The 288,358-nt window shown below is 40.4% G+C and overlaps 7 protein-coding genes and 1 long non-coding RNA gene across 19 annotated transcripts in view; 5 read left to right on the forward strand and 3 right to left on the reverse strand.

Moving 5' to 3' along the window:
• Positions 1–31,258: 31,258 nt before the first annotated feature.
• ADAT2 (adenosine deaminase, tRNA specific 2) lies at positions 31,259–41,461 on the reverse strand. 2 transcript variants are annotated; one of them, XR_003526077.1, is made up of 7 exons: positions 41,356–41,461; positions 41,112–41,216; positions 34,615–34,765; positions 33,954–34,060; positions 32,226–32,298; positions 31,975–32,104; positions 31,259–31,929 (listed from the first exon to the last, which is right to left on the reverse strand). XR_003526077.1 is itself a non-coding variant. In XM_027633975.1 (6 exons), the coding sequence occupies exons 1-6, from the start codon at positions 41,440–41,442 to the stop codon at positions 32,064–32,066; spliced, it is 564 nt and encodes a 187-aa protein (XP_027489776.1). In that variant the 5' UTR covers positions 41,443–41,461; the 3' UTR covers positions 31,259–32,063. The 2 variants fall into 2 exon arrangements, 1 of the variants encoding a protein (XP_027489776.1); XM_027633975.1 differs by having other exon boundaries at positions 31,259–32,104.
• A 45-nt stretch (positions 41,462–41,506) lies between these two features.
• On the forward strand, positions 41,507–63,223 carry PEX3 (peroxisomal biogenesis factor 3). The gene is made up of 12 exons (XM_027633255.1): positions 41,507–41,623; positions 49,419–49,550; positions 50,904–50,985; positions 55,547–55,590; positions 56,734–56,858; positions 58,184–58,250; positions 58,350–58,404; positions 58,667–58,823; positions 59,730–59,800; positions 60,641–60,763; positions 61,934–62,030; positions 62,425–63,223. The coding sequence occupies exons 1-12, from the start codon at positions 41,551–41,553 to the stop codon at positions 62,506–62,508; spliced, it is 1,110 nt and encodes a 369-aa protein (XP_027489056.1). The 5' UTR covers positions 41,507–41,550; the 3' UTR covers positions 62,509–63,223.
• Positions 63,224–64,258: 1,035 nt separating this feature from the next.
• Positions 64,259–75,289, reverse strand: FUCA2 (alpha-L-fucosidase 2). Of its 2 annotated transcripts, none has more exons than XM_027633243.1 (7): positions 75,201–75,289; positions 71,508–71,695; positions 69,488–69,827; positions 68,684–68,894; positions 67,199–67,389; positions 65,889–65,997; positions 64,259–64,516 (listed from the first exon to the last, which is right to left on the reverse strand). In XM_027633243.1, the coding sequence occupies exons 2-7, from the start codon at positions 71,650–71,652 to the stop codon at positions 64,376–64,378; spliced, it is 1,137 nt and encodes a 378-aa protein (XP_027489044.1). In that variant the 5' UTR covers positions 71,653–71,695; positions 75,201–75,289; the 3' UTR covers positions 64,259–64,375. The 2 variants fall into 2 exon arrangements, with proteins under 2 accessions (XP_027489044.1, XP_027489040.1); XM_027633239.1 differs by lacking the exon at positions 75,201–75,289 and adding an exon at positions 74,602–74,937.
• A 2,732-nt stretch (positions 75,290–78,021) lies between these two features.
• On the forward strand, positions 78,022–212,950 carry PHACTR2 (phosphatase and actin regulator 2). 5 transcript variants are annotated; one of them, XM_027632772.1, is made up of 13 exons: positions 78,022–78,169; positions 166,365–166,532; positions 171,268–171,348; positions 174,103–174,261; positions 184,008–184,244; positions 187,829–188,378; positions 189,617–189,816; positions 191,658–191,814; positions 193,944–193,999; positions 200,260–200,321; positions 201,322–201,459; positions 203,765–203,841; positions 207,460–212,950. In XM_027632772.1, the coding sequence occupies exons 1-13, from the start codon at positions 78,025–78,027 to the stop codon at positions 207,473–207,475; spliced, it is 2,046 nt and encodes a 681-aa protein (XP_027488573.1). In that variant the 5' UTR covers positions 78,022–78,024; the 3' UTR covers positions 207,476–212,950. The 5 variants fall into 5 exon arrangements, with proteins under 5 accessions (XP_027488573.1, XP_027488594.1, XP_027488599.1 ...); XM_027632787.1 differs by lacking the exon at positions 78,022–78,169 and adding an exon at positions 108,459–108,631; XM_027632780.1 differs by lacking the exon at positions 78,022–78,169 and adding an exon at positions 138,796–138,900.
• LOC113941658 lies at positions 151,875–154,154 on the forward strand. Of its 2 annotated transcripts, none has more exons than XR_003525728.1 (3): positions 151,875–151,967; positions 153,319–153,467; positions 153,898–154,154. It is a non-coding gene; the product is annotated as an uncharacterized LOC113941658 (long non-coding RNA). The 2 variants fall into 2 exon arrangements; XR_003525729.1 differs by lacking the exon at positions 151,875–151,967 and adding an exon at positions 152,669–153,145.
• A 4,570-nt stretch (positions 212,951–217,520) lies between the features above and the next one.
• LTV1 (LTV1 ribosome biogenesis factor) lies at positions 217,521–226,422 on the forward strand. The gene is made up of 11 exons (XM_027633440.1): positions 217,521–217,652; positions 218,284–218,415; positions 218,983–219,171; positions 220,178–220,265; positions 221,118–221,238; positions 221,973–222,222; positions 222,991–223,118; positions 223,997–224,136; positions 224,357–224,409; positions 225,102–225,302; positions 225,923–226,422. The coding sequence occupies exons 1-11, from the start codon at positions 217,650–217,652 to the stop codon at positions 226,034–226,036; spliced, it is 1,419 nt and encodes a 472-aa protein (XP_027489241.1). The 5' UTR covers positions 217,521–217,649; the 3' UTR covers positions 226,037–226,422.
• A 2,687-nt stretch (positions 226,423–229,109) lies between these two features.
• Positions 229,110–242,506, forward strand: ZC2HC1B (zinc finger C2HC-type containing 1B; the record flags this gene model as incomplete). The annotated part of the gene is made up of 7 exons (XM_027632553.1): positions 229,110–229,163; positions 230,957–231,081; positions 232,089–232,147; positions 237,654–237,772; positions 238,472–238,577; positions 239,398–239,476; positions 242,141–242,506. Coding segments are annotated over 7 exons (567 nt in total), but the record flags the coding sequence as incomplete, so codon positions are not given.
• A 385-nt stretch (positions 242,507–242,891) lies between these two features.
• PLAGL1 (PLAG1 like zinc finger 1) overlaps positions 242,892–288,358 on the reverse strand; it is a 50,607-nt gene continuing 5,140 nt past the window's right edge. Inside the window, exons 2-8 of one of the 5 annotated variants that reach the window (XM_027633404.1) lie at positions 273,248–273,290; positions 258,071–258,226; positions 256,921–257,033; positions 254,529–254,678; positions 250,950–251,069; positions 248,909–249,405; positions 242,892–248,550 (exon numbers count right to left, since the gene is read on the reverse strand). In XM_027633404.1, coding sequence (XP_027489205.1) covers positions 247,275–248,550; positions 248,909–249,405; positions 250,950–251,069; positions 254,529–254,678; positions 256,921–257,033; positions 258,071–258,226; positions 273,248–273,266 — 2,331 coding nt within the window. In that variant the 5' untranslated portion in view covers positions 273,267–273,290 and the 3' untranslated portion in view covers positions 242,892–247,274. Of the gene's footprint in view, positions 248,551–248,908; positions 249,406–250,949; positions 251,070–254,528; positions 254,679–256,920; positions 257,034–258,070; positions 258,227–262,016; positions 262,167–262,562; positions 262,665–270,060; positions 270,185–273,247; positions 273,291–288,358 lie in introns of those variants that run through there. The other 4 variants (XM_027633415.1, XM_027633422.1, XM_027633409.1 and 1 more) reach the window with 4 other exon arrangements.

Here is a 288,358-nt window from a genome sequence, read left to right on the forward strand (position 1 = left end):
GCCTTACTTCAGGAAGGCAAGTAAGCAAATGTTTAAAGAAAAACATATGCCTGTTTGATTTAGGAATTCAGTTGCAAAATACTAGTGATTGTTTAAATTTTATGTGATTCTGCTTAATTATTAGACAATCAAGAAGGAACTCTAGAAGGCACAAAAAAATTGAAATAGAACTAAAATAAAGTGAAAGAATAATTTTCAGCAAGATGTTATTTGTTAAAAAAGTAGCTTTAAGATCCAAATATCAGTATTCATATTGCATATTTGTTCATTAGTGTATTTAGATATATTTATTTTAATACATGTAGAGCACTTCAAATATGGATAATGTTAATGTATTATATTTAGTAACAGGATTTCTGCAGAGTTTTAATCTGATTCAATGATGTTTCTGCTCTGCAGTAGCTCTGGGAAAGATGGATCTCATGCAACTCATTACCTACCTCCACAGTATTTTTTAAATGTACTTGTATTTATTTACAAACTACCATAGGAAACAGGATAAGTTCAACAGTATGCTTTTTGGTTTGTTTCCTTCAAAAGTAAGACTTTTTGATATTATTGTGATGATATTGTCTTTGTCTGTCTGTCATCTCGCTAATTTTTAACTTGTTGATCAAAGTTGCAAAGATTTCAAAGCTAAGCAGATTACTAGAAAGTTCATGGAAATAAGGGGCCAGATAAAGAAGGAGCTTCTCTGATGGTCCTACAGAGGGAGACGACAGGACACATAAAACCAGCAGAATTTGGGAGCAAATTTGCTGTAGCCATGTGGTCTTGCATCAGGGATGTTATGTTCTGCTATTCCTGAGCTGTGCATTACATATGCACAGTAATACTGCAGCATGATTGCTCGGTCCACAGATAATTGGTTGGAGGCGGTAAGATGTCTGTTATTTGCAACAGGCTTTTAAAACTCAGGAAGGAAAGAAGGCATGGATTCAGTCATGTTTAGTGAGCTAGGAACTGTTTAAAGTCACTGCCTCTGAAAGCTGTGGTAGCACATGAAAGTAGTGGTGGACAATGAATGTTCTAGGGGATCTGGCTGTACTTTCCAGCAGCAGTAACTATCTCAAACCATGACAGTAGCTTAGGGTGGGAAGCCCAAGGCACAAACCCTGTTGACTTTTTTGTCATATGAGGAATTTGCATAACGTATGTTCTGCTGTTAATCTGGGACATTTTTATTTTTCAAATTTTATTTCAGGGAAATTGTTTCCTTCACAGAATACAAGAATTCATTCTAGTGGAAAGAATGTGTTAAATAAAAATCAGAAGTGCCAAAATGCCACACAGCTGTACACATTCTTCTAGAGCACACTCTGATCATGTCTGCTGTATATATTTTACCACTGAATACTGAATGTCTGAGCCCTCAAAAACTGACGTTTATGGAAAGATTCCTCTTTCTCGGCAAGTTTTGCACCTTTTCAAGGTAGATTTTTTTTCTAATACCATGTCATTTTATGCAATATTGTAAATGTCATAAGAATATAAAGAGAACAGAAGTGTCAGAGATCAGAATTGCCTAGATGAATCCATAGGTAGGGGTCCAAGTGAAGGTACCCTTTCAGAGGTACAGCATAGGGACACTTAAAGTTGTTATCCTTCGTATCTGTGAATTTGTGAGTACTCAGCACCTCAAAAAATAGACTACCAACTCACTTAAGCCCCTGATGTTAGCCAAAGGCAATATATGCAACACAAAATGTGGTGGGTTTCATTTGGTTTAAAGAAATGTATAGTATTCCAAGAAGGTTCAAATTCAGTTTGTCTTCTAAAATCTCAAAAAGTTCTCTACCTCCTGTGAGCTTTAAGCTTAAAGTCAAAAACATTTTAAAACATTAAATCCAGCCTCTGATGTATGAACCATGATATAAATAACTTGAGGGCCTGTGTACCCAGAGAGCACTCTTCTAGACTGTGTTCATTCCCTTTAGGATTACACAATCCATCATTCTTAAGAAAGATGATGGATGAATGATGACTAAAGTAAAAGTCACTTGTAAACTTAACAAATTTCAACCATCTTGGCTGAAATTGTCCCTGAAAGGTATTTCTCCTGGGGGAGCTATTTTTTTGGTGGAAAACTTTTTGTCAGAACAAGTCATCTATTTCCAAGTGCAAGTCTATGAAAAAAAAAAGTCTGAAAGACTTTTCTCTACTTTTGCTGTGGAACTGAGTCTTTGGAAGAAGGACAGCATTTATGTTAGTAGCGTTTCTGAACTTACGGGGAATATATGTTCATCTTTGTCCAAATTTTAGGGGAAAAAAACCCCACAAACTTGCATTTCCCTGTATTGCACAGGTAATTCTCTAGAGTGTTTATCAACTTCAAGAATGATCTGTCTTGTCACTGAATAGGATTTTCCCTACCATCCCTGATCTGTTGACTCTCTCCATGCCTGACTACCCAACACACATACCAAAATGGGGACCCCAACTTTGCTTCCCATGTACTGTTAATACCTCCGCAAAGCTGATGCAGATAAAGCTGCCTCGACCAAATATGAGGGAAGCAAAGCTTTGATGAAAACCTGAGCAATGAGAATAGGTTTTAGATGGATAAACTAAGTGAAAAACTCTAGCTTTTCCCTTGAGAACTACAATAAAATTAATAGAAAACTGTGCAAAGGAATCATTGGTTTTGTTGTCAGAGAAGAGCATAACGTGCAGTAAATAAGGCAGGCTGCCACACCTTGAACCACAAGGAAAAGACAAAATACAGTTTCATCGTTCAGTGAGCACCATCCGTCATGAATGAGGAACAGGAAAAAATATTGTGGGATCATGTAATTAAAGGCAATGTCATTATTCATACTCAAAAGGGGCCAAATTAAGGTTGAACAGACAGCTCAAATGCTGACATTACCTCACTCTTCAGTGCCCAGCTTTCCAGTCTTAATAATATTCTGTTGACTTAGTAACAGAACGCAAAAAGGGGAGGGGCGGGGAAGGATTTTTTTTAAGGCTGGTTAGAAAGTCTAGCCACCCAGTTGTCATAAATTTCAGTATGACTGTGTCCCCTATTGGGCTTTAGAAGGTCATTCATACTTTCTACCTGCCTGTAGCTGCCCCAAAACATGTAACTCTGTTACAAAGAGGTTGCCATAATTTGCAAACTTGTGCCACGATTTCAAAATTAAATTGTTTTAGTCTGGGATTTGGCTTGTGTAGGCTAAAACTAGTTTGCTGTCTTTCTGTAGCAACCATTCCCTTATTTTAAAGGAAAATGACAAATATTTTCCCTAATTTTTAGTTGATTCTTTGCTTCTCTGCCCACAGGAGTAATATTAGCTAAATTATCTCCAGGGCACATCAAAGACATTTGGATACTGTGAGCGGACTGACAAATGGCAAGCCATTCTGCAGGCTCCCAGGTGGCAGTTTGTGGTGACAGTATATAAGGCAGGCACTTCTTGGTTCATTTTTCTTATTGGATTTATTTCAAATCCTAACAATTTATTCTTCGCCTTTTATTTTCTGTAAAGATTGGTCATTCTGCTCCGATATATACTTCAGTAGCCTGTGAAGACTAGGATATTGTTAGACTGAACACTGAAAAGATTTATAATCTGAAACTCGAGTGGATGTATAGTCCTGAAGAGACCATCATCCCAAGGTTAACATCACAGAGGCGTGTTTGATGTTCCTACCCTGGGCATAAAGGAAAAAGCAATAGGAGATATGTAGGTGAGGTCGCCTCTGAATGCAGCCTTGGAGAAGTTATGCTATTAATCCTATCTTTTAATGCTCCTATTTTCATGTAAATAGGGTCAAACGTTGGTGACAGGTATTTTGCATCTGCAGCAGCGAAAGAAATCTCCTAATCAAAGCATAGTGCATATTAGTAGACAAGGTCATCTCCACTAGGGTATCCCAGCTGCTCTGCTCCTATGGTTCAAAGCTTCATGTGCCACTGTAACCAGGTGCTTAAACTGGGATCGCAGGTGTTGCAGAGAAGGGAAGAAACCTGGAAGTTTTATTATATATATGGGCCCTTCTGTTCAGCCCCACATGTTCATATGTGCTGTAAAAGTGCCATTGTCTTCAGTATGTCTGACTGCAGTATTAAAACTGGGGTCTAACTATTGCCAAAGTCATAGGAAAAAAAAGCACCTGAAAGTTTGACTGATCAGTTCTCTACGTGCTCATTATCTCTCCTCTTTCTGAAGCAAGAACAAAGGGAAAATGAAACTAACCTGGAAAGTAAAAAGATCTAGCTGTTGACATCTGTTGAGAAAAGTCCTTGGTCAAGTGCTGAGCTCAAAGCACATGGCACAGGGTACTTCTGATTCCAGGGGCTTTGTTGAATGAGGGAGCAAGTGGACTTGCAGGTTGGGCACTTTCTGTAGTGCTTCTAATGGTGTAATGAAAGGAGTTTGGGCTTAGATTGAAAATAGGTCTTTTCAGCATAGTGACTTCCCCTTACTTGTATTATTTAAGTAACTAAGAAGAACAGAACTGTCCGATTTGCAGACCACAAATATCAAATATATTCAGCGTATATTCTCCAAAATGAGCAATTTTATTTTTATCAAAAATGCACTCTGTTTTGTTCAAGTAACTGATGGAAATCAATGGATTTTAATGTAACCCAGAAGAGCAAGTTGTAGTCTTATTCCCTTAAGTGCCCTTTTGTTGTTCAGACCACAGTTGTAAAGGAATTTGAACCTCAACACAATAAATGCCTGTACGGAAATTTGAGAGATAGGCCACAGACTTTGTGGCCCACTGGAGAAGGTATCTGCTGTTCCTTAGAGTTGTGTAAAATAAGACAGAAATGAAATAGCATCTTTTTCATGCAATTCTTATTGTAGCTAGTTACGGTGTTCAAGTTCAGCATTTTATATATAGCTTGTGTATTAAAAAGTAAACATCTACCATTAGGCTGGAGAAGTATCTCCACAGTGTGTGTTCTAAATATAGAGATTGCTATGGTACAGACAGTACTAGGAAATAATACCTCTTTACTTTTTAATGTTCAGATAGTCCCTTCTTTATGTGTAGATAAAAGTTAAGCACACACGTGCATACAAATATACATACACACATACACATATACAAGCGTGATCTTCTATAGAAACAAATAATGACAGTCAGATGTTAAATGGCAGTTACTTACTTAACATGAAAAGAAATCAGGCACTGTGAAAGGTATCATTCTTGACATGGGCAGTAATTCCACCATAAATCCAAGCTGACAGCCCCCTGTGTTCCTAATTTTCTCCTGGGAATAAGGCCGGTGAGCTGCTGGCCATCCTACCTGTAGCAATAGGGACAGTTTGCGGCTGCAATACTCTGCAATATTGCATTTCTGAGCGGTTAATTTTACAGGCAGAGCAGTGCCTGGATAGCTGCCTACTTATGATCATCTTCGCTATTTGCTATGTAAAATAAGTTGTTCTTATTTAATAGTGATTCTCAGTTTAGGTCCTAAGTTTACACCTGGCAGATGTAATGGGATAAAAGAGGGGGAGGTCACCCCTCTTCTGTGACTGGTATTAAGCTGCAAAACCATTCTCTCTAGAGGTGGCTTAACAGAAGTGCTATTAGTCATAGAGTAGAAAGAGGCAGTTAAGCACACTATACTTAGAGAGGCACCACAATTTATGATAATGGAGGTCTACTGTTTAAACTACCTGTTTATAGTTTGGCCAAGAGTTACCATGAGACAAGATACAAAGAAGGAATTTCTTGAATAATCATTTCTTGGAATGGGCAGCTATGGAGTACACCAAGGCAGTGTGAGGGCACTCAAACATAGGTGAAGCTCAGGAGATCACTGGAGGTGTAATCCCAGCTGAACTATTAAGCAATTCTGACCAGAACATTACATTCACCCTGCCAGGAGTATGATAACTTCCTGATCCTTTTGGTACCAGATAAGGTACCAAAGCTTTGTACAGAGACCCTAAACATTGGAGAGGGGTTATGGAGAGGACAGGAATGTGGTCTGAGGAAAAAGTACGTAGGCACGTGACAGTATATTGTGGTACTTTTAATGTCAGAGCCATTGGTGGGATAGCCATAGTTAGAGATGTGTGTATGTGTGTGTGTATGTATATAGTAGTAGTAGTAGTATATTCCAACTGTTTCTAGTGTTACGGGGTTTTTGAAAGGACCCACAATATTGACTAGGTGGTAAGTTTAGAAAGGGATCCACTGGGTGGACCTGTCATACAATTGAATCAAGAACACTTGTAAAGTGAAGTACCTGGCTGCCACTGCTGTCAGGGTTACAGACATGATTTTGTTGCACAGTGTTGCAGCATTCCATTTGTACTGGCCCACAGCTTAGCCCTGTGTAATGGTGCAGTGCTTTTCCTACAGCGGGAACTCCACATAATCCAAGCCATCCCAGGGGTTAGCTAGACCTTGGCTGCAAACATGTATTCTGCTTTGCTTGTGAACTCAGCTCCCACAAAGGGTGTCATATATACTGGCATGTGCCATAGGTATTGTTGGTGTGTGTGTCTGGAGACTAATTCAAATAAAAAAACCAAACAAAACCAAACAAAAACCTCAAACAAACAAACAAACAAACAGACATAACAAAGAAAATATGTAAGGCTTTGTTTAATAGAGCATAAATTATGCACATTCTGGAAGATTTCTAGTTCCTTTCAGCGCTCAGAATTTAGATTCTGCTGGGTATACTTAATTTTTTAAAGCCCTCTACATTTTGCAGTTTACACATTTGCATAGCGTAGGACTACTGTCAGGAACATATATCTACAGATCTGGGGCAGGAGCTGTTCTCATCATTTCACTGGGATGGAAAAGAGAAAACAGTTCAGAGGAGGAAGATGGGGGAAGGGGAGCATTTCCATATATTTTTTAAAGGAATCATAAAGACACACAGGCAAGTGTGTCAATCATGAGACATAGTTTTCTCTTTAATATTGTCAGGAACACAAAAGTTCACAGAGCACATGTGTGAGAGGGTGCTGCGCTGCCTTGAGTACATGATCTGCATGATACATGTCAGAAGATGGGAATGTTGCTATGGCAATTCTTCCCTCTGCTGAATACTAAGTTATCAAAGAAGCAACAGTCAAGCAGCTTCACTTATGAACTTGCCTGCTTGAAGATGCTAAATACTATTTATAGTTTCTCCTGCAAGGAAACAACATTGTTTTCTGCTCTGGTCTTTTAAGACCCTGTGCCCCAGCCCTCCAGTATTCCTAAGGTTTCTGTGATTTGGAAGCTGCTGAAGGCAAAGATTTGACTGAATTTTGTGCTGAAGAATGTAGGGGTTTTCCCTCAGCTTATACAGTGTCCTTCTATTTTCAACTTGGTGAGAACACAGCAGGTGGGTCTTTCTGCATTTCCAGAAGTCATCTTGTTTATAAAATTCTGGATTGAGTAATTCATAAATCTTTACTTTTAATCTGCAGAGAAGTAGTCTGTTGTGATTTACACTTTCCTCTGGCAGGACAGCAAGCGAGGGACTGGAAGCCTGTTCATTCCCCCACCAGCTTCCTTGGTGGGTGACCCTGAAAGCCCATCCTGTCCTTGCTTGTAGTACCGAGCCATTCCCACTGTGCTGTGTGGGAACTGCGATGGAAAAGTGATGCCTTTACTACCAGCTCTCCTAATTGCACCACTGATTTCCCTTAGAAATAGTACTCTGTTTTGCTTACTTCCCTAAAAATCTGTATAGCACTGCTTTGTGTAACCAAAACAGTGGCAAACTTCAGTAGATTCATGCATTACGGTGTTTTACGTTGTCCAGGTTGTATCATATTTTCAATTTTCCTTTTACCTGATTTTCATTTTGTAGATTGGAATATTCTCTGCTAGGAAAATTCTACATGTCTGATTCAGGCTAAATTTTCTAAGGTGGCTCAGGCACTCCAAAAGTGAAGATAAGGAAAAACAGACTGTATTGTCCATATTTAAAAAGTTCCTTTAAATAAATTTATCACATTGGTTTTATTTTGGGCTTTTTTTTTTTTTTTTTTTGTCAGGATGGATAGTGCTCTAGGGAACTGTTCAGAGAGGGAGGATGTAAAAGCCTGATCTGATGTGCTGTAAATGAGGGAGGATAGCATAGGAAGAGAAAAAGGGGAAATCTGCAGGTCATTCTGCAGAAGTGGCTGCTCTGCTTACCTATGTGATGCTGGGTAAGTTATTTAATTTTACTGCTTCACAGTTGGCCAGTAACTTTTTTTATAGTTTGTAATGTTTATTTAGCACCTCCCATGGGCTCTAAATGTTCTAAAACAAATGAGTTCTGCAAGAGCAAATGAACAAGGCAAAAAGTACCATTGAAAACTACGGTAATCTATATATTGAAGCACTCCAATACCCACCTCAAAGAGAAAATGTACCCAGCATATGGATTTATATGATCCTTCAGTATCCAGTTATAGAGTATCAAAGCCAACAGAAAATATAACAATCTTTCATGGGGAGAAACATGACTAAAAGAGCAATAAAAGAGAAATTTTATGTCGAATTCCAATAAGACCAACAAAACTCTCTCAGACAAGTCACAGGTTGGTGTACATGAAGAGGCATCTGCAAATACAGGACATCTTTGGAAACTGCAGGAGCAGGTGCTCTCCAGAAAAATGTGTCTTTCTGATGTAGCATTCATTTGTACTCTGTAGGAACAACAAAAAAGTAGAAGAATTTCAAAATCAAACCTTGACTCTGTAATGTGTATGCAGGCATAATTTAGATCTTCCCCAAATGTCAATGGCTTAATAATTTATTTTATGTCTATTTTCTGCTGTGCTCATCAAGAGAACATTGCTTAGTCCAGCTGGTCTGAGGTTTTGATATCCATGTGACTCAGAGGCAGGGATTCAAACCACAGTGGCCAGTACAGAGACGTCAAAAGTTTCCACAGTGCAAAGGACACAGAAGTGAAAAACATTGACTGGTTTAAAGGGATTAACACAGAGAGGTCAATTAGCAGTTTGCAGCCACCCAGATCTAGGATTCTTAAATTATGGTCTTTCTTTTCCATCTGAGCTCATTTTGTTTCCAGAGATTTAAAGGGCGAACTTGAGAAGCCACCCTTGCTGCAGGTACTTTCCATGTTTCTGAATGAGCAGGCCAAGAAAAACAGCAAAGATAATTTTCCTACAGTGTTCTGCACCAGCTAGAGAAGGATGATGAACTGCAGGAGAAGATTTGCTGACAGTGCAGCTCACCCTGCTGAAGGGGGGCCACCATACGCTGCTTTCTTCGAGGCAGTATCACCATGCCCCCAGGTCACAATGTTGTGCATGCTGCAGCTTACCCAGAGCCAGTGTGGATGTTGTGTCTGGAAGACTGAAAAGTTTAGATTTCCCTGGTCAAAGAGCAGCTTTTACCTTGTGCTGCCAGAAGTTGTCCATGATCATGATACATCGTCTGGGGTGTGATCATGAGAGCTTCCTCAGCCATGCTGTTTGCAGGCTGCCTGCCTCTGATGACCACAGCATGATCTCTTTGCTTTCCCTACTGAAGCTGAGAGTCACTTGCCCATCCCTGGAAGAGCTCCTCAGCATTCACAGCCATAAGAAACCACAAGAGCTGGAGTAAAACAGGATTTATTCAGAAAGAGGGTGTGAATCCAATTAGAGCAAAATAAATAGTCTACATGACACATTTCTTTCTCACCTCTGCAGAAGCTAATCTAACTAATCCCTTTGTGTTGTAACAGGAAAATAACTGATACCTTACAGCTCTACAGCAAGTATTGGAGGACACAGGCAGCAAACACCAGCTGTCTGGGCCTGCAGCCCATCCAGCTCTGTGTTTGTTACTGTCAGCCAGCAGCTGCCTCTGGTGTATCCTCAAGCTTTCTGCCACAGTGCCTACAGGCAGGCACTGACTTGGGACCATATCTCATTTTCTTATTCCCAAATAAGCATCCTGCTTTGCTGCTGTGATGCAAGTTTCCTAAATAAGATGTTCTGGGAAAGAGGTCTTCCTGTGTGCTCTTAAGAGGAGACAGTCATTTCTTTCAGCAGGCTTAGTGTTCTCACAGGCTGCACTGACATCCTGTGGCATGACTTCCCCACCTGAAAAGAGCATGAAGGGACAGCTTTGCCCCTGTTGCCAGTCTCCTCCATGTCCCCTCTCTGCTCACTGTGGGTCACTCATGCCTCATCTAAACCCTTTGGGAGGCGAAGGGGCACCTGCCCCATTGCTGGATCCAGCACTGTCTCCTGCCCACTGTGCCAGGCTGGCAGACACAGGACCTGACGTCACTGCAGCCACCACTTGTCCAGACACCACCAGACTGGGGAGTGAGTGACCATCCCTCCACCCTTTTTGGCGTCTTCTGAATCACTGCCCACAGCAGCAGGGCTGTGTGAAGATGAGTTGTGGTGACCCTTCACTGGGCGGGGTGTTGCTGGATGGGTGGGGGCTTTTTTAACGGAAAACTTATGAACGTCCCTCACACACACACCAAGCTCTGCCCACAGGGCACCTAGCCCTGCCATGGGGTGCCCAGGATCTGCAGCAAGTTGCATCCCTCAGCCTGGACTCAGGCACTGTGCACAATAGCACCCAGCCCCATAGGAAGTCGAGTTTAATTTTACTTCCCCATGGGGAATAGCATTAATCTGTAACTTTTTAGGCATCATTCGAACAGCTGAATTACAGCTATTAGCTTTGGACTCTAGGCATTTTTATGAGATATTAGTTCCAGGGCTTGTGGTTTGGCATAGAAAGCATATTATTCACACACAAAACAACTGCATTAAAATAACATTAGGAATCTGGCTGAAACTGACAAAACCTAGGAAACTCAGAATTAAGGCCTAAAGTATGTCCTTAACTCACCCACCACGTGCCCGATATGGTTGCTCGGGCAGTATGTTGGCCCCTGCTGCCTCCAGCTGAGCCACACTCTCCTCCCTGCAGCTCGACTGCAGTCCCACCACCCCCAGGGAGCCACAATCCATCTTTGTGCCTTGAAGTCCTTGTCCAGTCAGACAAGGTTTAGAACTTATGTCTAATACAACTTTTTTTCTGTGCATCACTACTTAGAGACACAGGTTTTTTCCCGTCACCAACATCACTGTGATCATAGCAAAAACTGCACTCAGCTGTGGAGACTGGATGAAGGCAATGCCAGTTTGAAGAGAAACAGATGGGCCTTTCTGAAATCTGCCGGGGGAAAATCCTTGGCCCAGAAAACACCTTCTAATGTTCACTTTGTGGATCACCTTACTGCAAGGGAACTGAGGCCAAGAAGTAGTGTGAGGACACAAGTTGCTGTCACGAGCTGAGGGGGAGTGGGGAGAACTTGTGCAGAAGTTGTGCCTAAGGGTTTTTGGTCAGGGGAAGCCATACTGCATATCCAGAAATTTATGCCATAGCATCCAGTGGATGAAAAATGAAGGAGAGTCCCCAAAATGGTCATCCAGTAGGTCAAAAAGCAGCAGGGCTGGGTGGATTCCTGGTCCAAACATCTGCTGTGCTCCAGTTTTTCTTCCAAAGCCCTGCCCTTGGTCACAGGACACAAATATCAAAATGCTCATCTGGTCCCTGACTTTCTGGAAGGTGCATCTGAGCTTTGGAGAAGGTGATCTCAGCTGCAGCATGTTCGCTGCAAAAGCAAGCAAACAAAAGCAGCAGCCTCAGCAGAATCACAGTTCACATCCTCCAAGAAAAGAATTACTACAGACTGTGTCTGGGGGGCATCAGGCAAAGCATCGCCAGCCGGACAAGGGAGGGGATTGTCCTGCTCTACTCTGCGCTGGTGTGGCCTCACATTGAATATTGCGTGCAGTTTTGGGCACCTCAGTATAAGAAAGATAAAAAGTTATTAGAGAGTGTCCAAAGGAGGGCAACAAAGATGATGAAGGGCCTTGAGGGTAAACTGTATGAGGAGCAACTGTGGTGACTCAGTCTGTTCAGCTGGAGAAGAGGAGACTGAGGGGGGACTTCATTGCAGTCTACAACTTCCTCGTGAGGGGAAGAGGACGGGCAGGCACTGATCTCTTCTCTGTGGTGATCAGTGACAGGACCCAAGGGAATGGCCTGAAGTTGTGAAGGGAAGGTTTAGTTTAGTTACTAGGAAAAGCTTCTTCATAGCATCAAGCCTGACAGAGTTCAAGAAGCATTTGGACAACACTCATGGGTGTGATTATTGGCGTGACTGTTGGGAATGGTCCTGTGCAGAACCAAGAGTTGGACTCGATGATCCTTGTGGGTCCCTTCCAGCTCGGCATATTCTATGATTCTGTGATTCTGTGACCAATTTGCCCACTCTGGAGCATGGCTCATTTTAAGATGTTTTTCCTCCATGGCCAAATACTTGCCTCCAGATTGCAGTAAAATCAGCTCCTCTAAAGGCGTGTTTGAAACGAGCTTCACTTCTGCTCTACCCATTTCTTTTATTTAGGAGCTATGCTATTTTGTAGGAAACAGCCCAAGATGTTCATGCGTGAGGCATCTCTCGAGGATAAACCACATTACAGAGAAAAAAACCAGAAGGCAGCAGCTAAAAAAAAAAAAAAAGAAAAAAATAATTGTGTTCAAGTTGCAAGGTTGTCACGTTGCTCAGTAAAAGGGGGTGCACCTTGACCATATTGGGTGTGATTTTTTCCTCTCAGTGAGGTGAGAAATACATTTGCTATTGCCATCTTGGAAGCAAAACAAATAGAATAATTATTTCCTTTCCCAACAAAGGCAAATGCAGCTGAACTTAGCTCTGTGTGTTTTTACTTTTGTGCCTTAAATGAACATTCCCTTGTGGACTGGCTTTTGCAACAGACCACAAACACAGTACTACACCTGGCACCAAATTTGTGTTTCAGGTCAGAATTGAGATGTTCTGGTGATAAATGAGGGATGCTTGTTCTGTGGACATTCTGTCCCAGAAACGCTGTAGCTAAATTTACTGTAGAACACTTCCAGTTTAATTCTTCCTTAGGAAGTCTTTTAATGAAAAATAAATGCTTCGTTTGTTCTAGAACCATTCTCTAAACACAGTTTGGGACCTAAGTATCAGGCCTCCTTGGACTTCTTTTAAAGTTACTGAGTTTCTCTGTGTCTCTCACTATAGACAATGACACAGATACTCACTGCTTCTGAAATGAGTGGGCACTGCATGACATAGGGTCTGTATCCCAATAAGCAAGTGGCAAGTGAATAAACCCTAATCTGCTGCTGTGTTTCCTAAAGAAAAAAGCTGAGCCTGGAAACAGCAAACAGCATAATCTCCTGCTTTTAGGCCCACCGTGTGCCATAGAGCCAAACTGACCTGTTACAGAGCAAACACGGGTGCCTCCCACTTCTCACAGTTGCAGGGTGCTGTACAACATGATGCCTTCCCAGCACATGAGCACGCGCTTGTCCTTTGGATTTCATGAGACAGACACTCAGAGCTGTGCCAGTAGGTGTCTGCAGGATGGACAGTACACATATATGCCGTGCGTTTACAGAAAGTGATACAATATAGGCCAGGATGGGCTTTCAGGTACCACTTGGAAGGATCTCTTATCTTGCTCGTGCACATATGCAACCCCCGCAAATGATTTTTTACTAGAAAATGAATAGAGGTTGAGACTGCAGGTGTGTGCATCTTATTAAGCACACTGTGTCCCTTGCAAAAGGTGGTTGAAATGGCAGATGATTGTTTCCATATTAAGGAAGGCTTAAGAATGACTGACAAGATCCGCTTTTGCAGTTCTTATTTCTGCCAATCAAATTACTGAGGACAACAGCGAATAGTGCATATTTAGAAAATGTATTTTTAAAGTTGTGCTTTGACTGAACAGTTAACTTCATGAGAAAGCGAAACCTTCTTTTCTTAACTATATGTAACTGAAATACAACAAGCAAAAGAGAGAAAAAAAGGGGGGGAAAAGGTATAATAAATAAGCAAAACTATAGAACAAAAAGGCAGTCTTGCCAAATGGGCACAAGCACCCTATGCCCTCTTCTCAGGCTTGGGATCAAAGCTGGGTTCTCATGTCTGAGGGCAGTGGTCAGAAGGAATAGGCAAGGAAGGAGAGGCAGTGGGGTACCAGTATATCTTAGAGAGTGTTTTGATTATCTGAAGTTTAATGATGGTAACATTGAATGTTTATGGGTAAGAATCAGGGGAAAGGTCAAGAAAGCACTGGACTTTTGGAAGGCAGACTTTGTCCCTCCTAGGAGACTGGTTGACAGAATCCCTTGGGAGTCAGTCCTGAAGGGCAAAGGAGTCCATGAAGGCTGGACATTCTTCAAGAAGGAAATCCTAAAGGCAGAGAAGTAGGCTGTCCCAGTGTACTGAAAGATGAACCGGGGGGGAAGAAGACCAGCTTGGCTGAACAGAGCACTTTGGCTCGAATTCAGGGATAAAAAGAGAGTTTATGACCTTTGGAAGAAGGAACAGAGGATTACAAGGATGATGTGAGATTATGCAGGGAGAAAATTAGAAGAACTGAGACCCAAATAGGACTTACTCTGGGTACTGCCATAAAAGACAATAAAAAATGTTTCTATAAATACATCATCAACAATAGGAAGGCTAAGGAAAATCCCCACTCTTTATTGGTTGTGGGGGAAACATAGTGACAAAGGATGAAGAAAGGATTGAAGTACCTAATACCTCTTTTGCCTAAGCTTTAATAGTAGGACCAGTTGTTCTAGACATACCCAGTGCCCTGAGCTGGAAGACAGGGATGGGGAGCAGAATGAAGCCCCCATAATCCAAGGGGAAGTGGTCAGTGACCTGCAACACCACTTAGACACACACAAATATATGGGGCTGGATGAGACCCACCAAGGGTGCTGAGGGAGGTAGTAAAAGTGCCCACCTAGCCACTCTCCATCTTTTACAAGCAGTCCTGGCTCACTGGGGATGTCCCAGTTGACTGAAGGTTACCAAAAGTGACTCTCATCTACTAGAAGGGAAGAAAGGAGGAGGCGGGGAACTAGAGGCTGGTAAGCCTGACCTTGGACTAGAGAAGGTTATGGAGCAGATTATCTCGAGTGCCATCACATGGCACATACAGGACAATTGGGAAATCAGGCCGAGCCAAGGGTGGGTTAATGAAAGGCAGGTCCTGCTTGGCCAACCTGATCTCCAACTACGACAAAGTGGCCTACTTAGTGGATGAGGGAAAACGTGTGTATGTAGTCCACCTGGACTTTGGTAAAGACTTTGACACCATTTCCTACAGCATTCTCCTGGAGAAACTGGCTGCTCCTGGCTTGGACAGGTACCCTGTTCTCTGGGTAAAAAAACTGGCTGGATGGCTGGGCCCAGAACATGGTGGTGAATGGAGTTACATCCAGCTGGCAGCTGGTCATGAGTGGTGTTCCCCAGGGATCAGTACTGTTGCCAGTTTAATCAATAATCTGGATGAGGGGATTGAGACACCAAACTGGGCAGGAGTGTTGATCTGCTGAAGGGCAAGAAGGCTCTACAAAGGGATCTGGACAGGCTGGATTGATGGGCTGAGGCCAATTGTATGAGGTTCATCAACCACAAGTGCTGGGTCCTCCCCTTGGGTCACAACAACCCCATGCAGTGCTACAGGGTTTGAGAAAGAATGGCTAGAAAGCCGCCCAGTGGAAAAGGACCTGGAGGTGCTGGTCAACAGTGACTGTACATGAGCCAGCAGTGTGCCCAGGTGGCCAAGAAGGCCAATGGCATCCTGGCCTATATCAGCAATAGGCAGGATCAGGGAAGTGACTGTCCCTCTGTACTCAACACTGGTGAGGCTGCACCTTGAATCCTGTGTTCGATTTTGGGCCCCTCGCTACAAGAAAGACATTGAGGTGTTGGAGAATGTCCAGAGAAGGGCAATGAATGGTCTGGAGCACAAGTCCTATGAGGAGTGGCAGAGGGAGCTGGGGGTGTTTAGCCTGAAGAGAAGGAGGCTCAGGGGAGATCTTGTCACTCTCTACAACTACCTGAAAGGAGGTTGTAGCAAGGTGAGGGTTGTTCTCTTCTTTCAGGTAACAAGGGACAGGACAAGAGGACATAGCCCCAAGTTGCACCTGGAGAGGTTTAGGTTGGATATTAAGAAAAAATTCTGACTAAAATGGTAGTCAAACATTGGGACGGGCTGCCCAGGGAAGTGGTTGAGTCTCCATCCCTGGGGGTATTTAAAAGACCTGTAGATGTGGCACTTGGGAACATGGTTTAGTGGTGGACTTGGCAGTGCTGTGTTAACTTGATGATCTCAGAGATCTTTTCTAACATAAAGAATTCTGTGATTCTAATTCTTTCCTCCAACCTGGCTACCACCCACATCTCAACTCTTCATCTGCTTTTGCTGCCAGGTGGTCTGGCATTCCCTTATCACAGCCTCAAAGGACTCTGCAGTGTGGGGGATTGGAAAGACAAACCAAATTCTTCTCCTGAGACAGACAGGTAGGTCCCCAGGTGCTTGTCCTCATTACAGATATTGCTTTGGGAGCTGGATCCAGCTGGCAAAAGTTTCTCATTAAGATGGCAAGACTGAAAATGTGAACCTGGAGGGAAAATATGTAGCTGTGGAGTAGAGGTGGCCTTGAGATTAGGGTTAAAGAGGTGATAAGACAGTTTTTTATTCTATTTTTAGTTTAGCTTAGCATTGTGGAATTCTGTTAGTTATGGAACTGGCAGCATGTTTTGGGTGTGTTCAGATTTATTTGGATTTCCCTCCCCTACCTCCTCTGCTCTAAAGATGTTATGATCTTGCAAGTGTTAAATTTTGACTAGTTCTAGCATAGACTTGGGATGGGAAAAAGCCTGTTTTAGGATTACTTGAGTCTGGATCTTGTGCAGTGTGTGGGTGTTGTGCTTCAGCTATTTTTCTGGTAAGTATTTGAGGAAAGGCAGTGAGAGTAGGCAGAGCTCACACTCTGCTTATTTTTGTGCTAGCAAACAGCATAGTTCTGGCAGAGAAAAAAGGATTTAAAGTGTTGATCTGACATGCTAAAGCTATGGGCAGCTCCTGACAGCATCTTCCGGCATATGAGGTGATCAAGAACGTGGGCTGCTACTGCAGCTTTTGACTGGAAAAGAGTAGATAGCAAGAGAATACAAATAGAAGAAAGAAATTAGATGCAGGGCAATTGTGGAAGCTTTAGGAGTCTCAAGTCCTTCTGTTTGAGATCTGCCAGCCCCGCAGAAGCCCTGCCTCTTTTGTGTGTGCCTAGCCAGTCCCCTACATGACAGCCCACCTGTGTGGCTGCTAAGAAGCTTTTACAAAACACATTTTATGTGTCTGGTTATAAGCTTTGCAGTGCAGCACTCGCTCATTGGAATTGTTGGGCCAGCCGAACCATTATGGATACAGCCACATGCCTTCCCAGAAATGGGTAAGGCATGTGTTTGCATGTTCAAGGAAGCTTTGCTTGGAGTGCAGCTCTCTCTGTGATTGTTTCAGTGGCTTTTCTCCTCCTTGATTTTGTGTACAGAAGGAAAGGTGTTCTGAGTAAGCCAAAATCCTCCAAAGTCTGCTCTACATAAGTTTTGAAGGATCAGTGTCTCTAACAGCTGCACTTACTCAGTGATAAATGGTGATAAACACTAGCTGAGGTACCTATTGTCTGCTAAGACAACATCCCTGTATCTGTGGACTCCTGTTGGCTCTTATTCTGCTCTTTACACTGATGGCATCTGCCACATCCAGTGTTGTCTGTGTGCCAGCTGACTTCATGATCCAGCCATCCAATTGCTTTTTAGTGATAAATTGCTACAGCTGCTGCTGGCTGCATATGGTAGTTCAGAATTGCCTGGTTACATGTGGTGAATCTGCATTGCAGTTAGTGTTTGCTAAGGAGTGTACCTGAAAAGAGAAGATTTAAGAAAAAAGAGAGGCAGGACCCACACGCAAGTGAAATAATATTGGGGAAAAACTAGAGGAGTCTTTCTGTCCTTAGCTCTGTAGCCTAGTTCAGCTGAGGGCATAGGAAAGCTGGACAAACACAAATGAACAGCCTAACTTTGAAAGTAGCCCACCTCATCCATTCCTATTTCCTTCCATTGCAGGGAGGTTGAAAATCTCCGTGAAGAAAAATTAAAATCATTGAGTCACTCCAATAGCAGTGATCTGGCTGTCTGCCCCTGCCAGCCTGCTACACAACTTGTATGCTAATGTTTGGATTTTAGTGGTGGGAAACTAATGTCAGGCTGTACTCTCTTCATGCACCACTGGGCTGTGCTTATGGTCGCTCTTGGCAGCACCAAATGATTAAACAGATAAAACCATCAGTCTTGTTATTTCCAAACATTAACCTAACTGCTAATAAAGCACAGCCCGTGTCATCCTTATGGACTCTGCAGAGCTGAGTCACATTAAAAACAGGATCTGAATGCTGGAAAAAGCTTCATACTTCTTTCCTGTGCCGAGAGCCAATACCTGTCTGTGAGCAGAACTTGCCTTGGAGAGCTTTCCTGTGGGGAAATCAGCTGAGCTGGACTGGGCAATGAGCGCCAAGGAAAGCAAGGAGGTTGTGACCCCCACACCTCAGTGTGGGGACTGTGGGCTGCTGTGATGGTGGGATGGATGGATGGATGGATGGATGGATGGATAGATAGCAGTGTCCCTATCCCTTCTCCTTTTCTTTCCAGTGCTCAACAAGAATGTCCTCTCAGGCTCTGAGGTGGATGGGGAGTGTTTGTCAGGCCCTGAGGCAGAGGAAATAAAGTGATTCTCCCTCTTAGTAGACTTTGCCCTTGGTGGCTGAAGATATTTTTTCCCAAATATCCCCAGTAACATTGGAGGGCTTTTGTAAATTCATTATGTCACTGAGGAATCCGTTTAATCAGCTGCCTTTCGCTGGAGGCACTTTACACTTAATGAGAGACATGATGGAAGGAATCAAACAAGATTCAGAATTGGTTTACAAGAGTTTAGCCTCAAACCCCTCAGTTGATTTTACTATTACTGAGCGTGTTGTAATTTAGAGGAGCAAATGAAGACACTGAGTAGTTCTCACCCTGTCCAAGAGGGTCTGTGGCAGAGGCAAAACTTGAAGCCTTGAGCTCTGTATCGCATCATTCTTTTCCTAGTTGTTATCACAATGAATAGCAAAAGCCTCCATATTACCAGGAGCCTGATCCATGCTCCTGGTACACTCTTATTCCCCACTGTGTTTTTCCAGTTATACAGTAAGGCATAGCCTAATTTAGCTTTTTTATATAAGAAGATACTAATTAAAAAAGCAACCAAATGCATATATGTGAACTAGAAAAATAGATAAATAGATAAATAATGAGACCATAGAGATGGAATATGGAGTAGTTTCAACTTTAGTTTCAAAAACCATTTTGCAGATACACTTAACATGAAAAGGAAGGGCAGTTGTTTTCTCTGCATTCTTGCTTTCCCCTGTGCTCATGCTGTGCTTAGTCTTTTCAATTAACTTATACCCTCCTTCTTAGTGTGATGGGACAGGCTGATGGAACAGCATCTTTCCCACTATGAAGTTATGTGAACAGGTGCAAGGTCCTTAGGAAATCTTGCTCTGGAAGATTCTCTGTGGACCTGTGTATAATGCTGTGCCCTTAGAAACATGGAAAGTATTTTATTACTGTAAAATAATTCCCCTGTCAGTATCTCATGAGTCTTCACCTTTTAGCTTTTTTTATATTTTCTTCTGTGTAAATAAAGACTAAATTATTTGGAACAAGATTTTTCTGCAGCATAATTGTTGTGCTAGCAACAGCCAAGCGCTTTCCACAGAGAATGAGAGAAATATACTTTGCCAGGAGGGGAGGGTCATTTCGCAGAACCATAGAATGGTTTGGGTTGCAAGGGACCTTTAAAGATCATCTAGTTTCAACCCTCCTGCCATAGACAGAGACACCTTCCACTACACCAGATTGCTCAGAGCTCCATCCAGCCTGACCTTGAACACTTCCAGGGCCGGGGTTCCCACAGCTTCTCTAGACAACCTGTTCCAGTACCTCACCACCCTCGAAGTAAAGAATTTCTTCCTAGTATTTGATCTAGACCTACCCTAAGCCACTCCCCTTTGTCCAATCACTACATGCCCTTATAAAAAATCCCTCTCCAGCAGTCTTATAAGCTCTCTTTAGGTACTGGAAGGCTGCTATAAGGTCTTCCCAGAGCCTTCTCTTTCTTTTCCAGACTGAATAACCCAAATTCTCTCACCCTGTTTTTACAGCAGAGATGCCCAGCTCTCTGATGACCCTCCTCTTCATGACACTCTTCTGAAGTCACTCCAACAGGTCCATGTCCTTCTTATGCTGGGGATGCCAGGTGGGGTTTCACAAGAATAGAGCAGAGGTGGGGAATCACCTCCCTCAACCTGCTGGCCATGCTCCTTTTGATGCAGCCCAGGACACGACTGACTTTCTGGGATGAGAGTGCACATTGCCGGATCATGTTGAGCTTCTCATCCAGCAACACCTCCAATTCCTTCTCCTCAGGGCTGCTCTCAGTCCATTACCTGTTCAGCCTGTACTTGTGCTTGGGATTACTCTGACCCAAGGGCAGTACCTTGCACTTGGTCTTGTTGAACTTCATGAGGTTGGCAGAGACCTACCTCTCAAGCCTGTCCAGGTCCCTCTGGATGGCATCCTTTCCCTCCAGCATGTTGACTGCACTGCTCAGCTTGGTGTCATTGGCAAACTTGCTGAGGGTGCATTTGATCCCATTCTCCATGTCACTGACAAAGATTTTACCCAGATGTTTATTTGGTTCTCTCAAGCAATGGCTGCCAGAGCCAGCAGTCACTGCAGAGACGGGCTCTTCGTGACAACACCCCAGGAGCTGGAAGGGATCAGCACCTTTTGCCCCTCAAGCAGTTATTGAAAAGATAGCCAACAGTGAAAACCTTTGAACTGTCTGACTGGTTTCGTACCCACTCTGGGTCCCAGTGATCTTAATGTTGAGCTATCCTAGACACACTGTCCAAAATCACACCCCAGAGGCTCACCTTTATTGAAAGAAGTGCAATTTTGCGAGGACGAATCTATCAATTTACCTGCCAAAGTATGATAAATAGAATTCCACTGAGAAAAGGCCTAAAACTAGTGGGTTTTACTCATTTATGTATAGTTTACAATACACTTATGTGGAATTGTGCATGTTTTGGATGTAGGTATTTAGATTTTGATATGGCTAAAGCATATAGTTTGTTTGTGTTAACTTTGTAAGGTATATAGCTTGGAATAAGAATAGCATTTTCTCACAAAGATGAAATGTAATGAATAGTAAGGCAGATATACCTTCATTACTTTTTTGTACTTTCATAGTCTATATAGTGTACATATATGAGGTTTTTTAATATAAATATGGGTTTGTGAGAGTGCCACTTACCATCAGTCTGTAACACGTTATTTAGAGACTATTTATGGGCTGTTGGTATCCTTCCCACTTTTTTTTGGTTGTTTGTTTTAAGAGGACTGAAGGGGAAAACACAGTTTAGCATGGAATTGATTTTACATCAGCTGGTTTTACATGAAATAATATTACAGTATTAAAGAATTGCATTGTCATCTCTTGCTGCCAAGTTGCATTATGTTCTGTAGCCTTGGCTCACTTATTAATCCTTCAGTAGCACACACTTAATTGTTCAGCAAATGACACAACATGTGAAGAAATAATACCAACAACGTGATTTTTATCTCTTCAGGCAAAGACATTGCAAACTGGATCATCTGCCTTTGCTTATTACACTGCAACACAGGAACAGCCTAATCTGAAAACTGTGGCCAGGTAGGACACACTGAAAATACCTACCCCGGAAACAAAAGGTATGACTGTTCTATCAGTCAGGCACAAGTCTGAATTGCTCTTAAAACTAACCACACGCGTGGTAGTCAGAACCTTTTAAGCTCTGAGCTTGTGTATGCAGGGCAGAACAAGTGCAATGTGACCACCAAAAGCCCAGCCTGAATGCTATGCACTCACCGGAGGGAGCTGGGGGGTGCAACCAAATAAATACATCTGACCCCAGTGGGATATAAATACATTGAGCCAGCAGGACTTCTAGGGAGAGAGAGAAGGGGAGGGTGGGCAGAGAGAAGTGATTTTTATAGCTGGTGGGTTTTCCTATTATGAGTCCCCCTGGACTAGTGAAGCGACTTACCAGCACAAACATCAGTTCACCATTTTCTAGGCAGTGGCTAGAAGTGGTGGAGAGCAGAGTCTACTTGAAATAGGCATTAACAGCTAGCTCTCCACAGCAGAAAGATTGCATCTAGTCCCAACCTTTGGCATGCCAGGCTTCGAGTCTCCCAAATAGAGCATGTTTTAAAGATCAAGTAAAAAACCTGGGGTGTGTAGATTGTGTGGCTCATTATATTTGCATCTCCTTCTGTCTTGCTCTGTACCTTGAAGGACAAAGGGTGCAGATCTTCTGATGCAACAGCTATGAAGGGAAGAACTAGTTCAGTCCATTTGTTCTCCTTCAGCCTCCAGAAATAGCTGAAGAGCAGAAACCCAGTCTCCAACATGTTCTGTGGGTGCCTTGTTAATTTTTTTTTTAATTAGTATTTATTTTTCCTCCAAGTCCACTGCACACATTTCTCTTTCCTTTTCCCAAAGTAATTAATTTAAAAACAAACATGTTTTTAGTGAAAGGAAGTTAGAAAATAAATGTATTGGAAGCAGGACTGTTTTCTTTCCTTGTAAGTAAAACAGGCTCCCATGTGTGTCCTACACATTCCACAGATCAAAGCTTCAGTGATGTTGCATATTAGCATTTTACGTTTGTGGCATTCGGACTTGCCATAGCTTTTGTGTTTATTTGAATTTTTCCATTCTGTCTTTTTTTTTTCTTATTCCTTCTATTTCTGATCCTTTTATTTTGTCAGGCAGAAAATAAGCACACTCTACAGGCCAAAAAGAAATATCACTTGGATTTTATGAAATCCCCGGAGAGCACTAATTAAAAAGAGTTAAGGCAATGGTAGCCCAGTTCAGCCAAACTGCTAAGAGGCAGAGTCCTATCTGTCTATCAGAGGGGTCTTGACTTCATTCATGTTCAAACTTTATGTGCCATATGCACAGCTTGTGGCACCTACACTGCACAGCTTCAGGCAGTGTTCTGGAGATCTCTCAAAGGAAGTTCAGGCATGCTTGTCACCATAGTGTGTGTTCAAGACTGTCTGGATGAGTCAGGCACAATCAGAATATATTTCAGCCCACTAGTAGGTGCAGCAAGGCCTGCTCTTCCTCTGAAGCATGTGGATGGCCCAAAGTACCGAGAAGATACTCAGTGAAGTTGGAAGATGGTGGGGTAAATAGAAGGCTGCAGAGGTGGATCACGGAAATTTCACCTCATGGTACTTTTGGACATAACAGCGCTTAAAAACCTTTCCAGGCTTCTTGCTTCAGTTTGGGAGAGTGTCTGAACCCCACTGAGGATCCTCTATGCTGCTGATTTTGTTGATTAATCTGCTCAGGTTCTAAAAGTTTCTTTTCTAAATTTTCAAACTGCATGGTTATGAAGAAGTCATAGAGTGAGGGTCTCTTGCTCAATGGGACTCAGATAATTACTTACATTTCTATGGGAATCAAAAATGGAGAATCTTTTGCTTAGAAAATAGTGGAAAAAAAGAAAATAAGAGCCATGAGGAAAGGTCTGTGAACTGCTGGCTGTACTGTTCATGAAGGAAAGCAAGCACAGTATGTTATGTTATTCCTGTGATGGTCATCTGTCATACAAGCTACAACCACTGTGGACCTGAAGGACATCTCTTTTGAGTTCTAAAATCCTTAACTAATCTGAGTCATTTGCAATGCTGAGCAGACTGAAGGTCTCTGAAGTAAATTTGAAATACCTATAATTCTGCAGGAAATTAGGGAACAGTTAGGTAGTCCCAAAGCAGAGGAAGAAATAAAAAGGAGTCATAAAACCTCTGGTCTCTGGGAAAGCTCTGGGTGAAGATCACTTTCTAATAGAATTTTCTAAGCTCTTTCAGTCTCACTTGGCTCCTGCCATATGGAAAATTTTTTGAAAGGCCAAAGCAAAAGGGTTCCATTTCAGCATTAATTGCAGTGTTGGGGTTTTTTAACTCTCTTTCCTGGGAAATAAGTCACTGATGCACCATTTTCAATAATTAAATTACAGACCCATTCTTTTGACTAATGTGACTCAGAAGACACACGTTAAATAGCATCTAGAAAATGTCTGAACAGCATACCTTATGGACAAGAACTTAGCATGTAACTTGAGGTTCACATTAATCAGAAAGCTGCTACAGAGTCTTGTAGGCCTGTTATTATAATTTTCTATTTTTAAAATTCTCTGAAGTAATCAGAAAATCAACCAGCTCAACATCCCCAAAGAGAGCTGCTTCCCACCCACCAGCAGTGGCTGACTTCACTGTTGACATAAAAACCATGAAGATCTCAGTCTAGTATTCTGCCATGTAATTGTATCCTTAATTTTGGCCTTGTTAAAAGTCTGCTCAAAACTGAGCTTGTGTGTCCTCATTAGAAGCAATTCATATGTAAATCATTTAAGATTTTTTTTTTAACTTAAAGAAAGAAAATGTTCCTGTGACTCAAACATTCTGCAGGCTCTTGCTCCTCTTGTGGCTCCTGTGGGGCTGTGACTCCTGGCAAACCTGTGCCTCATGGCAAATCACAGTGAGAGGGTTGCTGACCATGCTCTTGCCTTCTCTTACCTTAGCTGGTGGAGAAAGCATTTGTCAAGAGACTTTACCATTTTCCAACTTTGGTTCAGTCACTGAAGGAACATGAGACGAAGCTATGCTATATTCTACGCTTTTGTGCCTGGCATACACCCATGGAAGATGCTTCACTCCCTTCAGTCATTAGTAGCCATTTTGTTACCAATTTTTCCGCATATTGGAAGGCTTAATTTTTGCCCTTTTATGTGCAAAAATAAGTAGATGTCATAGCAGTGGAATGACCTCCTAGTGTTAAAATTGAATGATTTTGAAAACACATTAAATAAACAAGTCAAATGACTTCTCTGGGCCTTTATCAATAAAACTGATGAAGCAGCATATGAGGTAACAGCCAAGTACTTGTCTAAAACCCTTTGATAAAGTTTGGGCACCTTATTCTTCTGAGTATTTCTGGAGTTGGAAATGGAAGTTATCATGAAAGTGTTGACAGCAATTTGAAGGTGTAAAGGAATATTGCATCTTCACCATGATTTCTATGCTTTTGAATTGGATGAGCTGGGTCCCTTCACACTTTTAACTGTTCCTAAAATATAATGTCTGAGGTATTTGTCTCCAAGAAAGATGAGGTTTTGTTGCTTATGAATAAATTTTGAACTATTGCTGAAGGTGTTTGGAACTTTCCTTTGGCACCTTGTTATTGTAGATACATAAAAATGTAAACGAGTGGGACTAAGTAGCAGATGATGAAATTTCAGTTGATTAAAAACTGTTTGTCAAAACCTATGTTTTTTCCCAAGTATAAGGGATTCTACATGAAAAGTAGCAGGGGAAAAATAAAGGTAGCGTTCAAGGTAATCGGGAGGGTAGATAATTCCTTATTGTTCATTAATTGTCCAGTTCATCGCAAAAAAAGTCTTATAGCTGCTAGGAATCTGACCTCATGCCCAGAAATGTGTAAAAGCACAGCTGGACCTGTCTGGGCTGCAAATCAGCTTTAACACTAATGGCAAAGACTATATTTCAAGACAGTATTTAGCTTCAAAAAATGAATAGGGGCTGCATGTTCCAAATGTCATCTGTCAATTTAACAAATGGCAACTATATACACATCTTGATGCCAGATTGCTGTTTCATTAGGCTCCTTGTTGGTTATTCCTTCTTGGTAGCTGGCATTATTCTAGCTGAAGCAGCAGCAGGAGGGCAGAGGCTTCTCACCGCTGCTGCTTCTCAGCTACACTGTGCAGCTGCTGCTGCTCTTGAGGGCAGCAGGAGAGAAAAGAGGGTGCAAAATGAAAATATGCTCGGCACACAGGCAAGTGCTGCTGGCTGCTGAGTAGCACTGCCTCAGGGTGGTCTGAAATCTGAAATGAATAGGCAGGTGGTTCCAAATCGGAGCACTCTGTAACTCTGCCACAGAGTATAAAGGAAGATCAAAGGCTCACAGGAATGAACAGAATAAACTTTCAGTACAATATGTGAAAGTGAGTGAGTGCTGAAGAAGCATCCATGGCAGAGTGTAAGGTAAAGAGGGACAATAGTCTGAGCCATTCCACTTTGCCAGCCCCAACCCACTGTAATGCCATTCCCTAATTGTCCTCTGTGGCACAGCAGCACTGCAAGGACCCTGTACATCTATAGGTAAATCCATAGGTTGAATCTCCCTGAGCAGCAGTTGCCCACACTGAAGTCGTCAGATTTTCTCTGTGGTGGAAATGCTTCTGAAATATCCTGTGTTGTAAGTAATCAAGGTTTTGTGGCTGAGAGTAATCATGGCTGAGAGCTTTCAGCCTTGTCCCTGGCAGCTTGAGCATCCTGATGGAGCACCCTGACGGGATTAACACAGTTAGATATTTAAAAGTGCACTAAAGAGGTATCGTTTTGAATTATTCATTCAGGCTGCTGCTTGTACAAGTGCTGCACAGCATGACTGCAAAAAAGTTGCAGAGGCAAGAAAATTAATTTCTTTAAGAAGGAAGTATTTGCTGTCTCCAGGGACAGATTTAGTAATATACGAGTGAGGCCGTAGCACAGAAGGGCAGCCAGGTAACTTTGTTCACAGGATAAACTGACTTCATTTGCTTGTACCACAGCATTCAGGGCACTTCATCCTGGGATTCCTAAACCACAGGTACTGTGAACCACTCTTGCTGTCCCACAGCACCCCCCCCCCCAATAGGAACCTGCTTCTCCTCAGCAGAGTATCCCTGCTCTAGGGTGAGGGGGTCAGTAAATGAGCTGCTGCATTCAGCACCTTGCTAGGAAGCTTTCGAGAAGGGAAAATTGCATTGGGTTCTCACAAAGTGCTGGCGTACATGCTGACACATCTGTACAGAGACACTGGAGGGTTCTGCTGGAGAGTTAGAAGCAGAGTTTACATGAGTCCAGTCTCCTAACAAACCTCTTCTCCTGCTCAAACCAGCGGATAGTCAAACCTGTCCTTTTTTTTCCTCCAAGAAAAGCAGGTTTTGCGAGGAGTTACTAATAGTACTAATAGTTACTAATCTTTGTTTTACTTTCATTAAGTGTGTGGAAAAAGCTGGTAAGCTTTTGAACTCAGCGTCCCTACAGCTGGTTGCTGAAAAGCTTGCCTGTTTTTTTCCAATTGTCATTTGGCTTAATAAGATATTGCCTCTCCCTACAAACCTGGTTTCTCTTGCGCAGTGTGGTCATACAGATAATGGCTGTTGTTTATATCCTCACAAATTAATATGAGTGTGATGGCTACCTCTAAGGCTTGAAAGGAGAAAGTAGGAATCAAAGTCACAGGAAGCATTAATTTTTATTGCACTGCCTCTTGCATGTAGAGAAAGCTCTGAAGGTTAGAGAAGTGCCACAGCAAACCTTCCTCCACAGGTAAATGTGAAATCCTGACACCACAAAAATCAGTGCCTAAACAGTTGCCCCTCCTAGAGCACTACATTCATTGAGATATATCTTAATTTCAGAAGCTGTCCCTGCCTTATCCAGCAAGACAAGCACCACAGCAACTGAGGCTGATGTGTGCGACTGTAGCTGAGGACAGTGCATCACTGTTCATGCAGAAATCAGTCTCTGCCCCTGGTGGAGCCCTTCATATTATTTTACCCTCACACCCCACCCCCCTTTTCTTTTTTTAAATCACTTAGATTTTTAAAAGACAAAAGGAAGGCACCATGTAAAAACATCACTATGGAAACATCACAGGCTCACTTGTCCTTGCCTGCCAAGCAACTACCTAACTGAAGTTTTACATCCTATTGGATCACTCTTGGCCATCTGCTCTCCTTCAAACTTCTCTGAATTCCATATTTCCCTGAAAAGTTCATTTTTAGAAAGGAGGGAGGAGGAGGCAAAGGGAGAATCCAGTATTCTTGGCTAGTGCAAAGCTATTGTGAAAAAGGAAGATAAACCCCTTTGGGGCAGCCCCTTAAAAAGACAAAGATCCATGTTTTGCAAAGTAATTTCATAGAAAATACCTTGTCTCTAGATGCACTTTAATGATAAGAGTACATACTGGCAGTCACAAAGCAAAACAAACAGCTGCTTCTAGTACTCTTGCACTAATTCTCTTCTTCTCCCCTTCTCTCATTTAGCCTCAAATGTATTTTCTTCTAAAATGTAACAGTCACTGCCTACACTGGAGTTGTTGGCTGCAGGCTCCCGAGCCTTGCTCCAAATAAAACACAGAAATAGATTTCCTGCCAAGCACCGAGAAAGTTTGAAGACTTTAGTTTTTAAAAATATAATCTTTTTATCAGTGCCCTAAGCCTGCCAAAGGTAATTATGGGCCATGGTGCATTTACATTAATGCATAGGACCTACAGACATTTCAAAAGCTTAATGGAGAAACTCCATAAATGTACATATCGAAAAATAAATTAATTAAATTAAACTGTCATGTAAAGAGATCATTTAATTTTGCAGAGCGGAAGGCGCTCTTAATGGGAATGGAATGGATCAGTGAGCATTTCAAAACCCAAAGCTATAATTTAAATTCAGGCTCTCCTCTAATGTGCAAGTCACAAGATGTATTTATTATAGCCTTAGATTGTCAATTGTAATCGGTTTAGCAGAGACAAAGACATGTTGTTTTGCTTCCTGCCCTCCTAGCTAGTTCAATATATTTTGATGTCAAGCTATTGACAAGCAAACCAAAGGCTGAAATAAAATCAGGTTTACCTGTGATGAACTGGCAAAAATGCAGTCCAAGGTAAATGTAACCCTGAAGCCTGTTTATTTATCAAGCAGTAAAGGAAAAATGGTGAAGAATTTAAACTTCTTTAAATAAACCAGTTGAATACTGCTGCTCTTGATGCCTGCTATGTGGCAACCTAGAAACAAATAGATAAAAATAGGTAAAAGCACTGTGAAATGAAAAGCGTTATTTATAAGCTGCTGCTCTGACTTTTCCAGGTGTCAGGAACAATTAAAGTTGTTGCTCTTGACACTCTTCCAGGGCTAGAGCCAAAACCTGACACTAGGTCCCCAGCAAACAGACAGCAACGCTTCTTCCAGGCTGTGTAACCCAGTTTGCTGCAGGATTTTACTTGGTAGCAGCAGTTACAAACCAAGCCTATGTTTCCACAGCCATAAGCAAGCATCTTCTCACTGAATAAGCTTCCAAGAATGGTTCAGTTCTTTTTCTGACATTCTTCTTTCTGTATTCTCTAATTCTCTTGATTTTTAAGTTCATTTTCTGACCTGGAGCACTGAAACCAGTTGACTCATCAGGTTATAATTGTTGTGGCTGCCTCCTGCCTTCTTCCAGTCCCTGCATTGAGCTTAGTCATGGAGAGGTTTCTCTGAGACTGAACTTACAGAGATTCTACCCAGAATCTCTGTAAATTCTTGTGGAACACTCAGGTTTTTCAATCTGACTGTAAAAAACGCTGACAAACTCAAACCTCATGGTTAGGAAGAGCTGTGGCACATCAGACTGCGACACCTGCTTGAGGCACATGTCTGAGGGCAGTGGCACAAGACTAGTCTCCATGGGCTCCTGCTACTGTGGTGGGATGGCCATTTACAGGCAGGAAGGAGAGCACTGACTGAGGGGAGTGAGGAGGAGACAGCTGCACCCCTCATAGTTGTCAAGACATCATGCCATGGCTCTGATGAGCAGCTTGTGTTCACAAGAAGAGTTGATTTATTTCTTTTATAAAAATATCTGCATTTGTTCTTACTCGCATACATAATAGGATTTTCAGGTGAATGGGTTACATTTTTGTTTTCAGGGTAATCTTTCAGCAGTTTGTTCCCTAAGCTAATTATTATACTCAACCCCCGCCCCCTCAAAACCCCAAAACCAAAAAAAACCCAAACAAACAACCCCCCCCAAAAAACCAAACCCACCAAACAACAACAAAAAAACCCAACCAACCAAACCAAAAAAACCCAGTTCTATACATCCAAATTTGCCTCTTAATATTAGACCATTGTGGTTTTTTGCTTACACATTACAGTAAACAGAAGTATCTTTTATAACCTTTCTGTAAAACAACAGCTTTTATCTTGCTATGCTATTCATCTGTCATGCCTCTGTTCCAAGATGCACATTACTATCCTTGATCACTCTTAAGAGAAATTTTTATTTTTGTCACCCTCTTCAGTCTCTTCATTTTGTGCAAGACTTGAACTTCTTTTTAAGTGACAGGTTACCACTGACTGCTATTACAAAAAAATTCTGTTCCAATTTAAGGGTTGAAAAATTGGACACAGCTTTTAAAGTGTGTTTTGTCCCACTACCAGTAATCTTTCTACTTATTTACATGGCTCCTACTGTCACACTATCCAAATGCTAACAACATCCTTCTTTGAAAGAAGGCAGCGGGAAAGAAAAGTGTTCTTAGCCCCTCTGAAGAAGTGTTGAGATTTAGGTCCTAGTCCAAAACAGTATGAAGGCTCCAATTCCTACTGTCACTAATGTCAGTAAGAAGCCACAAGCCTAATGCCTTCCTTTAATTTGGACTTCAATGACTTGAAGGTATAAGAAAATTAGGGTCCGGTTGAGAACTGAATGCTATCTTCTATCACAGCCAAATACTGCAAGCACAGGCATGCCCATTCCTTTTCAATAAAGCCATCATAGTCATTAAAAATAGTCTTTTCCTAAACAGTTTTTCCAGCTTAGCTGTCTGGTTCATGAGGCCTTGGAGCTCTGAAGCAGATGAAATCTACAAACACAGTCATAACTTATTTTGTTTATGGAAAGGGAAAGACTCAAAGAGTGCTGTAAGTAATGGTCAGGAGAATAGGATAGGCCACTGATGTCAGTTAAAGGGCTCAAGTTAAAGGAATATTATTTTTAAACTCTGAGAATAGCTACTATTGTAAAAACATTTCTTTCCCCATGTTACTTTGTAAACAATAAGTAAATACACAAAATACAAATTGTAAGTTATTAGCAATAATAATGTGACAAGGTAATGCTTTTAATATTTAAAAAAAAAACTTTTGAAAGTATTTATTTGAAATATCTAAAAGGTTTAATTGTATTCACTTCTTATAATAATAAAATTTTAGCCACCCTTTTGCATTCAAAATAAAAGCTAGGGCATTTCTCAAATTTCTGAATAACAGCCAAATAAACTACAAACAGTTTCATGCTTAATATAATTATCCACTAAGAGGTACAAAATCAAGATTGAACCGTACTTATATTCTTAATTCATTAGTGGAACTTGAAGGCCCTCTTCTGGATTATAAATTACTGCACTGCTAAGGAATGTACACGGAAATGACAAAGCCAACCAACACCACGAAAAGATAATCATCTTAAATATTTTTTATTCGTGCTATTGCCAATTTCCTGGTTTTCATTTGTATCTGCCTGTCTCAATTACTATAATTTAGTAGCTGACAACAGCTTCAACTTCTTAGTGGATTGTTAAAAATAAAGCATTTCTTAAACCAATATTCACAATCAGAGTGGACAGTCTAAAGAGAGTTGTAGAGAGTTTCTCCACAACTCTGTATGAAGATGCTGTGGAGCCAAGTGATGTTTGCTCACCTTATTAAGCAACAGCACACACAGAGACATGTGATTGTCCATATGTACCTGTCTGCATAGGTATGTGACTTTCAGAAATCATGTCTGAAAATCTGGCTTGTGCTAGAGGGGGTGTAAAAAACAACGAAGAAACATTTACAGTGGTCTTATCTCAAGTCTTCAAGGACTGTACAATTCCTTTATATGCCTCTTGATTCAATACACACACATGGATTATAAAGGTAACCTTCCAAGAGATTTAAAGAGATTTACTTACTTGCCTAAGCAAACGTGCTCTACAAAATGCCATCATTTTAATGGATCCATCTGTCTGTAAACAAGTGAACTTGAACCACAAATTTTCCTCTTTCTAAAAAACAGCCATTTATTCTTTTTTTTGGTCATTACGATAGCAAGAAATCACATACATAGAAACACAGGAAGAAGTAGTAAGTATCCTATTAGTAAAAACTCTGTACAGAAAACCAGATATAGTTTGATTGAACTGTACATTTTAAACAAGGATGCTGAAGAAACCTTCATATGTAATTTTTTGGTAAGTTTCTTTCTCCCTCCCATGTATGGCTACTTACGACGATCCTTTTTCCTTACTTTTGATTTTGGTGCTGCCAATAAGAAACAGAAAGGGAGAAAAATTATCAGAAGTGAATTACAGTAATACCAGTGCCATCATTCTTTTAAATTAGGTAGGGATCAAAACGGATACAAAATTAATGTAAAACCTACCATTGGGATTTTCTTGTCTGTAGAAAGCTCTTAACAACTCTACCGCTTCTTCGGCACGATAGCCAGAAGTGCACTGTTCAAATGAGAATGATGTTAGTGAGCATATCTGAGAATAACATATTCCATACTTCACAATAATGCCTCAAGTACACAATAATTTTAAGCAACTGTACTGTCAACTTACGGGTCAGAAAAATCTCCTTTTCAGGTTAAATACCTCATATGTTTGAAAAATATGAAGTTGAGGCTTAGCAGAGTAAATAATTTCCCTAAAACAAACTTTCTTAGTAACTTATATAAAATTTTTATGCAATCTACAATTTCTTTCTTATTAATGTATTTCAAACATATACTCCTCAGGCACTTGGAAATAAGAGACATACAGCTAGGTATTTGTAAATGAGATTCCTGCCAGAAAACATTCATCCACACACCTATTCTTTACCAAACAGTCATCTCTCAGACCTTTTTGGTCCTGCCAAAATACTTTTCCAGGCCACGAACACTAATGACAAAGCATTTAAATGTCATTCACACTAAACAAATCTTCACCGGCACAGAAAGTAATTAGTTACTCCCATACATTCCACTGCAGTTGCCTACAGAAACAAAGGAAGGATTTGTAGCAGCAAGAACCTTCTCCTTTCTTTCTTCTGAACATATAAAAAAATTAAATACCACATGCCAGTGTTAGCAAATGAACACTCTTCCAGTACTGACTATACAAATTAATTCAGATGCTAGTCTCACTAACACCCCGACGGAAAGACGCCTAATATGTGTACACTGGAGTGCCAAACAGTATTGTCTGGCTGAATTAAACTCTTTTGAGCCTTCAGTTTTCAGTGCTTACTTAAAATGCTGAAATATGTTACTTACTTTTACATTCATTAAATCATAAATATGAAGTGTGGAAAACAACTCCAAGAACCCTAATCAGTATCATTGTATAAGGCAGGATCATCAACAACTGTAATAAAGATAATGCTATAAATACTCTCTATATGTATGTGTGGGTATATAGGTATAGTAGTACAATGCCATAAAGCATCTAGATTTATGTATACTATACGTCCACTGAATGCTTGTCCAGCCTTTCTTACATGACAAAGATGCCTCCTTCTTCCCAGACTGTTCCAGTCCTCCAGTATCCTTACTGTTCAGAAAGTTTCCTGATACCTAACCTAAATCTCCTCTGCTACTTGTGCAGTCCAGATTTATTCTGGGATTTAAACTATATGAAGTAAGTCTAGGCTAATGCATTTTACCTCATATATAGACAAACTGTAAGCAAAAACACAATCAATTCCAATGGCTCAGCTAAAAAACAGTAACTTGGTAAGTTGCTGTTACTTGATCTTTATTGATTATGTGTTTATACATTCTGTATTTTAAAACAATTTTCCCTCCTCTCTTCCTGCAGCCTACACTTACTGTTCTAAGTATTACACATATTTTAGATTATTTCATTCTTACCTTGTTCCACGAATATAATTCCCTTCCCCTTTCATACATTCTTTTTAATAATTTAAGACTGTCATCAGGCTTTTCTTTTATATAGGGACCTAATGTTTTTTACATTATTTTCTTATTAAGTCAAGTTTACTTGACTTTGATCATCTTCCATCTGAGTCCTCTTAACATGACGCATACCATTCTCAAAGCCTAATAACAAAGCCAGACACAGCACCCTAGCTGAAAAACAAAGGGAAACACTTCACAGCTTACTTCAAATGGGTCTCCTGTGTTCACCATATCATCAGATGAGATGCTCAAAACTGAGCCACAGCCTCCAAATCGCTCATTTCGACAACCATATACAACCCGTGGAATTTATGGGAATGAGTCAAGGTATTAAGTTAAAGTGAAAAGCAAGTAGGAAGTACAGTAGCCTGATTTAAGTAGTCATTAAATTTCACTAAGATGTGCTTGTACTTTTCAAACTAAATTAGTTTGAGCTGCAATTCTTGCCTCATAAAATCAGAACTTACTTCTAAGTAATGTAAGATGTATTGCTGAAGGTGCACACCCAGCCTTCCCTGGAAAAGGAGAAGCATGAATCACAAAGCAGAGGCATAAAAATACACAGTTTACCAATTGTTAACATTAAAAACTGGACACTGAACTGAGCATCGCTCATTTTACCTACTAATAGATATCTCTAAAACATATTTTTAATCTCCAAGAGAAACAGTTGTTTGTCGTAATTGCACCATTTCTCTTTCATTCTTGAGTCTCCCGCTATTCACCATGCAGTAAATGGAGGTGGGTGCAGACCCTCAGACCACCCCTTTTGGCTTTCCCTGATAGCGTCAAGCCCTTCTCTGTGGGCTCACTGCCAAAAGAGTAATGCCTTGGTTTCCCAGTGTGAATAAGCATGAAAGGATACTCATCAAGCGCACAGCAGCTGCACACATGATACAGGGCTCTACAGTTACATACAATACCAATTGTGGAAACACTTCTGTATAATCTCTGCTGTGTTGCTTGCACCAGTCAAGGACCTGATCGATCGCTACCATTTCTGCATGTCGAGTAGCCTAGGAGATAAAAATAAATCTTTTCTGAAAGTTTGCATTTATTCACTTTTGTTATAGAAGTAACGTAATGCTCTTTGCTGGTTCAAGTTGCAAAAGAAATTTCATGCTGCCCAAACTGCAGAAGAAATACTCAGCCCGAGAAAGAACATATCCAGCCTCAACCTCAGTTGCTGGTGTGCAGCACACAAGATCCACAAGTGCAAACCGTTTTTTTCTTCTACCTGTTCCTAGGCAGAGTAACCTGCTCAGAAGTTCTCCTCTCCCAGTCATACAAAGCCCACTAGAACACCTGATCTAGTCCATAGTCCAATTGTGCTTTCAAGAGCAAGAATGTAGACTGGGTTACTTTCTCTGGAGATGTTAGAAAAGTGCTCCTAGCTGGTACCTTTTCCTCCCTCTGACAATGTTACTGTGCCCTCACGGACTGAACGCACTGTGAATATGCAATAACTTCAGTATGTTTCTGGAAAAGCTTGGCATGCTGTGTAGACACAGCATTTTCAGTTTGCATCAGGTTTACCGCTGCCTGGGAATACATACAAGTACAGTAAGCCCCTCAAGAGAGGGACTGAGCATATGCCCGATTACAAAAAGGCAGAATAATATTAATTTCTCTTTTTTTAATCTAAGATAACTGAATGATTAGTATCTCAGTACCTATGGCACAAAAACCAAAACAGAAGTGTCGACTTTAATTGCAGAGAGACAAAAACAATTAGTAACCTCCCAGTATTGCTCTGAAATGTCTGCAGCACTGTGTTATGCCAATCAAACATCACAGTAAAAATACCACAAAGTACTAGTTATAAAGGGACTCTCCAGTTACAGAGCCTGATGCTTATTTGAATTGACTGCTAGTGTTTTCCTTCTTTTTTTCTATTCTGAAAAAAGGATGTTTTCGACACAGGCATTAGACTAATATTTAATCAATCTCAATTATACTTGTACCTCTGGTTCATGTGACCTTAGATAACTTTCCCTTAATATGTAAACTTAGGTTAACGTTTTAGCACTGTGAAGATCTGTAGTGATAACAGTGAGATGCTCTACAATAAATGGCAGAGGACTTGTAACTTATTGCTAAGTTTAATACTGTTTAAAAATGTTTTAAAACTTCTACAGAGATCTATGTTGCCTATGCCTACATTAACAAACAGTGCAGTGCCAAGAGGAGTGTATCTGTACAGCAAAACACTGCTGAGGACTCAGCACCAATTCAGGGATGTTCACAGTGGCCTACATCCAGTTTAGTCCCACGGACGGTGTATTTTTGGCAACAGCTGGAGTGCATTAGGGATGCTCCCCCAGTGCATCTTCTCAGTATAATTTCATCTGCCAGGAAGACAGCTTGCCATCTCCGAGACACAAACCAAAGCAGGAAGCACAAACGGTAAGCAGACACAATCAAGAAATTTATTCTGGGAGTGCACTTGTAATTTGAACTAACTTAGTAATGAACCCACTCAGAGTAAGAACACGGATCTGAATCAATATGCAGACATGATCTTTCCATACCTACTAGTGAAATGTTGCCATGAAGGTTCCCTAGTTGAATAAATGAGATCACATCAGCTGGAATCTCAGTGTATACACTTTATGGAGACACAAAGCACAATGTCCTCCAGAAGATACCTCAGAACTACCACTGCTACTGTAACTCAAACGTTACAGTTAAGTGGTGGCTATTCTATTTTTGTGCCCCTCAGATTAAAAGAGACATGAACACCACATTGGCTTTTCACCTCCTGAGAACCAACTGAAAATCTGTAAGCAATAAGCCTTCTTTACCAGAGGAAAACATGCCTCTATCCTCAGACACTGCTTTACACTGCATACACCTAGCAGCTTTCAGGCCTCTGCTGATCTTGGGAGTACGAGTTAAGAAAAGCCATGCTGCAGGTCATATCAGCTTCTGTAGTAATACAAGACAGCTCCACAAAAGAGATTACCTTAATATGGAATATTATTACATCCTACTGCACCCAGATTTTAAGTAATACACCCTGGTTTGGTCATCTCCCATTATGAAGACATGGGAACACCAGGACAAATTCACCTCACAGTGAGAAAGGATTATCCAAGTTACAGAACAGTAAAGAGACTGTTCAGAGACTAATTAGACTATGGCTCTTAACTCACCAGATACAGTAATTAGTTTTCCAAGTTAAGAGGACTACAGTAGAGGTTTTTAAAAAATCAAGAAAAATGTGGAAAATCACAGTTATAATTGTGATTTATTACTTCTCATAACAAGCGGGCACCCAATGAAATTATCAGGCAGCAGATATAAAACAAACCAAAGGAAGTACTCTTTCACAAAGCACATAATTAAATTGTGAAACTCGGTGCCACAGGATGCTATGGAAGCCAAAAACATAAATGAGTTCAAGAAAGGTTTAGACAAATTCATGGAGGATATGTGCACAGACAGCTATCAGAAAAAACGATCCAGCTATAGTCTTGGGCTCTGGAAGTCCCTAACCTATTCACTTTCAGAACTGGAAAGGATATGCAAGGGGAAGGTTTACACTACTCTCTTCTTGTTTCTTGAGCTCCTTCCTTACATGACTGTTGAAGATACCCCTTAAAGACAAAATATGGGGAAAAACCACCTTCTAGGTCTGTCTTAAGATTTTATTTTTTATTAAGCTATGACTAGATAGCCTTTTTTTATTGACTAAGGAACTAAGACAGAGAGCATTCTACTGGGAAGTGAATGATTGCATCACACATGGGAATAAAGATGCCAAAAAAATGTTTCTAGCTGGGAAGGGTCACATATGCTATAAAGAAGAAAATTTTCAGGTTGGTCTGAGGGAAGACTGTGAACAAGCAAGTGTGGGAGCTGCCAGAGGGAACACAGTACTGGCACAAGCCCCTGAATGAATCGCCAGGCTGTTGAAAACCACTGTCTTACACAGGCATTTGTTACACTATTGCCCAATGAAGACAAGCAATGGCACGCCAAACTATTTTGAAATGCTGATGCCACAGCCATGCTCTTTAAAAATAAAATAAAACAAACACACCTGTATATAAACTCCCTTCTTCCAAAAGCAACTTTTCCCAGAAGAAAGGGATGATCAATAATTTTGCAAATAACTTCCACAGAGTAAGTGGCAGTACCTCTGACATTAACATGTCCTACTATGGATATACAGGGCAGAAAGAAAGTATGCAGGGTGAAAGGAGACAGCCTGAAAATAATGGAGAGTTTTCAGTAACTAAATCTTCTTACCAAAATGAGCATTTTAGAAACAGAATGAAAGAGGGCATAAAGAAGACGCTATCTGCTCCTAACTTCAGTCTGTTAGATCAGAGGATGCAGGGACCTACTTAAGGAGAAGGCAGATTTTATTTGACACAAGGGCTAGAGGCAAGTTGATTCCTGAGCAAAGGCAGAATTGTAGGGAAGGACTGCAGATCTAACTGGATAAATGATCATTTTTTAAAATCAGGAAGAAAGTTTTCAATAAATTAAAAAAGTCAATATATTATAAAGCTACATTTTGGAGGTCAGAAAGAAAAGACTAAAAGAAAAATCACTTGAGAGAAGTAAAATTACCTTGAGAGAAAACATGTCAAAAAGGAGTTAGCACTACTACAGTAACCTTGAGATGAGGCTCAAATATAATTATAGTACTACTCCAAAACAAAATGAATAATTTGCGTTTTCAATAAAAATGATGCAGAGAATGTGGTCAGAAGGCAGAATAAGAGTATGAAAGCACAAATTACAGTGTATGAGACACAGAATTAGGTCTTTAAAATTAAGAAATTGCCTAGGGCATAGAATAGGGATGAGGAGCAAACCCCCAAGTTGATAAAGCACTGCCATCAAAAAATGCTCAGGAACTTGTGCATGAGGCTGCCAGTATCACAGCAATGTTTTAATACATCAAGGGAGAGTATTGCATGGCTGAAACCTGTCAAAGCAAACAGAGTCACTGTATTGAAAAATAAGAAGGATGCACAGTCCTGACACCTGGAGATCCAGGAGAGACTCAATAGCAAAACAGGCAAGATAACAAACTTTGAACAACAAGCTAACAAACTAATCCTTATAAAAGGCAAATGAAACAAAAAAATCAGTAAGATACCTGACACTAAACTGACCTAGTACTTTCTTTGACAAATGTTTTCTCTAGGCAAGAGAAACAGCAGTCTCACCTCTCTGGACTTCTACAATGCATCTGGTACAACCTGTGAAATTATTGTGAGTTTGGGGAAAACGGCCTAGTGCAAGAAAGGTAAGGTGAGCAAGAAGAGATGTTGCATTGACAGGGAAAATATTTGTCCAGAGGGAACCAATTAGCGAAGACACTCAAAGATAATTTTGCTTAAATGTTTTGAGTTGTGACATCGGCATTAACTGGAGAAACACCTACAGCTGACTATGTGATGTCTTTCATATGATGAGACGCTTCACGAGAAGTGACAGGGTCAGATGTCACTCAAGAGCTGAATGGTCTTCTGGACAGGAGTAAAAAAAGAGTCAAGGTAACAAATGAAGAATAACAAACCAGCAACATAAAAGATCAAAGAAGCTCTGGACAAGATCAGTGGACTTTCTTCCAGGGAGAATGGGAGGTATTATTGTCATCAAACAAAGTACAAGAGAAACTCCATCTGGAATAAAGTATAGAGTTCTGGTTAAGTGAATTCAAGAAAGATGAATCAAAGCTGGAATGGCTATATAAAAGCATTATTAAAATGAACACAGAAAGAAAGCCTGTCTTCTGAAAGGAAATTAAACAGTTGGCTTGGGAAAAACAAAAGCCAAAGGGGAATAAGACTTTAAATACATCCAAGCTATGTAAAATAATGGATGATGCTGGCACAAGAACAGAGAGCTATAAACAGAACATAAAAAGTTTAAAACTGGAAATCAGATGTTTTTTACCCATCTGAGGAATGATGTTCTGGAGAAATCCTTCAATATAAGGTGGGACAAGAAATTAGTTTTAAAACAAACCTTGACATTTATGATGTCTGCTGGAACTGCCTCAATGGTTCAAGAGGGTTGTTTTTTCCCAAGGATTGTCCCTAAATAATGCCAGAAACCGTTAGAAGAAAACTGAAAACAATTTTCTGCATTCACATTTCCTAGCAAGTACTTCTTGCAAGCTTATATTTTCTTTTAGACTATATGGAGCAATTAAGTATCTGATAAAAAATTTAGAAGCACTAAGTACCCAGCATTTCCATTCACTGTAATATAAACATTTATGAAAATGAAGCCACAAAAGAACTGAAACTTGAGCTAAACAGCAGTTCAATAAAGGCTTGGCTTTCAAAGATATTAGCAGATTACTGTTTCCAAAATGCAGCTGAATGTTTTAAAATCAGGCTACTTGCATTTTAGTATGTATTCAGTACATATTCGGACAATCCTGATATCAAAAAATCCTGAAAGTTTCCTGGTATTTTTAAATTGATTATGATTTTGTTAGCAGTGTTGTCAGTTATGTTCTATTAACATATGAGTTTTACACAGTATTAATATCTCAGGTATGATTTTTCCCACAAAGTGTCTGCTTCCCACAGTGTTTACAACAGTGTAACATGAGATACCTAGCTTCTCAGTTATCTGGCTTTCTTAAGTAGTATTAGAATCATCTTAATACAATTGTCCTGTATCACAAATTAGTATAATGATTCATCTTTACTGTTACATTTTTGAGCTTAAAAGACTAATTTTCACTTTACATTATATTTTAAGATTTGAGACATCTAATATAAATTACGGCCAGATCCTAAAATCAGATTCATTTATACAAAACTTCCAGTTGTACAAAATCCCTGTTGGCTTTAATGGGTCTCTCAGCAGGTATAAGATCTAATTTGATGCTTAAAGTTGCAACATGTCTAAAATTTACAGGCAATATCTTTTAGAAAGCAGAATTTGGTCAAAAGGAAGAATTTTTGTAAACTAAATGTGACATTTGGTTACTCTACGTATTCTGTAAGTCTACACAACTTCCCAACTGCTTGTCTTCCTCTGCATCTTCATTACTTATTCCTTTATTTGTATGGAATTTTTCCCAGAAAAGCAAGAGAGTTGGGTTTCCAATTTAGAGTTTGGTACTTTTCAAACAGCCGCACCACATCACATGAAAACATCAGTCTACTAACAAAATGATCTGTTTCTGGAGCGCCTATGGAAAGAAGTTCAGCAGAAAAGGCTGCACGAGTCACGCTTTTCTCACTCTTAACCCCCGGGTGACCTTAAAGGCCTCCAGAGAGCACGTCTGAGACTCAGTAAAGGGACAAGAGCATGGCAGGGCAGGGCAGGGCGGGACAGCAATGCCCAAGACACGGCGTCCCCGGGGGGACCTCAACTCACGTTCTTCGTCTCGTTGACTTCGTTCCTACCCCTGCCTATGACCTCGCCGTCGTACACCAGCAGGCAGCCCACGGGAACCTCCCCTTTCTCCAGCGCCTCTTTAGCCTGCGGGACAGACAGACAGACACGCGGGGAGCACGGGATCGCGTTACCGCGGCGGGGGGCACGGACGGGCTTTCGCCGGCCCCCGTTCTCCCGCCCCCTCCCCGCTGCCCGGACAGAGGGAGCCCCCGCCCGCACTGACCACGTCGAGCGCCTGGTCCATCCAGGCCAGCGCGGCCGCCTCCTCCTCTCCCTGTCCCAGTCCCTGCCCCAGTCCCTCCTCCGCCATGCCGGGCCCGGGTGGTGTTTCCGGGGCACCGCAGGCGGTGCCGCTGCCGCCCCCGCCCCTTCCGCCGCCGCCGCGGGAGCCGACGGGCGGCCGGGCCGGGCGCGCAGGATGCTCCGGTCCCTCTGGAGTTTCCTGAAGCGGCACAAGAAGAAATGCCTCGTCCTCGGCACCTTCCTCGGCGGTGAGTGCCCGGCAGCCGGGCCGAGGGGCGGCGGCGATAACGCGTGCGGGGGGGAGGCGGGCGCGGGGCGCCGGCCTTGGGGACGTGGGGCCTCCCCGCTGAGCGCTCCCGGATCCCGCCGGGGAGGCCCGCTCGGAGCCTGTGCTGGGCCCGGCGACCCCCCCGTGGCCAGGCGGGTTCCCCGCTGGCTGGAAAGGCTCTGTGCCCCCGGGCCACGGGAGCAGGGAGCTCTGAGGGGCGCTGTGACACAAAAACGCTCCCACCGACCGCCGTGGGGAGAGCCCGGGGGGCAGCAGGACTTTCCCCCCCCAGGTAGAGAGGGGAATCAGCACGTCATCACTTAAGCCCCAAAAGACGGGGCTCGGGCTGCCTGGGCGCTCTTATGGCGGGTGATCGCGTTGCTTTGAAACAGCGATTAACCACGCAAAGCGTGGGTGACATTTGTGTTGCTTACTGTGTTACTTGTGCTTTTAGGATGGAGGCTGAAAGTCTCAACTTTCGTATGTGACTTGTGCGTTGAGATGAATTGTTAAAATGTCACAGATTCACAGAATCGATTAGGTTGGAAAAGATCTCTTGACACCACCATGTCAACTAGACCATGGCACTCAGCGCCATATCCAGTCTTTCCTTAAACACCTCCAGTGACAGTGACTCCACCACCTCCCTGGGCAGGCCGTTCCAATGTTTAATGACTCCTTCTGTGAAGAAATTCCTCCTAATGTCTAACCTAGACCTCCCTGGCACAGCTTATGACCATGTCCTCTTGTCTTATTGCTGATTCCTTGGGAGAAGAGGCCAATCCCCATCTGGCTACAACCTCCTTTCAGGTAGTTGTAGAGAGCGATAAGGTCTTCCCTGAGCCTCCTTAGGCTAAACAACCCCAGCTCCCTCAACTGCTCCTTGTAGAACATACACTCCAAACCCGTCATCAGCTTTGTTGCCCCTCTCTGGACAAATGTAGACTGGCTGCAGACACAAAACTTTCGTGGAGAGGATTTGCGTTAATTTTTCAAGCAGTTTTTTCTCCCTTAAGGCTTTTGTCTAACCCATAGTGTCGTCCTGATCTAGTAAGCTTCACCTTTCCTTGGAGTTATTATGGGATTGGTTTTAGTTGGATTTAAAAGAGCACATTGGATTTTTCTGTTAATGATAAAGTGCATAGCTGTACAGCTGGAGATTAGATGCTTCTCAAAAGGTACAGCCATGTCTTTGCACACTCAGTCATCAGATGTACTTGTATCTGACATAAATGACACAGAATTACATTTTACAGAGATGCTAAGGAAAGTTTGTGTTTGTTTATACCCACTAGAACTTGCCTGAACAGTTAAATATTCTGAGAGCTGTGGGGTTTTTGTAATATGTTTTGTCATATATTCAGATGTCTGGCTTGCCTTGGTTCTTATGTCCTCTGCATCCTTTCATCATTAATTCCTTCTGTGTTTTTCCAAAGACTGACAATTAATACATGATAATAGGTTAGATGATGGTTACTACAGTACTGGTCAGACTGCTTCTCCAGTTCACCCCATCACCTGCAGGTTTTGTGACTCCTCAAGTACAGCACACCACTGCACTTACAGCCCACCATGTTAATAAACAGATTTACTTAAATACACCTGGCTGTAACCCAAAACCTGTTCCCCCTGTCTTTAACTGTCTGCGTAAGAGCGGTGGGTGGACAGATGGGAGTAGTAAAACATCAGTTGTCCCAGTTTCAGTTAGTAAACATGGATTAATGTCCAAGAGGTAAGCAGGTATTGGGGAGCTTGTGGCTCTTAGTAGTCCTGAAAATAGTAGCCTGAAATCCTAAATTCCTCATGTATAAACAGACTTCTGCCAGCCTGCAAAACAACCTAAAATCCCTGAATTTGCAGCTTTTCCCTAATGTTTGGTGTTGTTTATGTATAGTTCAGTGTCACTTTCACTAAAGTGCTGCTGATTGGATGGAGTGCACTTAAAAAAATAATAATCATGGACTAAAATAAAGTCATTTAAAGAATGACCAATCCATAAACCCCCAAGATGCTCCTCCCCTAACAAGCATTTCAGCTTCTGACTGAAAATACTGAACTATGCTGTCATTTTCTGCAGCATGGATCAAGTACCTATTTCCTCAGGCCGTGTAGTATTTGAGGACTCTGTAGAGAATTGCTTTTTCTGTATTTGAGACTGAAGTAAATCGGGGCTTCTGCAAGCAGGTGAACATTAGCTGCCAGCAGCTGCAACTTGCACCATGGTACATTAAGGCATCCTGGGAGATGGTGTGATGTCCTGCAGAGTGCTGCGTTACAGTTGCTCAGCAGCTGAATCTAGAGTGCTTTGGCCACCTACCTATTAGTTATGGATCAGACCTTAAAATAACTCCAGGAGCTATGGTAATGCCACCACCAATAGTCAGAACTCTGAGATCTGCAGTGGACTCTCCTCCAGAAAACATTGCCAAATCTTGAAAGGTAGAATGCAACTTTACATGCTGCTTTGACTTGAGGACAGAATACTGGGAAGTGGCTCACTGGTTTAAGAAAAGCATCCAGATCTGCTGATTTAATACCAGAGCCTGGAATCTACAGCTGTCTGGTGTTTGGGTTTTTTTGAGAGCTGCAAGGTGCATTATCTGGGAAGGAGGATGTAACAAGGAAAATGGGACATCAGAAGATTTAATGATTTTAAGTCTTTAGCTGTCACATGGTCAGAGATTAATGTGAATATTTAATGATTCATTGGACACTACAGCAGAGTCTCTGTGTTATTACTGATACAGAGTTGTATCAGTGTTGTATTACTGAAGCATTGTTGCACCAAAGTCTGGTTGGTTGGTTGGAAGCTTTTCCTCTTTTTACCGAGGTGAATTCCTTATGTGTTATCAGTGGCTGTCATTCTTAGTGTAATCCCAGCACAACAACTACAGCTGTCAATCCCAACACTACAACAGATTCTTCTGCTTATGAAGATGCAAACCTCACAAAATAAGAGCTCAAATTGAGGAGGAAAAGCAACTGAAAAATAGGTGTAACTTTTCCTTAATCATAGAGTGGGGTTGAAAAGACCTCAATTTAGCAAAGACTCTGTACAAACCCTTTCTTCAGAAGTTGTTCTTTTAACAATATAAAATAAATTGCACACTAGAAAGACTTTAGTCTTGGAATCAAACCCACTAGAAATATGTAAAGTAGAGAGTGAGTGAGCTAGCATGATGGAGCCACAAGGACACATTCGTTACAGTAGTTCTTGTTGGATGGGTAGGTTAAAGTAGTTTTTATCTTGATGCTCAGAATTCAAGGTAGATTTCAGTGGATATTACAAAATGATTCACCATTGAAATTCTATTGCTGCAGTAGAAGAACAAGTTTAGGGTGTGTCTGCAATGTATGGTTCAGATTTCAGTGGTGAATTAATTATCGCTGAATTTCATGTGTTGCAACCTTTGGGTTGCAGAAGGAGCATTTCAGTTCAGAAGTCTGTCTGCTTAGCAGAGAAAGTTGGCTTGGTTTGTGAGTGAGTACAGAGGCATTAAATATGTTTTGGTGGGACTCAGTGCTGCCAAGAGAATAAGGCTTTAGTGCCTGCATATTTTAAAGATGGTTTTCAACCATAAGGGGACAGTTGTATGTCAGTTGATGCACAGCTTCCTTGAACATAAGGATAAACCACGACTTACGGAGCTGTCCGTGTCCTGGAAGGGGAGGGAAGTCATAACTTAGGTGATGTGAGAAATATCTTTGAGGCTACCAGCAGAAACATGTAAGAGCCTGCAGATTTTGTAAACTACTTCTGTTACTTACATTTAGATGGGAAGAGACTGTACAGTGCTACAGCCAAAGAGCGCTACAGAGACAAATTAGGCCACATTTATCTGAAATCTAAGTGTTGCTTCCATAGGATATAGGTACTGTAGACCCCAGGGTACTCCCAGTGTTGTAGGACAGTGTTGTGGTTTAACCCCAGCCGGCAACTAAAGCACCACAGAGCCACTTGCTCACCCCCTCCACAACCTTCCCAGTGGGATGAGGGAGAGAATCAGAACTGACCGATGCCCAACAGTCCCTGGGCAGTGCCTTCCCCCTTAGCCTTCCCCCTTGTTTTATTGCTGAACAGGACATCCTGTGATGTAGGGTATCCCTTTGATCTGCTAGGATCAGTTGTGTCCCTCCCAACTCCTTGTGCACCCCCAGCCTGCACCCTGGTGGGGCAGTGTGAGAGGCAGAAAAGGCCTTGACACTGTGGAAGTGCTGCTCATCAATAATGGAAACGTTCTCTATTATCAACACTGTTCCCAGCACAAATCCAGAACACAACCCTGTACCAGCTACTATGGAGAAAATTAATTCCATCCTAATCAAATCCAACACAGACAGCCAGTATAAATGTAAATAAATTTCACTTTGTAGATCAGTTTTAAAGCAGTATAAATTGTAGTTTGAGATCCTTACTGAGGGTCCTGTACTTAACATCAGGTGATGTAATCCTAGTTTGTACCACTCATCTGTTTCTGAACTCTCCAAATCAGAAGCATTGGCAGTATAGTCTTTTGTATAGTTCCCATTTTGATGAAGGTAGAAAATGGTTTACGGAGGAGTGATCTTTGGGCAGTCTCATTATTTCTGAATTTTCTTAATTCCTGGTTTTGTATGAAACATATGGGAAAGAGTCAATATGACGTTCCATGTATACAACAATTTAGCTAATTATAAATCTTGTTGCTGCCACTTTTTGCAGACCTCCTATCCCATACCAAGAGGTAAAACCAAGTTATATTAGCTGTTGTAAAAAGCTGGTGTTCGCTTTGCTTGTTTATGACAAGAGAGACTTTCAGCATGTCAGTTTAGTTTCTGACAGGTTTGTTAGCTGATTTGACATTATGGCAGTTCTTGGGATGGGGCTTTCTCTGGTCCTGCTTCCAACTCCAAGTGATGATGTTTTCATGTGATGTGTTCATTCTGGACTTCTTAGAAGTCTGTGTTATTTTGTTATTTTCAAGTCTTCCAGATAATTGCTACATGTATGAACATAGATGCACATGGTTGTTTTAAAGTAAATTGTGAACACACATGAGACCAATGGCCAGGTTGGCAGCTTCTTGAAATATCCCATAACTCAGAGATTTGCAGAGGCTCCACTGCTGTTTTCAGGCACGAGCGACTAGTGGGCAAAGGTCATTGTCATAACTGAGACTTGAATTTCCCAAGTGAGGTGCTGTGTCCTCCAGGCAACTTAGAGGCACCTACAAGCCATGCAGGTAACAGAGTCTGTCAGTCTGCTGCTGACGACCAAACTCCAAACATATTATTGTTGTTGGTTTTGCTTCAGCTGTGTGGATGGTGCAACTTTTACCTTGGTTAACCTTTAATGCATTGCATTCCCAAAGATGAGGATGATACCAGATGAGCAACATGTGTTAGCAGTGGGTTAAAGTTATGTCTTAGTTCAGGGGAGGGAGGGAGAAATAAGATGATTAGTAGCTGGTGTTGCATTGTTTTAGACAAGTGTTTTTTTCTGGAAGCTCCTTTAAACCTGGATGACTGTTACTGCAACTTTGTACCCTCACGAGTCACAGCAGTTCTTAGTACAGAGTAGTCACTCAGCTTTAACAATCAAGCATTAAGAAATTAGCTGTCTAAATCTTAAAGCTACTGCTCCAGCATATCACTCAAGGGTATGCATATGATTCTTCTTGAACTGTTTGCATGTCTACCTATGTCCTGTCTATATTCAGGAAGGGTCTTTTTTCATACTTCTGACTTTTCTGGCACAAAACCTGGAGGTAAAAGGATTTGTTTTGGGGTGGGGGAAAGTAAGCAAAAGTAGTCATTTAAACAGATGACTCTGTGTTAATATAATGTGAAAAATGTGGTGGGGTAAAATGATTGGAAAAATCGTGTGTTCAAAAATCATTAGCTAATGCTAAAAAATTGTTTCTATTTCAGTATATTAGCTGAAAAAAAAATCAGTACCCTGGCAGTTGTGTTCTAAATAGATATTCTTGGCAGGAATTGGTAATTTTTTAGAGAAAAATAATCTGGTTGTTATTTATGAAGTCTCATATTGGTTAACAATTTACTGCTCAAATAGCACTTTTTGTAAATGGACCCATAATATTAAAGTTTGCATCTGATGGAGTGAATATCCCATGTGACAAATGGTCAGTCTGCCTAAACACTGAAGCAAGAGAGAGACTTATCAGTTTCTATTTTATGAGGCTTTTGGGAAATAAATGGAAATGACTGTGGTTGTTCTAAACTGGTCTGGCTTGTAATTTCCTATTAGGAAACATAATGCCAGTATGAGTAGCTGGATTTTTTTGCAACCGTGAACATTGGAGGGCAAAGTTGAAAAGCCTTTTGAAATACTGATGATAGTTTTGGAGAACATTTTGAAAGGTTTTGATGACCTAAAAAATGTAGCTGAATTCAAAATCTTGGGGAGTTTGGGCTTGGGTTTGTTTGTTTGTTTGTTTTTTATTATTTTTTTTAGGTTTTGTAGGTTTGGTTTATAAAATTAATTTTGAACCTTTTAGTATTCAACTGTTTGAATGTTCAAATATTAACTTCTAAATGTGAAAACTGAAGAAAACTTTGTGACTGTGTGTTTAGAAAGTACTTTGTGGAAAAAAAATAAGTAAAGACTGGATTTGTTATTCGAGTTTCTTCTGTGTATCATTATTGACCTGACAGATTTGGAGCTGACTCTCTGTAGAGGAGTTTCAGTACTTAAGAGAATTGCTATAAAGCAGACAGAAGATGATCAACTTGTACAGTAGTCTTTTCTGCTTGTGTTGGTTCCTCCCTTATCTCTGTCCCCCCTCCAATTCTCTCATGAGAGACCATGGGAAGCACTTTTTACACCTAAATAGGTAACTGCTGCTGCCAGTGCATACAGGAGGCAGCAGATGAACTGGATACACAGAAGGTGTTGTAAGAAGCCCCGGGGGGAGGGTCAGAAATCAATGCAAAGCAGCTTACAGTGGGCAAAGGTGCTGAGGATAAGCCTGGAAGATGTAGTGGTATCTTGAGAAATGGCTTGGAAAGTGGGGCAAAGATGAGGAAGGATGAGAAGAGGGCTGTGGGCAGCCTGGACAGATCTCCGAACCTCTGGTGGTGTGGGACAAGTAGTTGGGGAAAAACTTCAAGGGGATGTATGTTGGGAGAGGAGATAATGTAGAGTGAAAATTTTTGGTTGGTCTTTGTGGAAGTGGAGATTTATAGTGAAAGTGATAAGGGATGGTCAGGTCCTCAAGAACTGAAGTTGGAAACTAGGAACTTAGTAAAAAAGAAGAGCAAAACTGAAGCCCCATGAGCTAAGGTGCTTCCTACGGAAGTTTCAGGACCAGATGAAGAAAGTGTTGGTCTGTAGCATTTTTCTCCTCTGTGATTCTTAAGAGTTGAGTTTTATCTCTCCCTCGTGGTAATTTTTAATCTCCAGACCTTTGCATTCTTGTTTTTTCCTCTATTCTTTTTTTGTTACTCTACATTTTTTTTTCTTTTTTGTTTCAGTCTCTGCAGTACAGTTGTTCACGTTGCAGTAGTACCAGAAATGTCTTCTGTGAATGGCAAGATATCTCTTCTTGGCAAAGTTTCTTATACTGCTTCAAGTCATTACCCCTGAAATTTTAATTAATTTTGAAAACATTATTTCTGATATTACTTTGTCAATCATTATTAAAAATACCCAAGACCCACATATCCAAAAAAAACCCCACTATGCACTCTTATGGTTTAAAATCAAAGAAAAGGGCTGAAGGGGCCTTTCTCACTTTTTTAAAGCACCTTTTAATATGAATATTTCTCTGTAGGAGTCTATTTACTGGGAAAATATGGGCAGAAGAAAATCAGAGAAATCCAAGAACGAGAGGCAGCTGAATACATTGCCCAAGCACGAAGGCAATATCATTTTGAAAGTAATCAGAGGACATGCAATATGACAGGTAAGAAAAGGAAACAGCTGCTGTTCTTGATAGGTAGGATTACTTGGGCGTACATACTACATATTGTCAGGATAGAAGAAAATTAGAAATGTAGGTGAATTCAAAATCTTCAGTAGTGCTGCATAAATAGAGTTGTTTTGCATAATAAAAAGACTGAAGAACAGAGGATTGAAGGGGTTTTGGGGGACATCTGAACCCTTATCCATCTATAATCATACAACTATACATGCAGGTTACAATTTTTTTTCATGTCAAGATCCTTTTTCCTTAAACTGCATGTGGTGCTGAGGTATGAAACAACATCCAGATTCAAACAATACTGAATTTACAGCAGGATGATTGCATTCATTATAGCACATTGTTATAGCACATTATAGCTGCATAGAGAACTTGTGGGTAAATGTTATTTACAAATAAGAGGCACATCAGCCCATTAGTTTCCTACACAGTTAAAAGGTACCTGACTAAGTGGGGAGCAAAAAACAAAAGTATTTTTCTTACAGCACCAGTCTTAGGATTTTTGGAGAGGAGATGGCAGAGTGGAGTATAGCAAGGTCCCTGTCGTTCTTGTAAGTGCAGGCTATTTTTATAAAACAAATTGGACAGCATTTTCTTTTTCTGTTGAAATTTTTAATGGCTTCTTGGGTGGCTGTAAGTGCTTTCTGTGCACTTTGTTTACCCTGACCAGTTGGTATTTCATTTTCATCTTTTTTGGTTTGTACTGCTGGGATTGATTTTGCTGCAAGAGCTAAGTTTTGCTATGCCCTTCTTTGTACGAAGTATCTTCTCTCTGGCAGCATGCATTCCTGACGAGATGTTTCATACTTTGTTCTTAGTGTCTATTATGTTTTCTGTTTCCTGTTCCCATCATATAACAGCAGATCGGACATTGCTCTGAAAGTAAAGGATTTTTTTCACATCAGGTTTCTTTCATTTGAAACATACCTTTCTCTGGTTCTCTTGTTGGAAAAAAACAAACCTCAGATACTTTTCTTCTCGCTTGCAGAAATGCAGCAGTGTAGATTTTCACCAGATTTTCTTTAGGGGAGTTGGAGGCAGGATGATGTATATGTAGGATGTGAGTGGACATTTGCAGCTAGAGCCAATAGAAACGTGTAGTGACAATAAGGGCAACATTGTCCCTGAGCTCCCAAGAGGCACACAGGTTATTGCACCTCTGAGTACTCCCAGGGTTTCCTAGTTTGCTTGTCCTCCCAGCTTTGCCTGTTGAGCAATGGGACATACATTGTATAGCACCTATTGAGTGTGAGGTGGGGATAGGTTTATGATGTTCGGAGTTTTTTTATCTTGATGGGTTTTGTTTGTTTGCTTTTTTTTTTCTTTTAACAACAGTACTGTCAATGCTTCCAACACTGAGGGATGCCTTAATGCATCAGTTAAATTCTGAGAGTCTCACATCTCTTCTTAAAAACAGGTAAGACTATTTTAATTGTGTTAAACTGCATTTGTTTTGATCACAAGTTTTTGTCAAATTTTATTATGTAGAGAGCATGCAGGATTTTGGTTCTCTGCCCCATGAAGTCACTAGTCTTAAAGTATTTAAAAATCACTGTGTAAATATTCTGCGTTGCGTTAGATGTGTTTTGATAGGTATGGCTGGCGTTTTGCAAACATTACAAGAATTTATTATTCCTTTAAGATGTTGCAGTGAGAGGCATGTTTTTTGTTGGAATGCTTTTAAGACACATAGATAAAAATACTTAGAGGATCTAGTCTTCTCTCAAACAGGACAGAATATCTTGAGTGAATTGTTGATGTTGTGTTTGTAAAGATGTTTTTGTAATCTTATCAAGTTCAGAAGTGAGTAGAAGTGGAAAGTATCCAAGATGAGATTGGAAATGGATGTAAGCAAAGAGAAGTAATTTTCTTCCCTCCTTTTTATTTTTTGAAGAAGAACAAATTGGGGCACGTCATACATTAAGAGAAATACTGCCCTGTCAGAAAACCCCCCCTGGATTTCCTTATTACTGCAGGAATAAATTGCCTATTTTTAAATACATAAAGGGCATAATAGCATACCTTAAATGTAAACTGCTTGTCATCTGGCACAGAGTAAAAGTGTTATGTAGGCAGTTAACAGAGGGCTTCTGACTCACTCGAGACTGTCTTTCTAGTTTACCTCCCACTAGTTTATTTACGTAGCTATAACTTCAATTGTCCAGCATTTAATAGGTTACCAATTCAATCACTTTTTTTCAGTCAAAAAACTTCCACAACAGGGCAACAGAATGAGATATTTAAAGGGGGAATTGCAGCCTGAACGATGTTTTTATAATAAATTATCTGAGAATTTGGAACTGTAATTGAATATTATTTACCCGAAACAACAAGAAATTAGGAAAAAGTAATTTTAATGGAATAAATGTGTTTATCATAATAAGAGTCTTACTCAAGGAAAAAATTAGACTGAATGAACAAAAGAGCTTGTGGATCACCAGATATGTCATCTGGACTGTGCTGCAAAATAGTCTACAACAGTTTGTAATCCTTTATTCAGTGGTGAAGAAATATAATGCCTTAGTTTGTTCTCTGTAGCAAGCATTCTTTCATCAAAATATATCTAGTTTCTCTAACTTGTTTGACTAGCTGAAGCAGTTTATGGGTACATTGACACACCTCTGAATTCCAACAATCCCAGTGAAAATAGATATTAGACTTCTTTGTTATTATGCCTTTTTGAAAACAAATATTTTTTTTAAATGCTGGTTACATGAAATATTCTGTAAGCACGGATGTTCATTTAGAGTGCATCTTAGAGTGGAGTTTGTGTCTCAATGCTTCCAATTTTGACTTACACTTCTAGTTTTAACTAGATGCTTGAACTTCCCTATGAAAACATAGGGAAGGGGTTGGGAAGCCACAGATGATGGAATCAGCCAGCAAGGCTCACTCCACTTTGAAGTGATTCTTTGAAGAAGCTCTGCATTCTTATGCTATGCATGGAGGTATAGATTTCTTCTTTCCACTTCCCTTTGAGAAGCTCAATCAAATGGCTCCAGAGCTCTGAGTGCCATTGTTGTTGAATATACAAAAGAGCAGATATGGAGATTTACCTTTCTTAATGTCCCTGAAGATGTGTTATTTTTTTCACTGTCGGAGTTTTACTCAGGCCTAATTTTTCAAACCCCCACAAAATTGCAAAAAGGTGAGAGGTTTTACACAGGCAAAACAGACTCGACATGGGGAAATAATATTAAAATTTATTGCTAACAGAATAGAAACTAAAGAGTAATATATACAGCAATTCTAACTAGTTTCTCCTATGATGACAAACCACCCCTCCTCCCCCATATCAGTCCAGGAGGAGAAGTCTCTTCTTCACTCTCAGGGCTACAGTTAAATCTCTCTTCCAATCAGGGTGTGGGGGTTCTCTCTCTGCACCCCCCACCGGTCTTCCATGGGCTGTCGGGGGACAGCCTGCATCACCATGGTCATCACCATGGGTTACAGGGAATTAAAACTCTGAGTTTTCTTCCTTGCTATGTGTGGGGTCCCTCCCTGGGGAAGCAAGCTCTTGGGGGATCCCTCTCCACAGCTTCTTCTCAAGGCCTGGCCGGCCTGCTTGCCGTGCCTCCCCCCGCAGAGGGGGGGGGAAGGCGGTGAGACCAGCCAGGAAACTCCTGGAGGAGTTTCTCTCTTGCTCTCTGGCTGCTGCATATTCCGGCCAGGGGCCCAGCTCGGCCTGGCCACTCCAATGCCGCGCCGGGCCACCACTGCCACTCCGGCGTCCTCCGCCACCCCCACTCGCAGTGGGGGAAACCCCCCAGCCCTTGGCCACAGCACCCAGTCCGGTTCTAACACCATGCTGGGCCCTCTGCAGTCCTGGCCCCCACAGGGCCCGCCAGCCCCTCTCCACCTCGTGGCTCTAATTCCTACTGCGCAATAAGTGCTTCTCTTCTGGCCCTATTAAATATGCAATTCGTAGAGGCGTTACTGCAGCTTTTGATTGGCTGTCTGCATCGGAAACCCACCTGGAGCTACCCAGCTTTCAGCTCCAGGGGGACACATAATCTGTGTCGTGGCTTAACATGTTATGGGTTTATGTTGTCATATGTTACAGATCATGTTATGGCTCAGGTAATGTCCTTTAACTTAAAATCCATTCACTTATTTAAATTTGGGTGGCCAGTGGTAGGCTGGGGGTATAAGCAGACTGAAGTCTTCAGTCTTCCAGAGAAACTTCTAAAGAGGGAGCAGCACCCAAGACTACAGATGTTCCTGCTCTGTCTGTCCTCCTCTTTTTAGAGCATGTAATTGAAAGAGATGAGATGAAGTGCCAGCTGCTGTAGCCTTGCACATGTTGCATATCTCCCACCTATTCAGCACTTAGCTTTATTCCAAACCTCTGTTTTTTGTTTGCATTGCTTTTTGTTTCTGTAGCAAGCGGTGGCTTTCCAAATCAATGAATGTGAAACGAAAGTTTACAGTAGCAGCTGAGTCTTAGTAAATTGCAGGAGTTGAAGACCAAAAAATTCATTTCCACTGTTAGGCTTAATGCTTGCAGACTTAAACTGTTATCAGGCTGCTGCCTTATGTTGTGAGGAGAAACTCTGTAAGCATGAGCTCTGAAAAATGTTTTGATGTAATAGGTGCAAATATAGTTGGCTGATGTTGATGTATTGGCTTCTCTTTATCTCTTCAGTTGGCATGAAAAACCTACCCCTCATAAGTAACAGATATGGCTTTAAGCCCTGTTATGTATTTTATCTATAGAAATATTGTTGTATTTTTTTAACAGTCCTTCCTTTGTTTTGCTTTAGAATAGCTTTAAAAAATTTGCATATAATAGCTTGCAAAAAGAGAAGCGTGTAAATTGTTTTTGTATGTGCCATGGATCGTTGTGTCTCTTCCAGCTATCATTTATATAACCTGTCTATTATTTGGAATTGTAGACTTAATAGTTTGTTATACCAATTCACCTGCATTATTTGATAGTAGTGAAATTAAAAATACATTGTTTATGTAAGTGATATAGGGGTCGAACTGATGCCAGAGTGCAGATGTTGTGCCTGTAAAGAGAAATGATTTCTGGTGAAAAGTGTATTTTTCTTTTTGTAAACTAGGTTACTGTAAAGTCTAGGTTAATTTGAACTCTCAGTCCTAAATATTTAAATGTTAATTCTGATGCTAAGAAATTATCAAATGTTTCCCTAAGTGACTTTTACAATATATATCTTCCACGATAGATACACAGTAACCATTCTTTACTGACAGTGCTTAACAGGTGAGAATGGCTGATGAGTTTGGGATGATTAGCTGACTCTTATCCCTGCTACTGCTGCTTGCTAAGATTACCTCTGGATAGTAGTTACAAATATGTCATGTACCTTAGGCAGTTCAGGTGTGTCTGCCCAATCTACAGTCCTGCTATTTTGACTGCAGAATATATAAAATTTTAGGTATTGGTCAGGTCAAAAGGTGAACCTCAACCAAAGAAAAGAGATTAGCATACGTTTGTGTGGGTGGCACAAGATTTTTTTTCCACAGATGGTCATGATCTCTTTGTTTTTTGATGATCAAATATAAACTTTAGACCCATGTCAGGCAATGGTAAATCTTTCAAGAAAATAGGGTGATCCTGCACTTATTATGCACAGGCAGATAGAGGAAGCCCTGCTGAACTGAGTTTGCTTTAAATATATAGAGAATAAAGGCCCCAGAAAAGACCACTTTGTGCCATCAGTGGGCTTTTTCTGATTGCTTATTGTAGTAGTTCAGAATTGATCATATAAGTGTGTAATTGACATGACTAAAGGCTACATTTATACATTACATTTGGGATATCTTTTTTATGTGTTGTTTATATAGTGCCTTCTTGAATGAGGCAAATGGATATAGACCTGAATTTGATCTGAATAATTGTGGTAGCTAAATGAGCTTGCCTTAGAGCACTGTTATTTCATTTAGCATATTTATTAATTTCCAAGGAAAATATACTTCTTAGTGTTTAATATTTCCATTTATTTTTCCCACAGGCCAGCAAACAAGTTAGAAATATGGGAGGATTTAAAGATAATAAGTAAGTGGAAATGAGAGATTAAATCTGCATAATTATTTAGCTTGAATTTAAAATGTCTTTCACACCATTTAAAAGGCACACTTTAAACTGGGTTGTTGTTTCAGTAGGTATGAAAACAGTGTAACACACTACATGGCAAACCTCCTCCCTGCCCCTCCTCCCAAAGGCTTCTCATGATGGAACTTTTCTTAGCCCCAAGGGAAGTTAGAAGCTTGGACACCAAGGTGAAGAATGTTATTGCCCTTCCTGTTACTCTGCTCAAGAAAACTTTGTGAGACCTTTCTGTGTCATCACAGAAAAATCAAACTAGTTTTTCTGAAATTCTACGCTGAATCTAATGGAAAATGTTAATCAGAAATGTAGGCCAGCCCTTACCTGGTCAGTGGTTTCCTCTTCTTGAGCCTGTTGGAGAGAACCACCATAGCAGTGGTCATGAACCTTTTGGTTCATCTTCTTTTTTATTGTCTGATGGAAGCAGTGGAAGGGAAGGAAAAATAGTGGGGTCAGATAATTATGCTGTGAAATACCACAGCTTTTGGTTTTGTTTCTCCTTTTCACAAGGCCTTTACGGATCCTACGGATCCTACTTTTGATCGGACTCCTTTCTTTCTGTGTCTTTGCACTCATCCATATTTATTAATGTCACTTCTTCTGCACATCCTCCTAGCCTTCTGGCTGGTAGCTGATGTTTATTTTAATTTTCTTTCACTAGATCCTAGCTGCTCCTGCCTTAGGTAACTTTTTTCTCAAGCTGCGGTTGTGCCTTCTGTGTTTAACTGCGTGATGAGGGCTACCACAGACTGTGTATTTCCTGGTCTAATGAAGAAAAATCATTAGACAGTAAATATTTTTCTTCTGAAGCAAGTTGTATAGATTTTATTTTTCTCAAAATAACTTGAGTAGTGTGCAAAATTATATTAATACAGGACTTCAAATGGGATACTCTAGATGTAGCTCCAGCACATTAGACTCATGACCATATTGGGTATGTATTGTGAAAATATGTGTTATGACAACCAGTGAGAGAAATGTGACTGTGTATTTAAAAATCATCAGCACTTCTTGAGTCTTGGAGAGCATGCTCTCTCCTTGACTCACCCTTATTTCTTTGACCTTGAAGTTACTTTGTTTTCTCTTTTCAAGGTTTCACAAGGAGCATCGTAGCTGTGTATAGTACCTGTATGCTGGTAGTTCTCTTGCGAGTCCAGTTGAATATTATTGGCGGTTACATCTACCTAGATAATGCTGCACTCTGCAAAAATGGCACAGTAAGTTTCTTGGTTTGTTTCAGAGGTATAACTTCTAGGAAGTGAAAGGATTATTTGGTGAGAGATAAAAAAGGCATAGCTTAGGAGTATCAGAATGAAACTGAGAGTTCTTACAAGAGTGGGAAATGTGGAAGCATTACTGCAAGATATATTGATGTCTTTTTAATACCCTCTAATTGGATGATTTGGTGATGCTGTTGCTTAACTGAATACTAGCCATATTGAAGAATGCTTTTTGTCTGCATTTCTCTTGCTTAATCATGTCTAAACACCAACGTGACATGGTTTCTTTGCTTTAATTTTTTTGTGGAACGGTAATACTGTATGAACAATCCAAGATATGTATGCAAATTTATATAAATGCTTAGGTCTTTCTAGCACATACATTAATTCCCCCAGTTTAATTTTTCTAGGATTAAAGAAAATAGATGTTGTCTTTGAAATTTTGACTATTTTGTTTAACTCCAAAAGGCCATCTAAATGTCTGTTGGTGGGGCCAAGCAAGGTAGAAGACTTGTTTTTTGTTTATGTAGGATATCTATCACTGCTCAATAAAAACAGATCGATCCCACAGTAAGCAAGTACGCATTGTAGAGAGTGAGATCTGCAAATTGTTGGACAACTTGTCTAAAAATAATGGATACAAACTTTGATTAGTTCTCATATGCCCCCCTGTGATAGCTCCTGCTGAGAGTCAAGGAACAGCATGTCAAGGCAGGTCTGAGAAAACCTTTCATTAGGGAGGCCAGGGTTGACTAAGGTCATGCTTCATTTTGTAAAACCTGAAAGAGCTTTTTTAGAAGGGCAAGATGAGTTTGGACTGGAAACATGTTTCCTTTCTGTTATTTTTTTCAATACAGAAGTGGGTTGACAGGGCCAATCTGAGGCACTCCACTGGAGCAAATTGAGATCCTGTCTCTCAGTTACTGAAAGCTTCTTTTCTGTCAGATAAGCTTTTGTTAGGTTTCAGCATAAATAACATACTCCACTAGTTTTGATTTCTGGGATGGTGGAGGGTCTATTTGCATGTACAATGCAGGTTTTTAAGAGACTTACCTTTATATGAATGAAAATGAAAGTTTTCTGTGCCACTGAAGATGGAAGAGAGATCTGTATAGGATTGAAGAAAATAATGCAAGAGGAGTTATGAAAGATCCAGGGGTTGACAGCAGGAACAGTCAGAAGCTACAGTTGCACCAGAATGGGGGAATCCATCTGCTGCAGGGTATTATAAAGCTTAAGGAAATCGGTGGCAGCTGGTTTGAAATGATTTCTGCATTGTTCTCTATTGACATGTTACAGAACTGTTGCTTTTTTCCCTACAGACACCATTAGCTCCCCCTGAAGTTCAGCAGCAATATTTATCGAGCATTCAGCACCTTTTAGGAGATGGTATGGTGCTTATTATGAGCTAACGACCCTTGCAAAATTCTACTTTTTTCTAGACTTGAACAAATCATTAGAATAACTTTGACACTTTCTTCCTTCTAGGACTGACTGAGTTAATAACTATTGTTAAACAAGCTGTGCATAAAGTTTTTGGAAGGTAAGAGCCTGTGTTTCTCTGTGGTTAGCTTTTAAGTTTTATTGTGATGACTGTTCCCAAAGCAATGAGTTTTATGAGAATAAATAAAAAAGGGGTTATATCGACTTTTTCAAAACCATGTTTTTATTATAGCAGGCTGTGTGTGCCACTCCAAACCAAGGCAGTAGATTGGGGTCCTGTTACTTCTGAACATGTTATTGGTAGGAAGAGAAAAAATCATTATTCATTTTGCAATCAACACTGTAGCCTTTTTCCTTTCCAGTATTTCCCTTAAGCACACCCTGTCTCTTCTGGACCTGGAACAGAAACTTAAAGATATCAGGAAAGTAGTGGAACATAAAGATTCAGATCAGATTGCATCTTACTCTCCCTTATGTCATTATCTGATGCCTGATGAAGAAAACCCCTTGGCTAGCCAGGTACTTGTTTCAGTTTCTTTCATCTACCTTTTTTTCATTCTGCATTTTTGTTTCTTTTTTGGGGTGAGGGAAGGGTGCGTAATAGTCCTCTAGTGTGCCATGGTGTCTGTGTCTTGATTTATGATGGAAGAGGTTCCACCATTTATTAAAGTGTCCTTATCTCTTTAATTTAGGCAAAGTTACATTTTCTGCAGATTTGACTGAAAACAAGTGTCACCCTCAGAAAGTCAGCTTTGTGCTCAGAAACACTGCCCAGTTACTGCTTTTAGCCTGTGGCCGAAGTTGTGTCACAGTGCAGCTTAACTCAGCCCTAAGCTACATTGTATAGCTTGCGCTGCTGTACCGGCAAAGTTCATGGAGCATTGTAGCATCTTGGCTGATGCACGGGTTGATGGTGTGCTGGGGTCCTTTGTTGCTTTGGGCTGGAAAATGAACGGGAAGCCAAGAGAAGGGTGTATCTAATCACAGCTGTAATATTAATTTCCTAAATTTTGTGAAGGTGTTTGTCTCCACTCTCACCACAGGTTGGAGAAAACTCACTCTTCAGTTGGTTTTACACTCACGTAAAGATGAGACATGGGCTTCAGCGTGTGACTGCATGTACTTACCACTTTAGGTTAAGCTGATATGCTGGGTTTATTTCAATTTTGAAGGTCAAAAGTGGAAAAATGCTTTGCCCAATTAGTCTGGTACTTCCTGCTAGTATTGTTTTTAGTTAAAATAAAATCCTACAGTGACGATTTAAAACACAAATTATAAAGAATCTGATTTATGACAATATTTTCTTTTAGATTTGACTTGTACATCTTGACTTTATTCTGTGATACACAACTTTTTTATTTCTACTCTTATCTTCATGGTTGCTGATTAAACTTACTAAACAGTGTCCGTCTTTGCTTTTTCTAGGCTTGTGGACTCACAGAAAGAGATATTGCTACAATTAAATTACTGAATGAAACTAGAGATATGCTAGAAAGGTATAGAGAAATAACCTGTATTCACATTAAACTCCTCACAACTATTGTTTATGTAAGACAATTACTTTCATATAAAAAGCTGTCAACTTTTCATTTGTGAAATGTGAGCGTTCTGCATTAAATTTTTACGTTCACTAATTGTAGGCTGGGATTTTCAAAAATCTGGGAGCTCTGAAACTTATTTGTAAGAAATAATCCTGCCTTAATGAGATAAACCAGGATGTCCTTCCCAGTCAGATCTCTTATCTGTTCCTCACCTGTTCTGTAGTTGTGCAGGAACAGAAGAGTACTTCTTTTCTGCCAAAGCAGGATAAATTGAGAGTGATTTTATTGGATTTATTTGATTTGATAAAGTGAACACCAGTATTGGCTTACTGGAATTTATTTTTAGTGCATGGTTTTGAGAGTGATTGTATGTGTACTTTTACCAGAGAAAGCTATCAAAGTGAGGCTTCTAGAATAAACACAGGATATGAGGGAATTGAGACAAATGCTAAACTATTCTTACCATTTAGCTGCTAGGGATCTGGGGCATTTTAAGGGTAAGTCCCTTCTATGTTATTACTTAGTAAGAAATAGAAGTGAGAAATGCTTTAGACTTAACTCAGTTTTAGGGTAGAGTCTGGGTTGTTGAAGGAGCTGGTCTTTGGTGAGGTGGCAATACTAATGGCATTTATCTGGGTTGTACATGCCCCCTTAGGGGAGGCACATCTGAGGCACTGAATACTTGCAAGGTTTTTTAGTTGGAAAACATAAAACCCAGGAGTCAAACCTTTTATTATTATTATTGTTGTTGTTATGATTATTATCATCATCATCGTTATTATTATTTATTTTCAGTCCGGACTTCAGTACGGTTTTGAGCACATGTTTAAACAGAGGATTCAGTCGACTGCTGGACAATATGGCAGAGTTTTTTAGACCTACTGAAAAGGACCTCTCTCAGAATGGCTCTGTAAATAGGTAAATATTTCCTTCTGTTGTGGTTCTCATGTCACTAGTGTTTTGCGTTCATAGTGAGTTCCAGAAAGCCTATTGATTTTCCTGCCTTCTTGAAGCTCTCATGCTGGAAATATTATTCTGCTTCTTGCTCTTCAAGAATCACTGCATTCTCCTGGTTTTGTTCAGGTAGACAGCTAGGAGGATTTCATGGGTGGAAAGAAACATGCAAGAGTATAGGTGAGGTATCTTTCTATCTAGAATTAGAAATCAGATGACCTATACCTTCCACTGTTTGCCTGAACACTGTACTGGCAGACTGCCTTTTGGGCTAGGTAGGGTTTACCCCACTGGTGGTGGCTACTGGCAGATGTGCTGCAGTACCTCCCTGTGAGGCCATGAGGAAGAGCCTTCCCCTGCAGCTCGCGAGCCCTGTGCGCCCCAGTCTCTGTCACTCTGGTTTTCAAGGAAGCTGGGTGGGCATTGCTGTGACCCTCCAAACACAGGGAGCCAAAGCATCCACAGAGCTCTAGGTTCTTTGCTGGTATGCTGATAAAATATAGTAACGCTCAGGATTTTCTACGTATTCCTAGAAGACAGCTTAAAAATAGCTTTTATTTCGAAGTTAGCTTTGGTTTTAAACAGTGAGGTGAGACTGTTACAAATTCAAAAGCTGAGTTCAAATCCTTGAAATATTATTTCTCAAGTATTAAAATTAAAACCTTGAATGTTTTATGTGTGTTTATTTTAGTAACTGATGGCTTTCAGAGGGTCTTATTTTTATTTAAATATATACTATTTACATCACTTAAAATACCCCAAAGAGTGTAGTTTGGCTGTCTGTCCTAAGCCTGGTTTAGTTTGAAATAGTGTGAGACTGTAGACTGGCACTTCTATCACCTGTCTACATACGCACACGTGTAAAGGTTCTGGCTAAACCATAATTTGCTTGCATGAGAAGCAAGTATGAAACGTTGTGTAATAGGAAGACCAACTGAAATGAGCATTAGTACTCCTCTATATTAAATGAAAGGCTTGACAGGGAAAAAAAACCTTTCATCTGTACGTTTTAGTTTGCAATTGTTGCAATTCTTCCTTTTTTAGTAGTAATTACCTAGAATTCTAATAATCAGAGTTTAGTGGTTTTACCAATGTCAGAGCAGTTCTAGGTCAATATTTTTTGGTTTTTTCTAGTCTTTCCAGTGTCAGTCTTCCTTTAGCCAAGATAATTCCAATAATAAATGGGCAGATCCATTCAGTATGCAGTGAAACACCCAGTCACTTTGTTCAGGTAAGGATCTTCCTTATTTACAGTATTCCAAGTAAAATTTCAAAATTAATGTTGTATATTTCTTTTTAATAAATTCATTCCTTTTACTTTCACTGGCTTTTAAAAAATGGGAAACAATTGGCATAAAAAGATTTTTGTACATTTATATCTTCTAAAAATATGCTGTTTTTCTAGAACCTCTTCCTTCTGTTGGACTGTGCAGATGCACAGACAGGTCTTTTAACTTGGTTCGACTTGCAGTTCTGCCCACAAACCTTTCTAAAGCAAGAAATTTGAGTAATGTGTCTGTGGAGGCACCAGATGTTTTTCTCATGATGAATTCTGTACTGCAGCAAAACCAGAATGGCGTTGGATGTGTTCAATTAAGCAAATTTATTTTTTACATTTCTTCCAGGACCTGTTGATGATGGAACAAGTGAAAGATTTTGCTGCTAATGTTTATGAAGCTTTTAGTACCCCCCAGCAACTGGAGAAATGACTCACACACTTTTAGGAATAGGTGGTGTATTTATAACAAATCCCTTGCAATTACTGGTGAGACTTGGATTAATTTTTTAATGGTGTAGGAGTGGCAGACCAGCAGAAAGAACACTGAGAAAAAGGGGAGTGAGCCCATATTTGTTCTAATAGAATTATGTTTCAAGCACCCATTAAAAGTATTCTTGTTGAAAGAATCATTGTATGTAAAGACTTTTCTATTAAAAAAGTCGTTAAATTCCTCTGTATTTAATTTGATTATTTTTATTGCATCTAAAAGGCATCTGGTGGCAGTATTACAGCAGGTTACTAAAAAACCCATTTGTTTGCCCTGGAGTGTGTAAGTTTTGGAAAGAACTAATGATAGTGATCTAAGAATAGCACAGAGTAGCAGAATGAAGTAATGCTTTTTGCTTCTTCTCCCCTCAAATTTTTCTTTTTATAAAGGAAATTTATTTCACTTAACTTTACAAACATTATTCCAAAGTCTCTTGTTCTTCAGAAGGCCTTTGCCAACAGATGCACGTTCCTCTTGAATGAGCTGGGGGCATGCTCTCTGTTACTTAATACTAAAGGAATGTGGGTTTTTAGATGTTCTCTTGTTTATGCTGTTCAAACAGCTACACTGTACACATTACCTTGTAAATATTTTATCTTAATTTGTATTAATTTTGAGCCCAATTGTCTGTATTGTAATAAAATATTTTAATGTAAAATTTGTGCGTGTATTAACATTACTAGTAGGAAAGGGAATAACCAAATTTGGCGCACCACTCAAAATTCTGACATAGTTGAAAGAATAAATTTAACTTACCTAGTAATAATTTTGCACTCAGCAACATTAGTCAGGAAAAATAAACCTTAAATCTCTACACTGAAGCAGAAACAATTAATGCCTTTTGTTGTGCTTTATCTCCTCCTCTTTGCAAACTTCACATTGTGTGTGAAATGGTGACACATGATGAATTTGGAAATTTTTCAAGTTGGATGCAGTCTACCCTCTGCTTAAAATGTTGTCCTTGCCAAAGTTAAAGATCCCTAGCAACTCCTGATTATTTCTCTTTTTTCAAGAGTTAAGTCATTGAAGTATATGTTTTGTTTAGTAGTCTGCAGAAGGCACCCTGGTAACTGTGTAAAAACAATGGCTGTAAACAAAAGTCAAGCTTTACCCATGTAAAATTATACAAAACAGAAAAAAAACCTTCCCAGTTTAGCTGTGTCCCAGTAATAGATAGAATTACTCAAGAGTAGGAACATGTAAAATAAATGATTTCCATGATGAGAAATGATGATGTACATATGCATTACCTCCATGCATTTGTGATGAATTCCTAACCATTACAGGCCTGTTCTTCCCAATGTTACCCTACTCAGTTGAAACTGCTAGCTATCAGTTGTTGTACACACCAGGAAAAAGTTTATTCTTTTCTCCAAAACTCAGCTTTTACTGTGCACTTTCGTGGAAGTTGGAGTTCTTGCATTAAAGAGGGTGTACAGCTGACTTACGTGCACCTGAAGACTGGCTTGAGCTTTGTTTTTTGAGCTTTGCCTGTTTCTCCCTCCACCACCCCCTTCCCCCCTCCCCATTCTTCACATAACTGGGCCAGAAACTGACTAAAACGAGTAGAGGGGTCAAGGTGGCTGCTCAGTTTTTCACACAAGTTCAGAGAAGCAAAAATATATTCAGAGGATCAGCTATCTCATGGTAGACTTCATGTGAAGTTTGTTCCATTCCTTTATAACAGCCTACCTTTCATAAAAAAAGTGAATTTATTGGTGTTTTTACAGGCAAGTAAGTTCAAAAACAGTGATGAGAAACAGCAAAACATCAGCATTCCCTGCTAGCCAGGTCTCCGGCAGAGTATCGCTCATTTTATGGCAGTCAGTTGTAAAGTCCAGCCCCACTGGCATGGCAATTGCTTAGGAGTTAATTGAGGTAGAGCTACAATCAGTCCCTTTTCTCCCAGTGCAACCCATTTCAGCAGTTCCTTGTAGCCAGCCAGCTTTACCTAAGATAGAAACATACACTATAATTAGAACAATGCCTTTTCAAAGTGCATATAATTGCAATATTAACAAAATAAATATTGATCTATAGCTACCTTTCTAACCAATTATCCTTAAATGCCACTTACCAACCAAATGAGTGATAATTATTAAAGGTAATGGAGAAATACTTGCAATGTCGAAATGGAAGTACAAGTAATAAAGCTAGTCATGTTGGGTCTTGAGAGGTACTTAGGGCTGTAGAAGGTAAACAAGCACCTTTCAGAAGTATTTGGGATGGGACTGAGGTCTAAGCAGGGATCTAGGTGCTACAGTACAGAGCTTTGTATCACCTATTTCTGAAATGCCTGCTTCCCATGGTGGAACTTGTAGTCTTGAAAGAGTATCACTGTTTCTTACAGAGTGCAGCCAGGTACCTCAAAAAAGCTGACCTGAATAACCCCCTCCCACTAAAAACACACAAACAGGTTTATGGTGACACACTGTCTAAGGCAGCTGGTGGCATCCTGGAGCAGCTGAAGCCCAGTCTCTACCACTGAGGAACAGTACTCTCTTGTGCACGTGGAGTCCAGCTGCATCTCCAAAAGTCAAGATGCATCTCCATTACTTTTCAAATTACTCTTTCTTCCTTATCACAGAGCTATCTTGGCACCTATTAGACTATTTTCACATGAAACTAGACCAGAAGCAGTTCTAATGCATTTCAGCAGCTAATGGACATGAAGCGCATGAGACCAGAACAGAGCTAAGCCAAAGCGAATCTCCCTCTTAAATGCATAGAGTTGATACCAACTTCTGCTTCCATTGGGCCACACTTCTTTCTAGAGTAGGTGTGGCATCAGTGTCCTCAATTTCTGACCTCCACTTGGTGGAAGACGAACATCTAGGGTCACACTGACTTACTTTTAGCCTCTCTGGCCAACAAAAAACCCTGTGTGCATTCCCTCTGTGCAAGGCTTTAACTTGAAACAACTGCGCCATTACAGCAACTCCAATATCACCAAAGTCACCAAAGTGAGGACAGCTACTTATAAAGCAAAGTCATGCCAAGCTAGAGTCTACACAGGAAACAGGAGAAGCAGCACAGTTTTTTCCCTGCTACTTGGCCTCTTCATGATTCTTAGTTTGCAAGCTAAAACATATCCCAGCAACATCTCAGTCTAACTTGGTTAGCTGGAGAAGAAACATCCCACCGGAAGCACTCACAACAAGTCGGTCTGAGAACTAAAACAAATATTTTGCTGGATCTCTTCAACATACTCTGTCCTAAGAGGTATGCATTCCTAAAGATGCCAGAAACTTAAATAAACATGATGGAACATGACAAATCCTAGAGGGAAGAGCACGTGTATGTGTGTGTGCGCTGTCTTTTACCTGTGTTTCTCCAAGCTTAGCCTGTGGCTCTCCAAGTTCCAGAATGCCAGAGACTGGCCAGTTAAGGAAGACAGCACTGACTGTCCCTTCTTTAGGGTTGAAAGTGTACCTGGTTGGAAATGGGGAACAGAAATGCATGTCAGTTTTTCCATGTAAATTTTCTGAAGTGCTACATAAGAGTGTTTCAAGATTAGAAAAACAGATTTGAAAAGTCAGCATTAGTTACATTTTCACACACATAACCATCTTTGCAGATGATTTATACCCTTTAATAAAGTACTGCTCCTTGAAAATGTGTTCCAACAAACTAGAGGTAATGAAAACTATTAACTGAATTCAGAGGTAAACATCTGTAGTAACTTTAGTACACATGTAACTCTCTGCTGCTCAGCCATATAGGAAGGAGATACTTGCAGAAGGGGAATCCTTAACAGAGAATTGTAGGTTATATTCAGAAAAACATACTAATTCACATCTATACACCAACATATGCACTACAAAAATTTAACAAGTATGTCCAACAATAGAGCTTCCACCTTGCATAGCTAGTTTTTGAAAATATTATTTTCAGCATATACTATCTGCACTATTGCCATTGGAAATCTTGTGGCATACCCCCGAAACATACCTTCCTCCTTCCTTCATTTAGTTACAACTTTTTATTGCTCTTAAAAGTGATTTTACTAAACAGTCACCAGTTCAGCATCTCCTGGCTAGAGCCAGATGGCCAAATTTTACTGGGAACAGGAGTAAAAAGGCCCACTGAGACAGAGAAGAGGGACAAGACCAAAACCCTGATGGATCATTGAAGCGTTACAGCAGCTACAAGTCACAAAGGCTGAGAGGAGTCCAGAAACCAGCTGTATTTAGTGACCAAACAATTGCTGTTATTTTCCCATGCATTTTTACCTTAAAAAAATGCAGAATATGCTAGACTGGTTTCTAGTTTCTTCCTCTCCCTTTTTTCTCTTTAAACATCAAGTATTCCTTTCTACAGATAGACACTTCATAGCAATTTTATATTTCCAGATTTGTATATTCTTTGTTTCTGTTGCCAACTACACTAAGAAGCACAAGATCACTAAGGAAACGTTTGCAGTCTTCCCTTCAGCCTCAGCATCATTCCCACACTACAGTCTCTACCTACAGCTTTATACATACTTCTGTGTGCAGTTACTTAAACTGACAAAGGGATTAATTTCTTCACCACATACAAACTAAGATGGTGACTTCTGTAGCATCAAGTCATTAAGAATTTCAAAGTTTCACATACATTGGTGCTGCTTTACATTTTGATTCGGTAACCTTACCACACTTCTGGTGTGACCGAGTCGTTCTGTGCTCTCCATGGTTTTGTTCCATAGATGGCCTCTCCATTGACCTCCAGCCAAGCACCCATCTGCCTCAGGCGCTCCTCGAATATAACAGCGATGCGACCATCGTGAGTGGGCCCGATATTCATCAAGAGATTTCCCCCACAAGACACTGTTTCTACAAGTTGCTGAAATGTTTTTCAACACACAGAGCATATGATTACGACTAATGAAATCACACATCTGAAGTACTTTCTAAAGTCTGCCATGCTGCTTCAGAACTATGAACCAAATGAATCAAAATAAAATTTAAGCTCCTGTAAAACAAAGCTCTGATGACAAGCTTTACATCAGAAAAAAAGCCCAAAATATGTTCTCGCACCAATATATCTGGCTGAATCTACATTAGAATCAGATCCTACACATTTTTAACGTTTTGACTGCTGCAAGAATGTCATGAGGGTTTTACCGATAGAACGGACAGATGATTTCTTTGCACCAAAGTAGAGTAAGGCTAACAATTGCCACTTTACTGAAGCTTAGAGAAGCAACTTCTTCTGTTCTTCCTCTGTTTGATGCTCTCCCTGTTTTACAGACACATCTGTAAAACACCAGGAAGCCTTCTACAGAGTCTGTAAAATTTGTGTTCACATCCACACTGCCCTCCACAGATCATGGACTGAGATGCACAAATCAGAGAAACACAGCTGGAGACAAGCTGCTGAATGAATTCAAACCTTTTGCTTCTGAAAAGAGGTTACTTCAGTTTGTAATTGTCTTTTGCAAGGACAGTACTAGAAACAGATTTAGATTAAGCAACAATAACAATCAATCTCCCCCTCACTAGCTGAATTTTGCAATTAAATGCATTTTTCTGAAAGGCTGATCATCTTTCTTTCATTCAGTTTTCCTAAGCTTCACATCTTTTTTAATATCTTAGACTAACAAAGGGAATCAATATTCTACTATGACCAGCTAATGTTTACCTGTATGTCTGTACAGAAAGTTTCTTGCTACAAGGTAAAATGACTATTGAGTCATAAACTAGCTGTAAAGGGGAAAAGATGTAGCCTTCAATCAGGAGTTCCTAACCAGGAGCCGTGAAACTGCAACTGTTTGCTTCTCATCAACTTAAAGGTGCAGTTACCAGAAAAACTTAGTGGAAAAGGTAATTATGAGACTGTCCAGATCAATCCTCGGCCAGTTACTCATAGGGGAAATGGCTTCTAAGAAACTCACTGAATTTCTACTAGATAAACCTTTCCCTTAGTAATTTCTATAAAATTATTAAGAATTAGAAGGACATTCCATCCTGTTAGGCTGCAAATGAACAAAATGGTTTATTATTTCATCGATTCATTATTCAATTAAAAGAATACTTTTTAGATAGAGACAAGTACACAACAGAAATGTCACACTGCTTAATATAAAAACTAGGAGAGAGAATCGGAAGTTGCGGGCAACTCCTCTGCCCCACTGTACCTTCACCAAGTCCTCGATGGTGAGGTAGTCACTGAGCTGCGCATCCCTGCGGTACCCCCAGGACCTCCTGTCGATGGTCATACAGTTCTCCCACTTGTGAGGCAGGAGGTGACCGGGGTTGTACCGGTCACTGCAGGTGTAGTAGCCGCCGTGGGTACAGATGCTGCCAACTCCCCAGCGGTCATTGGTTACAACTGTGTCTCGGACTGGGCTGGAAACAGAGAAATTTTATTATTTTTGTTCTGTAAAACGCAGTCACAGCCAGCGTAAACCCTTCCCACACACACCCCACCCAGACACTAACATTTTGGATGACTTCTGTACTACTCATTTAGAGATTAAGTGCAATGTGAGGAATTCTGTTCTCATCCTTTCCTAATAAAAGGTCCAGATGGGCATTTCTTAAGAAATATGTTCCAGACTTCTGTAGGAGCTCTGCCAGAAAACAACCTGCATTTCACATCCACTGCCAGATGTTCAGTCTACAACGAAAACAATGTACCTATATTCTCAAACTGTCCTTCTATTCTGTTTCTGTGCAGCAGAAAATATTTAGGAAAGGCTGTGATTATACAATACCACCTTAACTGATTAATTTGCAAATGTGTTCCAAAAATATGTAACAGTCTTTTTCTAAAGCAAGCTTTGATAATTCTAGGGAAGACCTGAATTCTGTGTTTCAGGAAAATGAATATTTTGTTAAGTCCTCTAAAGTAGAGGTAACAGGTTCCATAAAATAAAGTGAAACAAACTAGACAGAGAGCAGAATTTTAGATAGGGTGCTAAGGCAGTATCATTATGTACCTGTCATTATACAGCCAAGCCAAGAAACCAGTGCTGTTCCAGTAAGTATCTGGAGCATTTCCACTCCCATCAGACCAAATTATTTCTGGCTGGTACTTGGTCACAATTTCATAGAGTTCTGGTAATGATTTACTGGTTGGAAACTTTCTTGTCTTAAAGACATTGGTGGCATCCTCAAGGAAGAGAGGATTAAACCATTCAAACAGGGAATGGTATAACCCGAAATGCAAGTCAGTCCTGTTTCTAACAGATGCTGCTAGTTCAGCAACAAGATCCCGCTTCGGTCCCACATCAACAGCATTCCAGTTCCAAGAATATTTGGACCCCCACAAAGTAAAGCCTGAAAAGAGAAAAATTGAAGGATAAGAAAGAGAAGAAAAAGAGGGGAAGTTACAGTTCCTCTTTCTGGAAAGTGGTTTGGAAGTGTGTTGCAAAAAATAATAAAAATTATATTTGTAATAATATTGTTATTGTGGTGTAAACTGTCCCTATCATTGTGCATAAACAGATTATAATAGTCATAACATCAGAATACCATGCCAGATATGTTTATGTATTTTTCTATACATACACATATCCTAAGCAGTTCTGTACTGCTTAGGATAATTATTCCCTCTCTTTAGTTATTCACTTCATTCATATGTCCCAATTAAATTAACTAGATGATCTTTAAGGCCCCTTCCAACACAAACTATTCTATAATTCTATGAAATTAACCATAAATACAGCAGCTTTTGAGGCATATACGTTTTTGAAGAAAGTATCAATGTGAACTGTAAATACACAACTACTGGAAGATAAAACTCTCAGCTGCAGCAAGCACAAGCTATCATTTGCATTCAAAGACTCTCTTCTGTTTCCCTCTTATGCAAATGTTCACTTTTCATTTGTCTTGGTACTTATAGCAGCTCAATCAACTACTCAGTACATGTATATAAGCAGAGTGCAAAAACTCCTGAAACAGATTTTAAAATATCAACATTAAATATCAGGAGTCAGGAGGGATTTAACATTTCAGACATCCAGCAATCCTAGCACAAGCACTTAAAATACTACTGCACTGCAGACTCAGACCACTGCCAGACAAGCTACACTCTCACCTTCAAACTGCTTTAGACTCACTGCCTAATAAATCTTGTGACATTTTTGTGAACTGAATATACACAGTTGTATCGACTAGACAAACAAGCTAAAAATTCGTGCCCAAGGCTACAGGACAGACTAAATGAATCACTATTCTTTTGAAGATTCTTGGGAATTTCACCACAGGCATCATCAAAATCAAAATTTATGTGTATCAGAGCTGAGATAAAAATTTACAAGTCACAAGTTGCCAGTCTTGAACCCACATCTCCCCAAAGACCAAAACCATTCATTAGCTGTACTTGTCATATTGTATCCTATTATACTTTATTTGATACCAGATTTCCTTCCAGCCACTTTCTTTTTCTTTATTTTCCTCTGCAAAGCACCTTACAACTACAGTGCTAAAAATCAATTGTGCCTGTAAAGCTACAGACCCAGTTCAAGGTTTTGGTTTCTGTGAGCTACATCAGGAAAAGCTATATACCTTGTGAACCTTCCTAACTCTGAAGTTGACTCCCAGAACATACCCCTAAATTCCTTACAGAAACCTACTCGTTAAGTGCCTGCATACAGCAGCTCTCCATATGTTGAAGAGTGCAGAGTTCACTTTTATGGTTCTTTCAGCAATAAATTGCATTATGGCTACCGCAGGAAGCTCAGTTGCCACCACCACTTCAGGCTGTCTCACCTACAGCAAGAAAACAGTGGCACAATTTATTTCCTCCTATGCAAGCCCCATGACCTCAGCTTCCGTGTAAGAGTCAGGAAAACGACTGCACATTTCTTGGGTAGTTTTTTTCCTCTTTGGCTGCAGTAGGACAGGTAAGCTTGCCTGACTTTCTCTATCTATCTTAGCAAGCAGTAAAGTCACCTGCTTTTTTCTTCTGTTGACAGAAATGCAACAATTAGTAACATTCACAAAGCTTCCACTTACCTTCATGATGTTTTGAAGTTAAGACAACATATTTTGCACCCGAAGCCTTCAGAATATCTGCCCACTGGTTAGGATCAAAGAATTCTGCTGTAAACAGTGGCCCAAAATCTTCATAACGGAAGCCAGGTGGGTAATTGGCCTCCATAAATTTCACATAGGGCTCTCTCTTTTCCTTCTGCCAGTACCACCTACAAAATACAGAACAAAACATGTCTGCTAACGTATTTTTAGACAAAGAAAAGAGAGTTGAAATCATCAGCTCCTATTTGAGTTAACACTGAGAGGCAGAGGCATTGGAAGTACACGACACTAGCAATAGGACAAAATTGTTCCAGAACAGTATTAATTACCAAAGATTTGCTTTTCTCTATCCTATTTGTTCATGCTCTACATCTTTGAAGCACTCCACTTTGAAAAGGTCCCAGGATTTCATTTGAAGCAATGAAAAAAGCGGCTACACTTTGAGAATGGAAAAATGACAGTCTTGGTCAGTACCCAAATCCCAAAACCATACTAGAGAGCATGCACAGACAGTCCGTGTAAGCAGCCCATGTGGCATGAGAAATGCCCTTTTTCTGAAAAAATATGATTCATCCTCCTCAGGTCTCACACCTCAGCCAACAGGTACCTCTGCTCTGCCACCCACATTGCAATTCCTCCCACCTACAAACATGTGGACCAGCAGCTTTACCTTTCTGACAGTCCCAAGTCCTCTAAACCGAATGCAGTTGATTGACCAGATGCCCACAGTCCCAGGGCAGGAGAGAGCTGTGACCAGTGTGCTACAGCCACTGCACAGGTGAGGCTCTGAACCAAAGGCACCCTACTAGAAGCCACGTCCTGCAACAAAAACCTGACACACACTTAAAAATACACCTCTGTCACAGTCTCTAACATGCAGCACACATCTACCTACCAGGGCACTTGGATTTAGCAACTAGAAAGAAAAATAACCTCATGATCTCTTTTTGCCTTCCACCTGGCAAAAACAGGGACAGTTTCTATCCTCTGCTTCCCCAAGACAGTGACTGGTATTGTCTCTATTCCAACTGGGCTAGTCCACAGCAGGGCTTGGAGCTCTGCTCTGTGTTCAAGGTTGGTCTCTTGCCCTCATCATGAGCAGAGATCATAAATTACCAATAGAGCAATATTTATTTTCAACTTGCTCCCTTCCCTACTGAGCAATGAAAGAGGAGCTTCAGAAACACCACACAACAGTCCTTACTGCATAAACAGCCTTATTGCCAGACACCTTCTAAGAACAACATATCATGTGACTGCTAATACATACGAAGAAAAGGGTCTGGAACCATTCACCTTTCTGCGAATGAAGCCAAGCAGCAAAGATCCTGTTCTAGCAAGAACATACATGAAAACAGATAGTAAGTGAAGGAATAAAACAGGCCAGAACCTAAATGTTTGAAGTATGTTTCTCTCTCCTTTCATGAGCTGGACTCTGACCTCAGTTCTTTAAGACATAGTAACTGTCTAGATATTGTTGTAACCTTCCCAGACTTCATCATAAACTGACACAACCTCTGACAGCCAACAGGGAAAAAACTCCGAAGAAAGAGCCCAAGACAGCTTTTCTCACTGAAAGAATGGAGGGGTAAAGGGAGGGGAAGAGGGGAAGGAACACGAGGAAAAGGGAAAACAACAAAACAAAAACAAACGAACACCCCCCAAAAAAACCCAACCAACCTCTGATTTCAAAGTATGTAATTGCATAAATAAACTGTAATATCCTTGCTTCTCTTCCTTTATCATGTGGTTTGCTAACATGAGCACTTCCACGCTGACATGATTAGATTCTAGAAACACCCTTACCAATGCCATGCAGCTGCTGACAAAGGACCTCAGTCGTCTGACTGCACATGCTGCTAGAACGCCTGAAGCAGCTCTACACCCACACCTGCCTAAGGATTGGAGACTCCAAGAATATAAAAAGCAACTTCATCAACTACATTAGAGAGTTTTGAGGTCTTTTTAGAACAACAACAAAGACCAAATGCTTGATCTTGAATCTGTGCACCACTATCAGATCACAGCACTCAGACTGAGGCTTGAACCCAAACCTAGCTCTATCACCCCCCCAAAAGTAATTTCTTAGTAAATGGAGTCTGCCTTAAAAAACTGCTGAAATCCTTGAATATAACTCTGAACAACCCAAATATTGTCAGAAAACAGTTGTTTGTTTAGATCTATATTGGTTTGTTTTGTGAATATTGCATTTAAGGTTCACCACAGCTCTGCCACAGAGCTGCTATCTTCATATTTTAAATGATAACGTGACTCACTTGAAGTCACACAGGAAGTACTTGGTAGAGCGTGGAAAGATGAAGGCAGAAATATGCTTACAGCCAAAGGACCTGAACCAGTGAACACTCACAAAACAAAGGTTTTACTGAGCCTCTGAACTAAAATTACTTAAAGGATCAGAGCCTTGGACTCTTTTAAGCAGAAAGCAGTCCTGAATAATAATAATAATAAAGGAGAAGAAAACCATAAACAGCACAAAATGTGCACAAGAAAACGGCAGGCTCCTTGCTAAGTAAGGGCAGCAATGGGTTCCTGCACTCCCCGCAGTGCTCCAGCAGCTGTACCAAGCTGCTCCAGGGGATGGGAGAACCTCAACGCCTGTTCCCACAGGGGAGAACCCCTTCATCCATCCCTTCAAGGTGGTCCTGGAGAGATCTCCTGCCACTCAACCAACCACCTTTTTCACCAAGAGCAAATCACATCTCTCAGCTCTGTGAGATCTCTCCTTAATTTAGTTTCGTCAGTCAAGGTATTCAAGTTTCAGGTCTGAGCAGGCAGAAGGTCGGACACACCAGAAACACTTCAAACTGTGCTTCCTTCGAAAAGGCGCCATGGAGTCCTTGGCCTTGGCCGGACACAAACCTCTTCCCACACACCTGAGCTCCAGGGTCAGCCTGCAGAGGGGCTCTAACCCAAACCTCCGCTGTACTGGGGTGGACACACCCATCCCCGCCTGCCCTAGGAGCTGCTTTCCAAGCAAACCCCTCGGACCGCTGGCACGACCCGTCCGCGGCAGCTGTTCCGGTGCGACCGGACACCGCTCGCCGCAGCTCACCAGAACCACTCGCTGCCGAAGCTGGGCACCGAGAACACGCCCCAGTGGATGAAGACGCCGAACTTCGCCTCGTCAAACCAGGCGGGCAGCGGCCGGGCGTCCAGCGAGCCCCAGGTGGGCTCGTAGCGGGGCCGCGCCGGCAGGAGCGCGGGCAGCCCCAGCAGCAACAGCGGCGGCAGCAGCGCGGCGGGGCCGGGCACCCACGACATGGCGGAGGCGAGGCCGCGGGAAAAGGGCGGCTCCGCAGGGCGGGGGTCGCGGCGCTGCTCGGCCGGGCCGGGTCAGGCCGGTGGAAGGGGGACACGGGCGGGGCTAGGCGGGCTGTCCCCGCCCCAGCGTCCGCCCCGCCGGGCCCGCGGCCCGCCGGCCGGAGTGCAGCCGATCCGCACGGCCCCGGGTGGCGGGCCCTGGCTGTGCCCCGCCCGGCGCTCAGCCGCCACCGCTGCCCCTGTGCGCCTCCCTGCCTGCCGCCCGGGGTCTTGTCCCCGTCGGTGCCGCTTTATCTGCGTGCTCGATCACAGATTGCCCTCTGGATTTTAAGGGTTTTAAGAAAATGAAGTAATTGGCTTCTGCCTCGGCCGGCATCCCGCCGTACTTCCCTCGGGCCCCCGCGGCTCCTCCCCTGGGAGCACCGGCCTCCCCGCAGCACTCGCTCGAAAGTTCCTGCCGGGGTCTGCTGGATCTACAGCCGGATCCAGGGCTGAGCCTTGGATCTGCAGCCAGAGTCTGCTCCAGAGGCCGCCTCGGCAGCTGGCTGCTTTTGCCCTTCCCGCCTGCTTCCGTCCACGGGCTCAGCTTCCCTGCCCTTCCCAGGAAGGACAGCGTGTAGCATTCATCGCTCTGCAGCTCCTTCCAGCCGACTTGTACATGGTGGCTTCCAGGGTAGAGAGGTGCCCCAAAGCCTGTCAAGGAGATATTTCTTTGATCATTAGAATGGCCTGTGCTGAAGTGGTCTCGATTCAGTAGATGAAACTTGGCGTTTGTGATGCGGATAACGGGTGGCAGGCACGTACGTTAAAAGATGGATCATCCAGCAAATTAGTTGCCAGGGCTGGTGCTTGTCCAGTCTTCCTGATGCCCGAATTCTGTAGTTTTGCTTCAGCCCCCAGACATCATGGGACAGCCTTTGTAAAATAATTTGGTTTAATCAGCAAATACGAATGGAAATGTCTTTGGCAATGTCGTCAGAATAGCTGAAAATGAATGACGAGGCAACTGAATTAATCTCTCCCCAGCTGGGAAGGATGTATACTTTACTGCTGTTCTATGGAAACAGAGCTTCAGTTTCCAGAGCTATTAACCACAGTTGTTATATCTAATTCAAAAAATGTTTAAAGGGCTGTGAAAATAGGATGTGTATGATTTTGTAATATTTTCATTTATATACCTTGATGAATATATTAAGTTACAGGCAAGTAAAAACCATTGTGACTTCCATGGTATTATTTTTTCTGACTGACTGTTCACATTTCTCTGATTTACAAAAGCACTTTGATATTACAATAGGAGCCTCTTCATATCTCTTTTACATTCAGTGTTGACCGACTTTATGTCTTCTTTTGCCTTCACCCTTTTAGATGTCACTTTGCTCCTCAAAAGGAATCTTTAGATGCCTTGACCACTTGCTGTGGTATCTTTTCTAGTTTATCTTTCTGTTTCTTCATGTTCTCGTTTTTGATCACACCAAAGGATTGCAGACACTGAGCACCTCCTTAATGTGGGAATTTTCAAGCATACATTCTGAACAGCACAACAAAGTTACAGGTGCTCTGTGGCTCAAAATGTTTGTAAGGAAAAATGATTTATAAAAAGCTCAGGTGTCTGACCCAAAGCTCACTGACCTGCCATCAGGTTTGGAGCAGGAACTGTGTATTTCAATAATGAACTTAATCACATCTTCTAAACTTAAAAAAAAATAAATGTGGAAAACAGTAAATAGCAGTCATGAGTACACTTCTAATTAATGCTTAGACAGGTTCAGAAAATGTCATTAGCCCACATTTCCCAGTGGGGGAAAGTCTTCAGTGTACAATCACATCTGTAATGATGCAAGCTGCACAGGGTAAATAATAAAAATAGCACATTGTAAGATTTTGTGAATAACACAAGACTGGTGTCAGCAGCTGCAAAAAGCTCTCTAAGTCTGGGTACAGTGTGCCTGCCTGTGTGATGCTGAAGCCTCTGGGCTCCCATGGGAGCGTCTGTAAGCAGGGAGCTCACTGCTGTGCCCTTCCAGGGGAAGCCCCTGCCTCTCCCTCTCATAGCACAGTCCTGCTGGGAAAGTTCTGTGGCTAAGGAAGGAGCAGGCTGGTCTGTCAGCAGAGGGAAGGAGAGGGAATAATGAAGGCAATTCTCTGGGAGATGCTGTGCAGAAGAGACCTTTTGACCTGACTAATGGCTGACATACGAGACTCCTGTACTGGATCGATTGCTTGGACAAAGGATGCTTGCCTGCATCGTGTGACTGCTGGGAAGACTGCAAAACCACTGTGCCTGGGGAGCTGTGTGGGACTTGGCGTTGAGAGGAAGGCACTTGCTTGCCTGGGTGGAAGCAGAAACCAGAAACTGAATTTCACATGGACACGTTTCAGACTTGATAGATTTTGAGTCAGACACGGGGAGTGGTAGTTGGTAGTTGTGGCAGTTTAATACAGCCTGAATGCAACTTTCATGTTAGATAGCTGGATAATGCAGCACTGGACGCGTTAAAAATATGGGGTGCAGTCCTGTCTGTCTTTGCCATTGTGGCTTCAGGACAGCAAGGATTTTATTCAAGGTAGAATATAATATGATTTACCTGTAAAAAGCAGTATAAACATTAAATATCCTTTTAAAGATGCATCTTGTTGTAGAAGTGTTTCTGTAAAATACCAGAAAATGAAAGCACAGAACTTGATTTTGCTTCTGCTTAAGTCTGTGTGACTAAGGCAGGAGAGTACCTTCCTCCATGAGTTAGTGGAGTAAAGCAAAGCCTCTTGCGTGCAACCTAACCTTTAAGAAAGATAGGGGGGAGATGTTTGACTCATCGCTCTCCTCACTCTTTTGCAGGGGTGCGATGCCTTGTGCAACCTCCTGGTTTTGCGGGGGGAGGGCACCCTATTACACAAAACAGAACTGGCAGTGTGGTTTGCTTGGCTCTTTTTAACTGACTCTTTTTCTTTTTTTTTTTTTAAATGACGGGAGCGAGGAGCATGAAGCCACCCCGGGGAATGGGGGCATCCGCGCACCTACCCCTCCACTTCGCTTTGCTCCTGTGCAAAGGCAGATTTTATGTTCCCAGAGACCCAAAAGGTCGACGGCGTCCCTGCAGGGCGGTCAGAGGAGGGAGGCGGCTCTTCCTCTACAAACTTTCCCTGTCCCCTCCCTCGCCGCCTCTCTCTCTCCTCTTCTCTCCTCCCTGCAAGTCTAGGCTCCCGGTCGGCGATGGCTGAGAGGCCGGAGAGCAACGGGGCAGCACTGCTGCCCGTCTGGTCCTTGCCCGGTCCCCGCGGCCGCTCCCAAAGCGACATCTCCTCCTTCTCCTCCTCCCGGAGAACCTGTCTGCTGCGGTCCATCGTGGGCGGCTCAGGTAAGGGGGAGGGAGGGAGGGAGAGACCTCCAAGCCTAGCTGAACTAAAGAATTTGGGAAAAAACATCCTACTCCACACCCTGCCCAGCTCTCCCAGACCCAGGACACGGTGGCCAAAGTGTGTGTCTCTGGTTTACGTGCTTAATTTACTCCTTAAGATGATGTTCAGAAAGTTCCTGGCTTATCATACCCGTGTTCTCACACCTAAATGAATCCTGATAATGCCATGGGTACCCACCCGTTTGACAAAGCATCTTTGACTGCAAGGGCAGAAAAGTTCCAGGAAAGCTTCTGGGTGTATTGCCAGAACATCATAACTTCTCGTCCCACTGCTTCACACATTACACTTCAGCTGCATGTTAGAATTTTACCCCATGCACTTTTATCTGTTTCTTGATTTTCATTAGCAGGTGAGGCAAAAAAAATGGGTAAATCAATATTCCACCATCTTCCTTTGGGAGGTAACCACTGCAAGTGCCCATGGGATGATATGGGGGTGGAAGCTGGACGTTTGGGACAGAGTAGGCTTTCTGCAGGATTCAGAGTAGCTTTGCTGTGTTAAATGAGAGGAAGTGAGGACCCTAGTTCACAGTGCAGATATTTGAAAGTGGCCAAAGTCTCTGGACTGTGCTTTACTCAGTCTGTTTCCTGAGGTAAGGCATTAAGGAAAATGAAATTCTGGTCTCCACAGGGCTGAGTACATTTTGAAAATGTATACTTGCCTGGTTGCAAATCAACCCTGTATTGACTAGAACGAGGCTGTAGGCATATACATCCCTGGTGATGTAGATACTTTGAATGCATTCTCACACTACTGCACAGGACTACACCACCATCAGGGAAGCTCCAGAATGCACTGAGAGACATCTTCTGCTGCAGCACAAATAAGGCACTGCAGTGCATGTTTGAGTCTAAAATGGACCACAATGTCCTCTTATGTTTGCTCCTCAGGGAGTCTTAAGATAAAGCAGACCATGTGCTTGGGGAGGCTCAAGTATACAGGCTATGCCTGCCTGATGAGAAGAGTGGGAGTGAAAACTTGCTTAGTCACATAGGAGCAAGTAGATTCAACTTGTGGGGCCAGAGGCTGCAAGCAAAAACAACTGTATGTGCCAGTTTCTGTATAATTTTTTGCTCTGTCTTTTTCTGTGTCTACTTAAAAGTTAGTCCAGTGAAGGACATTAGGGACAGGGAGGAGGGAGGAGATTCCAGTGATTTGTCCAAATCAGAAAGGGCTACTTTTTGGTGTAAGGTGTATTTCAGCACTACCTGGAATAATATTGCATGAACAACGCCCTATGACTTGATGTGTACACCCCTGGATCCAGAGGGATTGACACAGAAGGATTGTCACAGAGGTTGGCAGGATTGAGACCATATCAATGTTATACTATGTTTTTTGTTGGCTTAACTACAAAGACTACTAACAATGAGCTGGGTTCATTATGAGAAACTGACAAATCCGATGGAAGTAAAATGATGGTGTTTTCAAAGATGTGTTGTTATTTGTAGTTTCTTACACACAACATTTAGGCCTCCCTGTTGCCCTTCTTGGTTTTTGAGGATTTGTCACTTCCTGCCAGTAAGTGACAAATGCTGTTTTCTCTGGTTTTTATTTTTTTAACGTATTTTCTTTCATTCTGTATTTTCTCCATTGCTGCTTCCTGTATCTTTTTCCAGCTGCTCATTGGATGCAGCAAAACCACATTCTGCCACACAAGTGTTGATTCCCTCTTTAAAAAGGAAAGTATGCATTAAAGATGCAAAGCTGTTTAATTTTTAATGTGGTGGTTAGAGAATTGGCTTTATACTGAGGTGCCATTAAAATAACCTGCTTTTTCATTCCCCCACTAACCTAGAGAACAGCTGTAATGGGGACGGAAATGTGAAGCATTTAGAGAAACAAAAAGAGGCAGTATTTTTTTTTCTTCTACCTTTTTCTCTAACCATACCATTTGATTAAAGCAGATCACTCATTTACATCAGATGTTACCTGTGCTCCAACTGCTGCATTTATAGAACAATTTGCATTTTAAATAACCTGCAAAATGTTTGCTTGCCGCCTGTTCCTGGGCTGAATCACTTGCAACTGTTGAAGTCACAAGCTGCAGTTTCTGTTACATATTTGTCTTCATTTTCTAGATCCTGACACCAGTTCTGCTGAGAAGACATTGTTTCCTCTCACAGCATCAGTGATAGGTTGCTACCCCATAGGTGGTTCATACTGTCATTTATTTTACCACCTCCTAATTCACCATTCTCAATGCAGGATCTGTGAAGAGGCAATATTTTTTGAGACTCTTCTAGCTAACAGAAATATAATAGATTTTTTTAAAGCAATTTTGGCAGCAGCTCATAAAATTCATCTGTTTGTTATTCTAGGTCAGTACTATATGTATCTTGATAGTGCAGTGAGGCTGGTCAGGTGGTCCCCACGTTTATGCTGTCTGTGCTTTCTTACCACCAGTTCTGCTATTACACACTGACAGAAGCAACTTCCTGATATCACTTTACAGCATCTCATTTTATTAGCTGCCATCAAGTATGTGAGAACAATATATTTTCAGGATTTTCTTTTTAAATCTGGCCTTTTCTTTTAGTGTTAGTAGTAGAAGATTACTTAATTTCACTCTCTGGGCTCTCACCTTACCTGTTATTTTGTGAGAGCTTTACCTTCCAACTCTTTTTTTATTTCTCATAACCTCTAGGAAGAATAAGGTGAACCTCATCATGAGTAAAAATGGCATGACCTGGAATTTTGATTTAGACCCTGAAAAAGTGCAATGTCAGCAAAGTTCAGAGGCAGCATACCTCTAGTTTGTTGTGGTAGGCATAGTCTGTGCATCACTTCGACGTCATGGTACGCTCCACCTGACAACTGGCTGGTTTGCCAGAGCATCTAAAGGAGACTGGTGAAGAAAAACTTACTCTCCTAAATTTCAGAGCAACACCAGAGGCACTTGAAGAAAGCTGCTTGAATTACATACCTTTAAGCAGCCTTCCATGTTTAGGGACTGGATTTAAACCCACTTTAAAGGTGGATCAAATTAGTCAATTTTCTTGATTTGCCCAGCATAGATGGGGACTGAACTGCAATTGAAACAAAGACTCTGCTCAGATGCTTTCCCAGAGCTCTTCCAAACTCTAGATTATGTAGTTATGGGGCTGAAGGTAGCTCTCAGCATGAGTGGTGAGTTCTGGGGTGCAGGGTGGAGGAGATGTGCTGTTTCATATCAGCCACCTCTGTGCTCCGGTTGTGAAGCAGAGACAGCGGTTCTCTTTGTGACAGCCCTCAGGCACCAACCTCAGCTGCTGTGGTGCCCATTCTTTATCTTCATGTCCGCCTAGACAGTTTTGAGTTTGCTCTCTTTTTAGTGTTGTGGGTTTTGTTATACAGCCTTGCATTTTGTTCCGAAGGCGGTGAGGTCTGTATTGAGGTACATCTTGGTGAAAAGGGAACTTTACTGCTCAGACCAGAAGTCAAAAAACCACCCATTTCTACTCTGGGATTGACATTGTCATATTGTTGCAGTTCCTCTTGAGGTCTTGCTCTTTAGCAAGAAAGAGAAGTTTCAGGTAATTTGTTCCACTAGTAAGAAATGTACCTTTCAGATAGAGAGGTGAGCTCCTCATGTATGTTTCCATTCCTTTCACTGTTTTTTTTTAGCCTTTCTGATGTCAGACAAAAAAAACCTACCTGAGAATTCAGACAGCAATTCATCAATACCTCAGGCTATACCCCAGATGTTGGGTTGCAGAACAGAGTGAGGGCCAGAGTGCAAATGACAGTCCTGCCTCAAAACTTGTACATGCCAGGATTACTTTGGGAATTTTTGCGGATTAATTTATTCAAAATGATAATGAGTAACAGCTATGAAGCCATCTGCTACTGACTCCAGAATAGAGTGAGCAAAAAGATGGCTTAAAATCCCCCAATTAAGTGAAGAACTGGGGAAGCTTTCATGTAGTGATCAAGGCATTAAACTGGCTGATATTAGATGAGAAAAAAATTGAGGATTTTTGGATTTATTTTATCTTTTCATTGTTAGAGTGCTCCATGTTGCAAACTTAACAAATGTCAGATACTCTTCTTAATGGACAAACTTTCTGGTTGATGCAAAGGAAACATTTTTGACAGCTGAGGGTATTTGACAATCTAGAAATGGTGAAATCCAAAATACTCTTAATCTAGACATTGACCTGATTATCTGAGGGCATGGAATCTAGGGAAAAAAGTAAATTTTGCATGAGTAGGTAGGTAGCTGTTAACCTTTGCCTGTATTTCCCACTGTACTTGTACTCATATTTCCCCAAATGGCTACAGATTCCAATTTCCTTATTCACCAAGTCCTACCAAGGTCTATGGGAGTTGAATTCAGCATTTGTGAAGAAGACATCAGATGTGCATTGTGTGGACGGTGAGAAAGATAGTGTTTCTCAGTTCTAAGATGGAATTGATGAGGGAGAAGATTGGTGCTGTGAGAGAATACCATTACTGAAGCAGCTGATTTTGGTATATTGTGTGAAAATATGGGAGTTATGGGAAAATATCATTCTCCATCGTATCAAGCAAGACTTGTTTACAATATAAATTGAAGTACAGAATTTTACAAGAAGACTAAGGCAGATAATCTGAGGTAGAAAATTATAGTAGAAATTAAAACAAGTAATAATTTTGAGCGATTTAGAAACTAGACTCATCATTTCCAAGAGACTCTGCATCGTGTCTCTAAGCCCACTTTATTATTTTTCATCAATTTGCAAATTTGAAGTATCAAGAAGAGACAGCAAACATAACCATTTGAAATTTGACATATGCTTATAGAATTAAAGCATTTATTTCTTTATAATAATCTTCTTAGACCATCGTCCCATAATATTAAATTCCATCCTGGTCAACCTTATATGTAACTTCAGATGATGCTGAGGAAAAATCCAGGAATCTTAGAACATTTTATACTGCATACATTGAAAAAATTTAAGTCTGCTTGAAAACCTGGTTAATTTATAAAATAGATGTGCATGCAGGGAAGAAGCGTGTGTCAGCCATTTCTAGTCAGCCATTTCTAATATGAGTTTATACCATAATGCATGCTAAATAAGAACCTGCCTGTTTTATCTTAGACTAAAAGATATTATTCCACACCAACTCTTGCAGAATAACTGGAGTAGGTTCTTGTTGTTAGCCTAGCCTGATTAAGTGTGAAAGGGGAAATCCTGGGCACACTATGGTTTACAAATACAAACCATGTATTCTATATGTCATTTACACATGACCCAGTTTCTGAGACAAAAACTTTACAGTCATATATTCAGACTTGGGCTCAGGCTTCAAAAAAATAAATTTCTAAATGTGATGATAATCTTCATGGTTGGCTAAGTAGAAATTGAGCTGCAAACATTTGCAGCATAGGCTTTAATGTGTGTTTTGCAGCAGCTAATCAGTAGCTGCATGGGGGGATCTGTTCAGTGTTTTGCTGCTGTGTGTGTTTTAGTTTCTCAAGGCCCTTTGGCATTTAGCACTTCCTGCTGCTGTGTGGCTTCTAGTAAGTAACCATTTAATATCAGACCACATGTCAGGTATGAAGGCTGAAGAATTGATCTTAAGAGTAGCTGAAGAAAAATTTTGCTCCTTCTCTTACTGAATGTAAGCAACTTGTTAAAAAAAAAGCATTTGTTTTGGTTTTAAAACCTAAACATATCATTAGTCAAATCCATCATTTGCATAAATAATTTATCTTTCTTCCCTACCCCATTCCTCATGTCCTTCTCTTTTTGCCATTATTTCCTGAAAAAGCAGACACAATTTAAGGTCAAAAGACTGGGGACAGTTGGCAGATTTTTTAAAGGTTGATGAAGAATTTAAATTTTTGTTTGTTTTTTCGGTTTTGAAGTCAGAATCTTTTCAGTGCCAGAAATCCTGTAGGATTTCAGTTTTCAATAAACCCAGTATTAGTCTTGTTTCTGAATTTTTAGTAGTTCTTATAGAATATGCTTTATCATAAGGCAAACCTATCTTCAGTTATAAACTTTCCTTTTCCTTTCTTTTCCCCTAGCATTTTACCTGGCATGTTGCAGGTAAAATTAGTTTTTCTCAGGTGCAATCAATTGGCACAAAAGGAAAGATATGTAGAAGAAAATAGAAAATCTTGACTTCAGTGTTCCAAGTTCAACCGCTTCTCACTTTATTTTTGAGATTGTCATTTTTAAATCCCACCACAACAAGGGTTACTCTTGCTCTTCATTCATGTGGAAAGCACTGTGATCTTTCTGAAGTACAAGCAGAGGTTTTAGGCAGTTAACACTTCCCTTGGTGGTGAGCTGAGAAAACTTGTTGCCCATCATGCAGTTTTGATGCAGAATTGGACTTTTAAGATGTTGTGTATAAATTCCGTAAGTGCCTTTGATGTTGTTACAATTTTTGAACTTGAAAGGCTGAAGCAGTGAAATATTAGTAAATTTTATCAGTATCAAGTAGTATAAAGGGCTCAGAGGTGTTTGCACTGCTTTAATACAGCCTGAAGCTTTAAAGCCACTGCACTTTGCAGGTTGGCTGTGCTATCAGGTGGAGGCAGAGCTTTGTAGAGAAGAGGAGCTAAAGAGCAACTTAAACCACTGCACGCTTAGGTGGCGAGACACTTTTCTACCCGCTCTCATCCCTCTCATGTTATTTATATATATCTGGCACATTCTGCATTGCCCTTCCCCTTTCTCATGTTGTTGTTAAAACCACTTGGGTGTATTCAGAGAAATACAGGGCCAAACAGTATGGGGCTGGGAAGGCAATGTGGAAGAGTAAGCATTCTACCAGAGTTGGGCAACGTGGTGACACTTCACATGCTAAAATACTGTGTGTAAATGGCTTCTTTTTAAAATAATGATCATATTTTTACCAAATGTCTTAATTTTTTTTAGGAAATGTAGCATTTATTAGTTATTTTTAATTAAATATGTATTTTACAGCTTGATCTAATTTTTTTAACGTTTGCGTTGTTTTTAGTATCTAGAACAAAAACTTGTTCAGAGAGAGTGGCTTCCTATTAAAATGAGCTGCTTTTTGATTCCTTTCAGCTTCAGACATGATTTCTGTCTCACACACAAGTTGTGTTGGCTACGGCTTGGGGAATTTGCCCAGTTGCACAATACCACACACTATTTCCATTATCTGGATGCATCAGTTGGTAGCTCAGTTTTGGCATCTTTACCCAAGTTGTTCCTATTCAAACTATATTGGAAATAAGAGGCACTCATCTATCGCTTTCTTCCTGTCACCTTCTTCGCAGTCTTTCACTCCCCTCTTCTCTACTAGCTTCTTTTCTGTATTCTCCATAGCTTCCAGTAAATGTCATTTATATTGTGTTGATGTTTGGTGATTCTTTGTGTAGGTCTGGTTGGGTATATGTCAGGTTTCATCCTGCCCATTCGAGTCTGATGCACTGAGATGTGAAGGGACTAGAAACCTACAATTAATAACATTAAGTTTATAAACTAATAATGCAATTACCTCCAATTAATAACATCAAATAAATAAACATTACGTTTATTTTCTGATTGTCACAGGGAGATAAAGATCAGAATTTGTAAAGTTTGGGCAGAGGTTCATTCAATTTTATGAATTCATTGCAAAAGGCTAAAATATCTCCTAAAAATTTTAAAAGAAAGAGTTGCTAAATATTAGGAATGAAGGAGAAATGCTTCAGAGCCTTGCTAAGATAAAGGCTAAGATAAAGCTTGACGCAGTGGCAAGGATCAGGAAACAGATGAACTCTGGCACAACCCTTACTTTATTTAAAGTTATCAAGTTATCTTCAGTTTCTTAGAACACAAATTTTTCCTCATAAAATAAAAGTTTTGTGAAAATAATTTTTTTTTGTAGAAACAGTCCTGATTTCAGGCACACTTTTACATTTTCAGAAGAAATATCTGACAAAATCTAAAAATGGTAAATTGTCACTTCAGAAAATTAATCTGATGTTTTTATAATTTTTCGTCATACAGAAATCTGGGATAGGAGGTTTTTTCATCTAGTTTAGGGAGCAGGAACAGAAATAAAGGCAGCAAAGAAGTGCCAGAATTTCCTTGCCACAGAAATGTTATTATCCTAAGGGACCCTGTCCATCTATTAAAGGCAAGTGTAACCACTGCCACTTTCCTTTCTTATGGCTAAATCAAAGGTTAAAATGCTTTCTTGAAAGAATAAGGGTGTTCAGTATAGAACAGAACCAGAGCACAAAGAGCACATTGAGCAAAGTTCTAACTTCAGAGCATGTGTATTTGCTTTTCCTGTTTCTCGGGGGAGAATCACAGCTTTTAAATTATATCTGTGACTAACATACACAGTACTGAAGAAAATTATAGGCACCAAGTAGAATTAGTATTGAGGTATTGTTTTGTGTCATCTACAGGCACAGTAAAGAGGGGGTTGTGGTGCATTTGCAGTTGAATGTGTCCTAATTGCAGGCCTTCTTTGTGTTCAAACACAAGCAACTATATTTAAACTTTATGAGTGAAAAGATAATTAGCAGTCATCTGCTTGCCACTTTTTAATTTAATTTCTCTGCTGCCCTGTGTCAGGGCTGCCAGTAAATGGTAGTGGTTTAAACCACCAATGAAACTGTGACCTTTTTATCTGCAAAAAAGATGAGTGCTACCAAAGCATAGCACAAAAAGACGGCATCTACAAGACATATTTCTGAATGTTATTCTTATTTAAAGCAGTTTGGGCTATCTCAGAATGGTTGGATTTGAAATAAGTTATTTCACTTACACAGACAGAGCCAGTGTAATTCATCAGGGACCAGTGGACATCCCAAGCCATGATATGAAGTGTACTAGACCCAAGGATGGCCTTTATTAATTAGGCTTATAGCCACCTCTGCCTGTGTTTCTCTGAGTAGACTGTTGACCCTATGTCCTTAGAATTGAGCCAAGAAGGGAGAGTTACATTTCCCCAGAGGCATGGCATCTTTCTTCCAGCCGTTTGACTTTTGAGCCCTTAACATTTAATTAAAAAAAAATAATGGTATCTTCCTGTTATGCCTTCTTGCAAACAAAACTGAATGGCATATTTCACAACAATTCATTTTAGTGAATAGCAAATCCAAAAAAAATAGTCTGCAACCCAGCTATTTAAGTGTTTGGAGGCACATCTGCTATGAATTTTGCCTTATTCTTTGGAAGTTGAGATAAACAATGGCTTTTGATCTACAAATAGCAAAAATCATTTTGGGGAAAGATTTCCAAAGAATCAATGCAGTAATTTTCAGAGTTTTCTCATATTTAGAAAGTCATCTTGAGATTTGTCTAATGGGATCTTCCTATGGTAAATGGTGAATATATATGTAATTTTGTAGACGATTGTGGCTCACAAGCCAAGAGCTGCTCTGTGGTACAGATGTTTATCACTACACACGTGGTAAATGAGTGCATTGTACATGCTTGTGCATTTAGTGGTCTGTCTGAAATAGCCTCTGAAAGCTACACCCTTGCACTGCAGGACCTGCCAGAGTGGGAGGGAAACAGCAGAGCAAATGACTTTCTTTCAGCTACAGGGGTGAAAGACTTCAGGGAGAGCTTCAGATGTGCTGCCTGCCCCTTTTTTGGCTCTGTGTCAAATAGCTCTCCTGATGATCAGCAGACCGTGCAAGAAAGTTCCTCCCCTTGCAATTTCCATGGGGAAAAATAAAGCCTTTCACTCAGTGCCTGCTGTGGAGGCAGTGCCAGGAAGCTTCACAGGTTTGTCTATCCTTGGGTGAGGAAAGGTGGCACACTGTCTCAAATAGCGAGGTAATTGCCCAACAGCAACTTAGGCATTACTCTGAAATCACTTTTAATTCAAGCTGGGTTACGTGAAATGAAAACAAAAGCACTTCTTTTTTATAATGTCTAAAATAACTCAGTTGCCAGTCTTTTAAAAAGAGAAAGAAAACATCACCGACAAAATGAGTGCTAGCAAGATATCTGTAACCAATCTGCTGAATTCAGGCAGAGAAAGACCCATGAGACTTTGCCTTGGTGTCAGCAGTTTAAAGATTTTCTATGCTTCTATGCTTCTTTTCTTATGTCTTCTATGAAGTTTGTAATAATATTGTCTGTTTTGGATGGCTTTGCACTTTGATAGAGATATTGTAATTTATTAAAATTAGAAATTATGTATTTCAGACAACACAGAAGTTGTTATCACATAAATTCTTGGTGAGTGGAAGTAACTCAGCAGAGCACACAGCTTTTCCAACTTTTTTGCATTATTATGTAAACTCTGTGGGGAAAAAGATATTTGTTCCATTCATTCTAGGCCAAGATTGGAAAAGTGCTGCAAGCATGTGTAAAAGAGGTTTCTTGGGAATGGGATTTATTGGACTGGGGAATAATCTGCCAGGAGGAATAGTGAAAGCTTCTCTGCTTTAAGTGCTGGAAGCACTTAAAACCAGATATGGAAGTGCACTAAAAATTGCGTCAAAAGAAACTCTTTTTTGCAGCAATGAGCAGGGTCTTTTGCAGATGTGGGGGTTTTTGTTTTGGTTTTGGGTTTTTTTGTTTAAATTGCTCTATGTTTAGGTCAAGTCAAGAATGACAGGAGTGGGACAGAAGACTGAGCATGCAAGCCATCCATGTGCACCAGACTCACTGGGCTAAGGAGATGAAGATGCATTTTGCTTTTTGACTGGTTGGAAGAGCCACATCCATGACCTTCTACCTGTGGCAGGGTGTCCTCTTTACGTCCTTCAAAAGTAGAGGGAAGCAAAAGAGATGGGAAGGAATTCTCCTAAGCAGCAAATAAATAACTGACAATAGGGTAAGCGAAATGAACGGGCAAACCCAAATTCTCCCTTAGTGTCTTGAAGATGAGTTCTGTTACATGCACTTTTATCCTATGTTTAGGATAAGTATATATTTAGATGATTTTAGGTGAATAATTAGAATATTTAGATGAATTCTAATCGTCTGGGTTTTGACAGCGAAAAGTGCATCGAATAAGCAAGTTTTGTCTGCCTTCTAAGACAATCGCCCTTTTAAAAGAATTATAACAAGGAGATTTTAATTCAGGCACTAATTAGTGAAGTGAATTCTAATATTTATTGGAACTCCATACTTCTGCTTCAGTGAATTTGTTTCAGTTATACATACCCCACAGAGAAAATAAATCCCAGAAAACTAAACTTTGTGCATATCATGTCTGGAGTAAATGAGAATTGTTCCAAATTGTTTTCATACAAGCATTGATTAGCACAATAATGGAAGAGAGAGAAAAAAATCCAGAAAGACCTCTACAAATGGCAGTGTGCATCTCTCTCAAATTTAGGATTAGATGCCTCAAATTATGCACATTTGTAAGAAGAGCCCAAGTTTTAAAAATATATTCAAATGATTTCTGATTCTCATCCTTTTACATGTCAATAAAACTATCAAAATATGTGCACTTTTCAGTAGCCCTAATCTGCATCTGTTAATGTGAACTTAATCTTTCAGAAATAGAGTTATAAGAGTGAGTTTTTTGCAGCAATTTGGGATCACTGTGAAAGTGATTCAGCCAGTGTAATCATTATACCAAGGAAAAATCAGAAGCCAAGTTCAGTGGCATTTGATAGATGCCACATGTCTGTGGGATTCACCTGATGTTGAAGACTCCTATAGTAAAGGCTAGTGTTTTTCAAGGAACCAAAATTCCTTCTTTGCAATAATATTCTAATGCAATACTTTCTCTCTGTGACTCTCTGAGGGATGTAATGTCCCGAAGTGGATTGCTCTGAGCCCTGGAATTTCTGTAAGAGTGCTGAACATTGGCTGAATTGTGTGGATAGTGGGCATTGAAATAAATACTGCCATAGAACTGCAGGGCAGTTTTTAGAAAGGGTGCATATTTTTTCTCTGTAAAATTGCAGTACGAGTTCTTCTGTTGAGAGTTCATGGAACACAGGGAATAACAGCATGTCAAGTATGCCATGTACATAGGCACTGAAGGGCTCCTGGGTCCAATGAAGTGGGTATATATGAAAAAATAATTACCCACCTTCAATTCAGTCCAGTTCATTTAAATGACATTTTTCTAAACCACTGAAATATAAGCATCTAGCTATCAGACTGGTGGAGCCTTGCTTTCTCTCCTAAAAAATACAGGTACACAGCCACAGGGAAGGAAGGAACCAGTCGGTAGCTATTGGGTATCTCCAAGAGAAATGCTGAATGTTGAAGGCTGGGCATATGGATCCTTGCTCTGAACAGAGAAACAGACTTCAGTCACTGCACTTTGAGGTTGCCATGGATGGAGAAAGAGCTGGGCACCCTGTTTCTTTCCCCTTCCTGTCTGTGCTGTCATTTTTCCTCCCAATTCAATGATTTGGGATAATACAGATGTTATGATCTCTCAGGAAATGCACTGGCTTTAAGAAAAGGGAGGAGACCCAGCACTTCCAGTAGGCCAAGCATTTTTCGATGGAACAGGCCACTCAGGCTAAGCCAGTGTGGTCCAGCCAAGCCATCACTGGGACTGCATCCCACCAAAGTTTCACCTTCAGCTGCTGTGCAGCCCCCTTCTTTGAAATGTAGCAGTGCACTGCCAATTAAGTCTACTGCAGTGTCTCTGGGATTATGATTTCATTGTAACTTTCCACTGCTTAACATTGTTTTGGTTTGGTTCTTACAGTCACATACTCAGCTGTGTTTTTTTATTTTCAATGACTGCTGGACTTTGGTGTTGAAAACTTTGGGAGAAGATTGGATTTTTTTCAGCTCCAACCTCTTAGTAAAATCCTAATGTAAGCAGGCATGAGATGCATTAACACGTTTTGTGATTGCCCAGGGTCAATAATGATCAAAATTTATGTGAGATGGTTTTCCAAAGGAAATTAAACAATGAGCAAGTAGAAAGCATCTAGAACAATGCCATAGTAGGCAACATTATAGAGCAACTTCTACCTTTATGCTGTAAAAGCCCTGTGAACGTACACTTGATGTGGGTGTCTCCAGGCAGCCTACCTTCACAGAAGGGGATCTCCTTCTGGGATGAAAGCCCTGCCTGGGCTCCATATTACTTGGGTAAGGACAGGAAGAGGTGAAGATTATCCATTTCTTCCGACCTCTGCTGCCTGTGAGTGGGAGTGAGGAGTGTGTTAGGTCTTCTTCTCTTATATGAGGGATATTATCTCCCTCTACTAGTCCTTTTATTATAGTATCAAAAGGAGTAGGAAGGGCCAGGGAGGAGGAAGAAAATACTGACTTAGATAGCAAAGGAAAATGGAAAAAGTGTAAAATGTGAAAGATCCCTGTCAGGAACAAAAGAAATTACTTCATTCAAATTTCTGATACTTCTTTTTGGTTAGTCCAACCATTATGTTCACAAACATAGCAAATGATTTTTTGTCTGTAAAAATCCATTGATTCTGCTCTGCTTCTTTCAGTTTACATCCAGCAAACTATGTTTTGGCTCAGCACATTTTTAATTCCTGTTCAGTGGAAAATCTTTATTCTCCAGATCTTTTGTACTACGATGCCCACCAAGTGTGGGAGAAGTGGGGATGCTCTCCATCTAGTATCAATTACTGTAGGAGTCCATCTGCCTGTGGTGGCCAACAGAGCTGATGTGCTGGACTCTTACTAGCTCCAGGTCTACTCTGCCATGGATATGAGGAGAATTGTCCACAGACCAAGATTTTCCAACAGTCTGTGAAGGAGCCTAAAAACACTGACTATTCCACAGAAAACAACAAATTGAGTAGGTTGGTGGCTTTAAACAATTTGTTTGCACTATAGTAATTGCTTGAAGAAAGCCTCACTCATATGAGCAGTCTTTTTTATTTTTTCTCTATATAATGAATGTATAAGGTAATGGAGCTTTCTTTTGCTGTTCATGATATTGCCTATTTACAATGACAAACAGCTTCAATAATCTTACTGCTGCAGGAGGAAGGAAATGGAAAAAAGTTGGAAAAGCAAAGATTTTTGGGTTTTGTGAGGGTGCTTAGGTTGAAATGGAAATATATTGCCCAGCCATAAAGTAGGATTAGCCCTCTCGTAGCTCCTGTTTTGTTGCCTCTTCAGTTATTTTTCATAAGACTTCAGAGCTAAGAGCATCCTTACAATTAGTGTGGCATCTGGCCTTGTCACCACCAAAACAGCCTTCCCTAAGCCCAGCTGTACACCTTCTATGCCTCAACACCATATTCTCACAACTGCCTCCTCCATCTTCTGACCCATTTACCACGCCTCCCATAATCTATCCCTCCATATGCTTATTTAGGTGTCTTAATCTCCCAGCTGCCCAGCTGGCTGCCAGGAGAGTGCTGGGGGAAATCTCGTGTGGGTGAGAGGTTCTGTGTCTCCTCGAGATGCTGCCGTGTGAGGCTGATACACTAGATGGGGCGGTTGCTATGCTGATCAGCAAACACCGTTTCTCTGGCGCTGGATTTCTGCTCCTGCTTGCAGGACGGGAAGACGGGAAATACGGGCTTGTTTATTGGGAGTGATCAGCCCTCCTGCAGCAGAGTTGGTAGATTGCTCTGAGCCGGTTTTGCCCGGTTTCTTCTCCTTCCCAGGTGAAGTCACAGCAGGGTCATTATTACTTTCTGTGCCTTAAATGCAAATTCAGCTGTGTTTAAAGGCACAAAGCTGCATTGGGATGGGATGGTGTGTCAGCCTTTTAAATTTCTTGAAGGTCGCCCCACCCCTTTTTTTCTAATCCATAAAATGTATATTTAAACAACACAAAATGTTATTATCAGCCATCGCTCTTCCCTCAGCCAAGGTAATGCTACAAGCTTGGCATTATTGGTTGTGCTAGTGAAATTGGATCTCCTTGTCATATTGATTCTGATGTACTTAGGTCAGGGCTTGTGGGTTTTGTATTGATCTGTCAAACTGCTGAGGAGTCAGTGAGCAAGATCTGTTGTCTGTGTTGTTTAGGAACTAACAGAAGCTCTTATTATTTGCCAGCAGCCTGTTGCACACTTGGACATTGATCTGTTATGAGAGAAGCTGGCTTTAATTAGTACCAGGTTTTCCAGTATTTGCTCAGAGTGCTTTGACCCTGGTCCACAGCAAGTTCACGAAGCAGACTCTCAGGTTGAGCTGTACATTTATTATGTAGTCTTTCGAGAAAGAAATCATTAAAATAATTGGACTAAAATTTTTGTATGTGCTGAACTTGAAGTAGTCTTTTCTAAAACAAAACTCAATTGGATCTATAAAATGTGTTCAGAAATACACATCTAGACCTTGATTGGCATTGTGCACTTAAGTAGTTGTTGTTTATCCTGATGTTTTGCTGGCCTGCTAGAGATTTAGATTTGATGTATGTGGCTCTAATAGCAGATACAGAATCCCTTGACTAGTCTGAACAGTAATTCCTTCTCTCAGCTTGATTACTTCAGCATGGAAAAGGCTTTCCCCAGAAGCCTGAAAGAGAGAAATCACTCATTCATTCCAACTTGTAAACAATTTTATGGCAGGAAAAAGCTTTTTTTTTCTTTTTTTTCTTATTTCTTTTATTCTTGGAGGAAGAGGGCCTGGCTAGATTATTGCTTTTAGGTTGTATTTCATGAAATAAACTGACAGTAACATTAAGTGGCTCATATGCAATTGATAAGTATCAAAGATGTCACCAAAGTGGTCATGTATGCCAGTACGTCTGCAACAGGAATTTTCTTCTACATGAAATAGTAAAATTATAGACACTAGATATATGACTAAAAGTAAGTTAAAGCAGTTTTCCCATGATGTATCACCAAATGAAACATGAAAAGAACACTCTTACTAACTTATCAAAGTATTTCTCTATTGTTTATTCAATACTTGCTGAAATGATCATGAAAAGTGACTCAGTGAAAAATGAGTGTGTCATTTTATAGAATGTAATCCATGTCCAGGAAATTATATCTGTAAATTCTGACCATCTCCCACATATATGTGCAGATGAATGGGGGATGAGGAGAAGAAACTAAAAAAAAAAAAAAAAAAAAAAAAAGGGCCCTTATTAGCCTGGTCCCGGCCAAGTACAAGCATCTAGCAGCCATACTCTTCCAGCAATGTCCAAGCAGCCATTGCAGCATCTGCAAGGCTAAGGAGCCAAAGCTCCCTCACTCCACAGCATCCACAAGAAATGCTTGGTGTATTTCAACCCCTGTGGCTCAAGAATATCTAGGGCTGCTGCTGCAGACTTTCTGAAAGCTTTGGGTCAGGCTGTGTTGCTAGAGCGGGGTGGTAGAAGATCTTCATGTCCTGGATTCTGGGGGAGGAAGCATGGTGTGGTTCCATCCAGGTCTTGAAATGTGTGATTGGTAATATGTCAGGATGAAAAGCACAGTTGGTTTGTTGTTTTTTGTTGTTATTGGTTGGTTGGTTGGTCTTGTTTTGGTTTAGCTTGTTTTTTATGAATTTGAAAATTATACACTAACCTTTTGTATTCAGATACAACATTGACCTAAATATGCAATAAATAGGGTGGCTTACTTCATTGCTTATTGAAACCTTAGGACAATACGGTATCTGAATGCTTCCTTTTAGTTTAACTGTTTAGCTTTCTTCCGAAGAGATTTAATTTTTGATTTGGACTTAAAAACCTGTGAGAGATATATAGCAGAGATTTTGCAAGTTCTGACTAAGCATATGAAAAAGTTTATCTATTGCACTTGACTTTCGTAAAATAGAAATGTGATCATTAAACCTGTCATAGGAGGGTCTCTGTGGACTGGTCTAGCTCAGAAATTGATGTAATTTGCTTAGTTATCTTTAAACATCATCTTTTTCCAAAAGAGGCGTGGCAAAATGGATACAAAGTCACTAAAAATGTTAAATTACTAGAATGTTATAGGACTTGTATAACTGTGCAGACAATCAGTGGGCTGCATGGCTGATTTCTAGCAAAGATAGACATTGACAGGATTGTTCCTTTAATTTAATTGGGCTCATTGAAATGTGGGGCCAGCACAATCTTCTTTTTAGATGAACTTCATCTCTTTCATCTTATCTTGTAAACCACGTGTCAGCAGCTTGAGAGCAAGTACCTCCTTAACTGATTTATATTTCTGCTCTTTACAAATATTTCAGTGACATTGTTTTCTGCCCTTGTATTTTTTGGGCCTCTCTATGCATTCTTGAGCTTAGTTTGTGGCATTCCACCATCCCTGGCAGCCCTTGCTCAGCCGAGCAACTGTCTTGGCCTGGATTGTCCTTGCTACATGTGGAAGAAGTTTTTGCTTTTGGTGTAGCAACACAACACTTTGCTTGGAGGTCTCTCTCCCCAGGACTGTCTGGCAGGTGGCAAATAAACGAGTGTACCATGCTGTCTCTTCTGCCCCCATCCGTGAAAGCTGAACAGGAAAATTAATTACCTGGGTCTGTGTTACTATTTCCATGTATGGCTTCCCAGAGCAAGCCACAGTCAATGCTGTGTCTGTCATGCTGGCAGAGCTTCAGCGAAGCACCCCACTACAGTCTGGAGCAGCATGGGAGCTGATATTGGCTCTTTGAGAGAGGGCTTTGCAAGACACTGTTGCATGGCAGTGTCCTGGTCTCAGTGTGATGTTTTATAACAACAGCCAGTTGTTTAATCTAACCAGTTAGATTAAAAGTCATGTTAGGAAGGTTCCAGAATGAGCTACGTTGAACAATTGGCAAGTACTTAGAAAATAATTGAGTCAATAACTAAATGAGAGAAAATGTGTGATAAATGCATTTGATTTTCTGCTTTGGAGAGCTAAGTTGCCTGGTGAAGGAAAACACTAGATGTGTCTTGATTTGGTACATCTCAACATCAAAAAGATTTTGAGACTGGTCGCAGGACTGTGTTTCACACGTAAGCCATGGTAACACGACCTAGATGTAATCTCCATGAAGTGGGTGTACAACGTTGCTCTCAAAAATATTTATCAGCAGTTTTCTGTCAGTCTAAAAGGGCATCTCATGCAGGATCTTGCACAGGGCAATCCCTGGCCCAGTTGTACTCAGTGGTTCAGTTTTGATTTGAATGTAGGATTACAGAATATCCTTGCAAATTTTGCAACTATTACCAAGCCAGGAAAGTTGCAAGCACTGGAGAGGACTGCACTGCGAATCAAAATGGTCTTCACAAATTCAAGCAAAGAGGTAATACAGCTTTCTGTCAATTTGCATACCTCTCCTCTGGTCTGTTTTTCATATAACTATGTGTTGTAGTTTGAGACCCCCAAAATCCAATTCCTGAGTCCAAGCCCTCCTCCCACAACTCAACCCAGTGTGAGAGGGGTTTTCCAGACAAAACACAAGACTCAGTATGGGGGGAAGGGAATTATATTACAATCACTACACAAATATTATAATACATTATATACATAATCCTAACTATCTCTCCTATGATAAAGCAATATTTACAATGGATCAAATCTCTTCTCCCTGCAATAAAAGTTCAGAAGGGAAGAAGGAAAGATCCTTTCCACTTTCAGAGCAGCAGTCTCTCTTCTTCCATGCAGCAATTGTAGTTGTAGTTGTAGCTGGATCTCTTTCCATTACACACAAGGGGTCTTCTCTCACCCCTCTCAGCTCTTCGACTCCAGTCGAAGGTCTCTCTCTGTCCCGTGGACTGCGAAAGCAAGGACAGGCTCACTTCACCATGTCATATCACGAAGCACAGGGGTCTTCATGACGGTCCCTTTCCTCAGGGGATTTACCCCTGAGTCAGAACGTCTCGGGCAGCTTTCAGTTGCAAGTCTTTGCCTCAAGAGTTCTACCAGAGCTCCTGCGCTCTGCCTCAGGCTGCCAGCCAGGCAGCAGCAGTGGGGGAGGCAAGGTCACCCCCTCCGCATTCCGTCTGGCCATCCCAGTCCAGCTTTCAGGATGTCTTGAGCTTCTCAGCTCCTCTCTCTGGTACTGCTGCATTCCAAGACTCCCCTCAAGTAGGGGTCCACCGCCTCCTCCTAGGAGGGGTCTCAAATGGGTTTGGGGGGGTTTGATTCAGTTCTTACCCCAAAACTCTCTCTTTAGAGCTTAGTCTTGCTCTGTTGCTCTCTCTCTCTCTCTCCTTCAGACATCTCTCTGTCTCTCTGCTTAGCTGCATGCTTGTTTCTTATCCCCTTGGCTTTCTGCTATAGTCTCTCCGTTCACTGCTGCTCTGCTGCCACTTTCAGTATCTCCTGGTGCTGCTCACAGTGGAGAAACTTCCCCCAGCTCTTAGCTACAGTACCTGGTCCAGTTTAACACTGTTTCAAGTTCTTGCAGCCCCCCAGCTGGGGCCTGGGGGGGGCCTAGGCCCCCCAGCGGGGCTCCTGCCCCTTCTCCTCATGGCTTCAGAACATGGCCACTTCTCCTCCAGCTACCTCATCACCCTTCTTTTCCAGTCTGGTGTGATATGTTTTAATTTTGCAGGGGCGCTGATTGGGTCAGCACCAAGAGAGACACCACCCCCCTCAGGGGTTACCATTTTTTTTTTAACTCCAGGGGGAAAAACCCTTTTTTTTCCCCCACCACACTATGGCACACAAAGAAAGCATTATCACAATCCAGATAAAATTCCAAAGCACTTGAGAGGTTAATCACTGTGAAGTAATTTATGCTCAATGCTAAGGTTTTGTAAGAATTTAAAGATATTTGAAAAACTGCTTTAGATAAATGCTGAAACTACCACAAGAAGCACACCATTTCAAGACTTCACCAAAATGCTTGGAGTTTGGGGGTTTGTTAGACTTGAAGAATGTGACCTGAGAGGACAAGTAGAGAGCAGAAGGGTTGGGAGGTTAAGACTGCATATGATTGTGCCATTTACCCACACTGGTAGACTGAAAACAAATTAGAGGAAGGAAATTATCAAAAGACAGCATACCTGTGCTTCAAAACCAAGATGGAAAATGGGAAATCCAGGAGGGAACAATCTTCATTGTAATCCTATTGTCCAGGCTGACCTCAGTGACAGAAGAAAAAGACACCAGCAGTAAAATAATTAGCTATTTCAAATTCATCACATTTTAATAATTCAAACCTATTAATAATGCAAATAGAAAGAATATTTCAAATATATTTTTGTCAGGGTCTTTCTATAATATTCTCTTTCTCATTGAAGGAAAGAAGCTTATACTTCTCACCACCCTGCAATGTAAAGAGAAGAACAACATAGTTCTGAAATACCCAACCCTCTTTTGTAATAGCTTTAATGAGATTTTTAATATGGCTCTCAAGAGGGCACCATTCCCCGTGTATCTAAATATGCTCTCTCAGCAGCATGTTCTCGGTGAAATGTCGTTATTTTTAGAAGTAAACGGAAGCAGAATACATAATTTCCCCTCCTACACCTTTGTTGATGCTTTAATAGAAAGACTGTTCAGAAGTTAATTACAGCATCCTAGATTGTGCACCAAACAGGCACTGCAACTACAAGTGATTGCTATTGTAAGGGCAAAAGAAAAGGAACAGTGCCATACAAATGTTGCTCTGGAGTTCTTTTTGCGCCTGATTACCACCCCAGGAAAAGAGTGCTGACTTGTTTGCCACAAAAGGGATTAAACTGCCTTGCATGACACCCTGGGAATGGATGCCCAGGTGAAAGGCATGTTACAATAAACAGATTACTTTGAGTAAGAGCTAAGGAAGGAAAGAAATAGCACAAACCAATTTGCCATCCACATTTGGCTGCTTTTTGAACTTTCACACAACCTGATGTGCTGTTTCACTTATGAGGAGAAATTGATAATAGAAGCAGAAATGTCTTTGATTTCTTCATCTGGTTGTACACTAAGTTCTGTTTCCCCGAAGACAGTGGGAGTCAAACAAAAGGGCATCATTTCACTGCTTGCAGCTCGGTCTTTTTCGCCTGGCATGTGGTCTTACGTTTTCCTTAGGATGTCTTTCCAGAGTTTCCCTGGCTGCTTTGTTTCCTCTTCAGTCGAATTCTCTGGTCTTTCTTCCCTTCTTCCCAAGATATGCATAATTCTGTGCAAAGCAACCAAGCAGTTTGTACCAGATTTATAACATGTTGCTGAGTTCATCATAATACACCACTCGGCACTGGAAGTTTTTATGTTATATTAACAGTAGTTCACCCTCTGGCTCCATGCTGGAGTGGAGCACTGTTGGAGTTCTGACTCAGAAGAAAAAGTTTGGGCTGCTGAATTATTGGCATTATTACCTGAAATTACTCTGGGGTTTCATTTTTCTTCTGCTATACTGGCCAGCTGTGGCCTCATGAAAGTATAGCCTATGGTGACACAGTTTCATCCTGAGCTGAAAAATATTTACCTTGTCTATTCATTCAGCAAAAGCAAACTCTTTCTAATGCATTTTTCGCAACCTCTGCATATGGCACATCTCCAGCTTGCCAATTTATCTGGTGTACTTTGCTGATATCAGTTGGGCTCTGTGTTTGTCACACGCATTTTACAGTAATTCCTGGCAAGCATATTAGCTACCAAATTGGAATAAAAATGACTGCTGTTGTTAACAAGCCTCTGCAGGGAAAACTTATATTTTATAATAATTAAAATATACCTGTCCTTTCATTACCTTTGAGGTGCATTTGAACATCTGTTCTGTTGTTGTCAGAATATCATCAAGCTGTGCAAGGTAAAGTGATGCTTTATGTGGTACCTAAAGCAGTTAGGGACAAGAGTTTAGCAGAAGTCAAAGTGAACAGACATTTCTGTGACTGATGAGGGTACAAAGAGTCAAATTACACATACACTAACAGACAGTCAATTCACCACACTTTCTGCACTTAAATATGCAAAGTCAATCTTTGACTAATAGTCATTAAAAAAAAATATCCTTTTGTGGAAGTATGAAGCACCTTGTGCTAACAGTATATGGAGCTGTGATTCTGGTCTAGCTGGATCCCTTGAGCAGGTGATCATGCAGAGAAAGTTCTCATTCATAAATATCTCATTTTGGGTCAGGAAAGAGGAGGTGAAGTAGATACAGGAAAAAAAGATGAGTGTTTAATTTCAGGGGTCTCTACTAGCACAGCATAGACAGATCCCATTTAGGCACACGGGACTGTTACACAGCCCATTCAACTTGATATCCTGCCCATGAAGGAGGAAAGTAATCCTTGCAACTCCAAAGAAACTCAGGGACTGAAGTAGTAATGACCCTGAGCTTGAAGAGGTGAGACGTAATTCCATCAGATACCAAATTTTCATATGGATAAAATAACTTGGACTATAGGTGTGTAAAGCAAATCCCTTCTATGTGGAACAGAAACAGAATTAATTGAGAATTCAGTCCCAGTATGGTAAATTAGGAAAAAAGTTTATAGATAAATAGGTATTTTTAAAAGTCATTTGGGAGAACACACTCAAGCAGTGTCTTTAACTCTGCTTTAGTTAGTCTCTCCTGCCATTCTCTTTTACAAATATTGCAGCACCTGGCAGCACCTAGAAGTGCTCCTTTATTTGATAGTCACTTCTGGTTGATGGATTTTACTTTATGTGCACTATGGGGTTCAAAAGCAATACAGTTTAGTGGAAAGATCTATATGATAACAGTACCTAGCAGTACCTAAGGGGAAGAGACAGTAAGGTAGCAAGCTGAAGTTGTTTCTCTCTTTAGTGGATCTTGTAAAGTGTCTCCTCTGGTCGTTTCTAGTTTATGTCTGGTCAGATTTCTGTTTCACGAATCAAGTTGCAAAACAGTAACCTCTAACGAGGTGATCAGGTATGTCTGGCTAAGTGTATAGTGCATCATGTATCATGCATGACTTCACACTAGCAGTAATTTGTCAGCCTTCAAAGTTTGAAAAGCTGCTTTTGCTTTTCAGTATTTATTTAATCATTTTTCTAAGGGTGGTATTTGTCATTTAAATGAACATTACCTAACTCTCACTTGTCTAAATTTTACTTCAACTGAGAGAGAGGGTTAAGACAAATGCACACTCTTCTACTGCATAGCTGAAGACTTTCTTCATGTATTTTCACTCATAGTACTTAAAACAAACTGAAGCATCCAGAATCTCCCCTATCCTTAATATAAGCCTGGCCACATGTTTTATGTCTAGAGATGAAGTCCTGGCCAGACTGAAGCAGAAGTTTTGCTGTTGGTTTCACCATAAATTGGGTATCGCCTCAGATCCTCAGACCAGGATATATTGTCTTTCCTTGTTTTTTCTTTATTGAATTATCTGTTTGCAGATTTTAAGGAAAAACAGAAAAAGACCTTTGTTTATGCCTCTCTTTTTCCTGTACATAAGACTGCAAGAGAGGGATCTGCAGAACACGCAAAAGAGTGGTGGGCGGAAGGTAAGAATAAGGTCCCAAGATAAGGAACAGGGTAAAATGTTCTTTAAATCTATTGTATGCAGTCATTTAGGCATGATAAAGGTCTGGCATTTCCCTTCAGTAAGGATAGTGAAGACTGACCTTTTTACACAGATTCATGGCACTAATGCCAAAGGGGTTCTTAGGTCTGACTTGTGTGATACAAGCCATTAAATTATGCTCATTTACCCTTTTATTGAGCTCAGTAACTTATGTTTTATTGTTGTCATCGAGAAAGACATCCAGTCCTGATGTGATGACCTCCAGAGACAGAAAATTCACTGATGGCCTTGGTAGCTTAATCACATTTGGTGTTGCAATAGATACGTTTTTCCTTGAAAATGCCTATTCTCAGTTTTCAACTGTTGTTTCTTATTGTAACTTTCACTGACAGAGTAAAAGGCCTTTTGTTTCTTCTTGGTGCCTTGGCCTCTATGACTTACAGTGTGTGTTCACTGCTTATGTGGCAATAGAAGTCTGAAGCATTTTTGCTTGTATTAACCATTCTGATGGAGTCAAATACTGAGTGTGGATGTGTTGCTGCAGTACAACTGAGCCAGAGATAAACCGAGGATCCAAAACTGGCTGTCCTTGTATACAGAACTTTGATTTGGCCTCTTTATAGAAAACCTGTTCTAATACAAATACTGCATCTAGCCAAATATCATGATGGTTTCAGAACGTTCAAAGATGCTAATAGATTTTCAAAGCCAGAACATTTTATAACAGGCTCGATAACTATCTAGCTTGGGTGTGGGAAGCCCACAGCTCATAAAATGGGGTTTGAGTCTGGAACTTTATTTCAGTGTACATATGGATGCAAACTTTCTATTCCTTGTTATTATCATATAATACTGAGGATTATAGGAGCTGGCTACCTTAAAATTACACTCAAAAGTCTTATTTTGAACTGATTTTCTCTATTTCATATATCTGATTTAGCCTGATGCTCTGGGTAGCAAAGGCCATGCTCTGAGGTAAGGTTTTGGATGGAGCTCATCTGTTTCCATAGGAATAGTAACTTGTTTCAAAGCACTTGTTTGTGATATTTAAAGAGAAAAGGAGAGAGGTTATTTCAGTTTGCCTGACAAAATTCACTTATGTGAGCAATATGTTACATTAATGCAGGAGCACCCACGCCAGGGATTGTAAATGGCTGTCCAGGTCTTGTAGCCTTTCTCCCAAAACATTTACCCAGTTTTCTGTGACAGAGAGGAAAATATCTCTTCTGCACTTAACCAAATGATAGCCCTAATCCCTTTAGTAGCCATTTGCTTTTCCAAGTAATTTCCAATTTTGGGAGACTGTAAAGAGCAAACAGAAGGGCATGTTTTGTTTCTGACAGCAAATCCTTAGCAGTTCAGTGGAAGATGTGTGGCAGTTTCTGATCTATACACCGTCCTCCTGTTGCAGCCCCACTTGGCTCTGTAGAAGCTGGCACATGACAGGGTCTAAGAGTTTGACTTCCAGTAATAGCAGAACACGGAGGACTAACCACAGCCTAGTTTGTGTCTGTACATGTCCTCATGCAAGGGCAAGAGGAGGGAAGAAATGGAAACAATATAGAAGTAAAGGCTGTCCAAGAGGGAGGATGGAGCGCAGACATTGAGACTTATGGCATTTTTACCAGCATGTCGATTAGACCTGACTCTGAGTAGCTTTAATTGTTCTCTGAAGGCAGACAGCCTGCTAATAGTTCTGAGCTGGTTTAAACAGTAGTAAAAATCCTTAAAACCATTAGATGTCTTGTTTCTGAGGCTCCCATCGCGAGCTGTGCAGCTGTGCTCATGGGGACACAAGGAGACTGTTAGTATATATTTACTTTTGGTCATGTCAGGGCATGGCACAATTCGTTCAAGCACATCCAAATCCAAGAAATCCTCTAAAGATTTCCAGGGCTATGTAAGCAGTTGGGCACATGCAAAACCTCCATAAAGGGATCAGTGGGAAAGCTAAAGATGAAAACTTTGTGTTTATTTTTCCAGATACTTCAAACCAAACACATGTGATGCCTCTTTGTAGATATGAGTTCACTAAAAGCCGAGATTCAGAAAAAAAGGTACAATTTGCCTAAATAATCAAGCATTCAGAGATGTTTTTCTTGCCAATGCTTTTGTTTCCTGCTGAGTACCTCTCTTCATGATATGCTGAAACCTCTTTCTTGACCTCTCCCCATGTCCCTTCTCTCCTCTCCCACTTCCTCTGTCCCTTCTCTCACTCAGCCCTGCCACACATTTCTGCACTGAACTCAACATATGCCGAGCCCCTTCCTGCTCCTTCTGAAAACCCATCTGTGCTGTGAAACTCCCAACCTACAACGACCACATATTGCTGTCTGAATCCCACTCTCTTCTTGTTTTCTATCAGTTTAAATCTGTTGACTTCAGAGGTGTTGCTTCTCCCCTCACGGCTTTTGGCAAGAGTCAGATCCACTGCATCTGTCCAGGCTGTTCAAGGATAAAGTCTTCCCAGGGAACAAAAGGCTCTTGTTTGCTTGGCAAAATAAAGTATCCTGTGCACTTGTAGCAGTGTATTAACAATATTTCCAGGTTGAACTCTAGCTTCTTCACAGGAAAAGTGTATCCTTGTTACTGTCCTGCTCTCAAACTCTTCCGCCTCTGTAAGGTGGGGAAAAGATACTTGGCAAAACCTTCTCCCAGTGATGCTGAGATGATAGTTGCTGAGGTTTGGGGAAGGTGTCTGTTAGAGGTTGGTCTTGCATTGTGCTGAACCCTCTACCCTTACCCAGGGAAGCCTATCCATGCATACTACTGAGCACTTCCTCAAGAGGCTCTCTCTTTTGCCTAGCAATTTTCAAGAATGTGCCAGAGGAGAGATGGTTTTCACATACCTAAAGCCTAAAGAATGTGCATCTAACAGCTCTGTATTTATAGAGATGTTACTACTTAAGGATCTTGGTGCAGTTTATAAAGCATCCTTTTGCAGTGACAATCTTTGTTACCGACTGAAAGACTGGGATTTATCTGTAGCAGAGCCCAGATATTTGCAGCCATTCCCATGCCTTCACTGTGTCCTTCCTTCCCTCCCTGTGAAACCGCCCCACCACTGGTGAATGGAAGTGTACTTCACAGAAGGAAATACCTTTTGGAGAGCTACAGATCACTTGACTCAGCGTGGTTGTTGCCCTAGGAATTGGTGGACACTTAGAAGAATTGCATGAAGCTGTATATTTAGAGTGTTGACGTTAACTATTCGAACCCACAGCATCTAAAACCAAGTATATCTTCTCCCAGAGACACCTGCATGATGAGTTCTGTGTGGGAAGAAACAGACACAGTGAAAGGGAAGTGAAACATTTTGCCCGAAATGGCATCTTATGGAGTCAGATCTTTGCAGTGACAAATATGCACTGAGTAGAGACAGATTTCACATTTTCTAAATGTGTTAATAGACATCTTTGTCATGATCAGAAACACCACAGCTGAAGCTGTACATTGGTTCTGCATGTTTGTCAACTCAAAGTGTTTTCGATGGCTGGGTGCTGAGGTCTCTGTTTGCCTTGATTTCTCTATTTGCGTCTTACCTGGGCAGATTTCTGTGCCTCTGTGAATCCTCATTGATTTTTGTGAGAGTGAAGTGTCATTACTGCAGCAGGCAGTGTACATCAGGTATATTGGAGAATAGGATCATTAGGGTTCTGTGTCATTAGCAGTGCTTCTAATGTACGCCGTAATGCTTTCTTCTCTGAGAGGTGGCACTGGTTATCTGAGTTAGCTACTTCATCGCCTCTTAACATCGCACGGCTTCCAGGGTATTTATACTCATACAGCTGAGGTGTGGGAAGCAAGCAAGGTCGTTTCTAGGTCAGATGTTGGAGGAGCTTGTGCAAAATTGTTCAGGAAGTCTCTGGATGAACATGAAATTGAGCCCAGGTCTTAAGTGCCTATGACCAAAATGGGCTGTTAGACAGGATCACCTCAAAGCTGAAGAAAACTGGGATACAGTGTGATGGAGTATGAGATCTTTGAAAGGTGGACAGAGAGCTTTGGACCTGTGCAGATCTGGTCTTAGTCCTTACCCAAAATTGTCCTTAAAAAGGCTGATGCATTTTGGTGTCATGCAACTATGGGTTGTGATGGGGTTGCTCTGTACTCACAAATTAAGTAAGTTTATGACAGAAATATATGTATATTTTACTTTTAAATAACAATCACAGTCTGCTGTTGAACTCCATCTATTATCTGTATCTTTCTTTTCATACGTGTTCAGTCAGGGAGACATTGCTTTAATCCTGCTATAATGGCATCTGATCATACACGTTTCTTAATTTCTATTAATTCTAATTACCTACAATTAAAAATAAAAACCCAAGTAATGTATTTTGTAAAGCTTTCTCTTTTTTGGAAGGTTCCTGGTGAGATACTCTCTGTTCAAATGGTAGAGATTCACAGCATATACCATAAGAAATTTCCATTTATAGTTAGCTTTCAAGAGTTAATAAATGTTTACCTGTCACACAGCCCTGATGAAGCATCCAAACTCAATGCTTATCAAGCTGCTGTAATTGAGACTTTCCATACTCTAGTTAGCACCTTAAAATCCTGATCCTCAGCTAACTTGAAGCTGTGACTATATCTGAATTGGATGTCATGGTGGGACGTGGGTACACATTACTATCTTTTACATGTGGTTGTGGGCAGGAAGGGAGCTCTGTTACTCTCCGGTAGGTCTTCTCATCTGTGTGACTGGGGGACCAGCACCCCAAAGTACACCACGAAGCCCGTCTGCCCTGCAGTTGAGGTTCAGCCATGGCATGCACACTAGGACCACTCTGCCACACAGAAATAGTCACTGTCTGGAGCTTTTCACTTGCCCGAGGTCTAAGTAGGTGCAGCTTTGCACCTTTCTTGGGCTCTCTGGCACAAGCTGTTACCCACCTGTATTCCCCAGCCACAAGGGTTAGTACTGGTTCCCTATAGCTGCACCACCGCCTAGTGGATTCTCAGGCACAGAGCTCCCCATTCCTGGCCACCAATGAAACTCAAAGCAAACAAATTGGATTCAAACCCAATCTCTCTTAGTTTTAATCAGCACAAGATATTTGCATACTTGCTAAGATTTAAAATATGCTTATATCCTTCTGCCCTGTGGTGGCTTTGGCACCATCCCTAAGTGCTGTTTGAGCTCAGGCACCTGTAGGTTTTGCAGTTCTTCAAGCCCCATCTCAAAAATCAGGGAATCTCTTCCTTTCACACAGGCAGCTTGCCGTCCCCATGGTTTGGCTCCATAGAAGAGTAATAGCACCTTAGCACAAAGGCACAGTCTCTGCCCTTCTCTTCCAAACAGTCTGCCAGTGCAGCAGTACATCCCTCAGCTCTCTCCAGGACAGGCTTTAAAGACACACCAAGGGCCTGTGCTTTCCTTCCTTTTCTGCAGGAATCTGGCAATCTTCAGGCAGCTATCTCCCAAAGAGAAGCTGAAGAAAAATGGTGACCTCTATCAGGTGGCCATCTCACAGCCACCAGTTTAGTGCTCCTCTGCAGCTAGATTTCATCAAATGCCATTAACCAATTACCCAAATTGGCACATTAATCAATTGTCATTAAGTGATGCAGAATCTAGCAAATGAATAAGTTCCTTATTGGTCATATTTAACCCTTTGTATTAGTGTGGTTGTAGCTATCCGTGACGTACTAATGCAACATGCTTATGCTAACTTCTATTTTTTATAAGCTGTTCATAAGCCACTTATAAATAGAAGCTTAATATGAAGTGTGACAGATCTCTAATCTTTAGTCTCTCCTTAGCCCTCCAAGCGCTTCCTTTCTGGAAATACAGAATATATCCAGTATGCCCTAGATATTCTCCATTCTTGCTGATGACTTTAGCTCTCAGCTATTGATGCTTTCCACTTCTTAATCAGTGTAAATAGATCAGTGCTGGAACTGTCTTTTTATTTAACATTTTAAAAGGACAAATAAGATAAAAGGGGCAGTAAAGGGGTGATGAATAGAAAATATATTTTTTTGCTCGTGTGATGCTGTGAGGTGGAGGGGGTTTCGTGTCAATATAATATAGACATAAAAATCTGTATTTCTTTTCCATTGCAATAAAGAGGATTGGAGTAGCTAAGTGAATTGTCTAATAGAAGGGAAAAATATTAAGAAAATACTCTGTGGCATTTATGTAGTGTCAGTACTATATGACATTCTTTTTTACCACAGGGCATGTGTGTAATGGTTACTCTGTCACCACTGGGCAAACACTGTAACAGAAAACTCCTGGTTTAGTGTTACACAGCAAATCAGTGCCAAAATGGTGGATGGAACCCTTATACCCTGGGTACCAGGAACCCTTATATCCTGGTACCAGGAAATGTTTATTAGTCTATACTGGGTTTGTTTGTTTGCTTGTTTACTTCTATGGGGGAAAAGCCTATGCGTCAGAGACTCAGGTAGTATGGAAAATTCAGAAGTAATACCTGTTTATTTCAGCACATGTCATTCAGATTTTGTTGAGTTTAATCCCTCCAGCATCCAGTGTTTTTACTTTGACTTTAAAAGAAGTAAAGCCCTGTAGTTACTTTTCAGTCTTTCCTTACATTCAGCTACGAACAGTATAATAATGCCTGTCCCCAGGCTGTTAATATATTGATATTCATTCATAGATAAGCACATCTACTGTGTTTCTCACAAACAGGAGAACATTTGATGTAGGGAACATCAGGTGTAGAACTTGTAGGATTTAAAGCACAGCCAGAGGTAATGGCTCCAAACTGTAACCTAACCTAACACTTTCTCAGCCATAGATTCCTCCCCTTTTTTTTTTCTCCTTAAAACTTTTGCTGCTGCGTCATTGATAAATAACAGCCCCTTGCTCTGTAATATATCCCTTTTTTATTTAAAGTTTTGCCTTCTTACCCATTAAACCTCTCCTCATCAGCATTACTTTTACTTTTCAGAAGTGTATATTCAATATTATAGGCAGGAGTTCTTTTGTTTTCTCCCTGAGGATGTAAAACCCTGGGGGATTTAAGTATCTACTTGATAGGCTCACACAGTCTTAATCAGCCTATAATGGAGCTAATGGCTGTTTGTCATCCTTGGAGATATAAATTTCCTGGTGATGTCTACTGCAGTCAGTACATGAAGTATGCTCTGACTGCCAGCAAGGTCTAATAACCAGGAGAAGGGCAGCCAGCTTCATTAGTGAGAGTGAGACTGAGAGCATACCGGCTGCTTTTCTGGGGAACTGTGCTTTTTTGAATACCGAGAGGGAATAATGGATAATACTGGTAAGTGAAATAAAACAGATCTTCATTCTTAGTGAAGCTCTGGGGTTCATTTGTATCCTGTCTCACTTGCTGCAGGAGATGTGTTTCTTTAGCTTGTGTGGCTTCTTCCTCTTAAATGTCCTTTATTAAAGCAAATTTTTATGTGTGTGTGTAAAACGTGACACACTTAAGTTTTTAACCCTTTAATAGTCTGATTTTTTCTGGTTTAAGTCTGTTTCCTGGAAATGTGAACCTAAACTGTAATGTGGGATCTGCCTTTTTGAGGTTTTCGGTGTTATTTTGGAATCTATATGCAGGAAATGTGGCAGGAAGGGAAAATGCATGTACTTTCGTAGGGAAATATCTCTCACATTTTGCAATAGGTGTGGATAGGTAACTAATAAAGCTAACGAAAAGTAGATAATGCTTAGCTCCCATCTGTCTTATTTCAAGCTGCTTCTATTTTCCCTATATAATGCCTTACTCTCTTTTATATTTAGCACATAAAATACTGCATATATTTGCACTTTTTATTTTCTTTGATGTTCCAACTTTAGATCATGCATTTTCATCCAAAATAATGCACTTCACGGTTTCTAAGGAGGCACACACATCATTGCATCCGTGATGAAATGCATTATTTGCATTTCCCTTTTGCATTACCTTGTATCACAAGGCAGAGCAAAAAGAGAGCTCTTTGGGATGGATATTTTGCATGCTGCTTTGACTGCTATGAAACTTGAACATGTCAGTGTCTCTCTGATTTATTAGTACTAGTGCAATACCTACTAGGACACATAATCTGCAGTAGATTCAGTGCCCTTTGAAACCGGCTCAAATCTTCAGATTTGTCTAATGTTGACCTTAAAAGTGATGATCACCTCTACAATGTGTGAGAAGATTATTCTACAGTAGATTTCAGTCATGATACTACATGTCGTTTAAATTTCTGGGGTTTTTTGAGTGTTTTGGATTTTTAATAATAAAAGCAAAACTCTTGCTTATGTCTGCTAAGCTGTCCAGGTCATTCTCATTTCACGTGTATTGTTATCAACTTCCATGACAAACAGATGGAAGGGTCTTGCTGGTTTTATTTCTATGAAGTCCAAGACAAAAAAAAAAAAAAAAAAAGAAGAAAGTTTTCCCGGAATTTAAAATGTAGGCATCATGGAAAATTACATTGTCAGCACTTATGAACTTAAAATCTGACATAGTCCTAGTATAATGTTCGTTTTTAGAAATAATTAAGATTAACAATACTCTTTGCACTTGGTGCTTTGGCTAGCTTTAAGAAGCCTTAACATAATAAATGATAACAACTTGTGTTTGATATTGCATGACAAGGCAGAATTTTCTGCTGGAGAAGGATTCCTGCTCTCCAACACAGAATGCCTGTGGGTAAGAGATACCCTGGCAGGCAGAGCTGCTAATTCCTCCAGGTTTTTACACTCTTCAGCATCAACAACTAATACTATTGAAGTATTGACAGAGATACCACTTTAATCCAGCTATAAGAATCTGTTCAGGAATGAGTCACATTTTTTTTAAAGGCCAGGGTTTTTTTTTGGGGGGGAGGGAGCGAAGGGGAAAGCTAGTATCTGAAAACCATAGAAACAGATTTTCCTGTGTGTGGTGTTTGGGGTTTTGTGGGTTTTTTTGTTTGTTTTTGTTTGGTTTGGCTTTTTTTGCCAAAGGAAGATTCCAGTTTGGTTCCTTTCTGCAAAATTTGAAAGTTAAAGTAAGTAAGGTTTGCTCTCTGCACAATTTACCAACTACTCTCAAAGCCTCATATAACACCAGTTTGCTGAATAATTCCAGATATTTCTTTTTTCGTGCAGGAACAGCGACTGATACTTTCCATTTTTTAGAAAACAAACTATATGCCATTGAAATCGGTTAAAATAATAGTTTTGGTTGAGAAGTAAAAACTAGTTATAGAAAAAAGCCCCAAACCAACCCAACAACAGATGGAACTAAGCCTTATTGAAGATGTCATGGCAGAGGGCATGGCTTTGATCCAACTTCTACTGTCATTACCAGCGATCTTCTCACTGCCTGTGTTCAGCTTGGTCAGCGAGCTTCAGCCCCACGTGTGGCATGGGCACACTCCCTTCTCCAGGCAGCTCTTCTACTACTCCAGTCACTTCCATACTTTGAGCACGGTAGGGATTACATCCATTTCCAGAGAGCCTACAGGGTGCTGAGTAAACACAGCCAAGGTCTGTAGAGTTACTTTTAGGTCTCATGATCTCTAATTGCAACCAAATGGAGTTGGGTGCCAATGTGGGCACTGTGCAGCTGAATACCTCTGTATATCTTGCCTGTGCCCTCTGACTTCTACAGGGTTGTGAATGCACCTTTGAAGACCCATGCAGTGTAATCTGGGCACTTACAAGACCAAAGAGACAGGGGGAGGACATTTGCAGCCATAAACATAACTGCCTGATTAATTTATTCTTCAGCCGTTTGCCAACTGAAATGTAAACATGCTGATGTATACAGGCTGGATACCTGCCTGAATTCTTCCTAAAGAGATGCTATTTCTGGCAATAAAGAACTGCAGAATATTAGCAAAGCTGTGGGTTTGAGCCAGTGAGTGCTAGAAATAACAATTTGGTATCAGTGTCAGTGAATCAGGCCTCTGTTATTAAACTCATCATGCTGTCGAAGAGACTTTCAAAGTCAGACCATGGATAATTGTTGGGCAAAACTCCATCTTCTGTTCTGCATAACAGAAATATCTCTGTAATTCATCACTCTTCTTCTCTGCCATCATTAAAATAATTTTCTGGCCATAACTGTAATTTAAAAAGATCATTGTAGCTTATGTGCACTTTTTAGCTGTTATGGTCTGAGCTATTTTGTGGGTTTTAGAAACAATGTTTTTATTAAGAAAGTCCTTTAAGTGTTAGATTGCTTATATTTTTAATCCATGTACGGAGACAGCTCTGCGTAATTGTTGTGTCGTGTTCTTTTAAAAGCCTTTCCTGGAATAACAATAAAATATTCATCTGTCTGTGTATGGCACATCAGGACAGTTCTAGTTGTATTTTTGCTTGTTTTGGCATCAGCTGTTTGTGATGGGCTGGCTGCAGGTATTCAGCTGCAAGGCTGCCTGATGCTCTGGGCAGGAGAGGGCAGCCAGCAGTCCCCGTCTTGCCTCCACTGGCAGGTCCTGGGATCCGGCTTTGCTGCATGAATCTACTTTGGACCAGACAGATCGTGCCTGGCAACAGCAATGATGTAATAAAACTAGTTTTAAAAAACCCAGGAAGGTCTGGAAATAACTCATGGGGGAAAAAAGCGAATATGAAAGTAGCAAGAAACTTGCAGTAGTAGGAAGAGCGAAGCTGCGGAAACAGATGTGCTCCAAAGTGATGCTTTTTGAGGGGAATTTCCTGTAAGGAGTGAGATCAGCAACATCCCTTCACCCAGAGCTCCTAGTCAGCTGTGTCCTGCTTGGAGAGGTGTCTCTCCTTAAAACAGACAAGTCTTACACACTCATTCTTATCCAAGGAACATGCCAGTGTGATGTGCCAAAATTTTAGGGGAAGGATCTCATCAGGGTGAATGGCAGCATAACAAGGTGCTGTGTCATACCAGTCATGAACAAAACCAGGAGTCCTTGTTTCATGTTTCTTGGGGATTTATATGACTTCTTTGCACTTGGAATATTATTTTAGCAGTAATGAGCTAGCGGTGGTTAATTGTTACCCTGAATTATGTAGACTCTGCAGCTCTGGCTGCAGGCTATGCCTCCAAGTAAAAAATCTGTTCTAAAGGGACTGGAGGTCTTGTATATTGAATATCTTATCTGTGAAGAATATCCAGTAGCAACATCAAACTTCATATTTGACCTGAAGTGAAACTTAGAGCTTTCCATTGAAGCAAGACTTTACCTTGAGGCCTGAAACACTGCAGGACGGGAGGATAGCAAGTGTCAATTTAGTCTTCTTTTGCATGATATCATGTGTCACAGGAAGGGCAAGAGACACAGGAAACTGTCTGTGGATGGAAATTCTCTTGCTTTTGAAGTAACTGGTCATTTTTTTTGTTTCTGTAACTCAATAGGATTTATTTAGCATTCTTTAAATATAAGACTACTGAAATTGAGTGATGGTTGAGGATTTGACCTTACAGATGCTTTTTAGTGTCTTACCTTATTTCAAGGCAAATAGGGTATATCTTTCTAAAACATAGGGGAGAAAAAAAATCAGGTAGTTAGATGAGCAAAACTGGGAGATGGACTTCAGATTATGATCCAGGTTTCTTGTCAACTCATAGTGTTCAAAAGCCTCTAATATAGCCCAGCTGATCTGTGTGCAGATTTAGGCTAGATAACAATCTCAGTATGTTTTAAGGTTCACTTGTTACCCATAAAGGGCTTTGAAATACTTTAAACATCTAAGGTTAAGCTTGACTGAATTGTCCCTATTGATTTGGAAAGCCATTGAGACAAAAACCCTTGCAATGGAGACAGTGACAGTGTAACTGCATGTTTGTCAGCCCTTGAGACTACTCCAAACTCCAGCAGCAAAATCAGTCATGTCCTGTTGGTAGCTTCTGTTTTGATCTTTGATGGTACTTTGCTCATATTCTCCTGAAGTGTGAAGATGCTTTTAGAAAAGACAACAGCACCTCCTTTCTCTCTGTCCCACTCATGTATATGTAAATGGCGCTATCCATGCTGCCATGTTGACTTTTATTGGGTTCTTATGCCGTGTTCTATTAGATCACAAAGTGGTTTGCACATGGACAATAAAATAAAAAGCAATAATCAACTCTTTTATACTACAATGCTTATCTTAATTTATCTCCTCTTTGCACCTATGCCTTCAGTTGAAGTGAACACTCTAGTGTATCACAGGTCACTGTCTGCTAGAAAGTTGACTTTCTTGTTGTATTTTTAGAATAATATTTATGGCTTATGCCCCTTTACCCAGAACAGTGTGCTTATAAAGACATGATCTTGGAAAACATTTCTGTGAGGATTAAACTTCTTTGTGATGCTGCTGCTCCCAATGTTATTTTCAGGTGTTTAAACACATGTTTAAACAAGTGTTTAAACAACCATATAGGAACTTGCAGTAGAAGTAACCAAATACTGTGTAGTACAAAATGTAGAGATATACCACCCACCCTACTTCAAATGGCTCTTGTTAGCTAGAAGTGCTGTGATCCCACTGTGGTGACACACATTCATATTTTAAGCAACAATTCCTGTTGCTGCAGTACTTCTTATAAAGAAGCGCCATGAGCTCTAGCTGGTTTGGAGAGATGGTATAACACTGCTTTTATTTTCTAATAATTTCTGATTCTTTTTTTCTGATGAAAGCTAACAAGCATCAAACCACCAGGTGCTGAGCTCATGCCTTATGTTTACATCTGCTGATTGTGTGGCACTTTTTGGCCAGCTGCCCTCAGACCCCTGTTCTGAGCTCTGGATTATCACTGCCACCTGTGGTGAAGAAGCAAATGTTGTGTACAGAAGTAGCAATCCAAATTTGAGAGGCAGCACTTTCCCATATACTTCTAGCAAGGGTGAGAACAACCATTCTGAAAGTCCAAAGCAGTCCAGATGAGGAAAGATTGTATTGAGAGGCACAGGCACAAATCGTTCCAAGAAAACTGCCTGTGTTCCAGCAGCTTTGAACACCCCAAATGGAAGTGAACTGCGAGGAGGAAAGCAAAATTGTACGGCCAAAGAGCAGGTGGCTGATAATAAGGATGTAGTCTGCTGCTGTTTAGTCATCATTCATTGTCTCTAACTAAGTCCTTAGGAAATTTGATGCTTAATTATGGGGCGAGTTGCAGGGGTATTGCTTTGGGCTCAAAAAGTAGACTGGATGGAATTTTACCAAAAAAATCCTCCCTTTCTCTTTTTTTCCCCTCTGTCTCACTGTTTAACCATTTTTTATATTTTCACATAAAACATTTATGAGACTTCTTCCTAAAGTATAATTGGAAAATATAAGTAGCTTAGGACTATAAGAATCCTAGCAACCTTCTCCCCACAGACAGGAGTAAATCCTGAATAAAGCTGCTGAATTTGTCTCTAATCGCTCTTTCTGGCAAGTGAGGCCCAGCAGCCCCTGGGTGAGTGCGGGGAGCCCAGGGCCAACGTGAGTGTCCCCCAACAGTGCCCTGTGGAGATGCAGGATGTTGAAGGAGGTTCGTCACTTGGATTTGTTATCCCACACCTAAGGAAGCCATTTGTGCCTGGCTCTGGGCACAGCTCAGCACTAGAAGGGATGTCACATTTGCTGCTGGAGATGAAAGATTACAGAAGTAGCCATATTCATTTGAACAAAACTACCGCTTTTTCTGCAGATACTGGGAGACTGAAGCTAATGTGGTTTGTACTGATACCTGTACAAAAGCATCCTCTCCAAGCACCTCGTGGGGGCAGTGGTAGCAGTGGAAGGACTTCTTGCAAGGAACAGAAGAAGGGATGATGTTTATGGCTGTCTGCTTTCCTCCCAGAGGAGACAAACTCGACCCAGACTTGTCAGCAATGAGGTATTGAGTTGCTGGGAACATAGGGCTCAAATCATGAAGTGAAGAATTAGGTCCCTGTTAATATTCAATTTTCAAATCAAAAGACAAAGAAGAATATAAATGGGCCAGGGACAAATATTTGCTTAATCTTGGTTTGCTCAGCAACACCTTTCCTGTAATGTAACTATCAAAGATTACTTATTTCAGAACTTATGGTATGGGAAAATCCCCTTGCATGTATTTTGGATAGCAACAGGATATTTCATAATGGTAAAGGCAACCCTCTGTTTCTATAGAAAGGCAGACACAGTGGGAGATGATCCAGAAACAGTCTTTTCGTCCACAGCTTGACCATTGCTAGGAGAAGCCTTGCACAGTGTAATTCCAATATAAATATGACAGCAGCTGGTATTTCCACAGAAAACAAAGTTGTGATTGATTCGTCCTAGCTCCAGCTCCTGCTGACTCACAAGTCCCTTCTGTCTTTCGCACTGGGACTTGAGTCAGTCCGAAAAACGAGGGGGTATTTCGTTATGAAGGCTTGCATGGAAACCATGTGAAGAGATGAACTGAAAATATGGTGATCTCAGACTGGCATAAAATTTGTGCTGCTGTGAGCTGGTTATTTAGACCATAATCCAGCAATACTTTTCTATGGCCTTACTGTCAAGGGAAATGGTTTGTTAATGGAGGAACCCTATGGAGTTTGTCTGTGTGATTGTATCAGAGAAACAGGCTATATATTTTAGCTGCTTTGTTTGTAGCTGCAGTTGTTATATGTCTCCTTTTTCTTCTCCTTTCTGTTTCTGTTTTTATTGTTTAATATTATTAAAGTAACTAACATGACGCATTACTCTGTTTTAATTTCAAGTGAAATTTGGCATCTTCTAGTGTTGGGATAAGGTTTAATTGCTCTTGGCATTTTAAAAAGAAATGCAAATGACAAAGATATTAAACTAACAAATTATGACAGCTCACATAACGCTTTTTTCAATGGATTTTTCCATGCATTTTTAATACCCAGAATAGTCAGCCTTAATACTACCATATTTACAATAAATCATTATTCTAATGGAAACATTTTGCTTTGTCAGGCAACACACAATCAGCAGTTTTCAATAAAGAAGCTGAAAACTGTTTAACATTTATTCTGTGACACAAACTTATAAAAACCAGACAATTTATAATTGGGGCCAATATGCTGCCCTTAAATTGGGATATTAAGAAATAATTAGAGCACAGTAAGGGCAGGTTGCCAAACGTAACTTTTAAATTCCCTAGCTTGTATCACACAGCACAGTGATTGTAATACATTATATGGCTTCTGTAAGGCATAAACTTGCGTTTCCTACACAACAGCTTAAGGCTCTGAGCGGTACCTGCAAAAGGTTGAAGTAGTTGTTTACTTTGGCATGAGTGGCTTCAAGAGGCATAAAATATCACAGAACTTAGGAACAAAGATGGCTTTTGGGTTAAAAATGGAAATGGGAAGCAGTGGTAGAGTCCACTTTTCTCACTTTTCCCACAAAACCCAGCAATGGGGTTTTTTGTTTGCTTGTTTTCTCCTTTCTTAGCCCATGAATGCCTTGTCTGCTCTGTGTAACAAGGGCTGTGCCAGAAGTCCTTGAGTGAGCTCTGAACATATTTATGTGGTGTAGTGCCTTTTGCTCAGCAGAGATTAATCTGAACCACTAAACAGCATAGTCACATCAGCACTGCTGGCAGCACCCAGACTGGTTAGTCAGCTGGGGTTAGATGTGATGCAGTGTCTTACATCTACATGGCATCCAGTTCAGGGCACAGCTGTTTCTAGTTCTAGCTGGAGGATCTTTGAACACTGTAATATTAATTGACGCAAACAGGCCTCAGAGCCTAACCCTGCCTATGGTTTTGGAGGTGCCACCCACCCTGTCTTATTTAGAGCTAAAGGTTACATAGCACCATGTGAGAGCATCTTTGTAATTTCCAAAGTTACGTAGTCTAGATAGTGGGGAAAAAATACCTTTTTTTTTTTTTATCTACATGTGGGAGGTTCTGGGGCCCAATTAAATGAAGTCTTGATCAAGATTCTGAGGTCCTTCAAGGTGAACAATTTACTTTCGACATCTGAAAGTAATGAGCACTGCATTCTATTATTTTCTTGTCCTCAAAATAATGTAATATCTATTAATGATCATTGTTTTAGGGTGTTGATTCTTCAACATGAATACTAGAGGGGATGGAGTAGCTCTACACATAGCTCTTCATTTTCACACGTTTCTGTCACGTCTGCAAAGCCTCAAGTTCTGTAGGTGTTGGGTATATTCTTTAATACTGTAGTTCAGAAAACTTGACTGCAAAGAAGAATGGAAAAGCATAATACTGGCTAAGTAGAAGTACTCCTCAGCACCATTTAGAGTCTTATTGGGAATTGCTGAAGGAGCAATAGTGTTATTTCCCAGAAATGTTCTCTTCTCCCAGGGAGGAATAAGGATGATTGTGGGGTCCCCTTTCTCTCTCAGGTGGTAGCCTGCCTAACTATTATTCTGCACTGCAGATGAAGAAGCTCATGATATGTCACTTGAACAGGGGGCAGTTTGTACAGCTACAGTTTAAGAGCACTTTGAGAGTAGTGTTATCACTTACCCTGAGATAAGTTCCCTCATCGCTGCTTGCAATCACAGCTAGATTTCTTTGGGGGTTTTGAAATTCTGAAATTCTGAGGGCAGATCCAACTCTTTCATCTTGCAGAGCAGATGGCTCGTAAGTGCTAAAGGTTGTATACATCTTCAGATTCAGATAGGTTGTGCAGCCATTTTAGAGGACTACTGTCAGGGAGAAGGCAGGAGTTAGCATCCTTCCTAGATCAGCATTTAACCACACTTTTGTGGCATTGTTGCCTCTTGTGGTGATCTCCTCTTCCTCTGCTCTGCCTTTAAGCTTTTCCTCCAGACCAATGAGTGCTATCTCAAGCTGTAGATCAGATTGCTAATGGAAAAGAGGGCTGACACCATGTGAAAGGCAGCCAATATGTTCTTGCCCGAAAAATGACACAAATAAACTTCTCAGAATATTGCTGATGGAGTGTGACCTCAGACTTTCCTTTTCTCTGCTTCTGGCATACCACACTTGTCTTTTAAACCTTTGTCTTTACCTTTAGCTTGTCAGGAAGCACCTAAGCCTCCATAGGATGCAAAAGTGATGCTTCCCACAGCAAAGCATCTATTGCATGCTATCATGTTGGATTGGTCCTGATGACTCCTGTGGCCCCCTTCATTTTCACATTCCCATGCTAGTCTGCACTCTCAGTGTGAAACTGCATCACTGGGGTTTATTTTATTTTATTTTTTTCCTTCTGCCCATTTTCACAGTCATGGTGTACTATGGGCAGAATGAAAAAGAAAAATACGTATTTTGATGGTATTAGTAGCTTGGCAACCATAAAGCTTTCCCATGGCTTTGCAGAGGAATTTGGAGTACTTATGTTCCATGCTTCCCTTGATCCTGCCATGCACTGTGCACCAGAGCTCCAGTTCTGCAACTAATGTCATGAAAGTAGGTTGCTGTGCTCAAATACAGGTTTTGTCTAAGTCTTCTCAGCACAGTTTTAGGCTTGCTAAGACAGCGTATGTGTTTCTGGTTCAGACTGCTTCCACCATGGATCATCCATTAGTTGTCTCATACTGTTTGGAAGGGGGAGTGGATGAGATCTTGACAGCAGCTTTGTTTCTAGAAACAGAAACAAAATGATAAAAAACCTCTTACCTGTATCAAACTGGGCTTCCTCTCAGCTGAGAGAAAAAGCAAAGAAGATTCTCACGTCTCATGATTTCCCTCCTTGCCAACTCCCTGGTGACACTGGCTAGACCCAAATGTCAGAAATTAGAGGTTCTTTAGAACTGGTATAAAAGGACTTCCTACAGATGAGAAGTGGTCCCTAAGTTATTTCAGCTTTTTCTCTGTCAAAGGTGACTAGTCCAAGATATTTACCATCCTTAAGCATATCGACACTTCCACTTTGCTCTCAATTTTTTCCTCCTATTTCATTACATTAAATCAAATTCCATTATGTGTTCATTCATAGAACAAGTTGTCATCTCATAGTATTTATGGACAGCTGCATCATGTACTTTATGCAGTTCATGAGCCATCGCAAACACACAAGAGCAAAAATGTTTTCCAAGAACAAAAGCGCACTTCTTGGCATATAGAGGGCTGACTTGCGTTCAGCCGCTGCACAGGCCCTGTGGAAAGTCTGGGAGTGCTTAGGGACACTGCTGGAAATGGAGTGCTGGGCTAGGTGGACCTTTGCTATATGTGTAGTAGGGATGCAGGTAGGGTAGGGAGGCAAGGAGGTCCCACCCTGTTGCAACATATGTTAGTATATGGTAGTGGTAGAGAGAGCACTACAAAAGAACCACAAATAGTTGACCACACAAAGGCACAGAGCCGCAGTTTTTTTTGTAGCCCAGAGATGGAACTGGCAGAGCTTTCTGGCCTTCTGTTTGTGGGCTGGGAAGGCAATGAGTTACCTGGGCTCAGAATCATTCCTCTTCTGAGGGTAACCAGGTAGGGCACACAGTGTACCCCCCTTGGTCTCCATTCTGAGAGAATGTCATGCTTTTGAAGGAATTAATCTGTGTTGCAACAATTTTTAAAGGGAGTAAATGAGGTAGACTCATAAGCATAGCTGGTGAATCTCACATCGGTCCCAGGCAAAAATGTGAAACAGATGATACGGCGACTGAGCCAGAAAGAATTAAGAGACTGAATACAAATAATTCCAATTAACATGGGTTGGAGAAAAACAGGTTTGAGGGAATTATTTCATCTATCTAGCTGCACTAGAAGATGATTATTTCATCTGTCTGTCTTGCTGCATTAGAAGATGCTTAGCTTGATTCTGGTGTGTAGAACCTAAAATGATACAAACCCAATATGTTATGTATCAAATGGTTTAATTGGTGTCCAAATCCCAGGCTTCAAAATACAAGTGTATTTGGGGAATCGTTGTCACACATCAGGTGTGATTCAGGAGGTATATAGCAAGAACTGGTTCTTGCTCTGGGCTGTATGATGCTACTAGCACTGACTGGCAAGAAAGTATAAAACTATTTTTATGCAAGAAACCAATGCATTGAGTATGGACAAAGGAAAGGCCGTATGATCAGGGGAAAACTAATTAGATCTTGGTTACAGATGGAGAGGCTCAGTATTGAGAAGCAGTAATTTTCAAAGATAGTTGCATAATAATAGCATTATTCTGGAAGTACATGTTCAACTGATGAGCTCTGTCTCAGAGAGCTTATATAGTCTTTAAATGTATTTGCAACATGGAAAGACATTGTCTTGTTCTAGTTGGAGCACTAGAGTGACTGCTCCTGGGATATTGAGTAATCTTTGGTGTACCGTGTCTTCCTTGAAACACAAAAATCTGAGGAGGATTCAGGAAAACCTTATAACTATGCACTCTGAGCTACTGTAAAAGCAAATTTCCTAATATTCTGAACCTACTTTGCACCTCAACCTAAAATCCCTTTGCAGCTTTCTAACTATAATAATCCTACAAAGAAAACTGTGTTAATGTTTCTTACTGGAAAATACTAGTTTGGACCTCTTTGTTCCCACCTATGACTAAATATCACCAACATCTATCTGTAGAGGTACATTGTTGGGAACCATAATACATTTATATATTAACGTGTGTATATATATATATTATATTTAAATATTGGTAATGGGTGATTCTGAATATATTTCAGATTTGAAAAAAGAAGGTGACTATTAGCTAGCACAAGGGAAAAACAATACTGCACAACTTACAGCAGACAGACTGCTAAAAAGGCTGGAAATGAGGGGTCCCAGGTGCTAGAAAGCCTCCAGCAGGATGAATTTCTTCTTCCAGTTTTATTAAAGGCTTTGTTTCCACTGGAGCTAGCTGCATCTGCCTTAATTGCCACCTGTTGGACACAATGGAACAGCATCGCTGACACGTACAAGCCTTGGCTACCCTGACTTCTTGGTGGGAGAAAAGTGTGTTGAAATAATATACCATTTTTCAGTGCACATGTAGTTAAATGAAAAGTGTTTGGTTCTTTCTCATCACCCCAGTGTCAGCACCAGCCAGAGTTCCTGTACAAAACATTAACTCGTGTTTCTTTTAGGTGGTAAAGTACTAGCGAGAGGGGCAGGTGGGAGTAAGCCAGAAGCAATTAAGTAATTTATATCCACTCACACCAATTGAGGGCAGATTTTGGCATTATTCTAGCATCTCTGAAATTAGGCACCATTCTCATTCCTCAGTGTTGCTGTTAGCCTGACTCTGTAGCTGGAACTCATACTGGGCTGCAGTGAAGACCATAGTTAAACACTGCCTTGGTATTATGCCTAATAGGAAGGTTTCACTGGCTAAATCTGGCTTTTTAGGAGGTAAAGTACTGCTGCTCTTCATACTGCAAGGCAATACTTTATACAGTCTTATTACTATTGCTTTATGCAGGTGGCGTGGCTTTCTCTTCTGTGCTCCAGTGTTTTCCTAAATTTTATTTTTTAAAAAATTATCAAGTCCTTTAAGTCCTGTCCTTCAGTTTATGATGTCGTTCTTTGTGTGGCACCTAAGAATTCTGCATTACAGGGTACCTCCTGCCAGAAGAGGCCTCCTGGGACAACAGAGCTGGAGGCAGCAGATCATGTTATGGTGAGGGTGAATGCTGTTGCTGGAGCATGCGGACAGTGTCTTCAAACTCCACTGTGTCTAAAATCACAAGTTCTTTAGACCTTAAATAGACTACGTATATGATAATACAGCCTACTGATTAAGGCCCTCACCTGTCCTTCTCTATACCTACTTAAAATGCATAAGTACTTTCTTTTTTATGGAAGGAGGACTAGGAGGACTGGAAACAACAGCCCAGCCCCATGCCAAAGTGCTGTAGAGAGGTGCTAACACTTCTTTATTCCCTATGCCAAAGAATCACCAGTGTTTCCCCCCTGCAGCTGGCAGGACAAAAGTCCCAGAATACTGGTATTTTACCAACAAACAGATCAGGTTAATTCCACTATTGGAAGGTCAGAGAAGCAGGAATTAATCCCTTCAGGCAATAAAGAGTCAAGAACCCCCAAACTGTTATGCATCCTGTTAAAGCTACTGTGTGAATGTACAGAAAGAGTCCTCTCCGTCTAAATGCTGGTCCTGTGTGAGATTTGGTCTGGAAATAGAGCCCCTGTAACACAGATGACAGACAATTTCACTACCCCGCTCTGTGTTGTCTAAGCTCATCTCTTGGGAATGGGGACCCTGAGGAGAGAGGATAAGGTTTTTCCCCAAACATGCCTTCTTTTGACAGCCCAATATCACTTGAAAAGACTCCTCAAAAAGCACAGCCTTCACACTGCTGTCCAGAACTCTTTAAAAGGGACTGGGCACCATTTCTCCAACAGTGTAGGTGCTAATAGCGCACTGCTGTGGTGCAGACAGGTGTAGTGGTAACCCTAAGTGGACGTTTAGTTAATAAGGATGAAAGATCAATGTAAGGGTAATTGAGTGCCTGTGTGGATGAGCAGCAGTGAAGGAGGGTGTTCAGGACTGTGGAACTCAGAGTTTGTGGATCCAAGCACATTTCAGTTAAAGGAAATAATTTCTCACAGAACTATCCTGTTACCCCCTAGATTACACCCATAGGAGATCTGTTTGCTGGGTACTGTGGGGTGCTCAAATCTTGCAATGATGAGGAGCCTAAGGTTTGCTTTATGGCATAGCTGGTCACCTCCCATGGAACACATTGTTCCAGCTACTCAGTGTATTCAGGATAAATGTGTGCTCCTGCTGTACCTTCTTCTCTCCTGGGGTGCAACAAAAGGCAGGAAAGACTGACTATGATGGAAATAGCTACCACACACATGTGCACTCTTCACAGCAAAGGGAATGGGGAGTCAAGGAGTCAGGTCTGGGTTTTTCACATTCACAAACAATGCCCTATTGTGATGTTGATTCCTGCAGATTATCCTAATAACCAGTGAGCAGTGAAGCATGAACATGTGTTCAGGTTTCTTAGATTGAGTTCTAACAATAAAATGTGCCAGCATTTTAAGGGCCAATCAAAACTGCATAAGAAGAAGAATTGGATATGATGGAGTACCTGGAATTTTGTTGTAACTCTCAAAACTTGGAATCTTCCAGGAAGAAATGAATTTTATACCTAAGGACACATGATGTTTGCTTTCTTTTCTGCTATTATATGACTTGGCAATTATACCGATACATTTAATCTCTAAAAATGCATAGTCTGATGTTGGTAGTACAGCTTTCATAAAGGCTTGATTGCAATTATAATGGGGGTAGGATTTTTCATGTGTGCAAAAAATATACAGCCCAAGGCTATGGTGTGTGAGATGATACAAACAGTGATCAAATACCTTGACAGGGAAAACAAGGAGTCTCGGAGCTCCTACACAGCCACTTTACTGCACATGTGCTGAAGTGTTACAGTCATTTACCACACCAGCGCATTTGTAATATACTAAGTATAAAACTGATTGTCAGTGAAGTATGTTTTAGTGACTTCCATGAAACAGCACCAAAGAGGAGCTGAAAGATGACTCATTTTAGCAGTTCAATACCAGGCTATTAGCAGCAGACTAATGACATATGAACGTAAATGTTCTACCTGTGAAAAAGGTCACACTCCTCATATACTGGGTTGTCTTTTGTCCTTTAGACTGGCTCAGCTTTTAGGGAGCTCAACCTGGGAGGTATGTAATGTCATGTCACTTGGAACAGCTTGCAGTCAGACTCTTCCAGTCAGACCAATTATGTCTGATGTAAAAATTAACACACAGACAAGCCTAAAATAACTTCAGAAAAGGTATGGATTTTCCTTTAATAGAGTGTTAACCAATGTTGCTAGACAACTTATACAAACAAAAAATGCCTTGCATGAATTGTGTATCCACTTATCTCATATTAGTTTAGTCAATTTGATGGGGCAAATTACTTATGAAACCATGACATAAGGAAATGCCAGATGTGTATAGGTTGCTATGACCATAATTTTTCACTTACTAGTTTAATAACAAAATATCTTAAAATTTAGATAATTAATTTTCTTTCTATTAGATTGGTAAATAGACCTCTTCCTTTCCATAACTCTTACAGTCCATGGGTTTGAATTGCAGGAAGTCTCTCTGCTGGTACTCCTATTCAGACTTCTAAAAATTTTGTAGGATTAATATGATGGTTCAACACAAACCTCTATGCACAATGAAAGTTTTCAGTGAGGCTGGCCACACAAGAAAATTTGTAGCTTTTCAACTGACTTGCATCAGTTTAGCATATCTGTACATGGATATATGCATGATTATACATACATTAATTTATTAGTGATTTTACTTAAACTGGTCCAGCCCTTGTCCATAGACATGACCTGCCTTGTGAGGCCAGGAGTTAGTACTGAGTGCTAAGCAAGGCTTAAGTCTCCATACCTTTAAAAAAAATTGATTTTGATTAGCTTGAGCTGTAAGGATCTGAACCCTGACAATGTCATGTGATTTTAACCACAGTTTGTCTTTAATTGAATGGAAGTCTCCCTGGATCCAGGTGTAATATCCCATGCTAGGACATTTGGCTTTTATGGAACTCAGCTGCACAAAATTAAAGTGGTCTTATTTCATCTGTTAACCAAAAGGTGATCTCTCTTAAAGGCTACTCTGAAAAGGAAGAAGTATTTTCTCTGTGTACATTATAAAAAAAAAAAAAAAAAAAGCTGCTCTGTGCTTTCCTCAGAGTTTAATTCTACATACTGCACTCTGATTTATGTTCGGTATGTCAGGATAATGGGGATGGAAAGCACAGGACACCGTTAGCCACCTAAATATGTTGTAAAACATTCTGAAAGTTTTCAGTCTGTCTTCAGCAATGGATCATTAAATAAGAGGAATAAACAAAGAAAGGACCATCGACCTGACCTCCACATAATTTACTTAATGACTGCCAGCTACATTCATAAATTTACAGGCACTGGGTTTTATCACCATGTGTGAATCATGGTTGTGGTTCACAATTACCGTGCAGTTCATGGGAAAACTAAGACTCTGACATCTTGCGTTGTATTTTAGTAGTTTAAGTGAGTGGGATCTGTGCTTGAGAATGCTTAGGAGTACCTCTCGTCCTGCAACATCACCTGAGTAGGTGAGACTTTATATAGACTTTTAATTACTGTTTTGGGGGAAAACAATTATTTACTCTGGCACATAGCTAATACAAATGGAAATGTCTCAGCTTTTCTAGAAAGGGTAACTGTTTAAAATGAGAAATGAAGTGGGTGTGTCTCATGTAGGGTATCTTTTTTTTTTTCTCACCAGATAGCACAGTTCTCTAAGTGACTTTACAGAAAATACTGAAGCATAATGCCAAGCTGGGTTTTATGGTTCATACTCCACAACCAAAGGCATTTGCCTTTCATCCAGAGAACCCAGTGGATACTATTTGCAGTGCCCATGAAGGCACTCCTGCATGGCATGGGGCTGTGCTTTGCACGCACACAGGGTTTTAGAGGGAGCTTGACATTGCAGCCTGGCTCCCAGTGATTCCAGGGACTGTGAAGGAGGCAGTGAGGGTTCCCTGAGCAAGTCGTCGTTTTGGAAATGTGTATTTTCTTCATTTCACAATGGTTCTTCTTGGGTTAATGTTTTCTACAGTTAAATACTTACAAAAAGCACTGTAAAATTAAGACCTTTTTCTCCTAGTAATTTTCATACCAGTAAAGGTCTTATTACTGGCTCTCCCACATGAGCTTTGCTGCTTCTATATGGGAATATAATTCAGTGAGCCACAGAACCATGAAAATATCTGAAGTACTATTTTCTTTTAGATGGATTTTCCTTACAGAGAAGCTATCTTCCTGAGCATTTCTGTGAAAGCTTCTATCGACTCAATTTAATTTGATTGTAGCTGGAAACAATAATATTTCGTTTACATTAGCTTTAAAAGTATCTGCATTTTTCTCCCTGAAGCCCATCTGGCTTTAATGTTGCTGAATTGTAATTTAATGAAATTTGTACATTTGAACTAACTAAATGTGCTGCATTAATGATCTGCTGTATTAAACAGGTAGTTAGAAAAAAAGTGTAATATTGATATTTAGTCTTGGTAAAAGCACTTTTGGCATTCCTGTCTTACTTCATATAATTGTTTTAGTTTCCTTATGTGTGGGGTTTGCAACTGAATGAACCTGAGCTAAACATGATCTGGATCAGCACAAAAAAGACCCCCAGGACTAGTGTAGTTAAAGCATCCTGGTTTCTCTCCTCACCAGCAAGTCAATGAATTAACACACAAGAATTTAAAAAGCAAAATGAGACTTACAGATTGACACTTGATTTATACAATCACCATATGAAGACCAAATGCCACGCATATAGGAGGAGCTGGAGGCAAAGCTGACCAGGTTTTCTGCCTCATTAAAATGCTAGCAGGTTACTAGATCAGAATTCTGCTACAGCATGCTGGCAAGGGTGAAAAACCTGACCCTTTATAGTCCTCCACATACACAGCCATGCACACTTGGACATATGGAAGTTAAAATGGGATGATATGTTTCCCAGCATCAAGGATAGCTTTAGAAATTAATGGTGTGTAAAACCTATTACAAAGGCAACTACCTCCAGTTTGGAGAACGAAAGCAGCTGACTCTGAGCGTTCGGAACAAAACCCCAAACAATTGCTTGGGGGGTGGGGGAGTGGTGGTGTGCATGAAGGATGAAATTGGATCTAACTGTGTGTTTGAACCAATCACACCTTTTTGACATTACCACTTAAAGCACTTTTTGACAGCAACACTTAAAGGGTCCAGCCACCAAAGTCAACACCCATGGAACACATCCCCATTCCTGAGGTGTTAATGAACCCCATGGCTGCCTGCTCTTCCTGGCAGAGTAGGCTGTGTGCTTTGCCAGTCCCCCTTGCTTGCCTGTGACTGCTGCCTGTGAGCCTGCAGATCCCCCTCCGGACTGACTCACCACCCTTGTGGGGAGCTCGGGCCAGACCAGGCAGAGAAGCAGCCTCAGTCAGTGCTCTGCTAGTGTTGGTGTGTCTCTAACAGCCAGCCAGACCCTGACAGACCCAGCTGGGTGGGCTTTTCTGTTAAACTTCTGTGAACTTAAAAGTGGCAAAAGGGCATGCTCCACCAGCCTCACTCCCGGGAAAACTGTCAGTTGGTGTTTGCATGTTATTGAGAGGCAAGAACTGTGAGCAAAAGCCTCAAATCTGTAGGAAAGACAGTCTGCACAAAAGGAGAAGATTCATTTTACATGGTCGACTAGGACACTTATAACTGGCTGTGGGCTTTCTTATGGATCAGCAAAGATGCAGGCCAAGCTGTAATTGTGGTAGAAGCAAAAAGAATCATAGAATAGCTTGGGTTGGAAGGGAATTATGAAAGGTTAATAGTCCAACTCCCCTGCAATGAGCAAGGCCATCTTCAAGTAGATCAGGTTGCTCAGAGATCTGTCCAGCCTTAAATATTTCCAGGGATGGGACACCTACCAACTTTCTGGGCTACCTGTTCAGTATCTCACCACCCTTATAGTGAAGGATTTCTTCCTGATATGTAGTCTAAAGCTACCCTATTTCAGCTTAAAGCCATTCTCCCTTGTCCTATCTCCACATGGCCTTGGAAAAAGTCCCTCTCCAGCTCTCTTCTAGGCTCTCTTTAGGTACTGGAAGGTGCTATAAGGTCTCCCCGAGCCTTCTCTTCTCTAGGCTGAACAACCCCAGCTCTCTTAGCATGTCTTCATAGGAGAAATGCTCCATCTCTCTAATCATCTACATGGCCTTCCTCTGGACTCACTCCAACAGGTCCATGTCTTTTCATGTGCTGAGGACTCCAGAGTGAGTCATAGTACTGGAGACAGTACTCCAGGTGGGGTCTCACCAGAGCAGAGTTTTCCATGATAGAAAACTGCTCAGGGCCAGGCCAACTGCATTGGAGCAGCTGGAAGAAGCAGACAAATGCAGAAGAAAGAGTCTGCCAAGGAGGAGTGCAGCTGAGCAGGATGTCCTCACACTTTTAGTAGCATGCTCTCTCCTCCCATCACTGCAAATGAAATGTGGAAATCATATCTTGGGGATAATAACCCTTCCCTAGGACCAGTGAGAGATGCTCACATGCTGTAATAATAGATGCTGTGTAAGTGCTGCAGATGGAAAGTGGATGTTGGCTCAATATTTGCAAAATGGGAATAATAAGCCCAGTCTTCTAGAAGACCATTCAACGAGTGTGGCGCAGGTCTGCCACCAGCCCTTTATTCTGTTACTCTGCAGACACTGACAAATTAAGTGTATAGTATCTTGCTGTGAAGAATAAGTGGAACAGGCACAGGGAGATGTCTGACATATATTTTGAGGTGTATTTAATATTGTAGTGCTTCCGGATTCCACTAGCATGGTAGGGGTTTTGGCTTCAAACCAATGTTTTCAGCAGTACCATGTGTCTCTGGAACAGCAGTTCTTACTTTAGAGCTGGCTATGAAAATAGTTTCCATTATAACCCCTTGTTTTCACATGCTTCTTTTATTTTATTTTGAAAATCCTCTTTTGAGTCAAAAATTTCCATCTGTATCTTTGCCAAAAGGTGAAGTTTCCCCCCCTTCTTTTTCTTAAGCTTGGAGGAAGAATCTTTCAGTTCTTTTTGAGTCATGGGAGAGTGGAAAAAATGCATTTTCCCAGTAGAGCAAAAAAAGTCCACATTTTCATAATAACAGAAATATGGAAGCAAATTAAACTGAAGGCTGAAACTTGTATTTTGGTCTAGATACTTCTGTAGTAAGCCAGCTTCATAGCGAAGGACTTCAATTTGCCAGAGGCAGAGATTATTCTGATTTTTGGGAGTTAATCAGGCAGGGGTCCACATTTGAAACTTTGCTGTCATTCAGGATATTGTTCAAGGTAGTGTGTTTACAGCTGCCCATTTAAAAAGGAAAGAGCTGGTCCCCTGTGGACTTCTGCCCTTCAGAGCTAATTATAGTCCAGCAATACATTTAAATTCATTCTAAAATCTGATTGAATGGAGAGAAGCTAGATGAACAGTGGTGCCAAACATTTTCAAAACTTTTTCTCAAAAGTTTTGAGCAGAAGTCTCACTCTAGTCAGCAAGAGCAAATGGCTGTTGTTGAAGTTGTGAACAGGCTTACCTGCTTTGAAAGGGCCAAAGTGCATGGCAGGGGGTGTACACACAACTGGCTTGAGCAACTGAGGAACTTCATTCAGTATGCCTGCTAAATTTTTTGTTGATGTCTTTTCCCCTTCACACAGGCTAGGAAGCATCAGTGCAAAAATCTGCTGTGCTGTGTGTAGTTACACTGAATCAGTTATTAAACAGAAAAGAAAAACAGAATCAAAAACAAAGAAAAGGAGGGGAAAGGAGAGGAAAGGAGGGGAAAGGAGGGGATAGGAGAGGAAAGGAGGGAAGGGAAGGGAAGAGAAGGGAAGGGAAGGGAAGGGAAGGGAAGGGAAGGGAAGGGAAGGGAAGGGAAGGGAAGGGAAGGGAAGGGAAGGGAAGGGAAGGGAAGGGAAGGGAAGGGAAGGGAAGGGAAGGGAAGGGAAGGGAAGGGAAGGGAAGGGAAGGGAAGGGAAGGGAAGGGAAGGGAAGGGAAGGGAAGGGAAGGGAAGAGGGAAGAGGGAAGAGGGAAGAGGGAAGAGGGAAGAGGGAAGAGGGAAGAGGGAAAAGGAAAAGGAAAAGGAAAAGGAAAAGGAAAAGGAAAAGGAAAAGGAAAAGGAAGAAAAGGAAAAGGAAAAGGAAAAGGAAAAGGAAAAGGAAAAGGAAAAGGAAAAGGAAAAGGAAAGAAAAAAAAAAAGAAAAGAAAAGGGAGAGGGAAAGGAAAGGGGAAGGCATCTAACCATCACACTGATGAGTGATCCTGCACCCCTATGCTGCTTCCTATTACTGTTTTTTCCTGGTTAGGCTGTAGTGGACACACTACTATTAAGTTCTCCATGTGTTCCAAAAAATATACAAGATCTGAACAGTTTTGGGGGCTAATGATACTGTTGTGGTCTTCAGTTTCATATTTTCTGGCTCTTTTGCAACTTTTAGCTACACAGCCTGCACATTTCATTAAACCTTTTGCTTTCTATCATTCAAAACCTGCTTCAAGTGTACATATGTTTGGCAAAGGCATCCAAAATGATGTGTTTATTTTGCTTTGGTGCCAAAAGCAGTGATTCATTAAGGAGCTTGGAAATGTAGAGGTAAGGCCACAGCCAGCAACCACCACACATGCCCTGAAGAGCAGAAAGCTGTGTTTTTCCAAGGAAAATGGTCAGTGCAGCTGGACCAGTATCATGGCAGACTGCTCTGAAGCTCTGTCTGCTGGACAGACTGGAGAGCGCAGAAGTTCTCCCAGATAATTGGGTTTTGCTGCAGCAGCAGCAGCCAGAAGGCAGCCAGAGGCTGCTGTTAAGCCCAGACATGAGAGAAAAAATGCCTAAGGGGAGCCACTCCAGCCAGTAGGAGACTTTCCTTAAAATGATGAATTAGGGAACTCCAGTACCATTACCACTTCTTTGGTGAACAAAATGCAAGGTCCAACAGGCCTTGAGAGAAGAGGTGGAGGAGGAAAGGTGGTGTCCTGCAGTAAGAACAGGCCTCCAGCTGCTTTTTGCTGCACTACTTCATTTTCTCTGCTGGGGACATGTCAGCTTGTACCAGTAAAGGGGCATGTTCACTCTGTTTACTATAGCTAGTGATACAAACTTGAAGCAGCTAAAGCCTTTGAAAACCTGGCAGAAACCTGACTGTTGAGGAACTCTACACTCCGGCATGTCATTGTTACACGATTGCTTCCTTTGTCTCCAGTGGCTTGAACTAGGACAGGCAGAATACTATTTATAATTTTTAATGTAGTCCTTTTTGTCTTTCATCATAAATCTGTAACCCTGGACAAAATTGATATCTGGTGACAAACCCACTGTTGATTGGAAAATGTCTGATGGTTATTTTCTGCCTGGAAAGGAAATGCTGTCCTGTGCTTTCACAGAGCTGCCACTGCACAGTGAGACACCATGCAACAGGAGGTGCTAGGATCCAGGAGTCAGTATGAGGCACAAAGGAAATGATCATGTATGAGCAACATTAGTATCGAGAGTTTTTGTTATTAACAATCAGAAACATGTAGAAGAGTTTTAGAAAATTTAAGGTTTAAATTTTAAACCAGGATTATGGTATTTAAATTATTAAGTATTAGGGTGAGACCTTACAGACTTTGGGGGTGTTCTTCATGTTGTTTTCAGGAATATATGGTCTAGGATTAAGGACACAGTGTGATCTGGTATGTCAGTTCCCTTTGGTGCTTTAAACAAAGACAGGAGGTAGATTTTTCCAGCATAAACTGCACGATGTTTAGCCCTTCTTGAAAGAAGACAAGATCCTTGCCCCAAATAACACACATTTCTTATGACATTTTTATTTTCAGTAAATTCAAATTAAAAAACCATAACACCTAGTGTCAGAAGGTCTGATTAATCAGGGTCTGAATCTCTCATTTGTTCCCTTTTCATAATGTTGCACAAGATGTCCCCAAAATCTGCATTACACTGCTTCTGCTGTTTACATCGGAAGTCTTCAGGCAGCTGATAACTTTTGAAACAGTAGATTTCAAAATCTGTGAAATTAGAGATTTCAGAGATTTTGAATCTCCAAATAATTAGTGAAAACTCCAAATAATTAGTGAAATATTCCAAATAGTTAGTGAAATACTCTGGATCTGTGAGAAAACAAAGGTTCCTGTGTAGGCTAGGCTTGATGAAGCAAAGCAAGGGAACTGACTTCAGATCATTACAAGCAAAGTAAGCAAACATTAGCAACAACCGCAGGATGAAGAAAAAAGTCAAAAAACTCAGTAGGATATAAAGTTTTAGAATTTGCCTTTAAGGAACAACAGGGAAAGAAAACATGTTTGAAAGATACTGTGGAGTAGAACTGGAATGGGGATAAAGCATGTAGAAATTGAAATGTAGGAAGAAAGTACAGAGGGGATTTAGGACAGCTTCTGAAGCTGAGGAGCATGCACAGGAGATGAGTAGATCTGCTCTCTATGACTCCCAAAATGTTTATGTTGGGACCATTTTCCTTCTATTTTCTGCCTTTCAACCGCACACATTATGTAAATTACTTCAAAAGTTCAGTGCATACAGTACCACAAGAAACTGCAAAGTATTATTCAAATGAAGATTTTTCAACATACTTGCAATGTTCAAGTCTGTAGAAGTCTTTCCTACAAAAATTTTCCAGGCAGTTACTTAATATAGGCAAGAGCAATGTTAAGTTAAAGGGTACAACAGAAGAAAGTCACAGATCAGATGATAAAACCACACAAGTAGATCCATAAGCATTCATTACTAACCATTTAAAATCATTTTGATGTGCTGTTGTGCAAGTTTCTTCTAGGTACAGGTAAAACTCCTGAGTCAGAGAGCACAAAGAAAGGCCCACAGCTGAGGGCATCTAGCACACACCTAGATAATAAATTATTGAACTGCTGTTGCCATGAATTGTTTACCTGCTTCCTAGTGTCTAAAACTGACTTGCAAACCGTTATGGTGAATAATTTAGAGCAGCAAACAGCTTTGCAAGTGCAGAACCTATTTGCAGATAATTTGTGAGCAGAAAAAAAACCTGTCTGTGCCAAATCACCACGAATGAGTTTGTCCAGCTGTGCTGTCTTTCCTGTGTTTGACAGCAAACAGCCAGTAAGGATGAATAAGAATAGACAATGAAACAGGAGTCAAGATCACCTGAATACTAAAATGAGTCTGAGCCCTTCAGATGTTCCATAAGTAAGGGCCTTGCTACCTGTCACCCAATGCAGTCTTAATGTGAACAAGCATATCTCATTCAAAAAATCTCTGTTACATATTTTAATCAGAATAGCCCTCATTTGCATAATAACTCCTCTGATCCAAGGCTTTGAACCTCTAGCTTCCAAATTTAGAGACTGAACCACAGAAGCTCCTCTCAGTGCTGTACAGTTGCCTTCCATTCTGCTGTGTAGATACTATGTACCACAGGTTTTTATGAGGAAGGAAGACTGGTGATGATCACTGACAAAGACAAGAGCCTCTTTTTTAAAGAAGATTTCAAGTTAATTTTTTTGCCTAATACATGGGCATTGAAAATGGGAGATGACACTGATGAGAACATAGCATTTCTAAATAAAAGTAAAAAAGGGACACAGAAAAATATTTTAAAATACTTTCAAATGAGAGAATAATGTAGGGTTATTAAAAAAGTCCCTGGTTATTAAAAGGAAATGGCCTAAATTCCCAATACAATGCCAGCATAATCCATGAATATGGCCTGTGATTTTATTTTGACAGTGCCAAACTGCATTCAGTTTCACAGAAAACAGAACTAGATTTTTAGCTCAACTACAGCTGATGTTTCAGTCTTAAGCACACAAACTGATTTTGGTGATACCCTCCCCAGACTCTTCCCTTTTGTAAATGCAGGTTTTCTACAGGTAGGTACAAATTGAGTGTCATCATTATAAACCTTAGTGTGACCTATGAAAAAAAAAATTACCTGGCTTCTTGCTTGTGTTTGCTCATGCCATAACCTTTGCTTTGTTCATTGAATCATACAGCTTTGCAGCCTACTGGACACTGTGCTGCTCATCTTCCAGCAGTTCTGCACACTGACAGGAGTTGTGGGTGGGTGGGGTGGGAGGACCACCTGTCTGTTCATTTTTGTTCTAGACTCAATGCTAAAATTTTTTCCTGTTATAAGGCTGAATGTGTTTGCCAGTCCTGCATTATGAATCCTGGGATTGAATGTGATAGCCTGTCCTTGTAGCTTCTGTTATATTTAATGCCATAAATTAATCTCAATGATTGAAAGACTAGTTATACAAATTCACCTTTCTAAAATGCCTCTTTACTTTTGTACAAGCCTACAGAACTTTAAAGACTGGGCAACAGCATCCTACAAGTTGTAAGTCATCTATTGCTATCCATCATCCCAGTATAGTAAACACACTGAAATAGAGCTGTCTTTGAAACTTTATTGATGGGAAGGAATTTGGTCTTTGATATGTGAGACGGATTATTGTGTGTATTATTTCATTCTAGCTTTGGAACAAATTGGAAGTTTCACATCATCTTCCATGAAGAGATCTCATATCAGTCATTTAGATAAGTGCAATATGCTTGTTTTACAAACACTTCTGAAATTCACGAAGAAGCTATTCTTCCTCTTTTGATGGAATAGTTCAGTTCTTGAGGGTCAGCAGAGTGTCTATTTTATTTATCAGTACTCAACACAATAACTTGGGTCAAGAAGGGAAGGACTGTGTGTGTAGCATGAGGCAATCAGATAACTGCAGTATTGTTACTGACACTGAAATTTCAGATCTAACTGGGAGACTGGGTCCAGGAACCCGATTGATGCTGATGTATCAGAACAGTCTGGCATGACTTACTGGCAACTGTTGTACCCATCAGCTTCCCCACCTTCCTTGGGATGTTTCAGCATCTTGTTATAGTATTAGTACAAGACTAGCCCTGGATAAAAAGGTCCTGAAATTCTCACTTTCATCTGCCCTGCCCATTTTTGCTTTGCTTGGAACTGTGGATTTCCAGGAACTCCAGAAGACTACAATAGCTAAAAAATGCTGGGCAGTCCATTTGTGTGTTTTATCCTTTTAGCTGTTTAAAGGAAAAGTGGAATATACATCTTAACACATCATAGATAAAGCCATCTAAATCCTAAAAAAAAAAAAAAAAAAAGAAATTATAGCAAATAAAGGTGCATTTTATCTACATAATTGTAATCTCAAATCTCTGCTAGAATCAGTTGTTATCAAACACTATTGTACCCTTAAACTTTTAACTGTCCTAAACACCAACTGCCAACATGGCAAGAAATGTAATGCACAGATGAGAACACCTCTATCATACCGCAGGATAAAAGTCCACAGACAGCTGAATGTATTTTGTGTGGATGCTCAAATGGGAATGTCAGCAGGGTGATAAAATCCCTTCTGTGTGGAGGCAATTACATAAATATAGCTCATCATATGAGAAATGTCATATCTTGGCTTTCCACAGCCCAATTTCTCTTACAGGTCATATTGGTAGACACCTTTTTGTACAGTCTTGAGGATTCATGGTTCACTCCCTCCCATCAGTGAGTCACAAGCTGAATTCTTTAATCAAATGGCTTAAAAGGCAGGATTTAAGCAGAAAAGTGCTATTGTTTTTTCTAATTTGATCTTTAATGACTGTGAGTACCTGAGATGTATACATTGATCCTTTGCATCTTTAGGCAGGAAATAAAGCAGAAAGAGACATAACCGTTGTATGCACCTCTACCATTTTATATATTCAACTAGTATTCCCAATTCAGGATCAAAATAAAGTATTTATTTTTGCCCACTTTACGAAAGCTGAATAAAGAATCTATGGTGCTGGTATTGGATACTGGCAATTATCTCATCCATCATGAATAAAAATCCCCTTAATAAGAACTTTAAATTTTCAAATGCAGGTAAATTGCTTCTTATTTACTGGTTGCTCTTTTGGGTAAATTTTTATAAGCAGAAGCTACATTTTCTGATTCTATACAGCATAATGCCTATAATCTGTTAATGCTATAAATCAACACTGATGTTCCCTAATAGAGCTTCCATCCCCTACTTTCTAAAGTTGTAACCATGTCTGATTAGTTCTACAACATGCCACTGAACATTGCTAAGGTATGAAGACAGAAACCTTAAAAAGGAGGTGTCTGTAGGGAAAACATAGAAGAAAGTCACTACCTTCAATTAACTTAGGAAGAAACAAACCCCAAACAGGCAGAGTAACCGAACCAAAAGAAATTGGTAACTAATTCAACTAATTCAACTGAACTCATTTTATCAGCTCATGAATCAACCTTGGGGAGTTTATTACTTCATGTGAATCATAGCAGACAGATGATATATACTTTTGCATTGTAAACTGGGCTTTTACGCAGCAGGAGAACATAATTTCCTTTGATAAAATTAATGAGATTCACCAGAGGCAGACAGGAACACTCTTAGGTTCCTGTTTACAAGTGTCTCCAAAGAGGTAACTCGAGTTTCTCAAAACAAACTCTTTAAAAATAATTTTTCAAGGTAAGAAAAATAAATGTACCAAATTGCATGCAAAAAAAAAAAAAAATCCCAAGAAATAAATGACAGAAGTTGTCTGTTCAACAAGCTGCCCTTCTGAAAGCCTTTCCTTGGGTTGGACGAAGGCACCACTAAATCATCTACCTTGCCCTTGGCTCCCACTGCATAATTTAGCCTTGTGTCTCTGTATGAGTACCACTTAGTTGTCTTCAACTCCATGCTTTGTACAGGGCCTGGAGTTGGAGGTGTCAGGCAAAGAGTCTTTCCTTCAGTGTTTGAACATCCAGGACTGTTGCAATGCTATTCTCTCCTTGCAAAGGCTCTGTTAGATTAAAATGCAGCACATCAGTCTTTCCTGAATGCACTGGCACTAACTTTCTTCACACCTTTTGTTCAAGAGTGCTTTCTGCAATTTCCATCTCATCTCTTTCAAGCTGTCTCCCATCATCCAGTGGTATTTTAAGGGGCAGAAGACACTGAACATAGGACACCACTTTTTGTCTGATAAAAAGCACAACTATCTAATAGGATTTCTACCTGCCCCTTTCCTATTTGCACATCTGTATGTGGATATCAGATCCCTTTTGTATCAGCACTAGTTCACTAAGAGCTCGTGTTGAATTTTGCCAAGCTCCTGCATGGAGAAACTTTCTCAGATACTCTCCTTGGCCCTGTAGGTAGTGTTGCTCCATCCTGCAAGTCTGGCGGTTTTTTGACCCTATTAAAACTTACTTGTTTGAAAGAGCTGAATTCATTAAATAATCCAGATAACTCTGTGACTGCCTTGTCCTCATTATCACTCTGGTAATATTTATTCTGTCTAAAATTGCTGTTGGTGATGATTTATGTAGTCTTTTAAAGCTGTTTGAAATAACACTTTTCTAGATTGCTGGTGAAAACACTGACGAGCCTCCCCATAGCTCCCCAATAGAAACACCCTCATTAAATGCTACTGCTCCTTGAACAATTGATCTGCTTTTCATTTAGTCTTCATCTGTTTGTGCTTTATTAATTTTGTGTTGTCTTCACTTTTTTCTCTCTTACTAAATCAAGTACCTAGCAGAAGTCTATTCCACTCAAGCCTCTGGCAATTTAACACGTAATCATATAAAAGAAGGAAATAAAAGGTCTGTTTACCAGGACCTATTTTCTATAAAATACCCATAAAGACTAGCATTAGTTGTGTTCTTTTCTATTCACCATATATTAGCTGACAATCACATCTTCTGCCTACTACACAAACCACAGCTACTTATGGTGCTCCATTTGTATCCTTAGTGTGGGCCCCACACTAACACAATTCTCCATCTCCTGAAGCATCACCACAGTGCCAACACATGCAAAGAACAGCAGGTCAGACATCTCTTTAACCCCTCTAGGATTTCCCTCTAGGATTTCCACTAGACCACTGAGAAATACAGTAATTTCACCATATGGCTTGCTGATAGGTGTTCTTTGGATGAGCCTTGAGTGTCCTTCTGTGATGCATGTGCATCTCCCTGCTTGTTTCTAGATACTGCATAGTAATACCTATTAAGCACTCAAGTTTTTTTGGGGGGGGTTACATTTTCTTTTTTTTTTTTTTTTTTTTTGTCACTGGTAACAGTTGCTAGCTCTAGCTCTAGCATTAAGCTTGGTCTAGTGAGCTTAGCATTAAGCTTGTATCATTGCTTAGATTATACTTATGCATTAAAGAAAACAAACCATTATTCCTTTTGCCCTAGTGCTATATGTACAATCACTATTTCCCTCCCATCTTCCCCATAAATGTATCCCATCGATTCTGACGCTTCTTGTCACTTGTTATTGCAGAGTTCTGTCTGGATGTTGCTGTCTTTGACTATCTTCTTTCTTTCAAAATTAAAAGTAGTCCTGTCTTTGATTACTCACCTGTGGGTGAGGTGAGGGTCGGGCACTTTTCCAGACCTGCGTTACAGCCAGACTAGGGCTGGTAACCACTCCGTGCCCTGCCCAGCCATTCATTTTCCACTCGTGACGGTAGCACAGTCCTGAAAACTGCCCCTAGCAGTGAAGCACCTCCGAGCAGGGCAATGGGGATTCGCTCCCTGAGACTGCCTCAAGTTTCCCCTGTACTTTCAGAGGCGATAAGAAGGGGTGGGAATAACTGTGTGTCTGGACTAACCCTGTGGGCTTCGGAGAGGGGATGGTGGTAGGCAGACACCGGGACACGCTAACAGCGCGGGAAGCCTCACCAGTTACGCACCGTCTTTTCCGATCTCCGTGTAACTAAGGTGGTTTTCCTTTCCTTTTTTTTTTTTTTTTTATTTTTTTTTTTTTAACTTATTAAAAACTTCTGCGCCCCCCCCCCCGGGCAGGGACCCGGGCTGGGAGCGGAGCGTAGCCCCGGCCGGGTGGGGCCGAGGCGCCCGGGGGCGGGGTGGAGCGGGACGGGGGTGGAGGCGGAGGGTCCCGGGTCCGCGGCCGGCGGCCGGGCGGCTCGGCGGCGATGACAGGCAGCCGCCGGCCCGCAGCCGCCGCGGGAACAGCCGCCCCCCGCCCGCCGGCGGGGAGCGCGGCCCCGGCCAGCACTGGGATGGCCCCTCGGGAACAGCCGCGGCGGAGGCTGTGCGCCCGGCGGGCGGCGTGACCGCCTCCCGGCCCAGCCATGGGACAGACCTCGGTGTCCACGCTGCCCGAGCCGGCCGGCGGTGAGTACCGAGGAGCGCCCGGCGGGGAGGAACGGGGAGCGCGGCCGTGGCGGCGGCGGGGGCATCCCACGGTCCTCGGAGAGCAGTGCCCCCGGTCCCCGGGGCGCCGCCGCCCGCCCGCCCCTTCGGACCGCAGCGGGGACGCGAGGGACGGCCGCTTTCCAGGCTGCCCCGTCCTGCTCGGCAGCCGCCGGGGGGTGAGAGGCTCCGCCGTGCCCCCCCCCCCCCACCTCCCTGGAGCTTCGAGGTTACTTTTTGCCCCCGTTATTAAATAAATAAGTACGAAGGCGAAAAAAAAAGAAAGGGGAAGGAAAGGAGCTCTGGCACCGCGCCCAGTAGCGCGGCTAGTAACCCGCCCAGCTGGTTGCTTTTGGTTCCAGGACGTTTTATGTGTAAGCAGACTGCTGAAAATAAATAAATAGCGTGTGAGTAGAACTGTTTTTTGTTTTGTTTTGTTTTTAATTTTTCTCTTCAATAAAACAGCCCTAACTGCAACTTTTTGAAGATAGTACAGACTACTTGGGAATGCTGTTTGGAGGCATGTTAGGATAACCCGGTGTGTTTTAGTTACTGAAAAACAGAGCGTGTCTCTTGCCACAATAATAGGATGTATAATCTAAATTAACTCCAGCGAGGTTTGAAGTTTCCTGCGAAAATGTCACTTGCATGCATGTTTTTCCTCAACGCTTGTTTCCTTTGCATCCAGTTAAAAAAAATGAGAAAATCCTGTTGTGGAATTTAATTCTGGAGGCTGAACTTTATCCTTAATTTGCTTACTGCTGTTAATGTGGGACTGTTTTGTCAAACAGGAGACAGTGCAACAAAATTTGGGTTTTCCCCTTGTTTTTCCTTCATGGGTGTTTTGAAGGATAGTTTTAGTAATAGCACATACATTTTCAGAAGAGCTCCATTATGTTCCTAGTCACACCATCCCAGTCAAAACCTTGGATTATTTCCTCACCTGTCAAACACTACATGAAAGAGAAATTGGACCATTTCCAACAAATGTCACCATCCTGTTGAAGGTTTCACCCAGTAGCCATCATGATAGGATTATTTCAGGGTAGGCACTGGGAAACAGATGGAGTGGTTAAAAATCTTTGATCACTTTTTTGTACAGGAAGTTGAGCAAATGGTCATGTACAAAAATCTACTGTGAGAGTATTTTTCCCTAGGGGAGCCCATATCTTGACCAAGGATAGCTGTGGTGTCTGTGTTCCCTTGGCTCAGTGCTAATGAAGAATAAGTTTTACCTAAAAGGAAAAAAAGTCACCCTTGAATTCTTTCCTAACTGAAACCAAACTTTTCATCCAGGAGCAGTAAGAGGCTGCTATCTGAAGATGTAAGTTACTGTGATGCTACCTCAGTATTGCCAAGTAAATTCTGGTTACCTCCATTTTAACAGTACTTCCCTTTATGATGAGACAGTGGCAGTGGTAGTGCCTCCAGGAGGTTCCACAGAAGAGTAATCCCACTGCACTTTGAGCCCCGTTGAAATTGTTGGGAGGGTATATCCTCAACAAGAAGCCATAGGGGCAGGTGGTTTTCCGGGTGGCATGGAGTCTTGGGGGTGCAATCATTTGTTTTCTCTAGTCTGTTTTGCTGGTATGGTCTGGATACTTGGTACATTGCAAAATTTAGGAAGCCCTGTCCAACTGTGATCAGGGCAGGAGAATGACTTCCATTGGTTCCTGCTTCATAGGTTGCCCCTTAGGCAAGCAGGCCTAAAATCTTCGTTGATTTTGGCATGCCAGCCAGCTACAAGCCATTTAAGTCTTTGACAGCTGCTAGAGATTAGAGTTGAAGGAGATATCTGTCTTGCACACACAGAGGTTACAAATCTGTTTTAGTGCTAAGGAATCAATAGTGCATTCAGATCCTCAGTGAGCCACACAAAAGCAGCTATGAGAAGTTGCTTGCCTGTTCGCTCCCTTTTTTCCCCCAGCCATGCCAGCCTGCAAGGGCTCAAACCCTGCCCTGTGATCCCTGCAGACCTCAGCTGGATGCAGGGGAAGGCACCACTGTTAAATCACTGTGGGGGCTTTGGATGGACTGGTAAGGTGAACATGGTTTGATGTACAAAACTAAAGTAAAAGATTTTTCCTGAAAGTCATAATGTGTTAGAAGAGATAAAATATATGCATAATACAATATTCGAGATGGAACCCAGCCAGTGTCCTGCAGGGTTTTTGTTAAGATTTCCTTTAAATGAAAGGTTTTAGTCTTGGAAAGGGAAATACATGCTGAAGTAGTTAAACAGATCAAGGTCCTAGTGTTGCTTTCCCATTGGGTTAAGGGCAGGACTGAGGCCTAACCATAAAATTCAGAAGTCCTTCTCAACTGGAGAAACATAGACTCATACTAGATAGATTAGCATGCCTATAAAGAGAGGAAAAATTAGTTTTTTGTAGCCCATTGGAACTTCCTTTAGCAATGCTGTCTTGCTAGAGTTTGCCATCAGTTGTGCGTGAGTGGGTGTTGAAATGTTTTGGACAGGAGGATCAGGGCTTTAATCATCTCCCATGACTGTGAGCGGTAGATGAGCAGCAAAGAAGGTCTTGGATTTACCTGGATGTCCACAGGCAGCTTTTACTCCTTCTCTTCAGTTACAGCTTTTCAGTAATTTAGTTAAAGTTTTTAAAGCTTGTTTGTTATTTGCCGTGGTTAAAAATGTGAACAAACAGCAATTGCAAGAGGAGCTTGCAAAGACAGTATAGATACGTTGATAAGGAAGAGCACATATTGTCCTTGTTCCTTTTCCTGCCTCTTCTCTGATTTTCCCATGCCTGGCAGGACTTGATTACTGTGCTCTCTCTCCATTCACTGACTGGAGTTCAGTACTTTTGGGGGTTATCAGCAATCATGTGCAAAAGCTATCACTTCTGTTTTCTCATCTACAGTTTATCAAAGGGCAGCAGAGCTGTACACTTTTTTCAGTCTTTTTTTTTCCTTTTGGATTTGTTCTTGGGTAGTTCAGAGCCAGACACAGTACGGGGAAACAGCAAAGTCATGAAGTGGAGGCATGACCAGTGTGTTGGGAAGGTAACATTTCAAAGCAGAGCTAGTTAGGTGATGAAAGATTTTTGTTGTTTCTTGAATAGCGATACCTTGTCAAGAAAGAAATTTCCAGTAAAAACAGACGTAGTAGTGTTCCTGAGAAGAGGTCAGGCAGCTCAGCATGAAGTGTGAAGCACAAGCAGAGGAAAAGGACAAGTTGCAAAGGTCTCAGGAAACTCTTGCACTGATGATCGAGATGCTCATCAGGGCCAGTTGAAGACTGGGGTCAGATCCCTGTGCTGACCTCCTGTGCCAAGAACGTAATCTGTGGGTGGGAGTTCCTTCTGTCATATACATTTTGCAGAAACAGAGCACAAACTGTAATCCTTCTACAGACCCAAAGATTTTTCATGGGCATGAAAATGTACTTCAACAGCACAGAAAAACCATTTCCCGCTCAGCTCCCCCCTTGAGATGAAAGCAGTCAGTGGAAGGATCCTGTTGTTTGTTGACTTTGGCACTCGGTGAAATGATTCTCGTAGGTCAGAAGTGAACATGTTTCTCAGACTGCTCCTTTTCATCTCTCTTGGCTTTGTGGGATTTCCTGCTCATGGACAAGGAAATAGCAGCTTCACCTGTGTCTGTGCAGAGGAATTGTCATTTCCTTAACTAGGCAACTTTGTCCTAGTCCTGTAATGAAATGGAAAACTAATATTTGTTTCAGCAGTTCTAGGTGTTAGTAAACAAACTAATTGGTTAGCAGTTCAGCAATTCCAGGACTTGTCTAGTAAGAGAAGTTATTCCAGTAGTGTTCTTCATTACTACCTACTTGTGAACCTTACTGAGGGAGCTGTTATGGGGCAAGCCCTTCTGTTCCTGAAGAGCTGGACATGGAGATACTCAGCCATAGATTTGAATCCTCATTCTAACTCAGTCTATGAATCTGAACACTATGAATCTGAATGTGCAGAAAAGCCCTTACAGTAATAATTCTAAAGAATTTTTAAAAGGAAATTGATTTTTCTCATCCAGCTACTTTTATTTTCAAAGGTGGAAGAACTTTGATATCATTGCACTTTACAGGAGGACATTTCAAAGCATTTACATGTGCAGCAAGCTACTCCCAATGCATCTATCAGCTGGTCATTTCAGGTTTTCATGCACTTGAAAGAATGGAAAGCAGAGTTGTTGAGCTGAAATGTCAAGTCCCATTTGATGTGAAGTCCTAAATGACTTGTCCACAGCTACAAAGGACATTCTGGGCAGAGTTTCATCTTCCGTATTGTGGTTGGGGCCTTTGAGGCTGAACCCTCACAATATTTCACGGGGAATCCTATTCCTTTTTTCTACCCTTTTTTATGCTTTTGTAAGTTATGCAAGAGTTATAAGTATAATGTAAAGGTGTATTGTTTTCATTTGCTACTAAATTTACATCCAAGGCTTTTCAGTTTTTGGGAAACACTTTCTTCATCCTACCAGTATCGTCAGATGGGGCTTCAGTTGTGACAGCTCCAGAATTTAGGTTAAGTAAGTATGCAGTTTGCCTCAGACTTCAGGCTGATAGAGTGGATATTTTGGATACCTAGTCAAAGGCATAAAAAGCCCATGTTTTCAGACAGAATGGGTAGCTGTGGATTTACCTGCTACTAGCAGGAACTGCAAGAGCTCTTAAAAAGTAGGTGCTTGTGTTTCTTGAGAAGTTTCTGTGAAAAGTAATGGCAACTGCTGAAGGTATAGGTTTCAGCTCCCCACACCATAAATCTGGTTTGTGCTGTTGATGAGGGTCTGAGTGTGAGTGTGTAGAATGAATCACTATTTATAGAGAAAAAAATGTGCACACTTTTAAGTATTGCATGTTTATAAAATATAAAATGTGTGTGCTGCCACATACTCTGTGATCTGCCAGAGCAGAGCGGGGCCCCCCACGGCTGCAGCAGTTGCTGCTGGCCCAGCCAGAGCTCCTCAGCTGCGGCAACAGCTCACTGCAGGGGAGGCTGCAACCTGAGCCTGCACCAGGCATGGCCCAGAACACAGGTCTCATAAGGACACAGGGGACCAGCTACAACACAGGGACTGCATGTGTGTGAAAATAAAGGTGTAGTGTTCAACAGGTTCCAGGTCAATGTCTCACCTCTTCTCACTCTGATGCCACTTCAAGGATGACCAGAAATTCTCTTCCTTTAGCTGCCAGGATATGTGACCTTTCATGTCAGGCATGCCAGCTGAGGTATCTTTATGTGCTGATGTTTGGTAGCTGTTAATCACCTGTTCGCAGTGTTAATCATCAGCTTCCTCATCTGCCATGAGGAGAACCAGAGTTGGCTCCTGGGGAGTCATCATGGGCAGGGCAGCAGAGTCCTGCCAGCTGCCTTGGTTTGTGTGGGGGTTCTCTTCTCAGATGACCACCCCGATATTTCCCTCAGATGAAAAGCTCATGGAATATCTTGTTTCCTGCTGAGCCCTGTGTGCTAAGCCCCACTGACAACTGATCCCACTCCACTGGGTCTGAGCCACCCTTTGGATCAGTTGTCCTTCCTTTCCAGATCCTCTTTCTTGGCTTTCTTACTGCTCCTGAGTAATATGGCCTCATTCTTAGGTGGTGTTTTCTGTTACATATTTCAAAATGCTTACCAGTCCTTTTTATCTTATTCCTTGTTTTAAATGGGAAAACTTACCACAAGAAGGTGGGACAGCACCTAAGACACAGCCAGGAGGAAATCAAGAGTTCCCAAGTCCTCATCAGTGTTTTAGCCATATCACAGTCCAGCCTGTTAAAAATAGAAAAGACTTAGACATTTATATCTTTCTTTATATGTTTTTCCTTAAAGTTGTCCTTTATTCATTTTGGACACTGATGCTTTTTGAGATTTAAAAAAATGTAACATTGCTGAAAAATACTTGTGAATCAGTGCTGATATGGATTTGTTTTTGACTTTAGTTTATTGTTTTAAAACATAACAACAAGTGAACCTAATGTCTTGGATCAATCACTGGTAGATTTTTAAAAATACTTCAGCAAATAGCCTGCTTCCAGAACTTATTTCTGCCCATTGCATTTAAATTGTTACAGTGGCTTGAAAGATATTTCTGATGTACAGAAATACCCCAACCAGCTGCCGTTCAGTCCCATATGGAGAAGTAATTTCTGAAGTGTCCATTCATTGCCTTCTGTAGTTGGCACAAGGGGAATTCCTGATCCTGTTGTTCTTCTGATACGAAAGGATTTTCATTCTAGTAGGGCTAGTGCGAGGCATAGGAAAAAAAGAGAAGAGTTAGTTTGCTGGTGATGATAGAATGTCTCTAGTAACAGGCAACAGTGGCTCTGGTCTATTTTGCCCCCTGCAGATCCCAGAGAGTGAGGCTGGTTGGTGGTGCTCCTGCTGAGACAGCAGCCAGGATGTACATGTGTGTCAGGGAAGGAGGCAGTTTGGTTTTGTCTGTATCCCTGAGCTGCCAGTATTCAGTTTCACCAGGGCTGAAGAGAAGCTTTCAGTCAGGCCTGGGTTCAAGCCACATGAAGATATTGATGTATAAAATATGTGCAAAACTGAAAAAGAAACTGCGAGTACAAACCATGAGCAGGGAACATAGGCAGATAAGTGAGGGGGTTGGTTTGTTATTTTATTTCATGCCCCCAAAATAAAATCTAAGGCAAAGCATGACATGGAGTAATTTATATTGCCTTGTATGTGAAGTCTACAACCCCTAGACTGTCAAGTGTATTTTTGGGTAAATGTAAAATCACAGTGGGGTCCAGAGTGTGCCATTTCCTAGAGTGTCTTATGATCAAAATGGTTCAGTAGGAATGAGGTGGGAAGGTCTCGGTGAACATCCAGGTGATGCAGGATGTGAAGATGGACTGTTTTTTCTTCTCACTGTCTTTGACCAGAATCACATGGGTGACAGTGCTGCATATCTTCTCTTCTCGGTTTTGGTTTTTTTCTCCCCCTTTTTTTTTCTGGATTTAAATATTACAATATGTGAATCAATTTAACTTTACCTGTTTGCAGTCCACAGAGTCATTTGGACTAGCAGTCAGCACAGACCATGCAATTACCTCTGTTAATCTTATGGTGGCTCATTATTAGGAAGTTTGACTTAAGACTTGAGTTTCTTGCAAGGCTTGATACAGGGTCGCTGCATAGGAATATGAATTTCTTCTGTCTTTGACTTGGTTTTTGGGCCCTTGGAAAGAAAGTCTCTGTCCAAAGGGAAAGTCTTATTTATCTTTGTGTTCTCTCAGTGCTTTGTATAGCTGTGATGATCAGTGTAAGTGGGGAAAAGCTAGGGAGAAATGAGGATCTGTGGTTGATCTTGTATGGAAGTCTAGGGTATGCTGTCAGATTGCATGCAAGTAAAATGAGACTGTATAATAAAATATTATAATAATACTATCAAACTGTGATAGCACTTGTTAATTGACAGATCAGAGTGTTAATATCACACCTATGTCAATGGTATCTTTGTGAAAATGAAGTTTTATATGAAAAGATAAGGGCTATGTTGCCTTTTTCTTCTCTCATTCCTGCATTGGTTTCATATGAATTGTAGTGATGTTTTGCCTAGTGGAGTTAGACTGTAATACAGCTGTCCTAACATTTGAAACCATGTGAGCAAAACCAGTTCTGTTTCCAAATCAGCCTGCATTCCTCGCCCCTGAGAATGTGCTTTTTTTATTAGTGTTCCAAGATGTCTTCACTCTGCCCAAACTGTCGGCAAATCCTCGTCAGGTAGATGGACCATCATAATTTCAGTGTTATTTAATTCTTTTTGTATTTTCTGAATCTGAATGTTTTAATGTATTGCCCAGTAAAAATCCAGGAATGGTGCAGAGGCCTTAGATGTTGATTGGGCTTTAAAGCCTGGGCTATTACTCCTCATGCAAACAAATCACATAGTTTATTGTCTAGAGATAATTCATGAAAAATAGCGACAATCTCTAATTGATTTAAGCTAGCTAGGTGAATTGCACTATAAGAATAACTGTGATACACCATGAAACTTGATGTTGTCACTGCTGTAATATAATATACATTTTCAGCTTAAAACGTTGCTGACAAGACTTAGAGACCCACGGGGACTGTTTTTCAAGCTTAAGAATTTTTCTTTATTGCTTGAAGCCTCAGGTCAGAAAGTTAACTCTCGACTGGGGATTTATCACCCCTGGTTTTATTTCTGGGGTTTGCAACATGGTTGATGCCCACTAAAATTATTGTTGTTTTGCTTGACCCTTTCTGATGAGGAAGACAAGGCTCTTCATGCTTTCTGCCTCCGTGGCTGTAGAGCAAGGACAGGCAACAGAAAGTAACAACTTCTGTTGAGTAGTCAGATGAACTAAGTAAAATAGCATTGTCTTGAGAGAAATTTGGTCTGAATACCCAGGAAACTTCATGAGAGGACAGCCTGGCACTGGAGAGGATGGTGTGCTGAAGAGACAAACTACAGCAGGGGGAGCCTGGAAGCCAGAATGTGGAAGGTTTCTTGCCCATGGCAGAGGGGTTAGAACTAGATGATCTTTAAGGTCCCTTCCAAACCAAAACATTCTGTGATTGTAGGAGCCAGGCTTTGCAGTTCAGCACAGCCTGCTGCAGTCAGGAGCCCCAGTGATCTTCCTTCTCAAACCAGGAGCTGGGAAGCCAGCACCATGTGCCATTGTCTGTGTCTTCATCCTCAGCAGACTGCAGCCTCTGCTGATGTATCCCAGTTACCAATATAAGTCAATGTGTGTTGTTGCACGGATGCCTAAAGGAATAGCAGTTCATGGAAGAGCCCAGTGATGTAGCCCTAGGTTACATCTGTCTGTGCCCCAAGTCAGCTTTTGCAAATACTGTAGGGAGTGCGATGCCCACATACTCCTAGCCAGTGTTTGCCTATGAGGGCCTCATGAGCCTCAGCATGGCTTGGAGATCTCTCACCTCTACTGTTGAAGGGGCACACAGAGATTCCTAGTGCTTGGACACCAAGCCAGTGAAGTTCACTCAAACAGCAGCATCCTGAGTTAAAAATGTGGTGTGACTGTGAATAGCAAGGGAGGGTCCCGTTTGTGACTCTTCTCCCAATTGCTTTCCTTGCTTATAACCCCCGGAGATCAACTTACCCAAAGCATTTATGTCACAACAAGCAAGATAAAGTCACCCAGGCTGAAAACTAACCTTCTGTGGGCTTTCCTTTCTGTCTTTTTTTCCCAAGATCCTGGATGAGTCAACAAAGAAATGACACTTTTATTGTGTGCTTATGGAACAGATTTAGTGGGATACAATCAAGTAATTTGAGTCACATTACAACCTAAAGTCACTGCAAGCTGGTGGGAAATGATTTTCAGATACTAGGAGTCCTTATGAGAAGAAAAAAAAAACCCAAACAGTTAATTGCCAAGAAATTTGGCATGTTTAAATTACACATTTGTAATGTTTTATAATTTATTTCATTCTTAATAATTCAAAACTGACTGTGCATTTCCTTCCCTGTAAGTTCATTCAATGTGTCTGAAGATTACTGGTTTGTTTCTTGGAGTTTTATAGATCTATTGCATTTCTGAAGGGAAGGAAGTGTTGGTTTTGGCACAGATGCTAAGAATATTCTTGTTCTGAAAATGTGAAGCAGTGTTCTAGTGCACTGCTAATCTGGCCTCTTTTATGTTGATACAGAGAAGGGTGTAGTGGTTTTCCTACCCTACACATTATACCACCGTGCATGATTCTCCTATTCTCATGAATTGTTCAAGTAATTGATAGAAGGAAAATATTAGTATTGATAATTAATGTTAACAATCCATATGTGATTTAAAACAATTGCACTAATTGCAGACTAGTTTCCGTGCTTACATTCTTGAAGAAAAGTTTTAGAAGGCTAGTCTGACTCTTATAAGAAGACACCAAATTTAATTTCTTGGAAAAATGATGCTGTTATTGATTCTTACTTAAATATTGCTGCTTTTGACACATAAAAATAGGGTATGGAAGAAATACGTAAGGCCTGATGGTGAGACATGAATGAGACTGTGTCTGTGCAAGAGAGTGAACAATAAACTAGACAACTAAGACCGTGGATAAAGCCAACTTCCCAAGAGCCAGAACAAGGACCAAGCAGAAATAGTGTATACTTTAGTTGGAGGAGAAAGTAATGAGCCAGCGGGAAAAAAAAAGAGATGTTAACTACAAAGCATTGCAGAAATTATGTGATTGTGACACTCTGCTTTTAAAACCTTTTGTTGGACAATACTGTCATGTAACTGTGTCATGTTACGAAGAGAACATGATTCTGAAGAGAGGAAGAAAGTTTTTGTTGGAAAAGCACAGGGGAATTCACAGAAACCTGAAACTGAAAACACAAGTATCTTGGACACTTAAAGCAACACCTCTCTCTTAACTTCCCCCTGCACTTCTCCTCCTGCTACCAGAGGCAAGGGGGGGGAAGAGGAGGAGGGTATATTTCAGCCAGATCCAGCAAGACGAATGGCATGTTTCTGAAACATTCAATGCACCTAGAAACTCTGTAGCTTAGTTTGAAATGTATAATAAAAAATGTGTTGAAGAAAAAAGTATTTAATGTCAGTATTGGATCTCTAGGACTGTGTATTTTTGAAGGAGAAGAGGAAAAAGGAGTGTACCTTTGTAGTTGACATCTGTGAATGATGAAAAAAAATGTGAGAATACAGGTTTAGGCCACTAGAAGGTATCCAAAAGCTAAATATTATTTTCAATACATTTTAAACCATTAACAGAAATCTGGGACTTAGCAGGTTTCTCTAGTTATGAGGAGAAGCTGGACACAAAATTTGATATCTACCACTGCATGCTAGATATCTATTGCATAGATCAATTATTAGTTTGGAAATTACTGCGGTGGCTGAAAATGCACATCTTCCCTTGGACGGAAGTTACCCCACCTCAGCTCAGCCCTGCTAAGGTGTGAGCCTTTCCCAGCCTTTCAGCACAAAATTGGCAAAATCTGTTGGCATATAAGAATAAAGGCCACAGATAATCACTCTGGCATGTTCTGGAAAGGGCTTGTGTCTCCCAACTCTGAATTATTCCATGAGCATTAATCAGCCCTGAAGATGGGTCTTGTGTGATAATTAAATATTGTTATTCCCCCACCTTGCTACAGATGGAGCATGTCAGACCTGAAAGCCACAGACCAAGGACTTAAGGGAGCACAAATGATCCAAGTCAAACTGAGAATCTTTGTGTTTGTACCTTTCCACCAGCCGTCCTTAGGGGATCTGTTTGTAGAGAAAACATATCTCTCTCTCTGTTACTCAGCCTGCAGTGCATTCAGGGTTTCCTCAACCACAGAAGAGAAATATCACCAGAAGATGAGATGAACCAAAAAACCAATTAAAATGTTTTGTTAAGTGAGTTCACCATGGTAAAGGAATCAGCTGAAGACAGCTAGTGAGTTATCCCACTGCCACAGCAGTTTTTTTTGTTTTTGCAGAGGAGCAGCCTCCTCAGCCCCTGTCTGCCTGTGGTTTAGCAGATAACATCATTACTGGTTAGCATATTTGGCAACCTGTTTTTTTCCCTCAAGGCTTGTTTTGGGAATGTATACCAGCAGAGCAGAACTGAGACCAGTGTCCATTTGTCAGCAGGGAGGTGTCTGGTGGCACAGATGAGGTTTTTTTAATCCCCTAAGAATTTTTACATTCTCTGTATAGACGGGCCCAGAGGTTTCTTCCTTTCAGTTTAGTTTTTTTATTCTTTATGCAGGAAATTCCACATAAGATTGAGGGGAGAGGAAAGGAAGAACAGATGCAACGCTGCTAATTAAATTAGGCGTTTCCTAAAAGCAAAGACTAGGCAGTTCAATCTCATTAAAAAAATACCAGCATGGAGCCCATTCTTTCTGATTTGAGTGATTACTTGCACATCCAGATGTCAATGCAGGGGAAACTATAAATGTAGAGAGGTTTATTTTGTATTAGTTTGTGTATTTCTTTATAATTCAACCTTTGCACCTACCATCTTTGGCTTTTTCTAATTTATTTTTTTAACATATGGAGTGGTAGAAGAAGCTTTGAGGCAAACCAAAAAATGTCCTCCTTGCAGGGTAAGATAAAAGGACCATGTTTTGGGTGAGAGAGAAGGGAGGGAAATTGAGATAATACTGACATTGTGCAAGAGATGACCCTTCAAGGAGATGGGTAGCAAAGTGAAAAGTCTTCTACGAGGACTTCCAGTAGCCCTCTCTAGCCCAGTAGCTTGCTATGAGGTTAGGTGAGAAAGCCAACCATTAGTTTATCTCAATGCAATTATTGTTGGTATCATATTGGTGGCTTTTTTTCTGACAAATTTACAGGTATTTTCTAACCCAAGAATTATGGCTGAGGTCCCACTGAGACAAACACGTATGTGTGGAGTCACATATACTTGCAAAAATTTGTAGTGTCAGATTGTGATTTATGTTATATTTTACTGTAAATTTCTGTAGCTTAAGAAAACTGTGACAATTTTTCAAAATATTTGTTGTGTCAGTTAAAATAGAGAAGGCAGAGCTCTGGTAGTAGCAACTATTTGCAGTTGGAGTACATGAAGTCATTGGACATCAGAGAAGATGAGAGGTGGATCAATGCTCCCCAGAGCTCCCTGGTAGCAGAATAAGGTACGTTTAGGGTCTGGGATAGGTTGAGTCCCTTCAAGAGCTCTGGGTCTCCCTAGTTCTGAGTAGGTGCCATAAGAAGTAAACAGGATCCTTCAGTTTTGTGGATATAGCCCTACACTTCCTCCAGTGTTTTGGTATTTGCCTGAAATGAGAGCCACCTGCATTCAAGTGCATGTCAGTGAAATTACTGATGAGAACTTTTCCTTGCAGAAAAACATACATAATGTTTTTTAGTTATAGTCCTTCCAGCATTTGCACTAATTACTCACCTGTTCCTACCATTAGGTAGCTTTGTACTTATAAAAACAACATCCAGATATGCCCAAAAAAAGTACTATGACTTCGTATAAAATCAAGATTACATTCTTTTCAACAGCTTGACCAAAGCACACCGAGGAGGACAGTATTCTAGCACTATACATTTAGCTCTGGGTTTTAAGCTCTGGCTTGTTTTAGTTATGAAATAGGTGAGTTTATTAAAACATTATATGGAGTCAAAGGTCCTTTCTAAATCCAGCATGTAGGGGTGTGTACTCCAGAGTATTACAGTAATGAGGCACTTTCCTCTGCACAAATAACAAGAGCCACTTAATATTTTGTATTTGTGTTTTTCTGTGCTCATTTGCCTCCCTGGGGAGCAGGTGCTCAGCCCAGGATGCTGTCACTGCTGAGGCAGGGAACTGTGCATCTGGGTGAGCTCTACGCTCCTGCCAGGGGACATTCCTAGCCACTGGCTCCTGTTCTTATGCTGACCCTTGCTCCAGCACTGGTCTGTGTAGAAGTGTGTAGTATTAGTGATAAACCATGGTATTTCTAGCACACAAGCAAATTAACATATAGTCTTTTGTTTTGCTCTGAGCAAATGTATGTGCTATAGTAATCCTTTTTTTTATTTCCTTGTTATTAATTATTTTTTCTCCTTAGTTTTTCTCAAAGCTAAACTTCCCACAAAATTCAATTATACTTTAGAAGTCTGTGTTGAGATGAAAGATAATTAAAAGTCCACTCAAACCTTTGCTTCCCAAGTGGTTTAAAAGACAGAAGTTTAAAGTTAGTGTAGAGGTTGACTGAAGTGGGAAGGCAGTGTTGGTAATGGAGCTGTTTGGATTGGAAGCTTTGAGGTGACATCAGAATGATCTTCATTCTCTTCAGAGCTGGTGTTACCAGAAATAGGATCACATTTCCCCTGGGACCTTGACATAATCCAAGGACCTGTTCCTTTTGTTGACTGGTCCAGCATTGCTGAACCGCTTTGGCAATTTGCAGTGGATCACCAGCTGGATGCTTGGCCAGGCTGCTCCTCTTCATGCTGATGCCCATCCGAACACTATAAGGCAGCCTTGAAAATGCCAAGGCTGCTTACAGCCCTGTTGATATGGGCTATATACGTGTTCACAAACACAACAGTTTTGGTTTAAGTGAAAATTCTTATACAACTGGTTCCCAGTGACCACTATTCCTAAATACATGAAATGTCATAAGGTTTATCAAAAAAACTGAGTTAGATACATCTTGCATACCTATGCTGTTCAAGTTTAGTATGTTATTCCTAATCCTATACAGGAGTTTAAAAAAAAAGAGCCAGTTAACACTTGATATTTAGTTTAATTTTATTCCTTCTAGAACAAGAAAATACTCAGTGAAGGTTAGCGTTTCTCTTTTAGCAATTTTTTTTAAACCTGAGTCAGGCTGTGCTGTTGTGCTTACCTACATTCCTTGTATTATGCTTTTGTATTATTATGTGGAAAATCTCCTACCGATTATGGAAATCTTCTGTTTTGCTTAATGTGTCCTCTATATATTTCATCATGATTTCAGGTTTTTTCCTCATATGAGCACAGTCAGTGAAAGGCAATGCCTGCCCAGGGCAAGGAACTGTGGTGTAATGCACCAGTCCCTTTTTGGGTCTCTCCTGGGGTGAGAATTACCACTCTCTCCCGGACTTCAGCATCCAGCTGGAGTGAAAAGTGAGCATAGGGTCTAAAAATGTTTAATATGTGTGCCAAGTACTTGAATGTTAGCAAGAGTGGGAGGGAGGTTTAAGGGAAATTACAAACCTTTTTCAAGTCAAGAAAAATGACTGAACCCTTTATCACTTCTTTTCATTTACAAAATGTCAAAACCGCTCCCCTAAGCTTGGCAAAGTTGCCATCATTTGTTTGGGAGCCGCTTGAAGGCATTCTTTGAAAGAATAATTATTAACCTTTGTTCAGTATGACAAGGAGAATTTTTCAGGAGGTATTTTCTGGGGGAGGTAAATTGGTAGGGATTGCAGGAGGGCACTCTGCTTCTTTGATTGGAGCTGAACAGGCTTCAAACCATGATGTCAGAGTAGCACTGGCATGTGCCTTGCAGAAGGGCACGGGGACTGAGTTTGACTCCCGTTTGCCTACCCAGGTCTCCAGTATTCCCTCTGCGCCCACCAGCATGCGGACAATATCATCCATCATCTGTGAGATCTCTGCTTTCCTTTTCCTCCTCGGATCCCTGCAGTGATGCCATTTTGAGGGGCGCTGAGTGGAAAGAGCAGAGACCCAAGCAAGCCCTGGCTACCAGGATGGGCTGCCCACTTCTGGGCAAATCCTCAGAGAAAGACCCCTGTAGAAATATCACCAGTGGAAGCAGTGTTTGCTCGTTACTTTGTGGGAGACTATGTCCACACATAGATTCATTATTAAATAAACATATAAATATCCCTTTGTCTCCCTTGTTGGGTGCATCAGTTGCTGGCCTGGGATGAGAGGATGAGAAACAGTTGGGACAGGCAGAAACTGCCAGCAGGAATTTCTGAAGTATTCCTGTGGGCTTTCCTAAGAAATGGCTCGCTTTCCCAGGGACTGCTGGAAGCATGGGAGCACTCAGTCACATAATGTTCCCTCTCTAGGAAAACATTTGGTAGTAGTTTAAAAAAGAAAGCTTTACAGAGCTTAAATAATGTCAAAGATGAATTTGGTGAAAACTGATGCTGTACACACTTTACTTAGGAGAATTTTGAATTTCCAGTGCTGCTTGGAGTTGCTAGCGATAGTTCCAGGGCTTGCCAGTCATATTCAGGTTTTTTGCACCACCTTTTTTATTTTAATCAGGTTATTATATACTTTTAAGCACATGGCTAAATATTAAGCTTTCATGTTCAATTCACCTGTATCAACATGGTCATGGCACTCATAAAAATACCACAGAATTTAGTAATAGTAAAATTAATGAAATCCTAACAATTGCAAGAATGGCTTCAATTTCATTCAGTTTTTAAAGTAATTCATGTCAGTGTTTACATGCAACACGTTTGTATGCTGGCTTGTAGTTACTCAAGAGTCATATAGCCTGGTTTACCTCTAAAGTAAAAAGGAATAATAAAAAGATTTTTTAAATGAAAACTAAATTTTTTAAGGGTTTAAAGACAGTCTTAAAGGAAACACAAAATACAGTGAAGTGTGTCATTCCATACTGTGGGAGTGACCGATGTCAGCATTAATTTGGCTAAAATTTGGCTAAATTATTCTTGTTGTCTGTATTGGGTTTTGTACAAAGTAAACAAATCAATATATTGTCTGATTGACAATCAGCCTGAAAGCATCTTAATGGTAGCTGGAAGGCTTAAAATTTCTCACTGGTCTACAGTGACTGTTAACTCTTAACTGTCCTCAGAACCACAATGGACGGCAGTGCAGTGGTGTGTGCTGGCATAACTGAGTGGTCTTGGATTTCCCCCATCATGCAAACAGGCATCTCCTCTGGCACCTTTTGAAACTCTTATTGTATGTGAACTCTTACATGTGTGCTGAAGTACTGTATGAGTATTGTTAGGCCCTGTGATAGTGTAGCACTGAAACACATTCGTGGGGAGGAGATGGAGTCTGGTATTTTTTCTGTTGTTTATTGCTTTCCAGCTTAAGGGGTGTTCATCCAACTCCAGCTAAAGCAATTCAGTTTAAACTGGCACATAAAAGTTCAAGTTGGTGCTTTATTTTAGCCTACAGACAACAAAGATATATTTTATTATTGCTTAATGTCAGTGTCTGAATGAGAGGAAGTTAGGAAGGGACATGCAAACAAAATCGCAGGAACTTGTGGATAGCTAAAAAATTTTAAAAATGCAACAGCTGAACAGGTGGCAATGAAAATCAGAAATCTGTTGTTCAAGCTGTTCTCTTCCATTTTATACTTAGAACTGAATCAGGAATGGTCTTTCTGGTTTTTTTTGGTACTGCTCTTGTTACAAAGAGGTCTTGATCTATGGCCAGCCCTCTTAAGCAGCAGGATAATACAGTCATTCATTATTAACAGAAAGCAAGGAGAAGTAGGAACCTCAAATACAGCATGAAACAAGCAAGTGGGGAAATGAAGGTATCAATTATGTACGTGTCATGTTGACGATGCTCTTACAGAGTAGATGTTTTCCCCTAGGGAAAGAATCTGCTGGGAGAGCGGAATGTATTCTCAGTGCCTTGTCTGATAACAAGATGGCAACTGCCCATTGGAAGCCTCAACAAGCCTCTTTTTATTAGCCCTTTTCCCTTCCAGGAGGACTTCAAGCTTTGGTTAGTCCTGGGCTGGTGCCTGGACCTAAAGGGAGAGCACTGCTGGCTCTCCCACATGGAGGTGGGATCCTGGTTTCAAACCCTACCTCCACAAGCATCTGCACCCTTGGGATGCGCTGCGAACAGGCAGGCTCCAACACAGCATCCCAGTGCAGTGAGCTGAAGGGCAACAATTTTCTCATTTGTAATTTGTTCCAACTAAAGTTTTTTTTCACCAGTGCATCACTTCCATAAACACTGATTCCATGGAAAAATTGAAGTCCAAAATATGTATGAATACAGCCTTCAAGCCTACATGAAGATGGTACTACAATTCCACTGGGTTTTGCTGTAGTGATTTGTGGTGCCATCAGCTTGCATGACAGAATTACTGTTTCTTGATTGTGTAGGAAAAGGACCACACTGGTTTTTAAAGTATAACTGAATCCCATCTTTGGGATTCACACAGACCTGTCCTTTTACTTGCCCCTGAGTGTCCAAGTTTAAACTGGCAAAGGAAGGGCAGCTAGGCTGACAAATATGTCAGCTTGTGCCTGATTTTCCCCACCTTGGCGCTAGTAAAGAACAAGATTTAGGGAATAAAACAGCTGTTTGCAGTGTGGCTGGGGACGGAGAGAGCGATGAAACATGATGCGGAATAAAAGTCAGCTGCAACTTGGCAACTCCCATTTCCTCATAGCAGAGAAGATGACTTAGGTTGTATTCAGAATTGTGATATTGTAGGCATAGAGTGATATGAATTATTTTTACAGGCTGTGGTTTTAGAGTTGGCAAATTGGCATTTTGACTGAGAGGAACTGTATGGAATCATTAATAGGTTCTTCTGAGCATTTTGGAGTTTTATTATTATTGTTTATCCAAGCTGGTATCTAGCAACAAAGACAAACATTTTAAAGACAGCTAAAAACTGAACTTAAAAATAAACAGTTTTCTCTACAAAGGCGGCAGAGTTAAAAGCCTGTACAAACATTTGCAATGACAGCAACAATCAGAAATTTGCTAGTTGGGTTTAAAAAGCCTTGACCTCCCTGGTGGGGTTCTGAGGCCAGCAAGGTCATAAACAGAGACTGTTTGCTTTGGGTTTGCCTTACATGCGTTTGGACAAGTGCAATATGCTGTTTCCTGTACTAGAAAAAAGGTGTTGAAGTGGTGCCAGTACAGAAGAAAACGTTGCTCTTCAAAGGCAGCACAGTGAGCTCTGGGCTGTACCGTCCCAGGGATTTAATTACATGACTGATCAAATTGCTCCTAAGGTTTTGGGTACATAAACATTCTGTTATTTGTAGATCAGAAGCTCCTTGTCATAATACTTAAGAGCAGGGAAGCACTGGGATGGGAGTCCACAAAACCAAACCTGCTTTCAGATGTGTAAACACAATGTTAATTGTGAAAGATTTGGTTCAAGATAATAATAATAAAGGTAAAACCGTGTAATGTTCATACAGAATTGTATTTAGCAAGGGTGCTGGGTAGTCTGGAATGAGATAGAGTGGGATAGGATGGAATAGGGAGATGTGTACCTCCTTCCCTTCCTGTTGAAGAGGAAAATAGCTGATGATGTTAGCACTCCACGTGATCTTTGCTTTAGGACTGGATATGGTGAAGGGGTCAGAGCATCTTTTGCACCCACTGGTGGTGAACTCGGGTAATCGCTTCCTAGCAGAAGTCTCCCTCTCTTCTCAGACTTCTCTCCCATTCACTCTTGTTCTCTTCCTGCCCCAGCTCAGTGGCACACTATCCTGCCCAGTCTGGTCAGCAAATTCATTTGCCTGGCCCTCTGATGTCAGTAGTAGGACCTAACTCAGTTTTAAAAGCCCAGGCAAAAGGTGGTTTTTCTTTTGTCTCCCTGTGGTGATAAGGTGCAGCCTTACAAATGGTTACCAGCATGGTTGGTGGTTCAGCTGATATTTCCACCATGATGGTGTGAAAACACATGCTGAGATGACAGATGACTGGAAGCCCACTTGTATGAACAGCATCTCTATAAAACCATACCTGCATGCTGCCTCCGCCAGTAGTGGCAATGGCTTCTGGGGACATAGCCAGGGACCTGCAGGGAAATGCCTCCCATGTTTCCAGCTGTATTGGAGGGGTATCTGAAAGGCATCAGAGAAGGATCAGCAACTGGGTACTTTAGCCAGTGAATATATCATTACAGAACTTAATAAGATACGTACATGCATCTTACTTTTCGTGAAATTACAAAATTATAAAAAAGAAAATTAAATAATTAAACTATAAATGGAAATACATACTATTTGACCTCCAAGGAGATATATCCTTTAATATTACAATATCTCTTAATAACAGAAGAAGTGTTCATTTTCAGTGTTCAACTGTTCAAAGTCGTTTGGTTGCTTTTTTATTTATACTGCTTTTAGTTGTTTTTTTTCCCACATCTGTTACTGTGCCTGGATTTTTTTTTTCCCTGTTTTTGTGGAGGAGTTGCTTTGACCTTTGGCCTGATGTTTCATATATCTGGAAAATGTAACTGTCTGGAAACTTTCCATTTGCTGCTTTTTGCTCAAGTATTGAGGTTGAGAAAAGAAGGAATAAACAGCCTGCATTAAACCTGTGATCCCTTTCCCTCTGGTTGGGGCTGTGTTCAGGGTTACAGAGGAGGTAGCAAGATTTTCGGCCAGATCACTTTCAAACTTCTGTAACAGAATGGCTGAGCATTTGCTTACTTCTGTAGAAAGCTAAAAGGATGGAAGTTAACATTTCATTGAAGAGAAGGAAGAAGTTGTGTAGGTGTTCTAATAAGGACTGCATGATGCCAAAATCTAAATAATTAATTTACAAACACATGCTTTTGGGCATATTGCAGACATAAGGTAATACCCTTAATTTTATTCAGACCTGAAGCGAATTCCTAATGTGTTCTGACTCAAAAAATAGATGAGAAGAGAGGTGATATAACTGCAGTGTTTAATGTGCTGTAGAACCCACCCAGCTCATGTGTCAGTGTAGGTGTAGCAGAAAAGAGCTCTGTGCAGGTTCCTGCATGAGAAGTGTAATTTAGTAAGGCTGGATAGTGCTGACTGGCTGTATTGCCTGTGGCATTTCCAATGTCTCTACAGAGTGCTCTACAACCATAACTTCCCTTTTTTAATTTTCTTTAGAATTAACCCAGTGGGAGTGAAAACTGTGAAGTAACAGTGTACTGTGAAGTAACAGTGAAGCTGCAGGTTACAAGTATGTTATCTGCATTTGGGGTGCATTAGCAAGAGACAACATGTGGTAACTAATGTGATAGCCTGTAACTCAACAAACTGCCCAACTGCACTTAAGCTGATGTGGGTATTATATTAGGGAAAAAAAAAAAAAAGAGCAACACTAAAGATAACTCTAAAGTTAAGAGTTTCTTTGTGCTTTACCCCAGTGATGCAGCAAACACGTCTCAAGCCCTAAAGTTAACACTGGTTTAGGTCGTGTGTCTTGTGAAAGGTAGTGGGAGGCTAAGGTAAGGTCCCCCCTTGCTTGCTGGGGATCAATGCCTTGCAGGGCTAGGGCATCCTGCCTAAGAGACAGATAGCTAAATAAGCTTTTCCAGGCCCTGAGCCAGTTAATCCCAGGTGTGCAGGTGAGAGAGTGAGAACTAGAATAAATGCATCATTGTTTGGGATTCTGGTCATATTCCTCCTCTACACACTGTAGAAGAGGACAGTGTGACTGAGCATCCCTCTGAGCCACATGGTTTTTTGTCTGAAACATGGACCCCTGGGCATCCATGCTGTTGCTTTCAGGAGAAGCACAGGTTTCCCTCGTTCCCTTGTAAGTACCTTTTTTTTTTTAATTTTTTTTTCAGAGCTTAGGTAGTGGCTCATCACAGGGGCAGAACAGAATATGGCCTTTTGAGATGAATTTTTCACCCTTGCGGTGATTGACTTTCTGCAGTGAGGTAATTTTGCTTGTGGAGATATGGGAGTTACAGGATTTGGGCTCCCAAAGCCCTTTCTGGAATATTTGGCACTGCTGATCTAAGTATGACTCCAACAACCCAAAAGGCATTTGTGTGTGTATCCTTGTAGAAACCTGGAGGTACGCAGGCAGTCATATTCATCCCTGCTGTAGTTTTTCCAGGAGGATTCCCTCTGGCTGCTTCAGGGCAGCAGCTGTCCTCCCTATGAATTAGCCTCTATCCAGCCTGTTTAGCTCATTGCCAGCAGGAGGTCCAATTAACATTTTGCGATATTGTCAGTTCCATATGGAAGCTACGTTTCAGCTGCCTACATTTGAACTTCAGCTTTTTCCTTTCATTTAATTAAAACACAATCAAGTCAATTAGCTCATGACAGCTTCTCCAAAGTTAAACTCCAGATGTATGGCAAGGCACAAGCATGCAGATGCCAAGTCATTGTGCTGCTTGGAGGTAGATTATAGCTCTTCCATTTGCCAGTTTATCCACTGGGGATTAGCTGCACTTTTTCCCTTCCAAGTAGATTTTAAAAAAAACAAACCAAAACACAAAATGAAAAAAAAAGGCAAACCACAAAACAAAAATGGGAAAAAGAAAAAAGACCCATCTTTCCATCTGTTTCTGGTCAGGAAAAATAGATAGAACATTACAGAATTTGAGATCCATACTGAAAATGACATTTTTAGTGTCAGAATGACTTCTGATTTTTAATGACTGCATCAAACATTTTACCATGCAGTATCTTGAATTTTGCCAATAAGTTCCAAGAATAAGCAGCTTATCATACTCTCTAGCAAGTTGATGACTTATTGTTCTTGTTGCTAACTGGGGATAATATGCAGCTGCATAAACATGTTGATTTTGCTGGCATAAGAACCATGACTTCCAACTCTGTGCCCTTTGGCAAGACAGTATAGAATTTCATAGCACTGTAAGAAGAGGTTTTGAGGTCTCAATAAACCAAGATGACTTTTGCAGCGCACCCCTGCAAGGCAGCAAGGTGCATTGAAGGGAAGAGAAAAAAATAACTGTACTAGCTAACTGGTAGTTAATAAGCACAGAAATCAGATCCAAATCCACACATAAGGTAGCTTTTAACTGGGGCCATGGCATCTTCTGTTGCATTTCTCAATTCATGTATGGTTAGATGTGGCAATACCCTGAGTCACCTGTATTCTGACAGGACAAAAAGGTTTTTCTCACACGCTTTAAGGGTAGTGTGGTGATACCATGGTAATACTGCAAGAGAACCAGTGCTAGTGAAAGTATTAGGTGCCAATGCTACCTTAGTGTCTTCATATCAGTGGAGCACTTGACTCTGTGCCTTTTTCCCTCTTGGTTGTATTGTCCAGCGATGAGGAGGAGGAGGGGCTGGAGGCAGACCTTTCCTTCATCTGGCCATTCTACACCTTGCTGTATGACAAGGATCCAGAGCAGAATTGCAGTGCAGGTGGGTGAGCCTTGGGAGATGTGGGTGGGAGAAGGAAATGCAGCATGAAAGGTGCAGTACAGAGGGGAAAGAGAACTTGTAGCTCTGCTGGTACCGTCTTGTACTTAGCAACCCTGATGTGAGAAGAATCCCTTAAACGTATATCCCAGTGCTCCAGCAGGGTTAGATCAGTTCTGTAGAAGGGTGCTGGTGAGTGGAAAGACAGAAGAAAGGAATACTTCTGAAAAAATACTTCTGAGTAACTGTTCATAAGGTTTAATAGCATTATAATCCTGTAATACTTCTTTTTTAGTGTCAGATTCAATGAAGGGTAATACATTTCAACACTATTTATTCAGGAAGGGGGAAACCCCCAAGTCTTCCACCTACCCTGTAAATGCTCTAGGCAAAAGCATGCTTTATTTTGTGGGCTCATCCAGGTTCAGGCACATGCCTGGCTGTGCAGCACTGTTAGGTCCATGGCTGGAATGTCCTGCTACCCTGGCTGCAACTGCAGAGCTTCTTTATGCTGTCTGCCCAGTTCAGTCCCCAGCTCCTGCCCTGTGCAGCAGCTCCTCGCCCAACCGTGACACTGCAAGTGTTTGTAGGACTATGCTGAAGACTCGATGACTTAAAAAGCTCAGATTTAAAATAACTTTTTAAAAAAGGAAAGGGGAAGGCCTTTTTGGTCTGGATCAGTCAGAACTCTACTTGCAATGAAGCCCAATGAACAGCTGTATTTTTACAACTGAAGGGATGGCATATTTTTTTAGGATCAGGAAGGAAGGTGCAAAGGAAGAAACTTCCCAGACTGCCTTCATCACCAGAACCACTCTGCTGTGAAATTTCAGTATAGGATGCAGTTTGCATACAGAAAAGCAGAGACTTCAGATAGTTTTAATAGCACCTGTACCTTCAGAGTCAGGGAGCATCTGATGAGAATTTCTCAGACTCCTAATAGCAAAACTTTTGACATACGCATCTAAATTCTGCCTTATTTCTTTTCTTCTATGTAATCCTAAGTGTTTTTTACTCCGGGATCTCCAGAGTCTCTATGACAAGAATAATACAATTAAACTAATCATCTAACTCGTGGCTCATGTGGCATGATTTGGCTTTTCGGCATCTCCGTTACCATTGCTGTTGGTCTTTTACAACAAGATCTCCTCTTTGTGTTACATCAACATACACGATTCATGGACTTCTTCTTATCCTTGTGTACACGTTTTATCCTTCAGCTGTAAAATCTTCACTTAGGGCAAAGGACTGGATAAACGATGTAGGTAGTACAGTGAAAAGTCCTACTGTCTAACTTAATAATGAAGTTTAATGAAGGACTCGTTGGCTTTTTGGAGATGGTGGGAAGAAGGAATGACTTCAAGACACTGTAAAAATAAAAGAATAGCACAAGTGACCAGGCTCCTTGTAGTGGGAAGTTGTTTCTTTTCATCTCAATGAATATGTGTAGCATTTATAATGATTAATAGAATGTAGATAAGCTCTCTGAGGTGAAAAATCTGAGGTGAAAAATACACTGCTTTATTGTTAAGTAGTACATGACCTATAAAGCAAATAGTGTAAATCTTAAACATCATTTTCCTGCTGAATGTTTCAAAGAAGAAGAGCAATAGCTTTTGTAAAGATTTTTCCATAAATGCTCTGAAACGTTATTGTTGAAATTGTGTGGTTTTTTCTAAGTAGTTTATTAATTGGTAAAATGTACTACCTTATGAATATACTTGTAATATATGTAATATATGTGCTTTTGAATATAAATAAGTTCTTTTTCCTGGAAATGTTACTTTATCTTACATTATTTCTGAAATCAGTCTGTGATACTTGACTATGCTTATTCCTCCTTGCTAGATACATATTTGGGTCCTTTTTTCAAATGAAGGAACTGCTACAAGGTGCCAGTAGATTAGTAAATTCCCAATTGTGAGCATTTGTTGAACTTGCTTTATAAATCAACTCCTCATCTTTTATTGTCAGAAATAGTTAATGTTGAAGTCTGTTTTCAGAAGTTTCAGTCTTTCTGAGCAGAATTATTCCCCATGAGTTTCATGTCTTAGCTCATTTGAAGCAGACAGATTTCTGTAGCTAGGGTCATTATTTTGGAGTTATGTTTTCAGCAGAGGGCGGAGGGCAGAACAGGGACTGATGCAAATCCATGTGTCTCTGTGGGGAGCTGTTGGAGCCCTAATCCTCCTCCATTTCTGCTGGTAGACACAGGAGGAAGAAATCTAGATGAGGCTTTTGTGGAAGTGGTTGCCTGCAGTACACTACACTCCATGACTCAGAAGGATTTGAAAATATTGGTGTTATAGTGTTTGTAAGACTGTGCTGTCTGTCACTGGGATGCAGGCTCTTCACACCAATAGCCCAGCCTTTTTAAGCCATCAGAGGCAAGAACATGGGTTTTGTCCTACTGCCTTAAGGGGTAGGTAGCCTCTCACTCCACTGAGCTGATAGACTGCTTCTGCCAGTGAGATAATGCTTGGCTGCTGTCCCAGGACAGAACTCTACAGCCAGCCGATCCTAGTCTCTTTTCTTCACCACTTCACTTCTGATTGTTTGGGTTTACTAGTGTGGATTTCACAGAGAAACCATGTCTGTCCGCATCCCTTAGCCCCCACGGGAATCTTGACTGGGAGGGACCTCAGGAGGTCACATGGTCCAGGCCCTCACTCAGAGCAGGACTGTTCCAAAGAGTAGGTGAAGTCAGCCCCAGAAAGAGCTTTCGAGGCTTGCCTGGTTGAGCTTCCAAAGCCTCCCAGGACCTGTTCCAGTTCTGTACCACCCACCTCCTGGAAGTGTTTTTCTTACCTCTCACCTGACTCTTCCTGGTTGCAAGCTGTGGCCCTCGTTCCTTCTTGTATCAACTGGAATTGCCAGGACAAATTTTGCTCTCTTGTCTTTTGTAAGTACCCTTCAAGTAAATGTACTTCTCCCTTAGATCCATAGTTTCCAGCAGAGGCTTCTGTATTCCACAGGGGACTGCACTCCATAGACAGTGTCTATAAGCCCAGACAAAAGTGCAATCCCTAATTTCAGGCAAGGCATCCCTGCAGGGCTCCTTCTGGTGTCTTATGCTTCTCTCTTTCTGCAGAGCTGCTCACTACCTTTGGTGTTCTCCTCATCCCTCACCTTTCGCCTGGCTTCTCAGGGTGTGTAGGGGGGCAGCTGGTTCATTTTAAGGGAGTTTTAGCTCAAACCACCCTAAAGATTGACTTGTTGTCTAGGGCACACCAGTGAGGAAGCTGGGATTTTGTACTCATGCAAGGGGTAAACATAGCCGAGTCCTTAGCAAAATCTTGGTGGTTTATGTTCAAAATCCATTTGCTTGCCTTCCTTCTATCTTATCTCCATGTTATGGACCAGAAAATACCCAAAGCTGGGTAAGAAAAGCTTTAAACCCTGTCGTATCTGACTAACAGTAATTTATCCTGGGGAAGTTTTCCATCTCTCAGGCAGTACAGAATTTGTTAAATTTTATGGCATAACTTGTTCATATTTATTGATTTAAATGCTATTGTTCTCATACAAATTTATCTCTGATTTTAACTTCATAGACTTTAGTGAGGTTATACAATGGATCTTTCTTCCCATACTTTGTTTCAAAACACTGGAAAAAAAGTTCCTTGGACTCTGTTTGCATTACATCAGCTTTCTCATAGAAAAGATTTTATTTTTTTTTTCTAGCATCCTGGATCAATCTAAAGCCTAGGACAAATATAGGACTCATTAAATGCCATTTATCTGAGAAACAGAATTTGATTGCACCATGATGTTATGTGGCTGAATATATATCTTTTTAGCAGCTAGGACACAGGACCAGGATTCAGGAAGCCATTTGGCAAACACAGAATTAAGCACTTAGCAATTCTGTGCCTCATATTTTCCATCTGTAAAATGGGAACAGTTATACTTCTTTCTTTCAATAGAATTTCTGATTTAATGATCTATGATTATCATTACTACTGTTCAGAGTAGCATCAACTCTGTTCTGAATTGACTATAATTAGAATGTTTAGATGAATGAAAGCAATTACAGCGCCTGTATGCCACAAACAGTTAAGCCCATTATTAATTTAATGTCTGTGAGTAATTGCAGTTACTTCAGTGCTCACATGAGTAAAATTCAGGACATTTGAAGTGTTTGCAGGACTACAAGTGGAACACTCTAAGAAACCCTAGTTCTTAAATAGAAATAAATGATAGTAGATGTCTCAAAAATATCCAGGAAATTTATTTTAACTGTATGCTATGGCATATTGTGCAATGAGTCTTAATTTGGTTCACAAAACTTGATGTTACAGCCATTGATGATAAATATTGGCTTTCTTATCAATCAGTATGTTTTTGCAGAAAAGTAATCCTTCTTTAAATTCTATGTACAGTTCAAAAGCTTATTGTTAAATACATTTGATAATAAGAAGCCTGACTCATGGCAGGCTGCACTGTGAATGACTGATTACCAGGGATATCGAACAGACCTGTTTCCATTCCACTGCCAGAACAGCTAACTTTAGACCTTTTTTAAGAAAGGAATCATTTCACCAAAAAAATAGTTTATGTTTTCACATTAGAAGGGTTTTGTTTTCTATATGATGATAGCTAGTTATTCAACTTTACCAAGGATAGGGAGAAAGTCACCCAAATATATGTTGAAAGAAATTCTCCAGTAGTGATGGAAAAGCACAGGACTGTGCAAATGTGCCAGGTCACAAGAAGCAAGTTCTGGACAGCTGCAGTTGAGATGCTGAGAAGCAGTGAAACCCAGGGCAAGCTGGGGTGGGGACTGGCTGGTGACCGCAGGCTGAGATCAGATGCCCCTTGGCTCACTTCTGGAACAGGAAAAAAGCCACACAGATACACACACAGCTTGTTGCAATCTGACAGTGGAGGTGTTTAGTTTTTGGGTACCATTTTGTTTTCCATCCTTCAGTTACCCTTACTTTTCTTCTTTATACAGTTGATGGTTTGGACAAGGCTTCAATTGCTAACTCAGAAGGACCAGCCCCAGGATCCCAAACTCCCCCCTTCAAGAGGAAGGGCAAACTCTCCAACATTGGCAAAATCTTTAAACCTTGGAAATGGCGGAAGAAGAAGACAAGTGACAAATTCAGGGAAACATCAGCAGGTATGTCTATGACCCTTTGGTGGCAAATCGTAGGAAATGCTATGATGGTTTTGCAGAGCTCTTTGAGCTTGTTAGGTGGCAGGGATTATTTAGGCATGACATTTTACATGTAGAAGAACAGTTTGATCCTTGGCAGTCTTACAAGAATGACACATTAATTCTTATTAATACCAAGGCAAAATATATGTTCCTGTTTCTTTTACAGAAGGAGGAAATTAAGCACAAAGAAATTAAGATCAGCTTTTTCAAAAATGCCTCCTTAGTTACTTGCTAGTACTTAATTTGCTGGTCTTGTTTATGATGATGTGATCCCTCAAAATAGCAATTTGCTTTTAAACTGTGTGTGAGGTCACTTATGATTGTGTATGTGCTTCATGTGAGGCTGGAATTTAAAATGAAAAGTAGTTTGGATTGCATTCATCCTACCTCAGATGGTAATTTCAGGGAGGAAAAAATTAGTTTTCCCTGTGTTTCTTGAGGAAATAGACCAGTGGAGGCTGAGATGACACGTTTACGTGGCAAGTTGCCCCTTGTTGCGTGCTTACTGACACAGGAGAAGAAACTTGCTTATTTGACTTGAGAGAGAAATGGGAAGACATCCATACAAAATAAAAATTCTACAGGATATCCTCTTCCTCAGACTACTCCATCAGAGATGTATTTACATTACCAAATGGGGGCTGTGTGTATGTGTATGTGCATCTTATATGCAGGAAGCCCATTTCCTGGCCTGAGACTGTGGGAGAGAGGATGATGATCGTCATTTATTGCCTGTTCTCTTAACAGGGCTACAACTTGATAAGTCTGTATGCAGCTGAAGAATGAGTTTTCTTCTAAGACAGAATGTGGGCTGTTGGAAAGAACTCTTATAGCTTTCTCTGGGTTTTCAATAGGCTTTTTAAAATAGGTCCTTGCTAAAGCCTTGCCAGGCCATGTACCTTAGAGTGCTTTTTGTCTTATGAGCAACTGAAAGATGTTCATAAACAGCAAATACCACAAAAATAAAAAAAATAATGGAAGTTTAGATGTTAGATGTTAGTATCTGTGCTGATGTGGGAACAATGGTTCGAATTTTTTCCTTTATCAACATATTTTCCATGCTCCATCTCAGAAAGTCTGTTCTCTGGGCACTGGTTGTATGCTTTTTGCCTAGAGGGCTTTCAAAATTAAGTAAAACTAAACAGAAAATGGTATCATCTCAAGGGTTTCTCTTCTCTGCAATGTTTTGCTGTGAAGGAAAGGAAAGCAGGAGTTTGTGTCTTGGCACAAAGTAGATGCCACTTCAAAGCTTCGCTGTAAGAGTATATGCAGACAGGGAGCAGAAGGCAATTTTAGCTATTACTAGGTCAGAGAAAAATTAATAAGTGGAATTATCTCAAGCTTCTCTTAGAAGAACAAAACTAAATACTGGAAAATATCCAGAATCTCACAGTATTCTTTGAGTCAGAGAACGGGTTTTAAGACTGCCTGAGGTTTGTAGCTGCTGAGCATCACTAAGCAGACTCTTTTGGGGGGATGGGAAGGAAGGGAAGGAAATGTTTGAATGATGGTTGCTGGGTGTGCAGATGGTACAATACACTTAACTGTATAAATGTGACATATATTGCCTAATCTAAAGTCTGTAATCATCAATGAATTATAACGATGAGTCCATGCTGGCTAAATAGCACCCAGTATAAGTTCCTAAGTTGACAGGCTACTCATTCCTCTTATACAGGAGCACATACTTTTGGCGACTTTGATTTAAATTAAAATTCTGCCTTTTTCTTCGTAGGAATTAAAATTATGATACTCATAGTGAATACTAACATAATTTCTAATTTATTTTTTTTTCCATGGGCCAAATAATGTTTAAAATAAATTACCTTTTCAAGCTGAATTAATTGAGCTTAATCAGTTTAAATAAAAATACCACTCATGACTAGCATTTTAGATGATGGAGGACTGGGGCTTAAGCTTCTTATCTGTTCACAAATTTTCTAATCTGTGAAATGGAGATAGTTATGTCTCAGGGATGTTATGAAACCTACGTAATTTATAAAATGCTTTGAGGTCTTTCAGTAAAAGTATAAGGAGTTCATGTCTTTTAATGCCGATTGACATTTTCCTTGATAATTAATTCAATACAGTTGTTAATTCAGTGTTGTAGAACCAAAAAAAAAAATCCTGAAAACTAGAGAGACACATTGATGGGGAGGGTGTCTGATTCGATGTTCTTAAGCTTCATGGAAGAAGAATTATTGTTTTCAATAGTCATTCAACTGTCCCACAAATAGGTATATGAGAGATAACTTCGTTGTCACCAAAAAACAATTCTAAAAAGGAAACAGAGAGAAAAAATAGTAGTAATTAAATTATACTTGTAATGCTGAAAGAATAATAAAAGAATTTTTATATTACCAGCAAGAAAACAAGTGTAAAGTATATGCATAAAGTGGTCCTCCTTGGGGGCTCTGTCTAGGGAGATTTCATTCTGCTTGGGGATACATCTGCTTTCTAGAAAGACTAAGACACTCCATCCATACCTGCCCATGTAGTCATCTGTCTTCATGACTTCCAATCTCTTTTAAAAGAGTCTTTGTGGGACTGAGCGTTCCCTGAAATGAAAAAAACTCTTTGCAAGACTAGGGCATGCTCCTGTGCCAATGTGTGACACACAGTTGCAAAGCATAAACCTTAAAAAATAGTGGGGAAAAACTGGAAGAACTTGTGAGTAATTTAGGTTTGGGACCCAAGGCAGTCTAACCTGATCAGAGTTCCTGCTACCACACTCTCCCCAAGTAGACTGGCTTATACTGCAAAAGTTTATAGCCACACTCATGGGCTCCTTTATATTGTCAAATGCAGTTTGAATGCGGCAGAGGTTTGACCTTTAATGGGCAGATCTCACAAAGTACCTGAGTATATAGACACAGACTTAATGCCAACTTACATGTTCTTGAGCCAGTACTGTTTGCATTTGTGAGCTCTTGATCTCACAGGCATGAGTAGCTTGAACTGGGCTGGTCAAAATGTTTACTGCCTCCAGCTCTTCTGCCAGGAATTGGTGCTATTTTGACACAGAAATGTTGAGCAGTTGCTGCATCCCTGAACTTTGTAGTGTGAAAAATAAACCTGGTGCTATAAATTTGGGAAGTGCAGAATCTGAGTAACTTTTTACAAGTGCATGTAATGGTAGGACAAGGGTGATGACTTTAAACTGAAAGGCAGGTTTAGATTAGATATTAGGAAGAAAATCTTTGCTGTGAGGGTGATGAGGTGCTGAAACAGATTGCCCAAAGAAGTTGTGAATACCCCATTCCTGCAGCTGTTCAAGGCCAGGTTGGATGGGGCTCTGAGCAGCCTGGTCTAGTGGAAGGTGGCCTTCCCCATGGTAGGAGGATTGGAACTAGGTTCTTTCCAACCCAAACGATTCTGTGATTCTGTTCAAGCATCCCCTTCCCTGGCAGAGAAGGGGAGTGGGAAGCTGCGAGCAGGGATGCCTTCGGGTGTGCAAGGTCAACCAGCCTGGTTGTGTCAGCAGCCTGAGTTACCTGCTGCTGGGAAAGATGTTTTGCCATGCGTGGAGGGTAGCTTTCTTAGAAGACCTGAACTGCCTCTCTCCTTGCTTTCTCAAGAGCCGTCACTTCACTGTATGGCTGATTCACTCCAACTGGGCTGGCCCAAATGAGATTGATAATACTTCTTGCAGTATTTAATCTGCATACAGCAATTAGACTGACCCTAGAGAGTGTTTGAATTAGTTGATGAGATAAATAACCCTATCCCACAGCATTAATAGGATGAAGTCCAGCACGGCTGAAGCTTTGCCACATGCCCTCAGCTTGAGCTGCAAACGTCACTTGGATTTTGATGTCCAAATGTAAACAGAATCAGGATGGAAGACTAGCTTTTCCTAACAGCGAAGATGAGATTTTACAAGTGATGCTCACATTTTATGGGCCATGCACCATGGTCCCATGGATCTTAACAATGATCTCCCAGATCACTATATTGGTTTGGGACTGGGCTGCAGTGTGGAGCTATTCTATTTTGACATCTATAAATTCTTTTCCCTGTAAAACTATTTAGCATTTTTTCCCATGGGAAATAAACATAATAATTAAAATGCTTCATGTCACAGTCTTGTGTGTGTGTGTGTGTTGTATGCTGCTTTTTCTTTTTTAACCTAAAAACAGGATGCTGCATTTTTTTCCATGAAAGCCCACCAGTATTGATGAGGATGTTATTTCCTTTTAGAACATAACTTTCTAACTTCTGTTGTTTTTCTTTCCTTTAAAACAGTTTGCATGTCACAAAGGCTACTCAGAGCTGCTTGCTCTGAGCAGGATTTGTCTCTCCCAACTCAAAAGTTCTACAAAGCAGATGGAGGTATCTCTAGCTGAGCTGGTCTGCCCAGTCAGTGGGAAAGAGGTGCTTTTACATGTTAAATGGCTATTTTAGGATTAGTTCAATTTCAGTCTGGAAATACCTTTTTCCATTGACTGTAAAAAAAGCCTCAAGGAGCCTTGCTCAGTTGAAGATATTGGATCATACGAGTCTCCACTTTCTGTGCCTGAAATTGTGGGATGATATTTTCAGAGATCATCCATGAAAACCCAGGCCACTTCTCCTACAGAATCAGAGGAAACAGATTTCTCAGGGTTTCTATAAAATAAAAATATTTTCCTAATTTTTTTTCACAAGCATCAGCAGTATGAGAATAAATCTGTTCTTAACTGTGCTTTTTCTTTAGTGTTGGAAAGGAAGATTTCGACAAGACAAAGCAGAGAGGAGCTGATAAGAAGGGGAGTGCTGAAGGAAATGCCTGAGCAAGGTGATATGATAACAGATTAACTAGAATTTAGCTACTAAGCACTAAACACGTATGATAAAGCCACTATTGCATTGTTTCCATGTAGTATAAATAGGTATGAGGAGACAAACTGAGGAGTGTGAGAGGTGATTTGGGCCAGCTGACAAAGAACTACAGCAGCTGACTTCTGTCATATCCTGAAGTATTTTAATGCTCCCTGTGAATAATGTGACTTTTGTGGTTCCTAGTTTGCCAGAATTCTTTTGAAGTGATGATAAACCTATTTTTTGAGTCAAAGTCTGCTGTCTAAAGCCACTGAAATATAAAATGAGAAATGTTGGCTGAAAAATTAGAGTCTTTGGGACCCCAAACAAATCAGTATGATTCATTTTAATCCACTTCAGGTATCAAAAAGTACCAGTGCTGGGATCATATGGATCCCACCACTATCACACAGACCACATTCACAAATGGCACAAGCATAAAACCATGGGGAAAACATCACTTGTATCAAAATGCTCTAAGTTTAGTAACCAGTATTAGACAGAATCTGTATTTTGAAAAACTTGAGTAAGCCAAGGTTAATACCTCTGTGCTACATCCGATTGTGTTTCTAGTGGTATTCTTTCCAATATTCTTCATCTTCTATAAATCTAGATTAAATAAAAGTCAAGTGAGTAAAATAATCTTCTGTAGCTTAAAATTAAACCATTTGTCATTTTATCAAGGAGTCTAAGAACTCCATGTTTTCCCAAAATATTTTTCTCCTAGAAATTCTGTTATTCTGTCTGATCTGAAGAATCAGGAAAGTATCAATGTGTATGGTTTGTATTGTGCACATAGATACTTAGAAGTAAAGGGCTTGTTTGTTGACATGTGGCATCACTTGCCTGTACAGTGTTTGGCTAATTACCAGACTATGACATTCAGCATAGCTGGCTTCTGCACTTGTCTCTGCTGTCTTTGTCTTAAAACAAGACATGTAAACTCTCCATACCTCAATTTGTCCATCTGAGAATTTGTTGTGTTTTTTGCTACATACTTTACTGGGGAGCTGCGTGACTTTGTCCCTTGAAGGTTGTAAATTGCATTTATTGGGAATAAATTGCAAGGTTGTAAATTGCATTTCACTTAGTGAAATGTGTTAACTTCTCAGATCGGTTACAGTCTGAACTTAAATCCTATAATTTGTGCCAAAAGTATGAGTACTTTTGTCACAGGTGTCCTTGGCTCTCTCTTCCATCCTTAAAAGGGGATGGGACTCTGGATTTCCTTACAGAGATTGACCAAAGCGAGAAAAGGATGTAAAGATGACAATTTTATCCTCTTCCTCTTATATCGGTCTGATCTGTGTTCCCTTCATTACATTGTGCTTCATGTCTGATGAAAATTATAATTTTTAAGGACCATTTTGAAAGAATATGGGATTGCTTTTAAGGTGCTAAAAATGGAGGGTTAGGAAAGAAGGTGGTTGAGAAGTGTGAAGGTAGTTAGAAGTAATGACTATGGAGATGAAAACTAAATGAGGAAATTACATGGAGTCTTGAAATGTGAGAGGTAAGAAATGTGAAGAAGTGACAGTGTGTCACATGGGATGAAAAAGAAGAATTGGAAAGTGGCAAGTGCCACTTGGAGGCAGGAGGTGTTTGCAGAACCAAAACATGAATAAGAGGTGGCAGTGTCACATGTGGAGACAGAGAGGAGAGAGTGAATTTAAGAATATTTGGAAGAGAGAAGCTGAAGAAACTGAATGTTGCAGTAAGGTAAGTGCAACTGTCAGATCTAGTGAAAGAGAAGGTTAGGAAGGAAGAACTTACCTTTTACACATCTGGTTGCTGTTAGTGTGTGGATTACAGTGAAACAATCATCTTAACCCATGGAGCACCCAAGGTGGTAGGAAAGGGGATGCATAATTTTGTTCAAACCAGGGAAGTGCCAAACATCCAAGTCTGATAAGACCCAGCAAGGAAGAGGAGTGGAATCACCACAGTTAGTGAAGAATCAATGGAGGAATCAGAAGAGATGCCCTGTAGATTTGTGTAATTTTTGGATTGACAGCAAGAAAATCCTGTAGAAAGAAATTACCAGAGAAGAAAATCAGCAGCAACTTCAAAATGCATGGAACAGAGAAACCTATAAGCCAGCAAGGGTATGTATGTAGCACTTTTCAGGAATATAAAGACAAATAGGGAAGAGAAAGAACTTTTTTTCAGGATTAAAAAAAACCCTCAAACTGAGGTAGTCTGGGTAAGTGAGTAAAGTATCATCAAGGAAAGAACTTAACTTGCAGAATTTAATAATGGTATGATATGTGATACAGAAAGACTTCACCTGGATTCTTAAGAGTGGATAATGTCTTTGTGAACTATTTTGTTAATTAACTGGGCATATACGTTCTGAGAACTTCTGTCTGAATTCCTGGCTGATTTACCTACTGGGATGCACCATGGTAGTCCTGCAAATCTGCCCCTAATTGTCCATTTTTGGGACATGTTGGAAGGGAGAGAACAGGATGCTTATGTGTACAGCCATGAAACTGTACCTGAAAACTGACATGGACTTGCAAGCCCATTACTGCAGAGATGTCCACCCAAAGAACATGGAAGCTTATAGAGTTTCTTTACAGTAACTTTTTAGAGCAGATCTACAGCCTTTCACATTTCAGTAAGTCTTTCTGCTTTGCTTCCACGGGATCTTGAAAGCAGAGGTATGCCATGTGTTTTCAGTGGGTGCTAAGTAAGCAGTTAGGCAATAGCTTTTTAATTTTCATTTCAGATGGTGATGTAACAGTAAATTTTGAAACTTCAAATGGACACACTATAGCCATTGGTGAAGAAACCATACAGGAAGAAAATGTGGTAAAAGCTGGTGGAAATAATGGTACTTTATCAGAGAAAACAACATCATTGGAAGGAAAAAAAGAAGATCAAAAAGGTAAATTAATGCATTCTTCATAGATTGGTTTTTTTGGGGGGGCTACTTTAAATATTAATGTGTTCTTCATTAGCACCAATACATGCTGTGAGTTCTGTTCTATCTCAAGGATGCCAGCAGAATCTGCTGAGAGAATAAGACTTGGTAGGCGTGTCTTTTACTGTGCCTATAGCAAGGTCATAAAGAGAAGCATGGTCTGAGCATGAAAATGCATGCAGGGATGTTTGATTTCTAAATTCAGTGTGAGCCTTTCCTTGTAGCCATGGGTAAGCTTTGATTTCAAATTTTCCTCTTATGAAAGAACACACTAAGTGAATATACATCACCTTGCAATATCATTGGAGAAGTGGCTCATGGGTTGAACGTTCAAAGGTGTTTAACCCATTTGAAAACCATGTATAATTTTGTAAGTAACTTCTGCAACTCGTTCCTGTTGGTTTTCATTGAATCTTAAACACCTGCAGTCCAGCAGAAACATTCAAGGGGCTATATCACTACCTCAGACTGAACCTAGGCTATTTATGGAAAATGTATTTTATAACTACAGGGTTTTCTATGGATGAATTGTAGTAAATACTGCTAAATATTTAGAAGTCCCAGGGTCCATGTTAATTTTGTTACCTTTACTCAGATCTACTTTGGTAACAAGAGTTTGACTCATAAAGGAAATGTAAAGATAAGTGTGGAATCACAGTTTTTGGACCACTTTTATTTTCTTTCTCTAACATCTTGAATAATGCACCACTTATTTTCCCTGTCAAAAAGTGTTTTTAAATACTATTCCATTTATTGGATTTTCCTCGAGGAAAGAACAAGGATTCAAAAGATCAAGACCTTCTTGGCTGGCTGTTAGACTGAGCAGCCTTTCCAATGTCTTCTGTTAAACTCTACCTAGTGATGAATGAGTCTCTGGAGGTTGAGAGGATCGGTTAGGCTAACACAGAAATTTGAATTCCTCTCTGAGCTACGTAAATCACTTGACTATGTAAAAAGTGGCTAGATGTCCAAGGAGAACAGCCTTTCTTATGAGATTTCTCCTACTTCCTGTCTCCCAAAAAGACAGAAATACAAGATTAGCCTTTGTCATGACATTTAAATACATCTATCTTTTGGTGCCGACTAGAACCAGATGTGTATTGGGTCAGGGAAAAGAGTTATAAAAGCCATGGAAAACTCCTTTAAAATGGTTCAATTTAACTTTGAGGTTAGATCAGACCACTTCTTATTTTATGCAACATTAAATACAGCCTTTTGGAAATGATCGGTTTTGGAAGTTTTTCGAAGGTACAATTTATTTGAGAAATACACGTTTTTAACTGTGTTGAAATCCCCCGTAACTGACTTTGCAGAATGCAGAACTCCAATGAAGCAGGAAAGGTTCAATATCTATTTCAAATTAGACTCTGCACTCCTTATACATTGTGTTGACCTTACAGAGAGAAATTAAAAATGATTGCTGTACAGGATTAAACTCAATACAGAAGACTGTGTAGCAATCACTCCAGTCCCTCTCAGAAAATGAAGAATATATGGAGGAGGGAGAAGGAAAACAACAAATGAGCCAACCTGGTATTCTAGGCTTCATAGAATGTCAATCTGAGCATACAGAAGATGCAAAACACTTCAAGTATATTTTCATGTTTAAGGAGTAATTCCACACATCAGAAACCGTGTTACACTGTGGAGACCCAGTACAACTCAGCAGGTAGTCATTGTGAATACACTTCAGTTATTCTTTACTTTATAGCACATTAAGCAAGAAGGTGAGCCAGCCTGTTAAACTCAGTGTAAGACCCACTCCATGTCACAGATATGTCTCACCTGCAGATTAGTCCTGGGTGATTTTTTTATGGTAGATGCAGTAGGTATGCATTATACACACACCCAATGGCAGGTACAGGTTTGCTTATGCTCACAGAGCATCAAAATCAGAGCTGAAACACACATACCTAACTCACTGTCTTCTGCTAAGACCATAAAACATGCTTGTGCTTCAGATCACAACCCTCCATCATGAGAACTGAGATAGGAGTGAATACTAGCTGACAATCAGGAGTAGTAGCTGCAAGGACTTCATCTTTAGTAAGCCTAATGTTAGGCTTCTTAAAGTCATCAACTCTAATTTGTAAATCTTGAAGTAAGATATATACACGTTTGTAAGACCTGAAAAGAGGATTAATTCCTGCCATTTAGTAGCATACTGTGCTGCTGTTCCAACTCTGACTGAATCAAAGGGTTCCAAAAATTCATCTCAGCCCCTGAAATTTAGGAAGTTATTTTATAATGGTCTTATGAAATGATGGTGCTTTTTACTTGCTCTCTTGTTCAGGTGGGTCTTGAAAATGGCCTTCTGCTATATATGATGACTGCTGGAGCCAGAATCTTAAAAAGAACAAGCAATATAGGCAAATTGTGATAATATGGTGAGAATTGGCAGCAACATGCTGTACAATGTGGAATATGTTAGGAATTAAAAGAAGTTAAAGGAACAAAGTTATTTCAGCATGAACTATGGGAATACAGTATCAACAGGGCAAACAATAGGCTCAGCCATGCAATATAAAAATGAGTTAAGCAGAAGCAAGTAAAGAAGACAACCTCTGAAAGCTGTTCCCTCTGCTGCTAGGCAGTTCTGTAAACTGTGTACCCATCTGCTGCCTGTCAGCTCACAGGTGCCTTTTGTATTTGGTGAAAAATTCCCTTTGGCAATTTAATAGTGTAACTGTTACTATTTATAGTAATGATGACAGTCATCCAAGGAGGGTGTTTAAAAGAAATTTTTTCCTTTATTGCAGAATGATAAGAAACTAGTGACAGTTTTATATAAAACAGGTAATTGGTTGGTAAAGCTTTGTCAATGAGAAATCAGAGAATTTTTTTTCTGAGATCATTTATTCACATTATGTTTGTGCTAGGCTGACTTCTGAATTCTTTTGTTTTGACTAAGAAAAATTGCTAGCATCTTTTGCAGAAAATAAAGAGCTAAACTGTAGCTATTATCTGTGAGTCTTGCAAGGGATACAGAGCAGCAAGTAGACAGGTAGCATATCAAAGAACACCCTGGTTGTCTGGGCAGCAGTCTGAACTGTACCACTGTGTCAGGGCTCCTGACCCATGGCACCAGTCTGCAGCAGCCCCAGCAGTCCCCAGAGCTCCAGGTTCCAGGTGTGATATAAGCATCACAAAGGGGATCCAAGGAGTCTCTTTGCCTCCTGCCCCCTACAGCAGTGTTGGAGAAGACCAAAAGCCACATCAGTAGAATAGGTGTCAAAATATTCAATGTTTGCCTCCCTTGGTATAGGGGCATAGCACGGTGATGCAGCATGCTCCTTGTAAAGCCTCCTGGCACTATGTCAGAGCTGCTTTTCTCCTTTCTGCCCTCCCAAGGTGTCTCTGGAACACAGACGTACTAGAGAACCCTGGATTTGTAGCTGAGTTCAGTTTTTTAACTTGTGTCTTACTCATTTTTATCACAGCAAGCTAGCTCTTTTAACAATTCTGGTAGATGCTTCCACACTGCATTGTTAACTTGGGCTTGAAGAAGTGAAAGGTTCAGTAACCATTAGCAAGATGGTTGGAAAAAAGTAGTAAGTTTTGTTTTGCATACCATCAGTCAGGTGTATTAGGTACTGCTTTGCTAAATAATTGCATTTCAGGAAGCCAGAGCTGTGTTGCAGGTGTTGTGGGTGACATGGAGCATAAGCTTCTGGAATGTTCTGGACTGTTTATAGCAAATTGATCCCCTCAGGTTTTCTCATGTCTTTAAGGGAAGGAAACAGTTTGTAGTCCTGTTTCCAAATGAATTAGTGGGCTACCTGCACATAATTTTTTTCCCCACAGGAGAACTCTCATGAGAGCTGGCAAATGTTCCAGTATGTTGGGCTCAGAGGTTCCTTTCTCTATATTTTTGTTTGCTCTCCTTAAATCTTAAACTTTTCTTTTTCTTGTGGGTAACCAAAAAAGAAGGTTGGAGGTACAAACTCTGGTCTTATGAGCATGTATCATTGCTGACTAACACTTTAGTTTGTCTACCAAGGAATGGTCTTGAAAGTCAAATTTTTTAGATTCTTTTTCTCAGAGGTCTTTTCTTTTTTTCCCCAAAGGAGACCAAACTTGTTGAATTTAAGATAGTAACCCTTATCTCCCAGGGTCTCAGACAAGAGCCTGCTTTGTCTCAGATTAATCCTGCAAACCAGTCACTGTGAGAGATGAGGCAGACTTTCCTCCCTCGTGTGCCTAGCTGGCTTCCTACACTCCTGAGCTCTGTAGATCATTGATATAAGCAGCATACATAAAAGGTTGTAGGGTTTTTTGCCCGACTCCCTAAGAATCTCTCACTCCAGCAGAGTTACTTGCTGGCAAAAACCAGTTCTTCTAAGAATAGTATATCTTCGATTCATCACCTGAACTATGTAAATGAGGTTGAATCCAAGTCTTCTAAAAGGAAAGCTACTCTATATAAAGCTGTATTTGGGCAGAGCCTATCTGTTAAGTCAGTTGGGCTGGCTCATGCCAGTAGGCTGATGTGAAAGGCATGGGCTTTCACCCACGGAAGTTGAGTGCCAGAGGAAGCTCCTGACTTGTAAAGCAACTTTTTTTTTTTTTATAAGAAAGATATCCTTATATGCCTCCAGAATTAAGACTATATACATTATGTTAATGAACTAACTATTCAATTATTTGGGCATATCTTTACAGAAAGTATAAGGGAATATAGAAATATACATACCTGTCACCTTCCAAGTCTCCCATAGATCAAGAAACGATATAAGTATGCAGCTGACAGTGAATACATTTTAGGTGTTCTCTCTTTTTTTAACAGCTTACTTCTAACACATAGGTTGGGTAGTTAACACTGTAAAATGACAGTCAGTTTGGTTCTTTCCCTATTTTATTTAGAAACCAATGCAAAACACCTAAACATGGTGGCTTTAGGTCAGATGTTATACCTGTCCCTTTCTCCCCTCTCCTGTTTTCTACACTGTCTCTGTTACAAGGCCTCTTGTGCACAGTGCTGTTGAAAACAGTCAGTAAGTTCTAGAAGTTTGTAGACGTGCAGATCTACTCATCCATCTTCAAGAAAGATGAATTCAAAACTGCAGAGAGAACTGCAAACAGCATCATGAGACAGCTGTTCTTGTTCAGTCTAGCAAAACGGAGCCTGAGAGAGCCTGAGTGCATTTGATGAATGTAGCAAGCTGGTATATAGCCAGGAGAGAACATGGCTAAAGGACAATGCTGGCACAAGTAGAAAGGAGTAAACTGTGGCTTGAAATACAGTTAGACTGGAAATTAAAGGAAGCTTTCTAACAATCAGAATGGGTCTTTTCTTAAACAGAATTTTAGTAGCAGTAATAGGAACAAAAAATGGAGCTGGTTGAATCTAAGTTTATGAAAAAATTTGTCTGAGCTGACCACCTCTATCAGCACAATCAATGAGTCCAAAAAAGTGACAAAAGACACCTTGTCTTGCTCTGTGTCCTGTGTTTCTGAATGACAGCTTCCTGGGTTTTGGTGAATCAAAACACAGCTCTCTGCATAGTCTGGAAAGGAAAATGATGATTTGCAAAATTCTTACTGAGTTTCATTGTGCAGAGAGTCATCTTGTGAAAGACAACAAATCATACATTATTTCCAATTTTCATTCTACATAGTTTTGCTCCACTGAGTTCTGTTCCTCTTCCAGGAGAAGGGTGCTTTGCAGTTGATGTAGATCATATGCTTGTGCTTCAGCACTACAGGTTTGCTGTGAGGTAGCTTCATGACACTGCTCTAGCTGGAGAAACAAAAATACCAGTACTGTATGACAAAATCCTCAGGTAGAAAAGCTTTGGCCTTCTGTTCCTTACAAGTTCACAAAAGTAAAGAAAAAAGTCTTGTATTTTACAACCTAGCTTCTGAAACTGTGCCCAGGATCTTCATTGGTCCACTTGGTCCAGAGTTTGCAAAAGGTCCCACTTCTAGTTTGCAAAAATCCGATTTTCCAGTGCATATGACATCTCTCTGAAAGTCACTGAGACTTGGTGAGTCCCCACAAGAGCTGTTATATACTGAGAACTTTGTAACTCTGACCATCATTTAAGTGTTCACATGAGAATAGAGCTTTCTTAAGAGTCTGGCCCAAATCACAATTTCTGGGATCAAGAAAATCTGGTCTCCAAATGAGTCTCTTGAAAATCTGACCTTTGGAAAATTTATTCTAAACATAAACATATTATTGATCCAAATGTTTAATGAGATACTAACATTTGCTTTGCTTTCCTGATAAAAGAGTAAATTATAGGTGGGTTGCTTTTACAGCAGATGTCTTGATCAAGACAGGAGTGCAGAAATCCTCTTTGATGTGTTTTGGAGACCTTTTCTTAAAAGGTCAGTTCTTAATGAACAGATGTCTACACTGAGAAATGAAACAGCAATAAAAATACATTGCAGCTGGTACTGAGGTATCTGGGGGATTGGATTGAACAAATAGAGAGATCTGAACTGATTCAGATGCCTCCTTGTTTTGGCAAAAGAAAGAGCAGGCATGAAGACCAAGGGTCCATATTCAAGCAGAATCATGTTAGGGAGGTACAATTACAACATAATTGTGTCTGGAGCCATTTACAGACATCAGACCATCCCTGTCACTGTTCAAGATCAAGCCACTGTTGCTGTTATTAGTTATTTGTATTACTATTATTATTTGTTTCTGTGTATACCAGAAATTTATTATAGTGTCTTACATAGATGCAGGAAACCACAAAAGTTTCCAAGGGACTTGCAGTAAAAGAAAGGACACTATGGTTAGGCACTGAAAAACCAGAGGACACCAGACCAGGAAAACAAGCACAGTACTGGCACCTAAACATTGTCAACTTTGGCATCACAGTAGAGGGGAGTTTGAGGGAGGACAGTCAGTGAATATTCACAAAAGCCTGAGGGGCAAGAGAAGAAAAAGAGTGAAAAGTGTCTGCTTCAAAACTTGGCTTGTCATTGGCAAAAGCTGGTATAATGGACTGGTCAGGTAGGAACTGGAAATCCGTATCTCAAGTAAACGAGAAACAATAGTTTGGTCAAAATCACAGTGACACTGAGAAAAAAAGATGAAGCTAACAAAGATAAAAACAGTAAAGCTAATAAGATGCCAAGAGGAATGATATGGTCAAAGGCAATCGTCTTCACCACAGCTTTCATCCTGGCTATGAGCAAAAAGAAGATTCACTTGTCAAGGCCAAGACAGGGCATTACTTAATCAAGGGACGGTCAAGACTCATGAGAGCTGTAACTATCTGTAGAGACAGGATGCTGCTGTGCTGGAGTCTGCCAGTCTTCGGTACAATGTACATAACAGCATGAAAAGAACTGTCCTAAGTAAAGATGATATCCCAGTGATGGCAATGCATTTCTGTTAAAATCAATGTTATATAAATTTCCAATTTTAATCACAATTGAAGTCTGCAAGCAAGAACTTTGATGAACTGTTCTAATTTTTGTTTTCATTTGTAGTTCTTAGTTATTTCTTTAAAGAAAAATCCAAAATTATCAGGTGGTTGTCACTAAGATGTGTGTATTTGCAACTAAGTAAAGCTTTAGCCTTATATTTTGTTATATTTTTGTACTTTTTTTCCTGAATCAGAAGATAAATTCTGATATACATTATGTAATCAGTTATATAGTTTAGTGTAGATTGACTGTATTACTTTGGAATATGGTGCATAGAGTATTACTTTTTACTGGGTTATAAATCTGTTTTTCATATTTACTACTATGTCTGGACACAAAACATGGTAATGGTGTACAAGTACACAAGTTTTAAATTTTTTCATATTAGTAGGTAAAATTACAGCATTCTGGATCCATAAGTAAAAGCTATATCAAAGAATTGTTTACACTTAAAATTATTTTGGATCATCATGTCCTTCAAGATCTTCAGAATACAAAGATGTATCTTCTCTTGCCATGTTTGTTTTTAATGGAATTCAGATTTTAAAATGTCCTGCTTTTTCAGAATTAAATTAGCTTTTCAACTTCAAATGAAGGTAGGTAGAATTTCACAAGGAGACATTTTTGCTGTAAAAGAAGAGACCAAAATGTAACAAATAAGCATGTTTCTTTCTACATCCAGAGTCTTTCTCTGAAAAACTAAGAGACAGTATAAGAATCTGTGCTTGAAAGAATTTGTTTGAAAGCTGTAAAAGGTCACTGTGAAATGGTTCTTTCAAAACTCTAGCAAAAACATATTAGTCTATAACAGGCTGGAAATAAAGGAGGAAGACCCTGGACGGTTAATGTTAATTCCTTCAGTTCATGAAGAGACATGCAAGTTGCTGCTAATAATGCAGGCAATGCACTGAGTTCGTGTTAACAAGCCTTAAGCTAGAGGTTGGAAAGGCTTTGTTTCTGAGATGAAGAAATGTCTTTGTTGTCCAACACATTATTTGTTTTTCATCTACTAATCTTAAAATTAAAATGTGCTGCTTATCTCTTGGGAATCTTTTACATGGGAAGGAAGAGAGATGGGAATGTCCATTTATTTTGTCTCCTTTCTTCCCCAACCATTTTAGGTTTTAGTAACAAATAAATCGCATATGATTCTGATGGTATGCTCTTGCTTTTATAACATACCTTTTCATAAAGGTTTGGGAAGGCTATCTTGAGACTGAATGGGCACAGAATTGGTGTAATTGAATAGATAAAGATTCCCATGTGGGGACACGTAGTCTTACAGCCACAATGATTATGTTGCAAAATTTTATGTTTGACTATAAATGGCTTATCTACATTAACATTACAGCTGGCATTAGGCATGCATTTTGAAGTGAATTTCCTAGTCATCCCCACTTATCCTTCTTTGGTTTGCAGGGCACATAAACCAGGTTCCTTTTGGATGAAACTAAGCCAAAAGATGCACTCAGGAATTTTTGCTCCCACCACCACCAGTCATGCAATCTACAGAACTAGCCTGAAGACAGTAGAAAGTCAAGTCTCCTGGAATGCACATTGTGGACATTGAGTCCTGAGTGCTACCTCTTTCACTCTACAGAGCCATTCCTATTGCACAACACAATGTAGATAAAGTCCAAATTCCTGTTGACTAATGAACTGTTGATTCTTGAAAGTGCAGTCATGTAACAGTACCCAAAGAACTTGCAGGAGAGGAGAGCATTCCCATGCCAAATGATATCCTATCTGATTTAGCTTCATCTGTTTCTGAAGAGCAGAAATACCCTGAAAAAGTTACCCAAAATAAGTTGCTAACAGGAAGCAATCTGCAGCTTAGAAGAATGGGTTGATTCAGGGGAAAATTTCAGCTGCGTAGCCATATTTGAACCCATGGCTGACAGAATGGCCATGTTCACATTCAGATTCACAGGAATCTGAGTTTTATAGCCTGTTGATCTTGGAGTGGGTAGGGTTGGAAAGAAGCCAAGGAAATTTGTTAGAGGAGTAAATGGCATTTCCCATGTTTAGTTTGCAGCCAGCAGTCTGGTTTAGGATAATGGATGTAAAGATGATCCTTGGAGGTCTAGAATAAATGAGATTGAAAGAAGTTCCAGGTAAATATCTTCTGTGAGAAGGACTTGAACTGAGACAGACATTATTTTTTTTTCTGAGGTAATACTTCCTTAAGAGGCAGAAGATTAAGTCTCTCCTGATTCCCAAGAGCTCAAGCAGCAAAAGTAGTCACTGTTTTGGGGCTTGCTGTTGAATTTACGTGGTGTATGTCTGTGTCAGTTGGCTTCTGTTCACTTTCTTATCCATAGAGAGCACTACTGGTCACTGCCCAGAAATACCAACATCCCATGCTCCACCACTACCCAAGCCTAAGCCTAAATCTAAAAAAGCTCTACTGCCACCAAAAAATGCCATTGCTGCTTCCACAACCACCAGCCATAAGGGTAATGAAGCACCTCATGCTAAAAAAAAGGGAAAGGGTCCTGCTAAGCAGCCTCCTCTCCCGCCGCCCAAGCCAACAGGTCACAGGGCAAATCAAGAAGCTGGTGAGTACTGCCCATGCAGTGCCAGTTATGGTGGGTGCATGTGCATGGGGATGCTTGACTTGGTCTTATGATAACTCTTGCCTTTGTTATGTTACTAAAGAGCATGCCATGGATGTTTAGCTAGCTTCCCACTGAGCTCTGTTCTGCTGTCTACAAACACCCCAGACAACCCCGGACAGATCACTGCGCTGTTTTAATGAATGTATGCACAACACCAAGCATATCAGGGACAATATTGAATTTTCAGTTCAAGTGTGAAAGCTGGCAACAAAATGACCCAGAGAACTGCTGAAGAGCAAGTAGGAAAAAAGGTGACTTCTTTGTCACATGAGTTGCTCCAAAGTAAAACTACTTTGGTGTTGCTATAACTTTCTGCTGGACATATCAACTATTCCGATTAATTTGATAATATTACAAGATCACAAAGAGGTAAAGGACAAAACCATTAAGACATCTTAAAAGACTGTTAAGTAGCAGTTAGTTTAGCTCAAAAAAAAAAAAAAAGGAAAAAGAAAAGAATTATAACCATTAGAAATGAACAGGTCTCCCTGAGCTAGCTGAGGCTTGCTGTGATTCTAAATACACACTGGAAATGGAAAATGTCAATCATCAGCCACATCCCACATGTGTTTACCATCACACTTTTGAACTAAAAGTTGGCAGTGATGCTAGATTAAAGATTATAGGTAGGTGTTCTTAAGGTACTGATCTAGAGTTTGAATGGTTGCAATGTAGACAATAACCAAAATGAAAACATCCAGATGTAATTTGAACACAAGTGGTATTGTGATGAATGGACTCCATATACTCATTGGCAAACTTATACAAGCCTTGTGTTTTCAATCCTCTGTTTGTCTTTGAAAGTCCTTCAGTCCCTCTAGTTTTCTCTGCAAATATGCTGCTTCATAGCTTGTGCATTTTGGCATGTTTTGTATTTGAAGCATACAGAAGAGGACTGTTTGAAAACATTGCAAGACTTCTAGAGTTACAATAATAACTTTTCCATAAAATATCCATTAACTTGGTATTAACTGTCCCTTCTACATCAGATGACTACAAGAATAAACAGTTTGAAAATCCAGAACTTGCTCCTTTTATTTCACATGTAGCTGGAAAACTCAGTTCTTCCTAAGTGAATGAACAGCAGAGCTTTCAGAAATAAAACAATCCATCGCATAAAGCAATGTTTATACAAATGGGTGGTAACAAGCTGTCAGGTATCTGACTTTTTAAATTAAAATGTATACAGATTCCAGTTTTGTCTTTTAGTAGCCCTGCTGAAATGTCATGCAATGCTTGAGACCGTACAGATGTAAAATATATCCACATATCCCTTATTCTACTGATAGTTTCTTCTGACATTAAAAATATTGTGTTCATTCAAAAGGGGGCAATACTTAATAAGTACACCTGATTTGGAACAGTATTAGTAGAAGAGGTTTGTCAGATCCCTGTGAAAGTGACCATATGATGCAGCCAGTGATCCAGTCCTGTGAAGGAGAGGAGGAATATGAGTAACAACCTGAGCCATGGCTCTCCTGAGGGCAACACAGTAGGTTTCCAAACTGAAATAGTGGAACTGGGAGAATGGGACTTAAATGCAGGCATGGACATGTGCCAAAAGGCAAATAAAAGCCATGAAATTTTTCATTTAATCAAAATTCAAATCTTCTACTTGAAAAGAAGCATGACAGAAAATTGTCAGCCAGCCCAGTCAAAAGCAACAATGGCAACAGCACTTTTGACCCATGTGGAAGCGTAGGGGGGTTTTCAGTGGGAGAAATCTTTCAAGTTTCTATGTCTAATTGCAGGTCCAGAAAGGTTCTGAGAATAATGTAAGGATTTTTACAATGGAAACATCTTTTGACATTTTCCCAGCAACAATTCTGTGGCTGTATATTTGTATTATGCTTCAGTTTTTAAGTGTAAGCATGTAAATGGTTCTGTTGACCTCCAGCCTGCACTGAAGTGCTTTGCTGGATCAGAATTAGAGCCTTTTCTTGCAACCATCCACTTTCTCAGTAAGGTTTCTGCTAAATAATATGCAGGTTGGAACCAACATCTCTTTCCACTGCAATTATGAACTACTGCCTATACAATTTCTCTGCTTCATTTTGTTTTGCTTGTATGTTAAGTCAGTGATTTGTACCTGATGTGGAAGATTAGTGCAGTATCAGTAGATTTGGGATGCTGCCCTTTGCAGTCACCTTGGAGCAGGAAGAGGAACAGTGATTTGCTTGAAGTTTTTATGGATTTTTCCAGATGTACTGAAAGCCTTAAAGCACGCTAAGTGTTTATAAACCATAACACTCAGCTACAAAAGAGAGTGGTATAATGTGTCTTTTGAATTACTTTCCATCTTGGAGATTGAGAACAGTCTCACTGTGAAAGCTATTTTTATATCATGAACTTACTATGGCCAGTATCTGTATTTTGATTATCTCCTAATCTGCCAGGGTTTTGTTTTTATTTAAATGCTTGTAAGTAAAGTAGGCCTTCCAGCAGATTTCTGTTACAGCTTTCTCTTTTACTCAGTAAGCTTAGCTGCAAGGCTGCTGTGTAGCTTTATAATGTTTTCATTTGTTCTCTGGAGGTTAATGCATTTTTACTACTGCAGAAGTGTTTGAGTTGGATGCATTTTGATGAAAAGGACTGAACCATAAGATGGTTGTCATTTTTACTGCTTTTTAAATGAAATTCAGAAGTTTGAAGCTCCCAGCTCAGAGGATGGAATACACATGAACAAGCAGGCTAGCTGAAATCTCTTGTGAACTTGGGCATTATACATATATGCTTCAGTATGGTAAGTATCACAGGGTTAAACAGCATCATCACTGGCCAGCTTGTACAGCTAGTGTCAAAACCTTGTTTCACAACATTTTCAATACTGCCCAAGCTGATCACTGGTAAGACAAAGACCTCCAGTACCTACAGGAGGCCTTCAGTGCCTCCTCACCTCTGAAGGTCATTTGTGAAGAGTGAGATTGGTGGTTTCTGCCTCTGTTTTATGGATATATCCAGCTGGACTTGAAAGTACATCATTTTGCTGTCCCTCTGCTGTTTGCCATTAAGTAGGAGCACACCAGTTGCAATAACATTGTGAAAGGTAATTAATTGATACCTGTAACAGTCCTCAGATGTCCATTGAAAAGCATAAGGAAAATCATAGGGTTTTCCCACTGTTCAGACCCAAAATTCATGTGCTAGAAAAGGTCAGGCAGTTTTCCCTGTCAGGGAGTGGTTTTTTTTAAATAGGACACTACAATTTTGGAGTAGGTAGTGGACTTTTTAGATGATGTCCAGGGAGGTTGTAGTGAGCCAACGCAGACTGCTCGAAACAAACTCTCACCGGTTTGTAAGGCTGATTTTTTTCAGCTGTTCATCATTTCAGTTTTTCTGACTGCAAAGGTGAAATTGGAACTGCAACATTTACTTATCTCAAGCACTTAGATGAAGGACTGTAGAAGTATCAAGTGTAATTTTTTCATTTTTTAAATACCAGCACAAGTCAATCCATGCAGGAAATACAATGCAAAAATGATACAATTGCAAGACTGTAAAATCCTTTTTCTTTTCTTATTTAGCTGGTTCCTCTCATGCAAAAAAACCACCAGACTCCAAGTCTTCTTCATCACCATCTCCTTTGTCCGCATCGTCTCACCCCAAAGCCTCTAAGGAGACTTCCAGCAAATTGGGCACATCAGGGACTCCCCGGGGCAAGAAAAAACCCGGGAAACAGTCGACCCCACGAACAGCACCAGATGGGGCTACTTCTTCCCCCTCAGGTGCCACAGCCAACAGTTTGGAAGTGAAGACAGAAAAACCCAAGGCTGAGCAACCTTCCATAGTAACTTTTGAAATGGAGGACACAGACCAATCGAGCAAGCTTGTTGTGCCCCCTCCTCCCACTGCTGCCCCTCCTCCACCTCCACTTCCACCTCCTTTCCCTGCTGCAGCTGGTCAACCTGCTGTCTCCTCAGATGCCCAGGATGTGTCAGACAGCTGTGTGGCAGGGCCATGCAGCCCTGGATCAGATACTAAAGCTCTTCTCCAGACTGAGCATGGCATAGATGAGAGTCTGAGCAGTACGGCCCTAGGCAGAGGTCCAGATGCTAGTGGAGAAGACACAGAAAGGTAAGACAGTATTACTGTCCTGGGTGAGTGGTAAGACCCACAGACAAGGAAGCCACGTTTCTTTGCAAGGGACGCTGTAGGCACACAGGAATCTCTTCTGTTTCTTCTGCTGACTGGTAATAGTTTGCGTTGCATCCCAGCACAATTTGTTCCTTTCCAGTGCCTTTGAGCCATTCACCTGCAGTACCTCATGTTTCCCCAGAAGGTCATTGCTCACAACCTGCCTCTTACGTCATTGTTTGGCTGACACTGCTGTCAGCAGTTCAGCTAGTAGCTGGTGACATTTCTATTTCTCTCTCATAAAGGCAAACAAGAAATTATGCTGAATTATAAGGGGGTTTACTTTTTTTTTCTTTTGGTGGATGTCATTAAATATCTCGTTGCTAAAGCTCTAAATTCAATGGCTGAATTTACTTGCACACTTGAAAACAAGAGTTTCAGGCTCCAATTAGTGGGTCTTTGGTCTGTCACTGCATAGTGGCTTGTATAAATCTCAGGTACTGTAAAAACTAGTCAAGAGAAAGGTCATAATTACACTTTTTAAGCAAAATAGTTGGCAGCAAAATGGAACTGGCTTAATGATTTATCTTTTCCCTGCCTCAAGAACCAGCATCTTTTATATAAACCCGAGAGAGTTTAGTCTAGATGCCAGTAGCCTAGAGACCTTCCTTTAAATTCTTGTTGGTACATCTGTCAGCATTACATTCCTGTGCTACATCTCCCCTTGCTCTACCCTTCTTTTACACAAAGATTTTCCCAAGGCAAAGGGCAGTCTGCTGCCAATTTCCGTGGTTGTCAGTGATGGTCATGAACATTTTGGACTCAACTGCAGTGAAACTGTATTTACAGTAAATAGGGTTAGGCTTCCAGAAAAGGAAGCTTTGCACTCCCATCTGCTCTCCAAGTTGCTCCTCTCACCCGCAACTTTATGAACTGTTTTTCTCTCTTTATTATGCACTGTTGGTCCCATCCCACAAGAAATAAAAAACAATTAGGATTTGTCTTTATATAGTCTTTGCAGCACATGATTCCAGGTTGTTTGAATCCTTTTTCCTAACATACATACATAGGTACATACACACATCTGCATACTTTATAAATGTTTTACATATATACATTTTTTAGAAAGGTATTAGTTTGAATAACAGAACTTTTCATACTTGCTTATACAATGTCTCCCATTTGTGTTCTGTTCTGCTTGCATTAATGTATCACCGTGTCTGCTTACAAATTAACAGCTTGGCTATGAAAGGAGACCAAGAAGTGGAGGCTCCAGACCAGGCACACTCTGAACCAGTGGAGGAGGCTGCTGACACTGGTGCCCCTCATGAGAGTGAAAGTAGCAGAGAGAGCCATGGCAGTGACTCAGATTCAGACGGGCCGATACTGTACACAGATGATGATGATGATGACGATGATGAGAATGCAAGTGCTGAAAGTAAGCATCCTGCTTAGCTTCTTAGCTGCAGGCTACCTTTTGCAGATTGCGTTATGTGAGCATGCCTGACCCATGCTAGTGTGAAGCAAAGAGAGAGATGACCGCAGGGGCTGGTTTTAGGGCATTTACTATTTTGTCACTACTGAGAAATGAGTGTCCTGCTTCTCACAGACAACTGTGATCAGAAACCTGCTGGGGCCTGTGCATGGATGAGAGCAGTGCACAGATGGGAGTAGAGGTGGGAGGAGCAGGTTCAGAAGAACATGAGGGTGGAACAAGGCCTCCATGTTAGGGCATCAAAAGTCATTGATTTGGCTCACCTCTGTCACAAATTCCATGTGTGAGTTACATTGTGGTGGATGACAGAGGAAGCCCATCAGTTGTCAGCTTCACTATCTAAAAGTCATTTGTTCCTCTTTGATCAGGATGTTTTAAGCATTGGAGCGACCTTAGCAGACAGAGCAGATCACAGTAGTTTACATCTAAGTTTTACAGCTTTGAAATTTCATCTGAGGTCATGACTCTATCATCACCCTAATTGGGCAGAAGCCCTGCAGCTGCTGAAGGGGTTGTCCTACCCCCATTCTCCCTAATCCCTGCTCCCAGCTGTTTGCTCTTCCCTTAGGCCAGCACTCAAATTCATTTTTGCAGCAGTGGCTGTTGTTGAGCTGATTTTCAATATAACTGGTGGTTCCCTGATCCAGCTCACCCAATGGCTGCTCCTTTGCTTGGGCAAAGAGGTGGCAGCAGCAGGCTGTTGGGATGGAGAGGAAGGCAGCCCTACTTCTACTCCCTACAGGGTGGCCATATGTCAGTATAAAATCACTACTGAACCATTGCTTGAGAGCCTTGCCCACAGGTGTTCCAGAGGAGGTGCTTCTCTGTGCTCAGGGAAGAAGTCCTGAACACCAAAGTGCTGTGTACCAAAGTGGGGTGAGCGAAAATGAACTTGTGTTTTTTATCTTGGCCATCGGTGCGGCAGAAGACGAAGTGCCAGGTAGCTCAAGAGGCTGAAGTCTTCTGCAGTTCTGTGTTGGGTTTGAATAAAATTCAGTGTGATAGAAACCAAAAATTCATGTATTCAGGCAGCAGCATGATGTCTTATGAGAAGTGAGCTGAGAGCCTGTGGTCTTACCAAACTGCCTTACATGGTGAAAATCTGCCAGCCTAGGACATATGTAGCTCACCTTGGCCAGAATGTCAAGACACAAGGGAAAGACTATTAAGCGTGTGAAAAATACCCTTTCTTCCAGAGCTGGCTGGAGCTAATGCTGACCAAGCTGCAAGGCCCTTGTCCGTACTGTGTCAGTTTTATGGATAAACAGATTGCTTCCATGTGTTGGGGTTCCTGCCTAGGTTACTTTACAAGCACTCAGAGCACTTCTCTAAGCTGTATTTTTTGTTTTAATTTATAAATAAGTTTAAGATGACAGTGGTAATTGATTGGAAAAAAAATTGAAAGAATGAAGGAAATGATGATAGAATGAGACTAAACCATTTAAGGCTGAAGAAAGAGCAGCAGGTTGCTAAGATAAATAAGCCAATCTGTAATGTATTAGACTTCAAAGACACTTAAGTGTAGATTTGTCATTTTTATCCTATCACTTCACAGATGACAAGTGATGTTTGTATCAATTTGGCTGGTAGCTTTTTCCTCCAAGCCTTTTAGCTTTTTATTTTTGTGAACTGAGCTAAAATTTTTCTTTTGATGTTAATTAAAATTCCTCTTCTGCATGTGGGAACAAGGTCGCTTTGGGGAGGTACTAAAGTTTTTACTCAGAGTTTGCGTCTGTAACCTAAGCATAAATGAACTAAATCTACCCTACTCTTCCTTTCCTCAGGCTCTTTGGCAAGTAAAATCCGTCGTAGGGATACTCTTGCTATCAAACTTGGCAACAGACCATCTAAGAAAGAATTAGAGGACAAAAACATCTTGCAGCGTACATCTGAAGAGGAAAGGCAGGAGATCAGACATCAGATTGGAACGAAGCTAGTGAGGTATCAGTCTCAGGGTAAATGTGATTTGACTGAGTGGAGGTGGAGGAAGAGAATTAAGAACACTGGGTTCATGTTTTAAATGCAGCCCAATATGCACTGCAGGATCTTTGTGGTATAACTGTCTGGAAAACAGTAGCTTTATTTCCCACAAAACTTTAAAATGTCAATAATTCATTTTTTGTCCTGCAAGGAACAAATGTGAGAGGTCCTGGGTTTTTGGGTTGTTGGGTTAAAAAAAAGGAAAGAAGAAGAGGGTAACAATGAGTCCACAATAATCAGTGCTATGGTTCAGGTTTTTTCTCAAATTGGTTGGCAGGAACTTTCACTTGTATGTACACCCGTCTCAGACAGAGTCATAGTTCCTGACATACAGAGCATGCCTGTGCATGTTTGTCCCTTCTGAGTCTCCCTATCCTCCTCCTGCTCTCTAATTCCTTCATTATTCGTGTGTTGGTTCCAGCAAAAGAAGTGGAAGGAGGCTGACTTTGCAGGTCAGTGTCTGTTGTTTTACTGTGCCCACCTCTGAGGCATGCCTTTCTCATGCTGTTAAACTGCTATGGGATATATGTTACTTTCTCTTTCTGGACCTGAGAACATTGCATGAAAATATTTCACTTGCCTTTTTACAAGCTTTTTTTTTTTTAAATCTTCATGTTAATTTTGGCTTTTGTGGTCTCTGAGAATAGACTACAGCATGCCTGTATTTTGCCAGATCTGTCCTTGTTTCTCTTGGGCTCAGGAATGTTGTCCAGACAGATCTGGAGGATGTCTTGTGTTGGTTGGACATTTAGAGATATAGGATAGTCCAGTTGGTACTGCTCCAGTACAGAGTAAAGCAGCTCTGCATTAACATTTAGAAGCTGAGTTTGTGTGTGAACTGGGAGGCTGGATAAGGCACCTATTTAATTACTTAACAGTAAGAGTGATACATCTATTGTGTAGAGCCCGAGGGTCACTTTTCTTTTGCTAATAAAGTGGTGTGGTTGTTATCACCACTTTCCTAACCAAATCCCAGCTCTGGTGATCACATCCTGCTTGTCAGTGCTCCCTCGGGGGCTAGAACTGCAGAAGCTGCTTTGGTTCCTCCCCTGATCACCTTGCACAGGGACATGGTGGGTTCTGCTGGAGAGCTGACGTGCTCCCCATACAGCTCTGCTTTGGTGGCAGGAGACAATGTCTGTGTGTGTCAGGGCTGTGCTCATACCCAAATCACAACAAAGTTTGACACCGAGTTCCTTAAAAATTCCCAGTGTGGTGATCAACACTTAGCAGCATCAAGGTCTGGTGGGAAATCTCTTTCCACAGCTCAGCCAGGGTGAGGGTCTGCCATTCCTTTGGGACACATCTGGAAGTCCAGGCATGATTTGAATTGGATGAGTTTCATGAGGCTGAAGACAGTTCGTAGTGAACTGTGTGAGTGTTGCTGGACAGAGGAGCACCTACCTTTGACAAATCTGCAAAATAAGTTTTACTGCTGGAATTTTTCATGCTCCTTTTCTCAAGTGAGCAAGTGAACTTGTTTAGTAAACATAGAGACAACATCAACCATGTTCTTTACTATACAAACCAGAAAATTAAAATCTCAATTTGATTTTTTTTGTAAGGGCAGTTGTTATATATAGGTAACTAAATAAAATTAAGTTTCAGTTAAAGCTCCCAATTGTACTGTACGTACAATTCAGTGACAAATGAACAGCTTATGGGTTTTGTTGTTGTTTCTTCTTTCTAAAAAGTAATAAGATTTGCATTCAGAATATCTGAAAATAGTCTTACGATTGCACTAGTTATCATAAAGATGGTGCTTGGGAACAAAAGAAGATTTATGAATTCTTTCATAAAATTACACCTGTGAGGAATTTTAATTTGTGGTGCAATTTCTGTAGTATTATTCAATTATCAGTTATTTATGTGTTCAAGTGGCAGCAGTACATCTTTTAAAACAAACAGCAACTCACCACTATGGTTACATGTGCAGTTATTGTAACTGTCTGGAAATTACCTGTGCTGGCAAAGAACAGCACAGCCATATGAGAAATAACTTTTGACATTACAAAATGTGTTCTGTATTACAAATTGGAATTTATTATTTGAATCTGGTTTTAAATCAGTCATTTACTTTGTTCTCACAGGAGACTTAGCCAGAGGCCTACAACTGAAGAGCTAGAGCAAAGAAATATCCTGAAGCGTAAGTATTTTATTCAGGCTTCAGCTAGTATTTACTTAGGAAATGAGCATGTGTTGGATTCATATGGAAGCCCGTAATTGTTGCTGCAGTATTGGATCCATAACCGGAGAGAAATTATGTTCTAGAAAATAATGTGTCAACACTAGATTTATATACTAACCTGTAACTGTGGCCGTGAAAAGAGCATATATTCAATATGCCAAATTTTGCTTGTCACAATCCCACTTCTTGAAGGTGGTCCCAAAAGACCAGGAATGATTTAGATACCCCTTAGAAGTAGTTCTAGGCCGGTTGACTTTCCACCTAATTTTTATGAGGAGGAGGAGGGAATATCAGTAGGAGGCAAAGGTGGGATGTAAGGGCAGAGGTTGGAAGGAGGAGTAGAAAGAGGTAAGGCAAAGTGTTCAGAGGAAAGACAATAGGTATGTGCCGAGTACTTCAGCATGCTTGCCTTCATATTCACTTTTGACATAAATGTCTTCTGTACTGAAACCTTCATGAGACATTCTCACCAAATATCTTCCCATTTATTAAATCCTTCCTTAATATCCCTGGTGAAAAAAAAGTCTTTAATTCAAATAGTCAAGGGCAGAGGAATGAAGTACATTAGGTGTTTATACCTATTCTCCCATTTACTTATATTGGTTTTGTTCTTAGGCTGGCAAACTCTTCAGAACAGGAAGTTTTTGTCTTCCTTTATGAATCTTTCCATAATATGGGTGTTACCTAAACACATAGTGTAGCAGTTGCCATGCCCAGTTCCATCTAGCCCTGTATTCATTCTACGGGAGTAGCTAGTATTTGATGGTTAAGTAGAAGAAATAAATGAAGAAAATGCACATGCAAGGCTTTCACACATACCAAAAAAATAAAAAAATTCAGCTATTCTTAGCACATGAGAACTTTTCACACCTCATGAAAGAGAAGGAATAATGCTGTTATTTCCAACAATTATTCAGAAGAGTTGTGCAACCCTGATGTGCAGCATGGTAATGGAGGGAAAGAAAATGGGCTGTTTGCCTGACAGCATCCAGGGACTGATGACTCGGTCACTTTATCAAGCCAGCAAATCAGAGGAGTCAGCAATTATTGGCTTTCAGGCAACCATCCGTGCTAATAAAATCTTACTGCTGTTGTACAAGCTCTCAGATGTCAAATAGCTCCATGTCTTATTGAAGAGGGAAGCTACAGTTCATGTGTGCACAAAAAAGGGGTCATGGCACTCCTTTGTGTGAATAGACTTCCTAATGTGAATAGACTTCCTAAAACTGTAATTTCTGAACCTATAGATTGCATAGATAAATAAAGATAAAATTTGAAATATGAATATTTTTTTAAATCACAGATTGCTCATGCTAGACTATGTGAGAAAGGTAATTCCAAAACATCTTTGGTGGGCCAAGATACGGCCATTGAGCTGGGAGCACCAGCTGGGCTCCCTTATTGCCCCTTCGGTCTCGTTTACCTAGTAGCAAACCTGCAATGTATTTAATATCACTTTTGCCAATGTTTTTTCTATTCACTGATTTTGCAATAAGTAGCTCAAGACTTGAAAGCAGTTAATAGATTTCTTCTCCTGTTTCAGCTTGTTTGCTTTAAGCTTTTGGCAGTGTACCAAGCGTTACACTCAGTGCCTCCCGCTGTCCTCCCCTGCTGCTGCCGAGGGGCTGTCTTAAATAGGCAAGGGAGAGCAAAAAATACAGGCTGGGGAGCAGAATGATAAATCACAAAAAGTCACAGAGTCCTTGGCGAGCACATGGAGAATACAAAACTGCTTTTTGCTCATCTCTGAGATACAAAATATTTCAAGTTGAAAATGATCTGTAAAAAGCAAAGTGAACCAAAGCAAGCCAGGATTTGTGGTGACAGTCTGACTCAGAGCCCTTTGAGGGTGCAAGTTCTCTCTCAGCCCTAAGGCACTCATATTTTAAATCAAAATTATTGCATTCCCTTCCTGTGGATCATTTGAAAATGTTTACATGTCTTAAATGCCTTTGTTGGTGTAGTCAGCTTTTGTGAGTAAGTTGGGATTTCTTTCATAAAGTTTCCTTCTTCCTATTTTTAAGCAGTGGATGGGGAGGAGGGGTTATATTATTGCATGTATATAAATTGCAGCTAAGGGGAAGTATTGTTTTGAGTAATATTTATCATAGACTTTGAGGTTACATTAAGTGGTAAAGGTCCAAATGTTTACTTCAGAATTAAGTTCAGCCCAAATCGTCTAAGAGGTTAAAAAAAAAATCTGTATTTTTTTCTCTTTTTTTTTGTATATCCAGTTAGTGAGGAAGTCTGTTTTGCAAGAAGTTTTGTTTTGATAATATTACCAGATAAACCAGTTACTGAAAATCCTGTTTCCAAGTACGATCACAAGGCATTGCAGGCGGATTTCTATAAAAACTGTTTGAATAAAACTATCTAGACTTCTGAGACTTCCCATACTAAAACAAAGTTATGATAACTGAAGAGTCCACTTGAAGGAATACATAAAGCCGTGTGTTTTTTATAAAGACAGGTTTCTTGTGTACTGGCTTTGAACCAACTGTATTTATAGTATTGCAGTATGGCAAAGAAACTTTCTAGTCTTCCAAGAATTTCAGATTAAGATAACTGTATTTTTTTCCTGTATTGGTAAAGGACAGTGAACTTCATGTACAGTGCACCTGCATGCCTGCCAGTAGTGGCTTTGTAGAAGACAGGATTTGAAGACAGCTTTATAGAAAACTGGCTTTAGCTCTCAGTGCTAGTTAAGAAATATCAATGTAAAATCAGGAAAGAGAAACCACTTTGTGTGTTTCAGAGCACTGCGAGGAGCAAGTGCTTTGTTTGTCTTTTCTTTCTCTTTCCCTAGCAAGCCCACATAGAAGTCTAAACATAGCTAATCCCATAGGGACACAATGGAAAGTTCAGTACTCCAGGAGTACTTTCTGGTCAAGAACAGAACAGTCCTCGGGCAGGAAAAATTCTGTTTTCTCTTTTCCCCTTCTGCTGCAAAACAAATGTCCCAAAGAACAAAAGGTGACTAAATTTAATATGGCAAAAGTTGCAGGAGCAATAAGGTATAGATGCCAGGGAGGCTGCTGGTTTGACTTTGGAGAGTGGATTGTTTAACTTGATGGCCACAATAAGTGATGATAAACAAAATTGTTTCAGTTAGGATTCAGAACCCAGTTTGACCTCTTAGGAGGTGCAGGCAGGGAAGGAGGGAAGCCTTAGTTTTGCTGGGATCTAACCAGAGACTTCTGGAAGCAAAGGGCGCTTGCTAGGCTGGTCCTTTGCCAATAAGGCAGCAGTGGGACATCTGAGGAGGGGATTTGCAGCTGGGAATGCTGTGTTTATATTTTCTTTCTCCACACTACACAGATTAGATCTGCTTTTAAGGTGGAAAGCAGAAGTGTGTTTCTGTGCATTAATGTGTTCCTGTTTGGGCAAGTGAGTCACCTGCAGCCAGATCTTGGCCCTCTGGCTGGAATTTTCCACAATACCTGAAGGAACCAGGAGCACCAGACCCATTATTTTTAGCATCACATATCTTCTTAACTCATTACAGCAACTTTCAAAACTTTTACCTTAAAAGACCAAAAATACACTGTAGATTTTACTGTTTGTAGGAATTTGTATCCAGGCAGTGTTTCTGTAGCACCAGGCTTAAAGCAATGCTCTGCCCAGCGGGCCAGAGGTGGGAAATTGGTGCTTTAGGCATGAGTCAGAGCCAGAGACAGAGGCTTGTTTGCCAAACAACAGATTCAGTAGATTAGCAGCAACCACCAGATTTCAGTCCATTTCCTTTAGCTCTTGAGTTTTATTCCTAGAAGTAAACCAACTTGAATGTATAAAATACATCCTGTCCCCGGACCTCTCACACAGAAGACTATCTGTTCCCCATGGGTTTTATCCCTCCTGCTTTGCATCAGGAGTGACGGAAGGGCCTGATGCCTCCTGTTGGTATTGTCCTCCAAAAGATGGGCTGCCAGCTCTCTTTGACAGCCTGTTCCAGGACCTGCCTCGACCTCTGCCCAGCAGCTATAATGACGGCCTTGCATGTTGCCTATTTTTGGATGTTTTCCCTTGTTCAGTTGTCCCTTTGTGCAATCATCTGGTACCCACAGGGAGGTAGCTTTACAGCTTGGCATAGGCAGCTAACCTTCAACCTTCCTAAATGTCCAGACTAACTCTTTTACGGTATTGTATCCTCCCTCAAAATATAGAAAAACAGTATTTCAGGTGACCATGCTGTTGGTAGTTCCTTAAGGTATGCATTAAGCAGTCTGAGCCCCTATTTCTTACATGAAGCAGCTTGTTGCTGCTTCTTAGGAGACACTGTGGTTTAGATAGCAAAGAAATGTCAAGATATGAATAATGCACAATATATTTTATGAATTAAGTTAAGGAAAGGACAGTACAGTGATGTGTATATTCAGCTGCTTTTTTTTTTTGCTATGTCTGCTACTGAAGAGTTTCCAAGGTAGACCATTCATGAAGGGACAAAATTTTTTATGTCAGATGATTCCCAGGTGAATGGAACCCCAGATTAATAGTTTGTGTTTAATTACCTCAGCTACAAAGTCTACTGATTGCAAAGACAGGATGTTTAAACAAAAGCCTGCAGATGATTTATCTGTCCTAAAACAGCTAGAGAGCTTTCGATTTTTTTTTTAGGTGAGGATTTTATGAAAAGAGTTCTCATTTAGAGTCCAAAGTCCTTAAATATACCCAATTTGTTTATTGATAGATATATTAATTAAAAAATTAAAATGTAGATTAATCTATAACTCTTCATTCTTCAGTTTTAGTCCATTTACAGTTCTTCTGTGGAAACAGGCCATCAATTTCTTTTCCATTTAAGAGAAAAGTTATTAATAAACCATAAATTACATCTGTGTTTCAGTATCTCAGTAAAATCACCACCAGTATGAGATCCAGCCTAATCCTGGCAGGAAGACTGTGAGATTGCATCTTGCTCTTGGAAACCTGGGTTGGTGTTGGACGCTTCTCACAGAGCAGATCTTGGGCTGGCGTTGCCTTTTTCCTACTGTATCTTTCTTCTTTTTCATTTTAATAATTTGTCCTCTTCTCCTTTCCCTTGTATTTTTCTTCTATGAAAGCCTTTGAGTTAGCAAAGGAAATCTGCAAGTACCACAAGGTATCTTGTTGTAGCATTGCCTCCAGTGTGTAAGTCATGATACACAAACTCTTCTGTAGCCAGGTTACCTATAGTAACATAGCAAGCTGGACATGGGAAACAGGGCAAATATGACTATACTAGGATTTAAAACTGCCTTTTCATCTGTACAAGTTGGCTGTATCCAGAGCAAATTAATTCCTTTAAATTTATAGTTACCCTTGAACTATAATGTGGTGTCCGTAATCCTAAACTGTGAATAAAACAGGATCAAAATTTTAGGGATGTCTCTAGATAGGATATTTCACAATATAACCATCAGAGGTGGACTGAAAGGGCAAATAATATTCTGCAAAGTGTACATCAATCTAGAAAGATGCTAAGCCCATATGAACATATCTTTGTAAGCGTGCTTTTCACTGACAATCAAGAAATCAAGTTTGGTTAGCACAGAAATTTGTTAAAACCACATTTTAGTCACATGCCCAAATACATTCCAAAAATGCACGTGTATATTTGTGCTGTACTCATTCATATGGTACAGCCAGTGGCCCTTAACCAAGAGGGCTTGGGTGCTGAATCTTATGCCCCCATTATAAAACCAGAAAAAAAAAATTAAGTAATAAAACCAGTTTGCACTAACAAATGACAGTGAAACAAATCTCATTGATTCATTGTGTCCTGTAGCAGTAGAAGACGCTTGTCTGATTTAAATAGTCAGAGCAAACTTTTTTCTTGACACTTATGAATAACTAGACTCTCACTCTAAAGTCAAGAGATGGCATGTTGGAAGTAAAAGCAACAGTGAGTTTTTTGTTAGAATAATTAACTGAAACATTAGGCAGCTCTTTCAGGGTACGTGCTTGCTGATGCACAGAAAGGAAATGACAGGCACCTCCTCTTTGCTGTGCTCGTGACCCACAGTTGACTTGAGATCTCTACAGAATCAGCGGAAATGCGGATAGGGAAAAGAATGAGAGCAAACAAAAGCCAAAAAGCAGACAACATATGCAGCACCAGCCAGAAATATGAGGAAATATGACCAAGGACTTAAAGTTCTGAAGCTTTCAACCAACAGATATACATTATGTGCAGTTATAATACTTAAATATTCACTCCTTTTTATCTCTTCTGAAAACAGAGAAGAATGAAGAAGAAGAACAGGAAGCCAAAAGAGAAATAAAACGTAGACTCAGTAGAAAGGTGATTATGTGTTTTTTGTATTGTGTATTCGTGTACATAGAATTATATTTTATAAGAGTCTAAAAATCATTGTGTAGACATTGCTACAAATGTCCATCAGTCATGTCCCCAGATTAGAAATCTGCTTAAAAAGCAGTACAAGCCAAATCCATCTTGGGGCAAACTCCATCCTGTCCAGTTTCCCACACCTGGAAAAGCATACAGAGTCTGGCCATGCTTAATATTTGTCTGTGTAAGCAGGGGAGATAAGTGACACGTTTCCTCTGTGAGCTGTCACATATGTTGGAGGGCAGCCACACCTGTAGATCTTAGAGCAGTGAAGGGGGCAGCAAAGCAGTGTAAGCTCTACAAAATCCCTTCACCGATCTTCTAACCACATTGGTGGTCCTAGCTTCTGCAGGTGGGATCATGCTCATTGTCCCTGGAAATGGAGCAGTTATGGGTCTGCTGTTCTGGGACAGGATGTGGGGAGTTTTTATAAGTGTCTCTAGTCTGCTCTTCTCTGCAAAAATACAGTTTCCTTAATATGATCATCCTTAGTTAATTAAAGTGAATATTGTTTGAGGTGAGTGAAACAATTTGGCATCATAATGACCCCCAGATGGTCAAAACCAATTTTTTTAGTTAGGCAGGTAGTTCCAAATCCTGCTTATTTCAGTATTACAGTTTAACACAGCAAACTGTATAATCATTGATGCAAATGGCCTAGTGGAGTAAATGCTGTGACAGTTGCAAAGTCACAATTAATATTCCAGGGATAACTGTCATGATTCCCTGTGACCTGCCTGACGAAGACTATTTTTATGATTGAAAAAATTAGGTTGTGCTGCCTCCCCATTCCTGTGCAGCACTCCCGGGATGGTGCCTTTTTATAGACACCTGAAAGTGACCCTATTTAGAAATACCATTAAAGTTCTCTTGAGATTACATCATACCCTCGGCTTTTATTTTACTTTATTTCATCTTATTAAGTGTATTATTTTCTGCCTCTTGCTTACAGCTCAGTCTGAGGCCTACAGTGGCTGAACTTCAAGCAAGAAGAATCCTTCGATTTAACGAGTATGTGGAAGTCACGGATTCTCCAGATTATGACCGTCGTGCTGACAAGCCTTGGGCCAGGTTAACTCCTGCAGACAAGGCAAGGGACAAATGTAGATTATAAGAAAATGTGAAAATGCTTGCATCTGTTACTTTTGTGGAGCTTTCCTCTGATTTACATTCTCTTGATGCCAGCATCACAAATGACATCTGCTGGAGACAGCAAGATTGTCATGATACTATTGCTTGCAGATAAGAAAACCCACTCAGGTGCCCACTAAGAGCATATTTGCCACCTCTGTTATGACAGTTCAGCCTAGAATTTCTAAGCTTTTTTCCTAATTTTTCTAATTTTTAAATCCTTGCTAAACCAGAAAAATGCTTAGCAAAGGTGGCCCTGACCTGTGGAATTGAGGCGAATTCTGCCACTGAGAGTTACTTTTGCAACTCATTTGAGTGCAAAAAGGTAGAAGCTGCCTCATCCTCCTCAGGGATCTTGGCCACAACAACCAGTGCAGGAGCTGACTGTGTGCATGCAGTGCAACTTCATGGGAAATTTGCCCCTAAAATGTACAGCTTATAGTTCCTCTACCTAACTACAAAGGATGAGACAAAAGATACTGTGACTCTCATTTAAAAAGAGATCAAAGATCACCATAAAATACTCTTCCATTTCCATCCTATACCACTTAATAGGAAAAGAACTTGAAAAGGAAAGCTGTAGGATTTAGGTAGCAAAAAGTACTGGCCCTTTTAGCAATGGATCTGAACCTACTTTTATGGAAGTCCGATGAGATATGCTTGACATGAAAAGCAATATGTGCAAGCACTCACTGTCTTTTAGCTCAACATGGTGAAGCACTAATTTTATTTCAGCTTGTATTTTTTAATATTAATATTAAAAAACTGCCAGCTCATCTGACAATCAAATGAGAATCTCATATCAAGTCAAGGTGGAGACATTAAAAATGTAGCCAGAAGTGTTTGTATGTGTTGTTTCTGGGAGGTGCTGAGCACTCTCTAATCCTCACAATAGTGTGTGGGAGATTAGAACACCCAGCTCCTCCACTTTGACCTGAGTCCAGCCAGGGTACGCTGAAGTATTAAAAACAATGGAGTTTTCTACCTGCTTCAGTAGAGCAGTTTTTAATTTCAATTAACTTTGTAGTGAACAGGTGCCCAGGGCTGGTTCTGTGAGCCCCATGTTTGTTGGCCTTAGCAGAAAGGCATACCCAGGGTTGCCTGGAAACTCCTTCACCCTTTTTTTTTTCCCAGGGAAGTCATTCTTCTAATTCCAGTGGGAGCAGAAAATTGTACTGTAACTATATTAAGAAGCTGGAGCTCTAGTGTCTTTCCTGCTGATTTGGTGCTCAGAAATTGCTGCCCCTTTCCTAGCTATAACAGCAGTTTCATGTAAGCATTCTGTTGTGGCTAAACAGAACCATCCCCTGCTTAAAATGAAGTTTCTCATTTATGAGACTGCAGTCTGGTGATGCTATAATTCTATCATGCTGCTTGCCTGTTCTTCATTGAAAAGATACACACCAGATGACATTTCTTTAGGGCTTAATGAAATGGTACTGTCTTTATTTAAAATAGTGAAAGAAAAGTGTAAGAATAAACTGCCATTTCCTTTCACAGTAAAGGTAGGAAGGCATGTGGCATAGAAATAAAACCCCTTGTAGTATATTAGAATATTTCAGAAATTGTATTTATTACATGATGAAGTAAATTGCTTATCAGTCTCTTAACATAAGCAACAAAGCATTTACAGATGCACTGAATTTTTGCTGGTCCTCAGTATCTGCCAGCTGAAAACACAAGCCTGAAATGTCCAAATATTTCATGTCACTTTACTTAAAACTAATCAAACTAAATGACTAATTCCACTTTAAAAAAATTGCTGTTCATCTTGCATTCCTGAAGACCTGTCTCCAGTGGGGAGATAGAGAAAAGGCCCCTGCTGTGTGCACAGTGCCTGTGCAGGTGGAGTGACTCACCAGCTCCTCAGGGGCTGTGCCTAGAGATACAACCCCCTCCTGGCTGCACATTCATCAAGTGATTGCAAAGTAACCCAATCCCTTGCCCATTTTTGTCTGTAGGAAGTGCCGTATTTCATATTTCGGCGGGGGCTTGGTTCACCCATTGAAGTAGATTTGGTGTTTCTTTGTTTATTGTTGGTGCTTGATGATTTGGGTTTCTTTGTAATGTAAGACTGCTTCAAACAACTGTAATTGAAAAAAGTAATTCATGTTGATGATCAGAAATGTGTGAGAGCTGTGGATTATAGTAAGGGAGACTTGAAATGGGAACTGTAAGGAAAGTGCAAAAGGTTCCTTTCATATTCATTACTTTCCTTAAAATTCGTATTTCTTACAGTTGCATATATCATTATTGTTTATTAGGCAGCAATACGGAAAGAGCTGAATGAATTTAAAAGCACAGAAATGGAAGTACACGAGGAAAGTCGGCAATTTACCAGGTGGGTGAATCCCTCTTCTTGCATAAGTGTGAGACATGGGCATGACAGCAACCCTCTGCCTTTCTGCAAGTCCTCTGCAGTTGTGTCATGATTTGTATGGATTCCTACCATGAGTCCCCTTGAATCTCATCAGTGATTCTGTTAGAATTCCCAGTGATTCTGTTAGAATTCCCAGTGTTGCTGATGCCATCTCTAGTTGGTACAGCAGTGAAGGTGACTGCAATGGATTGGTTGCAGAGAAAAAGATTGTTTGGGGCATCTAAAAAATAGTCCTTTGAAAGAACTCAGTGGTTCTCACAGATAAAGTTAGTAGTCCTCAAGCACACAAAAATAAAGGGATTTCCTTCTCTGGCAGCACTCCCTTGCTCATGAAAGTATATATTTTTGTAGATGCATTTGCTAAGTGAAAACTAGATGATGTGTTGAACTTCAGAAAAGCTCGCCAGTGTTTTGACAAGCTTTCTAAGGGTCACCTGGGCGCCTGGCAGCAGTTTCTGGGGAACAAGATAGATTCCCTTTTTGCCACTTCTTATCTGTTAATCTGGATTTGTTTTGTTCTCTGCTTTGGATAACACCAAATTGTTGTCTGAAGCATTATTGTTTTCAAGAGCTCTGAAGTGTCCATAGTTTTTAGCAGGCCTTAAAATTTGGCAGTTATTCCTAGGGGGAGGGAAACATTTCCTGTCATCCCCGTGGCATGTGTTCATGCTTCTTGGAAGTTACAAAGGCTGAAAACGGATACCAGCAAGCAAAACTTGATGTTAGGATCAACCAACATTGCGTACACAGTATTATTGTCTTTGCTTCTACAGAGAATTAAGTCAAATAAAAATAATTGTCTAAGACTGCATCCTTTCTGTTTCCTGTTACTGTTTCAACTAAACTCAGGATCCAAGCTAGGGATCCTAGTGTGAACCTTCTAATTTAAGAGTGTGTAACAGGAAAATTCAAAATGGGATATGGATGTTTCGTGCCTCATCTGCTTCGTTGCCTGATTTCACAACTTCAGTGATTCCTTTCTCACCAAAACATGGATATTTTTTTTAATAATAATGTAAAGTTACTTCTGTGTAGATACAACATGAACAAAATCATTTTCAGAAAATCAAACCAGTTTCACAGGCAGCAAACCTAAGCCAGGAGATGAACCAGGAGGCAAGGTTTTAATTTAGTGTCACATTCTGACCATTAGAAAATGTACTTTTCAAACATGGAGATGTATATTTTCATTTGGCTTCTGATGTAATTGTCTCTTCAGCTACTAGGTAGTGTATCTTTCTCAGAATATATAAAAATACTGCTTTTTTAAAAAAGGACATCCCAAGGTAGAGAATAAAAATAGCAGGTATAGAAACCAACTCCCTGCTTACATTGTTGTGTTTCCTGAGTTGCACTGCAATATCGAAGCATAAGTAACAGATAGGCATGAGTCATACAAAAATAATGGGATATTTTTTCATGAGGTTTGAAAACAGTTGAGACTTATTACAATTGGATTTTGGAAAGCTGAACCAGGAATCCAGTGGAGTGACAAACCAGTTAATTTTTTTTTTTTTGAGGAGGGCCTTGGAAAATGGAGCAAAAAATAGGCACAGCCAAATAATGGTAAATATAGGCAGTGGTTCCATAGGGTCCCAAAAGAATTTCAACATGAGAGAAGTCAGGTTCTCTGTTCCCTCTCCACCCTCCTTTGTTTCACTGATCATTTTGTGGAGTCACTGCACGGAAGTCAGAAGAGTAACACTAGAAAAAGCTAATTAAGAGCAAAATAAGGTGCAGATGTTTTAAGTCAATTGCAATTTCGAAAATAAAAAGAGATCCCATTTCCTCTGGGACCTCTCATTAAAAATTATGTAGTTTCTGCTACATTTGGATTGATAAAAAAAAGTGATTTAAGAAAACCATAGACAGAAGCCTCTAGGTAGAGAGATTGATTCTTTCCAAGGAGATCACTGAAATAATGCAAACCAAAAGGCACTTGCATTGGCAGCTGGTTAACAAAGCCTTTTTCATAAAGTTCTGTGATAGAATGAGACAACAAAGCTGCTTACTAAACAAAAAATAGTTTATAGGATATGGTTTCCTATATTATTACAGATTAAATATAAGATGCTTTAATATTCTAATTAGTACTTACAACATATTTGAATTGTTAAAATTTTATTTTAAACATGGAAAATTAAAATTGTTCATCATTTACAGCAATGACTGTCAGTTTAACTGTTTTTCTACTTCTAGTAATTTAGACTGATTCTTTCTGTTATTTCATGGGAGAATCCAAGAAACCAAGTTTCTAAAAATAAATAAATAGAAGTTTGGAAAGAGGATATTAGTTAATGAAGTGTTTCTAATGGAAATGCTATATATAATCCACTATATCGTTCAACACAAATACAAAAACCCCTGTCTTTATTGCAATCCACTGTACCTTCACTTAGCAGATGAGCTGCATACTTATGAATGTCAGCTTTTGTGTACATCTCCTTTATTTGAGAAATGCATCCCTGTATTATACTGAATCAGCTTGTAATGTGGGGTAATGTGTGGCTTGTTTTCTCTTCTCTGGAACTGTTAAGAGAAAATGTGTCAAACAAAAACTTAGGTAAATCCACTGTATTACGTGCGTCATCACCTGTGCCTTTTTTCAAGCTGTTGCATATTTTACTACTTCATGGACAGATACATTTTATAAGCCATTTAAAGAGATATTTATGTCTGGTGATAGATACATTGAGAACCTGATACTGGTGTCCTTCTTACCCTTTTGCTTGGATTCATTACATTTAAGATGAGTTAGAATTTCAATTGCTGTAGGTTCCTAACTTATTGTAGAAAAGGTTGGTGACACCTTTTAGAGCAATCCATCTCTCTAGCCATCATACAGGCAATCTGGAGCAATGTACATGCTCTACTTAAAAGCCTAAAAAACAGTGAGATATATTTGGGCCTTCATGTGCCTCAGCTGATAATAGGAAGAAAGCATCTGCAGTGCTATAAAAGTTGTTGCATACTTTAAAAAAATGCAACCTTTTTTTAGCCTTATTTTGCACAAGGATTAAAGCCCAGAAATTTAAGTCTTATGGTTTATCAAAGCTTTTCCCATAGTAGCTACTGTCATCCAAGTAGTGGATGCAATTATGGCTAAATCTATACTGGCAAACAAAACAGACTGGACACTGTTCTCTGGCCCTGAGGCAGGCTTGGCATAGCTTGAATTCATACAATTAACCTATCCCTCTCACCCCAAAACAGGGCAACGTCCCCCCATACCCAGCTTGCCTGTTGTCCTGTGCTGATGCCAAACACACCCAGGCAGTACCTGAAAAAGCTGGTTGACCCAAGCCAAACCATGCCAGGGACCACAGTGACAGGTTAATGGTATGGACAGACAGTGATACACCAGTGCTTGAGCCACACCAAATCCCTGTTTGGTTTTATAAGTAGAGACAGATGGACAGCAAGTGATAATAGGTGTGCCTCTAAACCCACACAGACCAGGAAAATCAGGAATAATTCCCTTTGGGCCAAAAAAGTAAACAGCTATGAGAGCAGGATGAGGATCAGGTTCATTTTCAGTTGAAATAATATAATTCCAAGTTTTTTAATTTATCTTTTCAGGTTTCATCGTCCATAACAGTTTGACCACATCCCATATTTCATGTAACAATTTTCTTTTGGGAAATCATTGCATCCTGAAGACCTGAGATTGCACTGGAACTTAAGTATGAGTGTGTGCTACAGTTTACCCTCACGTTAATGAAGAAAGTGGCCCTCATCTTTATCAATGGACAAATGATTTGTCGAGGAGGAGAACTCACGTGAAGCATTTGTCCATGTTCAGCCAGACCACAGTCTGTGGCTACCCCACACAGACAAGTTGGTGGACTTCTTCATCAGAGTCAGGAAGTGCTGAAGACAATCGCTTGAGAGCCTGCTACCAGGAACTCATCAGATTTCATAGGGTTGTGACTGAGGGTAACTACGAGGGAGGGGGTGTGTGAAAAGGACTGAGAGCTGGGGGAAGAGAGTCTTCGCTTGTCAGTCCACAGAGAAAAGTGGAATGGATGGAACTGCCTAATGATGCACAGTGGGAAGAATTATTTAAAGGAAAAAAAAAAAGAGTGTGTGAGCAACTGTGCATGTTTTTTTGGTTTTTTTTAGTGGCTGCAGCCTGTCTTAAAAAGACAGCAAACCATAAGACCTCATGTTATCAGTACTTTAGTGAAGAACTGTCATTTTCTTTGGTGCCAGTAAATACAGTTGCCAGAAATTAGTCCTAGTATAACTCATCTGTCTTTTTTAAAATCCCAATGTGCATGCTTCAGGAAAATACATTGAACAAGCCACATATTTTTTGTTTTTTAATGTTAACATACTCTGGATCCTCAGAAAGACATAAAGAGGATTTGAAGTTTGATAACGTTCAATGAAATGCTTCATGTTTAGAAACACTCTCTGCTGTCACTTGCCATTCAAACCAGAGGGATCATTATCTTTCTCATCATGGCAGGCAGTGGTGACCTCGACATCATGCCAGCATGAATCCAAAAGCAGAATAAAATTAGGCACAGAAGTCTTTGCTAGTATGCTTGAGGAGTGATTACTAATGTGACTTTTTCCATTTAAGGACTCTTGCATTGCTTTGAGGAAGAACTCCCAGATGATCAGTATGTCTTCAGCCAGTGGTCCTGTAAAAGTGAAGGAAAATCCTTGGAGTGTCTGCAGCCTGCTTTTGTTCAGTGTGAAGAATGCTTCTTAGATTTGTAATTTTTTATACTATCTTGAAATAGTATATGTGAATACAGTACTATTAAAATTAAGTGGTATGGAGTGTGAAAGGCAATACATGATTTTTCTAAGTTGGCCCAAAGGCCCATTAAAAAGCCCGTGGCATTGTTTACACTAAGAAATTTTCTGTCTTATATTAGCACTTATTTATCCTTTGATTAACGTACACAACATTTGGGGGGTGGGTCTGGAATTCACATATGCATACTTTTAATGCAGTATTACAGTATATTTGCTATTTATCCTTTCTAATGTGTGTACATATTACAATTTATTTTTGTCTTTTATGTGCCCTGTTCAGTTTTTAATTATGAAGTGTAAGTATTTCCTTTTCTGGCAATAAAAGATCTGTGTAGATGTGATTTTTACCTCAGTAAATCTGCAATAGATTCTTGTGGAATGTTTTTAGTTTATAAAATTGAAGGTTGTTGTTTCAGATGTCAGCCTAAAGGCAGAAAGGCGATTTGGTGGCTAAAATTAGATATCCCTCTTCAGTGCTATTTACAACAAGACCAGGTTTGCATAAATGGGGTGGATTATTTTAGCAAAGAGCACTTCTAATAACAGGAGAGTGTGTTCCAACAGCCGTCACTCTATTATTTTTAAAGAGATTGGTAAACCATTTTTAAAGAAGATTTTTATGACGTTAGGATCCCTTACATTTTAGTAAAAAATCTAATGAGGTACAAGGCCCAAAATATCAATAACCAAATAAAATAACCATCTACATGCTTGTAGCAAAGAAAAGCAAGCAGCACCTTCCTTTTTTAATGGAATCAATAAGAGCCATTAGGATTCCATTTGCAGAAAACAGTTTAGCTTCTGGGAGGCCCATCATTTTAAAAATATAGAAACACTACTTTGACATCAAGGAAGCAGTGAAAATGTATTCTTTGGCACTAAATCATGCAGGAATTATCAAGCCATTAGAGTTAAGGTTTGTCAGCAATTCTGGTACAATGCTAATTTTTATTTTTAGAATTTGATGAGTAAACTTAAAACTTACACTGTAATAGTTCTGCTTAAACTTTTTTTTTTTTGCTGATGTTGCCAAATTTAGAAATGTGTGTCCAAAATCATATAAAGGTCTACTATGTTGACTTTGAAGTATAAAACACAGTATTTCACTTCAAAGGAAACAAGTGAAGCAATTAAATAGACCTCAGTGTTGCCTTAATCCCATCAAAACACTTGAAAGCAGCCAAGATACTAAATGCAGAAGGATAACTGTTGCACAGGCAGAATAACTTGAACAAAAGTAATGTAAGACTATATATACTTTATATAAGACAGTAGCTCCTCTCACATGCCAGGGTACATATGGGTTACACAAGCAAAGTAAAACTTGTTCAACTCTTAGGATGAAGTTAAATACTTGACTTTGCAAGAACATATTCCTCTATTCTAGGCCTGGAGCATGGATAGAAAGTTATGTGCTGCCTTTTCATTTTAATAGTTAAAATGCAAAGGTGAGGATACCACTTCTGGCTTAGACTTCTTCAAGCTGCAATATGTCATAAGAAATGAGGATACTTAGGTGAGGTATCACTTAGGCTTTTCCTATCCTCCTTCGGGGGTTGGAGGTTTTTTTAAAGTATTCACTACAAGCCATTGCTAGAGGCAGAACACCAGCCTCGATGGAGATGCTGAGTTAATTTTTAATTTCTTTTTATTTTTATGATAATCAGATGCATTCTTTGACCCACAATTCAGCAAACTAATTAAGCAAATTTATGTAAGTGGACAAAGGGATTTGCCTTTATTGAAACTTATATAAAAATGTAGTATGCTTGCAGAATTAGAACTATAAACTATCCATTTTGTATTATACCCACACACAGACATAGAATTGTATATACTATTTTTATATTCTAAAGATCAACTGGCAGAAAAACAACAGCTGGAAAGTGTTATCCATGCAATAAAAAATAATGAGAATTTGGTATGTCACTATGAGAAGTGAAGCAAGTTTGCTTTACCTTATTGAGCTGCCTGAAGTCTGTTTCTGCTGCATCTCCTAGCCCTCCGTATCGATGATTTGAAAAGTCTTCAAGTTGCATCAACAGCCCATTGGAAATAATATGCCATATACTTGTCTATGGGGCCTCATGCCTGTTAGAAGATAAAAATCAGGATAAGTCCTGAGAAATTAATAAGTGAGTAATCCTTGAGGAAAAAATAAAAATATGCTGAAAAGGCAAAATAAAAATAACACTTTCCATGCGACACATAGTATAGTCCAGCTGGTTAATGGGGAGCAGTATGTTAATTTTTATCAAACTGGACAAATAATTTAAATATCATCCACAACATATGACCAACCTTACACGTATTATACCTGATGTTCCACAGAGTCATATACGAACTCAGATGTCTACAGCCATACAAAGAGAAAATTAGTAGCTTGAAGTAGTGGTTTCTGAAATTACCTCATATATCACATTTATCAGTAGAATCATGCATCATACCATGTTGCTGTGGGTGCAAAAGAATGGATGCTTAATCAAATCCTAATTTCTTCTTCACAGAAAAAATGTAAATGATTCTACAATGTCTCTTGTCTCTCTCCTTTCAGGTAATACATATTAGTCTTTTTAGCTGAAATACAGTCTACATGAATTTTCTCAAATTGTAATATATATGTTGACTCAACAAGTACAAAAAAAATTAAATGCTAATGATTACTTAAGCTAAATACCATTTCAACTGGTGATTTGAAACATGTTAGGACCAGGAGCACCATCTCTTCAAAATCACTGAAAGTATTCAGAGCCATTTGTAGGTCTACAACACTGCATTTATCTGTTGAGTTTATCATTTACCTACAGTTGTCCATGTCCCTTGCTGTGGTGGCCTTTCCTGACCTCTGATGTGGTGTGGGGCAGGGCATACCCACCACCTGCTCTGGCCACACTAAGTACCTCTTAGAGGAGCACCATAGCCTCAGTGTTGATATGTAAAAACCTTATCAGGTGACCACTTCTTATTTTTTAACTTGAAAACAAAATGAAAGCTGTGAAACAAAGGCATTAAAGTATCCCTGATATTAAGAAATTAGACCATTAGATCACTCCTTCCAGGTGAGATTAGTGCTTTGTTTCCTGCAGAAATGCTTCAAACTCAGAGCTGTAACAAGTACTACTACAGCTACATCAGAGAATTTGTTTCAAAACAGCAGTCAATTAACCTGACTATAAATTTAATCTGAGCCCTAATTTTGTATCATCATAAAGTGGGAGGAAGATCCAGCCAGCACAGACTAAAAATGTCTAATCTAGTCTGGCAGCCTGGGAATCAGCTGAAATCCCCTCATCGGCTGCAGCCGGCAGGGGTTGGAGCCAGGGTAGGAAGAGCCACACTATCACCTGGCTACCTAGCAGGACAGGTCTGTGTGAACACTGCTGGCATACTAAGCAGGGACTAGAATATCCACCCATGTTTTAATGTCTGTTAATCCTTTAATGATAAAGCAAACCAAGCTAAAAGCCTACGTTTGCATGAAACTGTCAGGCACACCCAAACTGCATCTTTTAATGCTTTCACATCATCTCTTTTTGGTCATTTCTTAAGGAGTTAAGACCTATGCCACTGCTGCAAACTAAAATAAAAACATACTCAGGGTGAAAAAAAAGAATAAACTTGCCTCCTGCCTTTACGGGCCACATTTAGTTCCATTATTGTTTCTCTCCGTATTCTTACTGTACAAAGCTCAGTGCAATGCTCACTGCTGGGACCTAGATTTTAATAGAAAAAGTGATTCTGAAAGCTTTTATTAGCTTGATGCAAAAATATTTTGAGGATCAAATTTTAAAAAAAAAGAAAAAAAGTAAATTCTCCAGAATAGCTTAAAGCTTCTATTTAACAGAAATCTGGGAAAAAAAAACAACACCAAAACTCATGGAAGCATATGTATAGAGAGAAAGGGAGAAAAGGAGTGAAATGAACATATTTTGCTGTAATATTTCTATTTATTAACTTTAATAATTAATAATTTCTTGTTTCACTTTGTCAGTTCACACCTTGTTTCAGGTTTTTAATGGCAATAGAGCTCATATGAACTAGATACAGCATATCACCAATATTTTCTAGGAGGTAAATATTGCATTGGATAGAACTGAAGAAAGTAATGGTATTCCCTGTATCTCCTTGTTCAATCATTAATTCTTTATATTAAAAAAGTCTTTCAATACTGTGTCAAATTCAACAATATTTGAACATTGTTATGATATAGTAAAATGTTGCTGAACAAATCTCTTCTTTCACTACTTTGTGTGGTGGTATACCGATTTGTAAACTTGCATAAATTTTGGAATTAAAGAAATACTGTGTTTTGGATTATTATTTTAGCGGGTGTGATTTCAAACAAAAATATATAAATGACTTGACTGAATGGGACTGTGTGTGCAAGGTGGGAAGGGTGTGGAGATGGCACGTGCTTAATTGCCTGCAACCATTTAAATAGCTTTTAAGACTTTTTTTTTTCCCTAAAAGAGAAATAGAATTCCATTTACAACCAAACTGTAAATCTGAGAGAGGCACAAGAATGCTGTAGACCACATTGCTGTACGCTCAGGAGCTAATAAATTGCATCCTCTCCCAGCATTTTACAGAATAGCTCGAACAGTAAATAAAGACCTTATTAGTATGCCATGCTTTGTAGATCCAAATGTACCTTAAACACGGACCACTCAAGAAGATGTATGCCTTTGGTAGAGCTGCAATTTGCCAGGGCAAGGTACTACTCAGTAGCAGGAATTGTTGCACACATCTCTTCCAATCAAGTCCACATGGATACCTCTGAGAGACGACTCCAGTAAGGAAGGTTGATAACCCCTCCACATCAGTGTTCCAGTAGTGTCTTCGGAGGGCCCAGTAAAACCAGAAGATTCTTATGAGTTGAATATACTGTAAGGCACCACAATCACCTAAAATGAAATTTTCACGTGAATTCATTGGAATTAAAATTTTACAGCATGTAATGGAGAGTATCACCTGTTAATATGCACTGGAACAGTTCTTAGACTTTATTGTTTCTATTAGTTTGCTTGGAAATAGAAACAAACTATGCTCAAAGTAACTTGCTTGAATTTCATTAAATGTTCCTATTTACAAGTAAGCTAAGGCAAACAAAATTCAAGCCTTGGTTCCCCATTGCCTGGCATGCTAGATAGTTACTGGTAACTACACAAAATGTATCTGAAACATTTTCAGCTTAGAATTCCTGTCTCTTTAAAGTGTACTTTCCACATTTCATTACTTTCAAAACATGTAAAGCTGTGGAGAATCAATACCAATAACTTTTCAGCTTACGGAGGGCATATTTTACATAACAATTGTAAAAAAGATGCATCTACCTATACTTTGGTAACTTGACTCAGTGTGATTGATTATGGTAACTATAAAGAATTGACTGATCTGATACTGCATTTTACACAGGTGTATTGATATCTGAGAATATAAGTAACTGGAATACTGGAATTATTACAAATTAATGATAGCTGCTTCTTGAGGTTTTATCTGTAATGTATCATGTATATATATATATACACTATTATATATATATATATACATGCACACAAATATATTCCAATATCATCATCTGAAAAATATAAAATATGTATTGGGATTTTTATACAGTACATATATTAGGCTTGCATTATGGTGTTTTTATTTAACAAGAAAAAAAAAGCATGCTAATCAGTTGTACACTACTATAGGATAGTCTGCTTGTGCACAGTTCCAAGTGCCCTAGACAACTGTTTAGCTCTTTGAATGATAGATATATATGGATTAATATATACAAATAGAAAATTAAGAAAATTGCCTCAATAAAATTGTTCAGAAAATCTTTACAGAAAATATTTTGTTCTTGAATCTTTAGCATGTACATGGACATATATGAAAGACTTAAACTGAGAGACCAAATTAAAAACCCCTCTTCATGGAATTGAGATGAAGAAAGGTTCCTAAAATCTTCCTTTGAACTTCTGAGGTCCTTCAAACATATCTGGTAGCTCCCTCGTGAATGGTGTATTGTGTAGTGGTGTGTTCAATGAAGTGACACTTGGTATAAAAATAAAGTGATAGCTCAGTGATTCAGAGACCTAATCCATGTTCCAGTTTCCCAATTTTTTTTTATCATCAAGAAGTGGTTTTCACTAGTTCAAGTGTCATTGACAGTAGATTTGCAACAGAATTACACCCACTGCACATGGACAAAACTGATCTGCATAGTTGAGGGATCAACCTAGTCTGCAGTGTGTCTGCCAATTTTTTAACATTACAAAGTGACTGACAATAACTTTTGTTTTTTAATTACTTTGCAATAATTTCTGCTTTGCAAGAACTAAGACAAAAATATTATCATAAATTTCCTCACACGGAAGCAAGTTGATGATCATGTTAAGGATATGCTTCCAGCATATTATTTTTTAAGTGTCTGCCTTGACAGACCATTTCAATATTGACCATTCTTCTTCTGCAAGCATAAAAGAAATGGTTAGTAACCTGAGCACTTTTCCCCTTAGTCTCTGTAGATGCTCTTTGCTGAGTTTAAAGTGTGAAGAGTCTCTGCAAAGAAGCCAGTGAGAGAGTACAGTCGGATGGATGACCTTGTAAGGCTTGGATGAAATGAGAAGCTTAAGCGGCGTCTCCAAGAGACTCTCTCATATACATTTCAAATACATGTGATACTAAATTTTGAATTTTGATGTATCATAAATCAGTTGGAAGGAGACGACACCCTTAGGGATCAACAAAGGAGGCAACATGATGCTTATTATTGTTAATCCTTAATCTTAAAACTGATTTCCATATGTATTACTGTTTGTATACATTATCAATCTTCTGTGATATGGGAGGGAGCCTGTTGTTTTATTCTCTATGTGAACATATAAAACATATCCTTCCCCCTAAATGCTTAGAATCTAACCAGGAAATTCAGGGTGGGGATGCGAATGAAAGCAAGACGGAAAACCCTCAGACTTAATGAAACAGGTAAACTTAACTTACACATATGAAACAGCTGATAAGCCACACAGTTGAGAGCAAAAGCTCATTTTTCCCACTTCCAAACTGATACGATGCTTCTAGACCAGATTTGGGGTATATGGAATGACAGTACTGCCGTTATTAGATAGGGAGGTCACCAGATTTATGGGACTGTGAAGTGTAATCCTGTCACCAAGTCTATGTACAAGTATTTTGCACTTCTGTGTATGCCAGAAGCAATAAGGAGTAATCTAATCTACATCATCACCCCACAGACAAATGCTAAGCACCGTGTTTTCAACAGTTGCATGATTCTGGTCTTAATTACCTTGTGAAAAGCCAGCTCTGCTATTCTACCTGCCACTGGGTTTACAGAACAGACACACTATAGGGAGGAGTTTCTGCTGTGAGGTGCAGTCCTGAAAAACCTGCAAATTTGCAGCATGCAGTCAAAGGACACCTTTTTGTATCTTGAGTGTCTACTACAACCTGCAGATGGCAACAAGATGCTCACCATGTACTTTTTGCAAGAGGAAACTCTAGCCTTTGCAGTGATAAATCCAAAGCTAATTTCAACTGATGGAGCTGATCAGATTAGTTTGTGCACTTCCATAAGAGTGATGTGATGAAACCTGATGGTAAAGATGCAAAACTTCAGAAAATAACAGTTTTCAGTGTTAATAACAATTTCAGTGAAAATTTGGGTTCTTTCGGAGCTTTAGTGACACCTACTGAGAGCCAATGAAATCCACTCAAATATGACTGAAGCTAATATTTTAAGGTACACATATGCAAATATATTTAGTTGTATACATATACACGCATAATTTGGATAATTTTTCTGAATTTTCAGTAACAACCTCTTCTTAGCTGTTGTTATTTGCTTGTATGAACATAGGAAAAAACCCTGTCCCTTCTGTTTTACACTTTCTTTTTGAAATGTAACAAAACAGGTTTACATCATATTCCTAAAATACCAAGCATATTTTTCTCTTTCTTAGCAAAGGAGCCTGTATGTGCGTGCCTGTGTCTGTGCACAGCAGTGTCTGTGCACTGTGCAGCATAGGTAAAATTTCTACAGTTAATGTGTCATATCACAGAACCACAGAATGGGTCAGGTTGGAAGGGACCACAGTGGGTCACCTGGTCCAACCTCCCTGCTCAAGCAGGATCACCCTGGAGCACACGGCACAGGATTGTGTCCACACGGCTCTTGAGTATCTCCAGGGAGGGAGACTTCACTGGACAATCTGTTCCAGTGCTCAGTCATCCACACAGTAAGGAGGTTCTTCCTCATGCGCAGGTGGAACTTCCTCTGCATCAGTTTCTGCCCATTGCCTCGTGTCCTATTGCTCGGCACCACCGAAAAAAGCCTGGGTCCATCCTCCTGACACCCTCCCTTCAGATACTTATGGGCACTGATGAGGTCCCCTCTGGGTCGTCTCTTCTTTGAACAGGTCCAGCTCCCTCAGCCTTTCCTCATAAGAAATAAGAACTCAAATATAGCAAAACACTCTCAACATTACTACGTGTTATTTATTTCTCACCCTTCAAATTCAGACTCCACACCCCACACATTCCCCTAACCAAGCCCCGCCCTCCCCCGCCTCTTCCTGCGAGCGGCGGCACGGCCTCTGCGCATGCGCGTTGTCCCTTGGCTCCCGCATACCGCTCTGCCAGAGAAGCCGCTGGCGGGCGGAACCACTAGTTTGGGGGGAGAAACGGGAAAATGTGTCTCTGGCGGGCGGGAAAAAGCAACCTCCCTTGCGTTCACAGAACCTCTCTTTTAATAAAATACTGTTTCAGTCTGAGAAAACGCTCGTCGGTTGTTTGTTTTTTTTTACAGTGAAGAAGGAAAAACCCCAAACCTGCCCGGAGCGGCTGCCTATCTCATTCCCCCCGTTTGAGAGTGGTCTACTCCAACATGGTGGCGTGGGCTCGGCGGCGCTGAGGCCTGGCCTGCGTGGAGCGAGCGGGGTTGGGGGCACCGGGAGTGGCGGGAACGGTCCCCGCGACCGGAGGGCAGCGCCATGGTGAGTGGGTCGTGTTGAGTACTCGGAGCTACCGGGTGAAGAAAGCAGGTTAGAGTAGCCCCTAGGTTGCATATATCTGCTATAACGCGTTTTGGTGGGTAAGTAAAACCAGAAACCTTCATAAAAGCATTTCCCCGAGTCAGACGTGCTAGCCTGTAGAAAAGGCTTATATTTTCGATGTTAGAACCACGTCTGATTCTAGTCCTCCTGGCTGGTGTTGAATTGCTGGCGTAGGAACACTGTCCAGACAATTTTCCAGAAGCTAGGTGTGTCTCGATGAATTTCCTCATGTCGGTTTCCTATGTTTCGTGGATGAAATTTGTTGTAGTTACCTATGAATTCCTTTCTAGGGTTATATGTTAAACTGTATAGGGTACTAGCAAATATTTATTGTACTTGCCTTTTGGCAGCTGAATAAGCGGCATGTGCTGTTGGAACCTATGAAATATCTGCTGTGCGTTTGGTGAGATGAGTTAAGCCACCACTAGTCTCTTTTGCTTTGTCTCCAAACATGTGTTTGTAAAGTATTGTTTTAAAAAGAATACACTAGCACACTCTAGGCAAAATATTCTTTGTAGGTGCATTTAATTTTTCATTTTGTATTAATGGTTAACCAAATGCCCTTTTGCAGCCTCACAAGAAGAAGAAACCCTTCATAGAAAAGAAGAGGGCAGTAACGTTTCACTTAGTGCACAGAAGTCAGAGGGATCCACTTGCTGCTGATGATACTGCTCCCCAGAGAGTTCTGCTGCCTACACAAAAAGTAAATACTGACTTTTAATATTGAGGTTCATTCAGATAAGAAATGCTGTGGAGAAAAAAGTTGGTTTGCAGTCGTACAATATAAAAACATACTCTGACAGAAGGTAGTATTTAGTCCAGCTTATTAAAAAGAAAAGGATGTTGTAGGGAGTTTGATAGTTGTGAGTTACTACATGGTGGTTGAAGGATGACTAACTGGCATTAGGGATATAAATATATTTTAAAAACAACAACAAAACTTACCTGACCCACTCTGGTAAAACAGGCTTTGTAAGTTATGTTACTGGTGGAAAAAGTTGTCTAAGGTCCTGCTCAGACAGCGCCCAAACACTGAACCAGCTGATTACAAGATTCTAATTAGTTTTTGTGCAGGTAATAAGTAGAGAGAGGACTACCAGGACTTTAGAATTCAGGCATTCTCAATTGATGTTACTCTTCTTTTTGCTAATAAGTTTTGAATGAACTTAAGTAATGTATTTATTTTTATTATTTTTATGCATTTATTTATTAATTATACATTAACTAAATGTATTTCTTTTTTCTGTTTTCTTTTTGCCCCCCTTCCAAGGGGCATGAGGAGCAAAGAAGGGAAGAGCAGCGGAAGTACGGCGTCTTCTTTGATGATGACTATGACTATTTGCAGCATCTGAAAGAAGCCTCTGGTCCCTCTGAGCTGGTCCCTTCTGTGCGTGGACAGCAAAGCAGAATCGTTGTTACAAATGAGGGGCACATAGAAGATGAAATTCAGAGAATTTCAGTAAGTAGTATTTTTGCTAATGATTATGCTGTTCTTTGGAGTTTAGTATCCTGTAGACGCAATAACCGTATTCAGCAAATGTTACTGTGACTGTGATCTCCCTCTATATAAAAAGATCTTTTTGACCCACGATCAGACTTTCCTACAAATAAAACCAAAAGTTGACAAGCCAGAGTTTATTGATGAACATTATTTTGCTAGTGCAGTGTTAACCACTTCATGTACCCATGACAAACTTTTCTTTACAGAGATGGCTTACAAAGGTATTTGTTTGAACAAGTCACGTGTTTTTCTGCGGTGGGTGTTTGTTTTTAAGGTTTTTAGAACTTTTGAATGCTCTGGGAGTTATGAATATGCCAGGTTGCATTACCAGCACACCATGTTTTTAAAGTGGAATGCAGCAAAACCCAGAGGGAATAAAAACAGTTGCTGGAATAACGTGTAGAATTTCATGATGCTGAATCACATTGGAATGGAAAATCAGTAATTACTTTGAAGCAATGATCTGTGCCATTGAGAGTTTAATTGAGGGAGTTTAATTTAACCAAATACTGTAATTTTAGTCAAAACCAATGTTCTTAGTCAGAAATACCTTTCAGGTACAGTTTGGTGATACTACATAAGATTTAAAGTTAGATTAGATGGATATGTTATGAAGCTTTTAATAAGCCTTTCAATAAAGGGGTGATTCCAAATGTTTGTTAGTATTCTCCAAAACAAAAAAAAAATACAAATTTCAATGTACCTGATGTACAGCAAAAAATACTGTCTCTATACCTGGAGAATATTGATGTGAGAATTAAAGCTACCAACACTTTACCTAGCTTTCATTGCATAACTTTGAAAATTTGCCACTGATCAAGTAACGCTTGTCTTAATATTTAAGTAGTACTCACAGACTTTCTTTGGGTCACATGAGTATCTGCACCTTTTTTTTAACATGAGCTCAAAGGAGAAGCTGAGAACAAATATATTGTGATGATGTTATTTTGTTTCCTTTTCTAAGGCTCCATCTATTAAGTTACCTTCCTCAGTATTTGCCACAGAGTTTGAAGAGGATGTGGGCTTGTTAAATAAAGCTGCTCCTGTTTCAGGTATCATTTACCTTTTTGTTATGTGAGTTGCCATGTAGGAAACAGGTGATAATTATGGCTTTGATTGTGGTGTCATACTTGTTAGTTTAGAGCAGGCTGAATAGGAGACATAAAGAATGATCTATGAGAGACCTGTGTTACAATTTGAGACTATTTCTGTGATACACTAGTAAGAACTTTTTAGCTTTGCTTGGAGAGGGCAGAATCTATGAGCAGCTACTGTTGTGTAGCAAAATATAAGCTAATAATAGGGGAAAACTGTAGATAATACTATTAATTTATTACTCCAACTGTTTGAATTCAAGTCTGGAACTGGATTTTCACTCAAGATTTCTTTTCAAATGCTGAGGACTGTTTACATTCCTTCATTAGTATTATTTCAGTTAACAGACTGTGAATACACTTTTGTAGTCTACAGCTGTCTTCATATTTTATAACAGAAAGGATTTGCGGCAGTTCTCTCTTGTCCTGACAGAAGGGTGCTAAAGACACATCTGTTAATTGCAGTAGAGAAACACTTTCTAACCTTTTAGAATTGTAGGATTGGGAACTAGGGTTGCTAATTGATCATGTGGTACTTTAACTTGGATATTTTTTCTACTATAATATTCTATATTAAAATGCGTTTATGGAAGCTTAAGACCTCTGAGGAATGTTTTTTCTCGATACAAATTGACAAGAGGAGGGTGACTTGCCCTGGCTTGTATCAAATCTACAAATATTCTTGAGGAATTTTGTGATTCTTTCGTTTGAGCTTTCCTTACTGCAAATTACCAGTCTAGCTGTATTGGTTTTGTAATGGCAGAAAAACTTACATACTTATGTATTGTTCTGGTTTTTTTAACTCTCTAGGACCACGACTAGATTTTGACCCAGATATTGTTGCAGCTCTTGATGATGATTTTGACTTTGACAATCCTGAAAATATCTTGGAAGATGATTTTGTTCTACAAGCAAATGAACCACAGAAACGGTAGATAGAACTTTGTTGAACTGTTTGTCATATGTAAATAGGAAAGATGCTATTTGCTATTTCATGTGGTGGTATAGGAAACCAGAATGGTTTCAGATTTCAAATTTGAATACTTTGGTGTATTAAAAGAATAAAAGCATTCCCTTGTATTATGTGAATGGTAGCTTAAAAAAACAAATTTTCTGGTGTTATCCAGGAGATGAGTTTCATTTGTTACTTTGAGCTCATTGTTTACATGCAATGTTGGTAATAATAGTATTCTTAAACTACTTAAACATTGCCATCTATCACATGTAAAATACATCAGTAATAGTATGGATAAAGAACCTTTACAGATTTTGCATTTTATTTATTTAGGTTTAGATATCATCTCATAATTTTACGAACAATGAGAATTTTTTCTCATTTTAGTATTCAGGAGTGCAGCTAGTATTATTCTGCTTCAAAAAGTACAGCTGAATGTAAACGTAACTTCACTCTTAGTGCACAAATCTGTGATCCAACAGTTACCAGAAATGTTTTCAGCTTTCAGAAAAAAGTGTAATGCTGACTTTGACAACACGGTTTCTGCTAAACTTGTTTTTCTTTTACTGGCTTCAAGATAATCTCTTTTTATCTTTCCCTCTCAGCGTTTGAATTTGTTATTGCCAAATTGTTTCAGGTAACCCAGCATTGGTCAGAGCTATGGAAAGGTCCATTTATTATTCTAAAACTGTTTTGTACTTTTGTTCAAGGGGATCAGATGCTGAGGATGAAGATGAATGGGAAGATATGGAGGATGATAGTGATGAGAAGGATAGTTGCAGTAGTGATAAAGACTATGATTCAGAAGGTCCTTTATCAGATGATGGGGTTAATGGACAGGCAAAAGAATTTCTTTTTATGCAAGAAGAAACCAGGAGTCGTTTCACAGAATATTCTATGACATCTTCAGTAATAAGACGGAATGAGCAGTTAACCCTTTTGGATGACAGATTTGAGAAGGTGAGGCAGCTCAAGAGTGTAACTGTTAAGGGTGTTAAATGCTTCTTTGTCTGTTGATTCATTCCATCAGGTGGTGTCTCGTGCAAATTTTTGCTGCCTCAGGGCATCAAACATCTGTTCTTTGCGTCTATTCCGCATTTAGTACTGTGTACTGAGGCTTCTGTTACCTGGGTTATTGCTCTTGAAAGGTCTAACACTGATAGAATTAAACAAAATTACTCCAGTCGCTATATGAGCGTTCACAGTTAGTGTTACATTTTGTCTGAGAAGCTCAGTTCATAGAATCACAGAATATTCAAACTTGGATGGGACCCACAAGGATTACCGGGTCCAGCTCTGAAGTAAATGGCCCATAAGGGGGTCACACCCCCAGCCTTGGTGTTATTAGCACCATGCTCTAACCAGCTGAGCTAATCTCAGGACTCAACACAGCAAATCATGTACAGGTGCCTGGTAAAGTACACATTCATGAACTGAGCAGTGACAGGCTTCTTAAGGTACAGATTGAAATAATAGATATGAATAAGAACCATTTCCAGAATCTGATTTATAAATTATTATCATAAGATAACTTTGTGACTCCCATGCTTTAAGGATACTGACAGTAAGGAGGAAATCCTACTGCAGATGGGTTTGGCAGTTGTTCAGCTAATGAGAGAGGAGAGGAAAAATGGGCAAATAAAAAGAAATGTGTGGATCTTATTTAAACTGTCAAGAAGTTGCACAACAGATGTGATCTAATTACAGATATCCACTTCTTTATTTTAGTTTTATGAACAATTTGATGAAGATGAAATTGGAGCCTTAGATAATGTGGAGTTAGAAGGCTATATTAACACAGACAATGCTCGGTTGCAAGAAGTCCTGAATGATTACTACAAAGAAAAAGCAAAGAAGTATGTATTCCCAGAAGTACTACTTCACATAAGTCATTAAGTAATCCTGTGTTTATATTGAAATTTTGGGTATGTTGTTCTAAGTTCATGTACTCAAAGATTACATCCCACAACAAAAGCAGCTGCATATGAGTATTATCCATTTTTGTGATAAAATTAAGTGGAGGAATTTTGTTTGTTTTAGTGCATTTACGCTTTTTTTTTTATAATTGTATTGAACTTAGTGTAAGTAGTATCTAGAGGCATTCTTCCTTTCCCTTTTTAGTGTAACTTATTTTTCTCCTTTTACCTTTACTTTTGTTTGTAACAGACTCTTTAGCCAAGCATATTCTGTCCTTCTGGTATGCAGCTGATTCTTCTTTATGCTTAGTTACATGATAATAAACTCATGGGCAACTGTTGCATGGGTACCAGTATTTGTAGCCCTGCAAAAATCAGTACTTATAAAGCAACTCTGTGTCAATGTAGGACTGCATTTCCATGGTATGTTCGCTTTGTCTTAAAGCAGGTGATATTGTCCCAAAGAGAAATGTCTAAATGTTCTCACATTAGTCTTGTGTTTCCTGATTGAAAGACATGGTAATCCCTTCTGCTGCCTTGCTTACAAACTCTTCTCTTTCTACCCTACAGTCACAAGTATTGTGTGCCACATACTTTTGAAATGCAGAATTATTTCTTTTGTTGACTGTGTCTGTTGTCCTAATGTTTTTAGTTTATTTTGAGGCGGCTTACATAGGAAACTTAATTTTTTGTGCCAGTTTCATTAGGAATAGCTTTCTTGGGTTTGGAGTTTTACTGAAGGGAGTCTGGTTTTACATAATTACACATTTTCAAGGAAAGATAAACTGTATTTTTTTCTTCTCTGGACTTCTTCAAAGTTGTGTGAAATTGGATGCTCTTGAACCCTGTGAAGATTTGGACTCTCCTGCGAATGAAGAAAGTGAGGAAGAAAAGGAAGAAATAATATCTGTAGTTATTGAGGAACCAAAAGAGAAGTGGGATTGTGAATCCATCTTGAGTAAGTATTTTGGAGTTTGCTTGTTTGTTTCTAGGACTTCGAAGTTAAATGATAGGTGATCTCAGAACTTTTCCAGCAGTGCATTAGGTAAAACAGTTTATGCTCTGAGCACAACAGCAGGAATTTCCAAAGCCTAAGTAGTAATACAACTCATAATAAACTTACCTCATTTCTCTTTCCAAACCCTTCTTCACTGCTTTCTTTTTCCTTTGTGCCCTAGGTACATATTCAAACTTATATAATCATCCAACCCTTATTAAGGAGCCATCAAAGGTAAAATTATTAAACTTATTCTAATGAATAACACTGGGAAAACTTGACACAAATGTGCATTTTTTTCTCAATGGATGTCTGCTTTAAAAGAAGGAGCAGAAAAGAGGGTTGGGGAGGGTGTTAGCCTCTGCTATTATTTCTTCACTGAAGAAGGGTTTGGATATATTTTTTTCTGTTAGAAGGAAAATTGAGTCAGTTCAAAATGTCTGTAATAGCTAGGCAGAAACGTACAGAGCAAGGAATTCACTTTTTTGTTATTTATGATATAGCTTTGCATAATGTGTGTCTCACAACTACCTATTAGTTCGGATTTTTTTCTGCAGTTTGAAACAGTTCTTTGGCCTTCCAGATGTTCCCCATCATTAAAACACAGCTCGATATTCCAAAGTTTGAAAGGAAACCTTTTTCTTGCAAGCTTATAAAGGAATACTAAGTGCCTACTGAAGTTCTTTTTTTTTTTTTCTTTTCAGTAAATAAAAGGGAAAATTGTTTTTCATGTATTTTCATGTATTTTATTTCTTACTTTGGGATTAATGTGCCTTTTTCTGGAGGAACAAAATAGTATGGGGAAACTCACGTGTTTATTACTGTCAAATCTGAATCTAATGTTTTTATACTGCTAACGCAGTGCGATGTGCACTTCTTGTAGAGAAAAGTAGGGACCATTAATACATATGCACTCTCTGTTTTAGCCCAAGCCAATAAAAATTTCTCAGAAGACTGGAATTCCTCTACATATCTTGCCTCAGAAAGGTCTTACCGCTAAGCAGGTTGAACGCATGCAAATGATTAATGGCAGTGACCTGCCAAAAGCATCCACACAACCTCGTTCCAAAGATGAGAGCAAAGAGGATCGCAAGGCTAGAAAACAGGCAATAAAAGAGGAGCGAAAGGTACTTGTTATTTTAAGTAAGACCTTGCAAAACCATGTTGTATTATCTGCCTTATGAACTTTATCTAAAGCTCACTTGTTTTCATGTCTGGAAATAATGGGAAAAACTTGCTGGTCTCAAAGGACTAATTATTGTTCCTTAAAAAAAAAATCTACTAGAGAGAAAGTTAAGATAATTTTGTCATCCTGGTTTCCAATGTCGAAACTTTGGGTTTGTTATTGTGGCCACTACTGCAGATAAAACTTCGGAAGGAACTTCAGATTTCCTTACAATCTAGAGTAACAAAGGAAACATTTATGATGTTTCAGATTACATAAAGTGAAAAGTATCTGAAAGCAACTATGGAATAGTGGGAAAAAAATGGAAAATCTAATTGCCCACAATTAAATACTAGCTGTTTTTCTTAGAAACAGAAATAGCCAGCATATTAGAAGCTTCAGGTAACTTAAGATGTTAATCCTGGTGGTACATATATTAATTTGACTTCTGCTAATTAGTGCCATAAATGATAATATTGTCCTGATTGCTCTTGTTCTCATGATCTAGAACAGTTAATTAGAATTGTTTGAGTTTGCATGTTAATTCCTGTTTTGTAAATTTCTAATTATTCATGTGCACAGGAACGCAGAATGGAGAAGAAAGCCAACAAACTTGCCTTCAAATTGGAGAAAACGAGGCAAGAAAAAGAATTGCTCAATCTGAAACAAAACGTTCAAGGACTGAAGCTGTCTTGATGAAACTGAGAAGCTTATTGTGGAAAGATCCTTAAGTTCTGATTTGTATTGAGAAGGGAACTGCCAACTGGAGAACCTTGCCTGTTCTGCTTAAAGGGAGTTGTTCAGATCTCACTGTAACAAGACCACAGTAACTTGTTATTCTTTCTGAAATGAAATTCTACATAAAACAATGTGTTAGGGATGTTTATTCTGTCATGAATGACAAGGCAACTGTTGCAAAGTTTCATTACAGTATAAATGTATTAAAATAATTAAAAATATTTTTGTTACATGCTGAACAGAGTTTTTTATATATATATATTTGTTGAATTTATTCAGCAAATCAGCTGAATCCTACAGATTTGATCTGATTAGATTCTTCTATTAAATTATTTCATTTTACATAGCAATATTTTCATTTATGTCTTCTCTCCATTATACTGATGGTTGAATATAGTGCCTTGATATAGCACAGTTTTGTAAGTCAAGGAGTTTTCACTCACTCCTCCTTGGTTCTTTTCTGGGTAGGTTATTTGTTGTTTTGGTACTATTACAAAAACTGTAGAATAACCTTTCCTAAGCAGAGGTGTCTGAAAAGCCCTTGTGTAGCTAGACATCCTTGTTACCTAACCTGACTTCTATGTTTCATGGCAAATAAAATCTGTTTCAACAAGTGTTGCAGTTACAGTAGCCAGTGACCCCTTACAGTTGCTGTCGGAATTGGCTTTGCTGAAAGTATTCACTCTGAGTAGTGTGGCAAACAAAACAGGAGATAATTAGAAAAATGTTGTAGATAATTAGAAAATGTTGTAGATAGTCATGGTCTTGATTTTCCTGAAATACTATTCCTCAGGTCTTGCATTCAGTTTGGTTTCATTGAAATACAAGCTTAAGATCCACCACAAATTTTTGAAGATGAGCAGACGCCCAGAATCGAGGCTCGGTATGATCTTAAATGTTTGTACTGTGCATGTGAGTTATCTTGATAGTGACCAGTCCATTATGTGTGAATGAAATGAATAGTATTTGTAGTCAGTCATAAATCCTTGTGTATTAATAAGAAACCCTCAGGTTTAGGTCCTTAGGCTACAGACTGAGCAGTCTTCTGCCTTTAGATGAAAAGTTAACCATTTTACTGTGAGGAACCAACGCATCAGTGGAGTGGCCTGACTACTGTTGAATTCAAAGCATCTGAAATATTCCTTAAACAGTTTTGTGAATACTAAATGGAGACAAGCTTGTGGAGGGACTGATGAGGCTGTTTAGTGTACAGAAACAATTCAAAGTACTTGGTTTTACTGGAGGGAGACTTTTATAATACATTCTAATTGGTAAAGTAAGATGATTTTGGAGAAGGGAATAAAGAGGTACTTGAGTCTACAAGTCTCTTGATCACTGCTCAGAAAACTAAAGTGTCAATGCAGTATGCACATCTAGATTAAGCCTTTGTTTTCTAGAATTGTCTGTGTTAACTGAATCAGTAGAAATCATCTGTAAGATTAGGAAAAAGTTTCAGGGTTTTCCTTTAGCTAGTTTTTCTTACCTGTACTAGTTTTCATGTGTTTCACAAGCTTAAGCAGGGTCTGTCTATGTCGTAATTGCTAATGTAATAGCTGATTGTGTGGTAACTTGGATGGTGAGCTTTTGAATAATGAATACTGACCACCTAGTGCTCGTGACTCCTGACAACAACACAGAAAAGGAAATGGAGAAGCAATTCTGTTGAGATGAATCAGATACGAGGAAAGAAGTTAAATGGAACAAGTGAGTAACAGATGCTGTTCAGTTGTTTGGGTGGAATGTGATTTTCTGATTTACCGAAAAGGATGGTGCATGTGTTCTTTGCTAGATTTCTCATTGCTGATTCAATGATACTGTGCTTGTACCCAAAGTCCTTTTTTTCTAAAAAAAAAAAAGCTCCTCTATCAGTCAAAACCTTGAGGGGATGAGAAAGAATAAAGAGGTGGGGGAGCCAGAGGAAGACAGACACAGCTGTTGATTTGGAACAAAAGGGGAAAGACATTTTTTACTTTTTCTATTGCCTTTGTTTGAAAGTTATAGAATTACTTTGTTCCTCTGCACTTGTAATCAATGAAACACTGTAGGGACATGAACTCTGTGCCTTAGAGTATGTTAAAGTCCTAAGGAAAAGGTAAGAAACAAAAGTTTCTGCTTTAGCAAGACAAGGATTTCTTTTGTTTTAACAAGAGCAGGTAAGGAACAGTTAAATGAGAAGTCCTTACAGAAGTTAATTCAGAGAAGTACCTCTGTAGGGTTACCAATCTAATTAAAAGGACTGTGTTATTCAGGTTTTCCTAAGGGCTGTTTCTGTTTAATAAAAGTCACGTCCCTGCTCTGAAATGAGAGTATGTGACTGCCTTTGGTGTCAGAGGGGCCTAAAACTACTTTCCATGTAACTTTAACACCTATTTTTTCAAAAAAATTACTGATTTAAAACCAAACATCCCCAAAAAATTGACACTATAAAGTAAGATCATTTTGGAATGATGTCTAGCATATCATGGAAATGTTCCGCCTTAATAATGAAGATAATGCCGCACATTGCGTGGCACTTTCTACCTTCTGAAATAGCAACAGTTCAGCCTGAGCCATTATGGGGTGTCATTAGCTCCCTCTGACTTCCAAACAAAATAGAATAAATCTGGGTGCAGACCGCCTGCCCTTGCTTCCCAGGCCCCCTCCCTGAATTTAGGGAGCAATGAACTTAGGTACTGTTCCATCATCTCCTCAGCCAACCGTGATGTCATTGTGAAAGCACATACCTAAGCAGTCATGTGGAAAACAGAATGCTGCCCATCGTAGTAAAGGAGAGCTTGTGCTTAGTAGGAACGGGAAAACTAAGGAGTTCTGCAAAAGGGAACTCTGGCATGGAACTGGAGGGTTGGATTCGATAATCCTTGTGAGTCCTTTCCAGTTCAGGATATTCTGTGATTCTATGGAGATGTCCCTTTCTGACAATGAAGTACTGTTTCAGCCAGGGCTTAGTCCAAGTGCCGACTCTGCTATAGTCAAGCTGTCCTGTACTGTGTAACAGACTCTTGCATGGTTTGCATTTTACACAGCTGCCTGAAGTCAAGATCTGGCTCCTACAACCTGTGGAAAACATTCTGTACAAGATGTTCTGGTAAAACAAAAATCTTTTTTTTTAATGGGAATGTCAATGCATTTAGCTGAAAGGGGTAGTGAGTACTGGGAAAGGAGGAGGTGTCTGCTAGTAGAGAAGAGGGTTGAACACATTTAAAACAGCAAATTATCTAGTAACTGCTTTCATTAGTGAACTTGATTAGAGAATTAATCAATGTGCACAGAAATATTGTGACTTCATCGTCAGTCTTGTGCTATCTTAATTTACCTTCTTGTCCAAAACCATGTCCAAAAATGTCCTGTATATTGAATTTAAAATAATGTATTTTCTCTTGGTGAGGCATAAATTACTAACCTGAAGCCTCCTATTTGTTCCAGGTTTTTAGGGTGAATTTGTTATTTGAGGCTTCTTGGGAAAAACAGACTAATAAACCATCTGATAAGTAGTCCCTTTGACAGCATAATGTGGGCACCAGGCTCTGTTCCAAAGCCTGCTGAAGTGAATGAAAAGATTCCCCTTGACCTCCCTGATCCCTGGATTACAAACTGAATGGGTGGCTGCACAGCTTGCCTGGCACCACCCAACTGCGCATTTTTTCTGCAAGGGGTGGGGCTCTGCATGCACCCCTCTGCTCCTCAGTTTGTGTTACTGATCCTGTGTCTCTGTGGTAGATCAGATTAGCCCTGCAATAGTACTGAAAACTGATTTAAGAAAAAAAATCCAAGAACAATACACTTGAATCTGAGTGACTGTGGAGCGCCAAGACAAAGGTGCAACTATGCATTGGTCATTTCATGTTTGGTATCTCAGATCAGGTACAGGAAGAACAGAATGGTTTAATTTAGCAAAACAGTTTGAAAAGAGATACATCTATGTTTTGGGAGAGGTGAGAAGTTTCCTGTCACTGTGACTAGTGTGAAACACAAGTCTTATAGTGGCTCTCTGTGTCCCAGTGATGCAGGACTGCTATGCTCCTCAGCGGGCAAGGCATAGGTATTTGCTGTTCTTTTGGTCCTGCAGAGCAATATTCCTCTTGAGTTTGCTGTCAAAAATGTCTAGAAACAGAGGATAAGGACCTGAAGCACGTGAGTAAAAGGTTCAAAGGGAAATGAGAATTTCAAAATGTGTTGAAGTAGAATGAGTTGCTTTTTTGGTCCAGCTGAGCTGAAACCAAAACGCCTTGCTCAGGCAGCTACTTAATAAGTAAAAAGAAAGAAAAGTGAAGTTGCTGCTAAAATTTGGCACTAGATATCTACCTAAAATTTCCCAGCTTCCAGCTGCAGGTGCTATCCCTAGTTTTCCTTCTGTACTGTCAGGTTATGGGTGCTGGGGCTGTGGCTATTCCAGTGGTGTTTCAGTGCTCTAACAAGCACTGCTGGTTGTCAGAGGAGCCCCCACTCCGAAACACTTATCTAAACTCAGAGAACTAATAATGTGAATCTTGGCCACTTGAATAGGGTCAGACTGTTCTCCCTCTTAACCAAGAAAAGAGAAAGAAAAGCAGGTGTGGTGGAGGAGTCCAACAGGACAGCTCCTGTTCACAGACCCAGTTTGTTCTTTTCTGCAAGTCATTATTTGTACTGGCCTCCAGCATGTCCCTGAGCAGAACCAACTGGAAATGGCTTCTGTTTCTTATTTGTGTTGAACTGCAGCTGTACTTAGACAGCTTTTTAAGTTTTGATTAACTCCTTCAGGAGTTAAACTGAACCCAAAATAAATACTGCTGCAGCTCCCTGCTCCTGAACATAAGTAATTTCAAAGCCTGAATAAGGAAGCATCATTAACAAAGCATGACTCCAACCCATCAAAAAATGTTTTTCTTTGGATCCCAGCTGAGACATGATCCAGTGTGCAAGAAAGCCTTCAATGGAAAGTGCAAGCCCTTCAGCATTTTGAAACAGAGACTGCAGGGAACAGAAATCATCACTGTGAAGAAGCAGGCCCCACAAAAGCTATAGTTAAAATTGAAGTGTGTGTGTTATCTCCATAAGAAGTCTTTCATTCAGTAACACTATTGTTTCCTCCAAGGACAAAGCCTGGATGTTACGGATGAGTCGCACATATGTGCTTGACCGGGTGCCAAATTCTTTCCTCCCCTTCCCTGTGCTGCTAGTGTTAGGGAATATTTCTCTGTTGAGAAGCCAAATCAGTAGGTGTCATGACTACCCTGGGTATGTAAGTGTCTCTGCTCTTCTAAAAAACGTTAAAATATGCCTTTTAAAGACAATGTGAGAGTCTAACAGCTTCATTTTCACCTAAATCTGAAAGAGAGCATGATCCAAGATGGTTGATGCATGAATGCCCCATGTTGAACCTGAGAGGTGTCAGTAGCCCCTTAAGTTACAGAGATTCACTGCTATTTAACTGAAGGGTTTAAAAATGTAAAATTTAAAAATTTAAATTGAATTTATTTACAGAGATGGAGGAAAAGATGCTTTAGCTTTTACTGGAAGAGGTATATTTGTTGGGGAGGAGGGGAATACACATGGATATGCATATGTATTATTTTACCCAGACATACCAAATCATTGCTGATTTGGTATCCATGCAGACTGCTGTTGTAAAATGTCCTTTAAAATCAGTTGTGGAAAGAAACAGAAGTGTGCAAAGGTTTAAAGCAAGAAGAATGTGACAAGTGGAGAGGGGAAGGTGTTGATCATAATGTCTTTTCTATTCCCTCTTAAGTGCTCTTTGGTCTGCCATGATGAGGGTGTTCTGTTGAAGTGCATTGTTCTTTTATCCATCTTCTGGTGCTGTCAATAGACAGTGAAGGTCTAAATCAACTTTCCTATGCCTTTCAAAAAAAGCAAATTTCTTTTTTTTGTAATGCTTTTTCTTTCCCTCAGAAAGGAAGAACCCTCGCTCAAGAGAAGTATGGTTTGTGTCTTCTCTTATTTCCACTACAGAAACAGCTAGGGAAGAAAAAACTGGAAGCAGAGGATTTTGTTAATACTTCTCAATCAGCCAAGCTCTGAAGGAGGGCCACCCTCTTCCACCTCCTCCCCCGCCAAGAATGAATCCAGGTTTGTGGTCTACTTTACATTGTTGCTCTTCTTGGACTGATCTTTGGTAAAGCAGTTACCTCTTATTAACGGCAGATGGGCTTCAGTTTTGCACCCCTGGCACAACACAGTGTGAACATTAATTCCCTCCATAATTGTGTAGGAGTGCAAAGCAGAGGCAGTGAGGAGGAAGAGAAAACTAACTGTACCTCTTAAGTTTAAAGGCAGCAAGCTTGGGATTTGATATTAACACTTTGGGAGGAGAGTCCGAATAGCTGTACTACAATATAACAGAGGGTGAAATACATCCTCTCGCCATTCAAAACGACTGTACTGCACACAGGCTTCCCCACTCCCACGTGGTGGCTTTTCCACTGTCTCCTTCCCCACCCAGCTGTGCAGTCAGGGGAAGTCATTTAGCAGAAGACAGGTCTGGTTTACTACAAATACCAGGTTTGGTCTCTGCACAGAGCTCACTGTGTTACAAGTTACAGATCCAAAATGATGTACATACAGCCAATATATCATGATAATGTGATTTATAAAATGTGGGAGCAATCTTGGAAAGGGTTTCAGTGGAGTCCTGCCTGCGTTAGGAAGGCGGAGAGCAGGAGGGGGACAGGGGGCTCTCTGGGCTCACTTCCAGAGTAGGAATTCATTACTGATAGCAAAAGCATCTGCCATGATTCAAGCCTCTCTCCTCTCCTAGATGATGGTGATGCAGTATAAGCAGCAGGACTCCTTTTCCTTCCTTGATTGGGGTCAAACTTCTCTCTGAATTTCCACTGCTGAATTCTTTAATGACTCCGTTATTTCTTTTCTAACTTTACCAACTCTGAGAGCAGACCCTCCCTTTCCTTCTTATTGGAGGAATCCAAGTTCTGCAAGAGCAGCAGTAGTTGTGGAGAAAGGAAGTAAATAACTGCTTTTTAGGGAGGACAAATTGCTGAGTGGCCTAGTGAGGGTGTATATCCTATAGTACAGGACTATATATTCCCATATTACAGGACTGGAGAGAAAGTACATGGATTTTGGGAAGGAGAGAGATATTCCCTTTTCCTCTTATCCTTCTCCAAATAGAGCCCAAAACCTCCCCATTTTCCCCTGAAGTTCCAGGTGCCCCTACCAGCCCCCTGAAGCCAGGCATCTGTGTTCACAACCATTATGCCCATGATGCTGATCTGGAGCTGGCTTTTGATGGCTGCTTGCACCATTTTTTCTGTATTGTTACAGAGAGAAAGGGTTTCTAAAGATGCTATATCCTTAGTATTAGGATAAGGACACTTGGACTTCTTTTGTAAAAGCCACAGGACAGGGAGAAAGGGTCTGGGAATGGCAAGAGTGGTGTGATGGCTGAATTGTGACTGTGCTGACCCTGAACACTATTCATTGAAATGAGTCGGACTGCGCCAGCCATGTGTCACTGAATGGCTTTTAGTAGAATCAGGACTGTAAAACTCTCAGAAAAGACTTTAGAAAGCATGACTGTGTGTTCTTCACAATGCTGCTTCACACTCAGAAACCTGACTCTTAGATGTGCCTTGGCTGGTGGGGTACGACTTCTTCAGCAGTGGTTTGCTAAATCACAGAATCACAGAATGAATTGGGTTTTAAAAGACCTCTGAGATCATAGAGTCCAACCTATGACCCAACACCACCATGTCAATTAGACCATGGAATTAAGTGCCACATCCAGTTAAATGCCTCCAGCTGACTCCACCACCTCCCTTGGCAGTCCATTCCAGTGTCTAATCACCCCTTCAGTGAAGAAATTCTTCCTAATGTCCAACCTAAACCTGCCCTGGTGCAGCTTAAATAATGTCCTTTTGTCCTGTCCCTTGCTGCCTGGGAGAAGAGGCACCCCCACCTGGCTACAATCTCCTTTCATGTAGTTGTAGAGAGCAATAAGGTCTTCCCTGAGCCCCTTTTCTTTAGGTGAAACAACCCCCTCACCCTCAGCTGCTCCTCATAGGGCTTGTGCTCCATTCCGTTCACCAGCTCTGTTTCCCTTCTCTGGACACACTCCAACACCTCAATGTCCTTCCTGAAGTGAGAGGCCCAAAACTGAACACAGGATTTGAGGTGTGGCATCACCAGTGTTGAGTAAAAGGGAAGAATCACTTCCCTGGTCCTGCTGGCCACAATATTGCTGATACAGGCCAGGATGTCATTGACCCTCTTGGCTGGCTGTTGACCAGCACCCCCAGGTCCTTTTCCACGTGGCCACTTTCCAACCACACTTCCTCCAGCCTGTAGCGCTGCATGGGGTTGTTGCGGTCAAAGTGCAGGCACTCGGTCTTGTTGAAACTCATACCATTGGTCTCATCCCATTGATCCAGCCTATCCAGATCCCTGTGTAGAGCCTTCCTACCCTCCAGCAGATCAATACTCCAACGCAGCTTGGTGCCATCCACAAATTTACTATGGGTAAATTCTATCCCCTCATACAGATCATCAATAAAGATATTATACAGGACTGAGCCCAATGCTGATCCCTTGGGGACACCACTTGTGACTGAATGCCAGTGAGTCATTCACGCGCGGCACCATTCCCCAGCACTCTCTGGGGCCCAGCCATGCAGACAGTTCTTAACCTGGCAGAGAGTGCTCCTGTCCAAGCTGTGGGCTGTCAGCTTTTCCAGGAGAATGCTGTGGGAAATGGTGTCAAAGGCTTTGCTGAAGTTTAGGTAGACTACATCCTCAACCATTCCCTCATCCACCAGGTGGGTCGCCCGGCCATAAAAGTAGATCAGGTTGGTCAGGCAGGACCTGACTTTTCTACACCTGTGCGAGCTGGGTCTGATCCCTTGGTTGTCCTGTATGTGCTGTTTGATGGCACTGAAGATGATCTCCTCCATAACCTTCTCCAGCACCAAGGTCAGGCTGAAAGGTCTGTACTTCCCCACATCCTCCTTCCGGCCACTCTTGGGGATGGGCATCACATTAGCCAACCTCCAGTTTTCTGGGACCTCCCTGTTTAGCCAGGATTGATGATAAATGAGGGAGAGTGCTTCTTCCAGCTCCCTCACCCTAGGATGAATCTCATCTGGCCCTACAGACTCATGAGCATCTAAGTGGCTCAGCAGGTCACAAACTACTTCCTCCTGGATTATGGGGTATCCGTTCTGCTTCCTACCTCTGCTTACCAGCAGGGGGGCAGGGGATAACCGGTCTTACTGCAGAAGACTGAGGCAAAGAAGGTCTTAAGTACCTCTGCCTGTTCCTCATCTTTGGTGGCTATATTCCACCCGGCTCCAATAAAGAATGAAAGTTTTCCTTGGCCCTCCCTTTGTTATTAATGTATTTATAAAAACACAAGTTGCCAGGTTAAGTTCTAACTGAGCTTTTGCCTTTCTAACCTTCTCTCTACATGACCTAATGACATCTTTAAACACTTTCTGAGTTGCCTGCCCCTTTTTCCAAAGGTAATACACCCTCTCTTTTTCCCCGTGTTCCTGCAAAAACTCTGTGCTCAGCCAGGCTGATCTTCTCTGCCAACTTGTCTTTTGGCACATAGGGACAGTCTGCTCCTGTGCCTTCAAGATTTCTTTCTTAAAGCATGTCCAGCCTTCCTGGACCCCTTTGTTTTTAATGGTTGCTTCTCCAGAGACTCTCTAAACCAGTGTCCTGAATAGGCTAATATCTACCCTCCAGAAATCCTGGACAGAGATTTTGTTGACTCCCCTCCTTACTTCACCAGTTATTGAAAATTATGATATCGTGGTTGCAGTGCCCAAGATCGCCTCTGACCACCACATGTCACACCAGCCCTTTGCTGTTTGTAAACATCAGGTCTAGCAGGGCCTCACACCCCCGTAGGCTCAACCCCAGCTGCGACTGGAAGTTGTCTTCCACATACTCCAGGAAGCTCCTAGACTGCCTCCTCTCTCCTGTGCTGAGTTTCCAGCAGGTTAAAGTCTCCCACAAGCTGGCAATTGTGAAATATCAGCCAGCTGCTTATAGAACAATTCATCCACCTCTTCATACTGGTTGGGTGGTTTATAACAGACTTCCACCAGGATATGTGCCTTGCTAGCCTTCCCCCTGATTCTCACCCATAGGAACTCAACCTCATTGACCTTTCCTCAAGCTCTGTGCAGTCAAAACACTTCCTAATGTACAGAGCCACCCCAGTCTCTCCTTCTCCTGTCCCTTGTGAAGAGCTTATAACCATCTATTGCAGCACTCCAGTCATGCGAGTCATCCCACCACACTTCTGTGATGGCAACTATGTCGTATCTTTCCTGCTGCACAGTGGCTACCAGTTTCTCCTGTTCGTTACCCATACTGTGTTGATTCCTTTTTTCCCTTTTAGACAGGTGAAACCCATCTGTCTCCAGCAGGCCTGGTGCCGTGCAAATAGCCCCATGATAAGAAAAAATAAGGAGGCCAGGAAAGGGTTTTTCTACCTCCCCAGGCAGGGACTTGTTTCCACTCCCCCCTTTTATATCTTCTGCCTGATGGTAAGAGGGCAGGGCTCCTCTGACTTGCTGAGCTTCCATTCACTGCATTTCTCTCAGGGATGGAAGGATGCAACTCTGCTAGTTTATTTTTCTTTCACACTCTCTGATACTCCTCAGCGTCTCCACCTCCTCTTTAAGCTCTGCCACCAGGCAGAGCAGATCATCCATGAATTCAGACTGTATGCAGGTGTCTTTTCCGCTGTCCTCCGGCACTTAACGCCAGGCTCAGACACTCCATGCTGCCAGAGACCTGTAAAGCTGCGTGCTTCTTGTGGAGCTCTGTCTGGGTTGCCACGCTCCTACTAGCAATGGTTTTTGGCCATGTGTACACCATTTCTGGGTCTATTCTGGTTGGGCAGTGGAAGAATCACCAGGTGAGGTGGGCTTACCTCAGGAGCTGGGAGGGTGGCTGTGCCCTCCTACAAGCTCTGCCTGCACCAGCTGCTGCACTGCACTCCCTGGAGCCATTTAAACCTCCCGGCAATGCCCTCTCCTTGCCTGATGAGCTTCTGAGGGCTTCCATGTCCTGACAGGGCTCTGGCCTGCTGCTCAGGAGTCCCTGGGCTCAGGAACTCTCTGTACAGGTCTACCTAACCCTCAACCCCAAACTCACCTCAGCCGATGTTGCTGCCACCTCAACAAAATAGCAACCTTAATGACCAGTCTTCAAAAGTAGTCTTAAAATCATTGGGTTTGTCTATGCTAGGAATTTTTGAATAATGCTGTTCCTGCAGACTTGTTAATTATGAGGTTGGGGGTGGCCAGGAATAGGACAAAGATAATAAAATCTGCTTTTATTAATACCCAGGGATTCATTTTTGAAAGCAATTACTGTTTGCTGGGTTAATAGCATAAGCACATATTTTAGGATCCCAAGTGTTTTTCTAGAAAAAGTTTTTGTAGTTCTCCAAGGTATGTACTTTGGAAGCTGATAGGAACTCATCATGGTTACCTGCTGGTGGAGCCAGGTTTTGAACTGCATCTTGAGTGCTCCAGGAAAGCAGGGCAATTTTTCTCCTGTACTGTATAAACTGTGACACAAGCTGTTCCTTTCTTATGGTCAGAATATATTCAGTGTCCACACTGCTCACAGAGGTTTAGTGGGGCTGCAGCACAGAGGCACATGGAGTTTTCTGAAGGACAAGGTGTCGACCATGCTGCAAAGACCACTGGACAGGCTTCGGTAAGTACACAGTCACATTTGCATGGTCCTGGAGGCAGATTTGCCAAACTTTAGTTCATGGTGAGTAAAGACCTACATTAATATAAAACTCTTTAAACAAGGTACATGCTGAATATCAGCTGGGAGTTGCCCATAACTGGAGCCCTTTGTCTGATGAAAAAATGACAGAGTATGACAGTATGAAAAAGTTGGGACAGTAATTTCCTCAGGCTCTTCTGCAATTGGATTCCGGGGTAATTCCAGGTAGTTCTGTTGTAGGGAAGCAGAAAACTGGCAGCTTTTGCAATACATGGAGAAAGCTCTTCCTGTCCATTAGGGTTCCCTGCTGTTGGAAAGCCTGCTGTTCCCTTGTCTTTAGACACAAGGCCAAAGGGCTGAGCCCCTTTGAGGGATCAAAAAAGTGAAGGTAATCATCAGTCTCTTGAAGTGAGATTTCGTTTTGTTATAGAAAAAAGAATAATGTAAACTGTTCCTTTAGGAGAGTACTGGATTTTTGTTTGTTTGTTTTGTTCAAGATATTTGAAAATATTATTATTCTTTCACCTATTTGGGGCACGAAAAATGACTTCCAAGTGAGAGAGGGTGGACCTTTTTCCTGTTCCTTCTACCACTGCTTCAACAGCGATTTGGAGAGTTTTCACCGGGCTCCGTAAGTTCCTTGCTAGAGTTGAGTGGTGATTGTGCATCTTCTTTTACTAGGACAAGCAGCCACTGACTCAGAGAAAAACTCCAACATTAACACCTGCTGTGTTATCACTTCTGGAGAAAGTACAAAAGGGTGCCAACACAGACAAACCTAGCCTAGGTAGAGTTCATTTAGTCGTATTTATGTCTTTCTTGTAACAAACTCTGATGTATTTGAGGTGAGCGATCATAGGCAGATCATAGGCTTTGGAATACAGTTTTCTGATAGAATAATATTGAATTATAAATTTTGACTTTTTGTGGGGTTTTTTTGAAGTCTTGACATGAAAACCTAAACTCATTTCCATACAGGGTCAAAAATTTCCAAGTGGAAGTTGAATTGATATTGAATGGTCATCATGTTGATATTTCCTGGTCATTAGTCTGCTCCATTGTGAGGAGTGTATGCCCAGAGGTTTTCATTTGGGTGCTCAGGAGGGCCTTGTTGTTTTCATTTAGAGGTCCTCAAACAGAAGTATTTATATAGACCTAAAATATACAGTCTGGGTTTGAGGTTTATTCTGTTCCATAAAGGACTCCATAACCTTTAATCTTCAATTTTAAGATTTATTCTACCATTTTTACCTTTTCTTAGGTCCATTTAGATGAAGTATGAAGTATGTTGTCATATGTTCCATATGACTTTGCCCTTGTTGATTTAGCCTTAAAAGTAACACCACCACTTCCCTAAAACAGTTCCCTCTACATAATGTGTTTTCTAGACCCCTTTGCTACTGGTTAATCATGACTCATACTCAGTCTATGTTTAGAAGATGTTTTATAAAGTTATTTTAAAGGTTATTTGTAGTATAACATGTGACTGATAATACAAACTGCTCTTTGTATCAGTATCTTTGATCCCTACATTTCTGGAGTTTGTGTTGAATTTTTGTAGTTTATCATGTTTTATGGCCAATATTTTTTTAAATAATGATCTGCAGAGACCTCTTTAGAAATACTGAAGAAAGCTGGAAAATCTTGGGGTGTATCTACTGGGAAAAATTCTTCAGGAAAATTTGGGTAAGATTTTTTTTTTTTTATTTCAACATTATAACATAAAAGGACCCCGATTGCTTTTGTGATACACAACATCACAGAATCACAGAAGCACAGAATATGCTGAGATGGAAGGGACCCACAAGGATCATCAAAGTCCAACTCCTGGCCCTGCACAGGACCATCCCCAAGAGTCACACCACGTGCCTGAGAGCATTGTCCAAATACTTCCTGAATACTGTCAGGCTTGGTGCTGTGACCACTTCCCTGGGGAGCCTGTTCCAGCACCCAAACACCTTCTGAGTGAAGAACCTTTTTCTAATGTCCAACCTAAACCTCCCCTGACACAACTTCAGGCCATTCTCTTGGGTCCTGTCATTGGTCACCACAGAGAAGAGATCAGTGCCTACCCCTCCTCTTCCCCTCACGAGGAAGTTGTAACTGCAACAAGGTCTCCCCTCAGTCTCCTCCAGCTGAACAGACCAAGTGACCTCAGCTGCTCCTCATACGGCTTCCCCTTGAGCCCCTTCACCATCTTTGTTGCCCTCCTTTGGACGGTCTCTAACAGCTTAATACCTTTCTTATATTGCGGTGCCCAAAACTGCACACAGTATTCAAGGTGAGTCTACACCAGTGCAAAGCAGAGTGGGACAATCCCCTCCCTCGCCCAGCTGGTGATACTTTGCCTGATGCCCTCCAGGACATGTTTGGCCCTCCTGGCTGCCAGGGCACTGCTGACTCATATTCAACTTGCCATCGACCAGGACCCCCTGGTCCCTTTCCGTGGCACTGCTTTCCAGCACCTCATTCCTCAGTCTGTACGTACATCCAGGGTTGCCCTGTCCCAGGTGCAGAATCCAGCACTTTCCCCTGTTAAACTTCATATGGTTGGTGATTGCCCAGTCCTCTAATTTGTCAAGGTCTCTCTGCAGGGCCTCCCTGCCTTTGAGAAAGTCAACAGCTCCTCCCAGTTTTGTGTCATCTGCAAACTTGCTCAGTATCCCTTCCAGTCCTGCATCCAAGTCATTTATGGAGATGTTGAAGAGTATAGGGCCCAAGACAGAGCCCTGTGGAACCCCACTAGTAAGAGGTCACCAGTCTGGTGTCACCCCATTCATATTACCCTCTGTGCTCAACCCGTGAGCCAATTGCTCACCCACCGCATGATGTGTTTATCCCGCTGTGTGCTGAACATTTAGACCAGAAGGATCCTGTGAGAGACAATATTGAAAGCTTTACTGAAATCCAAAAAGATGACATCAACAGGCTTCCCTTGATCAAGTAGGTGCATTATTTTGTCATAAAAGGAAATTCAGGTTTGATAAGCAGGACTTTCTTCTCATGAAGCTGTGCTGGCTGTGACCAATTACAGCAATTGTCTTTCAGGTGTTTTTCAATATATCCTGTTGCAGTGTTTGCAGTATGAGCTTCTTTGTATTATTTGAAGCAATTAGTTGTACTGAAACTTTTGTGGAGCTCCTCAGGCCCCCAGTGTAGGCTACTGAGAAATTAATTTTGGAATTAAATGTTCTTTCTTTTGGAACACCCCCATCATCAGGTAGGCAAAGCCATGTCAGAGCAGCAAGAAGGCCTGCAGCTCCTGTTTGAGGTGGTCATGGTGCTATTACTCCAGGGGATGGCTCAGGTGATCAGCATCTTGCACCCCTGTGACATGTATACAGCTGCAGAATATGAGATCCCAGCAGGAAATGTAGCCAAGAATTATTCCTTATAGCTGGCAAGGTATTTTGAGCCTGGGAGATGAGCTTTTGAGAGTACCTGGAGCATGGGATGAAGAGAAATGTGCACAAAACAAGAGTCTCACATTCCAAGTCATTGCAGGGTTCTTCTATGTGCAGTTTTGCTGTCCTTGATTGCTGCTGGTCAGTGCCTGGTACCTTCAGTTGTGGGGAAGAGTGCAATGGGCATGGTGCTATTACGAGCTCCACCTACCTCCATCACTTTAACAGCTGCAGGAGAAACTGCTGTCAGTACCCAGTAGTCTCATCTGGTGTTCTCTACCCCCCAGAATACCTGTGACTATGTACCTGTTACTATGTTAACAGTATAATAACTCTTAAGGTTACCATGCAGGGTCTGGCAGACCAGCAACAGGAACTTATTGATGCCATCACCATTCTTAAAAGTTTAGCCACTGAACTCTGAAACCTGGGGCTTGGCAGGCTTGGGGAGGAGACACCTCTTTTCCCTAGGGATACTGGTGAGTTTCACTGGGGTTGTAGTTGCAGCCAGTTTACAGAGGCTTGGGACAGCCATTGCCTCCAGCAGTCCCCAGGACAGGCATCCACACTAGCATCCAAAATAGAGCACAGCGGAACTGTGGAAAGGCCTGGCTTGGGTGAGCTTGCAGATGCTGGACTGTTGGCAGCTGCTGCATTTTCTATAGAACTTGAGCTTTGCCAGGTGCTTTACAGAGCACTTTGTGCAGGCAAAAGATCAGTTTCAGTGCTACTCAAGAGCACTTTTTAGCTGAGAAAGCAGATGTGAGAAACTGGCTTTGAATGGTGTAAATAAATCCTTAATCTGCCTGGAAATGGTTTTCAGGATGAGCTGCTCCATCACCTTCCCAGGGACAGAGGTTTAATTTTCTTAGATAAAATGGACTAAAATATAAAAACTGTTTCTATAATAGGAAATAGCAAGTATATGGCTTGTTGCTGCTTTTAGGCCGCAAGTGGACAACAGAAGATAGAGTGGCTGGTTGGCGAGGATGTGTTAAGGTTTTCTTCTAACACATTATGGAAGATCTTAAGCAACACAATTTTCCAGTACCACTTCTGCCTGAAGATCTACAGCTACCACGTTCAATAAAATAAGCAAACTGAAATTCATTGATTGTGAGAGTATTTGTATTTGTTGCCAAGATTTAATTAAATGATTGCCTGCAGAGGATTGCTATTACCATGGGTTCATTAAATGGTTTAACAAAATGTAGAAAGATCCAGTACCATGTTATTTTTCCTTTCCCCTAATGCTTTGATATACTGAACAAGACAAGTGAACATTCTGGAATTTCATGTAAATATTTAATAGAATCTTTCAGTAAACAATAAAATGATTAATGATAGTGATTGATATGTGATAAATGGTGGCGTATACTGTGCATCTTTTTCAAAGCACTTCAAGTTCAGACTAAAACCAAATCTCATTCTTGCATTAAACACTTAAATTGCTTCTAGAAATTGATTAATAAGACAGAAATATTGTGGAGGTATACCCTTATTTTTTTGGCCACTTGATCCGCTGTCAGCCTTGGATCACCTTGCATAAATTTTCAATGATGCAACATGTAGGGGTTTTTTAGTGTAATAATTTTCATTAAGGCTTTCCATTAAAATCCATAAGGAATTTTCTTACCTATTAAATACTTAAAAAGTAAACAAAGATAAAAAGTAGTTGGACACAGCAACAGGAAATATCAGACTTTACAGAGTTTAATTAAACTCTACTTAGGTTTTAGCCAATAATGATTAGATAAATACAGAAAGGATGACACTGAAGCAAACATAAGTCCTAGGCTAGACTCTTAGAAACAGCAGGCATGAAATTATCCACAATATACTAAAGCAGTGCTGCTTAGCCTTTCTTAAAATCCAGAAAGAAGAGGAAAAAAAAACCCCAAACACATTCCCCACTATCCTGTGCAATGTTACCACAGTTGCTTTCTTTAACAAAAAAATAAATGAATCCTCAAAAGTTAGAGCAAGTTTTACTGTATTTGTTAATGTGTGTGTCCCTCAATTATTTTCTGAGTATAAAAGTGTTTGATTTCACAGCTTAGTTTCTAGTATCTTACAAAAAATATAAGGGCAGGAACGGTGTATTGAAGAACAGAATTTTAAAAATTCCATTAGCAAGAAATGAACCAATCATTAATATATGGAATGTAACATCATAGTTCAGACTGGCAGTGCAAAATTCTCTGCAATTAACAGCAACTCATTGATTAAGAAAATGGAAAGTCCCAACAGAAAAAGTTGGTAAATAAAACAGAAGGAAAAAGAAATTAACATCGTTTCTGATAGAGGATGCAACTTAGCAAAAGAACTACTTGTGTTTACATAGAGGATGCAGTCTTTTGTTCAATGTAGTATAATTTCAGCTTCTTGACATTATTTCAGCAGGTTTACATGCCTTTTTTTTCTTTCATAAAATGAGTACACGTTTTTGTATGACACCAAATGTTTACTAAATTTTGTTATTTGTTAGTATCATTTGATTATAGTAATTCTGTTTTATCACCACATACTGCTCTACTTCTACAGAGTTTCAAGCAGAGTTTAGATAAAAGAGTATTTTTATCTCTATTAGGATGGGAGGTAAAATGTCCTAAGATCTCCCAGATCTTTCTGTTTCACCTCCTAGCTGGTATTCCATGGTCTACCTTACCTTCTCCATGCCAGCTCTCTGCTCTTGGATTCTCCTCTCACATTTAGAGGAGAAATTGGCTGTGCCAGAGAGGAGGGAGGACTGGACACTGCTTGGGCTGCTGCTTTCCTCCACGGTACCCCTAGTGTACCTGAGGTTGTCTCTCCTCACACTGCTACTGTCACATCCCTGCATGGACCAAAGGCAGTGCCACCAGAGACATGTCCTGTAGCTCTTGCTGCCTTCTCCCCTGTCACTGCCTGAAGTCAGACCTGCCTGCTGCAGCCCCATCCCCTCAGACACCACAGGTAAGCCCAGGGAGACCTGGTGAGCTTGCTGCTGTCTCCACACCTTTCCCTTGGCACTGCCCCCTGCCAAAATGAAACTACTGCTCTTTAAGCAACGTCATATTCAGGCCCACACCAGGCTGGTCTACCGAGCCCAAAATATTTGTTTGCCTAGAAACAAAGTATTCTTCAGCTTCAACTACTGGAGGCCTCTCAAAAATGGTCACAGAGGTCCCCCTAGCAAAAGTGGTGAGAAAGTCCAGTCCTACTTACAGTATTAGATGACTTGGGGGTATCTCTTCAGCTGTGAGAATTTTAAAACAATTTTTTTTAAAATATAACTTTTTGAAATAGCTTGCCTTCCTTTGTGATGGGACATGCTCAGCTTTCACTACATTTATGATGTCAAGAATCTGGAAAAAGAAACTTGAATGGGCTGACAGGTTAAAGCTGCAGTACTACACATTTAAGGTTTGTTTCTCTGTTTTACTTGCCAACACCATCATTGTGTGTTTTGTTAAGCATTTTAAAATGCATCAAAAGTGGTCATTTTCATTTTATTTGAATGAGACTTGGTCTTTAACCCATAGCTAGATATGCATTGGTGACAGCTGCTTATCATTCTGTATTTCAGAAGAGGCTGAGTTCAGGCAGCAGCACCTCTTCTGACAGCTCAGAGCTCAGGCACCCTGCTACAGCGTGCTGAAAGACAGCAGAAAGAACGTGGGTGCCACTTTAGCTCAGTGTTTGCATAATGATTCCTTCTTAACATCATATTTTAATTCAAGGACAAGTACTTCAGTAATTTTTTACACCTCTTACAAAAGCACAAATCAAAATGACAAAATGTGTTTATGATCAGGCAATGCTACAAAATTGAGTAGTTTTTTTTGTTTTAGTTTAGTTGTTTGTTTTTTTTTTTTAACAGGTATATACAGAAGTTTGGATGAAGCCAAGTGAATACGGTTTGCACAAACAAGGAAAACAATGCAGTAAGTGAATATAAACACACCTTTCCAAGTCCAGATGAAAATAAGAGCCTAGCTGTAGAATGTGCATGTAACATTGATTACAACTTTTTCTCTGTTCTGGAACTCATAATTTAAATAACTCTTAACTGGGCATGACTATGCAGCACCTGCTCTTCCTCTTGCTGTTGTCATTACAAGAATGATCTTAAGATTTCTTTTGGTTTGCCTTATGCCAAAAATTTTCATAACAAAAAACACCCCTCAGCATTGTGTCTGCAGAACATATTCTCGCATGAACTGTAATAATACAACCTTTCCTTAATCCAAGTACCAATAAACTTCTAAGAATATTTAGATCACTGAAGTTGTACAACATCATTGTAGCTCAGTAACACCAAAACAGAAATAACTTAAAAACTATTTTTTAATTGAACTTGTCTGAAAATATTCCTGTGATTAATGAGGGAGAAGAGAACATGCATGTTTCATGCTACATTTGTTATGATCATTAGGTACTATGTATGAACTCTTTTTGGATTTAATGAGAGAGTAGCTCTTGGAGTTTGAGAATTTACTCAGATTCAGAAATTTCGTATCTGTTTTAGCAGCAACAGAATCCATTACTCACTGCATCATCCACTAATGCCAGGATTATTTTTTTTAACTATGGTTTAGGTAAGAAACCAAATTGTGAAGAGTCTGATTGCGGGTTTTGGTTTGTATTTTTTTTTTTTTTTAATAATGTCATCTATCAGGAAATGTGATTTTTGCAATTTCTGCTCGTTCATGCATCAGGTGCTAGGACTGTAACACCAACAAAGTGTCAACTGGAAATATTCATGGACAATTTACCCCAGGAAACAAAACGGAAGTCCCCATGGTTCTGGTTTGGAAGAAACAAAGGGTGGAAATCCAACTGTAGCTGTCCCAGTGCTACTGAGGAAAAATCCCATGATTAAAATGGCCTGAACTGTTATCACACCCGCTAATTTCAGGTGACACTTGTGAGGCAGGTTCTGACCCTGTTTTTGACCCTGGCCCAGTGTCAGCTCACCACCACAGCCCTTATGTGCGTGGACATGCCTCTGGCCCCAGAGAGGTCCTGCTTGGGCGCAGGCACCCCTGGGCCAGGGTTTGCTTTCTGAAAGCCCACGTTTCAGATGGTTATAATTAATAATAATTTTCCAGACTAAAGAAAGGCCATTTTTATCAACAAAAGGTGAATAAAGGCTTCTTAGGTAGGAAGCATTATATTTTATTAAATGTTAAATTAATCAAACTGTTGACCTTATGGGAGAAAATGCTTAAATTTAAGCAAATGTTTAAGTGCGTTACTAGAGAGAGAGAGAGAGAGAAAGCAGTGCCTGATACCTTGGCAGATCCGGCTCTAAATGAAAAGTTTTGTTATAACCTTTGAGACAATTCACTTTCCATTCTGAAACTGCACATATACAAGATAGCAGTTCTTACATAGTCGTTCAGAAGTGATAGTTACCTCCAGCCCAAGGGAAAAGGCATGAGATGCACACACCTGAACTGCATGTCAGAAAACAAAATCTAGTTAAACGTAATCATAACAGTGATGATCTTCATTTGAAAAAAGTGAAACAAGGAGGTAAGATTCCCTCTTGGAATGATTCCGATTTAAATTAAAGATTAATAAACTTCATTAATTAAGTGCTTAACAGAAATCTATGTGATGTTGATAATCTGTTTGTTACATTTGCCATGTGTACTAATTTGCTGTGATTTACGGCTCATTAAAATGATTTTTCTGTGATTTCCCCCTTCTTCCCATTCACCCTAACCTTATTTCTGCTACTGCAGCAGCCATAGTTTTATTGTGCCTGTTATGATACTTTTCTATTGTTGAAGATATTTATTCAGTTGTTCACATGAAAGGTAACAACAAAAATATAGAGGGAGCTGAGGGAAATATGTTAGTTCTACTGTTGTCATATGCTAAAAAAACTAATAGTAGTATGAAAAATAGAGTTTCTTATTTATTAACATCCTGAATTTAACTACCATGTTCATAATGTGCTTTGAAAACATTTGGAGCACTTTTTCTTAAAAACAAAACAAAACCAAAGCCACCCCATCCTAACAGATTTAAGTAAGAAGCACAGTCTTAAAAAAAAAAAAAAAGGGAAAAATCCCCACACGGGGTGATAGTTACTTGAAGGCATGGTGAAAATGAGGCAAGGTTACAGAATTTGTAGTGGATGGAAAGGAGCGAGGAAAATGATGCAGCTGGTTTAGGGCCATCCCACCAGTTGCTAGCTGAAGACCTTGCTGTTGGCCAAGGCCATTCAGCCTGTGTGATGGTTCCTCTGGGCCAAATGCCATTGTGAAGTCCCCAATAGTGTTCTGGTTGTCCCCTGGTGGGAGCTGCCAGAAACTCATCACATGAGTGAGATCCATGAAAGGCAGACTTGTAGTTTCAGTTGCTGCCTCTGTCTCTTTGTGCACTGGGTACTTGTTAGTATCCCCTACAGGCCCTGAGGAAGCTTCTTCCATACTGATTTTGTGAAGAGACTGAGGTTCCGGTAATGGCAGGTCCTCGAGAAGATGCACGTTGTAACCTTTAACATCCACTTTTATTGGTAGATTCTTGAGGGATCCTGCTGCAAGTGAGGTAGAACTAAGGTCATATTTATTAGGTTCATGAAGGTTCAGGTTGGTAGGGACGGCTGTTGAACATGGTGTGGGATGGACAGCTGGAAGGCTGTCTGCACAGCCCATCCTTTGCAAGTGAGGAGAAGGTTCAAGAGGAAGAGCAGTTTGTAAGCTTGGCTGCGAATGAAGATGCGAACAGTTGTATTCCTCTGATTCTGAACTATTCACAATACCATTCTGCACAGAGACCCTTTCAGGAAGAGGGGACAGCATGCTGGCATCTTCCTTCAGTCTGTATGGAAAAAGCTGGTCAAGGAGACCCACTGAGTCACTGTTCTGCAACCTGCTCTTTAGCAGTTCCTGTGGATGAGTCTTCCTGGTATGGCGTGTCAAGTGGTCCTTCCGCCCAAACCTTTGGGCACAAAACTGACACAGAAAGTCTTTACAGCCTGTGTGAACCACCATGTGACGCCGCACATCTTTACGGGTATAGAAGTGACGCTCACAGTGGTCACATTTATGTTTCTTTTCCTTCATATTGCCAGCTGGTTTCCCTGCATGACTTTTGAGATGTTCCAACAGAACCTCAGTACCGCCAAACTCTTGGGCACATACCCTACAGGTAAGGTCCCCGCTGGTGGCAGCGTGAAGAGCCAAGTGTCTCTTATAGCCTAGCTTGGTGTTGTACTTCTTGCCACACTCTTCACACTTGAAGGCCATCTTGTTAGGGTCATGAGTCTGAAGGTGATTCTTTAGATGGTCTTTCCTGTGAAAGGTCTTTTCACAGTAGCCACATTGGTGAGATTTCTGTGGAGAATGAGTAGCAGAGTGCCTAGGACAAAAAAACAGAACACACACAGTTATTTGTGTTTACATTTATTCTAGTACATTTACTCTCACAGATTCAAGACTTGAAAACACTGGCACCCTTGAAGGAAGGCCTTTTTTCAAGTTCCCAGGTTATTAGTAAAACCCTAAATTTTTTTTTTTGGGGGAAAGGTTTTAATCATAAATCATAGAGTAGGTTAAAACTGCTCAACACAGTCTTTTTGAGCAGCCACCACAATTAAGGGAGACTAGTTTTCTCCAATTCTACCCAAACAGGAATAATAAAACCTGGAACTCAGGGATTAACTGTCACTAGAACACCCCTCACATCCAGCAGAAAAGGAATGCCTTCAGAGCTGTACCTGAGCAGTTTATATTTGGAAATGAAGGCTTTTGTGCATCCGTGCTGTGAACACTTGTAGGGGCGCTCCCCTTTGTGCGTGTAAGTGTGGACCGTGAGCTTGTCAAAGGAATCAAATATCTTCCCACAGAGTCGGCAAGGATAACTGTCTGGCTGCTTCACTTCTTTTCCCTTCAACAGTGAAGACCGACCATTTCTCCATTTAGGTATAAACCTCACGAGAGCATCACAAGTGCTTCCTGAGCTGGCACAGCTAAACTTTGCAGCAGAGGAACAGGAAATGGTCCCAAAGCATTGAGTAATGCTTTTGCCTAATGACGCTCCTCTCAGTTTCCCTTTGAGTTTGCTTTTTGCTTTTACAGGTCCCAATTTATTTGGTGGTCTGAACCTCGTAGGAAGGACTCGGTCTTTATGGATGCACTGGTGAGATTCCAGTAGAGCAAAAGTTGCAAAAGTGCTTCCACAACTGGAGCATATCCAAGGGTCTACAGGCTCTTTCTGCAATGAGAATAGAAACAGTTCTTTCTTATTGGCCATTCTAAGGAAAGGTCATATTCTTCTCACCGATCTTCACCTGGGCTTTCCCATATCCATTATTGTCTTTGGCAATAGTTACTTCTATGTACTACCACATAGGTGTTCAACTGACAGTAGATTCTCTCTAAGAATATAAACTTGAAGGAAAAAAAAAGGTTGGCTAAATACTGATTTACATGGTTTTGTTTAGCATTTACTGTAACAGTCGTAAGTCCTTCATCTTTGTTTATCTGCGCTTACTGAATTTCAAAGTCTCTACATTTGTTGCATTTATGAAATTACTTATAAAAGAAGCTGAAAATTGTACTTTAGACTGACATAATTTATCTGCTATTGCAACCTCACAAAAATGTCTGATTTTCTGCACACTAATGTAATTTAGGCATACAGGATTTCCCTGTGTTTTGGACAGACTACATGCTTTACCAGACAGCAATGGTCAATGTCTCCAGGAGAGGCTTCCTCACTTAGCTTGACATTTGGCATTAGATTTTCATTAACTGAATAAGAAACATTTTGGTTTTAGGGATCTCAAGCCTATCCTGAATTAGAGGTATTAAATTATTTCTGGTTTTTGGGGGTTTTTTATACAGTATATTATTTGGAAGTATTATTTCTGTGGAAATAAGAGCTCTATTGGATTCAGTTGAATTCACTTTAAATACTGACATTATAAAATTTCTAATAAAAAACAAATACAAAAAAACTCCAATTGCTGATGAAATGTACTTCTAATTAATACATGACAATGTACTTCCTCAGCTGTGTCTACCTTTTATGTAAGCTTCTCATAAACTGACTTTACTTTCCCTTGCTCCTGGGCTAGCTTGCTCTGGAGAGCATGGTGAGGCTGTGTCCACTCCAGACTGAGCCCTCCTCTCTGTTACTTGTGTCTGATGCTGTGGCTCTCTCACACCTTCCTTCTGGGGCATACTCTGAAGGCCTCATACGCCTTCTTGAAGAATGAATTCCCAGTTCATTTGTATTCCCTGTTTCACATTTCCTTCTAGCTTGAGTATCAATTTTCACAGCCATGTTTTCAACACTTAACAAGTTTTTCCTATCAATTTAAGGATTTCTGCTATCAGAGGGGAAGGTATTGGGATTAGAAGAGAAGGGTTGTTGCACAGGAAAGACTGAAATAATCAGTGGATAATCCGATCAATTGGTCAAGAGCATAACAAGGGGAAATGGTGAAAGAAGTCTGAGGCTGGACTGCTTGGTTATGCATGAATTAGTGCCAGTGTTTAGTCTTCCCAATACATCGAGCAGTGCCTCTTATTTCTAACTACATCTAATGGCTCCATTGGATTACAAACATAGGAGAGGAAGAGCAGCCTTTCTCTGAGTAGTTGTTTGGTTAAAACTGCTCTTGGCTTTGTGTTAGCCAACTACTCTATAGTCTAACCTTGCATGACCAGAGTTACATAAACAGAGAAAGCACGTAAATAAACTATAATTTACTATGTATAGTAATGGCCTGAATGCAGATTAGGGGTACTTACTGCTACTGGAGGCAAAGGACAGACATCTGATTCTTCTTTAATGAAGACTGCAGAAGCTTCCATAAACTTGGCGTAATCGGCAGCATACCATACTTTCAGTTCTGTGTGGGGTTCAATTGGCTGTGAATGGAAAAAATATAGCATATATTTACTTGTGCCTATTTTCCTAAACCAAATAATCTGGAAGATTGGAGGGGCTAGGGTGTGCAAGTTGTTGTCCTTACCCAAACTGCACTCTTTGACTCTGTCTAAATTATTGGTAACTTAGTTTCAAAATTCAAGCACTTTTTGTGCATTATTACCCACTGGGGCTTAACACTTTCTGTTTCTAAAAGCAGAATTGTGCAGAGATTTGCGGGGTAGGGGCAATAGCAGGAGGGATGCCTCAATCCTCATGACCTTTGCTCAGTGAGATGTATTTGTCTGTGATGTTCAGATATCCAGCAGTCTTTCCAAGCAATATCCCATGCCCATTCCTTGATGTCTGGAAGCCCACTGGACACAACACTTAACTACAGGGTACAGACAAAGGAAAAACCCATCATGAACGCACAACAACTTGGATGCCAAGCTGGATATGTCACACTGAGCATGGGTGCAGAGCCGATCAATATGTGGACTGCCACTCAAATTGGCATGTTTCCATGTGCTGGCTCTAATGTGTCAGGCTCACTAAGTGTGTGCTTTATTGTAACTCTCCCCTCCTTCCACTGAAGCCTTCCCCCACAGGATTAAGGGAGCCCATAATCTGCAGTCTCCCATCCAGTCATGCTTGCCCAAATCTTTCCTTGGACTGGACTATGACCTCTTCTGACAAATACTTTCAGTCAACAGAACAGCAAATAAAAGAGAGGAGTGATTACACTCACTGGCTAAAGATCTGTTAGTTCTTTAAAAGTAAAGGAGAAAACTAAACTTTGGGGTCATGATTTATATGACTCCTTGACCCTGTACACAATTTTCTTCATCTATAATAAAACCCAACACTGCTGCTACAGGGGTAGAGCCAAACTGCACTGTAGTTTGTAGTTTTATTTTAACTAAGCTAAACTTGTGTCACTGAAAAAAAAACCAAACTAGCCCAAGAGGAGAACAGCTGAGTCTTATTCTACAAAATGTGACATCATAAAATGCACTTATTTTATAACATCATTGTGGGATAAACATGGTAAAGACAATTTAGATTGTGAATGCTGACAGGTGAGGGATAATTTTCTGTATAATGTTGAAAACTGAATTTTTGGACTCCCAAGCACAAGCCTGCTCGCTAACTACAGTCAGTATGGGTTGGTTTTATGTTTTGATAACACCTGGCCTAAACAGAAATGGTACATGCTGTATTTTCCACTCAACTAAGGACATGAGGCAGAGCCATCAACTACGAGGCTGATCATGCACTGTGCTCCTCCACATAGTCTATTTTGATGGAGAAAACCAAGCTGTGGGGAGCTTCAGAGGTACAAAAGTCTAAGGATGTCCCACGACCTTGGCCAGTGGCACCTGAGACTGGTACCCACAAACAACTGCGCAGCATGACACTGTCATGACCTTCCACCCAAAATTACAGGACCAGCAACTATCTTCCCTGCGGGAAGTTGAAACCTGGTCAATGTGACCTTGGAGGGCAAGTGCATCTGTGTGTGAAATTGTCAAGTAAGGTAAGAGCTCTAATCTCAGTAAAACTGACATTAAACATCAGTATCCAAATCCACTACAAGTTGTCTTTTATTCTGTGCCATCTGTGAGAATAAAAGAAAACTACTACAGTGCCCATGTGAAACTATCCTGGGATCAAACAACAACTATGGATGATTTTTACTTTCTCACAATATATACCTTTTAAAAGTAGGGGCTGCAGCCATTAGGTCAACAAGGCAGCTAATGGTACTGTTAGTATGTCACTTACATGTATGCTTTAGTAGTTGTAGTTTCATGTCACCAAAATCCTATCTTTTTGTAAAAACAGTGGAGAAAGGAGCTGATCCTGTCCCCAACTTAACATACTCCATTAAAAATATCTTGAGAAAATATCTTCATAGTCAGCCCTAAGGCAGCCTCACAGCATGACAAGAAAGGTGTGCCTAAGTGTAGCACAAGGCTACTGCTTTCACTGACCTGGACAAAATCTGCAGGATGACACAGTACCGTGAATGATACTGGGATTCAGGAGAAATAAAACCCAAGTCATGCCCTATGATACACAGTACAGTAAAGGTTCCAAGACACATGCCTAACCCTAAGATACTCTTTGTGTGAGTATATAGGATACAATTCTCCATTAATGACAATAAGCAGGGTTCTGCTGAAGTCAGCAGAGAGCTGGTTCAATAGTACTTAAATTATACTGGAAATTGTAAGTTACCAGTTCATAACAACTACTTCTCGGAAAAGTTCATGTGCCCCAAATATAGTATTAGCAATCCTGTCAATCTTATAAGCAATCTTAAAATCATATTGAAATCTCAAATGGTATGGACTGCATGAGAATCTCAAACACAGCCTAAGTATGTCTCAGAATAGCATATACTGCTTCACATTTTTCTTTTATCCCCCTAATAATTATTTTAATATTAATCAAACCCCAAATATAAATTACTTTGAGGGTGTGAAATATTATCACTATTAACTTATTCTCTCAGCATCACTGTGCAGTAAATATTTTTCCTTACTGAGCAGGTGGAAAAATAAAAATGGAGAAACAACAGTAAACACTGCTATGGCACAGAAATGTGTGCCCAATGAAATTGAAATGCTGGATTTTAATTCCATAGTAACTTCTTTTGACTAATATCCACTCTTTTTTTTTTTCACATTTTAATGTTGTTCACCATGATACATAAGCATTATGTTCAACAGATAGACTTCAGTTTCCCAAGTACGCAAGAAAGTTATTTCTGATTAAAACAAACTTTGCCTGAGAAAGTGGACAAAACAACTAAAAAGACTGTATGTTCCAGTGTCATTTATAAATAGAGACCACTTTGTTCTCTCTCCACAGATAAAGATGCAGTCCAGAATCTCTAACATAAACTGACCATTTCATGTCAACACTGCATGTTGCTAAGTTATTGCTTAGTTATGCAGTTAAGTCTTCAGATTTAATGAGCATGGAAAATAGTACATAAAGATTCTGCTTAACACCCTGTTCCTGAGCACATGGTAATGTGCTCAGAAAACACTACATGTCCAAAACTGTAATAAAGCAAAGGAAATTGGTTTGTTATTTCCAGAATGAAGTACTGTCAAATGTAACAAGGCTAGATAATCTTACCATGTACCTATCTGGAACTGCAAAACTTTACTAAATGCAGTTTAAACACCACCATCAGGAATGATTTTTATGTTTCCCCCTGCTCAGTTTCTTCACTACCCACAACAGCAGGTACACACCACCTTTCCTGAAAAACCCCATACACTGCTTGCTTTACAATGGATAAAGTGATTTAAAAGGTAGTGTGCAATAAAGATCCAGTTGGCAGAATATAATCAATCTTTCATCTTTAAAAGAGTTGGTCTTTCAGAATCTTTGCTTATACATTTCCATTTGGATGACAGGTGAAGCAATGTCAGTTTAACTACCTTAACTGTTGTGAAGTAAACTTCTCCACAGTGCTGATAAGCCACAAGGGTCTGTTCTTCTTGGTTCCGGGCTAGCCGGACAAACATCATCCAGTTTCCACAGTCTTCATTGGGAGTGTCCAGAAAGTACTTCCCTCCATCTTTCAATACCTGAAACAAAGGGGAAGAATGAACATGATAAAACCAAGTCCTGCATAGAAGCACATTAGTTTTTTTAACTTGGAGTCACAGCTATCAGTTATTTACCCTGTCTTGCTCATATGTCCTTTGAAATTGTGGTTGTTTTGAAATAGATCACTCTTAAAGAATACTAACTGCAAAAGAAAGTGAGGAACGAATACCTGCTGAGTACCCTGCTACTAAAATAACTGTAGGGCTTTGTATGTACTTCCAGTTTATATTTCATCATTTTTATGTTATATAGAGATAATATTATAAGAACTAAGTGCAAGCAGGTAGAAAGATAAGCTTTATGCCTTAATCTACTTCCTGAGTACTTGATAATCTCAAACTTCAGTGCTGCTACATTTTTCATGGAACAATTGTATAACTTGTGTAATAAGTTCAGAGAGGTAACATACAATATAATGGCATTTTAACAGTCTTGTCTTTTTCCCCTTAACAAGCAAAAGTAAATACAAATGAACAACTGTGCCAGAAAGATCTCTTTCTTTTTGCTTTACTTCATTCTTCCCAGATTCCCTTCCAAGAAGATGCCTCTGTGAGGTAAATACTATTGTCTTCCAACAAGACAGTTGCTTTTCTGCAACAGTGTCTCAAACATTGACCAATGAAGCTGCACAACAGATGTGAGCACAGCAAGTATCTGTTCTACTAGCCATGTAACTGAGTAATTAATTGCAAAAAAAAGTTGCATTTCCATTGCTTCTGGGAACTATTTTATCTAACTGCATCACGTTTCCGATGAAAACACCTGCCTGTTGGACAAGTTTGGTCACATACTCATGCTAGGGAGAAGTCAAGGCAGCTACTGCTGTCATGTAGGAAATCTGGGACTCTAATCTCCTCTTCTGAAGAAACAGTCCATTCATCAGCCAGAGCTGTGCTTATCACTGTATACTTTTGAGCAAACGGTGCTGAGTGATAGAGGATAGGGTGTGGTTTACAATGGCTTGGTGAAGAGGAAGGAACTGGGTGCTTAGCTCATCCATCCATTGTTAGAGAAGTACGTTTTCTGTATTTGTAAGAATTAAAGTGTCTCATAAAAAGACTGAAGAAACTTAGTTATGGAGAAGAGCAAATCCTTTCTGGTGACAATATGTCATGAAAATCGCACAGATTATTCTCCTGGCAGTGTTATTCTCCTGGCAGATCATTCCCATGACTTCCATACGCAAATGAAGTTTACGGCAACTACTGAAGCTATTACTTTTGCTCTCAAACAGAATTATGGAAGTATTTTCTTCACAACATACATTGTTTTCTAGCCCTGAGCTTCCGGAGAAAGCTCATACAAAGACATAAAGCGTGTCACAGGACAGCTGCTGCCGGTGTCTCTCTACTGGGGGGTGAGAGGGCCTGATATGAAATACAAACTCTGGAAGAACCGTGATCTGCTGGGAAGTCCTGACAGAGGCTGTGACTTGACCATGGACTCGCTGTATGCCACAAGATGTGTGCTCAGGCATGACCCTGTGCAGCAAAATGCAAAGATTGGAACCTAGAGGATTACAATCAGCTATCACTCCCAAGGAATTCCTGTGGTAAAGGATATGCACGCCTAAGCTAGGCCAGTCCTGTGAGGCCACTATTTTTGCTGGATAAAGTGTGAACAATAGTGTCATGGTCCAGATGAGATGATGAGAATCTGCGTGTGCAGCAACAGATGGTACCAGCACTAAAAACCAATCTGACTAAATAAACTGAGTAGTGCACTGTGTGTCAAAGTTTATATATAATATAAATTAACACATTATTAAGAAATGTTTCCCCATCCCTGCACTGTTCCTCCCTACTAAGCAAGTGCCTTAGTGCATATTTCTGCCACCATCGCTAATCCAGTCCACAAACTCAAACCTCTCAGTGGCATGGTGTAAAGCACAAATCCTTTTGTGTTATCTGGGAAGACAGTTCAGTAGTCAGGCTCTGTGAAAAGTTTATTAAGAGCTGTTAGACTGAGAAGTCCAACATTCTGAAAATGGTAAAACTAGAAAGCAGAAAAGCAAAATTCTAGAAAACACAACATACAGGAACATTTTGGTACTTCAGGTTATGCTGTATTGCCTAATAATGTGATTTACACTCATACTTACAGATCAAAAGCACAATTAATTAACTTGATCAGTTGGCAAATTGACTGACTAAAATACATAAATACACGTGAACTGCTAAAGACATATACGCACTTCATAGAATGTCAGTGAGTTTTTACCTGCAGGACTAGCCTGCTCTCATCATAGCAGGTCAGTTTTGTAGACAGTCGACCAACATAAGGACCAAACTGTGTTCTCTTCTGTATTACTTTCTTTGCAAATACACCAAGGACTGTGAACAAAGAGAGACCAATCTAATATTAATATAGACATCACAAACTATTTCCTATACACTTACAGCTATGAAAATGGAGATAAACAAACAGTGCAGAACACATGGATTCTTCTTCTAGACAAGTAAGCCCTAATGTGAAGAATCTAAAAAGGATGTAAACAGGTACTGATATTTTTTTTTTAAATGGGTACTGCATTGAATGCAAAAGTGCCTAAAGTCCATGACAGGACATTAAACTGAGTATGCAACACAATAGTGTTGCTACTCTTCAATCTACAAACTCATGTTTTCATAGTTCTCTCCTTGTTGGCATAATCTGAGAGGTTGTTCTCTCCCGATATGAGTGGAGAGGATCTATAAAAACATAACATTATTCTGCAACACTCATATCAATGGAATGGCAGAATAGACACCTCGTCATTCTCTTTCTGAAATGCAGTCTAGGTAGGACTACTTTTACACAGGTACCTGTGGAAAATTTGTGCACTAAGGACATCTTTTCCTTGTTTGAGTCTGGGCATTTGAATTGCCTTGCCTTCAGAAGGAAACAACAGTATTTCCAAAGTATGAACTGAAGATGCTGCAAAATGTAAATTACCCCACTGTGATCTTTTGTGTTTGCAGGGGGTGGATGAGTGATATCATTTACCATTTTGTTTCTGACTTTTTATTGAGTACTCTTTCCTGTTTTACATGCTTAGGGTTAAAAAAAAAGTAGTAGTGCATGGCTGTTACTATTAGATACAAATTCAACATTAATTAAACTTGAATTGACTGAACAGACCTAGCTGGTTCCTCACAGCTAAATGTCACGCCAATTCTGGCTAATGTCCTGCCATCAGTCTGTGCTTCTAAGTTAGCAGAAATCAGTCATAAAAAACAGTAGCTGACTGTGAGCTTTAGCTGTGCCCAGCTGAAAATAAAGCAGTCTTCATACTGCTAATGCCCAATGATTATGCCTCATGAAAACAAGCCAGTGCTAGTACTTTTGCCTCCTCTTTCTCAAATGTGGGAAAAAGAGCTAAAATACTTACTCTGCTGGTTTCCAGCTCGCAGCTCCAACACTCGCAAAGTGAGGTAGTGAGGTAGGGTGAGACGGGCTCGGCTGGGAATAACCCTATCTTTAGCCCTGATGAGTGGTCCGTGGAGTTTGCATTCTCCTATAAGGCTTCTACCACAATCCTCACACCCTACAAATCCAGAAAAGGGAACCTGTTACTAAAAATGGCATACTACTTTCAAATTTAATCTCCTCTAATTTTGTCATCTTGAGAACACATCTGGAATTAGTAATGCTTTTCTTCACACCAGTGTTCTACATAAGTTAGTGAAAAGATTATCTGCAAGAACTGAATAAGGAAGGTTTGAAATAACACCTCCAGTCTGTGCATTCTCTTGTGTGCAAATTGTTGGGTCCTGACCTCCAAAGATTTATACATGTGTTCAATTGGAGATGTCACAAACTGTGCCTCTGAAGACTGAGACGGCAGCAAAACTGGAGCTCATTGTGTGTTCACCTATAAATCAAGGTGCATATATGAAATGCACCAGAAATGAGGACAAAGCTGTTAGTAACAACATGGCAAGGTTAGTCCCTTCCAACCTTACCCATTCTGTGATTACATAATCCTGTAATTTGCAGAGATCCAAGGAATTCAAGGAAGACTTTGTGTCTGCTGCACAGCCCATTCTCAGTAGAAGACAAGACCCAAAGTGTACCATGAAAAATAAGTATTGTGGGTCTTACAGTCACAACTCAGTTGACAATCGCGCAAGCGCAGCCTTCTTGCAGGCCTTGTTGCCTATGGAAATAAGGAAAAGGGGCATACCACATCTCCCAGTCGCTGGTTCCAATAATGACATCTGCAGGCTGAACACATGTACCATCCAGAGAAGTCATTAAAGAAAAATACATGTCTGCAAACTGACTTTCCCCCAGCACAGTGAGATATTTTTGGTTCAGTGCAGCTCAAACTGGTTGCCAGGGAAACTCATACTGAGCAGCGACACAACTGAGCAATGAGACTTTCCAGCAGAAGGTCATCTTGGCACTGCTGTCACAGAGGGCGATGGGAAAAAGGGGACTTCTTGCACAAAACATTTTTATAGACAGCAGAAACCAGACCAGTAAGCCAACAGTGCTTTACGACTGAGTTAAAAGGAAAAGCTGGTATTGGTCATCCATGACTACCTCATTTTGTTTTCCTTATGAAAACTCTGCTGAGCAAGTCTATTCAGTAAGCAACAATACAGAGCAGAGGAGGGGAGCCAGCACAGTCAAGAGAGTCCAAGGGAGCCACAGGACACCGTAGCAGAGACTGGGGCAGAAGAGGTGAGGCTTCACCACAGACAGGGGCTTGTAACCAAGGAGAGGTCAAGAGAAGCATAGAAAGCTCAGGAGACTTTGGCTGGGAAGACATCGGAGATGTCTTTGAGAAAGGACACTAGCACCATAAATGCCATTACATATTAAGGGTAGCTCAAAAAGGTTTTTGTTTGTAAACAGATGTAGGCACTTTTACACACCTTGATAGTCTAGACCAAAATCTCCCAAATAAGCTGGAAGTGTTCCTACCCAGTTCTTTGGGCTCTCCATCAATTTTAAATGAGGAGGTAGACCTGTGTGTCGGTCAGGCTGCAGGCACTATAATAGTCTGTATTTTTCAGTAATTTGGGGACCGCGGAAGTTTTCTTTTGCCATGGCTCCCAGGCTGCATGCCTGCACTATGAGTAGCTGAAATACATTACTTTTTTTGCAAGTGCTACAGATAAAGAACATGCCCCTCTACAGCCCTCACTTAAAATGCACAAAAACCAACAATACAGCTGCAAAGCATATTTTTCTTGTTATACACTGGTTTGTGTACCTGAAAGTCCTTTACAGCTAGGCTGCAAGAAAAAAACAACTTGGTGATTTAACTTAATTGGCTTTTAAATAGATTCCAGAAGTCACCCTTCTGAGGACAACAAAATTAGGAGGGCTTCCTGAGCTTACCTAGAATAATAGTAACTTTGTCTCAAGTCAAACAGCTCCTGCTTGGAGAGTCATTGTATGCAAACTGCCAAAACATATTACCAAAAGCAAAATGGAGACAAAGAACTGCTGTTAGAGGAAGGATGTGTCTAATCGTAAAGTACACGACCTTATCAATCCATGCCATACCTCTGTGATTCATCGCTACCAAGCTCCTGAGCAAACCTCTCAGCCTCCCTGGGGCAGTGCCCACCGCAGAGGCCCCAGGGTGGGCAGCTCACAGGTAGGCGGGAAAAGGAAAGCAGGGGAAAAGGGTATTCTTTGAATCGGCCTCCAAACTCAGCAGTAATGCATTAGCTAACCCCCTTAGTCCTCCAGATCCAAGACATAAGGTCTGAAATGATTCACACAGGTGGGTACTGGGGAGGCACTCCTCTAAAATCAGGGACTGCTTTGCATCAGAAGAGGTGTTGAGCATGCCACTGAGCTTAGCAGCCCCACATATGGCTCCCCAGGTAGCACATCTAAGCAGCATGACAAAGCCCTGAATGAAATTAGCTGCAGAGCTGGAAGTGCTTTTAAGCACCTTGGGACCTGGCATAGCTGCACGACCCCTTGAAATATTCAGAGCTGCCCAAGGCTTGTTCTAAGATTTTCTACGTTTTTTTTTTTAACATGGGACCTGAAAATAACTAGATTACTTAACTTATTTAAGAGGCATACTGGTATTACATTCACTGCACAGTATTTCTGACTCCACACCAACATGTTAGTACTCTGACTCAGAATTGCCAGGTGTAGCAGAACCACAGGACTGGAGCACCGCAAACAGAATAACTTCAGGGACTACCCTGGGGAACAGGGATCTTCGTAATTTCTCTCCCCAAAACTAACAGTGGAAAACGGTCAAGTTGACAATCTTCCTCAGAGATAACTACAGATCAAGTCATGATCCTTTGTATATCAGTGCTAAATTACTGATGCCATTGGTGAAGGAATGTACATATAGCTGCAGCACGGCACTGGTTTGCAAAGCTTACACAGATTTTATACCCCTTTTTACCTTGGCTAATTAAGCAAACTGCATTTTTTCAACAACAGCCTCAGAACTCACTCTGTTTTGAAATATCAAGCATCCAGCCATGGAATCAACACACACTTTGTTGTATTAGCACTAGAAATGAAATACACTTGGTTAGAAAAATCATTTTCTGTGAAGAAGATTTCTTCTGCTTTTTGTTGGGCACTTTAGTACCTCAATGCTTTTGCAGTTTTCTTGCTCCCTTAAACTGTATTTACACAAACAAAATTAATGGGCTCGAGGTCATGTGCAAGCATGCAAGAAAAAGTAAAACTGCCACCATTCCTCTGCTTTGCTGTGATTTAGATGAGTAGGGAACAAAAAGAAATAAATGAGATTCACAGGAGTTACAAGCTGTTAAAAAACAGATCGTGTCATTTACTATACCTTTAGAACAACAGTGCTATATTGTCCCCTAGAGGGTATTTCTTCATTCTTTCTGCCTTTGCAGTGATTCTGAAAAACTTCCAAATCATGCTTTTTTATCTATCTAGAGATACAACTACACAAGCTAACAAATCTTGTAGCTGTTAAGATTTTTACTTTGCTGAACTTCACTGCAGCAGGGAGGAGACAGGCATACAGAAGAGCCTGGCACAGGTGCAGGTGCAGACTCTGACCAGGTTGCAGGTGTGCAGCCACCACCGTAATCGCAAGGACAAGGTGCTCACCCCCTACAAACTGCCCCTGGAGGGGCTAACAGAAGGGCATATCTGTACACCCCAACCCTCGTATCCCTGTGCCTGAATCTGCTTCTCCCAGCTATTGAGAGGCATGGTTGGCAGCAGCCATGGCTTTCCCTGGCTCTTTGGGTCATCAGAAAAGTGAGACCCACTGCCTGCAGGATGCACTCCGACCACATGAGCTGACCGAACGGTGGTAGCCATGTTCCCAAGGAAGTGAATGGGCTGTGAATGTGGCTCACCTGTACCGTCCTCACCATGCTGGTTCTTCCCCCCAGTCCAGGTCTAGGTGACAGTTCTCCTTTGCTTCAGGCTATACACCCTGGCAGCGTCAAGTGACCAGCCTGCCTCGCCCTCCAGACGACTCTGGGGCCAGCCACGCTGCACAGGGACAAGCTCCCGCAGCCAACAGTAGCCAAGCTGGCACAGTAGCTTGGGCAAGCTGGACTTGAGCACAGTCAACAAACTGGTTTCCAAAACAGCAGCACTGTCGAGTACTGTGCCACCCCCACAGGCACAAGCCCGGCCTCGGGGAGAGCTCATTAGCGTGGGCAAGGAGCCACAGGCTGCAGTTACACAGAGTCTGCTGCAGAGATAAGAGGAGCTATACATAACCATACTAGGAACTACAATCACTGTCATGATAGCTCAGACATGCCACCAGCTCCTTAACCAATCAGCAGCAGAACATCACTTTTTAAAAACAGTTTGCTAAAAATTAGATGCCTATCAGGATGTCCTTCCTGCGTTTTCTCCAACCTCTATTTTCAAGAGAGACTTTACAGTACCTGAACACTTCAGTGGCCCACAAGATGCCTGTGGTACAATTATGTTCCCTGTGAAGGCAGAGGTAAATCGTTCCTTCTAGAACGTCCACTTTGAGCAAGAAACGATCGGCGTCTGAGCAGCACTTGACATTTGCTGTGCTGTTTTGCAGCATTAGAATTAGCTCCCATGAGCAGAGGGAGCAAAGATCAGTGTACACAACAGTCCAAATCCTAGACTAATTACAATCATAAGATTTGCATAGCAAACAACAGTAATTTATCCCAGAGTAAAACTGTACTGCTCCGTTAGCCTTGTTCAGCTTTCACATAGAGGAACGCTGCAAAAATACCATCTGGATGTTTTCTGTCCAAGATGCTTTGCACATATCAGTCTTGGTCCTTCTTACTCAAAGGTGTGTGAGGTGGTGCATGAGGGTTTCCTGCCCTGTGGTTTGTTCTGCAGCACTCTGTGCTGGAAAAGCTTAAAAGCCTTGTTCTACAGTATAATTTATTTGGCAAAAAAGTCAAAGTACTCAATTAGCAAATAGTTAATCACAAATTATTTTCCCATTATTGTGGGCCACTGACACAATTCCCACTGTAAAGAAATGTTTAGGAAAGAAGCCTTATGTGTCCTAAGTTTGATGTGCAAAATGAAGCTCTTAATTAATAATTTATCCCATTTATATTAAGGTAAAATAGAACTTGCTATAATTACCATAATGCAGAATGTCATGTTAAATTTTCTACTGACTGATCTTCACTTTTTAACTATAATAACTGATCCCTAATCCAGCATCAAAATAGGTAAACATTTCTTCAACGTCTCCTTTTCACGTCTGTGTCATACATCAAAACCTTGCATTAACAGAGAGGTACAACTGCTCAGCTCTGCATGAAAAAAAAAGAAAAAAAATAAATCAAGAAACCACACTCCAGGCTGACTTTGCAATCACAATTGCTCACCCGAGCAAAGACTGAAAACTTGCACTTTTGTGTTTGACACAGTGTATTATTTGGGAAGCAGGTACTGCATTTTCCATAACCCTGCACCCAAAACAACACCACCTGCAAAAAGAAGGGGGGGGGGGGGGGAAGAGATTTACTCTTACGCGCTTAAGAGGGAAACTTTATAGATTTCAAGCAGTGAGTTCCCACGCCTTTGACACACGAAGACCACGAAGCCTCGCAGTCTGCCTGGTGGCACCAGCAAGGACACTGTGGATGTGCTGCTAAGGCAGTATCAGCTCCTTACCAAGGCCTTGTGCTGGTCACTGCCATGCCCAGGCTTTCTGGTGAGTGGACAGGAGCTCCTGAGATGCAGATGGAGGGGGAGGAGGAGTCCTGCTCCTGTGCAGGAGTGAGCAGCACCCTGCACGTAAATGCCTACACCCATTGGGGCCCCCTCTCCCTGGGAAGGAGAACAGTAGGTGGTTTGCAAACATCCCAGAAATCATTCTTAACATTAAACATATTCATGGGAACATGACCTCATGCTCCTAAAATGTAAAACTTTAAAAATGAGTTACTATATTTGGAGACAGAAACAGAGAAAGAGAACAGCAAACATGCCTTACTGCCACCCCACCCCATACATTCAGTCAGGCTGGCAGGTCGAGCTAATTCCCTAAAACGGGGACCCAGCACTGCAGGTGAACCCAGCCCTCAGGCATCCTGACCCAGCCACTGATCTGCAGTGACGCTTTCCCTCATCTCACCTCCAACCTCCCCGTGTCTCTGTTTTTGTTCCCCAGAAGAATGAAGATTCAGAGGGAGGGCACATCCCTGGGTTTCCAGCAGTGGAAGATCATCTGTCAAGGCATCTGCTCCTTCCTCACGGTAGTACAATCTTGACAGCACAGCTGTTCTTATGGAAGAATGCCTCTAAGAAGGGAGGCTCAGCACTAATTTGACTATAAAGAAACCTTCTAACACAAAGCACAAATGCATTTTCCTGGCAAACACAAGTTCCAACATGTAAAATCTTCAGAACTCCAAAACTATTTGTTATACAAACATATACAAGATAACAACAACTATGATTCATTACTAGTTCCTAATAGGGAGTAATCATGATGACAGTCAAGCACATCTGGGAACAGTTAAGTTTTTTGCCTGGTGGCCACGAAGTACTACAACAGGCATAGCCAGAAGGAATTTAACCAGTTTCCCACAAAAAGTTAGTTTCACACCAATCCCAGTGAGGCTACTGTGCTCCTTCTGTCTAGAAAATCTTAGCAAAACAGTTAGAGAAGCCTCAAGGATCAGAGCTGGGCTGTGAAATTTAGCAGTTTCAGCAGGTTTCCGTGAAGCCTGTGCAGGAAAAGCATCTCTGTGCTCTGCTTTATCTTACAAACTTCCCAGCTAGGAGGGAAAAAAGTTACCTCCACTGCTTGAACACCTGAAAGGGCAGCAACTTACAAGTCTTTTCTATAAAATTAGAGAAAAAAAACCCTAAGAAACCCACAACACACAAAAAAAACCCCCAACAAACCAAACAGCGGGGAAAGTATGTAGGTGCGTTTATCACATTTAACTTTACTGCAGTTTGATCAACTGATTTATCAAAGTTCTTGGTAGGTTCATTCATCTAAAAATGACCTGAGGTCAAAAAATTCATAGATTGATTGAAAGTTAATTTAAAAAATAATCTTTTGCTCGTTATTCTTGGTATAAAACGTACGTGTCACATTTCCAGTACACCACATGGGGTTTGGTTGTTATCAGAACCCATATACATAACTACTACAGTTCAAGTGAAATCACCTCCTGTAGTTTACATTTAATAGCTTCTAATCAGCACAAACAAAGAGACTTCTCTCATTTCTAAATGCCGAACACATTTCAAACAATGAAATTCAAAAATACAGTTGGATTTTTCAGGGGTTTTTTTCCCTTCTCTCCCTCTCCCTCCACTGTTTGAAGTCATATAAAATTAGACCCAGAAACAGGAAAGGAAGTTAACAGCAAATTCGCAGACACAACTACAATATTTTTACGAGAAAGAGCCTCAGTCAGCATAGCGTGGTCCTACAAAATGCCCAGCAAGAGCCTCCTAAGATCAAAGCCTTCCTGATGCACTCTGCTCATCTTCTCCAGCAGTCAGACCTGGTGCAAGGCTGTGGCTCCTTGGCTGCAACACCTTTGTCTTGCTTTAGGTCTTCCCTAGCACTGTTCAAACCACGCCGCTTCTGTACTGCAGGTAGCAAAACTAAAACCCCCTGTTCACAGAAACACAGCCAGCTATCAAGAGAGTCATATTCAAACTGCTTATAATCACCATGGGGCTCGTGAGCCACATATTGGACTCCCTAATATACATCTCCCACAGCACAGGTTCGACCTATGAAAGCTGAAGAGGCTTTCATTGGTCACAAGCAAAGAGGCCTTTTGGGGAGATTTTTGACAGGCTGGTTGATTTATTTTAGTGTCAGACCTTTTAGTGGAGAATGTAAATGCTATCGCGGCAATTTAACACAGACACCAGAATTTTCCATCTTTTTACTAGCAGGAAAAAAACCCAGGCACACATGTCTTCCTAAATGTATGTATGTATAAATACACATGTACACAGCCACACACACACACTATATCAAGCACATTAATACAGTTGACAGTTTTACTGATGGCAGGTCAACACCATGGTTTCAATTCTGATAAACAACGTGCAGCAATTGTAATGACTAAAGCTTAGTACTAATTAGTTGAAATATTTCCAACCCTTGCAAGATTCCCTTAAAAGGGAACCTTAGACTGGGTCTCTCTCTCCATCACTGAACTTGGTTGTTACTGCCCACCAAGTCCAAATGCTGTGTGCAGGAGACTGGTGGAAGGCTTGGTGGCAAAAGCTACCTCTCCTTAGGAAACCAGCCCAAATCGATTCTTGATTTTCCACGCATGACACAACTTTCAACATAGACTTGCGGGAACCTTCCCAGCAAAGATACTAGCAGGTGGGATATATTTCCAGCTGTTTACTAAAAGAAAGAACCAGGCAGGTAGACACGTTTTGGAGGAGGAAATATGAGTTTACTGTAGGATGCAACAAGGAAGCCTGGCATGACAGAGCGAAGAGATATTGTATTCATCCCACGGCTGGAGAACTTGAAGTCTTTAGAGGTAGTTATAACAACATGAAGCAAGCCACAGCTACTGGGAATAACAGTGCAGTGCAAAAATGATGTGACCCATTTCTGTAGGTGCACGTCTGTGCACTTAGCTCTACTGATGTGCAAGTAGCCACATTATGAAAGAAGGAAGTCCATGGGGAGAAGTGTATACACGGAGACATAAGACTGGTTGGAGCTGTAACCCTGGGGTCTGTCCTGAAAGAATACTCCAATGCATATTACATTCAGTGGAAACTATGCCTGAATAAAACTGGAAAATCAGTTAACTTCCTCAGTGAACCACCCAAACTTCCTACTGATATTCCAACTCATCCAAGAGAAATTTTTTTTTTTTTTACTAATGAACCCTAATGTATATATTTAAAATATTAAAATGAAGGAATCTTCTTTTAAAAGCATTGGTTTTTGTAAATGAAAGGTCATTAACAGCTTGGTAGAACAGCTTTAGCTCTTATTACCCATCCGCTTCATAACAGAGGATACTGCCAACAACTTCTGTTATTCCCTGCCTCATTTCCAACACGAAAAGCATGCTTGATTCCCAGTTCCTCTGGGAAAAAAAATGACCCTGTTAAATTATTCTCCTCTTTTAAGGCGTGATTTCTTAAAAAAAAAAAAAAAATAGGCACTGGGAAGCTCTGCTGCTGAAAAGACACCAAAATGTATTTCTGTGAAAAAAATACGCATGCAAGCGTTGTATCTACATTTCCATTTACTTGTTTTCTTTTTCCTAAGATCTAACATTTATTTGTAATTTTTCTACACTAAAGACTGTTAATGGGAACCACAAGATGATTACCTAATGTCTTGACTGATACTGTACTAAAGAAATTAGGTCCACCTGAGCTTCTTTAACAGATTGACTAAGAAAGGATAACAAAATTGGCAGCAACAGAGTAGGCAGAAGTACAGCACATTTTCCTTACAATGACTATTCTCCTCAGGCATAAGGACAACCTTCACTCTGCTTTCTAAGAGTAATATAAAAATACAGAAATACAAAGAACATGATTATAGATTATTATAGAAGAACTACATGAGAGTTGCAAAAATTTGTGGGTTTAGAAAAAATCGCAGACTTTTTCCTACAGATGAAGCTTTCTAAACTCAGATTATAAATATATCCATAAAGCCCTATTTATTCTACTGCTGACAGTCATCTCAGTTTGAGATCAAATAGAATTCAAACACTTTTCCTATATTTCTGATTAATTTATAGTTTCTTTTAATTATTTCCAAAAGTCACACACACAATAGTAACAGTAGTCTCTATTACTAGAATCTAAGAAGCAATCTTGCAATGCAAAACTGCAAGGAATTTGTTCCTGTTTTCATACCTTCCTAGCTCGAAGAACAAGATCAAAGGATGGTAAATGCATCACCTTGGGGGACATGCACCCTTCCTCAGATTTGTATATGTGTAACTCCAGTCATTTAGCGTATATATTTAGTTTGAGCTGTGTATGATTACATATCCCACCCTGTACTTGGTATATTTTGCTCTGTTGGTTGGAAATCAAGTATTTTATACTTCTTCCACTTCAACATTGCCAATAGGTTACAACGATATTAATATTTTGTAAAGATCCTTCAAGTTAGAAGAGGCAAATGGAAAACTGTGATAACAGAACATCCTTATGCACCTCCCCACACATCTGGTTAACCACCTTCCAGTCCAGTAAATTAAACATAACACACTCTGCCTTGTCTTATCGCCCAAGTAACAGAGAACAAGTGCCACCTTCCGTGTCACATATGAATCATCTACTTTCTTTTCCATTATACCAACTAAAAAAGCCCCAATCAACTGAGCTTTCCACAACCGTAATTCTTTTCTATTTGCACCATTAAAAGTACCCAGAAACCCTCCCCAGTCAACATTTTCATAACATATCTAGATTACAGCATTAAAAGAACCTACAAACGTATCTCCTGTGCAACTTAAATGTTAACTTTAAATTAGCTTTATATTTTAATGGCTTCCAATGCCTATCATGCATAAATACACTTAAGTGAGGTCTAAAAACAGTCTTGATCCATTTGGATAACAATAATGTCAACAGAGCCCACAAACATCATATCTGCCTGCTTGAGTTCAGTGTTTTTACATCTTTGTCAAAATTGTAAATGCATTTGCTTTCTTTTTGCCTTTCCCTCTAAAAATCTTGGAAACTTAATGAAAAGCCACAAGCAAACATGTTGATGCTCTACAGTAAAACAATGTATTTTCATTTCAAGGATCACAAAGTAATCTAAAGAAAGCATGTTTGCATATGGAGCCCAAACTCTTCCAAGAAAAACAGGTAAGTTATCTGCTGGGAGAAGAGCAAAATGAGACAAAACCTAGTAAGATTACTAGCTCAAAATCTCTCAAAGAAAAAATACCAGACTGAGGAACACAAACTATTCCAACAGACCATGAAACTTCCCAAGCACTTCCCCTGAAATGAGGGGACTACTCAAGAGTTTTCAAACTACTGCACACATGCACAGACACTTTAAATCAGGTTTGCAACATAAACACAGCAATTCCTACTGCCATGTAAGAACAAGGCAGCATGATGGCAATTATTCTGTTCAGAGATTGCCCTTACACTTAAACTAACAAAGGAAGAAATAACATTACCTAATTTTTTTTCCTGCAATCATAAGTGGGCCACACCTGGAAGCTGTAGCTGCATGAGCCCAGAAATCTTTTTCTTCAGTCACCACAGAAACTAATATAGGAACTCTAGTGATTTGTTCTCTTGTTTTCAGTAAAAAATTTACATATGAATTACACACCAAATTCCTTCAGTCTAATAAACTGTTCTGAACTTACATGAAGAAAATACTGTTTCTTCGTTATCATCCTCCTCTTGCTACTCTTTGCTGTCTTTCCAAAAAAATTGTACATTTAAAGCCAGCAGCAAGCATAGGGGTAAGTCTATCTCTTGCCTTGATTCCATGCATGGAAACAGAGGTTTGGAAATATATCCTTACATTTCAAAGGATTTTAGATTCCCAGATTTCCTGCCAGACAGGCCTGTTTATTAGTCCCTGCCTTGTGTGTAAGTATTAACACAGCAATCAGTCAAGAAATCATCTGATGCCACTGGGCTGATTCTCAAAGGCATAAAAAAATTGCATATAATAGCCTACATAAATTACTGATGCTCAGGACCTGACTGGAAGACTGAAATACTGAATTATTTTCTATTATTTTTCATATTCATTAATTACCATTAGATAAAGAACAAATGAGCACATATAGAGGCTAGAAACAGCATATGAGTCTCTTATGTGTTTCCCGTGACAGAATACAATTCAAATATTGGTTTTGCACTTAAGAACAGAAACGCAAACATTTCATAATTTCGCTGTGTATGGGAAATCAAAACAAACCTTACCTTATTTAAAATATCAATTTTAGTAAAAAGTCAGGCTATGCTAGTACAGGGTGGCAGGAACCATGCCATCTTCCTTCAGCAGATTTTTCCAAATGCCCCTCTGTTCAACTAAGTCTAACTCCGCTCTGTTTTGTTTCCCCAGGAGGACCCATTCAGGACCATGTGCTCCTTTTCAGCTGTCAATAAACAGAAGCGGTGAATTCCCCAGTGCTTCACAAAGCTAGTTAGGCATAGCCATTCATTTCTTTGGGAAAACAGGGCATTGATTTCAGCAAATTCCCAGGGAGCAGCTACAACAAAGAGATCAAAGATCCACCTCCTTTCCTGCCTGGCTTTGGCCGGCTGGGCTGAGAGGAGCAGCAACAGGTTTCGGAAGAGCAGGCTCAAGCCCCACTGACCACTGCATGCTCCATTCACACCCGTCATCTTCCTACATTCCTGGAACAGCCCCTGGCGCTAACCGTGACAAAACCCTACATTCACACAGCATAATATACTGCACACTAGTTCATCCAAGGATAAAAAGAAAAACAAGCTCCAAGGGAAGTCCGCTGCTTCCCCAACCAGTCGAGCCTCAGTAGCTTCCAGATTTTCCATAAACTTTTTTTTTCTTAGCTTCTCCATCTCAAACAGAGAAACACTTGCTACCTCAAATTTATTGTGGTGAAAGTTCACTGGAATGCTGGCTTTTTAGGTTTATTTCCATGAGTTTGAAGACTTAGCTGCTGGAGTTTGAGGTCTAGTTGCAGCAGTCCTTGTATTGTGCAGCCATGATATTTTCTTTGTGCAATTTGCCCCACACTGCAGTGTTTTTTTCCCTAGGAAACTAAGGGGGTTTGTTCTGGTTTGGTTAGATTTTTACTTTTTTAATTATACATCTTGTCTTCATTAATGTGACCTGGAACAAGATTTTTAATGCTAGAATTTGACCTTGTATTGAACCAAGCATTAGTAAAAGATGATGCTGTGGACAAGCTTAAGGACTGGTGGTTAGGCTACATATCTACTACTAAACAGTAAGAGACAGAGACTGGTTCTTAGGTGTGGAGACCACTTGGCATCAGCTCCACATGTCTAAATGCTCCTCAACTCCTTATCTGTTCCCCAACAAACAGTTTGGTTATATCCAAACCTGGAACACAGTCTGGTAGATATTATCCAAAACACACCATAGTGTTGCTTGCTAGTATAGGGTAGTACTGAGCTCATGGGCAGGCTCTGAAATATTTATTCATATAAATACAGACATAAAGATCTAGAGTCACTTCACATCTGTACAGATCTGCTGTTTTATTCTTTAGCATCCTCTTGTGCACTGACATTTTACCAAGGCACTGCCTGGCTGTCACAAGTCCCACATGCCCATGCACTCCCACCAGCTGGAACTTGTAAAGGCCCCTCAGCACTGGTACTGCCTCAGGGCCATTCATACATGTCCAAGTGAGGAGACAAATGCCTATCCCACTAGCATGACTGAGTATCACAGGACTTGGCACAGTGCAAGCAGTACAATACTGAGAAGACCAGGGACAGGTGGTAGGGATGACTGACCATTGCACAGAAGATAGCTGAGGACACCAAGAAATACAGAACTGCAGAATTATCGAAGTTGCAAGAGACCTGTGAAGATCAACTAGACCAGCCTCTTGCTGAAAGCAGGCCCTTAAATAGCATTACCCAGGGCCTTGTCAAGCTGTATCTCGAATATGTCCAGTGAGGGACACTCCACCACTTCCCTGGGCAGCCTATTTGAGTGTTTAATCAATCCCACAGTAAAAATGCTCCATGCATCCACAAGCATCTCCCCTGAAGCAACTTGTGACCATCACCTCTTGTCCTGTCAGTACATACTTGGGGAAAGAGTGCTTCCAACTCCTTTTCCCTAACCACCATTTTGTACTGGAAGACTAGTACTATGACTAGATTCCCTTGAACCTTCTCTTCTTTGAGCTGAACACATCCAGCTCCTTCAACCTCTACTCAGGTGACAACTTCTCTAACCCGCTGATCATCAGGAGAAACATGAGAGAGGTACTGAGCTGAAAAAAGAAAAATGAAACTGATAGGGCATAAAATTGCTATAACAGACAAACCAGCTTAAACATGTTAGCACAGTTGAGGAGTCTTGACCCCAAGTACTGTGCAGCCACCCTTCCCTCTCTCCATTCTTTAACTTTTCACTCCTGACAGCAATTCTGCCTGTTGTATACAATACAGTCAAGCATATCACATGCCTTATTTTAGAGTTCTCCCTGTATCCAAATGGCATTTAAGCATGCCTCAAAATTGCCAGTTCACACTTGAAGCTCAAAAAATGCACAAATAACTTAATCTTGAAGTACAGATATAACCCCCAGAGATAACTGTTGCCACTCAGCCACTGATGGGTTTATATTTATTTACTGAATACAATTATTAATGAAAAAAAATATTGTTTTCTTTGTTCCTCTGGGGAAGTATTAAGGAACAATCAAACGGGTTTCTGAAATTCCCCTCTTATACTGCACAGGGTACAGCTGGGCAGCCCTTGGAAGCAATGATAAAAAATGGCAGCTGAGGCACTGGAGGGACTCCAAAAGAAAGCATGTAGATCAGATCTATAAGCATAGAAAATGTGCTTAATGCTTCGGATAGCTTAAGCTGGAGTGAGAGAGTGTGAGTATCGGGGAAACGTGGGCAGCAGTCTTTTGTGGTAGTTACGACAGCATAGTATAACGATATGTCATTTGTATATTCTTTTCTGTTAAAAAGAAGGATGGATAATAGCGATGAGGCACGAGATTTGGATACGACTGGGATAATGATGCATTGGAAACACAGGAGTTAAATTCACAAAACGATTTAAAAACCCTGAGCACATCACTCTGTAGTAATCTGGGATGTATTTGTGCCAAAGATAGATAAAACATTTTAGACAGAATTGTAATTTTAAGTCTCAATGAACCAGTCTGTTCTTATACTTGGGCCAGATTTTTACAATTTTACTCATATTAAGTCATGCTTTACTCCAAGAATAATCCTGTTGATTATAATGGTAATATTGTTCGACAGATGTCTCAGAAGAAACACAAATGTAAAAGCAGACTTTATACTTCAGATAAAAGACATCAATCATGAGTACATCTGGGAATCTGATAAAAACATATGGTGCAAAAAAATCACTGTGGGATAATGGAAATGTACTTACAGAGCAGGTCTGTTGACATGTTTACAGATCAGGCAAAGGAAACCTACAAAAAATAAATGAAAAAAGAATTATCAGTTTTCTGACCTAGCACTATTCAGGTTTATATCTCATGCTAGTAATCATATGCATTGTCTTTTAGTTCTTTAGGAAATAAGGAGGATATATATACAGAAATCTAACAAGGAAGAATTTTATCTTGCAGAAAAAAAGAATAAATCCATCTAATTTTTTATTCCTTAATAACTGATTCCGCTTCATTTCACAGACAATGTGAAGTGACAATATTAATGTAATGCATTTTAACTAAGAGCAGTTCACTGTAACTCACATCTTCATTAACATTTATTATTAAAACAGAATTTTCAGGCATCATGTATTCTACCCCATTGCGTGCCATTCTGTGTTTAAGCCTGCTATTTCTGGTATTCGTCCTAACAGTCCTGATCCTTGCAGAGTCAAAAAAAATATTAACCAAATATAGGACAAGACATTTAATTTGCTCTCTTGAAAGACTTCTGGAGACCTCTAATTTTCTGCTGAACTAATTTATCTTGTTCTCTTCCCATTCATCTGCTGTTTTTTGACTGAAATTTTACTATAAGCATACAGGAACAGAGTCTGAGTCTTCTGTAGCTGTCTGAGCAGTCTCCAGCATAGCAGGATCCCAATGAGTGAATAAGGCTACTTGGAGCAACAGAAATAATAATGCATGTAATAATAAGGGAACACACAAATAACAGTACAAATCACATCAATATATGCCATTTTATGTCATGTACAAAACTCGAAAGTTTCAGGCAGTGTTTGAAGTTGTGTGTATATGAATTAAGAGTGAATGAAAGAGGTTCAACTAGGTGGAGTACTGGGTCCTGCACTTGGGTCACAACCCCATGCAGTGCCACAGGTTTGGGGAAGAGTGGCTGGAATGTGGCCTGGCAGAAAAGGACCTGGGGTTGCTGGTTAACAGCCAGCTGAATATGCGCCTGCAGTGTGCCCAGGTGGCCAAGACCAATGGCATCCTGGCCTGTATCAGCAATAGCGTGGTTAGCAGAACTAGGGTAGTAACCATCCTCCTGTACTCAGGACTGGTGAGGTCACACCTCAAATCTTGTGTTCAGCTTTGGACTCCTCACTGCAAGAAAGACATTGAGGTGCTGGAGAGTGTCCAGAGAAGGGGAACAGAACTGCTGAAGAGTCTGGAGCACAAGTCTTATAAGAAGTACCTGAGGGAGCTGGGGGTGTTTAGGCTGAAGAAAAGGAGGTTCAGGGTGACCTTATCGCTCTCTACAACTACCTGAAAGTAGGCTGTAGAGAGGTGGGGGTCAGTAACAAGGGCAAGAGGAAATGGCTTCAAGTTGCACCAGGGGAGGTTTAGACTGGATATCAGGAAAAATCTCTTCACCAAAAGGGTTGTCAAACATTGTGACAGGTTGCCCAGGGAAGTAGCTGAGTCCTCATCCCTGGAGGTATTTAAAAGACATGTAGATGTGGAGCTTAGGGATGTGGTTTAGTGGTGGACTTGACAGTGCTGGGTTTATGGTTGGACTCAATGGTCTGAAGAGTTTTTTCCTAAATGATTCTATGATTCTATGAAAACTTGACTCTGATGAAGACAACAGTATTTTGCTCCTGACTGAAATGCGTCAAAGAAAACATCTTCATTTTTAAAAATACAGTGTAAGATACAAATTAATTGGAGCTGGTTGGGAGAGCTGAGGGAAGGGGAGTTTGGAAGAAGGCAATAAAGATGACAGGAAAAATGAATAGCAAGGAATAAAGAGAATTGAGAAGGAAACAGACTCACAGAAAGTAAAGCAGTGGTAAGTAAGATGAACACAGAGGATGATGAGGCAAAGAGGAGTTAGTGGCCTGCTGATGAGAATTTGCCAAGGAAGAAGCTGTGACTCTCAGGTGCCAGGATGAGGAAGCTGAGATCCAGCTATCTGCTGAAATCTAGAAGCACATTTTCATGTTTGAAAAGACTAAGAGAACACTTCCAGTGATCCACTGCAAGCACCTAAGTTGCCATCTTAGCTTGAGAACATGCTGTGTGTGCCTGCAACCCTACTGCAGTCATGCTGAGCGCTCTCCCCAGCATTTACTCAACAGTGATGTACATCCAACACTACTGGGCAACATAAGAAGATGCTGATTACATTAGCAAATTGACAATAAATAAACTTACATATCCTCATTTAAGTGCTTGTAGACCTAACCCCAAGAACAAGACACATAAAGTTAGTAAATCAGACTCATCGTCTTACCATGTGTCTCATTGCAACATAGTCAAACCCCCAAGGAATCAAATTGTAAATCCTAGCATAAAATACAGTAGAGAAAATATATTTTATAGATGCTTTGGACTCTGGAATTTAGAAGATTTCTGATGTCAAAATATAAAGAACACCTAGTCTTTCCTTTCCACATCCTTAAACTTATCTTTGAAGTGTATGCTGACTTCATCAAACAGAAGACAAGTACAAGCTTTGTATTTTAAAAGATTATATCCAGTGGTGGGTGGTTAGGGGTAGTTGACAGGTATACTATAGACTTTACTGCAGAAAATTCCTATTTTCAACACAAACCAAAAAGATCCCTTCCACCTTTGGGCTGCACACATTCCCTAGTGGGATAAAACTAAGAGGGAGCAACTCATTAGAAAGTCTCATCAGGGAACCACTACAAGGAAAGATGCTTCAACTGCCCATGCACAAGCATCCTGTGTCTTTTAAGGTGCCCAAGGACATCTGAAACATCCACATGAGTATGACAGCAATACTAATGACTGAAAAGGAAAAAGAGTCCGTCCTGGACCAGGAGCTAAAAGCCAGGTAAGGCAGGGCATCTCAAAGAGTATTAGACACTTACATTTCAGCAAATTAATCAAGTCCTACAGTATTGAAGTTTGTGTGTTTTTACAAGAAGCCAGGCAGAGAATGGGCAGATTGCTGGTAAATCACTTGTGTCTGAGATCAAGGGGACTGCAGATGAGGCATGAAACACAAGTGCCAGCACATCAACTTCTCTTCTGTAACCTCTGTCCTCTACCAACACAGCTGCTCTGGTGAACATACAGCTTATAAACTAGCTTTGTCTCCGACTGGGACTGTGTGCAGCTGGGAGAAAGGAGCAGTAAAGGGGCCCACATGCTAAAAGGGCATCAACGAGTCTCCTTTTTTCAGGTGAAAACAGGCATGCTGAGTGCATGCTTCCTAAGCAGCAAGTGTCCTAGTCTGATTTCCATTATCCAGAAGACACTTCATTTCTGAAAAAGATCTACTCTGCAGTTTGATTCCATTCTGGCTGAGAGCAAGGCACTTGTCTGCTAAAAATTCAGGCCTCACAGAGGGAACAGTGGACTCTAAGGGCATCCATATGTGACTGTATACGTGCCAACCTTTGTCATCTCCAGAAACAGCAGGCTACATGTTGCCACTGTCAATGCAGTGCTGTCAACTAATAAAGACTTCATCCCTGCTGCAAGGAATTACTAGGCAAAAGGACTTCACTGTGCTGGCATTCAATCTGCAGGGCAATTACCTAGTAAACCACTGCAACACAACAAGCTCTTCCCTCCCACATGGTCTGAGTCAGTAGTATACCTTCATCCTCCCACATCTGATCTGCAGCAGTCTCCTGTCATGACAAAGTCCAGCCTCAGTCTATGCCCTTCCCGTCCCCAACACATCTGCCATCCAACCATGTTGCAGTGACATGGTGGTCACCATGAACACCCCAATTAAGGTTTGGTTGAATTATTCTGTGGTGTCACTTCCGTGGTAAACCACTGAAGTGTTTTTCTCTACAGGCCATCAAAGCCTGAGAAGCTTTCTTTTCCTGCCCCCATACAGTCATCTGACAAAGCACTACTAGCAGCAGCAACCCCACAGTGTCCAAGTCCAGCCCTTGGGAAAAGTACAGAGACTACAGACCAAAAGCGAGGACCTCTGTGAGGGCATCCCAGTCACTGCAATACAAGCCACTTGCAGAACAACAGAGCAGCAGCTGCACCAACACAAGGAACTGCTCTTCTTCCAGCAGCTCATCTGGACATTATCTGTGACAGGTTGAGGACAAGTACTGCAAGGAGTATTTGCAGAGCCAAGGGAATGTAGGCAGAACTACGAGGTCCTTCATAAGCCATGCCAGCTCTTCCCTGTAGTTATCCTCAAAATGGACCCAGAACTGCCTGTCCTCCTAGCTGCAGAAAACCACCACCATAATTCCTTCTCCTGCTTCAAGGGTACCCTTTGTGCAGTGTATTGACCCCTGACAAAGGGGTCTCCAACACATGCAAAGTCATGGTAGCCACATATGCTGTGCCAACTAGGCACAGTGCCTGGTACTTTCTGGCCACACCAGTCACTTGTCCATCTAAACTCAAGTGGTTGGTCAGTGACCATGCTGGCCTCAGTTTAACATTGGCCAATGTTCTCTGTTTTCACTCCTTGTAAACCCCACTGATGTATGACATTGACCTTTAGACAAAGTGGCGTAGTTCACTGGCCAAATTTTCTGTGCTGCCTACACAGTCAAAAGAAGTTGTTTGTGGTTGCTCTTAAATATCATCACTTCTCATCAATGAATAGGCAGAAGAGAAGGAAAAGCAAAGTAGAGGACATTTCCCATACATGAAAATTGCAACCCTGAAAATGAGAGGCAAAGTCTAATGAGGTTCTTACAGGGTTTCAGGTATTAGGAAATTAACTCACGCTTTTAGGTGAGTTAAGTATAATAGATGGTTAACAATCTATGGATAGCAAAGCAGTGATTACAGGCACATTGGATGATGAAAAGCTCTGTGCTTTGTAGTGGTGTAAAGTGGTTATGCACTGGCTAGAGGAAGTGAGGACGGGTTCTGCACTGCCTAGAAGAACATGTCATAGTGCGTTTTGTCCAGGAGACAGAATTTTAGGGTTTCAGTTTTTTCACTTGTTCCACCATTGCCAAAAATTCATAGACTATGCATTTTGTGTTTTATAAGTGACTGTAGTGGTTACATTGTGGCCATGTACAACTCAGGATAGATACACATGATGGCGGTTGGATTGCCCTGTAGTGTCCAGGGTCCACAGTGGGAAAGGCAGTACCTGTTACCCATGCTGTTCTGATGCAGAGGATGCAGGCGTAATGAAACCGGACTGCTAGTTTTGAGGTATGGTCCACAAGGAGGACCCATACGAGGATCAAGGTCACTGCTGCACCAGAGAAAAGGTGACTCCCACAAGGAAATGCGCAGCAAGGGAAACAAGCCTGCACAGGAGCTCTGGGGCTGTTTATGATGCAGCCACTGCAGGTCACTGCAAACTTCTAGGAAGATGACATGGTTTTATCAAACAGTACTTGCTTCACTGGCCTTGAAGCTCATCTTCATCAGAGACAACAAACTCCATGGCAAGGGAAGCCAGGAAACTTCTCTGTGAGGGACCTTTGCAATATCTGCAACATAAGACTACAACCAGTTGTTCAAGACAGCTACCCTGCATATAACACTCGTGGGTTCATGTGACAGAGCTCGTCCACTGACCTCTCTTCTAGAAGACATACATCTACCTTCTCTATCATCTTGCCCCAGAAAGCCAGAGGAAAAGCAGGCACTGATGTGGGAAGAGATGTAAATGGCAGCAACAGGAAAAGCTTTCATATTGCCACACTGACACTGTGGGTGATAACCTTGTGCTTTCATCATGATGCCACCTGAAGATGACAAGAGAACATGCTGCCTGCAAAAGAGACCTATACTATGCAGAGACAAAGACCTGGATCATAGCTTTTGAATTATGAATCCACTGCAAGCGGAAACACGGTTGTTCTGAAACAGTAGGCATCTGCCCCCACCAAGTCTTCAGAAGTTATTACAGAATTCCTTACACTGTTTTCCACACAAAAACAACGTCAAAAAACAATGACAATTGTCAGCACAGGCATATTCTTTCTAATGATCTGACATTATACGGCCCAAAAACGCACCTCAGTTTCATGCTGCATGCCAAAGAGGTGCATTTTTAACAAGTCACCAGAAGACTCTTCTGATGCTGTGAAGTCATCTATCCACCTTACCTAGGCAGCTGAAAAGGGACACTGCTGTACCTCAGATACTTGGAAGAATGTCTAGCACAATTCATTTATAGATTCACAACAGCCTCATGTAAATTTATATTGTTATCTAAGTACCTTTTACCATATTTTAGGTGTGTAAAGGTAAAAAACAAATAGAAGTATTTTTTCAAGACATCTATGGTAAGTAACACAGTTGCAGATGTCTTTAAAACACACAAGCAAAGATATGACAGGAAAACCGCACTTAACCTACTTACACTGAGATTAAATCAGGAAGGACTCTCTTCCCCCACTACAGAAATCAGTTGGTGGGGTTTAACTTTCAGCATACCTTATGACTCAGGTTGCATCCATCAGAAGAAAACACACCTTCAGGAGACAACACATCTATCACAGAGCATTTGCATTCCACTGGTGTCCCTACTTGTGTTCTTTTGGCTACTGTTAGTGCTCATGGTGGGCTAAATGCATTTCTGCTGACATAGTTTCTCTTCTCCTGAATTTATGAACAGGAAAGAAAATAATAATAATATAGAATAATATAGAAGTAATATAAATAATAGAGAAATTATTTAAGATTTATGGAGTACTAACAGGGAAAAATGAATATGCAGGACTAAATTCTTCCTTTAAAGAAACCTACAGAGATTTTCTGAAGTTTCTGTTAGTCCCACGTGTATACCCACATCAGGATTTGGTGAATGCTAAGTACAACTCATCAAACGTGTCCAACAGTGATATTCTGTGCATTTTTTTATCTACCACTACCACTACCAGGAGTCCCTCACTGGTGAAAATTATAAATCACTATTTTTATAATATAAAATAACATAACTTGTAATGGTCCAATTATATTTGTTTTTCAAATCTTGGAATTATTTTAGAATTATAAAACAAAATAATTGTTTTGCCATCATGTTTTTCTTTATGTACAGGATTCTGCATCTTTCCCTTGATTAAGCAAAAAACTTGAGTAGTACAACACAAAAAAGCTTGTGTCCCTGATCCAGAAATCTGCCTCATTAATATTGCAGAAGTTCCTCCTATGTAAGTCTTATTTGTGAAGGTAAAAAATAAGGAGAACCCAAAATTATATATGTAACATCTTTCTCTTTAACAAAGGATTATGCAAAGGTAAAAGAATTGTACAAAACCACAAGGCAGACTGTGGATGGACAAAAGTCATAAACTCAAGGATATATTTTCTCTAATGTGTTTACTAAGAATATTTTTTATACCTTCATGATAATGTTTTAAATTATGTATACACACATATACACAGACACTATACAAATATATAAACTGGTCCTGCTGCTGAAGGAAATTTTATAACTATGTACACATCTCTACAGATTAAATGCCTTGGTATGCAAGCAGCCAAGAGCACTGTTAGTTGCCAGTAACTTCAAGACATGATCCTATTGACTTTGATAATTTTTTGATCTGTTGGCTCATATTTTGGCAAATCTGTATGTAAAAAAGTCCTGTCTTATCATTCCTTTCACCAACCAATCAATAGTCTAACCTGGTTATGACCCCCTCAAATATAGCATCATCAAATATGGTCCACATATGCACCTAATATATACAAGTCTGTTTTCAGTTTAAAGCAAAACCCCACAATTTTCATTAAAAGTAAATCCATTTTATATCCTGTGTTCTGATACCAAAAGACAAAGACCAACAAATCCCACTCCATGTTTCTAAGCAAGTTTTTCTTGTTCTGAAATATGGCATTCTCTCTCATTATAGTTTTCCTAGCTTCTCTCACTCCATGTTGATCTATTTTGGTCAGCAAAAGACCTATGGCAGAGAAGGCATCAAACACAAGCCTTTGCTCGTCTCCAGTACCTTGATAATAAGAAATGCTATTAAACAGTATTTCTAAGAAGAGATAGTAACAAAAGGGAGAAAAACTCCTAGGGAATGATACCAAATGGCATCTCATGCCAGCCTGCCTTACTGAGGGCTGCTCTTGTTATTTGGCTTTGCAAAGCACTCAGCATTTTGACTTCGATCCAGCAAAGCAATTCTGCATTTCCCATGTCTTTCCACCACTGACTTGCAGAGAACTATTCGTACACATGAAGATAAACCTACACTTCATATTGTTTGGGTCAGGATCAAGGCACCAATCATCTTTCTGGATCCTTGTTTTGTTATGAGAATTGCTTAAAATAAGCTAAAAAAATAAATCTTAAAAGTGTGAGCTTTAGAAAGCCTCAAGACCCAGGAACATTCCTAAAATAATTTGCATTCCACAGCAGCAGGGCAAAACCATTTCCATTTCAATGAGCTTGTGGAGAGGACTCTGGTCTACTGGTTGAAACTCAGGACTGAGCCCTGGCATAAAATAAACACCAAACCCACTTGAACAAGGTCACGTGAGAAACCACTTTTTCCTGTTCTCCCTCAATACATTGGCTAAACTCTTTTCATTACTTCAGACCTGCATCCCAACACTCATTTCAAGATAGGTACTTCCACTCCTCTCTGCTGAACAGGGGCTGGTTGGCAGGGAGTTTTCCTATCCCTTTCCTGCATCATCCTCAAGCAGCTGCCCCCAAAGAGTTCAACAAATGTTTGACAAAAACCTTGGCTTTAACACTTGCTCCTTTCATAAGCTTTATACAAATAAAACACACTAGCAGCCACGAACTTTCCAAAGTGGTGAGCAGAACACACAGTGGAGACAGACGGACAGACAACTTTCACATGGTGCAACAGTCACTCCTGTGACCAGAGAGGGGGAAACACATTTAGCCAGTACTTCAGCAACATCAGTAAATTTCAGGAAATCATAAAAACAGATTTGTCACCTGGAAGCCAACACCTTACCTCACACATCTTGCTTTGTAATCGAAAATCTCCCAGCCTCACATGCTCACGAACTCGCACTTACCTACGGCATCACCCAGGCACATCCTAAGCACTATTGTAATAATGTGATGCAGCATGTAATGTTGCTGCTAAATACTTTTATTCAAATTATTTGGTCAAATTCCACTTCTCAGTTTTGCTCACTCTCACACACATTTAGCAGCTTTAAATTTAAATGCTGTGAAATGACTACTCTATTCAGAAACTTGTAAAGAATTTTTACCTAAAAAAGGATTTCAGGTCAAGAATATTGGTATTTTTCAGGCATTTTAGATGCAACAGGTGATCTTAATAGTGATTTCAACAGGTTTAGTAGCTTGGTGTCTTTAGCTGCTTCATAAAAGATGGATGTCTCTATACATAAATTATGTATCAAAACATAATTAATGCTCTTCCACAATATGCCTCTCTGTTTGTTACCAGTGTCTCGGCTAGAAAAAATGTTTTCCTTTTCCTGTCCACTCCTACAGGCCTCAGAGATTTGCTTAAGCTGTCTGAAGGAAGCAATGATAGCACTAATACATCCTTATAACTCTAAAGCATAAGCAAAGAGTTTTCACTAAGAACTTAATATTCAAGGTAGAGAGACAGCAGTAACTAATTTGTTTAATTAAATGCCACAAGCCTTGTACTGGATAACAGCTGCCTGTCACATCCCTCCATTTGTTTGCTTCAATCTGCACACTCAGATTTTCTGCCAACAGCAGCCGGATCTGTCAACGGCAAACTCTGCAGCAATATTATCTATATCCTTTCACTTCTGTTCACACATGAGGACTGGCTGGAGCAGGATACTGCACGAAAAATGCAACCAACCACTTCATACGGTACAGAGGCAAGGGGTAATTATTAGAACTAATTTACTGAAACTGGCCATCACACTAATTGTCAGGGACTAATTCTGTTGGAACTAAACTGTAACTTGAGGAGTGACTCCTTACTGCATTTGCTGAAAGGGTATGTTAGTTTTAGTGGTTATATTTTCATACTAGTGCTTAGAATGCCTATGGTGCACAAATCTAAAAATATCCAAATCCTCCAAATACTGTATATATGCCTGATTAACGAAAGTTTCACATTCTCAACTACTATTTAGCTGTTTTCTTAGTTCTTCCTTTGGTTATCAAGCCCTATGATGACTCCAAAATTCCACAAATTGTGACTTGCAGGTTATTGATGAATAAAAGTAGATATGCAGGCCATTATGCATGAATAAAAGCAGATGCAGACCACTCATGTTCAGCACAGTAACCTGTTTCTCAGATAAAGGAGAGATAAAACGTTGCTCCCCACTGTAAACTAAAGATCAGTTGAACCTCTTGTTCTCCTGTACTGACAGCTTGTAACACAAAGTTATAACTGGAGGTCTGGACTGGAAGCCTCCTCAGCAACTATAAGGTACACAAACCTTTTTTGGATTCCATGTCACTTCTTGCACATTACTCAAACAAGAAGCCAAAAAAAATGCAGCATTACACGCACAGTGTTCCTGCTTGTGTAACATTTCAACCTGTACAGCAATGTTGTTCTACCATTTTCTCCAGCAAAACTGAAACTTGAGTAAATTAAAGGAGACTGTCTCTTCTCTACGCAAGCTTCTTTTCTTCAGTGAAGGAGAATGCCAAAGGAATTATGAACCAGGATAATGAGGCCACTGCTGAAGAGCCCTGAGGAGACCAGTAAAGGAAGAGTTCAGCCACTACTTCCAGAGAACAAAAAAAACAACTTAAAAATAAGTAACCATTAACTCTCCTATCACTACCAAATAAATAGCTTGAAATATGGTCCACCATGGATTAATGAATGCAAAGTGCAGGCAGATATAAAATAGACCCTCTATTTCAGCAGTTCAGCATTTTTATTGTAGTCACTTGTCTGTATGCCAGTTTTTCAGATAGCCTTGGAACCCGATTAACATCTAGCAGCAGACGCAAAGAACACTATTTCTTCATTTAAAAGTTATCCTGATATAGAAAAGCTTGTTACAATAATGTAAAAAAACCCAAAAGTTAAGTGATCTCTAACCTCTTAATAAAAGTTCACAAAAAGGTCATTTGTCCATATTTCTTCACTCAGTTGAATGACTTCTTCAACTTCAACTCTGATATTTGCAACATCCATTCAGTATGGTTCTGTGAGTTAATGAAAAATAACCCTAAACAACTCAGATGTTTGGCATTTGCACCCCACGTTATCAGAAAGGTGGCTCAATAATTTATAAAAACCTAGATGAATATATTCTGTTAGATGTTTACATGGAATGTGAGGTCTGCAAGTGGAAGAACTTAGGGTTATCTAACACTGTCCGCTATCCAATACTTGGATGGTTTCTGTCAGCAATTATTGAAGTGTATTTTACTTGTTGCACCATGACATTCTAGTCTCCAACATTTACTACAATCTTCATAAAAAACTAACAGATTTCTAATAAATGATTGCCAACCAGATTCATATCAGGAGAATCCATATGGTTCAAGAGCCAGTGGCTCTGCTGGGACAAACTGAAAGCACAGATCACACTCTCCACAAAGATGCTGTTTGAAGTTGTCCTGTAAACTCCATGGATTCAACTTTTGAAGAATATCCTTGTCAAAATAAATTATATTAAAATGACAATGTAATGCATTTTCAGATTCTGAGACCTAAATATATTACTAGAAGTATGACAGCCACCTTAATACCTAAATAGATGTGTGTCAATTTTTGCTATCAGGCTATAATTTAATATTTAAAATTATAACCTGACTATGGGTTTTCCTAAATTAGATGATTATTTAATTTATAAAATAATCAGTGCAAATCACTGACCACAAAGATAATTCAGAAACTTATACAGTCTAAAAAGTCAGTGAATTTGAAAAGTAAAAATTTTTAAAATAATATATCCTGCTAATAGTTTTACAAACCAAAAAAGACCCTCATTCTACATTGTTGTCAACTATTCTGTGAACTGCTTTTTTGATCTGGGTAAAAACCATTTAAAATAATCTTATTTTTATTCTCTATTTTCTATTAGTTAATGAAGTCTATACTAATTTTTGTAATTTATTATTTTATAATTATTTTATAATGTTGAGATTTTTAATGTTGATAAAAGTGGTATGAAAAACAGCAAAAATCTGATAATTTTCTGAACCAAGTCACTTGGATGACTTCTAACATCCTCTTATGCGCTCTGTAACTCAGTATTTCATCTTTGCTAGAGGTCCAGAAATCTGTAAATATTTACTTGTATTGGTGCTGAAGCCTGCAATGTTCTGAGATTCAGATTTCAACATTGACAAATCTTACCGTTTCAGGTAAGAACAATTTAGAGGAAAAAAAAAATCACTTCAAGTCCTATCTTTTCTTTTAGAATAAGATAAAGAGGGAAAACCAATTTACTCTCCTATTTATCCTTGTTTCGTTTTCTTCCTTGTCAATCTCCCTGGTTTGGTCAGGGCAGCCTTTCTTCATTTTATTCAATAAATGCTTGAAAACTAGGATACATTTTCAGTAGCCAAAAACCTCCACATACCTTAGCAGACTCAATGAAAAATCTGTACAGCAAATTCATGCATTAAAAAGGGAGATGATTCCTTCTATCACTTAACATTAAGAGTATTTTAGAGAAGAACAGCATGTAAATGTGCACAGGTCAAGTAAAGATGATTTCCAAGCCTAAAAATTATTCTTGTCACTGGCAGCTGTTATGTGAGAAGTAATAAGGTCCAGAAGCCTGGGCATGACCAGTGATAAGAATATCATTACAATCCATCTGCAACCGCCAAGAGACACAAAATGCCTCTGCAATCTTTTGTTCTAAGTAAAATTAAAATTCCAAAGCAACAGGTTTTCAAACCAGGACATAGTGCATGTCACCACACAAACACCTCCCTGACCCCCCCAAATGGATTCATATAAGGGCAAGCTGAGAATACCTTTCAGAGCTACAGAATTTTAGTATCACAGATTTTACAGTACATACGTTTGCTTTACCTGTGTATTTACTTGCTTTGAGTGGAAAGGAGTGTTAGATTTGTAAAAACAAGTGAGTCATGAACAAGTCAAAATATTTCCAGTAAACTTATTTTTGCCTGAATATGCTAAGCTAACTGAAACCAAAACATTTTGCAGAAATGTATCAGTTTCACTGGCTTGTGATGAATCAGTGCTACAGGCTGTGTTACATTTCACTGAAATTGTTAGTTACAGAATCACGAAGTCACAGAATCAATTGGGTTCAAAAAGACCTTTGAGATCAACAAGTCCAACATGAGTGAACACCACCATGTCAACTAGGCCATGGCAGTAAGTGCCACATCCAGTCTTTTCTTAAACACCTCCAGGGCCAGTGACTCCACCACCTCCCTGGGCAACCCATTCCAATGTCTAATCACCCTTTCTGTGAAGAAATTCTTCCTAATGTCCACCCTAAACCTCCTCTGGTGCAGCTTAAGACTGTGTCCTCTTGTCCTACTGTTAGTTGTCTGGGAGAAGAGACCAACCCCCACCTGGCTACAACCTCCTTTCAGGTAGTTGTAGAGAGTGATGAGGTCTCCCCCAGTCTCCTCTTCCCCAGGCTAAACAATACCAGCTTCCTCAGCCTCTCCTCATAGGACTTGTGCTCCAGACCCTTCATCAGCTATATTGCCCTTTTCTGGACAAGGGGAATTTCATTCTCCTTCATTTGGGATCTAACTGCTTTCCCCCAACTGTGGAAATCCTCACCTTACACAATTTTTCTTATTTTCATTATTTGCATTAGCATTTACCACTAAAGAGATCACCGAGTGATCTCTTGATCTCCTTCAAGTGCCTAGCACTACTGGAATAAGGAAGGGCTACCTGGCTGCCACATTTACAAGAAGTAAATGATGCTTCTACTCAGGATACCTCATCTGCTAGTTTTCAACTGTCTCTTCCACTGAAAGAGGGAGGAGTGCATCATAGTGCATTTGGACTCATTCTGGCCAGTAGCCCTGGTCTTTTCTTGGATGAGCCCTTAAAACACAAAAATATAGTGTTAAAACATAGTGTTTCGGCAGGCAAATCACCTGCTACTGTTTCACTGGGAGAGATATTAAGTCACTTGTTTAATTAATATGTGTGATTGCTGAGATATCTAAGTGCAGTTGAAGCAGAAAAGCATTATGTTACATCTTCTTAGTTTATCTTAATCACTTTAAAAGGGTTTAATGTCTTTTCCTTACTCGATGAGCCATGTCTCCCAGCATGGGAAAAAAAAAAATAAAAAAAATCAGAAGCCAGAAAGCATCCCAGACCATGTCCCAGAGCATTTTGAAGGTTGCCTCTCTGCACAGAAAGTTGAGCTGGTTGCTAAGACTAAATGAAAATTGAATTAAAATAGAACTTATAATGACTAAACAAATCTCTGAGGGTTTTGTACTCTTCTTCCATCTAAGAGTTTCTCTTTTGTTACTTCAATCCAACTTCAGTTATGTTTTTAGTAAGTTCTTTCTTTTAGCTAACACTCTCCATCATTTTACTATCTTTCCTTTGCCTTTTGTTCATCACCTCTTTCCACGTCTTTGTTCAGCATCACTACTTCTCTTCCTTTCATATTCCTCTTGGTTCTCTGCATGGCATATCTGTGACAATGACTCTAGAGACAATTCCACCTGGCAATTCCACCTCTTTGCTATGTCTTTAACATGTGTATCACTGGCCCTTTCACTGCTTGCTATTGCACTTGGTGTCTTCTTTGGGCGTCAATCTGTTAAGGTACTGTCAAAACAGAATTTTCATGCCATGTAAACCACTTTTTATAGCTTGTTTACTGCCCAGTCTTGCAGCGCTTTTATTGTAATCTTCTAAAAAGCCATATTGATTCTAAAGTTACTTATTTCTATAGGACAGGACAAACCAAGCTGTTGATCACATTATACAGGCTGTGGCGATTGAAAAAACATTCCAGCTAAAGTAAACCAACAAAACTGCAGTGACAGTTTATGACCAAAACAATCACATGGGACTCTTGGTATTGCATTTCTCTCTAAAAGATACACATGACACTCTTGCAGAAGATATCCTTGCTTATCCTCAAGAGTTCCTCAAAACCATTTGAGCAACAGGCACCTGGAAACGAGACTGACTGAAGGAGCAAAGTTTAATATTACTCAATGCACTACATTTGCTTGCTATTGTATATGTTAGCACAGGTTAGATATG

Source organism: Corapipo altera, unplaced genomic scaffold (genome assembly GCF_003945725.1).
Source record: "Corapipo altera isolate COAL_440 unplaced genomic scaffold, ASM394572v1 2b, whole genome shotgun sequence".
In the NCBI taxonomy this organism is placed as follows: Eukaryota; Metazoa; Chordata; class Aves; order Passeriformes; family Pipridae; genus Corapipo; species Corapipo altera.

Bases quoted from the DNA above. Each gene is read 5' to 3' on its own strand.
- ADAT2 (XM_027633975.1), bottom strand. From the start codon at position 41,442: ATGGCGGAGGAGGGACTGGGGCAGGGACTGGGACAGGGAGAGGAGGAG. The intron at 34,061-34,614 runs GTATCCTTTCAT...ACTCATTCCCAT, and splicing joins AGCTGCTGTGCGCTTGATGA to AAATTCCACGGGTTGTATAT. The intron at 32,299-33,953 runs GTAAGCTGTGAA...TCATTTGAACAG, and splicing joins ACACAGGAGACCCATTTGAA to TGCACTTCTGGCTATCGTGC.
- PEX3 (XM_027633255.1), top strand. From the start codon at position 41,551: ATGCTCCGGTCCCTCTGGAGTTTCCTGAAGCGGCACAAGAAGAAATGC. The intron at 50,986-55,546 runs GTAAGACTATTT...TTTTTCCCACAG, and splicing joins ACATCTCTTCTTAAAAACAG to GCCAGCAAACAAGTTAGAAA. The intron at 59,801-60,640 runs GTATAGAGAAAT...ATTTATTTTCAG, and splicing joins ACTAGAGATATGCTAGAAAG to TCCGGACTTCAGTACGGTTT.
- FUCA2 (XM_027633239.1), bottom strand. From the start codon at position 74,810: ATGTCGTGGGTGCCCGGCCCCGCCGCGCTGCTGCCGCCGCTGTTGCTG. The intron at 68,895-69,487 runs GTACATAATGAT...CTCTGTTTCCAG, and splicing joins GCTTGGCTGTATAATGACAG to CCCAGTCCGAGACACAGTTG. The intron at 65,998-67,198 runs GTAAGGTTACCG...ATTTCCAACCAG, and splicing joins TCGGTCACACCAGAAGTGTG to GTACACTTTCAACCCTAAAG.
- PHACTR2 (XM_027632772.1), top strand. From the start codon at position 78,025: ATGGCTGAGAGGCCGGAGAGCAACGGGGCAGCACTGCTGCCCGTCTGG. The intron at 78,170-166,364 runs GTAAGGGGGAGG...TTCTTTATACAG, and splicing joins GTCCATCGTGGGCGGCTCAG to TTGATGGTTTGGACAAGGCT. The intron at 194,000-200,259 runs GTAAGTATTTTA...TTCTGAAAACAG, and splicing joins GCAAAGAAATATCCTGAAGC to AGAAGAATGAAGAAGAAGAA.
- LTV1 (XM_027633440.1), top strand. The intron at 222,223-222,990 runs GTGAGGCAGCTC...TCTTTATTTTAG, and splicing joins TGGATGACAGATTTGAGAAG to TTTTATGAACAATTTGATGA. The intron at 223,119-223,996 runs GTATGTATTCCC...ACTTCTTCAAAG, and splicing joins TACAAAGAAAAAGCAAAGAA to TTGTGTGAAATTGGATGCTC.